The 288,358-nt window shown below is 38.8% G+C and overlaps 1 protein-coding gene, 2 non-coding genes and 1 pseudogene across 7 annotated transcripts; 2 read left to right on the forward strand and 2 right to left on the reverse strand.

Moving 5' to 3' along the window:
• Positions 1-20,873: 20,873 nt before the first annotated feature.
• LOC107033110 (ferritin heavy chain pseudogene) lies at positions 20,874-23,589 on the reverse strand (annotated as a pseudogene).
• A 12,795-nt stretch (positions 23,590-36,384) lies between these two features.
• TRNAA-CGC (transfer RNA alanine (anticodon CGC)) lies at positions 36,385-36,460 on the reverse strand. The gene has a single exon. It is a non-coding gene; the product is annotated as a tRNA-Ala (tRNA).
• A 3,907-nt stretch (positions 36,461-40,367) lies between these two features.
• Positions 40,368-207,318, forward strand: COP1 (COP1 E3 ubiquitin ligase). Of its 5 annotated transcripts, none has more exons than XM_072946062.1 (20): positions 40,368-41,101; positions 50,632-50,691; positions 57,736-57,833; positions 63,465-63,541; positions 64,213-64,332; positions 72,720-72,788; positions 86,177-86,236; positions 87,656-87,732; positions 100,278-100,335; positions 113,143-113,257; positions 118,008-118,143; positions 140,999-141,142; positions 143,476-143,584; positions 143,962-144,043; positions 153,648-153,764; positions 175,422-175,539; positions 178,154-178,278; positions 179,317-179,477; positions 204,788-204,832; positions 206,980-207,318. In XM_072946062.1, the coding sequence occupies exons 1-20, from the start codon at positions 40,683-40,685 to the stop codon at positions 206,995-206,997; spliced, it is 2,208 nt and encodes a 735-aa protein (XP_072802163.1). In that variant the 5' UTR covers positions 40,368-40,682; the 3' UTR covers positions 206,998-207,318. The 5 variants fall into 5 exon arrangements, with proteins under 5 accessions (XP_072802163.1, XP_072802162.1, XP_072802165.1 ...); XM_072946063.1 differs by having other exon boundaries at positions 40,546-41,101; positions 63,465-63,529; XM_072946061.1 differs by lacking the exon at positions 206,980-207,318 and having other exon boundaries at positions 40,489-41,101; positions 204,788-204,913.
• Positions 199,573-199,712, forward strand: LOC116284846 (small Cajal body-specific RNA 3). Its single transcript, XR_004194506.1, has one exon.
• Positions 207,319-288,358: the final 81,040 nt, after the last annotated feature.

The following is a 288,358-nucleotide window of genomic DNA, read 5'->3' on the forward strand; positions in this document are numbered from 1 at the left end:
GTACAGCTCGTTTATTCTTAGAACAAAGCCTATCTTTGACATCTTGTAGTATGTCACATTTCATTATATTGTAGATAGGAAACAATCTCTCCAACAGAAAGGTAAAACAATTTCCAGACTTTCCAATAACCTTAAAAAGAAAATCATGGCTCGGTCAGTATTTTGGAATTTGAGGTGCTCTTTTATGTGAGAATGTAATCCAGAACAGGACAAGCCAGGTCTGCCTACAAATGCCGTCTGGGAAATACATAACACTCCTGAAGCCGGGACCAAATGCTTCTAGTAAATCTAGTTGCCATACTATAATGTTTTAAAAGTAAAATGCATTCTTAGTGATCATTTAGTATGTCAAGGTCACATGTTTCCCCCACTGAAATACCTCTGAACAAGATCAGAGTCACCCTTTCAATGCATTTTATTTCAAGGAATATTACTCCATCATCTGCACACCTACCCCTCCTTTCTCCACCACTAACCTAATGAGCAAAGAAAGAAGTCCCTAAACACCAAGTCACAGCTCGTGCTTCCACATTAAGTTTAAAAGCCCATGCGTACAGATTCTTGAGAGTATGTTAGCCAAGTTTCTTGTCATTGCAAATGTTAGGCACCCAACTCAAATCAACTTACATTAAAATAAAAAAATTTATTATAGTCTATGGGCTTATGTATCTAAAAAGTCCAAGACAGATTTACGCATGATTTAACCTGGCAGTCCAAGTGATATCATCAGGTGTCATTCCTTTCCATCTTTTTACTCTGCCTCCTTCCACAAATTGGTCTGCTTTTCTAACCACAGATAGTCTTCCTCCCTGTGGTTGGGGAAAGTGGCCACTGGCAGCCCTAAACTCACAGTAACCTAGCACCATTACAGCAGAGGAAAGAGACATTCTTCTCCCACTTTTTCTAGCAGAAAAGTCCCACTTTGCTATGCCAGTTTGGCTAACATACTAACAACCTTCAAGGAGGTTTGGGTATGAAATACAGTGATTGACAGTTCTTATATGACCATAGACTAAAAAAGGTTAGTTCCCCAAAGAAGATAAATAATGGGTAAACAAATAAGATCCATGCAGAATAGAAAGCAAGAAGTAGAGGCAGAACTCTGTTCAACAAATTAAATATGTAATTTAAAACTGTCCCACCAGGAGAAAAACCACTCCAGATTCAGATGGCTTCACTGTTCTGAATTCTACCAAATATTCAAGGAAGAAGGAATATCAACCTTATATAAATTTTCATGAAAGGAAGAAAAATTTACCAGTTTGTTTTATGAGGCCAGCATAACTCTGATACCAAAACCTGAAAGCACACTTAGAAAAAAGAAAATCACAGACCAATATTTTTTATGAACACAGATTCAAAAACCCTTACAAAATATCGGCCATTGGAATCCAACAACATAGAACAAAGACGATATAACCGTGACCAAGTGGGGTTTGTCTTAGGACTGCAAAGCTGGGTCAAAGCTGGCCTCACTTTAAGCCAAATGAGGTTTCCAAAGAACCATTTGGAAAGGTAATATGCGTTCTCTGGAATTTAAGGGCCACGAGGGCAAATTACCTGATCTATGAATGAACAAAACAGCAGAAGTACCCATTGCCAGAGCTCCCTAAAGAAGAAAGAGTTTGTATCACAAGTAAGCGTCACATCTGTTGACAACAGGGCAGAGAGAGGTCCGTCTTCCTTGGATCAGGTACAAATCCTGTGAAGTGGAATGACTGAGTCAAGGTGGGCCAGGAGTCCCACCAAAATCTCCTGCCAAGAGTGAGGCAGCCTTAGCGATGAGAGGTTAAAGGTGTCCCATGGAGGCAGATGTGGAGTGGAGGGATGAAGCTGGCCATGGGCAAGCAGCATCACTCCTGCCAGGAACTACAGATGATCGCCTCCAGGGAGAGTCTCACTAAACTAAAAGAAGCACCTGGGGGGGTGGGCGGGGAGTGTGAAGGGCAAGCCTTAGCTCCATCATGCTCCCGGGGCATCACCACCACCTTATAATTCTACAGTCCAGGAGGGCTTTTCTGCCGCTGACTTCTCTTTCCCCTATTCTAACATTAAAAGGCCCCCAAATCACAACTATTAAGTGGAGAATGCAGTGAAGTAAGAAAAAGAAAAAATTCAGATCAAAACTCCTGCCTGTCTTACCCCTCCAATCCTCTAAGCCTGAGGCACACCTAAACTGGGGAAGAAGAGATTTTAAACTGAATGAAATTTTTGGTATTCGTCTATACTGTGCTGTTGATTATTTAGTGAAACAGAAAAACCTTGGAATCTGACTGAGACTCTATTCCAGAGGCTAGAGATATGTAACTAATCCAAAGAACAAGTGGAAAAGAATAAAGGTGCCGTCTGCTTCAACTCTGCTGAGTGCAGCTCATTCAGTAAACCGATTAAGTAAGTTTAGCTTGTTGTAAGTAGGAAGAACTCCACAGTTATGAAAATTGAGTTAGACTTACTGAGAGAACAGGCTGATGTAACTGTGGACTCTTTGGATATGAAAAGTTAAGTTAAACAAAGCTTCCTTGACCAATTTCCAATACTCTATGGCAACCGAAGATAAGAGATTCATAGAAAAATAATAGTATGTACTCCCTCCACTATTGGGCACCTTTCCTGAGTTTTTCCAAATACTACCATCTTTTTTTTCATCTCATCTCAGGATAGGGAGATTGTGACCTGTGAAGTACAGAGCTTCCAGGTGGGTAACTGTTTTTCTTTTTTTTTTCTAATCTAAATTTGAGTAGGAAGCCTGTAAAAAAGGTTCAGCTGGGGTCAAATAAACACGTGTCTACCAGCTTTGCAGTAGGAGACAAAGTTCATCCACAATAGGAGATAAATGAGTCAGAGACTAAATATAGTGGCTGTTTTCAGATCAGCATGCCCTGGTAGGTAGACCTAGGAATAGTCAAGACATGTCCTGAACTTAATCACAGAACCAATCTTTCTGAACACACGGTGAACAGCTATGAAGTCTAAAAACAGAGGAAGAACACGAGTAGGGCCTACTTCTAAAGAAGAAAATAAAGCAATAACCCTAAAAATTATAGCCTGGTCACCTTAACTTTGATACCTGAATAGACCAAACTCATCAATCATTTCCTTTACAAAATACTAAACGATCACAAGGTGCCAGTGACTAGCAAGTGGGACTCTGGGAAGGCTACATCAGTCAGACCTACGTAATACCGCTCCATGACAGACTGCCAGGAATTATTGATGGAAAGGGAAGAAAAAAAGACTTTAATCCTGGTGCTAAAGGACATACTCATAAATAAAGCTGGGAAAATATTTTCAAGGTATATCACTATATGAATTCTCAACTTACTAGAAGGCAGAACAGATGGAGTTTTATTCTCCCCTTCTCTTCCCTGGAGAGAGGACAACAAGAGGTATGATTAAGTCTCCATGAAATATGTAAGAATTTAAAAAAAAGGCTTCACCAAATTTTTGTAAATTGGAAGAGTGTCATTCATTCTGCAAGGGGAATTCTACTTGCTCCACTTGCGGAATGAATATTGTAAATTCACATTGTTCAAAGTCTGTAATATTCAGCTGTAAATGGCTTTGCAGATAGATTTATTATATGCTACATTAATCTAAAAAAAAAAATCAAAGGCCAAGGAATGTTGCCCCCAAGAAAAATTAGAGAGTTTCATAGTAATTAAAAAAAAAAAACTAGCTGGGGAAAACCAAGACAGACTGAACAAAAATAGAGGAATTCTTGGGATCTTTCATATCAAGGAAATGGGAAGAAATTTAATTTGTGTAGGTAGAATCACATGAGGACAGGAAATGAGTGCTGGATTCCACTGATGCTGAGTTTTGATCTGAAGCCAAGGGGGTGCACTCCCACAGGGACCCAAGAGACACCAAGGGAATTACTCAAACTGCGAGACAGACTATTCTATATAGTCTCAGACTCTTCCACAAGTGTTGCCTCCACTGAAACATGGTTTGCTGTGAAAATACAACTACTTCATGAATCTTTTGCACCAGCAGAAGTCCCTCTCACTAATTAGGCAGGAGGAGATAGAGCTCTGAACGTTCCTGGCTCCACACTGTTCTGTCAACTCATGACAGCCTTTCCCCAGTTTCATCACCGTTACTTACAGGTCACACCACCATTCCTGATGACTTTGGTCAATGGGCTAATCTTTCTATTCATCGGATCCCCTACCCAACCCCATTCCCAGTCTAATTAACTTAATACCTAGCTCCCTGGCCGCAGGACGCCTCAGTTCCAATGATATGGACTCACATTTAACTTCAGTTACAAGATGAAACAGGCACACTTTGGATTTTATTATACCTCGTTGCTCCACCTCCAAATTCAGAAAACCTGCATCTCCTCTATATAACAATTTGATTCCCTTATTTGTATTGAACCCTTTCTTAAACTTCATTATAACTCCCAAACTTGGGACACTAAAATAAGCAAAACTAAATTTAAATACAAACTTTCACATTGACAGACTTTATGACTTTATATGAGTTACTCCACAAATCTCAGGATGCTTCTCTGTATAGCAGCATATCAGCATTGCCTGATACAACTCAACTCACACCCAACTTACCATTAAAATTCCATGACAATACACGAAATAACAAAAACCAGCTATAACTTCGTAAGCGAAAACTGAAAAGACCATATGACAAATCCAAGTGGAATTTCCATTACCTGCATTGTCAATCAAAATGGATTAACAAACATTGTGGACTATAAATCACATTTTCTACAACTGAAATAAAATAGCATAGAAAGCCCCCCCAAAACAGAGGAAAGGTCTTCACCTCTCCTTCACTATGTGCCTCCAGCTCTGAGACACAGTGAATATAATAAGCAGCAAAACAAATGACTGTCACTAAACTATATCAGCCAAAGCCAGAATCACAAATAGAATTGGCTCTTTGATTTTTCTACTTCATTTTTCCCTCTTTCTATTCAAAAATTACAATCTTTAGCACTCAATTAAGTAAGATCAGACAGGGTATTTGGAGATACAGCCAATCCAATCATTCTTAGTTGCCTAAGTATGCCTAGATAAAAACATTATTGAGAATACAACTTTTCATATCACACACAACTTTTTCTATCCCAGAAAAAAAAAATGCACCTTATGTTTTAGCAAATCAGAGAACTCAGTTGTTAAACTAAGAAAAGATCTCATGACAATTCAGCAGGTCCACATAAGATAAATATTTGCTAGTCATTGTACATACCAATCTGCCCCAATAAAATTAAAAGATAATTGTTTTAAAAGAACCATATCTTTATAAAGTAGGAGAGAAAACCAGAAAGGGAAAATAAATTTAAATAAAAGATGAAGTAAAAAGAAGATGACTGAAATAAGAATGATGCAAGGAAATTCAAAATACAGTGCCAAATTAAGATCCACATCTGAAATGGTCAAGAAAAGAACAAATATTAAAGGAACTTAAATAAGCAAATTTATTCCATCAATAATAAAAATGATAACACTTCCCAACCAAGTGGGGTTCATACTAGGAATTCAAGGCTATTCTTATATTCAAGTTACAATCAATTTCATCATATTGACAGATCAAATAAGAAAAATCATATGATTATCTCATTAGATATAGAAAAAGCATTGAACAAAATTCAAAATTCCATGCCATTCATGATAAAAATCCTCAGCAAGATACTGGAAACCCTCTTTAACTTAATAAAGGCATCTACAAAACACTTAGCACTTCATCACCACTCTTATTCAACATCATGTGAATGGTTAAAGACAATGTTTTCTATGAAGATCAGGAAAAAGGTAAGGTGTGTTCTCTCACCACTCCTAAACTATACTGGAAATCCTAACCAGTGCAATAAGGCAAGAAAAATAATTTTTAAAAAACATAAAGATTGAAAAAAAGAACATGACATGACTGCACAGAAAATTCCAAAGAATCTACAAAATATCTTAGAACTAAACAGTAAATTTATCAAGGTTGCAGAGTTCAAGGTGAATATACAAAAGTCAATCATATTCTTATCTATCAGCAGTGAATGACTGGAATTTCAAATTAATAAAAATACTAATGACTTTATCAAAAAATTAAATACTTAGGAATAACTCTAACAAAATATGAATAATTTCTGTATGTTTAAAACTACAAATCATCATTAAAAGAAAATCTAAATCAATGGACAAAGATATCACCTTCATGAACTGGAAGACTCAATATTGTTAAGATATTAATTCTCCCCAAATTGATCTATAGGTTCAATGCAATCCTAGCAGATATCCCAGGAGGGTTTTTTGTGATATTCACAAGTTTATTCTAAAACTGTATAGAAAAGCAAAGTAACTAGAATTGCCAAGGCAATTCTGAAAAGAGGAACAAAGTTATAGCAAATCAAGACAGTGTGGTATTGACAAAAACAATATAGTTGCTGTGACAACCTATCAGATGCTAGAGACATGAAGTTCAGTTCTCTCACCCTTCCATACATATAATAGAAGCTATTAGAAACTCTTCATCCCCCTAGCCCTATCCCACCAACTGACTGCAGTCACGAGTGAGCCCAGAATATGACCAGCAGAACCATACAGCAGAGACCAACCAAAATTACCCACACACAGAATTTTGAACTAATAAATCTTTTTTTTTAAATTTCGAGGGAGGCTTTTTTTTAACATAGTAATAAGTAACTGATATACCATAGTGAATCCAATGCCAACTGACAGTAATAAAAATATGATGAAGGGGAATTCGTATGGAAAGAAATGGTGGTGATCTTAGCAAACTGTGTTTAAACTTCTTACTTTTACAAATTTTACAAAAATATGTGATCATGTGAACATGTTGTCCAGGGCCTTGAAAGGGACGTGTGTAAGTGGGAATCTCTGCACCTGAAGCTTCATTCAAGGTACGTGTACCTCTGGTGAGCATCATGGTTAATTTTGAAACAGTAATAACATCCTTTAGTGCCATAGAGAATAAAGGAATGCCTGCTATAACCTTGCTACATAATTTTGTTCTAAACATCTTATCCATAACGTAACAATAATGACAGTATATTTAACACTTATTATGTATCATGCCCTTACATTAAGCATTTCATCTAGATTGTTTCAAGCATTTCACTTAGAATTATTACAACAACCTATCCCTTTGTAGGTATAAACCTCTTTCCCTCACTGATAACCGTAAGTTTGTTTTCTGTGTCTGTGAGTCTTGTCTTTTTTCAGATTCCACATATAAGTGACACCATATGGTATTTTTCTTTCTCTTTCTACCTTACTTCACTAGAATGAAAATCTCCAGGTACATCTATGTTGCTGCAAATGGCATTCTTTTATTCTTTTTTATGGCTGAGTTGTATTCCATTGTATAAATATACCACAGCTTTTTTATCTAGTCATCTGTCAATGGACATTTAGGTTGTTTCCATGTCTTGGCTATTGTAAACAGTGCTGCTATGAACATTGGGGTGCAGGTGTCTTTTTGAATTAAGGTTCCCACTGGATATATGCCCAGGAGTGGGACTGCTGGATCATATGGTAAGCCTATTTTTAGTCTTTTGAGGACTCTCCATATTCTTCTCCATAATGGCTGCACCAAACTACATTCCCACCAACAGTGTAGGAGGGTTCCCTTTTCTCCATACCTTCTCCAGCCTTTATTGTTCATGAACTTTTATATGACAGCCATTCTGACTGGTGTCATTGTAGTTTTGATTTGCATTTCTCTGATATACAGTGCTTGTTAACTGCTCAAAGTTACATGGTTAGTAAATGTTAGGTTTGTTAAAATTCATGTTCTTAATAACTATACTTTGTAATGCTGGTAAAATAAATGACATAAAGTCATTACTCTTTCCTGCACTATATTCCTTCCATTAGAAGGAGACTATTTTATTTTTGGTTATTGCATATTTTTTCCTGTAAACTAAAGGGAATTTTTCTAATATATTTTCTAGATATAAAGGGAAATCATGTATATTTATATTTATTTTAGAGATCACCACCTTACTGATCTCCCCAATAATGTGAAGCTGATGTTCCAGGATTATACTTGTAGACAAACATGTCATGTGGAAATAGAGATGAGGGCATGTATTTTCCTCCACATGGACAATTCTAGAGAAATAATTAGAAAATGCATTAGAATTATTATAACTAAAATAGATTTCATTAAAGTGAAATACACAATACACATTTTTTAACCTAGTTTTCTTCAAAGCCAATAATAAATGGTGAAAAAATATAATAGGAACACATAGTATTTAGAGTAGCATTAAAATATAATATACCTAGGAATAACACATGAAATATGCAAAACCTATGTAAGGACAATTTCAGATATTCAATCAGCTACATTAAAAATCCTACAGATAAGGGCGGAGGGTATAGCTTAAGTAGTAGAGCGCATGCTTGGCATATACAAGGTCCTGGGTTCAATCCCAAGTACCACCCTTAAAAATAAAAAAGTAGGTAAACCTAATTACATCCCTGTCCAAAAAAATTGTTTTTTAATTTTAAAAAATTTTAAAAGAAAAATATCCTACAGATAAATGACTTTACATAATACTTTCCTATATGTGAAGTTTGAACATTACAAAGTTGTCAATTCTTCCCAAATAGCTTTATGAATTTAATTCCAACCCAGTAAAAGCTTCATAGTTGTTTGTTTTCTTGCTCGAATTATTTTCATGTTTGAATTTTTTTTTTGTTTAAATTTTTTAAAAGTAATACATTCACAGTGTTCAACATATCTAAGATACCATACGATGGATCAAAGAACCTAAATATAAGAGCTGAAAAAAAAAAAAAAAACCTCTTAGAAGGAATCATAGAAGGAAACCATCATGATGTTGAGTTTGGCAATGACTTCTTGGATAGGATAGCAAAAACACAGGCAACAAAAAGAAAAATAAATTGGACCACATCAAAATTTAAAAGTTCTGTGTACCAAAAGATATAATCAATAGAGTAAAAGAGTGACCTACAAAATGTGAGAAAATATTTGCAAATCATATAATAATAAAGGATTAAGATCCAGAATATACAAAGAACTCTCACAACTGAACAACAAAACCAAACAAATCACTTGTTTTGAAAATTATGAAAGGGCTTGAATAAACACCTCTCCAAAGAAGATATACAAATAGCTAACAAGCACATTAAAAGATGTTGAACTTCACTAATCATTAGGAAAATGCAAATCAAAAATACAGTAGAATACCACCTCACACCCATTCAGATGGCTAACATCAAAAACAACCACCACCACCCAGAAACAGCCAAATGTTGGTGAGGATGTAGAGAAACTGGAACCGTTGTTCACAGTTAGTGGGAATGTAATGGTATAACCACTATGATGTTTACTTAGAAAATTATAAGTATAATTACCATGTGATTCAGCAACTCCACTTCTGCATATACGCCCAAAAGCATTGAAAACAGGGTCTCAAAGAGATGCTTGTACACCCAAGTTCATAGCAGCATTATACACAATAGCCAAGAGGTGGAAGCAATCAAATTTTAAATCAACATATGGATAGACAAACAAAATGTGGTATAAACACAATGGAATACTATTCAGCTTTCAAAAAGAAATTCTGCCATATACTACCACGTAAATGGACCTGTAGGAGATTATGGTAAGGAAACTAAACCAGTCACAAAAAGGCAAATACTATATGATACCATTTATATGAAGTATCTAGAGTAGTCAAATTAATAGAAACAAGAATTAGAATTGTAGTTGCTGGGGGCTGGGAGAAGAGGGAAATGAGGAGTTGTTGAGAATATAAAGTTTTGCTTTTACAAAATGAAAAGAATTCCAGTAATTGGTTGCACAACAATGCAAATATACTTAATACTACTGAACTGTACACTTAGAAATGGTTAAGATGGGAAATTTTATGTTATCTGTACTTTACAATGATGAAAAAATTTTTAAAACACACAAACATAACATATCAAAGATACCAAATGATAGATTAAAAACAGACATAAAAGCTAAAACTAGAAAACTCTTACAAGAAACTTTGGGGATAAATCTTCATGAAGCTGGAATGGACAATGGTAGATTCTAAGATATGACACAAAAAGAATAAGCAACAGAAGAAAAAAATGGATAAACTGAATTTTGTCAGTATTTAAAACTTCTGTGCATTAAAGGACACTATCCAGAGAATGGGGAAAAATATTTGCAAATCATAGATCTGATAAAGGTCTAGTATTCAGAATATATAAAGAGTGCTTACAACACAACAATAAAAAGACAAACAATTCAATTTTTAAGATGGCAAAGGACTTTGAATAGACATTTCTCCAAAGAAGAACTATAAATGTCAAACAAGCATGTGAAAAGATGTTCAACACCTTCGCCATTAAGGAAATGAAAATTAAAGGCACAATGAGATATCCTACATTATCGGTCAGAAAAATTAAAATATTAAAGAGTGACAACACCAAATGATGGTTAGGATGTGAAAAACCTGGGTCATACGTAGCTGGTAAAGCCACTTGGAAAACGGTTCCTCAGTTTTTCACAAAACTAAATATGTGGTTATCATATAACCCAGCAACTTCACTCTTAGGCATGTATCCTAAATGTAAAATTACATTCTGTCTCCCTCTCTCTCTCACACACACACACGCACACACAGACTGTAATGGATGTTTATAGCAGCTTTATTTGTAGTAACCCAAAGCTGAAAACAACCCCTGTCCTACAACATTGTTAAGAAAACTGTGGTACATCTACACCAGGGAATATATTGAGCAATAAAAAGGAGAAAACTATTGGCACACACATAATGATCTGGATGGATCACAAGGAAATTTTGCTGAGTGAAGGAAGCCAATCCGAAAGGTTATGATTCCACTTACAAAGCATTTTGAAATGACAAAATTATAGGCATGGAGAACAGATTAGCAGCTGCCAGATGCTGGGTGAGGAGGTGAAGGAGGGAGGTGTGGGTGGCTATGCAAGGATAACACAAGGGATTCTTGGATAGAATGATTTTGTATCTTGACTAAAGGCAGTAATCACACAAATCTACACACGTAATCAATCTGCATACACATATACACAGGAGGAGTGTGTGTTGAATTGGTGACATCTGAGTAAGATCAACAGATTATATTAATGTCAGTTTCCTGGTTGTGATATCATACTATAACTAGGTAATATATACATAAGATGTGTGATCCCTGGACTAGCAGCATTACCTGGAACTTATTAGAAACACAAACTTTGGGGCTCAACTCTATATCTTACTGAATCAAAAACAGTGGGGTGGGGCCCAGCAATCCGTTTTAACAAGCTCTTGTTGATTCAGATGCATATGAAAGATTAATAACCATTGCTTTAGCTTATAATTTGGGAAACCCCTGGAAACCGTATCACATATAGAAAGAATTGTTTATCACCTACAGATTAAGGTTTTCAAGCTGGAAGCAGTAATTGCATGAGACTTCGGGGTTGTTGAACTTGGAGAAGAGATGACAGTATTTCCATGAAAAAGGATAAAGGGTGTGTAGAAAAATTGTATACCCCTAGGGGCGGACTCCAGTTGTTGGCTCAGCCAACTTTTTCTCCCTTCCTACCTTCTAGTCAGGCGTGGTCATTTGACACTGTTCTAGCTAATGTGATGTAAGCGGAAATCTGCTGGGGGATTCCTAGGAAAGCTTGTTTTCTTGAATCCACATCTAGAGGACATTTATCCTAAGGAAATCATCAGATATGTGTATCAAAAGGATTTAGCTCATGGTGTTCATCACTGTGTACTTTTTGCAAATAATCTTAAGGTTCAATGATAGGAGAATAAATTAAAAAATAATAATTTTTGGTGTTTTTACAAGACAGAATTTTTGTGGCCACTGAGGATAATGATTACTAAGAATTTTGATGATATAGAAATACTACTGTGAAAAATCAAAGTGAGAAACTATACACGTGTTTGATATACAATTTTATACATATTCACATATATACAACCTTTAAAACTTAATGTAACCTAAAGATAAATATTATTTATATATGTATGTATAACTTAATCACTCTGTTGTACACCTGAAACTAACATTGTAAATCAACTATATTTCAATAAATTTTTTTAAATAAATAAATGCATATTATTAATCTTTTGAGGTGGGGTAAGGATCATTTTTTAAGCACTGTTCAAATGACTAGAGTTTCAATTCTTTCTTACATAGGGCAAATTGATAACGATTTTTTTTACTTTTGTTATTGTCGTATATATAGTGATATCGATAATGATTTTTAATGTGCAGCCAGGATTAAGAATTATCAGCATATTCTGTGTAAGGGTGTGAGGGGGGGTTTAAATGTGTAAGAGGACTAAAATGTTAAGAATGCTATAACTGGGTATAATTCCCCCATTCTAATGCATTTTATATTTCTGTATACTTTGATGATTTTCTACTCCATAATCATTATTATTTTTAATACCCGAAAAAATTACTTTTTTAATATTAAAAAGGTAAGAAGAAATAATTCAAGCTCAAGCTAGACCAACATAGAGCCAGGGAAGCAGCTCAAAGAGTGAAGCAAGCTACCTCAGAGGTCTTAAATACCTGCCTTCAATGGTAGCCTCACTTCATCAGGCTCCAGTTTACAGATTAACCACTGCATGCCTGTTTATTTGCTCCTCCATTGGTCCAGACAATGGAATTAGATTAATTTATTGAGCCTTTCCAAAAATTACAGACAGATGGATAACATAGATAGAGATACACAGTTATACTCACACAAAGAACAGATTTAAGTTTCTTTTATTCACACATAACTTTTCCCCCAATATGAGATAAAGCCTTTCACTAATTCATATTTTTGCCTTTAGGGAGTCCGTATTAGATTCACAAAAGGCAGAAAATAAAAACACATTGGGAAAAACAGTAGTTAGCTCTTCAAGGAGTGGTGTGATCAATGATCTTTCCATGCACCACCTCTCGGCTCCATTTCCACTAAGCTGTAATACAGCAGGAGACACCAGACCCTTAATTTTTTATCAGGTATTTCTCAAAGAGTTTGTGACTCTAGAATTCAAATCAGATTTTTTTTCTATCTTAGAATAAGGATTTTAAACTATTAAAATTCTTCAGAAGTTTCCCCTGCAGAGCCAGTGATAATGACTAATCACTGAAGTAACAGCCATTACTCCCAAGGCAACACTCCCGCCACATCCAATTCATTTAATGACCACAGGAGTAAGCGCTCTGTTTCCCTCACGACCTCAGAGTCTCCCCATTAATTTCAGGAACTTTAAAGGAGTTGAATTTTAAAAGAATGACGTTCATGGTCTACTTTTTGCCATTGACAGAATACAGAATCTACACTGAACTGAATATATAATTTCTAAAATGAGCTATGTTGACGAATTTATTAAAACACTGAGTTATGAGATGACTTGTGGGAAATCACATGTAGGTCCAGTATTACTGAACAAAGAGCACAAACTTGGAATTTCGAACTACTAGTATGTATGTCCAAAAGACACAGGATTTTGCACTGATGTATCTGGCTCTTGAGAGCCAGATAATTCAACTGATTGTTTATTGAGCGCTTCTGTTCTTTAGGAAAAGATGACCTCGAGTTTTTGAATGGCTACAGGACCAAAACGTACCAAGCTTTTGAGGAAGGGTAAACTCAATTTGTTAACAGACATATTTTTAGAAAATAATTACAATTTTGCAAACTTTCAAGGCAGACATTATTGAAGTCACCTGAAGGCCAAACAGTTTCTGTCACTTCCTCAGCGCGAGTCATGGGAACCAACTAGACTGTTTGAAGGTCATTTTTTCAAGACCAGCAACCACTCAGAAACCCAGCCTCCCTACCCTTGGCTGATGCCCCAGATGTCTCAGCTTTGCCAGGGGATTTATGAGACTGGTTAACTAGAAAATCCTTCAGTCAGCTGAATTCAGTGCGCCTGCTACTGCTCTGCGCTTGTTCTGTTTAGGAAGCTGCTCTGGTCATCCACGCCTTCCTACTACTCTGCTCTTGGCTTCCTCCCTGCTGACCCAAAGCCTACTGCTATCCTTTCTCCAAAACCGTTCAATGGTGTCCTCTGAAATGTCTGGGTCATGGAAAACTACCTTTTTTTTTTTTAAAGATATCAACAGTTAATGTTCCTCATGGACATTTCTTTTCTTGAATGCTTCTCAAATGGGTTCTTCTCACACCCTTACTACCCCTAAATCATGTGTAGAATTAGTCTTTTCCTTACTCCTCAGTGTTATTTGAAGACCTTTTTCCTTCGCCCTCATGTAACACATCCTTCTCTTTGTGTAGCGTAATCAAGGAATGTTGGTATGTGTCCATGGTAAAGGGTGGTATATAAGGATAAGGGTGTGCCCAATGACTTAGTAGAATTCTTACTAAAGCTGAACTAAACAGGCCAAAGATAGAGCCCAAGGTCGGGGCCCCATAGAGAAGAGGGCTCAGAGGAGCCTGACTCAGGTTTGATGAAGGAGAGAGTCTTTTTCAGGAGTAAAGGCAACAGAATGGAGAAATGAGGTATTTTCAACAAATGATGCTGCAGCAATTGTGGGGGTCTAGGCACAAAAAAAAAATGGAACTGGATATAGACCTTACATCTTTCACAAAGCTTAGCTCAAAACAGATCATAAACCTAAATATAAAACACAAATTAAAACTTCTCTAAGATAACATAGGAGAAAATCTAGGTGACTTTAGATTTGGTGATGAATTTTTAGATTTAACACAAAAGCATCATCCATTAAAAAATTTGATAAGCTGAACTTAAAATTTAAAATGACTGCTCTTTGAAAGGCACTGATAAGATGACCCAAAAGACAAGCCTCAAAATGGGGGGAAAAATTTGCAAAACACGTATCTAAGAAAGGATTTGTATCCAAAATACATAAAGAACTCTTGAAATTCAACAATGAGAAAACAACTCAATTCTTTCAAATGAGCCAAAGATCCTAACAGATATTCACTAGAGAAGGTATACAGATGGTAAACAAGCACATGAAAAGATGGTCAACATCATTTGTCATTAGGAAAATTCAAATTAAAACAACAAGATCGTGCCAAACAGCTATTAAAATGGCTAAAATCCAAAACACTGATAACACCAAATGCTGACGGGAATGTGGAGCAACAGGAACACTTACTCTTTGCTGGTGGGAATACAAAGTGATACAGCTATTTTGGAAGACAGTTCAGCAATTTCTTACAAATGTGAAGCATAACTCCCTACTCTTCGAAGTACCAGCTGTGCAAAGTGACTTCTTTCCAAAGGCTACAGAGAGATGATCGGAGAAGAAACTTTACAGTAAAGAAACCTGACAGACACGACCTCAGCTAGATGATAAGGGTGATCAGTGATAAATTATGTTGCTAGAAAGTATTTTTGATATAATATAATGAAAACGGTCATTTACCTCTATGGTCTTGCTCCCAAAAACCTATAAGCTCAGTCTAATCATGAGAAAAACATCAGACAAATCCCAACTGAAGAATATTCTACACAATACCTGGCTGGTACTTTACAAAACTGTTAGTTATTAAAAACAAGGAAAGTCAGAAACCATCACATTTAAGAAGAGCCTAAGGAAACATGATAACTAAATGTACTATATCCTGGATAGAATCCTGGAACAGAAGTACATTAGGCAAGATCTAAGGAACTCTTGAATAAGTATGGACTTCAGTTAAAAAAAAAGTGTCAATATTGGTTCATTAACTTCAACAAAAGTACTAGACTAATGTAACATATTAATAATAGGGGAATCTGGGTGTAAAGTATATGGGAACTCTTTATTATCATCATAATTTTTCTGTAATTTTAAAACCATTCTTAAAAAATAAAGTCTACTAGAAAAAATGTGACAATGAATATATGTATGTTCATGTAGAACTGAAAAATTGTGCTCTACACTGGAATTTGACACATTATAAAATGACTATAACTCAATAAAAAAATGTTAAAAAAAATAAAAGTCTACGGAAAACACACACACAACTTCTCTCTCTCCAGGAGCAGATTCACACAGTGCCACCCCTAGCCCCACCATCAGCACCCCACTGGAGAGGGGATATTTCTTTTAAGAAGTTGCTACTAATTCAATAAAAATTTTAAATTAAAAATTTAAAAACAAATGACTAGAGCATGGAGAGCAAAGGAGAGATCATATAAGAGCCTAGAGAGCTAGAAAGCAAGCCCCTTAGGCTGTAGAAAGATTTTGGACTTCATCTTAGGGCAGGGGAAGGCACTAGTTTTTAGCAAGGAAGTGACAAAACATGATTTGCATTTTCAGCAGGGTTGAAATTTATACCTGATGATACATGTGCAAAAACATAACTTTATTTGCACAACACAACTCAACTAGCTTAAAAGCCCTCACATCTTCTTGGTAGCAAAAATAAAGACACATTTTGAAAGGTAACAATCACTCTAGAAAAAAACTTAATTATTTCTCAATTAACTCACATTCATTGAGAATAAATATTTAGTATTTCTTTTCCCTCTTCCTTTCCTGCCCTTATCCTAAGGGACAAAATTTCTGGGTGACTTACGTGATGTCTGGTATTAGACAGGAGTGTATGGACCAGGTGCCTCCTCTTGTCACATTGTGTCCTTTGTATACACTTGACATGATGAATATCGGTATTTTTTTATTTTATATACAGTTTTACTTATTAAGGGTGAAAATTATTCAGAGTGCCCAACATTCTAAGCTATAAAGGTGCTTTTATTGGCTCCTGGAAGCCACAAGGACTATCCTTTCCCTACATCAGAAACATTTTGTTTATGTCTCAGTTTTTATATTGTCACTAAGGGTTTATTTTGTTTTGTTTTTTCCTTACTTTTTTTTTTAAATTGAAGTATAGTTGGTTTGCAATATTGTGTTAGTTTCAGGTGTACAGCACAGTGATTCAGTATCATAGTGGCATATTATTATTAAGTTTACCCCAAACTTTACTTCGATTTTGCCACTTTTTAAATTAATGCCCATTTTCTGTCCCAGGATCCAATCCAGGATACCTACCACATTATATCTGGTCCATTAAATTTCTAAACTATCACACAGAATCTTCATGGAATCATCACTAGTTTATCAACTATAACCCAAATGTGGACAAAATATTGTGTTCAGGCAATAAGCAACAGTCTGTGAATGACAATAGTGAAAAATGGAAACACTCAAAGGGAGCCCCACAGTCACCTCAGATGCCTGTCAAGAAATGCTTTTGAGCAACAGGAGAGGGAAGGAGAGGCCAGTGGAAGAGCTGAGGAAGTAAAGACAAGAGCTAGAGACTTCCGAAGCAGCTGGAATTTGTGGAGCAGGGCACCTGAGAAGAGGGAGCTGCACATCACAGAAGTCCAGACGTCGGTGTGGGACTCACCACGGGGCCAGGGCCATGGGCCAGGCTTCACAAGCATAGGACAAGACAGCTCAGGAACTAGCAGGGAGCGTCTGCACAGAGCCTACAGCTAAGTTATGGTCAGACATTGAAGTCCCAGCCCAGCCAGGGTTCAGAGATCTCACTGACCATCTCAGAAACATCCTTTGAACTTCAGAAACTCCATGTCTTAAGAATCACACTCCAAAGTAAGGTGCACATCCTAGGACTGTTAACACAAAAAAGTAATCAATTTATCTAAGAAAGAAAGGGAAATTTTTATCCAAGCCAAATGGATTATACCCTGGGCCTCTCAGAAAGCTCCAAAATCTGTTCCACCTGTGAGAGGTCAAAACACAGTTATGTAAGTTTTTGAGACAGAGGGCTGTATATTAAATGATGTATTACTGACAGTTACACAGTCCAGATCTACAAGTACGAAAGGAGTAGTGGGTCATGGGTCATTATAAAATTAGGAGGGAAGTGGTGACCCTTGATAAACTTAAGAAGGAATGTTGGATGGACCTGGAGAATGACATTCTAAGTGAAGTAAGCCATAAAGAGATAGAAAAATACCACATGACATCACTTACATGTGGAATCTAAAAAAAAAAAGACAAACAAATTTATTTACAAAACAGAAACAGACTCACAGACATAGAAAACAAACTTATGGTTACCAGCATGGGGGGAAGGGGGTGGAAAGGGATAAATTCGGAGTTTGAGATTGGCAGATACTAATATATAAAAATTAGATAAACAACATGTTTATACTGTATAGGACAGGGAACTACATTCAATATCTTGTAGTAACGCATGGTGAAAGAGAATATGAAAATGAATATATGTATGTTCCTATTTGACTGAAGTATTGTGCTGTACACCAAAAATTGACACATTATAAACTGACTATACTTCAATAAATATGTGTATGTATATAAAAAAAAGAAATGTTTACTCCTGAGGCACTCTGGTTAATACAGATGCACAGTACACACTAAAATGGAGGGCGGGAGCCCAAACGTGCAAAATAAAATTTTATGTTTAAATTTTTCTCGTCTTGATGTAAAATGTGAATTTTATTTCATATCAGGACTAAGCTGAAAATTGAAATCTGACAAGACTAAAGTATCTACCAGCAGTTGAACCTACTGCCAGAACAAAATTCAATATTCTTTATACAGGAATAAATCATAATCCAGGCTTCCAACAACATATCATCCACAATCCATATATTATAATAGATATATGTACGTTTCCAAATACATACAGCAGAAATGACAGAGGCAGTAAATGAAATCATGCTGTTACCAGGGTCATATGTTTTATGTAAAGTATTAAACAATATTAACTCTAAATAGGAGAGAGGATATAGCTCAGTGGTAGAGCGCATGCTTAGCTTGCACGAGGTCCTGGGTTCAATCCCCAGTTCCACCACTTAAAAAATAAATAAATAAACCTAACTACCTCTTCCCATCAAAAAAAAAAAAAAGTATATATATACATATATATGTATATATATATATATATAAACTCTAAATAGGTTGTGATTAGTATGCATACGGTAATTCTGACAGCAATCCTAAAATATAAATAAATAAGTATAAACTGAAAAGCCAAGGGAGTGATTTCATTATAATACTAAAATAATATTCTATTAGCCCAAAAAAAGCCAGGAAAGAAGGAGAAAAACTAAATAATAGATTTGGCAAATCAAAAGCAAGTAACAAAAAGGCTAAATGCAACCATATCAATAATTTCTTTAAATGTTAAAAAAAAAAGTTTAAAAAAAGGATGAAAAAGACCCACCAAGTAAATGGTGTGCAAAAGAAAGCTGAAAGTGTTTTATTAATATCAGACTTAATGGACCTCAAGACAAGAAGAATTATCATAGATAAAGAAAGACATTTATAATGATAAATGGGTCAATCCAAGAAGACATAGCAAAGCTAAAATGTAGGTGGCTAATAACTGAGCTTAAAAATAGATGAAGCAAAAGCTGATTGAACTAAAGAGACAAATAGACAAATCTACAATCAAAGTAGAAATCTCAATTTCCTCTTTAATAACTAGATAAAAATCTAGAAGGATGTGGAAGATCTGAAAATAATAATTAACTACTTTAACCTAACTGGCCCTTATAGAACAACTTATCCATTAATTGCAAAATTCACATTCTTTCCACATGCACGTAGAACATTAACCAAGACAGACCTTATGCTGGGACAAAAAGTCTCAATATATTATAAGTTTAAAATTTTATAGAATATGTTCTCTAAACACAAAATTTAATCAGAAGCCAGTAACAATTTGATATTTAGAAAAGCCTCAAATATTTGGAAATTAAACAAGCTTCTAAATAACCAAAGAAGAAATCATTAAAAATTAATAAATATTTGAAACTAAATAAAAATACATCAAAATTTTTTGGATGGAGCTGAAGTATACTTACCCAAAGTTTATCAGTCTGTCTTCAAGTTTGCTAATTCTTTACATTCTGCCATTCAAATCTACTGTCAAGGCCGCTAGCGAATTTTAAAATTTCAATTATTGTACTTTTTGTTGATGAAAAATGCCTGCCGTGTCAGTAAACAGAGGATGTTGTGGCCACCAAGCCATCAGCCACTGCAGCTGCCCCCAACTGCACACCGAGTGGATTCAGGATGGAGAAAAACAGGATACCGGCCATAGATAGTTAAGGTACATATCAAAGGAATGATTTCATTGAGCCCAGACTTCTGCATCTTTCCATACATAGAAAAGCACTAAATTCATTAACTTGAGATATTGATTTTCTTTAATGAACAGTAATCTTTTGATGTTCGGCTACCTGTTTTTCGTCCTGGCTCCTCCCTTACCTCTTTGGAGTGGTCCTTCAGGACTGAGAGGTTGCCTCCCAGCCTTCAGCAAGTCTGCTAAATAAAACATGATTCTCAACTCTTAGGTTGTGCTTTTTTTTTTTTCCAGTCAACATGTTCAACTTCAAATTCAAAGGAATTTGCATTTGGTTTTTCTTTATAATTTCTCTCTCTTTATAGATATTCTATTTGATGCAACATTGTCATCATATCTTCCTTTACTCCTTTAATCATGCTTTCTTTTAATTCCATGAGCATATTTGTAATGGTTATATTGAAGTCTTTCTCTATTCAATCTGTCGTCTGCTTAACTCTCAACAGGCAGTTTCTGTGGTATATATAGGTCACAGTTCCTTTTTCTTCGCATGCCCCAAAGTTCTTGTGGAAAAGTGGACATTTTTGATAATATATTGCAACAACTCTCATACTTGTCCTCCCAGCCCCTTTCTAGGATTGTTTTTGTTATTTGCTCTTTTTGGGGGGGGGGGGCGGGTGGGTACCAACTTACTTTATTTGAAGAAATGGTACTACGGAGAGAACTCAGATAGACGTTGTGGTACAACTTACAGAAAGGGTAAAGGTAACCCAAACATGCACGCACTGCCCTGGGGACCAGGAGGTCAGCCCCGTGGCCCCCGGAAGCCAGCCTAAGGCTTAGCTCTGGTTATCACTGTTTCTCAGGGTGCCCTTGTAAGACAGACACCCTTCTAGGACAGATTTGGGGACCCCACCTTGTGCAAGTTGGTTACGTGGTCACTCGGTTCTTTGATGGATGTCACCTTCTCACTGAGGTAATAATGAGTCTCAAAGAAGTCACACAAGTAGGGGGCATTTCTGTCCGTGGCCAGTTTGTGCAGTTCCGGGAGTGACTGAGTCACCCTTTTCCCCAAGTGCGGCGCCCATTCCACTGCATTCAGCCCATTCTCCCGTCATCAAGGTCTCGTGCCTAGATATCCCGAAGGCAGACTCGGCCACCTCCTTGGCTCTGCAGCTTCATCGGGTTCCTAGCGTGTTCCCTTTCCTCAGGAGACTGCTCAAAGAAGTCTGTGGCGAAGTTCTTCAAAGCCACATCATCCTAATCAAAACAGTAGGACACGGACAGGGAGACACAGGAAGCGCAGGGCTCCAGGTGGATTTGGCGGTTAATGGCAGCCTCCAGTCAGGGTAGGTCTGGGGGACGGCCGGCGGGAGGGCGGCGCTGGAGCGGCGGCGGCGCGGGCGCTGGAGCGGCGGCGTGGGCGCCTTGGGCGGGTCCTGGGCGGTGTGAGGAGGCGGCGAGCACGTGCTCTGAGCAGCCAAGGAGGGGGAGGAGCGCAGGGTCACACCAAGCTCTGTTAAAATTGGAATCCCCGATGACTCTCCACGAAATCTGTTATTTGCTTTTTATTTATGTAAAGAAAATGCTTGTTTCCTTCACTCACTATTCAGAGAATACTTATTTACTCTCAGAACTATTTGACTTTTAGTCTCCAGATGTGAGGGTTTGCCCCACAGCAAGCAATTCTGCAACACTAGCTGGGTAGCTTACAGTTTGATTCAGTTCTGACTCCATCTACCTGGAGTTAGTATCAGATCCCAGCAGATTAAGGGATTAAGTGCTCAGTCTCGCAAAACTGCTCCCTCCATCCCCACCTCACTTTATTTTTTTTTTTATTTGGGGGGGGTGCAGGTAATTAGGTTTACTTATTTATTTTTTAGAGGAGGTGCTAGGGATTGAACCCAGGACCTCCTGCATGCTAAGCATGCACTCTATCATCTTTGGTTATATTTGTTTTCTGTGTTTCCTGCAATAGTTTTACAGTGATAAAGGTAAAATGGGTGCGTTTTGTTGTTCATAACAAACCCTTTCAATTACACCTGAGTTCATGTTAGTGAGGTGATTTTTGGAAAGCCGCAAGATAAATTAAGGGTGGGGGCCAGGGGAACAAACTGGGGTGATTAGAGTGTTGGAACTTTCAGCTTCATCCCTCCATCTCCCACCTCCTAGGAAGGGAGAGGGCCTTGAGATTGGATTCATCATCTACAGCCAATGATTTCATCAATCATGCACCACCCTCCTTTTCACCTACCTGCTTTCCAAACCCCTCACTTTGGGGGTTTTAGGGAGACTTCATTACATGGGCATGATTGATGAAATCATTGGCTGTAGGTGATGAATCCAACCTCAAACAGAACGCATCCATTTCACCTTTATCACTCTAAAACTACCTCAGGAAACAAAGACAGGAAACAAATATAACAAAAGATGCCTCTATTGCTCAATTGACTCAGGAAATTACAAGGCTTTTGAGAGCTGAGAGGCAGGAACCACAGACAAGACCAAAATACATATTTCTAGGGGGAAGGTATAGCTCAAGTGGTAGAGACATGCTTCGTATGCCTGAGGTCCTGGGGTCAATCCCCAGCACCTCCTCTAAAAATAAATAAATAAACCTAATCACCTCCCACTGCCCCTCTCCAAAAAAATCTGTGATATTTCTTATTATATCACAATATCACAGGCCACCCCCTAGCTTTTGAGCACAGATCCCTTGCAGCAGAATGATCATACCTATCAAAACCGTCACACTGGTGCAGCATTTATAGAACAGATCTAGCAATAGTACTGTTAAACAACAAAAATTCAGATGAATCAATTTGAAGATCTAATTGGCTTTATTAAGTGATCCAGGAAATGGGCACCCTTCAACCTAACAAACAGAAAGGAGCTTCATCCAGCTACAGAAAAGGAAAGGTTATCAGTTTTTTTTTTTTTTAAGGCAGAAAGGGAGCAGGAAAAAGGAAATTATTAGCAAAGAATGCATTGTTTTAGGTAAGGCCATTCTTCTAAGGGGAACAGAAGGGGTCTTTTGGGCTGAATATCTCAATGCTGATCAGATATTTCCAGGTTGACTCATTACAGGTTACACTACTGGGGGAGGCTGTAACTGCACTTAGGTTAGGTAATAAGTCTTGGTTTGCTGACGTGGGGATTTACCGCAAGTGACTCCATTTTGGACCTGTTGCTTCTTTTTAACAGAACAAACACAAGTATGCCTCCTGCCTAACATTTAAAAAAGACAGTGTGGGGTAGGGATAGATTTAAAGAGAACAGCTAATTTGTCCTATAAAGCCACTGCAAAGATTTTTGTATTCTTGTACGAGTTTGATTATTCTTTTTTTCCCCTTTATCTGCTGCTATTTATACCTTAGGATAAACTTGTGTAGAACAATTTAGCATGGAAATCAGCTTGTGGTTAGCCAGATCTAGCAGATCTAGGTCCTCCTCAGGCCACTCATTTTCCATTGGTATTACATCCTGAGGAAGCTTTAAGTCAATCTCCAGATACATTTGACCATCAATATCAGTATTATCACGCCACGTCAACATGAGTAATCCTAATAACTACATAGCAGGATATGTTTTATTCCAACTTATTCTGAAGGCGAGAGTAGTCATGACACGTTGGTGTAAATTTCAAGTGCCCTCTGAGAACTTCCGTAAGTTTAGAGAACTTAATTTTCCCATAGGTGTGCTTCCTTGAGGCTCAGGGCCTGGGATAGAGGGCCATTGCTTCCTGGCCACTTTAGCCTTCATCTGTGTTAAAATAGTCAAGAGGACCTGCTGCGTCAGGTTGCAGGCCGTTTCCCAGCTCTGGGCTCCAACATGACTGAGCATTACTGTTGAGTCTGCCTGACCCACTTCGCTAGCATTTCTTTCTCTCCCCAGGCTGCCTCCTATCCTCTGCCTTCCTCCTGGAAGAGAACACCCTCTAATCTGCCTATTCCAGTGAATAAATCTTCTCCTTCTGGTGGGGGGAGGGTAGAGCGCAGTGGTAGAGCTAATGCTTAGCATGGACTAGGTCCTGGGTTCAATCCCCAGTACCGTCACTTTAAATGAATGAATGATGAATAAATCTAATTACCTCCCCCCAGGCAACAAAAACCAAAAAAAATCTTCCTTTGAACGCTGCTCCTTATTAAAAGCAAACTCCACTTGTCCCAGAATACCTAGACTGGTTATCCCCCTACAGCCCTTTTCTGTCTTGTGGGTCATTGTTTAATCCACCATGCACGTTGCTGCCACTGTGTACTAACAGTTTGGGTGCAGTTAGGACACATATTTTGTACCCAAAAATGTTGGGCACCCCACACTAGGCTTGGTTGGTCAAAGCCAGCTGTAATTTAGTGTGGGTATGTCGTAACACCGCCCACAGCCTTCCTGTCTAAGGGTGGGGCTGTTGCCCAGGGGGTCCCAGATCCACCACGTGTTGCCCACTGCTTTAATCCCAGCAGGAACCCATTGTTTCTCCCCATTCTGCTTATAGCTTTCCATCTGCAAAATCCAGAGTGATTGTGTTTGTGCATAGCACACTGGGGCGTGCTGGGCGTGCTGCCATTGCATTCTGACCATTATAACCAGGGACTTTTCTAAGCATTTGATCATCAAGGTTTACAGTTACACAGTAATCAGTCTGCTGGGAGCCATCCACCACAGGGTCTGAAGTCCCAGGAGGAAACAGTTCTCAGAAATTCCTTCCCAAATGATATCCTTTATAGTAGATGTGGCCTGACAGTAGGCAAAGATACTGGAACATTTCTAGGGCTTGATTTAATCAATAAACGTTGATCCTATTCATCAAACATATCCTATGATTAGAATGTCTCCTTCCAGACTCAGGTTTGCAGACTGCCATCAGACTTTGTCAGGTACCAGAAGTAGGAGTGGTCTCGGCAAACATAACTTTGCCCTTCTGGGCATTTGTATAATTATGTTGAGAGATGATAGTATTCTCTTACTCTGAGCCTCTCTTGAGGTTGGATTTCCCCCATTGCATAACCCACTTAAACACTCCTTTACACTCAGCTATTATTTCTCCTTCTCTCATTTGCCGTTTATTTTTGCCAAACTTTTCCACATTTGGAAGGGACGTTCAGTTCAGCCACCGTCCTGGTATAGATTGCTAGCAGCAAAACTAGTCTAGCAAGTGCCTCCCCTCATTTTGTTTACTGATTGGTTGGATTATTTTAGTGATCTAGTCTCCCTGGCAATGTACACACACACACACACACACACACACACACACACAGTCTTAAACTTCTCAAATTTCTCCTTAAAGACTGATGGTTTTGGATATGCCCACAGTCACCCTGGGATGACCTTGCTCTCTTCCTCTCTTTCCCTGGCCACACCCAGATGTTCAACTCCACTAATTGCTGGTTAGTTGCTTTATTTTTTTTCATCAGTGTCCTGGGGCATAAATTGCTCTATCAATGAATCCAGTCAAACTGTACCTCCTTTAAAAAAAAAAGTAGTTTCTGAAGTTAGTCTTCTATATATATATTTTTTTGACTTCCGAGGACTCCCCCCAGCCGTCCTGTTCCTCAGTCTTCTCTCACAAACAAGCCAGCCTACAGTCTGGTCTATATCTTCATTAAATTCATGAATCTTTTTCCAATTTCAACTCACAGCTTCTAGAGTTCAGTCCCTTGGGTTTGAACTTCTCCAAACTCTGTTACAGATGAAGTCAATTCCTTTGGGAAAAGATTAGGAGCTATCTGTTTCATGGCCCACTTCTCTCCCCAGGCAAAATTTCTGAGCCAAAGCTCTGGAGCTGGGACTGGGAACAACGGCAGGTTTCTCTCTGAGTGACACCCCTGCTGCAGGACCTGAGTGCTCAGTGAAGTGCAGGGAGGCAGAAACCTAAGATCCTCTCAGCTTGCCTCTCTTGGCATGGAACCGTTGCTTCCAAGCTGTGGCGAGGACAACTGGACCCTAGTCTTCTCAGCATGCTGTGACCAAGGCCCCGCATTACTCTTAACTCACAAAATAGCCCCTACTTCCCAATGGAGCAGTCATTTAAGTCATTAGTGCTGTGGGACACAGGACGGCGGTGGGCTGGTTGGTAAAAGAATTTACCAGAAATAAAGAAGTTTATTGGGGATGTGCTGCCATAGACAACAGTGGGACACACAGATGGAGGTACCTGTGTGAGCGCTGAGGGTCGGTTGTTGAGGTCTTTTATAAGATAGGATCACAAGGTGCCTGATTGGCTTGTGCACAAATCTCTGATTGGTTGTAGGTCAGGTAAGAAGCTTAGGGTCTGTGAAGAGTAGTGGGGTCTATGACTCTAATATGGTAGGTTGAAACAAGCCAGCCTGAGCTGTTAGTTTGTTAAGGCAAATATGCCCAAAAAAGAATGTCCTTTATCCGTTGAAGGCTCACAGGCAGACATCTGAGAGCCCAGGAATGGTGGGTCGTTGGACTTTGAAGACGTCCGTTGGCCCCACAATTAATACACCATCGGCACAGCAGTACCATAGACACCCCAACACGTTCCTTTGATATTAATAGAACATCTCAGTTCGTTCTCTTTCTATCCACTGCCATCAGGATGTCCACACTTACAAATTATTCCCTCTTAACAACCAGAAATTCTTCAGTTAACTTACTGTGAAGTTGTGGGAAGTTGGCTTTCTTCCCTCTTTCCTTTGGAAAGTATGAAATGGTCATATGTTCACTGACATGTGTCGACTGAAATAAATGCACAGCCTAAAAGTTGAGAGTTATGTTTTGTTGGCGGACATTTCTTCGAACCCCGAGATGACAGCCTCTCACATCACTCTGAGGGCCTGCTCCGAAGAGGTAGGGGAGGAGCTAGGATATATAGGAATTTTACAACAAAGACCAGGTAGTTGGAACATTGAAAGATTACTTGTTAACTGAAGAAAACCAGACATCTCAAAGAATTTAGCGCTTTTATTTGTATGGGAGAGAGCAAACGTTTGGGCTCATTGAATTCATTCCTTTGACAAGCACCTGGCTCTCTAGGGCCAGTATCCTGTCCTTTCTTATTCTGAGTCCCCTCAGGGTGCACCATTGTGAGTGGCTGCAGAGGATGGACTGCAGGCTTGTCTTCACTGGGGGGGGGGGGGGTGGCAGCTGCTGATGACTTGATGGTTTCAGCATTCTTTGTTTACTGATATGGTTTGCAGTATTTTTCATTCATGCACGCAAGGCTTATTCTTGCCAGAATGAGGGATCACTTTTCTCCCAGGCTTTATTATATGTATCTATTCCTAAAAGATAGTGAAACTGAGCAGGACCCTGTGGAACTCTCCTGGGTACAAAAACCTTTCTGTGTCCCCCATTTCTTGTTTATAGGAAAAAGCCTCAGACCTTCTGTGAGTTCCAAAGGGCAGATTCAGTTACTAATTAGGGAAGGGAGGGAATGCAGAAACAAAGAAAAAGCAGTCAAGAAACAATAGTGCAGCAATAAAGCGGAGTCCTGGTTCCACCTCAAGGGATATACATAACAGTGTATCTTTGAGTTCTTCTGTAGGAACTAAGTCTGCCAACTATGTAGAGGATGGGAACTCTCCGGTTGAGCACAAGATTCCTGGAACACCACCCTGTTACCTCACCACCAACCAATCAGAAGAAAGTCACACACCCTGCTGCCCTCACCCCAAATGCTGCCTTTAAAAACTTCTCTGAAAACCACTGGGGAATTCAGGTCTTTTGAGCATAACCACCTGTTCTCTTTGCTTGACCCTGCAATAAACCTTTCTCTGCTCCAAATTCTAACATTTCAGTTCGTTTGGCCTCACTGTGTCTCAGGCTCACAAAATTGGGTTCCACAACAATAGGATTTTCTGAGATTTATTATAAAAAATTATCGAACATTTTAAAGGATAGCAGAATATGTCATGCAGAATATGCCTCTTTGGCAAAAGGTTTATTTTGAACTGATTATTTTTAAGAAACTGTAGATACAAGAGAAACCCCGAAAAAAAAACACCCTTTTATAAGAGAAAAGTACATTTATGAAGGAAATTTACATCAGAAAGGGGGCCTATACCAGGAAGAGAGCTATTACTAGAGAAACTTTTTTCACCTAACAGACTTTCCTGCACAGCAGGGCAGTCTTTGTTTACCAAACACTTTCTCTTCTCAACTAACCAAGAATTGATCTTTCCTCTTTAAAACCCCAGATCCTTAAACCTTTCCTTAGTGCTTGATGATATATAAACCTCAATTTTCTGGCTGCCTTTTGAATCTCCTATCTCTGAGGGGATCCTATAAATTTATAATTAAAATTATTACCCCCCCCCATTAATCTGTCTTCTTACTCCTAGCCCCCAAATTTTGGCTCATCTTGATCCTCCCCTCCTGAGAATAAACTGGCTTCAGGGTAAAATAAAATATTTCTTCGGTCTACTACCTGTACACGCCACCTATTCAATCCCACCTTCCCCATGCCTAGTTCTTTTTAGCTTTGTTTACTCTTCTTTTTTTTTTGCCTAACTCTTGAGTTGCTTACAGACCTTGTGGTCAAAGCATTCTCCCTGTGGCAATAACCTCTCCCCCCATTTTGCAATAGTTTGTTTCCCTCTCGTGCAATCGTCCTTTTGAATACAGCCTCTCCTTCACTAAGTCCAGATTTGATTTTTATTCCCATATCATCAGTGATTTCTCTTGGAATCGCCTACCCTTTGACATCCCAAACATAGGGTTTTATGTTCTTTGTTAACCTTGAGTTAATACTCAGGATAAAAGAATGAGACACAGCACAGTGGAGTGCAGCAGGTTGTTCCTGTCCCCACTGAGGTCATCATAGACCAGCTGGCCTCCAGCAGACACAGGAGAGAGTCCAAGTGAGACTCGAAGAACATTCCAATGGAGCTTAGTAAAAATTATCAACCTGTAGAGTCATGAACTCAAGTGAGTTTTCGTGTTATTGTCTTAAGCCTCTAAGTGTGTGGATATTATGCAGCAGTAGATTAATGCTACATTGACTGAACACATGAATGAAAGAATGAACAAATGAATAACGTCAATCTGAAGACTGTAGTCCTTCCCAAGTAGGAAGAAAGGCAAGCAAGGACTTCCAAAACAGATTGCAACTGGGGCTTCTGATGGGAGATGATACATAGTATATGAAGTGACAAGGATGAAAATATGACTTTCAAGTATATTTTTGAAGCTTCAGTTGCTATGGGGGTGTTTGGAAGTGTATCAAATATATCACCCACTAAAAATATGGAGTCGTGATACTAGGAGGATATTAGCGAGTTCTCTGTGAGTCATACCTCCACCTTAGACTAGGAAATATCTTTATGATATTGTTAAAACTCAGAATCACATAGGAAGTTGGATTAATCTTTAAGGCATGTTTAAAATATGATGGCATCTTAATTCAATATCCATTTAGTAAAAATATATGAACTTTGCCCTCTATATACCTGGCACACTGTCAGACGCTGGAAATAGACCAGAAAAGACATAGTCATTGCAATCAAGAATCTGACAACCTAGGGTATGGGTATAGCTCAATGATAGAGTACATGCTTAGCATGCACAAGGTCCTGGGTTCAATCCCCAGTACCTCCATTAAAAAAAAGAAAAAAAAAACTGTTGTGGGACACAGTGGGGGCTTGTCAGTGGCATAGTGATGGGAAAGTTGGTAAAAGAATTTACCAGAGATAGAGTATAAGAACAGAAAAGAGGCTATTAGGGTACACTGTCATCGACAACAACAGGCCACACAGACAAGAGGGACCTGTGTGAGCACCAGGGTGAAGAACAAGGGAAAAGTTCAATAGTTACGCTGCTCTAGGCAACAGCAGGTCACACAGGTGAGGGGTGTCTGTGTGAGCACCGAGGGCAGGTTGTTGGGGTGTTTTATAATGTAGGGTCACAAGGTGCCTGATTGGCTTATACACAAGGCTCTGATTGGTTGTAGGTGAAGTAAGAGGTCTAGGGTCCATAAAGGGCGGTGGGGTTTGAGTCTGATAAGGTGGGCTGAAACAAACCAGCCTGAGCTCTTACGAGCTTAGGCATTACCTAGGATTATTAGTTTGCTAGGGGAAACATGGCCAGTAAAGAATGTCAGACATCTGAGAGCCCAGGAATGGGGGTCGTTGGACTTTGAAGGATGTCAGTTGGCCCCAAAAATCCCCAAACAAACAAACAAACAAATCTGACAATCTAGTTGAAAAATACTGACAATTACAATACTAAGTGCATTGACAGCAGTAAGAAATTTATTGCATGTGTAACTAAATATTTTGGGTTAGTGCTGACAGCAGGTATGGCTGGATTCAGGGCTGAAAAGATTTGGTTGGAATTTTATGTCTCTCCATTTATTAAGTCTGCTTTCTTCCATGTTGGTCTCATTTTTGGGTCCCACCTGGTGGCAAGGTGATACCAGCATGGTGGCAGTAGCTATTAATTCTTTGGCTTCAGATTCAAAGGGAAGAAAACATGCTCTCCTTCCTAGATGTCCCAGGGAAAGCTCCTCTTTTATCAGTAATCTGTCCACTCCTAAACCAATAACTCTGGTGGGAAGAGTAGGGGAGACACTAAGAGTGTGATTCACTGATTTAAGCCTGGATTCTACATTAAACTTGCTGGAGTGTTGAGGCTGGCTCTCTCCCCCCATGGGCTCAGTCTCATGGACTAAAAGGAGAAAGGGCACAGATCCCCATATGTCACCAGATGTAGGACAACTGGATGGTGGTATTCAAAACATAATCCCCATGGATTACAGAGGACCTAGGACCTTTAGCCAAATCCCTGGTAATTCTCACCACACCATTGATTAAGCTTTCTTTTCTCATGGGAAAAAAATGGAAGTAAAATGTGAGTCAATACTGTTCTCAAGGAAGTCCCACCAAGCACAGCGTTAAAACAAATGACGTGTAGTTTTGCACAGTTTCTATGAATAATATCTTTATTCAAATTAGAACAGTTTACTATTAAAAATGGCTCCTGGCTACCTGTATTAGTTTTCCAGTCCTGCTATAACAAAATACCACAGACTGGGTGGCTTAAAGGACAGAAATTTATTTTCTCACAGTTCTGGCGGCCAGAAGTCAGAGGTCAAGGTAACAACAGGGTTGGTTTCTCCTGAAGCCTCTCTCCTTGGTTTGCAGATGGCCACCTTTTTTGTTGTGTCCTCGCATGGTCCTTCCTCTGTGCATGCCCCTGGTGTCTCTGTGTGTCCAATTTTTTTCTTCTTATAAGGACATTTGCCAGATTGGATTAGGGCCCATCCCACAGGCCTCATTTTAATGTAATCACCTCTTTAAAGACCCTATCTCCGAATGTCACGTGCTGAGGAAGCAAGGGTTAGGGCTTCAACGTGTAAACTGGATGGGAGAGGGATACAATTTAGCCTATAAACCACTTTTTTGACCTCATTTCTTCTCCCTCTCTGTAACATGCTGCTGCACTGGCTCTTGAGATCCAGATGCTAAGCATTTTCCCTGCTCAGGGTATTTGCACACGCTCTGATGATCTCTGCCTCGAATGATGATCCTCCCCTGCTGTTCCCGTGGCCAACTTCCCCTTTTCATTCAGGTCTCTATTCAAACATTGGTCTCAGAGGAGGTATTGACCAACTTAATCAAAATAGCATTTCCATCAGCCAACTTTGTTTCATAGAACTTATCTACTGACTTAAATGTTAACTGATTTTAAAAAATTATTTATTTGATTATTGTTTTGTTACGGGGAGGGAGGTAATTAAGTTGGTTTATGTATTTATTTTTAGAGGATTAACTGATTTTTTTATTAGCACATAAAACACATGAGGAAGAAAGCTTGTGTAAATACTGTATCTCCAGAATTCGGTACAGTGGTTGATACAAGGCAAGTGTCTGATAAATGTTTGTTGAATGAATGTATGTAATTCTGAAGAATAGAGAGGGACTGACCCACTACACCTTCTACAAATGAGTAATTAATTTATGTTTTATATTTTACTTATTTATTATTGCATTATTTAATTATTTTATTTTGGAGGATTAGGTTTATTTAGTTTTGGAGGAGGTACTGGGGATTGAACCTGGCACCTTATGCATGCTAAGAATGCTCTCTACCACTTGAGATACACTTTCCCCCCAGTAATTAATTTATGATTGGGTATTATCTGCTAATCATATCTGTCTCAAGAACTGAAAGTTATATAAAAAGAACCAAGTGAAAATATTTGGTAGGGAAAGTATAATCATTGATAGGATAATAGCAGATGGATGCAGCCATAAAACATGTTGGTGAGATAAGGTAGGGAAACTTCACTAGAAGGTAAAAAAGTGAAGAAAGAAAATAAAAGTATAAAAATAATATATACATGTAGCTAAGAGGTAGAGAGGATAGAAATGAAAGTACCTAATTGAAATTTCAACTAATTGAATTCCCAGAAGGAAAGAAAAAGGAGAAAACATGTGATGAAATAATGTGATGAAATACGCAATGATTAATTTCCCAGAATTAAGGAAAAATAAAATACCTCAGATTGAAAAGTTCCATAGAGTGGCAAACAAAAGAGATAAGAAAAAAGGATGTGATCTCAGGTTTAAATGGTAAAGGCAGGAGAGATGGAATTGGGAATAATGCAAATACAGGCCTCCTTACTCTAAAGCCTGAACCACCTTCACTATGACTTAAATGTTTTAGCGTATTTGTATCATAAGGTTATAAAAATTATATTAGGCTCAATACAGTATATCAAAGATAGTAGCTATTACTTGATAATTATTTTATACTTAAACTTCAATTTACGTGGAATATATTTTTTGCCTAGTGTGAAGTGGCGACTTCATTTATAGTATTACTAAATGGACAATTTTCCCAGCAGGATTTATTGAATAATGACAATACTATCTCTTTGTCTCATATTTATGTCTTGTTATTTTTATTTTGTCAGTGCTTGCTAAGAATTTGAAGAGTGTGTTGAAATTCTTGTGAATTACGTGCTAGAGTAATTTGCACTAGTTGCTGCGACAATTTTTCACATTTCAGTGACTCTCCCTAGCTCTGTGTGGGCTTTGGGAGGGGTCCCCCTGCTCTTTTGGGTGGTTCGTTCCCAGACTCTTCTCAGGCAGTTTCCTCACATGTGCCCTGATCAGAATTGAGCTGAGGACTTGAGGAAGCAGCACTTCAGATCTTTGGCATTCTCTCTTTGTACAGCTCTTTCCTCTCCGTGACTCTGCCCTGAAAACTCTAGCCGCTAGATTCTCAGCCACTTCTCAGACTCCCACTTCTGTTTCCTTAACCGAGAGAGACCTCGGTCCCCGCTCCCTGAAGTACGTCCTGCGAGTGTTCTTCAGACAGTATGCTGGGGCAATTCAGGGCTCACCTCATTTCTTTCTCCTTTCTCAGGGATCACCGTTCTGTGCTACCTCACATCCAATATCTAAAAGCATTGTTTCATTTAGCCATTTTTTAACTTGTTTCACATGGGAGGGCCAATTTGTTCTCCTTCTGGATTCATTTAGAAGGAATAAATGGCATGCTGGCTCACCAAATCAGAGTTTCAAAATTGTCCAGATTTTTTTTGTCTCATTCAGGCAAAGGAATGTCTTGAAATATAAAAATACATTAAGTACTACAAAAAAATGGGAAGATAATTTCCACCAAGAAAGCAAGGCTATTGTTTTCCCATGATATACAAAGGAATGATGTCCAGGGTTAAGTATCTAAACTTAGTTGTCAACATAAATCTATATCTATAGGTTATTATATTGCTCAATATTTAATAAGTACATTGAATGAAGAGCAACCTTAATGTCAGAGAGCAAGATGATTCATACTAGAACACATTTTCTCAGTACTTTTCCTCGAAAAAGACCATCCAAAATGATCTTTATCTTATTAAGTGGGTCTTTGGAAAAAGCAAGTTCTTACCTGTGTGAATAGGCCGGGAAATACTTCATGTCACCTGATTAACCAGCCAGCTTTCCTTGAGCAATATGTACTTTAGATGCACTGGTAAACAGATTTGGCCCCACCAAAGATGTCCCTGCCCTAGTCCCTGGAACCTGTCAATATGTTAATCATAGTATGATTTGCCAACAATTATATAAGTACAAAGCAAAAGATATTTTGCAGCCTGAATTTATCTGACTTTAAGATAAGGAGATTATCCTGGATTATTTGGGTTGGTCCAGTGTAGTCACATAGGCCCTTTAAAAGTAGAGGAGGAAGGCAGACGATTCAGTCAGAGAGACGTGGTATAAGAAGGTCTTGACCCACTAGGGCAGGCAATGGAGAGGGGAGGCCATGAGCCAAGGGATGCAGGTGGTCTCTGGAAGCTGAGAATAGCCCTGAGCTGACAGCCAGTAAAGAGGAACATTAGTCCTAAGACCACATGGAATTTAATTCTGTCAGCAACCTGAGTGAACCTGGGGTCAGAATGGATATCTTCAGAGCGTCCAGAGAGTAAAGCAGCCCTGCTTATCTTGATTTCAGTCTTTGGAGATTCAGGCAGGGAAACTGAGCCTAATTCTGGTGTTATAAACTGCTACATTTGCGGTAATTTGTTACGGCAGCAACAGAAAAGTCAAATACTTCTACTGGCACTGCGGTGGATACCGATGCTCAATTAGATGTTCAGCATGGACTTCAGCTTGTAATTTCTTCAGAGGTGTCATCAACATTGGTTACATCTTGGTACCGATCAAGCATCTGTATGTTATGTAACACCATACAGCAATGGAAGAATGAAGAATGGCATATATGATACTCAATTTTAACTTGTGACTTTGCTTAACCGACTCAAAACCAATAAATGATCTTATATCAGTTGAACTATCGTCAAACAGAGATGACTCAGATTCAGCAAACCTCAGCTATTGAACACAGGGTGGAGTGCTGGGGTTTTGGCCAGTAGCTTTACTGCTTTGACCTAATTTTTTCAAACTGAAAATGAGATAACATCAGTTTCTGTGATTTCACAATAAGTTGATAAGTGCAAATGCAGTTGATGAACTGGTTTAGTAGTGGATGCCCAGGGTTCTGTGTGGGAGGAGTCAGTGGGGAATAAGAAAAGAAATACCTGCGGTAGCTGAGTAAAGTATTCACATTTGGAATATAAGAATTACCATAAAAACTCAGGATAAAGGAGAAACGTATTGTCAGACAGAATTCTTGTTTTGCTTGACACCACCTTCAAAGGTTAAGAATAGGCTCCCAAACTAACTTCTCTTCCAACCTGACATAAATCTAATTATAATTATTATATCCAAATCCTCTTCATCATTCACTCTAGGTTGTTTATACAAGTTCATAATTTAGTGCTACTTTAGTATTCCCAGTTTCTTGCAGAATTCGACAGGTGATAGAAAACAGGTACTGGAGGAGATATGGTATGATTTGCCAACAATTACATCTGAACACTCAGGGCACTAAGCAGAAAGAAATATTACTCATAATCTAGGAAGAGACTTGATGCAAATTACAATGAACAATGCACTGCTTTAAGCATTTCTTGATTCTAGCTATACACACTTCCCAGATTACTTTGGTATGCAACACTACATGCACGGCTGTTCAAATCCATGGACAAATGACGTGCAGAGTTATCTGCTTCAGTTTCAGCGTGAGGTGTTTTGTTTTGATTTTTCTTCTGCCCTTTAATATTACCTTGTCTCCACCTCGCAATGATACCAATTGCTGTGTTTTTGCACAATGCATGAGACTTCATTTTATTTTGGTTTATGAACTTCCAAGTGGATTTAAACCTGCCCATAAATTCATAAAATATGTAAGCCTATGTTTTCCTAGTCGATGTTCATTTTTCCCAATCTTGTTTTTTATTTTTGTTTTTGTTTTTAAAGCTGACTAACTCTATTCAGTAACTTGCATTCACATTCATATAGCTCCACCTACAATTCTTCATTGTTACAGTACTTCTGATTGGCTTAGGCCATATTTTGCAACTACCTTGATTAAATTGCTACCAGTAGTTTGCAAAAGGAAATTTACTTCTCTTAATAGGGTGACTGATTTACTAAGGTATTAGTGCTATTAGTTTACCTTCTCTAAAAAAAATGCTTGTAATTTTATAAAGGAAGACTGGAAGGGAATAAAAGCTAATGATGCAATTCTAGCAATGAAAACATGTGATAGACGTTTTCAGAAAAGGGACTGTCCTCAAATTATAAGAGATTGTGGGCAGGAGGGTATAACTCAGTGGCAGAGTGCGTGCTTAGCATGCATGAGGTCCTGAGTTCAATCTTCAGTACCTCCATTAAGAAATAAACAAATAAACCTAATTACTTCCCCTCTGCCTCTCCCCCCAAAAGAATAAAACCAGAGGTAGATAGTTAATCTGTGGAGAACTATAATCTCTTCTCTTTCGAGGGTGGGGTAATTAGGTTTGTTTATTCACTTGTTTAATGGAGGTACTGGGGATTGAACCCAGGTCTTCGTGCATGCGAAGCAGGCACTCTACCACTGAGCTATAACTGCCCCCTCCCTCTGGTTTTAACGTATACATTGGAGCTTTTCATTTTACCAGAAGATTATGGATTATTTTCTGCTAGATGCATTATTATGCTGTTGGGTTAAAGAAATTTTTCTATTTCTTTTCTGTCCATTAGCGTAGGAAATATTTTTCCCCATTTTCTTTTCAAGTTAGCTTTTCAATGGCTCTTTACTTCACGCCCCTTATTTTTTTTCTTTTTAATAGAAGGGCAATCACATTCAATTAAAAAAAACTTAACAGGAAGCTACTATTCACTCAGAGATTTGGTTAGACAGCAAACAGGGCTAAAAGGTAGTAAACCTTCAGGTGGGTCAGGCAGATAAAGCTTTATAGAGAGCCTCTTTTTAAGAGACTAGTTACCAAAGGGCAGGGCTAGTGGAGATGTAAACCAGCGTTCTCATTTCCCTAAAATATATTTAGATAAGACACTTCAGAAATATATCTGGGGAGGTCAATCCTGTCGGTAATTCCATTCCATCTTAACTACATTAGATTTTACTTCAGTAGCAGTGTTTTTGTAGAAGAGTCTGGATTTTGTCCTATCACTTTTGTCATTCACAGTACTAACAATTAACAACATGATGCAGTCCTTTTAATTACTAGGGCTTGGTTTTTATTTTACATTTACTTTCATTTTTCATCAGTGTCATCTTTTCCACTCCTATTAGCTACTTCTCCTGAATTGTCTGACTTCCTGCGTGTGTTTGTGTGTGTGTTTTGCCATTCTTCCTCTTTTCTCTTCTGCTTTTCCAGAAGATCTTCCTTTTAGAAACTAGTAAAGCCTGAGTATTTTCAGAGTAGTCTTTATACATTTATGTGGTATAAAAGGTAAATTATATTGCATCACATCCCCTCAGCTTCCTTTTGCATATATTTAGACTTTACTGAAGATAGGTTCCAAAGAGAGAATACTAAGCATTGATGATTTTTTTCCTAGGAGACTTCTCAGCTGGGGTCATATCATTTTCTGTCCCCTGAATAAGATAACTGGAAGGAAGAGGCTATTTTACATATTTCTCCTATACTCTCTACAAAATTAATCAGTGTTTCTCAAAAGGTTAGTCACCTGCATGAGATTCACCTGGGTGTTGATAAGAATGCACATTCATAGGCCCTACCCTGGAACCTCAGAGTCAGAATCTCTGGAGTCCCAGCTTAGGGACCGGCAGTTTTATTTATGTTGTACACTGAATGTTCTCCTGTGCCTTAGCCTGAATTTTCAATCACTGCCTATATATGCTGACTTGAGTGCATTTCCCCCCATGCTCACAAAACACACCCAAAATTAATCCATCCACTGTCCATCTCTAATTCTGCCATGCTGGTATACGTGGAGTCATTACTGGAGTTATTCATCCATGTGTTCCACTACTTTTACTTAATCAACGTATTGGCCTTTGTGCCAGGCACTGGGAAAGACAGTGATGGACAAAACAGACATGGCTCATGCCCTGAAGGATCACCCAGATTCTTTTAGAAAGTAACTTAATCCTATAGATTCGTTTGTGTGTGGGTTTTTTTTTTTTAAAGAAAACTCTCTTACCGTCCTTGTCAATGTTCCAATCTAGAATTTCATCACTTATGCTTGAACTGCTATAATTTTTCCCTATTCAGTCTCTTTGCTCCTAATCTCCCACCTCTTCTCAAAGATTAATCTGCTGAAAACTTAATCTTCAAAACATCACTTTGAATATATTTTACTCTCACTTAATGCCTTCATTATTTCCAATTGCTTATAGTCTATTTTCCAAAGTAGATTCAAGTCTATTAATGATATGGCCCCCAGATGAATTTTTACTGAATAAACTATTTTACCTCTGCCAAATAGATACCTGAATTTGATGTATGCATTCTTACTTATTTATTTTCTAGGCTCATTATTTTAATTGCACTTTGACTGACCAAGCCATGCTTTTCTCTTAAGACCTAACTTTCCCTCACCCATCAGCATGGCTGGCCTTAAGCACTTGCTTTTGCTTCAGCTCCTATGATGATTCTATACTTTATTCATTAAATATTTGTAATGTGCTCCTTGGTAATATTACTTATCTTTTTATGTGTTTTTCTAATTGTTCAATTATTCCATAAACTTTCTGAAGGTAGAAGCAACATTCTATGTTTCTCTATCTCTTCCTTGCCTAGTCCAGACCTATGTGTAATAAATGTTCAGTATTCATCAAACTCATTAATTTATTTGCACATTCCTGCATTAAAAAATTATTGAATGCCCAGTGAAAACCAATATAGTCCTTTCTTTCATAGTGCTTAAAATTTAGTTGGAAAGACAGACTTTAAGCAAATAATTAAAATAAAAATGAGATAAATTGCTTCATTCATTTGCCAATAAATAATTAATAAGCACCTGTCATAGGCCAGGTATTGTTTTATATGCTGGGAATACAAAGATGAAGCTGACAGGCTAGTGGAGGAGAATTTTATATATATATATTATATGTATATATACATACATATACACACAATGTTATAAGTGCAAACAAAATAATATACTAGGAGCACAAATGATGGTGCAAATATTTCCACCAAGGAGTCAGTAAGGCTTCACATTTCAGTTGGGTTTTAAAAGTGAATTTAAAACAAGGAGTTGGATAATGCAATGTTCATAAAAGAATGGTGGTTCTTGGAAATCTGATATGACATTCTTATATCATTTTTCTGAGCAGAAACTTGAGGTAGGAATAGGAGGGTGAGCAGCTAAGGCAGATGTGAGGAGGATGGCAGCCTTATGATGGTTTACTGCCAGCTGAATAGCTAGGTCTTCATGTAGGCCCTTCCCTGACCCTGTCCCCTCAGCATGGACTGACGTCCCCTCAGCATGGACTGACGTCCCCAAGGAAAGGACGGCTAGTTGCCTCTATAGACTTCAACAACAGGGCAGAAATAAATCTGAGACCTTTCCCTCTAAGAATCATAGAAAGATACGGCTGGAAAGGATATCGAAAATCACAGTTCAGTTATTTCTAATTTACATCCCCCAGATCTTAGGGAGTCTCAAAATGACAAATAAGAATATGTAATCAACTTTCAATATTCCAAAAAGCCTACCAGAAGTTGTATCTTCTAGTGGTTTTAACAGCCAGGTTTCCTTGTTTTGCGCTACAATTCTATCATACCCACTTTAGCCCGAGGTTTTGGCTGAGCTGTGTCCCGATTGAGTAGAATTTTTCCCATCACTGTTATGCTTAATTTGGTAAATAATTTTTCAAAATACAAGAGTAAGATCATGATCCAACTCACACGTGCTACAATGCTTGCAATTTACAAAGCACTGCTCACTGACTTCAACTTAACTGGTAATACTGTGGAATGGCTAACACCACCAGCAGAGTCCAGAGTCCTTGACTCTCAGTCCAGTGCTCTTTTCAAATGCTCAGAGCTTCTGGGCTCTTTCCCGAGTGTCCCAGCCTACAGAGCCTTCCAACCCCCGATTCGGAAGCACCTGTCGTGCCCCCCGCCAGTGGGTCAGGACTGCCCGCCGCTCTCTCTTCACGTTCTGGAATGCGGCTCACCCCGACGCATGCGTAGTGCAGCGACTCCGCGCCGGAGCCGCTCTTCTTGGCCTGGAGCGGGGACCCTGGGTAACCCGCGAGGGTCGGCGCCCGGGACGCGCGTGCGCAGTCGCTTTTGGAGCCCTTCCCCTCTTTCTCCTCCCCTCAAACCACTCCGCCACGCCCACCATCAAGTCCTCTCTCTGTAGCCCTTTCACCCCTTAACACAGCCCTGCCCTCGGGCGCGTCACGAACGAAACCGGCTCTGGACTAGGGCGGAGGTCGTTGCTAGGCCGCCGCCGTCGCCCAGGGCGCGCTGTGCATGTCTGACCGGCGCCCGGGCCGCCTCTCAAGTTGTATCCCCCGCCGCTCCCGCCCCTTCCGCCGCTCGCGCGCGCGCACGGCCGGCCCACGGCGCGCCCGGGTTGGCTGCGGCGGCGATCGCGGCGGCGGCGGCGGCGGCGGCGGCGGCGGCCTCGAGAGTGGTAGTGGTTCCTGCTCTGCTCTGTTAGTTCCCTCCGCCCCCTCCCGTCGGGCGCTGTTGTGTGGTTGCCTTGAAAATATCAACTTTATTGTTCCTCAGCCCCACCTCCCGGGCGGCGCGCGTCCTCAGGATGCACTGAGGCAGAGGGGAGGGAGGTGGCGGCGGGTCGCGGTCGCGGTCCCTCTCCTCCGAGCGCCCGGCCGGAGGGGAGGGAGTCACGATGTCTGGGAGCCGCCAGGCCGGGTCGGGCTCCGCCGGGACCAGCCCTGGCTCCTCCGCGGCCTCGTCGGTGACTTCCGCCTCCTCGTCCTTATCCTCTTCCCCGTCGCCCCCTTCCGTGGCGGCTTCAGCGACAGCGCTGGGGTCCGGCGGGGCGGCCCAGGCCGCGGGCTCGGGCGGCCTCGGGGCCCCGGTGCGGCCTGTGCTGGTGGCGGCCGCCGTGTCCGGCAGCGGCGGCGGGAGCGGCGGCGGGGCGGTGTCGGCGGGCCTGTCCCGGCTCAGCTGCGCGGCCAGGCCCAGCGCCGGCGTAGGAGGGAGCAGCTCCAGCCTAGGCAGCGGCAGCAGGAAGCGACCTCTGCTCGCCCCGCTGTGCAACGGGCTCATCAACTCCTACGAGGACAAAAGCAACGACTTCGTCTGGTGGGTTGGACAAGCAGCCTCCTCCCCCTGTCTGCATTAGGAGTTTCTGCTGTGGGGGCTGCTCGGGTCTCGGATGAGGGCGATCTGTTGGGCGCTCTGGCGGTGTCCGCAGATTCGAGCATTTGCGGGGTTGGTGGGGTGAGATGGGGAAATGTTGGCGTCCCTAGGCAGGGTGTGGGTACTGACGAGGTCAGTGCTGGTGGGGAGAAGTGAAGGGAGTTTAGGGAATAATTAATAAAGGGGGAGTTGGAAGGTCAGATTGTGAATAGCTGTGCGTAAAAGGAGAGAGTTGACGGAGGTTGGGCCTTGAATTTTCCGGCTATTTGGTGAATTAGGCATCCCGTCGGGATAGCTCGTTGAGGTGAATTAAAATTGTAAAGGGAGAGGATTAAGCTTCCTGGGATGCGGAGGGAGGGAGTTGTTGGTTAGAATTTGCTTTTTGAAAGTATTGTAGATGGTGCTGTCAACATGGATGTGGATGTTTTACGAAGTAGTATTTGATGTAAGTATCTGTCGTGTGTACTTGTAAATATCTCCTCCCACTTCAAAGGCTAGGTCAGTTACTTTTAAACTTGTTGTGGAGGCTCCTGTAGTTGAGAAAGTCTTTTCACAAAAAATTACACCTGTCAACTGAATGTCTGGAAAGAGGGGATCACATTTATTAAATAACATCCGTGTATCAAATATAACTGTACTACATCTGTATTAACACAGAGTATACTGGAACTTCTGATTTGAGAAACTCTAGGAATTAGATGTGTTGTCATAGTAAGCATCTTGAATGACACATAGTAGTACTCACTTATGACATTTGGCATAGAGGGTTCTCATATTAAGTGAAAGACGAAGTTGATTGTCTTGCTTGAGAGTGTTTCGGGATTTTCATTGGGTTTTTATATCCGAAACCCAATCCAAGTGGTAGGATTACAACAAAATAATTGCTTGTAGCTGAGTAAGAACTGGTAGGATTTTGTGCTTTTCCTTTGGAGGAAATTGTTGGTAGGTTTAGAATACTAGTGATGTAGGAAGTTGGCTTGCAGTGCCATAGGGGAAGTTGGTTCACTTCAGGGTTGAAGATGATCAGAGTTGGTGTCACTAAATATGATAGGGCTAGAAGTTAGAACTATAGGAAAGTTATTGATTAGACTTACAGTTTCTAGTTCCTGCAGTAAGTATGTTTTTATTCATATTTTTGCTTTTGTCTTAAATTATTCTCGATTAAGAATTGATTCATTTTTCACTGAACCTGGGCTATATGTTATCTACAAATAATATGAGCAGCTTATAATTGGGTCTAAGAGGTGTTTTGCTGATACCCAGTAGAGAATGCCATGTGATAAAAGCAGAAGCCAATGAAGCAAAGTGAGGGTTTGCAGAATTTGTCTCTTCAGCCACCATTTGCATTTCAGTTTTCAGCAGGCTAAAGGAAAACATCCAGCATCCGTATAGGTACACTAAAACAATGTAAAATGTGTGGGAAATAAGGGAATTCTTCATTCATTCAGCAGATATTTAGCTCTCACTGACTGCCAGGCTCTGTATGCGCATCATTATACTTACTATAAAGCCATTTTATAGGGAATTGCAGAGGGATGGTGGAGTATAAGCAGCTGGTATTAATTTTTATTTTTTAGGGGTAAGATTATTAAAATTTTCATTAGTCTGTCGCCTAATTTTTTTAAAATTTCAACCCAGTCTCTGAATCCTAACCATGTTGCTTAGATTATTCTGCTTGCATTTGTATTCTGAGCGTCCAGTGAGAGTCTTTAGTTAAAAATTCCAAATATTTCACTTTCTGAGAATCTCATAGTCTGTTGTTTCTTTTTCTGGTGGGGTTAGATACTCAGAAAAATTCATTAATGTGAATCATTTTTTCCTGATTCTCAAGCTAGATTTGATTTGACCAACCTTTTGGGGTGGGAAGATAAGGATTAGGCAAGGCCTCGGGAATCTTCGTCATTTCTGATTGGCTTTGGTTGGTTGGTTGTCTGCTTCAAGGTCAAATTGTGAACCAATCCAAATTATTCTGTTTTACATCCAAATGAGGCTGAAGTTTGAATAATGATGATAATTCCTTATCACATTTAAAAGATGTTTATACTTCATGTTTCATTTTATCTTAGAGCAATTCTGTGAAGTTATATAGAACTTCCAATTTTAATATAATAGTAATGTAACTATTCTCATTGAGGTACAGGGAAGTATCTTTGTTTCACATTCGACAGCTAAGGGGCAAAATGAAAACTCAGATCTGCTAGTTCTCAATTTAGTGCTTTCTTTGTGTGAAATTTAAAAATTTCAGCTCTGTCAGTTTGAGTACATGTATTTAGCTGTGTATTTAGCTTTGTGGTTCTTAAATGTCATAGATTGTGGGAAACAGATGTTTCATTATCAGGGGAGAGTTAATAGGTAACTTGGAGTTGGATAAATCTCTGACATTCAAAGAAAGTCTTTGTTACTTTGAATTTCTTTCAAAGTTTCTTGCATGATCTATTTAACTAAACTAAACTGTGATTCTTGCCTGTATTTGGAAGGCCACTTCTTTCTTTTATTCTATCATGCTACTGTTGCCTCTTCATTAGCTTTTCCAACTCCCAGAAATGACGTTTTCTACCTCTGCAAGTCTCAGATGGTCTCTAAGTTGTAGCAGAAATAAGTATTTTTAAGTAAATAATAAGCCCCTTGTGGGAAGGTTAACTCTGCCTGCCTGCTAAAAAGTAGGTAGGATCTACATTAAGTCCATCTACCATTTAATAAATATATGATTGCCTCTCATGTCAAACTATTAATAATAGACTCTATCCTGAAGGATTTCATGATTTAATGTGAAGAAAGAGTCTTAATCACATAATTATAGTATCACATCCTGGCATCATTGCTTCTGTTAGTACCATGGCAGATATTAAGTACTCTTCTGAATTCAGATGTTGTCTCACAGTCCTCAACATAGCCCTCTAGGCAGCCACTACTTATTAATCACAGTCTAAGTATTAGAAATGAAATCTGTTGACCATTCTTGCTACTATAACTGTTTTCCAGACTACTAAAAAGTGAAATAAAATAGGCGATATCATTGAACCTGTCATGATAAAGATAAGTTTGTTTGATGAAACTTTTGGTTAAATATTTATGTACTATGTATGTACAGTGTACATCTTACTGGGCATGAGGGTGAAAAAATTTCGAAAGTCACTGAATTATGGGATATAATTTCCCTTGTGATAGTTAGGAAAGTAAGTGGAACATTTAAGTGAAGTGGTCACATTTTAAGACCATTGTGAGCTTATGAATGGGACTAAATAATTTAAAGAGCTGTTAAAAGCTTTAAAACCACTGAAATAAACTTCAGAGTTTATGTTATTATTATAGTAACATCAGCCAAGAACTTCCTTGAATCTGTAAAACTGAAACATAACGATTCCCTTGCTTTATAATACATGTGCCATTTGGATGACAACGGTGATGAAAGGTACACTGCCGAAGATGATGTCAGATCATAGCAGTTCATTATGGTCCTTCTAACTGTCAGATGATGGGTGATCAGCGTTGCAGTCAGCTGAAGACTTAGGTGGATCAGATGGTGGAGGAAAGAAGCAGAATATGAAAGACTTTTAATAGGTGTAGTAGGTGTAGTAGTAGTTCATTACTGAAGAATGTGCTGATTAGTAGTAGTTGATTTTCCTTCTACACAGTTTTCCTGAGAACAGACCACGTTACTTAGTTGACCATATTCCATCTAGGAGTTATTATTGATTAAAGTACAGCCTTAAGCCTTATTGCACATTTTTTTCTCCTTGCATTTGTATGTTGTTGATGGTGATTTCTTTGCTTTAAATAGTTGTTCTAGGCTGCAGCCCATTTCCTCAGAACTTCGGTAGCTTGGGAAGAAAGGCTTTGACAGTAGGATTGGTCAGTCTTCTCTTCCCTGTTTTGTGTTTGTACTATCCAGAATAAAATGCTTCTTAAATTCTTGACTTGTTTTCTACGTATGGTGTTCTCTCCCCATTGTTGCCCTCTACCTTGCTTGTTCTTTGTCCTCTCTTTGTATGTTTGTGTACTAGATTCTATTTGTATTAGATCTCTACCATCTCAAATATTTTCATTGGGAGTATATTTTTTCTCTTTATGTCTCTCACATATAAGTTAATTGTCTTTTCATTTTTCATAGTTTAGATTCATGAACTGATGTTGTCTCTGTTTCTGTGTAGAGGGAAAGGTGGGTTGTAATAGGTGATCTGACTTCTGTTCATTGTGTTTCTGATACTACCTTTGGGAATCATCCTTCTCTCTTCCTAGTCTGGGTGGTTTGATGTTGGTGCTTTTCTTCCCCAAATTCAGAATTGGAATCCATGATACCAGGTAGCCCAGTGCATTGGAATTCTTGGCCACGGTTTAGCTGAAGGTTGGGCATTTCGCTCTAATAAGAGATAATGATGCAAAGCGGGTTTAGTAAAAATTGCAGATAACTATTTTGAGGACTCATTTAGATACCTAAAATTCAAAGTTCATAAACGCCAAATTCACTATAAAGTGAAGATTTAATGTATTGCACTAACAGTTGATTCAGCATACATAATAATAATACATACATACTCCAATATAAGCTGTTGCTAGTTGCCAGGTACTGTTCTAGGGTTTAACATTACTTATTCAGTCTTTATAGCAACTGTTGGATACAGACAGTTTTATAATACCCACTTTATAGATGAGGATCAGAGAGGTTATGTAACTTGTTTCAGTTCATACAGTTAATAATGGTGGTGTCAGTATCTATACTTATACATTTTGGCTCAAAGCTCAAGTTCTTAACCACTGTATTACTTTGCCTTTATTCAGACACTGGAGATTTTGTTTAAAAATCAGCTTTATTAAGGTATAATTTGCGTACAATAAAAGTCACTGATTTTAAGTGTATAGTTCAATGAATTTGACAAATGAATTCATCTGTATAAACACCCTTATCAAAATATAGGATATTTCCATTACCCTAGGAAGTTCACTGTGCCACAACTTTGCACTCTGTCTTCTACCTTCACCTCTGACACCTGGGAACCAGTAATCTATTTTCTATCATTATGGTTTTGCCTTTTCTAGGATTTTGTATTAATAGAGTCATTCAGTATATAGTCTCTTATGTCTGACTTCTTTCACTTGGCCTAATGTTTTTGAGATTCAATAATATTGAATGTTTCACTATTTTTTCTTTTAATTGCTGAGTAGTATTCCATTATATGTATATAACATGATGTATTTATATATTCATCAGTTAAAAGATATTTGAGTTTCTTTGTTCCTAAAGTTTTGGGCGACTGTGAAGAAAGCTGTTGTAAACATTCACAGTCAGGTTTCTGTGTGGACATGTCTTCACGTCTCATGGGTAAATATCTAGGACCACATTGCTGGCTTATGTGGCCAAATGTATGTTTAACAGTATAAGAAACTGCATAACTGTTTTCTAAAGTAACTATCATTTTGCATGTCTGCCAGCAATGTATAGAAGTTTCAGTTCCATATCCTTGCCAACACTTGATGTTTTCAGTCTTTCAGATTTTAGTGGGTATATGTAGTAGTATCTTATTGTCACAATTTGCATTTTCTTAATGACTAATGAGGTTGAGTATACTTCCATGTGCTTATTTCCATTTGCACATCCTTCATAAAATGTCTCTTCTAATCTTTTGCCTATTTTTCTCATAAGTTGTTTGTCTTGAGTTGTAAGAGTTTTTTCTATTTTATGACTACGAGTCTTTTATCAGTCCTGTGTATTGTGATGTTTTTCTGCCAGTCTGTTGTTAGTTGTCTTAGCAGTGTCTTTTGAAGTGCAAAAGTTTAAAGTACAATTTATGGATTTTTTTTTTCTTTTACGATCTATGACTTTTGTGTTCTATCTAAGAAATTGTTGTCTAAGTCACGGAAGATTTTCTTGTATATTCTAGAAGCTTTATCTTTTTTTGTGGTTAGGTATATAATCATTTCATGTTAATTTATATATATATATATGTGTGTGGTAAGGGTGGAAGATTTTTTCCCCTCCACTGTAGATGTTCAGTTATTGTAGGACCCATGTGTTGAAAAGTCCATCTTTATTCATTAAATTTTCTTGGAACTTTTCTCAAGAATTAATTAATGTGTATAAATTTATTTCTGGAGTCTTTAATCTGCCCCATTGATCCATGTGTTTATCCTTATGCCAGTACCACATTGTCTTGATTCCTGTGTCCTTACAGTAGATATTGAAATCAGATACTGTGGTTTTGTGCCTCTTTTCAAAGTCAGTTTAATTATTTAGGGCCTTTGCATTTCCACAAAGATTTTAGAATTATCCATTTCTTTTTTTAAGAAAAAGCATGCTAGGATTTTAATTTGGGTCAGTTTGAATCTGTGACTCAATTTGGGAAGATCTGACATCTTAGCAATATTGACTCTTTTAGCCGTGAACATAGCATGCTTCTCCAGTTATTTAGGTGTTTAATTTCTCTTAGCAATGTTTTATATAGTTTTCAGTGTTTGGATCTTGCATGTATCTTGGTAAGCTTACCTCTAAGTACTTTGTGTTTTTGATGCTGCTGTTAAATGTTATTTTAATTTCAATTTCTAATTGTTGCTACTGTATAGAAATAAAATTTATTTTTGTATATTGACCTTGTATCCTGTGAATTGTTAAATTCACTTACTAGTTCTAGTAATTTTTTCGTAGAACCTGTGTGATATTCTGAGAAGACAGTCATGTCACCTGCAAATCGAGATGGTGCCCTTCTTTCGAATTTTATGCCCTATTAACTAAATTTTTAAACAAAGACTTTGCATTTTTGTTTATGCGTGATACTAGTCTATGGTTTTCTTGCAATATGCATGTATGTACATACACATGTATATCTTTATGTATTTTTGGCTTTAGTATCAGCTTGTATTAGTTTGCTAGGGCTCCCGTACATAGGTACAGACAGGGCAGCTGAAACAGCAGAAATGTATTTTCTCACTGTTTCAGAGGCTAGAGCATGATGGTATTGGCAAGTTTGAGTTCTTCTGAGGCCTCTCTCCTTGGTTTGCAGATGGCCACCTTCTTGATGTGTCTTCACAAGGTTGTCGCTTGGTTTGTGTGTAGTCTGTATCCTATTGTCTTTTTAGGACACCAGTCATATTGTGATTAGGGCCCACATATATGACCTCATTTTAACCTAATTACCTCTTTAAGGCTCAGTCTCCAAATACAGTCTTCTGAGGTACTGAGGGGTAGGATTTCAATATATGAATTTGGGAGAAGACACAATTGAGCCCATCACCCAGGGTGATACTGGACTTCTGACAGGAGTTGAGAAATGTTCTCTCTCTATTTTCTGAAAGAGTTTGTGGAGTTGGTATGTTTGGTCGAATCCGTCAGTGAAGCCATACTATTTGTGGAAAGCTTTATTTACTCCTTCGGTTTCTTTGATGGATGGAGAACTGCGCAGGCTCCTTATTTCTTGAGTGAGTTTATTGAGACCTGTTTTCGTGGTCCATCATAGCTGTATCTTGGTTAATGCTGCATATGCATTCGAAGAAAATGAGTATTGTGCTGTGTGTAGCCTGGTGTATTCTCTACATGTCAGTCAAGTTGGTGGATGTGTTAGGCTGTGTATACCCTTGCTGATTTTCTATGTACTTGTTTTGTCAGTTACTGAAAGAGGAGTGTTAAAATCTTTAACTGTTTCAAGTATAATCGTGGATTTCACTATGTTTCCTTGCACTACTGTCAACTTTTGTTTCATGTGTTTTGAACCTTGGTAAGTAGGGCACACACATTTAGAGTTGGTGGATTGATCCCCTTGTCATTTTAAAATGTCCTTGCTTATTCCTGGTAATATTTGTTGTTCTGAAATCTATTTAGTCTGTTAAGGTAGCCTCTACAGCTTTCTTAAGTGTTTGCATGGCATATTATTTTGTCCTTCACTACTTCTATGGTCTGTTTTAATATTTAATAAATAGATTTCTTGTAGATAGCATTTAGCTGAGTCCTTTTTATTTTATACGATAATTTGCCTTTTTAATTGAATTGGTTAGGCTGTTTGCATTTTAAAGTAATTATGATGTGCTTGGTTTTATGTGTACATCTTGCTTGCTCTTTATTTTCTGTTTGTCTCATCTATTATTCCTTTTTTTCTTCCTTTCCTATCCTCTTTTGGATTAGTTGGGTATTTTTAAGGTTTCTGTTTTGTTTCCACAGTTGATTTATTAGTGATAATTGTGTTGTATGTGTGTGTGTTTAGAGGGGAATGCTTGCTCTAGGGTTTGCAATACTTATTTTTAATTTTTTATACCCTACCTTCAAATGGCATTACATCATTTCATGTACAGTGTAAGAATTTTGCAATAGTATGCTTCCATTCTGTAGCATTCTTTCCAGTTACTCCCTCATGGCCAGAAGTGTAAGTTAAGTTCCCTTTTCCTTTAAAAAAAAAAAAAACTGAGGTAAAATTCATACCTCATAAAATTACCACTTTAATTATTTGAAGTGTACAGTTTAGCAGAAAGATCTCTTTCCCCAAATCTTAAAAATGCTCTTTTAGCGGTGCTGTTTAAAAGGTTGGTGTGTTAATATCTAGATCGAGAATTTGGATGTTTACTCTTGTCCATTTAACAGTTAAGTTTTAGAAAATTTATCAGTGTTAGGACCGCACAGTTTCATCCAAGGAAACAGTTTTTTTTAAAGTCAAAATAATATGTGGAGAAATTAAGACTGTGTTATTGGCGTAAGAATAGACAGATCAGTATTAACGAATAGAGAGCCCAGAAGTAGACGCACATAAATATAGTCAACGATCTTTGACAAAGCAGCAGAGGCAAAACAATGTAGAAAAGATAGCTTTTCTAGCAAATGGTGCTGAAACAACTGGATATCCACATGCAGAAAAATGAATCTAGAAACAGATTTTATAACTTTAACATCAGGTCTCAGTTCCCTCATCTATAAAATGGGTCTACTAATAGTTACCTGCCAACACTGTGCTGTTGAACGGACTAAATGAGTTAATATGTCATTGCTTTAATGGATATGCATAGTTTGTGTTAAGTATTAGCTCTCATTACCATCTTCACTACCTAGAAGAGTTACTGAAATTGGAATTTAAATTTATCACTCAGGAAATTACTTTTCTTTGAGATAGGAAATAAAAGGATTCAGATGAACAGGTCTAGGTAAGTGCTTTTAAGTACAGGGATGGTTGAAAAAATGGTAGAACTTAAGCACTCTTGTAATTGTGTTCACTTTCAAAAATTATGGGCAAGTTAAAGTATTGGGGCCAGTTAAACTTTTCATTTACTTTATCTTAGAACTTGATGTCCTCTACGGCCATTTTGAACAAATTGTCATTTTACCAGCATTTCCCTAAAGCTCATTCAGCTCAGTAGAAATTTCATCTCTCATTGATGAAAAGTGTGAAGACTTAGCTGTGTACTGAAATACGATTTTGTTAGTATTGTTATTGGCTTTTTTCAATTAGTAACCACTCTACTTTAAAAATGTATTAATTATTTTTCTGTTTTCTTTTTAGCCCTATCTGCTTTGATATGATTGAGGAAGCATACATGACGAAGTGTGGCCATAGCTTTTGGTAAGATGATTTTATTTAGTGAAATTGCCTTTTGGCAATTTTTGATTTGTGTGTAAATGTAGCCAGTGAGAAGTTAATGTTTTTAAAACTAATTTTGGTTATTTTGAATCGTATTTCTGTGACTGATATGTCTTTACAAATTCAACATCTCAAGGCAGTAAACTTGGTTAGTGCATAATTTCTATGAAGTTTTACCATTGGCCTTATAGATGGATTTTAAAACTTTTGGGTTTATTAATTGTTTAAAGAGCTTTGACTGCTGTTTTAAGAAATTGGGTGATACTGTGTAATCAGGATGAAGCATGAAACACCTTTAACTCACTTGGGATTAGATATGAGGGCCATGAAAGCAGTCCAGAAGGTCGTTGGGAAAGGATATTAGAGAATTAAAAAGTTATGTATCCTTTTCTGTAACATTTTTACTCAGTGCTATCTTTAGGTTGTATGTCACGTTAGTCTGTGTTTTAAAAAATTTTTATTTGTGATAAAATACACGTAACTTATAATTTACCATCTTAACCATTTTTAAGTGGAGTAACATTGTTAAGTGTTGTTCACATTGGTTGTACAATTTCTAGAACTTTTTCATCTTGCAAAACTGAAACTCTGCCCATTGAACAAGTCTCCATTTCCCTTTCCACTCAACCTCTGTCAGTCACCATTCGTTGTTTCTATGAATTTGACTACTCTGGGTACCTCATGTAAGTGGATCGAACAGTAGTTGTCTTTTGTGACTGACTTATTTCACTTAGCGTGGTGTGCTCAGGTTTCATCCATGCTGTAGCATGTTTGTGCATTCATCTACCTGTGGACTCTGGGGTCTCTTTCACCTTTTAACTGTTGACATTAATTCTGCTTTGAACATTAGTGTATAAATATCTCCTCGAGATCCTCCTTTCAGTTCTTTCAGGTATGTACCTGGAAGTGGAATTGCTGGATCATAAGGTAATTCTGTATTTAATTTTCTGCAGAACCTCTGTAATGTTTTTCATATCTGCAGTACCATTTTACATTCCCACCAATAGTTCACAAGGGTCCCAGTTTTTCTAATTCCTCTCCAACACTTATGATTTTCCTTTTTTTTTTTACTAGTGGCCATCCTAGTGTGTATGTAATCTATATGTTTAGTTCTTTTAATTAATTAATTTTTTTATCTATTTAATGAGGGGTGATATATTCTACTTGTAATCAATAATCTCCGTAAATTATTTACACTGTTGGTATAGTATTTCTGTTGTGTTCTAATAGTCCTTATATTCTTATTCATGTTGAAGTTAGACCCATATTTTTTATACTGAGATTGAATATGGTATCTGATAGGATGATATCCATTAGTCAAGAAGATGATTATCACCAGTCTCTAAGTCCTTTAGTTTGATCTGGAATGTGATGCTTCACTGATAGGTATATTCAATCTGCTAGTCATTAAAATTTTTTTTTAGAATAAAATTGCTTTCTTAGTTTGTATTATCTATGTTCTTTTTTTAAAATAAAGAGTATTAAAATGATAAGAACAATGTATACTCTTGGCTATAAAAACAACTTTTATTGTACAGAAAAATATAATATGAAATGGAAGTGTTTCCCTTTCCATAGCCTTTCTTTTCTACCTCCTCAAAGGGTATCATTGATAAGAAGTGATTGTATTTCCTTTCAGAATCTTTTTGCTGTTTTTTTTTTTTAAGCCATCTTACCTTCTTAAATAATTTTTATTTCCTGGTATTTTGTTTCATTGACGTTATTATCATTTGTGAATCACTTTCTGCCTAATATTGCTACTGAAATTCTGGCCATGTGGGTCTTGCTTTTAGGCTATAGATGTATGATCTTGGTCTTTTCAAGCTTCTTATTTAGCAGTAGTGTTTCCTTTGTTACATTAATTGATCCAGCACGTTAGCATTCCATAGGAAATCATATACTTCTAGAGATTTTGCGTTTTGATTACTCTGGAAAATTGGGTGATTGAGAGTAGGGTTTCTTGATCTTGATAGTATTAAATTTTAGACCAGAAAATTCTTTGTTGTGGGTAACTGTCCTGGGTATTATACATTGTTTAGCAGTGTCCCTGGCTTCTACCCAGTAGCAACCCCTTTACTCCCAGTTGTGACAACCAGAATATCTCCAGACTTTGCCACATGTTCCTTAGAGGATAAAATTGCCTGCAGTTGAGAACTGCTGATGTAAAGCTAAAAGAACAAGTTTGGTAGACCAGAAATCTAGGTGGGTCTGCAGCTTACCTTACCTTTGTCAAGTCACTCAGCCTGTCTCTTCTGTTGCTGCTCTCTAGCCCCCAACCCTCATTGTCTTCCTACCCCTTCACCTCCCCTTTCACAGATTTAAAGGTATTGAAGAGAAACAGATTGTAGGTGAAAGAGAAACAAGGTGAAAGTGAAACAGATTGTAAAGTGAGGTTTTTATTTTTCCTAACTGTCCTCCGCTAACTTAAATATTCACTGTGGCATTAAAAAAAAAGGTGAAGAGTCTGTGATCTTGCTTGACTATGTTGTGAAGTATAATAAATTACTGTTTGACTTTATAACTAGACAGACCTGGACTTTTCAATGAGTCCAATAATCTTCATGGTTTATCTTTGGGTCATTGTTGGAAAGCCCCATTGGTTTCTTAAATACCTTTTTTTCCTTCAAATAAAAATAAAGTTTAGATCCTTGTTACAACTCAAGTGACTGTATTAACCCTGTGGTGCTTGTGTTTTAAAATACCAACTAGAGAGCAGGTTTTAGGGGGGAGGGTATATCTCAAGCGGTAGAGTGCATGCTTAGCATGCATGAGGTCCTGGGTTCAATCCCCAGTACCTCCTCTAAAAATAAATAAACAAATAAATACCACCCCCCTCCAATAGCAAATTCTGGTAGGATAGAGACTATAACATTGGCAGGAGCTAATAAACTTGGAGACTGCCAGTCCCATTGTCAGGCTTGCTGAACTGTAAAACATTTTGTACTTTTCTTGTTTTAAAGAAAAAGCTGGTAATTATTTACTCAACATGTGAGTCCTGTGGAACTTGAATCATTAACAATAGCCTGTTGTATCAACTCTTTGCTAACTGGAAACCTAGCTGGTAACCTGGAGCCAAGCACTATACCAGGTCTTCGAGATTCCATCCAGCTTATTGGGCCACACAACTGTTTATCCCTTGTCCCACTTATGAATGGCAAGCCTTTCCTGGTAACAGGTTGAAGACAATATAGCAAGAACTTCTTTCGCTTTGTTCATACCCACTTGACAGTGAATCTGCTATTAGCTATAGTCTAACTGAAACTCAATGATAGAATTAAAAACTCTGGCTTCTATATGACATAGAGAGAAGATTTGCTTTGTCTTTGCCTTATCGCTGCCTCCAGCTTGTCCCCTGCCCCTGCTTCTCAGACCTCATGTCTGTCAAGTCCCTATTTACTATTTTGTGTCATTACAGATTAGTTATGATTAACAGGGTCCCTCATTGTTGCCATTTCCCAGCAAATCTGTGATCAAGCCTGGGTGTCAGTTTGCCTCTTGGGACTTCTGATGTGTACCTTGCTATTTTTCTTTGCACCTGGCTATTAAATATGACCACTGGGACTGATTTTTCTTTCTGTTCTTGTTATAGTATACCCTTCTTTTCTGAGAATTTTCTGATTATTCGGTTTTCTGTATCTACTTATCCGTAATGGGTTATACTATCCATTAGGTAGGTATATACCTAATAGAAGAAAGAGAGCAACTATATGCATCTACAGAGTGTATTCATTCTTTTTGATCTGATATATACTTACTAGGGATATAGGTACCCATTTATGTCAGCACACCATGGTACTGAATAATTTCTTTTAAGAGGTGCAGTGTGAGTAGCTATTGAAAATTTCTCAGGTGGACCCAAGATACATATCCTTTTATCTCTTCATGCCCACCTACTTTGATGACTAGTTTAGGCACTTATTCTTCTTTTGGAATCCAAAACATTGCATCTGGGCTGGTGATGGTCAGGTAGGTAGATAAATGAGAATGAATTAGAGTTATTATGGTAAGAAATATTGAGACTTTCTAGTAGCCTGTTATATGACCCAGAAGGCTGCAAAAGTACATTTCTTTTTTTTTGTTTATATCTATTTTTTCATGCATTCAACATTTATTGAGTTCCAACTCTTTAACAGGATATTGTGCTAGACATGAAGGTGCAGAGATGAGTAAAACAAATCACTGCTTTTAATGAACAAATAGAAGAGGGGCTGACAGACACATACACAGATTAAGTACAGAATAAGACAGTTCCTGTTTCTCAGACTAAGACAGGTCTACCCTGAGGTGGTCGTGAGGTAGTAGATGCTGTTAGATAAACTTGATGGATCTTGTTGTCACTGCAGTTTTATACAGTGGCACGTAATTTGACACATTTTAGTTTTGTAGATTAGATGGATATTGTCAAGTACAAAGCAGGAAAGTTATTTAAACTTCTGTTTTTGAGGACAGTTCTTTCTGGCTGTGTCCTAGGCTGTTTTTCCCTCTAGGAGAGGATGGTGTGGTAGTAAACTTACTGACAAGGTATATGATGAGGATGCTGAAGAAAAAGGAGAGGAGTATGTTCTGCTGGGTTCTGGGATAATTTTTTATCTATTGACAAGTTCTTTTTCTGGCTTAACAGTTTAGGTTGTTCTTGTCATATTACTGGCTCACTTTCTAACTATCATTTCTTTCCAAAAGCCCTTTGCTAAAGCCCAAAGTGTCGTTTAGCTTGTCTGTCAGTCCCTGTCTCCTATCTTCAATAACCTCAGGTTCTGTCCTTCATGACTTGCTTTATTTGAACTTGAAGACTTTTTTAAGGATTAAATCTTGTCACGTGGACGTACATTCTGGTAATATTAACTCATTTCCTTTTCCCCTAAGCAGACCATAAATGTTTTCATGTTGGAGCTCTCAATGTGTTGTAATCTGTTGTACCTTCTTTATGCTTTTTCCTTACCACCATAAAAATGAAAAAAAATTCAATTTGTGATTTCTTTTACTGGAATTTCCATGTAGGATATTTCCTGTCAGGTATGGAGCCTATTTTGTGGTTTTATGGTATACCTAGCTTTGTCATAGTTGCAAAAGGCGATATTGTTTCTGGAACACTGTGCAAGTCATTTGTTCAGTATGTATTTGAGTACTTATTATATGCCAGGCGTTTACTCTACCAAAGACCACTGCTACACTGATTCTCTATAATGTCCTCCTTTTCTTTGCTTTGTAAGTAACAAATATGAGATGGGAAAGTAGTTGATGACCAGAACAGAGAAACCTGATGGTTGTAGTTTTTGTTTTGATGAAGTGGAGGAAAGTAGGTAAATATAACAGTCAGCTTCAGTTTATAAAGTTGAAGTAAATTTATAGTAATTTGAATATAGAATAAAAGAAGTACTGTGTTTATAGGAACCATCTTTATTTATAAATCATCCTTATAGTTTCTTAGAAATAATTTTTTTTCCTGATTGTTAGGTGCAACACATATTTACTGTAGAAACTTGTAGACACCTACAAAGAAAAAGTTTCCCATAATTATATGATCTGGAGGCATATACTGTTAATAATTTGGTGAATGTCTTTTTCATTTATTGTAAATGTAAGCAAACACAATTTTTTAAAAACAGAAATGGGATTATACTACATCCACAGTGTTAGATTATTTTTGTTTGATAATATAGTGATATAGTGACTTTTTTCTAATGTTGATTTGATAGTTCTCTGGAGTTTAGTTGAATGACATATTAAAAGTTTTTTTTTTTGACAAAACACAGTTGTAAAGTCAGACATTATAGAAATATATAACGTAAGAAAGGAAAAATTTCTTACCGTATTTCTCCAGCTTTAACTATTGATAGTTACTAGATTATTTTTCATGGCACATATTCACATATTACAATGTAACTTTATTGGCTGTACAGCATTGCATTGGATTGATATCTACAAATCGATCTAGTCAGTTTCCTAGTGTTTTGATTGCTTCTAATTTATTTTGCTATTTACATGTAACCTTGAATTGAACACTTTTCTATATACATATCTCTGCTTATTTCCTTAGGATAAATTCCTAGAAGTAAAATCACTACATCAAAGGGGATACACAACCTGTAAGGTTTTTCTGTACAACTTGCCTTCAAGAAAAGTTGTGGCAGTTACATTTCCTACAACAGGATATGAGATTATTCATATCTACAAGTACTCCTTAACTCTGATAGTTTTTTCTGTATTTTTTCATTCTAATTGGTAAAAAGTAGTATATCATTTTAAATCAGTTTTTCATGCTAGTGAAAGTGATGATTTTCTCGTGCTTATTGACTGATTTTTGTGTTGTTGATTTTTCTGTTCTTCTCTTATTTTCTTTTTTTATTTGAATGAGTTCTTTTTATATTAAGGACATCAGCACTCCAAGAACATGGATAGTCTGCTTAACTAAATCATAAGCATTTGTTTTTCTTGGTGTCGTTATTAATATTAAAATTGTACAAACTTAAAAGATAGTACATCTTTTAAAATTTTTTATCTGGTAGACTTGTTATTTGAGTTTATTTTTAAATAACTTTTGTATACTATTACCTAAAAAAAATACCCTGTATATCATCTCCATTTTTTTAAATTGAACTATAGTTGATTTACAATATTGTTTTAGTTTCACGTGTATGGCAAAGTGATTCAATTATATGTGTGTGTGTGTGTATATATATATATTCATACATATAAGTATAATTGATTACTTTTTTCAGATTCTCTTTCAGATTCTTTTCCATTATAGGTTATTACAAGATACTGAATATAGTTCCTGTTCTACCCAGTAAATCCTTGTTGTTTATCGATTTTACATATAGTGGTGTGTATCTGTTCATCCCATGCTTCTAATTTATGATTACCTATGTATCTTTATGATGTAAAAGTATAAGCTGAAGTAAGTCACTGCTAGATTACTTATATTGAAAACGAGGAATAGAAAACTAATAGGCATTATTTTGTGACCAGCTTATTAATTTATCCTGACTTAATCAAGCCTATTTTCTTTTTTCCCTCTGCTAATAGCTACAAGTGTATTCATCAGAGTTTGGAGGATAATAATAGATGTCCCAAGTGTAACTATGTTGTGGATAATATTGACCATCTGTATCCTAATTTCTTGGGTGAGTCTTTGGAATGATTTTTAAGTTTTTACAATATTTGGTTCCCAAAAGTATGTGCTGACTAATTTATTCAGAAAACATGGCTTAGTGGTAAATGTGTCTGTCTCTCCTCACCATGGTGCTTTCCCCAGTGTCCCCTGGGTTGTGACATAGCTTCTGTACCATATGTGCCATATCATATATTTAAATTTCACCAAGAAAAATTGACCCAACTCTTAGATTCTCGGTCATGGCTGGACAGAATGTGAGGCTGAAGAAGAATGCCAGAGGTCCAGATACTGGTCTCTTTTTATCATATTTTGCATTCCTATTCTTTCTGCTTCTGGGGCAGAAGTGAGAAACATGGAGGAAAAGGTTAATGAAGTGGGGGAAGGGGGAAAAATGTGGGTGTGAGGATTCCTGGATAGGGGAAGAGAGTCTGTGAACTAGGGAGGCAATTCCAAAGTAAAACTGGGGAAAGAAAGACATGAATATGGAACTTTTGAGAAAGGAATGATAACTGGAGAAGAGAGAGACAAATATGGAACCCTTTAGGTAAATGGTAAGTAATTGGGAATAATACCTTGCTAGAGACCAACTGTGAAAAGTCCAAAAATTCTACATGTTGAAAAGCTTAAGATAGTGTGGAATGAAGTTTAATTTCCCAATGATTAATTATCAGGTATGGGTAGGCATGAAGTAGGGCACTATTGGGTGTATATCAAAAAGGCTAATTCTTCATTCTAAAGGGTAACATACTCAAGAGTTAAGGATATGATGTCTCCTTGTGTATTACATTCTGACCTGCCAGTGCTTCGGTTGCAGTTTGTTTCACCTTAATGGTGGTTTATAATAAATTACCAATTTGAACCATTCCAGCTATGGCTTTCCTTTTTATCTCTGCTCTAAAAGTACGTTGGCTATGATCCTTTTTTTCTCTTTCACTCTTCACTACAATCCACTGTTTTTTCATGAGGGAAAATCGCTGGATGATTGCATAGCAGAAAGGAACCCTGAAGGAAATATTTTGAAGATTTTCTGTTGGAATACCAAGTTCTTCTAGGTTGATAAAGTCTATGGCAAACTAGAAGAACAGACTTAGGAAAAGAAGCAATACTGAGGGGTCTGAGACCCTGTAGGACTGGACATGAGCTAGGTTATGTAAGAGGGAAACCGAAGTCCTGCAAAGCAGAATCCTTTCTCTCTGAACTCACAGACATGAATTGATGCTGCCGTGTGGGTTCTAGAATCACTTTTCTGTGAGTTGTCATAACTTGAGAAAATTACTGCTTGAATGGTAAACACAGAAAGGAATACAATGGTCTGAAGGTTTTGGTATTTACCAAATTTTTCAGGCTATATTCTTTAATAAGTCCACAAGTTAGAAATTCTGCTTTGTGAATTTCTAAATAGTGAGAGTGAGAGTGGGAGAATGCAGTATTCCTTCCACATTAGGATACCGTACTAAGATGTGAAATAATTTCATACTTTTTATGTTCTCAAATGTATATATTCAGTGAACAGTGAAGTTATAATTACTGATTTTGTAAGCTAGAAATTATCTTGGGAATGATCTAGTTTTTAACCTTCTTTTTATATGGATAAAAAGTTTTGATTTGGGGCAATTGGAGTGTATTTTATGCCCTATTTGAAGTCTTTTAATTACAGTGCAGCTTCACGTGTGATTATGTCATCCACAGAAATAACATTTCATCCTGATACGTCTATTTCTATTTTACTGCCCATCACCCTTTCCAGTCTTTACCTCTGTGCAGTGAAGTTCAGATCCTTAAGTTCTGTGCACTCAGGATGCCACTGACCTCTGTTTCTGGAAGTGCAGTACCACTTGATTTTTTCCATACTGAGAAAACTAAATTATTCCTCTCTATTGCTTCAGCTTGAGATTACATGGTTTGTATAGTGCTTGCAATTCTTCTTGGTTGGACTGATAAAACCTTGAGCCTTTTAAAAGTCATTTCATATTTCCCCTTGAGCATGGTAAAAGAAGTATGTGTTGTGTGATCCTGGAGTGTTCTAGCTATCCGGGCATCTTTTTTATTGATAGGTTAGGACTCCATTTTTAATGCTTTGTATTTACCTGAGTCATGGGTAGGGGTCTGGGCCACACGTTTTCTCTTGCAGGGGTCTTCAAACCTTTTTGCTTGGGTGACGCATACAAAAACTCTGAAAAATGATGTATACCCTCCCAGACTGATGACACGTTTTAAGTTAGCATCCACAATTTTTACTTACAAAGCTTACATGGTTGTAAAGGATGTGATTTTTAGGAGTATTGTAAATATGGTTATTTAAAAATAAACTTACCTCTTTTAAAATGCACCCATATGAATCTAAATGGCATAGTGATTTGTTACTTACCATTGATTTGAAAATAAAGACTTTTTATTAACAATGAAAAATTTCGTTCATTCCAGATCTCTTTGAACTTCTACCTAAATTGCATATTGCCCACATAATTTTATCCTTATGTATTTTCATGCTTGAAATTCTTATTGATTTACATGTAATACTTTTATGTAACAGAAAATAGAAATTAGAGACTTTGAAGTTTCTTTTGAACATATTTTCTATTAAATATTAAAAAATCTTAAATATTTTTTGTTATTGCAATTTTAGACATGCAGTTGTCTAAAAATTTTGTAAAGTATTAGGCATAAAAATTTATTAAAAATGGGCTGCTTAATGTTTGATGGTGCCTTTCTCAATTAGTTCCAGTGCCATTGATGATACTAAGACAAGCATTCTGTTTTATTTGTATTCTTTTTATTTATTTATTTAGAATCATCACAGTTTTAAAAAATTGAGATATATAATTGACATAAAACATTGTGTAAGTTTATGATTTTTACTTTTTTTTAAGTACAAGTCACGAGAAACTTTGCTTACATAAATAAATTGGTGGAAATTGAAGGAACTTTGTTACAGTAATGTCATTCAGTGTTTTGACCTCCTGAATTACATGCTTAAAAAAAAGCAGTTACTAATTTATAGGTAAGAAAATGTTTTAATGTCCTATTAGTTAGTAAGTCCAGTCCTTTCTTCAATTTTAATGAAAGCAGAGAATTGAAAGCCAAACACTCAAAAAGTATTTGGTTTCCTGATCTTTAGGTGCATGACGCACTTTTTTGTCAAGACAGATATTTTGATTTTTCCTTTCCTGCCCTAAGCACTACACTACAGCCCCTCCTTCTTCTGCCCCTTTCCCCGCCACCCCCACTTCTCTCCTGTTCCAGGGAGGCTCATGCAGGGTGAGGGGGTGTGTCCCCTCCACTCCTGCCGGGGGCTTGCTTTCTAGCTCTCCCTCTCCCTCTCCCTCCGTGGTACAGGATCTCTCCAGCTGCCCTACCCATCCCAGCAGTCTCTTTTCTAGCTTTCTCTGTCTGTGTATAAAATTTGTATATTGAATGTTCTTATCACCCTAATGAATGACCCTCTTACTCTTTAATGTAAAGATAACATGCATGCAAAGTTTAAAACCCATTTTTAAAAGTAGCCAATGCATACAATGTCTTTACTACTGCCGGGCACTGTCCCAGGTGCTTTAATGCTCAGTCCTGTGACGTAGGTACTGTTGTCATCCTCATTCCTCATGTAAGGAAACTAAGGCACAGGGAAGTCAAGTAACTTGTGTAGTGTTATACAGCCGCTAAGTAGCGTAGAACTGGGATTTGGTCCTAAGCAGTCTGGCTTGAGTACGTGCTTTTACTATACTACCCTGCCTCTAAGAAGATGGTTGCTAGAATGAAAGCTTTAGCAGTGGAAATACATTGTTCTTAGTACTATGGCTCTTATAAGAATCCAAAGAATTACAGTTATGGATGTAGAATATTCCTGTTCAGTGGTATATGAGATTTCTTGGTAAAATGCAATGTGGTATATATATTTAAGTATTACAGTTACTTAAGTTACAGTTTTTATTCAGATGGCTAATTCTGTAGCTGAAACATTAAGCTCTTATTCATGTACTCTTCTTTATTCCCATTACAGTATTTCGGGTTCTCTCCTCTATCTTCCCTGTATTATAATATTAACTTCTTGTGAGAGAATGGGCTCTTCAGAATCAGGCTCTGATCTGTCTACAAATCCCGTCTCAGTTTTTAGCCCCTATTAGTCATTAGCAGAATCACTCTGACCCTGTGTTTCAGCCATGTTGATTTTAAATCATCTTATCTCCTGCTGTTTTATGAGTTTACCTGCTCTACACACACACCCTTATCTGAATTCTTCTCCGCTTCTCTTCCTGCTTAGTGAATTTCTGTGTACCTGTTATGGCCCAGTTTTAATGTCACCTTCTATGTAAAGGCTTCTTGTTAACATTTTGAGTGCTCCTTGTCCTATGTTCTTTTAAAATCAGTTTCAATGGTAATACTAATTATCATGTTATAAGTACTACATCATATATATTTGTCTTCTTACTCTGAGTTGCTTGAATCTTGGATTGAGTCTTACTTAGATTGAGTCTTATCTTAGAAGCTTGGATTCCTAGTGTGGCCCTTGTACTGCTCTGATTTGTTCAAAAATATTTGTAGTTGGACTGTGGTATAGTGGAAAGTATTAGATAGCTGGGTTTGTATCCTAGCTCTGTCTTGTATTGCATCATTATGAGTAAGTTCCTTATGCTCTTTCTAAAATTTCCTCATCTCTAAAATGCAGATAATAACCCATAGGATAATTTCTGTAAATTAAATTAAAGGCAAGTAAATTAAACTAGCTTAGTGCTAGTTGCCCTTTTCTTTATCAGTTTTATTTTTATCAGTTGTGTGTTATAGACAGAAAAATCCAATTAAAAGTGGCTTAAACATTAAGGAGAATGTCTTGATTCACACAAAAAGAATTTCTAGAATTAGTTAATTTGGCAGTTCAGTGATATGATTAAGTTCTTTCCATCTGCTCTCTGTTCCTCCATCCCCAGCCTCTGTGTTCATTTTTTGGCTGGTCCCCTCAAGATTGCATGGTGGCTCTAAGCAGGACCAGATAATCACCCCTTAACGAAGGCAGAGAAAGAACTTAGTTTTCTCCTGTCTTTCTCTTTCTGAAAGGCAGCATACCCCTCATTTGTAAAAACTAGGTCACGTAGTTAACGTTAGCAGGGTGTATGGCTAGACTGGCTTAGGTTAGTCAAGCACTATACCTTGGGGCTGGGGAGGGATCAAGACTCTGAAAGTATGTGGCACTGGGGGAACAAAAATCAGGTTCTTGTTTTTAAAAAAAGATTATGATGGTTTGCCATGATGTTTATAGAAAAGTCACAAACGAAAAGATGAACAAGTAAAAATCTTCAGTGCCTACCTCATAGAATCAGCCAGCTACCATGCAGAGCATGGAACAGTCTCATACAGTGAAGAGCTCTCTCTCTCTAAGTGCGAAGAGTGCCATCACTGAGATGTGTTAAGAGAAAGTACATATTCTGAAGAATGCTCCTTCTGTAGTAGCAATGATAGTAGTAGTCGTAGTAGGAGTAGCTGTGGCAAAACTGTTTCTAATTTGAAATAGAAACCTAGCATTTTCTGTTTAGCATCTTTTGAAATTTGAGACTTTTTAAAATTAAATAGGATCCATTTAAAGAGAATAATTAGATGACACATTTAATAAAAACACAGATTATGTGTGCTTTTTGCTTTCTCTTTTCAGTGAATGAACTCATTCTCAAACAGAAGCAAAGGTTTGAGGAAAAGAGATTCAAATTGGACCACTCAGTGAGTAGCACCGTATGTTTCAACTCTTATTACTATTTTTAATAAAGTTCAACTGACTGTTTTTATTAGTTTAATATTAATTAGATGTTAAAGCTTAGCATATTATTGATTTTTTTTAAGGATATTCTTCTATTCAGTGAACTTTCTTACCTGCATTTTCTGAAATTTACTTTCATCTTTTGAAAGGTTTGGTGGGATTACATTGAGTCAGAGTTGGCTTGTAATATGTAGCATTTGAAGAATTATATGGCAGGGTGATACTGTGGGTGGTACTTTGCAAAAAAAATGTTGAAAGATTCTCAGTTTAAGAGGATTAGCCCCAAATTATTGAGGCAAGTGAGCTTAAATTAATACCTTACCAAATACAAAGTTGAAAATATGGCTAGACAAGTAGTTAAAATCCAGGCATTTATTTTGAAGGGGATTGTACCTTTAGAAATGCTGACTTAACATTTATCTTGAAAATGTCTTTCATATCTGTTATTTAAATTCATTTAAGGGAGAAATAGTGTTTAAATTATAATTAGAAGGCGCTGGGGAGCCACTAGCTGGGAAGGAGTAGGTTGGAACATTGTAGTTTATTTTTGATATGTTATATAATGAACATGTTAGGAAGTAGCAAACATTTGTTTTTGACTCTCTAAAACAATCTTCTTAGGAAGTTGTGTATCTTCTTTTCTTAGAATGGCCACAGGTGGCAAGTATTTCAGGATTTGTTGGGAACCGACCAAGATAACCTTGATTTGGCTAATGTCAACCTTATGTTGGAGTTACTAGTGCAGAAGAAGAAACAACTGGAAGCAGTAAGTGGCAGCTGAACTTTAAAAAATTGTTTTAAATGGTGCTCTTTCAGTTGCATTGGAAAAGATCTAGCAATGTTTAAAAAATAATAGGGCAATGTCATTCAGTCCATCCAGATTTATTTAGCAAGAAACATCTGCAGGATATCACTTGTAACAGATTCCCCTTTTTCAATTCAAAGAAAGAACAAATTTCTTAACAATACAACTTACTTGCAATGGCCAGTTTGTATTAACAAAAGTTGAATGTTAAGATCATGAGAAAGTACAGTTTCATTTTAATAGGGAACAATTATATTGGTCATTTTTCTTCCAAAGAATATCTTCTTTGCTGTTTCTTCCCCTCTTCACATATGGGATTTGGAGGAGAAAATAGAGATTATTTTTATCTGCATAAAATCCTTCCAGCAGGTGTCCGCTGGCAGCAGCAGCAGTCTGTGGCTTAACTAAGGGCATTTAGAAAGATGGGAACTGGAGCTGTTATCCTGTTTCATGTAATGCAATCTAAATAAATGTAAAATTACGTTCCGGCAAATAAATGTAAAAAATGTAAAACGTGACTTTGCATGTATTAGCCGGGAATTGAATAGGCTCCATTATAAGTGATGTACACCTTAGCGTAAGCAAATACCCACCCTGACCTAGCTTAAGCAAAAAGCGGGTATAAAGTGACAGAATAAGGGAGTGGGTAGGTTGCACACATAAAACGAAGAGCTTCACAACCAGATGTTGGGAAGACTGGGACCATGACTTCTCTAAGGACTAGACTAGACGGAGGGGATGCAGGCACTTGAGTGTTGTCGGGAGGTTTTCTTTTGTACTTGTGGCAGTTTCTTTGAGGCAGGTCTGACTTTCTTTTCTTAGATTTTTATTACATGGTGGATAACGTGGACACCTGTACTTCCTAATTTATATTTGTGTTTTTTGATAAAAGCAGAAAAGGAGCTTTCCAACTTGATTTTGAAAAATTCTGTGGATAGATTCTGATTAACATAGCTTGGACCTGGATACCAGCTAATAGAATGGGAGTCTTATAGGGGAAAGGAGGAGGTGCGGTTGAACTGACCAACACGAGTCTCCCATGCTGTGTCTTTTTCGGGGGCAGAGTTGGTAGGAATTTCTCCTGTGTTTTTTTGGGGGGGGCTTTGTCTTTATTGTTCTTTCAGTTTTATTGAGATAATTGACATACAGCACTGTATAAGTTTAAGGTGTACAGCATAATGATTTGACACATATATCGTGAAATGATTACCATAATAGATTTAGATTACACCCATCATCTCATGTAGATACAAGGAAAAAGGAAAAAAAAGAAAAAGTTTTTTCCCCTGTGATGAGAACTTTGAGGATTTACTCTCTTAGCAACTTTCAAATAACACCATCCAGTAGAGTTAACAGTAGTCATCATGTTGTATGTTACGTCCTCCTCAATACTTATCTTGTAATGAAGTTTGTAGCTTTTGACCACCTGCATTCACTTCCCCCATCCCCTGCTTCTGGTAACCACAAATTTGATCTGTTTCTGTGAACTTGGTGTTTTGTTTTTTTGGCTCTTTATTTTTTTCTTTTAAGATTCCACATATAAGTGAGGTCGTACAATACTTGTCTCTCTTTCTGACTTATTTTATTAAGCATAATGCTTGATTTCAAGGTCTATTCATGTTGTTGCAAATGGCAGGATTTCCTTATTTTTTATGGCTGAATAGTGTTCCATTATAAATATACAACACCTGGATCCGTTTATTCATTGATGGGCACTTAGAGTGTTAGCATGTCTTGGCAATTGTAAATAGTACTGCATTAAACATGAGGGTGCAGATAGCTCTGCAGCATGGTGATTTAGTTTCCTTTGGATTTATATCCCAAAGTGGGATTGTTGACCCACATGGTAGTTTTATATTAATTTTTTGAGGAACCTTCATTATGATTTTTATGGTGGCTGTACCAATTTACATTCCCGCCAAAAGTGCGTAAGGGTTCCCTTTTCTCCACATCCTCACCAGCATTTGTCATCTTTTCTCTCTGATAATAACCATCCTAGCAAGTGTGAGGCGATAACTCATTGTAGTTTGATTTGCGCTTCCCTGATGATTTGTGATGTTGAACACCTTTCCATGTACCTATTGACTATTTGAATATCTTCATTGGAAAGATGTCTATTCAGGTCCTTTGCCCATTTTTTAATTGGATTATTTGGAGTTTTTTGCCATTGAATTATATGAATTCTTTACATATAGTATTTTGAACATTAGCATCAGATATATGATTTGATCTGCAGATATTTTATCCCATTCTGTTGGTTGCTTTTACATTTTGTTGATGGTTTCTTTTGTTACGCAGAAGCTTTTAAATTTTATATAGTCACACTTGTTTAGTTTTTACTTTATTACTTTTAGGCATTATATCCCCAAAATTGTTGCCAACTCTCCTATGGTTTTAAACATAGTTTTTCTATTAGCATCCACTGTGTGCTAGATGTTGTGTTAAGCGCAGTGGGAAAGACAGGATTCTACTATGTGTGGGGGGTGGGTATAGGGTAGCATAGGTGAGGAGATAAACTAAATAAAGTAAGTAAATATTTTCACAGTGATAAATGATATAAAGAAACTTCTCTGTGATAGACTGAACATACACAGTTACCTTCCTTTGAAAATAGAGTAAAGGACTTTAAAAAGGCAAAAGAATGGGAGAGGAGACAATGGCAGCAGTATTTTGTAAGCTGTAGAGCAGATGGATGAAAAGTAATAGATTAGGAGATCTGAGAAGGCTGAATACTGAGCCAGCAGTGGGCAATAGCTAAGAACCAAGTCTATATATATTGTGGAACAAAGGCCTTGGAATTGGGAGCATGAGGTACCTCATGTAGTAAAGGCTGAAAACAGGAAGCAGTTGAAGTCTGTGATCTTTTCCTGTACAACTCACAGCAAATGAGTCTCCCTTTTCTACCTTAAGAGAATACTAGACTTTTTTTCCCCTAGTGGTGGTAAAAGAGAGACTTTCTGGACTGTTGCACTACAGGTACACTTAAGAGGTGTGTGGGGGCATACTGTACTGAAAATAGATAAGTGTACACTTGGAATATGAGAGCTGTTAATCTCGTTCCCCTTTGATCTTTGCCTTTTTGTCTTAGAATTGAAGACATACAGGTATCTTAATTTTGGGCTGCAGATCTTTTCTATTATTTTTTGAAGAGGGGACTAGTTCAGAAGCAAAGTTCCTATCGTTAGTATTATAGCATTTTCCCATTATTATTTTCCTATTATACTTTGCATTATTATTTAACTTAATGAATATTTCCAACATACAGAAAAGAGCAGAAAATAATGAGACTCGTGACTAATCCTTTCACTTTTAATGAATAGTAACACTGTTAAATTTGTCTTAGATCTGCCTTTTGAGAATTAAATTTTTTTCTCCTTTTTCAGTTTTATTAGATAGAATTACTACAGTTTGACTGCACATACATATTATATTGCATGTAAATACATACATACAGTAGATTGCACATTTTTTAGTTTACATATGTGTACTAATTATTGTTTCTAAGAACAGATTAGAGCTTTAGCTTGTTAAACTTACATAGTTATCAAAGGAATAAAGCCAACTACAAAATAAGAATCAGCAGCATGTGGTTATCCAGTCATAAAGGACATTCAAATGTGCTTACACATATTCAAGAAATCAAAATAATTAGTTCATTTGTGTCCTTTTTTTTATTATTATTTTTTAGATTCTTCATGTAAATGATATCATATGGCATTTTTCTTTCTCTTTCTGGCCCACTTCACTTAGAATGACAATCTTCAGGTCTATCCATATTGCTGCAAATGGCATTATTTTATTCTTTTTTATGACTGAGTAGTGTTCCATTGTATATATGTACCACATCTTTATGCAGTCATCTATCGATGGACATTTGGGTTGTTTCCATGTCTTGGCTATGGTAAATAGTGCTGCTGTGAACATTGGGGTGCGTGTGTCTTTTTGAATTTTATTTTTTTCCGGATATATGCCCAGGAGTGGGATTGCTGGATCACATGGTAAGTCTATTTTCAGTTTTTTAAGAAATACTGTTTTCCATAGCAGCTGCACCAAACTAGTGGCCAATAGGCACATGAAAAAATGCTTAGCATTGCTAATTGTCAGAGAAATGCAGATCAAGACTACAATGAGATATCACCTCACATCAGCCAGAATGGCCATCATCATTATTGAATATTTTTTATACTTAAAGCCCTCTTGTCTCATTCCATTCTCCCAGAGTAAGCACTGTATGAAGTTGGCAAGGATCCTTCTCAAGTGTGTATGTGCCTTTTTTACATACACTTGCATTTACAACCATATGAAAAGTGTTGTCTTATAATTTGGAAGTTTTTATAAGGAGTTTTATACTATAGTTATCCTTTTGAGATAATGCCTTTTTACTTACTTTTTGAAGTTCCTGCTGATGAATATAGATCTAGTTTATTTTAAGTTCTCTATAGTAATTCGTTGCATGAACAAATCTATTCCCCTACTGATGGATGTTTAAGTGCTTCTGAATTCTTTTGTTTTCTTTTTCAGTTTTATTAATAATAATAATAATAGTAATAATAATAATAATTTTTGTTACGAGGTCTGTTTTTAGTGTGGATGGTTGCCACGTCTTCCGTGTGTGTTGGCTGTTCCGCCTTTGACTAGGGGTGTGGTTGGTGTGATCAGAGCCTGCGCTGGTTGTTGAGCAGGACCTCCTTCTTGTTCTGTTGTTGTCACAGCCCTGACAGCTGGGTCTGCAGCCCTGTTGTTGGAATAGAGGTTTCCTGACCCATTTCTGAGCTGTGGTGTGTGGTAGGCGGGATTGAGGTGCTTCAGCTGGAAGCGGAGCTGCTGAGTATTCCTCTGTAGGAGATGTCCATGGTGAAGTGCCCTCTGTGCTGTTGTCTCACTTGTCATGTGGGCTTACAAAGTACACTTTGTTGATGCTGCCCTTGTCCCCAACTCGGCCACAGGAATGTTGGCCACCTGCTCTGGTGTCCCCCTGGTTCTGCGCCCGCTGCGCCAGCAGAGCAGATCTGCTGATGCCTGGTGCTAGGACCCACTGCGGTCAGTGTGGAGTCACACACCTGGGTTCACAGTGCGCCACAAGGTTAGCGCAGCCGCCAGCCCTGTGCTCGCACAAGGTACACAGGCCTGTGTTAATGCCGAGTCCACCCCCACCACGTGCCAGATCACTGGTTGTTCCTCATAGAGGCTGGGTCCACAGGGGCACCAGGGGAGAAAATCCGCCGCTGCTGCCTGGGGCTAGCATCCAATCTCAGTCCCTTTTGTGACTTTGAGGGACCCAGGGGGATGGTTTCAGGTTCAGCCCTGCCTCTGCCCAGGAGCTGTGCAACAGGGATTGTGTCCCAAGCTGAGACGATTCCTGTGTCTGAATCCTACCCCTCTTTTTGCGGTAACGCACGCCAACAGTTGTGCCAAGTAGTGAGCCTGGGCTCTCAGAGGTGGCGGTTGCGGCCTGGCTGCATTGCGCCCCTCCCTGCCATGTGCCCAGCAGTGGTGCTTTTTTATGGGGCTGCTAGGCTGTTCTGTTCTGCACACTGCCAGCCACAGCCCGCACCACGCTCCAGCCCCTGACGCTTGCTCTGTGCAGTCGGCGCCAGGACTCCCCCGAGGTTCATCCGCGGGAGCCGGAGTCCAGCAGCCAGGCCTGGCCTGCCCTTGCCAGCTTGCGTCTTGGGCTCGGGATTGCAGTTACCCTCTGTGCTGCTTTCTCTCAGTTCTGTCTGCTTTCTCCTCCAGCCCTTGGAAGTTCCCCCTCTGTCCCTGCTGACTCTTTGCTGGAGAGTGGGGGCTCCCAGTGTGAAGGTGCTTTTCCTCCTTTGCTGCTCCCTCCCCGTGGGACAGGTTCTGCACCGATTTCCTTTTTATTTCTTTTTTTTCTCCCTCCTACCTGTTTTTGTGCGGAATCTTCTTGTATTTCTAAAGAGATACTCTGTCAAAGTTCAGTAGGTGTTCTGTGTGAATTGTTTAGTCTGTAGGTATAATTGTTCGTGTATTCATGGGAGAGGATGAGCTATGCATCCTTCTATTCCTCCGTCTTGGCAGTTCCCCAGATATGCTCTCTTTTGAGACAGTTGACTATGAACTAGATGGGACAAATGTGACAAAACTTGCTATATTGCAAAGAGCACTGAGAGTGGAGTATAAAATTCTATGTTTTTTCTTTTTTTCTAAATAAGTTTCTTTTCACTTTTTCTCTTACTCCAGTTTTCTTATCTGAAAGTGTGATAATTGGGCTAAATGATCATTGTATGTTTTTACAGAAGCTTTACAATTGTAAGAAATGTTTCGAGAATGAACTTCTTGAACTTCCATTTTTAGTAGTGGGTTAAATGAGATTCAGAGATTACTTTAATGTTCGACTTCTGAGACTGCTCTAACAAAAAACATTATGTGACCAGATCTTATTTTGACATATTTGGCTGCACCCTTCCCATATTTAAGCATTCTCTTTTTACTCCTCCATAATTTCCTTCATATAATTTTCTTTCATATTTATATGTGAAATTATAGTTTCATAAATTTGCCATTTACCTCTTTTTTGAAGTTATTCATTTGAAGAAGATTAAATTGCAGAAGAATGTGCATGTGTTGAATTCCTAGTATACTTAGTTGTTCCCAACTTTCCTTTGACCTTGAGGCTTTGGGAAGGGTTCTCTCCTTTCTCAAATCAGTTGCATTCTTACCCTGTTCACACGTCCTTACTGGTAGAGTGAAATGGAATGTTCAAACTTGGTATTTTGAGGATAGTTTGTCCACTTCCTTTGCAGATGAAGTGTTATTTATTAACAGTCTTGACCGTGTATGTCCTTTTTATATAAAGATGTGGTTTTTGCTCTCTGGCCAAATAATGTATAGACAGATACAAACAGTGTAAAGAACAAAAGTCCCAAGAAAAATGCTGAGGATTTTGGGATAGTTTATCATTGTGGTTGGGACACAGATTCCCTCTGTGAGTTTGTTCTGTATGACAATTTAACTAACTTCTCAGGAATGTGTCTCAGGTCTGGTAAATACTGGGTTTTTAATGCAAGAAAAAATTTCACTTTAAAATCCTTATGATACCCTGTTTTACAAATTTATTCGTTTGTGAAACATTAATTCAATTGTGTTTGTTAACTGGAATATCCTAATGTGATTATCAGTTCGTATTTGTCCTCCTTTGTCCTTATTTGTCTTGACTTAAACATTTCATTTATCTATTTTGCCTCTTATTCTTTAAAACGCAAGAATTCCCACCCTCTCCCCAAATGGGATAGACTCTGGGAGTGAGTGTGAAGTAGCCATGCTTTTTTGTAGTGTATGGAATATCTTAGTGATTCTTCAAATTTAGATTGGCTTATTCTTATCATCTGGGGACTTGTTAAGCATATAGTTTCCTGGAATCTTTTCTAGAGGAAAAGAATCAGATAAAATCCAGTGTCTTTTAACAGATGCCTCAGATAATTCTGTTGTATAGCCAGGTAAATGAAAGCTTTATAAATCTTATTTATTTGTTTTGGATGTGCCCCACTGGACTTTTAAAAAATTATTTTCAGGTATATATTAAAAAGTTAGAACTGTATTTGTTCATAAACCATCTCTTATTGTTATTTCATTTTTAACTTTTGGTATTTTTATATATATTTATCAGGCTCAGCTGGAATTCCTTGGTTCTTTGTGTGAATTTTAACAGTAATATATATTTATTTCTAACTTTACTATTTGTAATTATTTTTTGATATTCAGAAGATGTCAGGCTTATTTATCAATTACATCTTTGTTTCAGTTACCAATGTGTGTTATTTACCCCTCCTTCCTCTTGATTATATTAAAATTTTGTTTTAAAATTTTTGATTTTGACTGAAATATTTCATAGAAATATATTCTCTCATCTGTGTGAGTAGGCTATGGCCAGAAATAGTAAATTTGACTTCTGAAAAGTATGAATTTCTTCCTAATTATATGATTTTTACTCCCCTGAATGTGAAATACTTAAGGAGAAAGTGATTTCAGCATCTAGAAACTATGCTGACTCCAGTATGATTTTTTTTTCTTGATGTTTTATTAGTTTGGTTGGGGAAGAGAAAGCCAGGACAGGTAACAGAATTGCCATTTTCCATAAATAGTTTTTTAGCATGGTAGGTGAGGGATGAATTTAAAATACCTGGTTTTTTTTAAAGTTAGTTTTGGGGAAAATGGCTTGCTTTTAAAAATGCCGATTAACAAATGGAAAACTGATTAAATAAAAATAAGAAACTAACTTGAATGGATAAATAAAATTGCTTCATACTGATTATACTGTGGTGTTAAAGAAAACTTTGAACTCATAGTTATATTTTTAAAAGAACAATTATAATTTTCTATTATAGGAATCACATGCAGCCCAACTACAGATCCTTATGGAATTCCTCAAGGTTGCAAGAAGAAATAAGAGAGAGGTATATTATTTTGTGTATTTTACGTAATGTTTCATTAAATATTGTTGACCATTCCCATTTTTTTCCCCTATTTTTTTAAAAGCATTTCAGGCTAAAAATTTTATTTAAACATTTGAAAGCATTTGAGTTTTCAGGAGTTTTTTTTTTAGAGCTTTGTTATTTTAGCTTTTTTTACTTTTACAACTTGATATTTTGAAAATCCCTTTTTAGAGATAATGCTAAAAAGTTTTCTGTAAGATTGAATGTAATAGCTTAATTCAAAACTATAAAGATTAGAAAATAGAATGATCAAATAAAAGCCTAACTTTCACATTGAAAAGAAAACTTAGGAAAATTTATATAATGAAATCTTATGTAGAAACGGTTACAGTTTTTCCTATGATAAAGACGCATGCTGGTGGGTAAAACATAGCTACCTATTTAGAGCTTGGAAAGTGTAAGTCACGTGAGATAGCTAAAAGATAATTTTTTATTAGTAATTTTATAACCCGAATGTCCGAATTTAACATTTATAAGATTCCTCAGTCATTTCAGAATTGTACAAAATATAGGAAAACTAAAGGCAAATCCTGTGTTCATGGTAGCATGCTTAACTTTGAAAGCTGTTTTATATTTAAATTTCTAACTGTCTCAAATTGCTTATATTTTTACTTTCAGTTATCTAATTGGGATTTTTTTACTCAAAAAAATATATTATGTATTAGGTTCCAGGCCATCTTTATTATTTTTGAAAATAAAAAGATGAGAACTTATTCTGATGGAGCACTTAAAATGTGCATTGCCAGAACCCTACATTATCTTAGTTTGATATTCTCTTCCTTTTTGGACTATTCATGTCTTATTTTAACTTTTTCTTACTTTGTTCAGGTTGGATTTTTCTGTGTTATGCAAGTATTGATAGCTAAATATCTTTTACATGATTTATGATTGTATTTTTCTTATCTTTAACTTTTGCTGAGGTAACAGTTGTGGTTTTAATATATCTATTAAAATAATCTTAATTATAAATTTAAGGTTTATTTGTTCTTGATTTTTAATTTTATTTATTTTTTTGGTGGGTACTTTATCTTAAACTTCAATTTGCATGAGAATAACCTGAGGATCTTCTTAGAATCCAAGTTCTGACTGAGAGGTTGTGTGCTAGACCCTGGTAATCTGCATTTCTAACAAGCTCCAGACGATGATGCTCTTGGTCCTTGGATCACACTTTGAGTAATAAAGCTGAATATTTTATAATATTTGGAAATAAAATTATTCATTCAATATGTACACTCAGCAGTTTTTGCTATAGTAAATTCTTTGGAAGAGTGATAAGTTTTATTGCATACATACCCTCTCCCCTTTTAAAACAAAATTTGAAATTATTTTGCAGTAGTTTTACATGGTTATTTCTCCCTTAGACTGTGAACTCATTGAGTGAGATTTAGTACATAGGAAATTACCTGACAATGAATCAATTAAGTGAACAGTCCAGACATGAGGATATCTGGGGGTTAAATGAAATGGCTGATCATTATTATGACCTGAATTATTCAAGGTTTTTATTAGCCTCTGAGGTTTTTCACACTTCTTTAGTGTCTATTCATGCTTGCAACGTATTTAGATTTGAAATTGTCTCAGGTAATAAAGATACAGTGTATAACTGTAAAAATAACTGTGCAGGTGCTGAGATTTTTACTCTAATAGCAAGCTGACAAGTTAGCCTGCCACAGTTTCCTAGTTGCTGGTGGAAGACTCCTGGGCTGGAGATAAAAGTCTTGATTACTCATGGAACATCTGGTAGCATCAGCTTCATGACCTGTAAGTCCTGCAGGGACGGTGTAGACATGGGCCAGGTAGATTCTGCATGTGCAGTGGATGTGTGTTACAACTAAGGAAACTTGAGCTTAGAAAACCAGTCTTTTAAAAGGGTCTGCTAGCAAACCTTTTCAGTCTTTGCCCTCAGGGAGATGCTATTTTTATTTTATTGACAGAAAACAAATCTGCCCTTTGTCCTGGAGGAAGTCACTATTTGTCTTGGCCAGGGTGTTCACTATAGAAACATCCTTGAAAAGATGGTTTGGAGCAAAAGCTATCACAAGATGTGCAGAATTGGGAGTGATCAATGAAGAATTGTTTGCCAACAGTAACTCTTCCTTGTCATACTAATTTGTCCTCTCCCTGGTGTGGTGGCTGGTGGCTTCCAATAGCTCCTCCTATGATATTGCCTTTGACACATAGCTCATTATTATCAGTGTTTCTATATTTTTTGTTGTTAAATGTCTGGGTTAATTATGCTGTAGAAGTTTTCAGCTTGAGTTTAAGTGAATCTTATGTGATCCTTGTGAGTGATTTTTTTCTCTTGGATCGTATTTTCTTACGGTAGGCAGTTTAACCAAGCAACATACTAGTTCCAGGTATTTCTGGATATTGGTGCCTCTTATGTGCAGTGATTATGCTGTTACTAAACATTTCGGTTTTCTTGTTTTTTTATTATATCCATAATTGAGTGATTTTGAGTATTTCAGGTTTAATTACACAAGGGACCCTGAGGAGCTAGCTTAACAAAGTTTTAAAACTTTGAAAATTTGGAGCTGAATTAACAGACTTAAAAACTTAATTATTAAATTTCATAAATTTCTCCATGATTGGAGTCAGGCACACTAGTGATTTGTAATCGTAGGAAACGTTAGAAAATATCATGGATTAATACCTCATGATTTAGTTCAGACAGAATGAAGTGAGTGGTGGTTTTTTTTTGCATATACTATAAAGTATATTTGTGGATTTAATCTTCAAAATGAATTTAGGTGTTAAAGGTCTTATCTCCTGTAGTATAATTTATACTTGAACTTATTCAAGCAAGATTGAGCAGGAGGCCAACTACTAGTTTTGAATTTATTTTCCTAAGATTAATATTCAGACTTAGAAAATTAACTTTGTGATTTCATGCTTTTAACTGGAGTTAACGATGAGTCTTGGTTTAGGCACTGGTATATACCAATCAAAGAAGTTGAATCTGCTTTTCAGATTTAACATACTTACTTGTTCTAATGTCACACTTGCTAGTATTTTAGAGCTGTTAGAATCCTACATTTATTTATTTTTAAAATTTATTTTTCCCTACTGACTCTTTTGAGTGTTAAGAGAAGGGAATGCACAAGGCACATAGTAGGCGTTTGCATTAGTTACCTGTTGTTGTGTAACAAGTTACCCTCACACTTAATGGCTTAAAAACATCAAACAATTACTATCTCTGGTCAGGAATCTTGGTGCAGAGAGTAACTGAGTGCCTTGGCTCAGGGCTTCTAACCAAGTTACAATCCAGGTGTTAGAAAGGGCAGCAGTTATTCTAAGATTTAACTGGATTAGGAACCCTTCCCAGCTCACTCATTGGCTGTTGGAAAGAGATACCAAATTCTTGCCACATGAGCTTCTCCATAGGATAGCTTATTACATGGCAGCTGACTCCCCCTCATAGAAAGCAAGTGAGAAAGCAAGAGAGGGTTTTGAAGATGCTATTACATGCTTTTTGTAACTTAATCTTGAAAGTTTTACCTAAACACGTGTGCTGTCATCTCCATTAGAAGCAAATCATTGGGTCCAGCCCACACAAAGAAAGGGAATTACACTAGGATGTGCTAAGAGGAGGGTATCTTTGGAGGCTGTCTTAGATTGTGCCTACCACAGCACTTAATAAATACATGTATTTAAATGAACATGTTATTCTTTCTTGATGGTCAGATTGAACAAAAGGGCTGTGGGTTCCATGTAAAAGCCAGTCTCATCTGTGCAGATTTGTATCAGCATTTGAGCAATTGCCTTATATTTCATTTGATTTAATTTTAAAATGTACTTCTAGACATTTGTGGTACCTGTTGAATTCACTGTTAATAGGACAGTTTTGATGGGTCTTGGTTTCCTTTTGGTTTTGTTCAGAATTCTATTTTGAATATTTGAATAAATTATATTTTTCATAAAACAAATTTACAGTTTAAAGATTTATAGTAGAGTGACAATCCATGTAACCAGCATCCTGGTAAAACAATAGGTATTACTCGGACCACTGAAGCTCCCTGCCTACTCTTTTCAGATGATAGCCTTCTTGCCCATTAGGTAGTCAATATTCTGATACTTATGGGAATCATCTTCCTGTTTTTCTTCATTGTTTTGATGCCTAAGTATTTATAATTTATATGTCTCTTGTTTTGAACTGATATAAATGTACTTCTGCGTTATGTAATGTTTTGTTCTTGTCTTTGGCTCAGTGTTACGATTCATCTGTATTGTTGTATATGGCTATAGTTGATTCCTTTTTATTGTTGTATAGTATTCTGTTTAATGAATCACCCCATCTTTGTTGTTGATGGACTTGAGAGTTGTTTTTGTTTGGGCCATTTACAAAGAATGCTATCTTATACATGTATACAGGTATATATTAGTATATGTATCTCTATGTATGTAGAAGTAGAATTAATGAATCATAGGATGTTACATCTTCAGATTTAGTAAATAATGCCAGATAATGCCTAAGCAGTTGTATTGGTTACTCTTCCTACAGGCATTGTGTCAGTGTTCCTGTTGCACTGTATTCTTGCCAATACTTGGTATCGATAGACTTCTTCCTGTTTAGCTAATCCTGGGATATGTATTGCTCTCTTTGTGGTTTTAATTTACATTTCCCTGATGACCAGGAAGGTTGAGCACCTAGTATTATGTATTGGTCATTTGGATTTTTGTGTATGTGTGAAGTACTTGTTTAAGGCTTTTTGCATCTTTTCTATTTAGTTGATTTTCTTAATGGTTTATTGTTTATGTATTGTAGACAAAAATTCTTTGTTCTATTTACCTACATATCTATCATCTACCTACTTACCTATAGCTGATATTTTCTCCCTCCAATTGTGCTGCTTTTTTCATGGTCTTAATGATGTCATTTGATGTGCGGAAGTTTCTGACTATAATAGAGTCAAATTAATTACTCTTTACTGTTGTAATTAGTAGCTTTTGTGTTAGGTAAAGAATTCTCCACCTGAGGTTATGAAGGCATTTTGCCGTATTATCTACTCAAAGCATTATTCTTTAATCTTTCACATTCACATCTTTAATCTACTTGGGAATTTTTCATATGGATATCCAGTTGTCTAAGCACGCAGTTAAAAAGTCCATCCTTTCCTCCTAGCTTTGAAAAACCACCTCTGTCATACATCGTGTGTTCATATATGTGTGGGTTTGTTTCAGGCTCTGTTCTGTTCCCACTGTTCTGTTTGTCTGTCTTTTTGGCAGTGCCATGTTGTATTAAATACTAGAACTTTAATTCTTGTTTAGTAAAGTCTCAGCTGTTCATGGCTGTTTGTATTTCTCTATACATTTTAGAACCAGCTGATACATTTCCATGGTACACTGGCTGTGATTTTTGTCGGGATTACTTTGACTCTTTAGATCTATTTGGGAGACTGTATCTTTACAATATTGAGTATTCTAGCCCTTGAACGTGGTATTTCTTTCTGTACGTTTCGGTCCTTAAGAATGTCCTTCAAAGTTGTGATATTTTTCAAGGTATTACTCTTATACATCTTTATTTTAGATTTGTTCTTAGGTCTTTAGTCATTTTTATGCTATTGTAAATGATGTCTGTGTCTTTAATTTCAGTTTCTTTCTGTTTGTTGCTGACAGAAATATAGTTGGTTTTTACACATACTTTTTTTTTTTGTATACAGCAATCTTGTTAAACTCATTAATTCTAACAATTTACTTGTAGATTATTTTATGTTTTCTGTGTACACATCATCATCTGCAAATAATAGCAGTTTAGTTTCTTTCTTTGTGATCCTTATATCTTTTATTTATTTTTCTTGTCTTACTCTGCTGGCTAGGACATCCGGTTCAATGATGAATAGAAGTGGTGATAGCGGGGCATCCTAGTCTTGGTGCTGATCTCAAAGTGAAAGCTTTCGACGTGTCACCATTAGGTATGATGTTTTCTGTAGGTTTTTGGTAGGTATTGTTTTATCAAGGAACTAAGTTTCTATTCTCAGTTTCCTAAGAGGATTTTTTTTTTTAAATCATGAGTGGGGTTTGAGTATTCTCCAAAGTTTTTGTGCATCTGAGATGATATGTTTTTGTTTTTTTTTCCATTATGTTAAACTGGGTGATTATATTGGTTTAACATTAACCCAGCTTTGCACCGAGGGTGGCAAACCTTTCTGATTTGCCCAGGAGTATCTTAGTTTTATTACAGAATGTTCTTCATTCTAGAAATCCCAACAGGATGGTTGTTTGCTTTACTTGCCTCAATATTGCATTTGTGCTCATTAGTGAGACTGTTCTGTAAGCTTTTTTTTTTTAACACTGATATTGTCCACTTTCATTATAAAGATTGTTAATTTTTTCAAACAATTTGGGGAATGTACCCCCTTTTTCTGTTTTCTAGAAGAATTTGTGTAATCTAGGAAGGTTTGTTTCTTTGCTGAATGTTTAAGGGTTTTGCTGGAGAAGTTTTCTGGACCTGTTGTTTGCAGAAAGTTGAAACTAGTATTTCAGTTACTGCGTATTCAGATTTTTGTTTTAGATGCCACTTTTGACATCCTATATTTTTTCCAGGAGTTGTCCATTTCATCTAAATTTTCAAATTTATTGGTATAAGATTGATCTTAATACTAAGTTTTTAATTCCCTCAGATTTTTTTAGTGATGTCTTTCATTCTTGAATCTGCTTATTGGTGCTGTGCATTTTTCTTGTCTTTTTTTTTTTTTCTTGATCAGTTCTTGCCAGGAATGAATCAATTTTATGAGTCTTATCTAGGTACCAATTTTCAGCTTTGTTTATGTTCTTTATTTTTGTTTTCCATTTTATTAATTATTCTCTTTATAGTTTCAATTTCCATTCTTCTGCTTTCTTTGGTTTTATTTTGTGTTTCTTTTCTAATTTGTTAACTTGGATTTATGTATTATTAGGCAGATTGTTTTATCTAACCTAGGCATTTGAGGCTGTAAGTTTTCCTTTAGGTGCATCTTAGATTTTGGTGTGGTATTTTGTTGTTATTCCTTAGTTCACAATAGTTTCTAATTTTCATTATAGTTTTTCCTAGACATGTGGGTTATTTATAGATAAACTTATTGCTTGGATGTGGATATTTTCTTGTTCTTTTTGTTTTGGATGTCTGTTATAATTACACTGTTGTCAGAAAATATTTAGTGTTTTTTAAAAAATGTATTGGCACTATCACCTCGTAGTTAATTAAATTCTGAAATATTTTTTCTTGAAAAGAATGTTTTCTGCAATTGCGTGGTATGGCGTAAAGTTTGTTAAATGTGTAATGAGACTTTCTGCATCCTTATTGAGTCTTTGTTTCTTTGTAATATCACTTATTTGAGGTGAGTTTCATTTTGACTTATTTATGTTTTTGGGTACATCTCTTTGCATTGGTTTTTATGGGTTGCTTTAGGTGTTATATATTTGTAACTTATCATAGTCTATCAACAGTGTTGATGTCTATTTACAGTTGCTTTTGAATAAGCCGTCTTAATATGCCCCCTGTAGTCCAATTTTGTTTTTTTTTTTTGCTCTAGCTTGTTTTATATTTTCTTCTCAACCTAAAAAACAAAAAACAAAATTCTTGTAGGGGGGCTGAATGAAGCCTTATTATCAAGCCTGCCATTACAGGTGTGTTTGTGGGTGGTGTTATGGATGGTAAGGCTTTAGTTTGCACTTCATATGATTAAATTTGTTTTGCTTTTGGTTGTAACTCTCTTAGAATAAGTCTCTCTCTCTCTCCATATATGTATATATAAAGTGGATTTTGTTTTTTAGAGCAGTTTTAGTTTCACAGAAAAGTTGAAAATGCCCTCACATGTTCATAGCCTTCTCCATTACCAACATCCCTCACCAGAGGGTACATTTGTTATAGTTCATGAACCTACACTGTCACATCATAATCACCTAAATTTCATAGTTTACTATAGGGTTTTTGTACATCTATAGGTTTGGAGAAATATATAATGACATATATCTATCATTATAGTATCATACAGAGTATTTTTACTGCCCAAAACCTCCTTTGTGCTCCACATTTCTTTTCTTCCCCTATCTCTAACCCTTGGCAACCATGATTTTTTACTATCTCCATAGTTTTATCTTTTCCAGAATGTTGTAGAATTGGAATCATATAGTATGTAACCTTTCAGGTTGGCTTTTTTTTTTTTTTACTTAGTAATATACATTTAAGTTTCTTCTATGTCTTTTCTTAGCTTGAAAGCTCATTTCTTCTTAGCACTGAATAATATCCCATTTTTTGGATGTATTACTATTTATTCATTCATTTTCTGAAGGACATCTTGGTTGTTTCAAGTGTTGGCAATTACGAATAAAGCTGCTATCAATGTGTTTTTTTGAACCTAAGTTTTTAACTCCTTTGGGTAAATATCAAGGAGTGTGATTACTGGGTTGTATGATAAGAATATGTTTAATTTTTGAAGAAACTGCCAGACTATCTTAAACTGCCGAAACTGTCTTCCAGAGTGGCTCTACCATTTTTCATTCCTACCAGGAATAAATGAGAGTTCCAGTTGCTACACATCTTCCTCAGCTTTGGTGTTGTCAGTGTTCATGATTTTGGATTCTCTAATAGGTGTACAGTGGTATCTTATTGTTTTTATATACATATGTTAATTTTGCTCCTCTTTCTTTAAACCAGCTTTTTTTTCTGAAAGTGTATCAGTATTCTTTTGTTCAGTTTTGAATGTCATATAATTGAAGAAGTCTTGGCACCTATAACTTACTCTAATTTTATCAGCTCTATAAAATAAAGTTCAAATACTAAGTTTAATACTTTAGCATATTTTTATCAAATCATGAGTGAAGGTCAGATAAGTGAGTGCCAATGATACCTACCTGCACCAAAGCTGATGTCAGTAAAAGGGGACTCTATTTTTGAATTCTTTTGCATTTTAGTCTAAAGGGATTCTGAGACTTTCCTTCACTTTTTGAATTTAAAATGTCTCTTTAAATTTTCTGTGGGTTTGGCACAGTGCGCTGTGTTAAGAGAGGGCTTGCTGTTGATGTCTTAGGACTGTGCTCTCAAGTAGCATCTCTCCATCCTGCATACCTAGTATTTTCAGTAGCCTGCAAACTCGTGATAGTGTTAAGGCAGATTTCATCTAGGGGTTTGTCTGCTATCATTACCAATTTATGATCGATTTTTCATTCAGATAATGGCAGTTCAGCTTTGTGGACTTCCTTGATGTATCTCCAAAATATTCTTTGACTCCAATTTATGCTTTTATTCTAGATTCTGCCTCTCTGATTTATGAAACATGTTTGCAGAGTGAATTTAGCCCAATTCTTTCTCTTTCTTTTAAATGTTTGCATTGATGTCTGAAAGGAAAACACTTGTTTCTTTCATTCATCACTACTCTCCATACTTCTGGCCACCAGACAGTAGGTGGTTTCCCACACCAAGTAACTCTCCAGTTCTCTGTGGACATCAACTAGGTATCCTACATTCAGTTCAGTTCAATTCTGACACTTATCTACCTGGAGTTAGCCCCAGTCCTCACTGGTTAAGGGCCCAGTCCCACAAGACTGAGCTGCCACTTCAGGTGACAATTGCCAAGTCCAAGAAATCGCTTGTGCTTCTAATTGACTGAATATAAATTAGAGGTTTCGATGACCTCCTCCTTGGGTTCGATAATTTGTTAGAATGGATCCCATCACTTAGGGTAACAAATTACTTACTTGATAACCAGTTAATCGTTAAAAGTATACAACTCAGGCACAGGCAGATAGAAGAGATGCATGCAGCAAGGTATGTGGGAAGGGGCACAGAGCTTCCATCCATGTCCTCTCCACGTGTGCCACTCTCCGAGCATCTCCCTATGCTCACCAGCCTACATATTCACCAACCTAGAAGCCCTATGATACCCTTAAATTAGGATTTGTTTATGGAGGCTGTTAATGAGCATGATTGATTGGCCGTTGTTGATTCAACTCAGTCTCCAGTCCCTCGCCCTTCCTTGGATGTTGCCGGGAGTGGGGTGAAAGTTCCAACCCTCTAATCTCATGATTGGTTTCCCTGCCAACCAGCCTTCCTCTGGAGGCGCTACTGAAGCCCCTAGCCACCAGTCAGGTCAGTAGCATACAGAAAACCCCATCAAGGGTTTTAGGAGTGTGACCTGGAGCCAGAATGAAGACTGACTATGTGTTTCTTATTATAAATCACAGTATCAAGTTCCTTAATAATATAGAGCTTCAAACTTTTTCAGAATCTCATCATGAAATGTAAATACCTCATTTAATATGTGCTCTCTAAACTGTTTCCATTCTCCAAATTTCTTTTTGAAAGTTTTCTTGTCTTGACACCTTTTCAGACTTTTTCACAGATAGGTAGGTTACATCGTTTTGTTTTACACTCTACTTATATGTTTACTAGGGCAGCACTCTTACCTTACTTAGTTGTTTTATTTTGAATGGAACCATATGAAATTGCTGTTTTTGGAAGTAGAAATTTTTTGAACGTTGGCAGTTTTGTATTGTTCACGTTATATGGCAGCCTTCATATATAGTAATAGATGTATTATCCAGCAAAAGCTCTGGGGCACTAGAAGGAGCGAATGTTATCTTCAGAGAGTAGGGCATTAGCTTTTTTTTCTTTTTTTTTTTTAAATATGTTGCACTATGTATCTATCTATTTATTTATTTTAGGGGGGATAATTAGGTTTACTTACTTATTTATTTCCAGAGGAGGTACTGGGGATTGAACCCGAGCATACCTTAAGCTATACCCAACCCCTGGTATTAGCTTTTAATATTTCAGCATTTCAGGCGATACTGGAATATTTTTTTACTGGTACTTCAGTTGCAAAAGTGGAATGGAAATTGTTAATTTGATCTTAATTATGTGTTATATATCATACAAGTGATACTGGCTACTCTGGATTTTGATATTTTAGATGTTTCCTTTCATCCTTCTTTTTAAATGTATTTTTAAAGCCATCGTACTAAAGATCCCCTCAGCATTTGTTTAAATAAGGATTTCAGCGGTGGAGCATTGCAAGATAATTAAATGAAAAAGGTTAAAGGATGACTATGGGATGCTCTGCTAAATTAAATGGCCATGGACCAAAAGGCAGAAAGCTTCAGTGATGGTAGGCAGTAACTGGGATATTCATAGATGGCTAAGATCAGTAGCCAGTGATTTGGCTGCTTGGATTGAGCCAGACTAGAGTGTTTTGTGTTTTTTTTTTTTAACATATATTTATTTATATTTGTATTTATTGTTTATTTATTTTTAACTTTTAATGGAAGCACTGGGGATTGAACCCAGGACCCATGCATGCCAAGCACACGCTCTACCACTGAGCTATAACCGCCAACCCCTAGAGTGGTTTTTATGTTAGAGTAGAAGACTAATTTGGGGGAATGGCCATTAAATGCAGTAGAATGGTAAGTCCTCACCTCGCCTGAGGCATGAGAGGATGTATCACTTGAACAGCTTTTATTTGAAAGAGTTCCAAGACAAACTATATCTTTCTTTGAGGGAGAGCAAGTGTTCAGTTAAGGTAGGAGCATTGTGTGAGCAGTTTTAGGGTGGAGTAAAGTTTAGTAAACTAGATGGAAGAGCTGAAAGAGTTTGATTATGCTAATCACTTTTTTTTGCACTGCCGTCCCCACCCTGGTTTCTGTGGTGCTGTGCTGTCTTTTCTCCTGGTTGTATGGCTACCACCTTGCCCTTAGTGATAGTTAACACAGAGCTGCTCCTTCTTCCTTTGCCTCCCTCTTAACCATTGATGTTTCCTACCACCCAGTTTTTGTTTTCATCTCTTCTGACTATACTGGTTGACATTGGGTGATTTCATTCATTGTCATAACTTCAGATTTATTTTTCCCTTTCTCATAGCTTTTAGGCCTTTGTATAAATTATTATTTGCCCTGCTTATTCTGTCTTTTCCTACTATTTTCCACCTGGCAAAATTCTGTTAGCCCTTTGAGGTTCAGCATTTTATTTAATTTCAGATCCTGTTTCAGTTATCCAGTTGCCTCTCCCCTCTCCCCAAGTTTTCTGTCTAGGTTAGGTGCAATCTATGTTCCCTTAATCCTCTGTACATACCATCATCATAATGCTGCTTCTGCTGTTTCAACGATTGGTTTACTTGTTTGCCATGTCCCTAGACTGAGCTCCACAAGCTAAAGGCCTAGAGTTTTCTAAATCCCCCTCTTCACAGTGCTTAGCAGAATACTTAGGATTGGTAAATATTTGAATAAACATATTATCAACAATTAAGTATTGCCTCAGAAGAAAGTTACTTTAAAATCTGTTCACCCCTATAGTCATTAAAGAAATGAAAGTTGAATAACAAGGTGCTGTTTTTAAGAAGTAGTAAAGCACAGTAGTTAGCAGCATGAACTCTGGAACAAGAAGGCTACCTTGATTTCAGCTTCAGTTCTGCCATGTACTTGCTCAGTGGTCTTGGGCAAGTCTCTTAGCCCTTCTGTGCTTCATTTTCCTATGTGATAATTCCTCTTTTACATCTGGCGATAAGTATTACATAAGCATTTATTATCGTTAGTTTACATTTTAAAAATTGGCTCAATATATTTGGATTAAATTAAGATAGCCACTTATGTATAATGATGATAGAAATTTCAATTTGATGTTTCTGGAAAGCAGTTTTGTTTTCTCTAGTAAAGATTTCCTATTTTTTGATTGAATAATTTTATTTTTAATAATCTCAATAAAATTTGAAATGCAGACTCATACATAATTTGAAATATAGAGTCATATATTCCAGAATTACTTAGGATAGTTTGCAAACAAATCTCTGGTGAGAGGGGAATGATTAAATATATTGTTGAATGTGATGCAACAGTTAAAATGTTTGCATTTTAATGATATGAGAAAAGGTTATGGTACAGTAGGTAAGAGATCAAAGATAAAACATTATCTTAAATATGTTTTTAAAAATGATTAAGAGGCTAACATGTGATTACTTTTAGGTGGTAGAAATTAGTCTGAGACTAATTTAAATTTTTAAAATGGGGTTAACAGCTGACATGCTGACATTAATTGCTCACAATTAAATGAGGTAATTTGAAATTTTGGATGTCTTCTATTTTTATTAAGTCACGTCATTGTTGTTCATCTTTAATATATTTATTATAAAGTCAATCCTTTTTGTATTGAAGAAAGTATAACGTTGTGTTTTCTTAAATATTAAGTCTTTATGTTTACTTTTTAACATAGGAATTTCCAGCACTTTTTGTCTACGGTATTTTACCCCTACAGTTTACCATTACTGCTCAGTTTCCTAGAAATCATTTTCCAAATGTGAAGTTATTGTATGATTGCGGTGATGCCAGTGTGATTTGGTCTAGACTTGTTTTTTCTCACTTTCTCTCTCTTTAATCTACAGCAACTGGAGCAGATCCAAAAGGAATTAAGTGTTTTGGAAGAGGATATCAAAAGAGTAGAAGTAAGATACCAAGAATTTCTCACATCTCTAGTAATTTTTTCAGTTTCAAGCAATTGTTGCTTTTCCTTTAAACTGCTGCATTAAACTTGAGGTTGGTCTCCGTTATATAGAAAGTAACAGATGTTACTTTAATTTTAATTGAGAATGCATTTTTGTAGAAGCATTCTGAACACTTTCTTTATGATAAAATGTATTCTAAATTTGTTTTCACAGTGTTTTATTGCCATAATTATTCTTGGGTAGATTGAAAAAAAATCAGTTTTCTTGGTTTGCCATCATGTTAATTTAAATCAACTCCCACAAAACTCAGTTATTACCATTAAAATATATCATAATTCCATCCTTTTATTAAGTAAATAAGTCTTTACATATCTACTGTTAACAGGATTAATTTTTTAAAAAGATATGATGATACATTACCAGTAATCTGGGAATTTATAGCATAATACAGTTTACTTATAGAAATCCATGGGAGATCTTAGGGAGGCTTATAGATGACTATGTTCTGAGGTTATTTTCTTCAGCCTTATTTAAATTTAGTGTGTATTTTAAATTATTCACATGTGTTATAATTTTCTTTTGCTGTATGTAGGACATCCTAAATGATACTGAGTTTGCTGTTTTGTGGAAGTTCAGTACCCATGTGGCATTCGCACCTTTTTACTATTATATTAATGGCCCTTGCTTGGCTGTATGATTGAGTTGAGCTTGGAATAGCCAAAATAATTCTACCTGATTAGGTATCTTTAGTGGCACATTAAAATTTGCTGTTTTTCCATTGATCAAAATGTAGTATATAACACAGGAGGCCAGGTTGTTCGTATGATTCAGGGGCATAATTTATGCAATAATAGTTCAGTGGGAGGACTTTTCCTCTGAGTTAATGATCAAATGTTTAAGCCATTAGTAAACAAAGCTAACATTTGAATCAAAAGTGTTACTTTTCTTAATGTTTGCAGAAAATACTTTTAGAGACTGACCTGTCCTATTTTTGTGTGCATAGTGAGTTGAACATAATGATCCAATTGCCATGCTGTCATATTTATCTTAATAAGTATCAGTAGATTCTCACTTGGGTTCATGCTTAGCTAGTTTTCTGTTCACAGAGTGTACTGTACATCTTATTTGAAATATTTACATTTGTCTTTTCCTGCGATTGGTGGCTTCATTAGTGAGGAAGGATAGTTATTAAAGAGTTTCTAGTTCTTTAAGAATGTGTTCCATAGGAAAGGCTTGTCTCTTAACTTTTACATATCCTTACTTTTGCACTCCGTGGGGAGAGAGGAAGCTTTGAGAAACTTGGATGTTGAGACAAAATGGGACTGATGAAACCTGGGAATGGGAAGGAGTGCCATGACTCCTTTGGATTTATACATCTCCTATTTGGCATGTCTGTAACTCGGATAATTGTACTTGCAGGAAATGAGTGGCCTGTACTCTCCTGTCAGTGAGGACAGCACGGTGCCTCAGTTTGAAGCTCCTTCTCCATCACACAGGTACAAAGCTTGAAACTTGTAATTGCTTAGGATTTATGTTACAAAGTGCACATATGGTACTAGTCCTTGGGAGCCTTTTCCATGTAATGCACAAAACCCCTGAGAAATTACTTTTGGTCGTGATCTGGAAATGAGATTCAAATGGCCCATCTGTTTCCTTAATGCTTTGAATTTTCATGCCAAAAGTTAGTAGAATATTATAATACAGTGAATTCACTGTTGGATTAGAAGTTTAGTGGATTTCTTAAAATAATGGCAGCTCTAAATATCTTGTAAATTAAAGTCAGAAGACATTAAAAATCGATAATTTGAGAAGACGAAATGCTAGTATTAGGAAAAATTTGATAAAGTAAGACCTTTGGCCTTTCCGCTAACCCTTGAATTTCCTTGGGCTGATCACTTTCCCCAGATTTAAGATGAGGGCGTTAGATATCCCTCGTGTTTTCTTTATGACTCCCCATGATTAATTTAATTGAGCCTTCCCTTCTATATGCTCGGTTAGAGCAAGAGCTGTATTTGTCTTGCTTGTGACTATTTCCGTAGGTTTCAGAGCAGCAGTAGTGACTGACCTCTCTCAGTATTTGTGGAATATAATGAGTGTTTGTGGTCCCTTTTAGCTCTGAAGTTCTGTGTGATAAAATCTACCTAAAATTTGAATTTGAACTTTTTTGTTGTGTTCAAAGCAAGTGCAATTTTATGTGTTTTTAACTTGCTAATCCATTTAGAGTAATGGCCCTGTGGAAGCTTTTCAGGCAGATAGTTTTAGGGTAACACATGGATTATCAGGCAGTCCAATGACAGTACGAGAGATTACACTACCCTTCAGAATCTGTGTCAGTTCAGCAAAGCTATTTTGGGTCTAGTTTGGTACGATATGTGGAGAATGGGGCACAAGGAGCATTCTCGTTAAAGAACATTCCTGGGATGTTTGACATTTTTCACTAACCATTTTATGGAGAATCCTCGTGAGTTCTAGGTGATTCTGGGATCACTTTAGCTCTGTAATTCAGCTTGTTTTCCTCCATATTTTATTTTCTTTAAAACACTCTGGAATGACTCAGTCTGTGGGATGCTATCTTTAAGTTTAGCCTCCGCTTCCTGATGTACGTGGGATCTTTGTCAATGAAATATTTATGGTATGAGTGCATGCAGGCAAGTAAAAGTTGTCATATCATGAAATTTTCTCTAGTAAACTGAAAATTCTCATTGTCATATCACTCTGTTTAGTAGCAACATTTCTTTCTATTTTTTATGTGCAGGTCTTTGTTAATCTCTCACTGATGTCTTTTAATAACATGTTGACAATATAGTTTACATTCATTTAATTGGCTCTTTCCATTGAATGCCTCTGGTGTGCTAGCTGTTGAATCTAGCTGGAAAAGTCCCTGCTCTTATGGGGCTTACCTTTAGGATATGTCTGGAGGTTGGGGGAGATGCTAAATAAGCAGATATACAATGTAGTAGTGGTGGTACATAACACATAAGTAGTATCTTAGGAAGGAAATTAGATGTACTGGGGGCCTGACACATGAGTCAAGTGGAGTGAAAAATGTGATAGAAAGTCATCGGAGAGTTTTGAGAAGGATCTGTTTTAGATTTTGAAATATTTACTGAGGTTCCCGTGTAGAGGATAGAGAATAAAGAGACTTCCTGTATCCCTCCCAAGCCCTTGCCATTGGAAGTGGGGAGGGAAGCTGGGAACACTGCAAGAGTCCAGAAGAGAGGAAATGGTGGCTTGAGTTAAGATTTTACTGGTGAAAGAGGTGAGAAGTGGTTGTATTCTAAAATAAAGTAGCAGATCTGATAAAAGACACAGAATTTCATGATATTTTTTAAAACTTTGTTGGAGAATTGCTGAAATCATATGCAAAACTGTTGTCAAATGAGATTCTGGCAGAGTTAGACTGGTTAACAGTTGAAGATGGGCAAATAGTAGGCAAACATGGTATTTTCTTCAGAAGAGTGTTCTGGTATTTTCTTAAAATGAGTAATTTGATTACCACTCAAAGTTTGAGAGAAACACTTGGGAAAAATGATGTAGCCTTAAATACTTCTGGGAAATGACCCTTAAGATTAAGGTGTGAGATTGAAAAAAGTGGCAAGAATATTATACACTATCAATATTTGAGTTTGCTTTAATTTTAAGAAATAGCATGTAGTTGCAATCATAACTTTTCCCTCATAATTATTAGCTTCATTATTTAAATGCTGGACAGTTTTTATTTTTATTCCTCACTGTAATGATTTGGTCTCTTTTTTTAAGTGGTTTACTTTAAAAAAGGCTTTTTGTGAATTCATTATTTTCCTATAGTGAGGGCTTTTTATAAGGTTATTAAACCCCTTACAGAGATTTGGGTTTATGGTTAGATTTATATCTGTAGTGAAAATAAAAACAAAAGACATATAACTATACCCCCTCTCCAGGATATATACGATGTCTACTATATACCATGACTAGCTATAATTGTCATATCCTGTCTATTCTCTTCCTGCTGCCTTGTTTAGACCCTGAATATCATATGAAGTCTACCAATGTGGTCTTTTAACTATCCTCCTATCGTGTCTTGTGAGAAATCTGATCATGTATCTTTATCTGCTAAAAATCCTTCACTGGCTTTCCATTGCATCAGAATCGGTTTAGATCTAACTCTTTTGCATGACCTTCCATAATCACCTGTACCCTGCCTCCTATTTTCGTGCTTTAAAATTGAATTTAACCCTCCCCAAACAGGATGTTAGGGTACCTTAGCTTTTATTATTCCTTTTGTCTACAAATTCCTCCTGGGTTCCTTTCTTAAGTAGCTTCCTCCCCGACTCATTCCCCGCAAGAATATAACTGAGGGGTGAGTTTTTCTCTATTCTTTTTTGATACACCAGTTCCATTAAAAAAAAAATTTTGGAGAGATAGAATTAACTACTTTTTTTTTTTTAAAGATTCCTATTTATTTTGATTCTTCTCTGTACTGAGTGTACTAGTTTGTGTGGATTTCCCATGCTGCACTGTAATCCTGGGAATGTTGGGTTTTTCTTACACTCCTATATTTTTATATGAGCACTTATACATAATAGGACTTAAAATAGGTTTTTGAATAAATGCATACTTAACCTAGAATGTCATTTACTTTCCATAGTTGTGAAATTTTGATTGAAGCATGACTTCCAGTATCCTTAATAAGTAAACTAATACAATCTTTAAAAAACTGTCAGCCAGACTTCATTGGGGTGGGATTGAGGGGTGAGTGTGTGATTATTTCCTTGGTAAAATCAGTTAAAACCGTTTTTAAACACTTCTAAGCCTTCATTCATTGCAAATTTCTCATGTTAGAATTAGTTCAGACCCAAAGATGGCTGCCTTCAGGGCTTTTTTCATTCTTTAGATTCTGAGGAAGAAGGTCCTCACAGTTCATAGGATAAACAGCAGTTTATACTTTATTGTTGGATAGCTGATGTGTCAGATTATGAGTAAATTAGAGAGTGGTAGGCAAACACAGTGCTTTTCACCTGTTGCCAAATGCATTTTTTTTTTCACCTGGGAGTATGATTAGGAGCGTGTATAGCCTGATCCATTCTTCTGGGAGATTGTTAATATAGGAGGCATTTTTAACCTTTTAGCTCAAACTGTATTTAAGTAATGAAATATTTTAGCCAGATCTTCTTGACAATGACAGTGATGATTTTGTTTCAATTTAAACATTCTTTGACCAAAAAATCAAAACTCTAAAACTTAGATTTTAAGTCTTCAGAGCCATTTATTACCCCTAGCTTTGCTTATAATTTTTTAAGTGTATCTCATTGATAACGATTTCTGACTCAAATAATTGTCTCAGAATTGCTTTTATCTTTGTCTCTAAACTAAGCAAATATTTCAGAATTGTCAGTTATTAGTCTCTTACTTCTGTGTTTTTGGAACTTCAAAGAACTTGATTTAAAGATAATGTATTAGTTGAAGCTTCTCTATCTGCTTGTGGGTGAATATGCTTTAATGTGGTCGAGATAGTTAATGGAGTTAAATTTTCAGAAGAATTTTTGTTTTCCTGTGATACATTAGAAAAGAAATGTAATATAGATACAAATAATAAATAAAATTATTCTAGAATCTCTAATTTTTAAAATGCTTTTACCAATAAAAGACTTGCTATTGATCATAAATTTAATTCATTTTAGAAAGACATATGCATCAATTTAAATTGTGAATTGCTTATTAAAGTTTTCTGTGGCATAGAAGAGAGATTCTTAAAAATAAAATATATAGGTAAGACTGTTATATAAGATGCTTTTGCTTTTATTTAACTACTCTATCAGATATTTTTGAGACAACCTTTCATTTATGTTTCTGTCATTTCTGACAAAAGTCCAGATGAATCAAAATGTTGTTATAATAGAAGGGAAAAAAGCAAGGGATCACTTTATAGATGCTAGGATTATTTAATTATTATTAAGAATATATACATTGAGTAGTGAGTCAATATCTTGTGAATTTATTTATTTTATAATTTGGCTGAGTAAACTAATATAATTCCAGGAATTTGATGGTGCATAATGGCTCCTGGACTAGGTTAAGAAATTCCTCTTTGACTGACCCACATGACTCTATGCAATTATACTAACCCCTGTGTCCCCTCCCCCTCCCCAGTCATTAAAATATATATATATATGTGTGTGTGGTGGAGAGAGGGAGGGTTAGCGGTCGTTCTTTGGTACAGTGGATGAAAATGGATCCATCTTCTGTATTCTTGCATATTGGGTCTTTAGCTGGATTATGACCCATAAACAGAGCAGTATTAATGACTTCCTCACATATTAATGCTGAAGTTTTCAGTACTTTCTGGCAGTTATTATTGGTTCAACTGCTTTATTTTACTTGGAAAGATAATTTTTTTTAAATGTAGAAATTTAAATGTTTTTATGCTCAAATCTAACCTTAATTCTTACAGATTTATCCCTAATTTATTATGTATTTTAAACAAATCTTCTACATAAACCTAAAGAGTTTTTATATAAAATTTATTTCCCTTTATCCAGGAGGGGAATTGTAACGATATAGGAAATCCTTCATACACAGCCTGACACTTTCTTTCATAGCTCCAAGGTTAGGAGCTTAAGATCTTAAGAAATCGCTGCTACACTTGCAATTATTATTGCGACTACTAAGGATTACTTGCCTTAATTCTGACCCTGTACCATGCAGAGGAGCTGAACTTGATGCCATAAGGTGATAGAGGACGTTGAAGAATCTTACGGAATTTTCAACTTCAGCTAAAACACAGAAAACAAATTTCCTTGGCAGTAATGGAGAGAGTGCTCATCATACATCTATAATTTCTCATTCAATTGATAGGTATTAAAAATGCAGCAAGTTATGTAAATCTTTTTTGAAATAGTACAACTTCTAAAATTTAGAATATTTGAAGAATTCTTTAGTCACTCAGCCAGTTTGGGGCTGTATCAGAGATGTATAAAACACCGTTTCAGGCACTGAGGATACAGTTGTGAATATGACAAACCCTAGAACTCTGCTCTCATGGATAATGGAGATATATATATATGATGGAAAATAAATTATGCTGGCAAATTAATTATTCTGCTAAAATTATGGTGTAAATAGAATTCTGATTCCAAGAATTAATCCAAATGCATTTAACTTTACAACTTTAGTAATTATATTTGATGAGTTGGTATTTCAGGATTTTAAAAAAACACCTTTGGGTTCTTGTTATAGCTGTAATTGCCACTACTTGGTGAAGGTATTAACAGTCCACTCCAGTCCTGAAATCTGAGATGTAAATAGGCCAAATTTCAGGATGCATGAGTATCACTCAAGATTCTTGTTTGACATGAAGATTTTTGAACCCCACCCCAAAATCTGATGTTGGGTCTGAGGTGAGTCCCAGAGACTCAGATGCAGGCCTGGGGGAATCATAGTTTAAAAATACGTAAATACTGATTCAGTAGATAATGATTATGTGTGTATTACTGACATGATTGAAAAGTGAATCTCTAATTAAAGTATGTTTATTTTATCTCTGTGTAAAGTATGCTTATTTTCTTTTTCATAAAAGAAAGCTCTAATATTCAACACTAACATTTTATAACTATCTTCAGATTATTTCATCTTTTGGGAAGATGAGGTAAAATTTTCTATTTATTTTACTCTCTACTCTGTAAAGTTACATATCCATCTGTAATGTCTTAAAAATGCCTCAAGTCAGGTTCCTGGCTTTGAGAGAGCCAGAAAAGTTAATTTTAAGTTTCTGGAAAGGAGGCAGATTATTGGTATTTACCAACCATTCCCTGTTGGTTCCATTCACATTACTGTGATTAGATCCTCGTGCCTGTGGCCTTTTGCCCTTTCAGGTTAGGGTCATATAGGAAGGTTTTCAGCCCTTTGATTATTATAGGTGTACCTTGACTCTTGGAGTTCAGGGACTGGAGAGGCTGGGGAAACCAAAGCTGTACATGGTAGCCCTGGCTTCGATGTGAGGATGACTGAGTACAAGCGTAAAACTTCACGTGCAGTTGCCATTTTCTGTTTCTGCTGTTTACGGTCTCTCCCCTATCCAGGTTCCAGCATATTTACCCCATTTTCCAGATCCTGTACCTTTGAATCTTTTGTTACTGTTTTTGGAATGCTGCTTCTACTTTGTTTGCTTTTAAACCATTTTTTTTCCTGAGATTATCGCAAAGAACGGGTTTTTGTAACACTTAAGAATTGTAGTAACTGTATCATCTGATAATTAAAAATTTCTCCTCTGTGAATTACAACTAAATTGTAATTTGTTTCCACTCACTGGAAAGTGGTAGTAGACCATAAAGCGGTCAAGCACAGCACTTAGCCTAACTAACTGGAACTTTGACTAGTTTCATTGGAGGCAGATCAGTCTTGTCAGTGTTATTCTTTTTATCTTGTTATTCTCTGATTTTCTAATTCTAGCAAACAAGTTATATACTTCCAAAGGCAGTAAAGCAGTAGATTCAGACCTTCCCATCAGAAATTTTCCATCATACTTGCTTTTTACGTCTGCCAGCAATATGTTTCTGCCTGAGGAAAGTCTTGTTATTAAAGAAAACTTTAAAATGAAATGCCCTTTTGCCTTTCTTTTTCAGCTTTGGTAATGTTGTGAAATTACAGACATTTAAAAAGGCAGCATAAATATTACATTCATACAGTCCTCCTATTGCACTATGTACTTACAGAGCTTTCTAACCATCTACAATTAAAATGGGACAAAAGGATGTTGGGGGAAGTTTTTCCTGGAGAGCTGAAATACTCTAATAACTTCTGTTCTTTGAAGAATCAGTTGAATCTGTGTCTTTTTCCTAAAGATCTTATTTTTATTATTCAACTCTTGCATTCTTCAAGTAAATCCAGGCTTGTATTATGTATGTTTTCATACCTTTTTGGGAAACCCCTGGAGTTAGATGTGTTTCGGTATGTAGTATTCTGCCTGCCCCTCCAACCCTGCCCTCCCCAGTTTCAGGAAGGTAACACAATACCTATGCCATACATTATGTATACTGATGGAGAAGTAGAAGGCAGTTCCACAGCACCAAGCACATTAATATTTCAGTGCTGAAACATGAATGTTAACAGTTAAGTGAGATAAACGGTATCACATCTGTTCAGGTCAGGTTTTACCATCAAAAAAATTACAAGAATATTTGATTTTCATAATTTTGGGTTTTAGGAATTGAAGTTTTTAATAATCTTTTTGAACCCACTATTTTAAAAAGCCAAACTATATATTGCTGAAAAGGCCATTGTAATCACCAATGTTTATACAAACTTTGTTGTGTAAAATTTGTTGTAAAATATCTTGTTGAAATTCTTACAAATACTTTGAGCTGAATTGTAGTACTGTCTGTTTTAAGGATTCTGAGACATTGTATAAGAAAAGATTTCATGTTGATTTTCATTTGGATTTTTGTGTCAAAATCAAGAAATCATTACTGTCCTAGAGAACTGTATTTGCAAAAGTTGCAAGTGTCAGAATAACGTAGCATATGTGTGTTAGATATTGTTTTGTAATTTACATGTATTATCTCTTATAGCCCTCAGAATAAATGCTGTGTAATAGGTTTTTGTATCCTTTTCATTTTACAGATGAGGACATTGAGTCATAGAGATGAAGCAGGCCCAGCATCACACACTGAGTGGCATAATCAGTATTTTAAAGCAGGCATCCCTACTTTAGAGCTTGTAAAACTTTGGGAGGTAAAAGAGTTTTGGAAATTGAGTTGAGAATAAAACATTGAAAAGAAGATAAGTAGAAACGTTGAGTTCAAAAATGGCAGCGCAGTGGTTCTTCAAGAAGAGAAGACATGTTACTTTGGCAGTCTTACGTAAGGATTCTGGAATTATACTGCCTGGGTTCAAATTTCATTTCCATACCTTATTAGCAGTTTGGCCTTAGGCAAGTTTATTAAGTTCTGTACACCTCAGTTTTCTCATTTGTAAACTAAGGATAATAATTCGTGTCTTGAATGAGAAGATGTAATAATACGTTTAAGTAAATGAGACCAGTGCCTGGCGCATGGTAAGCTTTCAGTACGTGGTGGCTGCTGCCGATTACTGTTGTTAGCAGACAGATTAGTTGTGTTGATTTTGTATAATTTGTTTGAATATTTATATCAGATGTTAAAGGGTATGGGGAATTAGAAAGGAAAAACTGAAAATGAAGACCGATCTTTAGTATCTCTTGAGGTGTCTGCAAAATTGGGGCCATGGAATTTTGTTTGTTTAGTAACTGAGATTTACCATTAATTTGAATTTCAGTGCTTCTACGGTAAGCAACTGACAGAAAAGTATTATTTTGAGGAAAACAAGTAATTTATATCCGATATGTTTGTAATGCTGGGAATAATAGGGATTACTGCTGTGGTAAAAAAGAGTAAAATAGTGACAAACTTCACTGTTTAAAAAAATTAAAACTATATTTGGTTTTAATTAATCACTATTAAAGTTTATAAGTCAGGTTATTTTCAGGTTATACACTGCTCAGTGTGTGTTTTTTTTGGGAAACTGGTTCAATAATTTTGATGCAGAATATTGAAAAAGAACAGGTTTTGGCTATAGCCCTATATTGTTTATTAAATGCAAAGTTTTATTTTTTTCTGTCTTATGTTTATACTTGAAAAAACAAATCAGTGACAGCAGTTAGTTTAATTTCATGTGTATACTCAGTACACTTTATTTTGCACACATTAAAATTTTCTATAATTTAGTTAATTTTGTGCCCATTGAGAGTATAAATAGGAATCATCCTTTTTCAAGTAAAAGCCCAATCTAAAAGTAGTTACCTATTATTTTTACCAAGAATCAATCACTGTTTTCTCTTGGCTTCCTAATCATCGGCGATATAGTTTATATGTGAAGTTGATTTGACAGTCTGTCTTTTAATTACAAAGTAGGTCTTTGGTTTTGGAAGAATATACTTTTGGAAAGATGCTTTGATTTTGGAAAGATAGGGAGTATAGCGTGGTGGTTCAGTGTAGCGTCTAGAACCTGACTGCAGGTTAGACGGTTTGAATTGTAACTCTTCTGTTGGCTAACTTTGTTAATTTGGGCCAAATATGTAGTCTCTCAGTGGCTGAGTTTCCTCACTTGAAAATGGGAATGATAATAGTATCTACCTTAGAGTTAATGAAGTTTAAATTCTTACATCAGTGCCTGGTACGTGGTGAATGCTCAATAAATGATAGCTGTTACTGTTGTTAAATTGTTTGTTTAAAGTGAGTGTAGTTGTATGACATCTAGTTGCATAACTGTGAGTTTCCTTTGTAGCTTGGATTAACAGCTACATAGTTTTCATATGTTTTTAGCTGAGCTTCTCTTTGTCACCAGCAGGAACGTTAGGAATTTTTTAAAAATCGTATTATTTTCCCCATCGTGAGTAAAGTGTACTATTCCTAACTCAGTTTTGGTTATTACCTCGCAGTTTTCTGCTTGCCCTTGTCATTTTTTGATATCTTTATTTTTATAGCTTATTTGAAAGGATTTATTTGACATTTACTTGAAATAATTGACAACTCCCTTTCATATTTATAGGTTGCTACTTTTTCACTTTTTCCTTAAATTATGTCCATGAAGTGGGTGGTGCTAATCCAGGATTTCCCCACTCTTCAGATACAGAATTCTTACGTGCCTAGGGAGGAGAGCATAGTTCAGTGTAAACTCTAGGACTGGCTGCATGGGTTTGAATTCTAATTCTGCTGTTGACCAACTTTGTTAACTTGGGCCAAGTATATGCTTTCTTAGTGGCTGAGTTTCCTCACTTGAGAAATGGGAATGATAACAGTATCTACCTTAGAGTTATAAAGTTTAAATTACTAAGGTCAGGGCCTGATGCCTGGTAAATGCTCAGTAAATGATAGCTGTGACTGTTGCTCCCGTCTGTTGATTGTGGCCAATCAGAGATGAGAAGTAGAAGAGCACCAGGCCTAAGGCGACCCACCCCCGTCAGGGCCGTCTCACATTCTCTTCTGATCGTGTTACTTTATACACACGTACACACACGCACGCCCATTTAAAAAGCAGAATTATAAGGATTTATTTTTTCATGTTTCTTCTGTTCCAGTTATGTATGCAGGAATAATTTTTTTCAGTGAATAAGATTAAGATCTGATATAAAATAAATTTCAAACTCTGCTGTCATTATTAATAAAATACCATTTAAAACCTGTAATTTCAATACTTTCAACAAACTGATGGGTATTTTTTTTAATATATATATGAAATGTAGTATTATCTCACTATACACAATGATGTAAGTATCATTATTCAGGCTTTCAGTCAAAAATCAAAATTATAGCACTGTAAAATAATTATATCTAGAAACAGTTCTGTTCTAAATCTATTAGCATCTAAATGTGCAGCTACATAATTTTATTAATGTTTACACACATGCTAGGGGGTTAGGTTTCATTAGGAGAAGGAACACAGATTTTGAATGCATGACATCTCCTCATTTATTAGTCTCTGTAAAGAGTATATTGAAAATAGCATGTGATCTTGTCATATCAGTTCATGACTCCGTGCAAGGAAGGTGAACATTGATTATATTTCATCAAAAGAAATTCATAACAAGATTGTCTTAATTCTTTAATTTGTAGTGTGAGTGCTTTGAAGGGTCTTTCTTATATAATTGAGTCTTACTATAGGACAAGTTTAGAACACAGTACCTATTAATATGTATTGCCTTAAAAAAAAACCTACTGTGAGAACAGTTTCATCTGATTTGTTATATTTTTTAAAACAAGGTTTTATGTTACTAATTTTACTAATAGAGGGTAACGTTTATTGAGCACGTACCATTTTTTTGGCGGCATTGCATTGAGAAATGAACACAATTAAATGTCATACCTCTCTGACGTCACTTACTCATTTAATAGATGGAGAAAATAGAGGCCAAATAAGATTAATAACTTACCCAGAGTCATTTACCTGCTAAGGGGTGAAATTAAAACTCACTCTGTGCTCTTAAGAATGCCTCTCATAACCTTTGTGATTATTTGAGTGCTAAAGTAAATAAAGATTTTGTTATGTATTTGTGTAAAGAGAACCATTTAAATTACTACCCTCAATTGCTTAAATTTCCTTATGGTAGACAAGAATAGAAACATTTTTATAGTAGAAATAGGGAAGAATTTTTAAAAGCATAAATAACTCTTGATTTATCATGTTTATATATATGTAATGCTATTTTCAGGTGTTAATAGTCTTTATAGGATTTAAAGATGGGAAGGAGATAGGAGTGTTCAAGTGGTGAAATAGATACGGTAAGGTAGAACTAACAGGAAGAAAAGAGTGTCTGGACTTCTAGAGGTTTTGCTAGGGGTAGGTAGGAGAGTGCACAGAGAATGTAATCAAATAGAACCAATGGAGAAAGCAAATTGTTTGACAAGGGCAGAAAAATTTAGAACATAGGTTTTGGGTTATGAAACAAAAATAATTGGTATTTTACCATTTATTCCATTCCTTTGATAGTTTTCTTTCACACGAGATGATTATCATAACATTTTGGAGCTTGAAGGGACTCTAGAGGTGTCTAGTCCCCACTCAACTCACTTTGCAGATAAGGAAACTGAGTGGTTATAAGGTATTTGTCCAAGGGCACATAGATCTAGTGTCATAGAGAATCTGTTGACCACAGCTTTTGATTGCATGCTTGTACCCTTTTGCCAATACTCTAAGTCCTCTTTTCCTTAAATAGAGTTCCAAACAACTAACTAACCTATCTGAAAATGAAATTGAAGCAGATACTTCTATGTGTACACCTACCTTGTGATTCTTCCCTTTTTGACATTCTTTCATGGTGGGTATGTTTAAGGTGGTGGGATGAAGGGGTAAATTGTTTTAAGTATTTACTGATTTGTTGTTTATGGTATATGTATTTATTTGATGTCTATTTAAATCATTGGCAGTAAATATTTTCTTTGCTTAGAAATTAGAAATATTGGATTTATATATGATATATTTTAGATTTACTTTTTCTGTTGCTGAAAGAATGTAAACACTGAAATCACATTTTTCTTTCTTCATTTTGCAGTAGTATTATTGATTCCACAGAATACAGCCAACCTCCAGGTTTCAGTGGCAGTTCTCAGGTAAATGGTGTATCTAACAGTATGTTCTGGTGGTACCATGAATATAATCACCTGAGTTGTAAAATCATAGGTTAGTTTACTGGAATGTCCTGTCCATAAAGACAGCTCTTTTGAATGCTGTGGCAGTAATTAGGACTTGAATAACTTTGATGCGTAATCAGCGATACGTTTGCTCATCATTGATGAGTTAAACAAATTTTTTTTGACATACTGGTAACATTAGACCTTAGAAGGAAGAAAATACTGTAAGAGGAAATTATGAATAATCGGGGCATTGTTTGTCTCAGGGATAAGAAAGTTATAATCTATTGGAGAATTACCCATCATTATGTTGAAACATGCAGCTTTTCTGTGGAAGGTAAACTATAGGCTTGAGTAAAATAGACTCTGGCTTCACCTTTCTTTTAATTAATTGTATGATTAGTTTGATTTTTACTCTCTTTATCTCTGATTTGGGGATGCTGATATTTGTGAAATCTAATTTTGAGGCCAGACTCTTTTTTTTTTTAACTTTTTGTATTGAAATAACTTAAGACTTAGAGAAAAGTTACTAGAATGGTGAAAGTAATTCCTCTGTATACTTTATGCAGATTATCTAGTCATTAACATTTAATCACATTTGTTTTATCGTTCTCATTTTATCTCTTTTTTTAAACATATTTACACATACAATTTTTTCTTTATTGTTTGAGTAAGGTACTAGACATAATGTTCCTTTATCTCTAAATACCTCATTGTATATTTCCTTTAAAACAAGGATATTGTCCTATGTAATCACAGTATAATTTTAAAATTCAACAAGTTAACATTGATATGGTGCTGTTATCTACTCCCTATATCTTATTCTGATTTTATAAATTGTTCTTTTATTATCCTTTATAATGTCATTTTTTCTTAAAAGGAAAAAAAAGTGAGGCATTTTTTAATGCATGTTCATTTGTATATTCACTTTATGTGATAGTGCATTTATTTTTATCAAAGTGGGAAGGAATTCTTTTGGATTGTATGGCTTTTGTTCGTGGTTTTCTTTTCTTGCTACTTAGGTGACTGTCTCTATTTTATGGTTAGTTTGTGTAACTACTGTGCACATCCTGTGTTACCTTTGAATGCATGCTTGGATTTGGCCTATTCTTTTTTTATAGTCAGTTTGTAGATTGATTTGTATCTATTTCTGAACAGCCATGAAAGGATCAGATCTAGTGATTTTTATGAGACGTAATGGGATATATCAGGAGAAATTTTAAAGAATTAAATTGAAACATTCTTAAGAACTTGAATGGGAAAAGCAGTCTCTGAATCTGGAAACAGACTTGGCATTCACAGCTGAGCCTTGATGTCCTCTTTTCAAACATAATCTCATAGAACGTCAGCATCAGACATAAGTCACTCTGGGACTGTGATGAAATGAAACAAAAAACAAGGTCACTTCATAAACTTATCTAGGCATGTACAGAAGTCACTGTGCAAGCCACAGAAACAAAACACGCCTCTGTCCTGGTTAATGTGAGCAGTTGCTGCTTCTTTACTAATTACAACTTTAGTCTCATTGTAGTCTTCTGTTCATCTGTAACATTTAATAAATCTTTTGTAAGATACTCAGTCACAGAATTATCCTCACTTCTTGGATCGTAACCAATCCAGAGCAAAGCCTCACTTCCTTGAACTCGCTCCCAAATCACTTATCGTCAGCCTATATCCTGTAAGTAGTTTCTAACACCCTTTTACTGAGACGCCTCTCTCTTACTTAACCTGTAGTGTGCTGTGTTCTTCTTCACTGCAATGAGCAGTAAATAAAGCTTGTTCATCTACAGGTGTGTTCCTATTGGTCTTTGGCTGCAGGGCATTGACAGACTTTGCATAGAAGAACAAGAGAAGATTTTCTACTATTGCCATTTATATAACATTGATTTGGAATTTCTAGCAAAATCTCTAAGCTAGAAACAATAGAAATTCAATCTGGGTGAAAAAGAAAAGAAATCAGTATAGTCTTTTTTTTTTTTAATTTTTAGAAAAACACTTACTTTTTTCCTATAATAAAGGAGACTTTGGGTTTGAGATGGTACACTAAGCCAGTGTGATAGTATCTCTCCAACCTCCACCCACAAGAAATCCCATTGACCTGCTGCTCTCCTGACACTGAAAACTTAAAAAGAATTTATAAAAGATAAAAAGAATACTTAGGAAGGCTGCGTAAGCTGTGAGTCACCGTATGCAGTGTAAAAGCGTGCCTTGGGATGAAGTAGTCTGGGTCTCCTAGGAGACTCCAACCATAGCATCTGCTGGAGGACAGGGAAGTTGTTTAGATGATAGAACCAGTGTGACATATTGCGCTCAAGGCCTTATCCTTCATTTCTAGCTATACTCTTTAGAAGAGATAGACCTAAAACAAATTGAGACAAAAAGAATTGAAGATAAAGGAGTTTTTGAGGATCAGCCTGGCAAATGTAAGAATGGTAAGGAATATAGCAAAAACAAAAACAAACAACAAGCAAAGGAAAGAAAAGTTCAGATCAAAATAGAACTCAAGGAAAAAAGCGTAGAAGACGGATACAGTTTTTCATGTAAAGGAATTGTATAATCCCCCAAAGTAGTAGTAATTTGTGTGACATAATATAAAGCACTGGTATTTATATAAGGCAAAAAATGTTAGAAAGTTTTAAAAAGTTGACTGAGACTTAAACATGGTAGGAAATTTTAAAGTGTAGTCATTTCTTAGTATCCATAGGAGATTGGTTCCAGGAACCTGCTCCAGTACCAGAATCCAAGGATGCTTATATAAATTGGTGTAGTATTTGCATGTGATCTATACAGCACATCCTCCTGTATACTTTGTCATCTCTAGAATACTTATAAAACCTAATATAATGCAAATGCTATGTAGAAAGTTTTAAATACAGTGTGAATACTATGTAAATAGTTGCCAGTGCAGCTGCAGATCTGTTTTGCTTTTTGGAACTTTCTGAAATTTCCTTCTTTTCTTTCTTTTTTCTTTCTTTCTTTCTTTCTTCCTTTCTTTCTTTCTTTCTTTCTTTCTTTCTTTCTTTCTTTCTTTCTTTCGAGTATTTTCTGTCTGCATTTGATTGAATCTGTGGATGCAGAACATATGGACATGGAGGACTGACTGTATAGCTCAAGAAGTAGTTAAAGTAATAATAGTATTTAGGTAACATTTATTTTGCATTTACTATTCATAGATACTGTTCAGTGTACTTCTCTTTTTAAAATTTTTTTGAAGGGGGTAGGTAATTCCGTTTATTTATTTTTGTTATTTTTTTTTTTTTTACTGGAGGTACTGGGGATTGAACCTAGGACCTCGTGCATGCTAAGCATGCATTCTACCACTGAACCATACTTTCCCCACTCAATGTACTTTACATGTATTAACTGTTTTAATTTTTAGCACTTCCTTATGAGATAAGTACTATGACTATAATTTTCTGTTTTATTGAGGAGGTACCTGGGCACAGAGAAGTTAAGGAGGTTGTCCAAGGTTAATATAGTTAGTAAGAGGAGGCAGCAGAGATTTTAAGCCAGGCTTTATGGCTTCAGGGTCTGTGCTTTTAAATATTAATTTATTCAACCAATAGTTCTTTTCTGAGTTCCTCCTATTTTCTGGACAGTATTATAGACTCTGGAGATATGTTATTGAGCAAAAACAAAACAGACAAAAGTAACTGCTGTAACCAAGCTTTCAGTCTAGTTAGAGAGAGACCAATAGTAATAGAAGGAAGATGAGGTGAAGGAGCAAGCTATGTGAATATCTCTGGGAAGATCTAGACAGAGTGAAAACAAGTACATAAGCCCTGAGGTAAAAGCAAGCCTGACGCTGTCCAGAAGTGCGGTATGGCTGGAGAGGAGTGAGCAAGGGGGGGAAAAATAGAAATGAGGTGAAAAATGTAACAGAGGCCACTTTGCTACATAACTTTCTTAGGTCATTATAAAGACATTAGAATTTCTTTGGGCCAGATGAGATAAACTTGGTTTAATAGGTACTTGGCTCACTTCATACATTGCATCAAAGGATATACATTATTGATAGTAATCTTGGAGCATTTAGAAAAATGGATTGATTCTGAAACAGGATAAATTGTACTGTCTACATTCTCTGAATCAGAATCTTGAATAAATAACTAGATAGATAGATAGATAGATAGCTAATTTGGAAGAGAATAAACTAAAGACTCCTCTGAATTCCTTTGTGTCAAAGAGTAGGTCCAGATGTTGCTACAAACAATTCAGAAAAATAATGCTGGTGAAAATACTGCATATCAAAATTTATGAAATATGGCCTGAATTGTCCTAAAAATTTATGTTATTAAATGTATTCATTTTAGATAAGAATAAAATAAATGAACTAGGTATTGAACTCAAGAAACTGAGAAAAACTTAGATGATAAACAGAGAGAGAAATAAGGAGCCTGTATAAAGTGTTACAATGTACAGTTGAAATTGACCATTATGATATAGATGAAAATAATTTAGCTAGTGCTGATGCATATTACTACAAATGGCAGTCTTAATAAAATGTATAATTTTCAAGAAAAATTTAAAAATTAGAATAGATTAAAGCAGTTGTAGAATGAGAAAAGACCAATAAACATAACTTAATTTAATGTGATTCCAATTTAAAAAACCCTCAAGAATATTTTATAAGGGTTTGCAGAGAGTGTGACCAGCTGACTTTAAAGGTTATTTGTAGAATGAATGCTTCAGAGGGCATTTACCCAATAAGTTATTATCATATATTCTAAGACTGTTACAACAGAAAGAGCACAATCAAAATTTAAAAGCTAATTGAAAGGTAATTAAGAGTTTACCCAATGGTAGAGGTGGTTATGTGGATCAATGGTGAAAAGGAAGATTAAGTAAATGATGTTGTGATAGCCAGGAAATTATTTGCATTATTCTATTTTATCACTTACCGTAAGAGTCCAGATCAACTAAATAATGATTTAAATAATAATAGAAATTAAGAAAGAGGACTGTATATAAGAAAACACCATAAACAAGATTTTAAACTCAAAGTGGGAGTGGTATTATTGTCAGTATGGTAGGTAAATTGTTTAATTGTTTCAAAATTTAAAAAGCTTCTTATATCAATTTCATCTTTTTGATGAAAGCTCCAAATGGCGGGGAAAAATAGGTGAAGAACATGAGAAAAAAAAGCAAAAATTCAACTGATTAGTTCACATCTTAAATAATACTCAGTTTCCTAAATTCTAAAGCACAGCATGAAGTAATATACGGTACCAGAGAAGGTGCCAAAGAAGTCACCTAGTAGGTATGGCTAAAGATGTTTCAAAATGGGAAATACTCTTACCTGCTGTGTGCATGTGCACGTGGGGCTGAGGGTGGGATGGGGGACTGAGTGAGAGGGAAAGAGATAGAGAGAGTTGGTTGTCTTTTAGGAAGACTATTTGGCAATATATACATATGGCAAATGCTTGTGTGATTTGGTAGTTACAAACATAGGAACTTCTTATAAGAAATGATTCTAAGTACTATCTAAAGATTATATACCAGTAATATTTATAGAAGCAAAAATTCTGGAAAAATAAATATGCCCAATTAGAATAGAATAGTTGTGGAATCTATGGTACAGCTATCAGATGTATCATTTTACCACTCTCAATAATAATGTTTATAATTGAAGTTGAATTGAAAAAACTGTTAACAGTAAGTGAAGTCAGAAAATTATATCTCTGAATTTCTGTAACTGCCTATTGATTTTGCTTTAGAGTTTATATAACCTTAGTACAATTAGTAAAATCAAGAAATTAATATTAATATAATATTATATTAAGTAATGTGTTCAAATTTTAGCAGTTTTGCTACTAATCTTTTATAGCAAAAGACAAAAAAACTTCCTTGTCTAGTAGGAGTTCAGGGTTACATTAGTTGTCATGTTTCTTTAGTTTCCTCTAAACTATTATAGTTCTTCAGTCTTACATGATGTTGACATTTTTGAAGAGCATGTTATTAATTTTGTAGAATGTTCCTCAATTTGAGTTTATCTGATGTTTCCTTATAACTAGAATCAGGTTATTGATTTTTATCAGGAATACCACAGGACTGATGTTGTGTCCTTGTTAGTTTGTCATTTCTGGACTCACATTATAATTGTTTGCTCAATAACTCTGATCACTTGATTAAGGTGGTGTCTGCCTGATCGCTCCACTATAAAGATATATTACCATTTTCTCCCATTTGAACATCTATTAATAAATCTTATTTGAAATAATTATTAGTATGGTTGTTGTCCAAATGATATTTTTTAAGTACTTATTTCTTTCACATTTGTTAGTTAGAATATTCTACTGTAAGGGAGACCTGGTCCTCATTCCTCTTTGTTTATTTGTATAATTATGGAGGTGTGGACTTTTAATTTTTTCTGTTAATCATTTTGAAACTCAGATTGTTCCCTATTTAGCTAGTTGGAACTCTTTCAAGCTGATTTTCATGTTCTTATTGCTAAAGTACCTTCATACATTCTTAGACAACAAGATGTTCCAGCATCATCTTGTACTTAACTCGCCTCAGTCCTAGAATCAGCCATGAATCCAAGAAGCCCTGCTTTCTTTTAATGGAGAATGGTATTTCAAAACAAAGGCCTGGGTTTTAAGTGTGCTCATTGCTCTTAAGAGCATCGTTGCTTGTAGGCCTTTTCAGTGGACAGAGCTAGGAAACTTAAGTTTGTGTATAGATAACATTTTAATTAGTTATTAAATTAGTTATTGCATATTAATCCCCTTAAATGTTTGATTAATGAAAGGACTCACAGGAATCAAGCAGTTTATATACTTCTGGAACAGCTTGATTATAGGCAATGGATACAGTATGGCCAAGCAGAAGGGTATTCACTGAAAGGACTATGGGGACTTCAGGCACCGTCTTTGTCCTTTCACCACCAAGTCACCCAGGAACTGCTTTGTCTCCAGGTTTAGAACCATTACTGGCTTGCATCTTAAGCACCTTCATAACGGGAAATCAAAATTTAGCTTGTGGTAGGATCTCTTATTTTAAGCTAGTCACACAGGCAAAAATGCATTGACCAGCCATTACAGGCACCACTGAAACCAGGTGAAAATCGTAATTTCAATTATCATTTCTAAACAATGCTGACAGACTGATACATTCTGTTCTGAATCAACTCACAGGCCCATGGTTACAGGATATCATTATTCTTTATTTAATACATTCCACAGTGTAGGTAAGAGTTAGTAAGAGCAGATAACCATTGTGGGCAATCCAGACTAGCTGAGATTACCCCAGCTATTTAGTATACAATACATAATATTTCTATAATCATATCTGTATATAACATGTCTGTATGTGTTTCTGTATCTGTCATAAAAGCTAAGAGTTCATACTGATGATCTCTCGTTAGAGTTCACCATCACAGGGTTCATTGTAGCTTTAACCTTCTCTTTATCTGTAATTACCATTTTTGACAGAAACAGCTCTCATTATCAAAAGACGTTTTACTTACTGTTATAGTCTTAGAATATATATACATGAACTAGTATGAAGGTTACTAAGAAAACAAACCTACTAACTAGTGGTGAATATTTATTTAAATTTCTTTTTGTCTTTAGTCTGAGAGAATACATAGTAAACATATAATGTGTTCAGAGGTTACTGGGATTTGATTGTTAATCTTCCATCAGTATTAATTGTGATACTTCTTTGAAATACAATATGTTCATTTACTTCTGAAATTTGTATCCTACCATCCACCCTCATCTTTATTACATATAAACTTTTTTGAGTATGTTAAACATTGACCTGATTCTAAGGGTCAGAGCTATACAAAGAGTCAAACTCAATAAATACCACCCCTCCAGCCCTTCTAGAAATTCCCATACCCTCTACTTTTTCCCACCACGTTGTTTTTTACCCCCGTAAGTAACCGGTTTTATTAGTCAGGATTACAGTATACATATGCGTGTTCTCTTATTTCTCTTTTCTTACGCAAAGTGTAGGTTTCTAGTGATTCTCTACTGTACTTTGTTTATTTTTTTAATTTGACAGTTTATCATGAAAACAGATCCACAGAAATCTTCCACATTGCTTTTTATATCTGCATAGGACTCTTATGTGGCTGTGCTGTAATTAATTTAATCAGTTTGTTACATAAGGGTAGGTAGTTTCCGGAGGGGAGGGTATACAGCTCAGTGGTAGAGTGAATATTTACCACGTACGAGGTCCTAGGATCAATCCCCAGCACCTGCATTAAAAAAGAAAGAAATAAATAAACCTGATTAATTACCCCCTCCAAAATAAATAAATAAAATTAATTGTACAAAATAAAAATTTTAAAAACGATAGGTAGTCTCCATTATTTTGAAAATACACGCAGTGCTGCGGTGATTAACTTGTGCATATGTATTTGCGTATTGTTGGAGGTGTTATCTTCTCAGTGTAATTTCCTAATAGTGAGATTGCTGGGTCAGATATCTATATGGGTGGATGGATGGACAGATAGACAGACAGACAGACAGACTGGTATAGTTGCCAAATCATCTTCCTCCCCAAAATGATTGTATCAATTTTCATTTTCACCAGCAATATACAAATGTGCCTATTTTCCTAGAGTCTTTCTCAGAGCCTCTCTAGCAGAATGAGTTATACTTTAAAATTTTTGCCAGTCTGTCAAGTGAGAAGTGTATCTTCTAATGGTTTTCTGTTTCTTTAATTATGAGTGAGATTGAACAAACATCTTTTGTATGATTACTGGTACATTAATATACTTTTTAGTGGATTATATATTTATATTCCTGGCCTTTTTTTCTATAAAGTTTTTGATTTGTTTTGTTCAATTTTAAAAAATTGGTATATTTAGGAATATTAGCTCTTTATCTGTGATAAATGTTGCCTGTATTTTCTTCCATTTATTTTATTGTTCAAAAGTTTTTGATTTTGTTAAAGTTATCAGTCTTTTATTACCACTGGGTCTTGAGTCATAGTTCAAAACATCTGCCTGTAACTAGGGAACAGGGAAGTTTATCCGTGCTTTCTGAAGATACTTGGTCTCACTCCATTGTTTACATTTAGATTCCTGTTTTGTTCAGAGTTTACTGTTGTGCATGTTTTGAAGTATGGATCTAATTTTCTCTTTATCCAAATGTCTAGTTAGTTGTCCCAGCCGTATTTTTAAAAATCTTATCTTTGATCGAGTATTGTGAGATGCAGGCTTTCTCATACGAAGAATTCTGTATGAATGTGGATTTATTTCTGGTCTTTCTCTTCTACCTACTGTTGTGTTTCTCTCTTCATCTATCATGTCACCTCTTTATGGGATGTTTTAATGTCTGATAGAATTAATTCCCCAAACCCTAGCTTTTCTTTTTCACTGTTTTACAGAATATTCTTTTTTTTTTTAAATTGAAGTATAGTTGATTTACAATGTTGTGTTAGTTTCTGTATACAGCACAGTGCTGCATATATATATATATATATATATATATATATATATATGTATACATATATGCTCTTTTACATACTCTTTTCCATTATGGTTTATTACAGGATGTTGAAAGTAGTTCCCTCTGTTACACAGTAGGACTTTGTTGTTTATTTTGTATGTAGTAGTTAGTATCTGCAAATCTCAAACTCTCAGTTTATCCCTTATCACCCTCTTTTCCTCCTGGTAACCATAAGTTTGTTTTTTATGTCAACGAGTCTGTTTCTGCTTTGTAAATAAGTTAATTTGTATCATATTTTAGATTCCACATATTCAGTTTGTTTTTTCATGTGAACTTCAGGATTAATTTCTCTAGCTACATTAAAAAAAAAAGCTTCTTGTTATCTTTATTAGAACTGCCTTTAACTTACAAACTACCTTAAAGGGAATTAATATGTTTATGATACTGAGTTGAGTCTAGGTTTTATTTATTTCTTCATAAGTTTATTCCTAAGTATTTTTTAGAGTTGTAAAAATAAACTTTTAAATTTTGAGATAATTGTAGATTCACATAGCAGTTATAAGAAATAATACAAAGAGACCCCATGTACCTTTTACCCAGTTCCTCTAATGGTAACACATTAACAATATTGAGCCTTCCAGTCTATGAATATGGTGTATCTTTCCATTTATTTTGGTCTTTTAAAGATTTCTCTTCTAAGTGTTTATATTTGTAATATAGGGTCTTCCATGCTTTTGTTAGATTAATTTCTAATTCTTTTTTGATGCTATCTTATTATTGATACACTTGGTATAAAATTTTATTTTCTGCTTGTTTGTTGTGACTATATAAACATACAGTTGATTTTTGTATGTTAACCTTGTTTCTTAGTTTGCTAAATTTATATATTAATTCTAGTAGTTTTATAAATTTCTCGTGAATTTATACGTAAAAATTATGTGATCAGCAAAAAGACATTTTTACCTATTCTTTTCTAATCTTTGTGTGTTCTCGTCTGCTCCCCTTCTCTCACCTCTTCTCCCCTCCCGTCCTCTCCTTTTCCCCATCTCCCTTCTCTTCCTTTTTCTCTTTTACGTTCTCCTTACACTTCGACTAATAGGTTAGCCCTACATTTTGGTAGATGCCTTTTATCAAGTTGAGGAAGTATCCTTCTATTCCTAATTTGTTGAGAAATTTTAGCATGTATAGGTATTCAATTTTGTCAGATACTTTTTCTGCATGTCTTGAAATTATTATATGGTTATTCATCTTTATTCTGCACACTTGGTGAACTGCATTGATTGATTTTTCTAATATGAAAACAACCCTGTATTCTTGGGCTAAATTCTGTTTGGTCATGATGAGTTGTTCTTTTTACATGTTGTTGGAATTGATGTGCTGTTGTTTTGCTGTTGGTGCTTATTTTCATGAAGGCTCTTATTCCCCTCCTTCTTTCCTTACCTTCCCCAGGTGTCCTTGTTGGGTTTGGGTATTAGAGTTATGCTGGCCTCATAAGACAAATTGGAAAGTGTTTTCTGAAGAAGATTGTGTAAGATTGATATATCTTCCTTGAATATTTGGTAGAATTTTCAAGTAAAAGTTACCTGGGCCCTCTCTTCTGACTTGCATGCTTTTTTTTTTTCGTGCATTTATTCTGTCTTATTCTTAAAGCCCATAAATTAGATATTGTAATTATTGAATATAAACTATTTTAAATCTCTTACATGGTTACGAGTTTCCTTGCATCTCAGACCTTCTAGTTTGTGTTACTGAACTTTTCAAGTACACACTTCCAGAAATTTTTAAAGAAATGGCTTATTGGTGATAATCTTTGTTTTCATGCACATGAAGAAATATTTTGCTTATGTTGTTGCAGAATAGTTTCTTAATATTAGGCTGAGGTTGTTTTCTTTCTACTTTTTAGGGATAACTGAAGTTTACTGTGCTCTGGCTTCCATAATGCTTTTGAGAAGTATTTTGTCTGTTTAATTGTTGTTCCTGTTAGGAGGATTATCTTTTCTGTTTGTCTGATTTTTTTAAAAATCTTTCTGTTTTTGACAAAAACACAGGTTTGCTTTAGTTTATCTAATTGTGGATTTCTTTTAAATTATCCTACCTGTTAGGAATAATTTCTGTGTCTGTCTTCATATCTGTTTTTAGTTCATGGAAAATTGTCAATGTCAACTCTTCAAATATTTCTTCTTCTGTCTGTTACTCATTTCTTGATCTCCGGGTGCCCATATTTTAAACCATATTATTCTGCCTTTTATGTATTTTTTTTCTCTTTCATATTTTCTGCCTTCTTGACTTTTATGCTTCATTTTGGGTAATTCTTTCAGATTTATCTTCCAGTTTGCAAATTCGCCTTTATTCTTCAAATCTGGTACTTGTTCTTTTGCAGTATTTGTCGCCAGATTAGATTGGCCCCTTCCTCTTTCCCCTCTTCTGCACTGTTATATTTTGTTTACCATCACCTCTGAGTTCAGCTTCCTGTTTGGTTGTCTCTTATGTCTTTGAAAATTGTCTTTTTTTCTTGTGATACAGGTACTGCTTTAAAATACGATTTTACTTATGTACTTTCAGCAGGAATTCACTTTAGATAAGTGTTTTGTTCATGGTAGTAACTTAATATTTCTTACTTAATAAATTTGCAGCTGTGATACGGTTTTTGTTGAACTTGTGTCGTCTCAGGATCTCATTGTGTGTCTTATCTCTGTATCTGTTAATGCGCCTCAAGCATAGTAGGTAGGTAATAATAACCATTAGTGGAAGAATTGTCATACACTTTTAGTTAACATGGTGTTGGTAATGTTATATATTTAGCATCATAGACTTGTTTTTTTGTAGGATTTATATACAGTATATTTTGTATTTGTTGTCTGTGTCTAAATATATATATATATATGTCAGTTATTCTGGTCTTCTAATGTATATGTCAGACTATTAAGTATAAACAAATTAACTGCCCCTTAACATAATAATAGCGTTAATTTAAATACCTATTCTGTACAATCAAGCACTTGTTCCTATTATTCAGAATGTATAGGGCTATAATACAGGGATCATCATCAGAAGAAAAACAGTTTTCTTTTGGTAATTGTTTTCTAACAATTTCTGCCGAGTACAGTTCTCAAAATTCTACATTTTACAGTGACACTTATAGTAGATTCTATCTTCATTTAATTTGGAGAGTTGAAAGAAGCTTCTCATTTTTTCTTGTAAAATTGGCCGATTTTCCCTGTTAAAGTAAAAATTAGAAAATATGGTCTAAGGTTTTTCTACCATTTGTAGTTATTTTAATGTGAACTTTTGAAATTAAATATGCAAGCATTTGGATATTCTTTGCAGAAAAATAGTATGATTTGTTCTGAATTACAAATGTCTTTTCTTTTTATCACCTTAGACAAAGAAACAGCCCTGGTATAACAGCACATTAGCATCAAGACGAAAACGACTCACTGCTCATTTTGAAGACTTAGAGCAATGTTACTTTTCTACAAGGATGTCTCGTATCTCAGGTACATATTCAGGACTTCTTAAAATATTTCAGATTCGTATTTCAGATCCATATCAGCTTCTTATTGCAGATTTATGGAAAGTCCTATTCACAAAGCAAAAGTGTGTATTTTTGACATAGTCTGCCAGAACACTGTGGAGGTTCTTGGTCGTCTCGGAGAACATTGCTTTTCATAGCTATTTTGTTACCTTTCTCCATTTGGGAATTTTTTGATCTTTTTTTTTTTTTTTTTTTTTACATTTTTTATTGATTCATAATCATTTTACAGTGTTGTGTCAAATTCCAGTGTTCAGCACAATTTTTCACTCATTTATGGACATATACACACTCATTGTCACATTTTTTCTCTGTGATTTATCATAACATTTTGTGTATATTTCCCTGTGCTATACAGTGTAATCTTGTTTATCTATTCTACAATTTCGAAATCCCATTCTATCCCTTCCCACCCTCTAACCACCCCCCCGGTAACCACAAGTCTGTATTCTCTGTCCATGAGTCTATTTCTGTCCTGTATTTATGCTTTGTTTTTGTTTGTTTGTTTTTGTTTTTTAGATTCCACATATGAGCGATCTCATATGGTATTTTTCTTTCTCTTTCTGGCTTACTTCACTTAGAATGACATTCTCTAGGAGCATCCATGTTGCTGCAAATGGCATTATGTTGTCGGTTTTTATGGCTGAGTAGTATTCCATTGTATAAATATACCACATCTTCTTTATCCAGTCACCTGTTGATGGACATTTAGGTTGTTTCCATGTTTTGGCTATTGTAAATAGTGCTGCTATGAACATTGGGGTGCAGGTGTCATCCTGAAGTAGATTTCCTTTTTTTGATCTTTATATAGTGAGCTGTAGAAAGTTAAAAACAAATCAGCCATGAATATGTAGCTAGCAAAAATAAGTTCCATTCGGTTGCCTGTCCTCTGTGCTAAGAAAAAAAGATGAAAGAACTGGTTCTTATTGTCAGGGAGTATTGTAAATTTAATGGGGGAGGGCAACAGGTAAGTAATTCTATGTGATATTATGTGTTATATAAATATGCAAAGAGCATTAAGAAATAGAGAAGAGTATCTACTAAACTGGGAGTAAGAAAGCTACGCCAAGGTGAAAATGGGGAAATGGAAGAGAATGAACACTATAGGGATTTTTAGAGAAGTTGTATTTAGTCAGGGCTAGTAGTAATTAACTTAAAAGGGTAATTAGAAACATACTCAAAATAGAGGAAATAACTTATGCAAAGAAGTGTACGTGATGGCATAGAATATTTTTATTGCTATAGAAAAGTAATGTAGCTCTGTGCCCTGTTTGTTAGTTCTCTGATCTTTAGTCTCTCTTGGTGTCTTTGCTCACCGATAGGGGTACATTTATACCAACCCTACAAGTTGGTTTTTTTTTTAAGGTTTATAGATGATACATACAGAATATAATGGTTGGTATAAGTTAGGTTCTCAATTAATTGATGTCATTCGTAGTACAGCTGCTCACCACCAAGGGGAAAAATGTCTGACATTTTATTGTTAAAAATTTGGCCTTGGTTTTCTCTTAAATAGGCATCTTTCTATTATAACCTACATATTGCTTAGAACCTTTCGACTAGTTTGCTTCAGGATTGGAGGTGGAGGAAAAAAATACATAGCATTTTTCCTATGAAGACTAGGAGGAAACCAAACTTTGTTTATAAGTGCGTTTGAAATTAATGGTCAACAGTTTTGATACAGATGGCAAGCTTTCATTGTTTTGCCTGAGACTTGAGCCCCTTACTGAACTTCTGTAATATTCTATAAACTACAGTAGGAAGCTGTTGAGTTGAAAGTGGCCTGAGACCAACATTCTGACTGACAGAGGGTTCATGTTAACCTTTTCAGAAGTTATTTGCCAGCTAATGTTGAAATACAACCACAGGCAAATGGCAGACATTTAAAAAAAAGAGAGAGTGAAAGTGAGATGGGAGAGATTGGAGTAGGCTATTGATTAATAATTTTAAAGTAACTATCAGCGTAGATATGCTGTGGGATGGTAAAGGTAATCACAAACCAATTTAATTTATATTGGAAATATACTTTATAGGAAGGTAAAATAATAAAACCAGGAGGAAGATTCAGTTTTTATTTTTGTAGACATGTCTGTATTGTACATAAAACTCATTGTCTTTCAGTTTTTAGGAATCTCAAATTTAACTTAATTAAATTTGCACATTGACTGCACTAATCATATTGCTGAACATGAAGTTCCTCCTAGTTTCTTTGCCTGTAGAGAGGGAATTTAAACTTCTTTCAAATGGGATACCTAAGAATTTGATTGTCCTTTTATATATTTTCAAATGAGAATCCACTCCCAATCCCCAAATTTTATTTTCAACTGTGAAGATGAGAGGTGAAGATTAAGAAATTAATACCTTCATCTCTTTGTAACTGAAAGAGAAGCTAAATTATAAACACTGTATAGCACAGGGAAATATACACAAAATGTTATGATAACTCACAGAGAAAAAAATGTGCCAATGAGTGTGTATATGTCCATGAATGACTGAAAAATTGTGCTGAACACTGGAATTTGACACAACATTGTAAAATGATTATAAATCAATAAAAAATGTTAAAAAAAACACACACACACAAGGGAAGTTAAAAAAAAATAAAGCAATAGAAGAGAGAAAAGAGACACTGAACACACTTTTACAAACTAATCTGTAGTTAGAATAGGAGAGGTGATATGCTAACAGACGTGTATGGGTGTTTATCATAAACCAACCAAGCAAATAAAATCCTACCTTTTCACCTCCAAATAGGTGAAATCAATCTGTGTACTTTCAGATACTGAAATAACTATTTTTAGTGTTATTTTTATAACTTCTGTTGAAAATAGGTGTTAAGTGAGTGGGTATGATGGCTAGAAGTTCAGCTATCCTAGAAAAGGATTATGGTCTACAGAATGCACATTCTTGAATACTTGTGAATTTTATGTACTTAGCGACTGATGTTAAAATGCAAAAGAATAGATTAACATTAAAACAATTTTAAATGTATGTCTAAGGTATTTAAAAGGATTCTTTTCAGTATTTATTACATTAAGTAGCTCACAGTAATAGAGTTATATATAAAAAGAACTAATTAAATGTTGTATCCAAACGACTTTGCAGTACAGTTGTAACCTATTTTTATTTATAATTTGTTGAATTTTCTGAAAATAATTGTGGAACAAGAGCTTTATTTCAATAACATTATAGTCTTGCATGCTTATTGGGTTTGTTCCCTTTGCTCTTTTTAGGATGGAAGCACTACATTACCATAGGTTGTTAGATGATGACGTTAAGTAGTGCTTAAATCTTTAAAATGTAAAGTATTAGGGACAGAGGCTTAGCTTCCTCAAATAATTGTTTTTCTTTCTAATAATTTTTAGGTAAATTTCTTCATGTCAACAGTTATCTTCAAGATAGCCCTATATCTCCAGATAAATAAATTAATTATTATATATCATATAGTATAGTAACTTTTGACTTAGTGATTCTTACACCTTAATTTTTTTATGCTTACTGTTGTTTTCAGAGGACATGTAAGAAGGGAAATCACAAAAGTTTACATTAAAAAAGTTGTGTACGTGTATATATGTAATGAACTAAGAATAAGGAAGAAGGTATAAAAATAGTGTTGTAATAGGCTTACTTCAAGTTTCAATATAGGAAGCTAACTACAGTAATTGTGTCCTTTACTTTTCTTTCTTTAGAAAGGGAAATAAAAGTCCAAAATTTAAGCAGTTTTGAAAAACAGTGGTGTTTTTATTCATGCTTTCACTGTAGGCCTGTTTCTAGATTGAAGAATAGATTAACTCTATAGGTCTTTTATAAGGTAATTTTATGATTTAAGTTCTACATCATTTGGTTATGAGTAGTTCACTGAAATGGACTTTATTCCAAGTATTTGTAGAATGTGCTATTGGATGGAATTATTGTTTTCCATATTCCACCAAGACATTTTCGTTAACCTATTTTAAGTTTGATTTTGAGAATTAATAATTCACACATTGTAGATTTCTACTCCATCCCATAATTGGATTTGAAGCACTTCAAAGGTTTAGGCGAATGAATGTTTTACTTTCTTTTTACTTAGAAATCGATTTTTAATTTATAGCATTATAACTTATGTTTTGACAGTAAGTAAACATGAGCATGAAGATATATCCCTGTAAACTTGTTCCTTCAAGCTAACAAATAACCCTATCCAATATGCGTACTCCTTTCTCCACTTTCACTTTCTCTGTTGATAAGCGATCTTTGTTTTAATAAATAAGTTAACTTCCCTTGATCGAGGCATTTTTTTCATTCCTATTTTTCTGAGAATAATTGCTTAAAAGAGAAAATTCACACTGTGTGCTTATTGGTGATGAAAGAGATGTTGTTTTTCAAGAACCACAAAGAAATTTTTTTAAAGCTAAAACATCAGCCGGTTAGTGCATTCTAGTCTTCTCTAAATACACTTTAAAATTTTTTTTATTTTATTTAACTTTTTGTAGAGGAGGAGGTAATGCTTGTTTGATTATTTATTTATTATTTTTTAATGGAGTTACTGGGGATTGAACCCAGGACCTGTGCAGGCTAAGCATGCACTTTACCACTTAGCTGTATATACCCTCCCTGATAAATACTCTTTAAGAATTGTTGTTTGTATTTAGAATATAATTTTTAACCTGTGGATATTGCTCTTTGACTTATGTTGCAGTTCAGTTCATTTTTGTTTTATTTCCTTCGTATAGATGACAGTCGAACTGCAAGCCAGTTGGATGAATTTCAGGAATGCTTATCCAAGTTCACTCGCTATAATTCAGTACGACCTTTGGCTACATTGTCATATGCTAGTGATCTCTATAATGGCTCCAGCATAGTTTCCAGGTAAGTACTGGGCAGCGCTCTTTACTGTTTTCTTTTGTATGAGTACCTCAAATTTAATTGAATTGGAGAAGCAGTTACAGTGTTATAGTTAAGAGCCTGTGTTCTGAAATCCAGATTGCCTGCCAATTTTTAGCTCTTTAGTTATAGGAAAGTTTCTAAATCTCTTTAGTCCTCAATTTATCTCTAAAATAGAATGATTAATAGTATCCACCTCATTGGGTTGAAGTTTGTTTTCTTGTTACGTTTTTGTCTGGTTTTGATGACCAGGTATGCTCTCCTCATAAGTGGTGTCTCCCCTTAAGTTTTCTGGAAGAGTTTATAAAGAACTGGCATTCTTTCTTCCTTACATATTTTGTACAATTTTCTAGTGAACTCAACTTGGTCTTGAGTTTTCTTTGAGGGAAGATTTTTAAATATAAATGCAATTTTTAAAAGAGATGTAGGGCTAATCAGGTTATCCATTTCTTCTTGATTGAGCATTATTTTTATTTTGTGACTTTCAAGGAATTTGTCCATTTCATCTAGGTTGTTGAATTTATTGGCATACAAGTGTTCATAATATTCCTTTATTATCTTTTTAATATCTTTAGATTCTATAATGGTATTCCCTTTCTCATCCCTGATTTTCAAAATTTGTTTCCCTTTATTTATTTATTTTTTTTAATAGTCTGGCTTAGAAGTTTTCAACTTTATTTGTCTTCTCAAAGAGCCAGCTCCTGGTTTATTAATATTCTGTATTTTTCTGTTCTCTGTTTCATTGATTTCTACTCTTAACTTTATTGTTTCCCATTTTCTGCATTCTTTAGGTTTAATTTGTTCTTAACTTTCTAGTTTCTTAAGTAGAAACTGAAGTGATTGAGTTGAAACCTTATTTCTCTTCTAATATACATAACTTGTGTTATAAATTTCCCTCCAAGCACTGCATTAACTGCATCCCACAGATTTTGATGTGGTATCTTTTATTTTTTTCCAAAAATTGTTTTATTGTGGTAAAATATACGTAACATAAAGTATACCATCTTAACTTTCCATTATATGTATGTACTACAATTTGGTCATCTGCCATCTCTCAATGGATACTTGCGTTGCTTCCATGTTTTAGCTATTGTGAATAATGCTGCTATGAACATGGGTGTAAAAATAACTCTTTGAGACCTTGCTTGCAGTTCTTTTGGGTATATACCCAGAAATGGAATTACAGGACCATATGGTAATTGTGTTTTTAATTTTTGGAGGAACCACCGTGCTGTTTTCTACAGGGGCTATATATCATTTTGCGTTTCTGCCAGCAGTGCACAAAGCCAGTTTCTCCACATCCTTGCCAGTGCTTGTTATTTTCTGTTTGTTTTTTTTTTAATACCCATTGTATTGGGTATGAGGTGGCATTGCTTAGATTTGATTTGAATTTCCCTGATGATTAGTAATATTGAGTGTCTTTTTCATGTGCTTAGGACATTTGTATGTCTTCTTTGTGAAAGTGTCTTCCTGAATCCTTTGCCCTTTTTAAAATTAAATTTGTTTTTTAGTTGTCGAGTTTAGGGACTTTTCTATATATTCTGATTATTATTCCATTATCAAATTTATAAATATTTTCTCTCATTCTTTGGGTTGCCTTTTTACTCTGTTGATATTGTCTATTGATGCACAATTTCACATTTTTATGAAGTCTGATTTGTCTATTTTGTTGTTGTTGCTTGTGCCTATGGTGCCATATCTAAGAAATGATTGTCAAATCCAAAGTAGTGAAAAGAGTTCGATAGTTTTCGTTGTCTAATCCATTTTGAGTTAATTTTTGCATATGGTTTTAGGTAAGGATCTAACTTCATTCATTTGCTTGTGGTTATGTAGTTTTCTCAGAACCATTTGTTGAAAATCCTGTCCTTTCCCCATTGAATAGTCTTAGCCATCTTGTCAAAAATCATTTGACTGTATATGCAAGAATTTAATTCTGTGTTCTCTCTTCTATTCCATTGGTCTATATGTCTGTTTTTTATCAGTGTTTTATGATTACTGTGGCTTTGTACTAAGTTTGGAAATCAGGAAATGTGAGTTCTCCAGCTCTGTTCTTCTTTTTCAAAATTATTTTGGCTATTTCAGGTCCCTTGGAATTCCATGTGAATTTTAGCATGTGTTTTTCTATTTAAAAAGAAGCCATTGGAATTTTGATAGGGATTACATTAAGTCTGTATATCACTTTGGGAAGTACTGACATCTTAACAGTACCCAGCCTTCCAATCCATGAACTTGGGATGTGTTTCCACTTTTTCATGTCTTCTTTAGTTTATTTCAGCTGTGTTTTGTGCATCTCATTGTACAAATTACCTTCTTGGTTAAGTTAATTCCTAAGTATTTTTTTGATGCTGCTAGTGAGATATTTTTGGCAATTTTATTTTTAGACTATTCATTGTTATTGTGTCAAAGATATGGTATCTTTCCATTTTCATTCAGTTTAGGAAACTTTTAAATTTTAAATCTGATTTTATTTTGTCTCATGGATTATTGAGACTTATCTAATTAGTTCCCAAATATTGAGATTTTCTAAGTATCTTTCTATGATTAATTTATATTATTTGTATCTTCATCATCTTGACCATTGCTTAAAAATTTTAATAGAAGTTTCTAATATACCTAAAAATAGAGAAAATAGAAAAATAATCTGTTAAACAACTATCTCCCAGACTCCACAGGAGTCCATATTTTGGTATACTTGGTTTATGTATACTCTTCACTCTTACTTTTCTTTGCATAAGTATTTTCAAGCAAATCTCAGGTACTATGTCGTTTCAGCCCTGCGTTCTTATGAAACTCTATGTCTTAACTTATGGACATTGTAAAACCACTGGGCTGTATCATGTGTCACATCTAACACAATTAGCAGTAGTCCATTGGTGTTATCAATTACCAGTCTGTGTGTTCAGATTTTCTAGATAGAATGAAAGAAGCCTTTAAGATGTTTTTGATGCAGGTCAGGAATTTGGCAAGTTTTAACTTGTTTAAAATTACTAAAAGTGCATGTGCTTTTCCATTTGCATAACTAAGATTTTTATTTATGTATATAAATATTGATCTTGAAATTCACGCCATTAGCTGAAGAGACTATTGCATTAAATCTTTAATTATGCTCAATCTTGGTTAACTTGATTACAAAGACAGAAATCATATATTTATTTATTTTTCTGTAATGTTGGCAATGTAAGTTTTTTTAATTATGCAGTGGAGTGATTAAAATTTACCTGATTAATTAAATGAGTAATTATTTGACAAAAATTCATTGACTAGCTGGTTTGTGTCGGCTAGGCTAGGAACATAACCACAAACAGGCCAGATTTGATGCCTGGATTCAGGGGAGCTCTCAATTGTATTTCAGTGCCTTTATAGAAGAAATAATATTGACCTGCTGTGTATATATATACCTGTAATTATATGGCTCTACCCAACTAAGATGTAATACAAATTAGAACTCCTCTTATAATACAGGTTAATGTCCCTCACCACCATGAATCCATCCTGTGTTGTATTTTCTTCTCCATTAAAAATTGAACAAAAAACCCCAAAATTGAACAAAATTTCCTTCTTAACATCACATTCCAAAAGCAGTATTTCTGTCTAGGAAATGTAGAAAGGGTTGTACATCTCTAGGTATTCAAAAAGAGTAAGAGCTCTTTTTTCATCATTCCTGAAAGCCATTTTAGCTTGATTTAATTTTGTTTTTTTTTAAACTTTGGTCATGCAAAGATATTTATATCAGAGCACTGTGCATTCTGAGGCAGAAGTTTACTGTCATAGGAAGACTTAATATTTCAGTTTGGAAATATCACTTACTGAAAATGAGACTAGTTATATTAAAATATTTCAAGCAAAATAAAAAATTTAAAGGTGCCTTTTGTTGTTTCATCTTGCATGTTAACATCCATTCTTTTCTCTTGTTTACATGAATTGACATTTCTGAAGGAAAATTTTCAAAGTTATCAGTTTTCAAATTTTACAGTTTTCAAAGTTTATCAGACAGAGCTGGTGAAGACAATAGTAGTTAACAGCAAAGGAACGTAGTGGCCACTGTTATTGAAGGGACTTTCAAACTTTCACAACCCTTGTGACTTTTACTTTTTCTAATTCTCACATTCAGACACATTGTTGATAATAAATTCATTTTAAAGGTTGTTAATTCCTCTCAAATTAGGACGTTTAATGAATTTCTTTTGGGAAGAGAGAGAAAGACATGTTAAGAGAGGACAGATAATTTTGAATTTGGTGCACTATTTCATTACCTGATTGAAAAAATTATTCTTACTGTAAAATTGCATGAAATATGTCTAGTGTTGATCATTTACTGCAGTGAAAATCTCACTGAGAGGAAAAGGGGAACCAGAAACTTTTGTTTTTAAAATTTATCTTTCTTTAAAGGCCTGGGGATCATTTTGGGGTTGTTTAATACCATACTCATAAGCCCACAAGGTGGCAGCATTTATTTACTTTGACAATAACTCGACTATTAGAGAATAGACAAAGTATGGCAATCAGTATCTTATAGTGAAGTTCATTCTCATGAATACCAGATGGTCCTAGGTTAACAACAGCAAGTGATAGAAAGGAGAGAACTTTTCTTACACATAGCAATAATGTCACATTGTGCATTTTTTCTTGAATTAAATATTCACTGGCCACCAGAGAGGAATGGTTTGAAACTGCATTGTTTAAACTTATTGAATACTTAGTAGCAATGGCTATTTTGTTGAATTCTTGGTTTGAATTTTGTGTACCTAGATTGTTATGTTTAAATTATTATACATTCCATCTGTAGTTTAGAGATTGTTTTAACATTTTTGCTTATATTTTCTCAAATTCTTGAAATAGAATTACATCAGGCTTTAGTAAATTTATAAGAAGAAAATGGTTATGTATTGTGGCATTTTTTGCTGCTGCTAGTGTAGTTTTTTGACTACTTCTTTTCAGATACCTTTATAAGTATTTTACATGACATTTTAAGTATTTCAGTAACTCATTTAATCTTTATATCATCTCTATCAATTAGGCATTGCTATTAATCCCATTCTACAGATGAGGGATTGAGGTAGAGAGAGCTTTTGTGACTTGTTCAAAATGAACATAGTATTAATAAATGACAGAACTAAGATTTGAACGAAGACATTTTGGGCGTTGAGTTCTGCTGTTTCATTGTCCGTTCAAGATCTGTTGAAACTTTGGGAAAAGTTTCAGAAAGCACTTTACTTTTGAGACAGCTGAAAGAATGAATTCTTTTGAGTTTTTGATACTTTGTAGTCCTATTAATGTCTTCTCTAAACATTTTTTATTTTTAACTTAATGTAGATATTATGTTCCAGTGTCACTTTGGCCATAGTTTGAAAGTGTTCAAATTAAATACTCATTGTTTGGTAGTAGTAAGATATAAGGATTGTTTCTACCAAACTTCAGTTTATAATGACAGTCAGTGCTGATCCAAATTTGGAGTACCTTTTAATATTCTTTATTGTAAATTCTTTTTTTTCTCCTTTATAACTTCTTTTTTTTTAAACATTTTTTATTGAGTTATAATCATTTTACATGTTGTGTCTGTAAATTCTTTATTGTAGAATACTGCCAGTTTTAAATTTGAACTTAAAAAAAAAAACCTCCAGGTAATTAATGACTTGTTTTCTGGGGAAGAAGTGTGGTTTTTAGGACTGTTTATGTTCTTATCTTTTTGTCAGAAGGTATTTCTGTTATTGTCTTAAGAGTTTCTGGGCCATCTGGGGTTTGTGAGAAATGAGAGGAGTAGAAGTGCAGAGGAAAGGATTTTTTTTTTTCCTGAATTTGGCCTAGGACTAATTTTTAAGTAATTCCAAAAAACTATGTTCTAGGCTAGAAGCTTCATCAGGGAAGGGGGTCTTTTCTGCCTTATTTCCTGCTGCATCTCCATGCCTGGCACATGGCAGGTGCTCATTAGTAAATAGTTGTTGAATGAATGGAGAACTTTTTGTATGCTCTGAGAGCACTCTAGCAGTAGTCCACCTTAACCTACTTTTACATATTTGCTTGCTGATAAGTAGAGAAAGTATCCTTAGGCTGAAAAAAAGAAGTCTGTAATCACCGATGACGCATGACAGAAAAATAAGTTAATGTTAACAACTTAAAATAGAGACATCCAAGATTGTCAGCAAATTTTAATGTATTCTTTGTTGTAGAATATGATAATGAGTTTTCTCCTTCTGTGATAATTCAAGATATTGGCTAAAGATGAAATACAAATAGTCTGTTTAAGCTTTAGCAATTGCTACATCCTCTCTCTTCCCCATAGCTCTTCCCAATTCCTCTTGTTTTTCCTCTTTATTTTCCTTTACCCTTGCTTAGGCTGAGGCTTGTCAGTAGAACGGTGAAACCATAAGCTCAAGTCATTTTACACTTATTACCACAAAGAGTGTTAATTAGGTTAGCATTTGAGATTTTAGTAGACTAGTAAAAGTTTGTCACTAATTAGAACATAAAATAGATGCCTACATGAAAGTTAAGAGTTAGAAAGTTGCCTTTTATTCATAATAAAATTATTTTCCGGAAAGAGTAGAATTTGTTGACCTAATGACTCTCTTCAAATAATCAGAGTAGAAGAGGAATTAGAATGGTTCAGTTTGGTACCAAGAGATAAAAGTAGGACTGATGACCAGAAGCCACACTTTAAGGTCAATATTGGGAAGATCTTTCTTGTTAGCTGTGTGCAGAAGGGGACTAGGCTTCATCAGGAGGCAGTTGCCATGTGCTCTAATGACTTTTGAAATTAAGCTCTAGGTTTTTTTCCACCTAGAAAAATTTTCTGCAATCCTGATATTAGTTGTATGTATATAGTCACCTTTATTTTTCTAGGATATTGTTTTTGCTTTAATTTTTTGAATTTACCTATTCATAACAAATACTGTAAGTGCTGAGGTTACAAATAAGAGTGATATAAAGATTAGTGGAGAGACAAACCTTTAAGCCAATATATAGAATAAAGTGTTGTTAAGTGTTATGAAAGTGTATACTAGGTGCGGTATAGAGAGTGGATTTGAAAGAAGCAAGAGTAAGAAGTAGGGAGACCTGATATATAGGTGGTTGTTGAAGTTGTCCAGGCATAGTACATGAAGATGGCCTGTGACCTATACTAGCGTGAGATCAGTGGGGCTTCGGTGAAGAAGTATTTAAAAAATATTTAGGGACTAAAGTGGACAAAATTTGATGAGTGATGGATGCTGTCCTTGAAGGAGGAAAAGAGGGCTGTGAATAAGGGAATTTGTGCAGTCCACAGTTGACTCCATGGTTAGAGACTCATGTTAAACCTCATCAGGTAGAGGAGGAGGAACCAGTAAAGCAGATAAAGAAGATTCTTCTATAAAAATGAAAATTAGAGAATGTATTGCCGTGCAAACCAATGAGGAAAGGGGAGAAATTTGTAGGATTAGATCATGTGCAGGATTGAATTCAAAGCATGTGCTCTACCACTTGAGCTATACCCTTTCCCCCCAAATTTTCTGGCATTTTGTGTGGCACACTGTAACATCTAAGTAAACGTTAGGCAGTATTCTTACTGTTTCAGATTTACTAACATGCCTAAGGATAGTGGGTCTCAAACTTTGGTAGGCCTCGGGTGTAGCTGGAGGGCTTGTTAAAACAGGTTCCTGCACCCACTCCCAGAGTTTCTGATTCAGTAGTCTGTGCTGGGACTAACAGATTCTCAGCTGACACTGATACTGCTGGTCTGAGATGACACTTCAAGAATAGTCTTAGATTAAGAGCTTTAAAAAGAAGATACTTACTTCTAGTAGAAGAAATTTGCTTCTCCTAGGAAATACTTAGAATTTCAATTCTTAAGAAAAGACCGTGATTATTTATTTTTTATAGTTTATGTTTCAAAGAAAATAAGGTAGAAAACCATTTAATTTAAGTTCCCTAACCAATAAGCTGTCCTAGTGTGCTATGAATGGGTTGCATTTGTACCAACATATTTATTCCTTCTATTCTTGGATCAGTTGGGTGAGGGCTCGGCTGGGGAACCAGCTTGTAACCAACTGTCCTAAGGACAGAGGGAATTAATCACATGTTTAACTTAATTTATCTTGCCTGCAGCACAGAGATAGGGAGACTCTAGCTTAGAGAACCCAGAACATATAAAGTCTCTTACTTTCTCTCAAATTTGTTTTAGTCATTTTTGGTGAACAAAGTTTATAGTGAAAATTGGGATTGAGCTCCGTAATATGTAAAGTTTTGTTATTTCATGTTGATAATTAACCTGCAAAGCTTAGTTCTTAAAAGGAAGCCTACTCTTGCTCTGCTGGAGGACTATCTCACTTTGACATAGAAGTGAGTCACTGGGCTGTCAGTAAGTAGGATACACATTTTGGGGGTTGAAAGGGATGTTTTGAACCTTTTAAAATTTGAAAAAATATGTTCTTAAATGTAGTCTCTTTAGTCCTTCTTTCTTAATACTTTTGACTTAATTAGGAGGATATGTAGCGGAGGAAAAATCCTTTTCTGTCTGCCCTTCTGAGTTCTTGGCTGGGACCCCTATATACTTAAAAAGACAGATTAACAAGAGAAAAACAAACGTTTGTTAATTGATATATACATATGTATACTTCATACATACATGGGAGAAACCCAGGGGAATGAGTAGCTCAGAGAGGTGACTTAGAACTCTGGCTGATATTGCATCTTTAGCAAAGAACAGTAAATCTGTAAAGACAGGACAAAGGGAAACAGTTTTAGGCTTTCAAGAGCAGCAAGCTTTGGGAAGGTAAATATATGTAGAAGGATCTAGTTTGTTTGCAGATTCCTCTGGTGCTGTCTCTGGGCTGGTAGGAGTCTAGTGTGTCCGGTAAAGGAGCATTTAGCCTGCTTTTAGGCAGAAAGGGGGAACGGGTCAAGAGACATTTTCCTGCATTTACTGCTTCTTGATTGCCTTTGGCTCAAAATAATTTTCATGTCAAAGAGGCATATTTGGGGGTGACATTCTGGTTTCCTTTGGATAAAAGCAAAGTCTCTGTCCATTTTATCACTAGTGTGAATTTAGTAGGACTGCACTTTACCACACTTTAGAAATAACTGTGATGTCAGTATACATAAACTATAATCTGGTGAAGTGTTTTATAATATAAAAATTTGACAAAGGTAACTTCAGTGTAGTACCGTTTTACTTAGTTGTGGTAATTTGCCCATATATTGCTAACATCAGAGATTTCTAGGCATTAAAACTTCTTAGATAAGATAGGCTGTTACTCTAAGAGCAGTTGTACGCATGTATCATTTCAGTTTTTTCCCCTTTATCTGAGTTAATTTCTCTCTTTACTGTTCACAATAGAGTTTCATATTTACATTTATCTTTTGTGGGGGAGGTAATTAAGGCGTTTTTTTTTTTTTTAATGGAGGTACTGGGGATTGAACCCAGGACCTCGTGCATGCTGAGCACACACTCTACCACTGAGCTATCCTCTCCCCACAGTAGAGTTTCATATTTCACTAACACTTCACCTGTAAAGAATTTAACCTCTGGCAGTCTCATCTGTCTGAATCACAGTCATTAACCAAGGCTGAAGTGAGAAACGAAAAGGCTTCAGAACAAAATAAATGCCATTAGTTTAATGACTAACGCTCGTATATTAGCATATGGCTAGCTTCTTGGGTAATTTCAGGTTTATTGACTTTTTTTATATACAGCCCCTGTAATCTTAGTTATCTGGCTTGTGTCTCTTCAAGTTGTAAAGGGAAGAGAAATTTCAGAAGACAGATTCAATGACAGCAGCAGGAAGTGGTAGTTGTTAGCTTGACAAAGGGAAGAAATGATGAAACTGCAAATAGGAGCTAAAAAGTAAAGCAGTTTGTTTCCATTTAATATAAGATCAAGTGGTTTGACATATCTTAATAGACCCTGAGATCACTGAGGTGTAGCAGAGTGTGGTAGCCTGTGTCCACAGGGCTGTTCACCTTACTGTGCTTAGTGTGTTCATATGAAGGTGGTAAGGAATATATTACTTTTGACAGGTTACACATGAGTAAATCTGTTTAAAAGGGGGATCAAAAATGGTTCCAAAATTTACTTACCTGATATTTATTGAGCATATACTCAGAAAATGCTATTCTATTATCCTTTATTTTTTGTATTTATATATATTTATTTATATTTATTTTTAATGGAGATATTGGGAATTGAACCCAGGACCTCATGCATGGTAAGCATGCACTCTACCACTTGAGCTACCTCCCCACCCCCTATCCTTTAAAAGTAATTTTAAATATACATATTTTGGTATAAATGTAATATAAAATTCATAATTCTATGTAATTACTTTTATTTTTACTTACGTGTTTTTTAAATCTATTTTTATATATAGTGGCTAACATTTGTAAATACCAAACTCCCAAATTTATTGTCTCCCACCACCTTTCCCTGGTAACCATAAGATTGTTTACTAAGTCTGAGGTAATTACTTTTAAATTATTGATATTTGTAAGTGTCAAGCTTTGCACTGGTTTTACTTTTATAAAAGAAGACATTGTGAATAAGAAAAATCCTGGCTTTTTGCTTCATATAGGAATCAGCAGGCTATGGCCAAGGGGGCTTAGATTTCGTCCATTACCTGTTTTTGAATGGGCCATGAACTAAGCATGGTTTTCGTATTTTTAATTGATTGGGAAAAAATCAAAAGAAGAATAATAACATATGATGTACAGTAAAATGACTTACAATAATGACATAAAAATTATATGAAATTTGAATTTCATTTTTCCATAAGTAAAGTTTTATTGGAACACAGTCATGCTCGTTTCTTTACATATTGCCTATGGCAGGTTTTATACTGCAGCAGCAGAGCTGAGCAGCTTCAGTAGACAGCTGCACAGCTTCTCTGACCTTTTTACAGGACAAGTTTGCGGACTCCTGACCTAGTAGATTTGCTTAGGCTCTAAGCACATGCTACTACACTTGATTAAAGTTTTGTCATATTTTTGGACTTTAGTGTATCTATGAAAGAAAATGACTTATGTCAGATCTTCTGATCTTCTAGTGATGACTGGCTATTTTATATGCTTCATCATTACTTAACACAAATAACCTGTCACTCGGCCTGTCGTATGGTAAGCACTCCATCATTGGTTGAATGGTAGCTACAGATTTGTAGTACTCATGTAATAACAAATTCTGGTTTGTTCAGCAGACAGTTTACTATTTGTGTCTTTTAAAAATTGTTTATCCAGTGGAGCTGAAAAATGCCTTGAAATAAGATGAAAGCTTGCATTCTGATTAGCTATATCATTCTAATCTGGAAACAGGGATGGTTTTCTGTCACTAATGATTTTTAATTGTGTTTATATTCTGTCTCCTCTTCTCACGCCTTTCCATTTTTGTTGATGGCATGTAAAGTTATAAAATGCTGTTCTTTGATCCATCCCTGAGAGGGCTTAATTTGTTGTTCTATTATTTACATAATTTAAGTTTAATAAATGTAGAATCACAAATTAGATAGTTTTTAAAATCAACTTATTTACATACAATAAAGTGTTAAGTATTAATTTTGGCAATTGTATAGACCACAATCAAAATATAGAACATTTCTAAAAATGTTATTTCCTGCCACTTTGCCTTTGATTATACCTCTTCCTCCAGACTCCTGTTCCAGGCCGCTAGTTATCTGCTTTCTGTCATCATAGAATAGTTCAGTCATTCTGGAATTTCTCATAAATGGAACTATGCAGTATGTACCCTTTTGTGTCTAGCTCAATATGTTTTGAGATTCATCCATGTTATTTTTTGTATCACTAGTTAGTTAATTAGTTAATTATTTAGCAATATTCCATTTTATGAATTTTCTGTAGTTTGTTTATCCTTCATGTGTTGATGGACGTTTGAGTTGTTTCCAGTTGGTGACTGTTATGAGTAAAGTGACTATGAATATTCACACACAAGTCATTTGGACATTCATATTCATATTTCTTTCTCTTGGGTAAATGCCTGGGATTGAAATTGCTGGGATGTATGATTAGTTTGTGCTTAACATTTTAAGAAACTGCCAAACAGTTTTCCAGAGTGACTGGGTTATTTTAACATTCCAGTCAGCAATGTAAGAGAATTCCATTTGTCCCCAGATCCTCAGTAACACTTGGCATTGTCAGTCTTTCAATTTGTGAGTATGTAGTGGTTTTTCATTGTTGTTTTGCTGTGCATTTCCCTTATAACTAATGTTTTTAATGTGCATATTGACTGTATATCTTTTATGAAGCACTTACTCATCAAATCTTTTGCCCATTATTTTAAAATGGGGTGTTTACTATCATTGAATAGTGAGCAATTTTATGCATTTTGGATATACAAGTCCTTGTCAGAAATACGTATTGATAGTATTTGATTCCAGTCTGTGGCCTGCCTTCATATTAATAGTGTCTTTCAAATAACATACATATTTAATTTTTATGATTTCCAGGTAATCAACTTTTTAAAGTGATTTAAGCTCTTTGCTTTAGAAGTGTTTGCCTGTCCCAAATTGTGAAGATTTTTCTCCTTTGTTTTCCTCTGTAATTTTAGCTTTTACATCTAAGTCTGTAATCCATTTCAAGTTAATTTTTGTTTAAATTAAATGAAGTAAAGGTTGGAGTTCAGTTTTCCCCCCCACAGTATGGATATCTGCTTGTTCCAAGCAGCATTTATTTAAATGATGAACTTTTCCCTTGGATTTCTGTGTTTAGGATCAATTGAGCTGATGTTTATGAATGTACTTCTTGACTGTCTTTTCTGTTGTACTGATCTGTATTTGTGCTCTTAGACCAGCCCCACACTCTCTTGATTATTGTGTTATAATATGCCTTCGAATCTGGTAATATAGGTTCTACAACTTTGTTACACTTTTTCAAAGTTGTGTTTCCTATTCTGATTCTTAGCATTTCTACAAAAATTTTAGAACAGGAGCCTTTTTTCTTTTCCTGCTGTGATAGCTTGAAAGGATTTATCTAGTAAAAGTCACATTTTCTCTTGTATATTTTTCTTTAGTGGTTTTGTCTACTTGTTTCCGTAGGAAACATGAGATAGATTTCCGGTTTGTTAAAGTCTGTCTGGCTAATGGATATTTTGAGGGCATGCTTTTATATATTCATGATGGAATTTTTCCTAGATTATACATTTTCCCTCCAGATTAGTCCTCTGCAGTATTGAATGGTTTCTTTATGTCATGTTATATTGTTTCTCATGAAGCATCCCAGCAGTGACATTAATGATTTAATATTGCAGTCTTAATTGGTTGCTCGTAAATACTTCCAGAGGATACAGAACTGAAAAGTTAGATGTATCTTCTACTTCGATTTCAAAAGTGAAGAATTGGACTTTTACTTGCACGTGGGTCCCTCCGCCTTATTAAATACGGATAATTCCAAAGAAGACAAAATGTCATACTAGCTTTGGGGACAAGATATATTTTTTCAACTCTTGTTTTTTTTCTCTAGTAGCTGTTTTAATACAGTCTTTCTGTTCATCTTTACTTCAGAAGTTGTTTTCAGTTTGCCAGAGTTCTGTAATAAATGCCATCTATCATAGGACATTGTTGTACTCTTCGCAGAAAGGTGTTTTAGGACAGATGAAGAGTCTACAACTAAATTAATTTATGTCAGTGTAGATTATAACTTGTATAGGCTTACATGAGAAAAATTTAATAATCAGAATGTTGATCTTAAGGAGCCTCAAGTTGCATCTTTAATTTTAAATGCTTTGAGGAGAAAGACATTTCATCACAGTGTAAACACTTGACATTCACAAAGGGTTTCAGACTATAGTTTATCATCCAGTATACGTATTTGTTCTGGCTGTTCAGTGATAGCCAGAGGACACAGAAAAATAAAAAATTTAAAAGTAGCTGTTTTAAAGCAAGATCTTGTGGCTTTCTGGGATTAAAAACAAAACCAGCCAACTAATGAAAATAATCAAACAAATATATACATAGACTTTAAATGTGGCTTCATTTTAGTGCCTATGAAATAAAATCAAGTATATCCACTCATTCAAGATAGGGGTCAATAAATTAAGACCTACAAGCCAGTCTTGACCCATTGCCTAAATTTGTACAGCAACAGTCTAAGAATAGTCTTTATGTTTTTAAAATGTTGAAAAAAGGAATTTTTTGTGACATGTGAAAATTATATGAAATTCAAATTTCAACATCCGTAAAGTTTTATTGGAACATTGACATTATTCTGAAATAAAATTAATGGATATTGCAACCTATACACACATTAAAATGTATAGTGACCTATCTCTAAAAGATACATTAAAAATAATTTAAAATAAGATACACATTTTAATATGTAAATTACTTGATGTGACTACATTGGACAATATAATGGACAGATACTTGAGCCTACTTATAATGAATAAGTTTGTGACATTCAGTGAATATTAGAAGTGCATGGTTAGTTTGCCTTTATATGTATAATGGGAGTCATTTCTATGCTTATATAATTATTTATAGATTTTTTCACTTGCGTAAGAATGAGTGATATAAATATTTTTGAATGTATAAAGTAAATTCTAAGATGATCAATGTAATCAATAGGATGGGAAGAGGAAAGGCAAAAATAATTTTGTCCTTTACTCAGTTAGAGACTTAATCTTTTATTTCTTTCTATAGTAATTCATAAAGTCATAAAAACAGCCACTAGACAGCAATACTACAATTCCCATTAATGAGAATAACACAGAAATCAGAAAGAAATCAAATAGTTAGATATTTTTTAATTAAAAGTACAGTTAAAATAATATGTATGACAAAATAAAATGACAGAAATAAAAGCCAATGTGTGCTTGATAAATGTAAATAGTCTAGCCTCCCATCAGAAAGGAAATATTTTCATGTTAGATCATAATATGAAGCATAAAACTATGCTGTATGTAAAAGGTCCTAAAACTTGGAGTTGTGACTAGAAAGTAAGGTTTAATTCCGGCTAGAAATTAAATCTGTTTATCTTCCCCCTACTCCCCACATTCACACACGTGTGCGCATACATGCACACACACACAGCACTTCATGATAATCAAGATTTAGTCCATGATGAAGTTTCAGTAGTTATAAATATCATATATTGGGAAATCCCTCTGTTAACTATAGTATAAAATAAAAGTATTAGTTATATGAGACTTTAAATCAGATCAGATCTTAGTTCATGACAGATCAGATGTAAGTGAACTAAAAATAAAACTATAGAAGCCCTAAACAGCACATAATTAACAAGTTAGAACACATATACAAACATGTATAAAGAAAATGACTTCTTTTAAGGTGTCCATGGCACATCAGAAAATGTAGAGTCTAAATCATGTATCAAATGTCAAGTCACAGAAAATAAAAATAGCAGAGATAGCATTATCTAATCACAATACGGTAAGACTAGACATTTGTAACAAAGTTAGAAAACAGAAAAAACCTAACGCATGAAAATATAAAAGCTATTTTGGCAACTTTAGGGTCAAAGTGGAAATGAAACCACTTTGGTGACGCTTCTATGTATTAGAACCTATGGGACACAGAAAAAAATTTCTTGCTTTACACACTTAACTAATGAAGAAGTAAGTATGAAAATAAATTAACTATCCAGCTGAAGAAGTTAGAGAAAGAACAAAATAAGCCTGAGTAAACTAGAAGGAAAGTAATAAGGTAGATGTGAAAAAATGAGTGAATTATAAGACAATTATTTTCAATGAGCCTCTTAAAACAAATAAAAGATGCACATTTGTTAGCTTTATCAAGTGAAAACTAGGAGAAACTTCAAGTACATAAAATAAATGAAACTGAGGAAATAACTACAGGTACATTGGAAGAAAATAAGAAGGAACTACATTGCTCATGTCTATTGCAAATAAACTTGGGATCTTAGATGGTACAGATTATTTTCTAGGAACTGTAAATGATCTGAACTGTCCCTAGAAGAGTAAAAATCTACACAGTCTAATTACAATGGGAAAAATAGGGAAAGTTGTCAAATAGAAAATAGTAAACCTCACTGGAAAGACAGGAGATCTAAAAGAAGAAAAAATTTAAAACTGCTGAGGAAACAAAATTTGAGCAAAGTTAAAGCATATGCCGAAATGGAAAGACTAAGCATCAGGAAAATATCAAGTTTTCCTTAAGTAATGTATACATTTAACGTGATTGCAGTGAAAGTAATCAGTTAGGACACATTTTGTTGGTTTTTGGGAAATAAATAAGTTGTGTTAAACTTAAAAATATAGTTGCAGAATGCCTGGGAAAATTCTGAAGAAAATGATTAATAAAAGGGCACTAGTTCCTATAAGACGTTACAACATACGATGAGAAAGTAGTACAAGGACTGAGCTCCGGGATGCTTGATGTGGAAACCGAGACAGGAGGAGGAGTGAACTGTGCACACTGTGATGGATGTGCCAGTGAGGGAGGGGAAAAACCATCTCTGTTGAGGAAAAGGGAGTGATACCTAAGTCAGCTGTTGTTGATATTCAAGTAAGATAAGAATTCAGACTTTGCTGTTAGATTTAGCAGCCTGAAGATGATTGTTGAGCTTGATACAGCATTTTCAGTGGAGGAGGTGAAACCTTGATTCCAGTGGGTTAAAAAGAAAAGGAGGAGAGAAATTAGAATCCGTGAGTATGGACATCTTTTTTGGTAAAGTTCTGCAAACAGAAAGGAAAGGAATAGAGTGGTAGCTAAAACAGAATTAGGGTTTTAAGTGATGTTTTGTTTTGTTTTGTTTTGTTTTGTTTGTGTTCCACTTGAAGTAAAACATATTGAAAGGGCTTACGGGAAAGAGCTAGGAGAATGGAAGAAATTAATGATACAGGAGAGAGATGGGAATTGAGGAAGCAGTCCTAGAGTAGGCAACCAAAGCTGGGATATAGTGTACAAGTGGATGTGCTGGTCAGGTCTAGGAGCATGGCTCCTTCGTTCAGTGACGAGAGAGGTGGCAGAGTATATCAGAGTGTGTGGGCATCTGCTGATAATTGGAGGATTTCTTGGTGGGAACCTTTGGAAGTTACCTTCTTATTTTTATATTTTTGATAAACTAGAGAGCAAAATAATCTACTGAGAGTGATTAAGAGGAAAGAGAAATTTGAGAAGAATGAAGAAATTATGTACCTTTCTTTTAAGCAAATAGGAAAGTATATGGGACAAGGGAAATTTACCATAAAGTTAGGCAGTGTTAAGGCCCCATTGAGGATAGTGATCATGAGTTTAAAATGTATTGGGAGAACATGCTTTTTTTTCTAGCCATGTTCAGCAGTGCAAGTTCAACTGTGCAGTGAGTAGAGAGATGTAACTAAGATTAGAGTTTTTCCAAGGAAGTTAGGTGTAAGAAATAAGAGAATTAAAAATGGTAAAGGAGTACAGAGTTGTTTGTGAGGGAATCCTAATTATTGACCATGTAATTTAGGATGGGTAAAGAAGTGAATACCCAAGGCAGTGGTAATGAGATCAGTGAATTTTTATGTCCTAATGGGCTTGAAGACCTGAAAGATTTTTGGACATAGTGAATTAGCTGGCACAAACAGAGGTGGTTATCAGAAAGCAGTATGTCAGAAAGTGAAATTGAAATTATAGAGGGAATGAAGTTACTGGTAACAAAAAAGTCTAGGGTATGATCATGGTCGTGTGGAGTGAAAGTGAGCAGAATAAAAGATCTTTAGAGAAGAGAAAGCCAAGAAACTGATAGACCAGGGTATTAGAGTAATCATCTGTGTGATTGTTGAAATGGTTAATAATTATGACAAGGGTAGATTTGGAGAGAGTGATTCTGAGCTGAAAGATAAAATTTCCAAGAACTCATGGATTGGTAGCAGGAGTAACAAGGAACAGTACGGAGTGCTATAAGTTACAGGAGGTTTTAAGGAGGTTGGAGGGAGAATGGCTGGAAGAAGGCATGGATAGCAAGGAGGACACTGACTTTCATCTCAGCGGCCTGCTTGAACATGGAGTGTGAGAGAGCTTCAGGGGAATTGGCTTTTTCAGGGGAAGCCAAATTTCAGTTCAGTTAAGAAGGTAAATGGGAGCATTCCGAGGCAAAGTTGAGGTTATCAGTGGTAATCTGGGTGGGGAGAGGTTTAGCTTTATTTAACTATAGTAAAAAGGACATGATTTTTGACCTAGCACATCGTAATCCAGGTATATTTAAGGATATTCTTGCAAGTGTGAAAAATGACACACACAGAAGGGTATTTACTAGTTGCAGCATTGTTTGAAAGTGAAAGACTAGAAAGTAAATGTTCCTCATTAGACAGGTTAAATTTATGATACATCCGTATGTTGGAATTCTCTGCAACCACTGGGAGAAAATTGAGGTATCCCTAATATGAAATGATTGTCAAGATACTGTGTGATGTGAGAGGGAGAGGGCAAAGTGCAAATCAGTATGTACGATACCATCCCATGTGTTTAATTTTAAAAAAGAATATGAATACATATATGCATAAGTAACTCTAGAGTGATGCACAAACTGTAACTATTGGTTGTCTCTAGGGAGGTCAGTTGGGTGCTTATTTGGCAAGATTGGGAGGGAGACTTGCTTTTCTCTGTATACTTTTTGAAGCATTGCTTGTATACATATTTTTAAAAATAAAATAAGTTTTAAGAAAAGGTTCAAGCCAGGTTATGAAGGATCTTTGCCAAAGGTTGGAGTTTGGATTTTACATGGTTGTATATAAAGATAATTATGTGAACAGAGCTGTGTTTTTGGAAATTTTCCCCAATATCAGGCCTTCAGGTGGATTAGGAAAGAGGAAATCAGGATTAACAGACTTGTAAGGAGGCTGTTGCAATAGCCCAGGTTTGTGTTAATGCACATTTCTGCGAATTTCTCAAATGAGTTCTGGTTTTCCATCAGCGAGGTCTGTGTTTGACAGGTAACAGGCACGCTGGGTATTTGATGGAGGAAGATACTCACGCATCATTCATTTTCTTCCAGTAGACCTTAGTGATCATTGACTCCTGAATTCCTGCGCCATGTTTTGTCCTTGTCCTTTGGAATTTGCATATTTGTGTATCATCTTTCCCACTAATTAGAAAGCTTATGAGGCTACTTTACTCCTTTTTTTTCCTCAGTCTGTTTAAATTGTTGCACAGAATGAATGATATTCTTACTGTCATATATAATATAGTAAGTATCATTATTTTATGTTATTATTTATTTTGCTTTTGAATGTATTCCTTGAAGACTGGCCCTTTTTTTTTTCTCATTAAAATGGGAAGTTTTGCACAGTGATTTGAGAGCTTAGGCTCTGGAAGTGGATGGCTTGAGTTGGAATTATCTAGTGAACCTTGGGCAAATTACTTAACGTCAGTATACCTTAGTTTCCTTATCTATACAATGGAGATTTGAAGATTAAATATATTTTACGTAAAGTGCTTAAGACAGTGCTTGACACATAGTGAGTGTTAATTGTGTTATGGAACATTTCACTGTTATTGTTTGGGGAGAAAGTCAGTTAAATAACATCAATTCTTACTTACTTTACCTGTATTTGTATTCTTTAAAGATCTGCCTTTTTCTTTTTCTTTAAAATGGGCAATTTCTGAATCTTTTTTTGTTTCCTTGAAATTATGGTAGCGTCTGTCTCTTGGGGCACACTAACATGGTAATGCATTAGAACTTTAACAACTGTGTTCACTTTATATTTTCTTTTGATAAATTGGATTCTAGTATGGAGGGGTACTAATTTGCCTTGTTTGCTAATACATGTTTTATAATTATAATTAATATGACAGACGGCGGGAACACTGACAAAGTTCCCTTCTTGAAATATTGACATCTTTACATTGCTTTGTGCTTCACTCTACTAGATGTATGCATTAATCAGGTGCCTTGTGTGATCTGTTGCCTTAATGCTTATTCACTTGACTGATGGCCCTTTTGACAAAGAATACAGCCAGTTCCTGAAGCTGAATTATGTTTTACAACTGTTTAAATAAATCAACTTTTTAAAACAGTTGAAACATTCTAAGTGTGAAAGAAAAATGCAGTTTATTTTCATGTGTAAGTAAGTCCCCATTTATATTATTTTTCAAAAAAAAAGTTTATTTTTTAAATTTAAAAAATTATATGAAACCGAATTGTTGCAGTTAACTTGTATAAACCACTTGTTTTATTACTGGTGATAGTGGATAGCAGAAATGAATTTTGTGTATCAAGAAGGACTTATAGTTCTTTTTTGAATTTATTTGCATAAGTGCTTTTTCAGCCTAACTCGTCACTGTTTATTATTTTTGTTTGTGTCATCAGATTTCATAATTAGGGCAACTGAAATACTGTATTGTGAATAAAGAGGCCATCCATTTTGATTAGCTCTGAAAAGCTCTCTGTACCTGGAATGTACATTGTCCTTTTGAGTTTATTCCATGATCTGTTTCTAGAGTCTGATTTTATTTGTGTTTGGGAACAGATATGATTAAATTTGTCCAAGATTGGGAACAAATGATTCAGTCTTTGAAAGTACTTAAATTCTTAGTTAATGTAGAAGTGCTTGCCTTTTTTTTTTTCCAGTAAAGGTAGCTGTTTGTCTTTCTTTCTCTCTCAGCCAAGATTTACTAGAAATAATACTATTCTTTATACTTTTTTAAATCAATATTTCTATTAAAATTTTATTGTTTTTAAACTTCAAAGAACCTCAGTATCCCAGAATATTAAAGGATACTGTCTAGGCCCTTGATATCCTAGTATATTAAGAACAAAACATGACCAGAATGTAAGAACACAGTAACAGTAAAGTCTAAACAAAAAGTTAATTTTTTAGTAAGAGTTAAGAATGAACTGACATAGCTAAATAGTAACCTTTGTTGACATAAGAGAGCTGTCTTGAATAACAGGGTAACAAGAGAAGAAATAATAGACTTATTTACTTATTTATATTATCAAGTCAATTCTTTGACAGCATTTTTATTTATGTGCCAGTTTTCTTCCTGCAGTGTCTTTGGAATTTTAATAAGTTACTCTCTAAACTTTTTTATATTAAAAACAAATAGTTGGGAAGTGACATGTTAACTTTTACTGGTACAACATTTGGAATGCTGTTGAATTATTAGCCATGTATGTTTGTAGGTGGAGGAAAAGTGTTTAGAATAATATAAGTGGTTCTCCCTTGAAGCCTTTAGCAGTACCAAATTTCCTAAGGATAAAATTTCAGTTCTGACAACTCTGTCTTTTGCCAGACATAGTAATATTTCTCCTTCAGTGGCATAAGGCTGGGTATAAATTGAGTTAGGATAGATGAGTAGTTGCCATCAATACATTTAATGCTGCTTTAGAGTCCGCAGGACAGATAACAGTAGCTCAGACAGCAGTTCAGTTGAGATTATTGTATAAATAAATCTATTGCAGTGCTACATAGTTGTACTGGAGGGAGCATTTGCTGAATTGTGCAATAGTCAATGACATTTAATGAAATTCCTTTAAAATTTTTATAAAATTAAGGAAGGATTTAAAGCTATCATAAAAAATGAGCATCTCGATGTGTGTTTTAATGGGAAATATTCTTAATGTGTACTTTTCTTTATTCATTGTCATCAGCTTAGCAGCGCTTCTAACTATGTTATTAACTCACTGATCATTAATTTTTTGGTAAAAGGATATCACAGGTAATCTATAAAGAAAAGTACGTCATGTAGATATTTGTGTGCATTTAATGAATGCTGGAAGTATGCAGAATAGACTACTAGCATATCATTTTAGACACAAGATGGCTGACTTTGGGCTAGTTACTACAGTTCTAGGCCTCTGTTTTCTCATGTGTAAAATGTGGATAAATTAATACCTATCTCATTGAGTTATTATGAGAATTGAATGAGTTAATATGCACAGTGGTCATAGTGAGTGGTCAGGGAGTTATCCATAATTATTATGTAATTAGTTGAAGATCAGTGAGAACTCATGTATTGCCTAGCCTTTTAACTAAGTTCTAGAAAGGACGCTTAACTCACTGAGAAATAATGTTTGTGATGATTCACTTTACTTTTAATTCCATTAGATCACTTAGTATTCTTGCTGATTATATAACACCTTTATTGAGACTCCAAGTTAAGATCTTGAAAGGAGAATAGTCTTGTGCTCTGCTAAGTAGCTTTTTCTGGAACTTGTATAAAAAGTCAGTAAGAGAGGGGTGAATTCCCTAAGTAACTAAAGGAAGAGCGATGTTTAGCTTTTCCCTTGTTTGTTGGTGGTTTAAGGAATCTGTATTGGGGGTTAATAAGTCAGAGATCATATTTGATTGGAAGATTAGAGATGGACTTGGGGAAATGTAATGATAATTTAAGATTCCATTTTTATTGTGTATTTTACCCTTTTGTCATCACTCCTTCCTTAATTGCTTCAGTAATTCAGCGTGTGTACTGACTCATTAAAATGGCATGAAATACTGTGAAATTCTGTCATCCCCACCAAATGGTAAGAAGGGAAATAGCTAGAATTTATGAGAAGATTGATTGACAATTCTCTTTTGATGTATTTTTACTATACCAAACCATTAAATCTTTCCTCACTACTTAAGCAGTGTAACTCTGTTAGCTTTGACAGTTGGGTATGTTGTAATATGGTTATTAAAACTGAATTGAAAACTTGTCAAGTTTCCAGGAACAAAAGAACCACCCTAAGCAGAATTGTGTAGCTGTACACAGTTGGCCCCCACTTGTCATTTTACATGTCTTGATAATGACTTCATCTGGACATAGGGCCTAGTACAATTTGAAGGCATTTCAAGCAGATCTCTTATCCTTGTAGACAGGATCACTTTAGAAGTAGGGGAAAAAAAAATTCTGAAATGTTGTCATTGTAAACATCACAAGGATAGGTAAGTGGTGCTACTGACTGCTTACAAGTATGTGTATATTTTTTCCCTTAGTATTGAATTTGACCGGGATTGTGACTATTTTGCAATTGCTGGGGTTACAAAGAAGATTAAAGTCTATGAATATGACACAGTCATTCAGGATGCGGTGGATATTCATTACCCTGAAAATGAAATGACCTGCAATTCCAAAATCAGGTATTTACATTATTTTCTTGACATAACACAGTGTGTATATAATAATTAGTATCTGTAATTAGTATGAGTTTGTTATTTTACCTTTTCATGAGACTCTTACTCATTCATGGTGAACACTATAATTATATACGGAAGATATGTCAGAATATCTTTTTTATAAATACTGGTTGCTTTCCTCTCTGGGGGTTAGTAGTTACTATTTTTCTATTTGCCAAATGAAAATCCTTTCTTTCCCTTAATCAAATAAAGGTCTTTATTGCGAATGGCCTTTCACTGGGTATTGAATAAAGGATTCCGGTAGCCCAATAAGTAGGGTCTCAAAGTCAGGAATTTTTCCTCTAGCATGCACACATCTTTAAATATAGTTGTTTAGAGTTTTAAGAATTCTTTTCACAAGGACATTCTGCTTCTTTCCATGAAGGCATAGCATTTGTTTTGTGTATTTGAGGGTAAAGTTAATAATGGGTGCTTTTTAAATCTGGAATATTGTTTAAAATGCAGGAACTGGACCCTACTTCTGATCTGCCCCCCAAAATCTTAGAGGAATCCTAGAATCTGCATATTTGAAACAGTCTTCCTAAGCTAGTCTCATAGGCACTGACTTAAAAGGGAGTAATGTAAGGAAATCACTTAATAATAAACTTATTCAGAACTTTGAACATTTTCCAATCATCCCTGTACCATTTTTATCTGGATGAATGACACATATAGTATGTGAGTATAGATGGTTATTTTAATAATGTTAATAATATAGCAAGTATTGCAGTCTTTTTATAATTTATTTGTTATAGCTTTCCTTTTTGTTTCCTTATTTACTCATAAAAATGATAGACTGATAATGCTCATTTGTCAGTGGTGCTCACCATCGTGAGTCTGTTATTTGTCCTAAGTGGAAAGAATACAACGTGATTAAGTCATCATTTTGTTGAATTCTTATGTGTAGGCATTATTCTAAGTGCTTTGTCTTAAGCAAATAGTTAATGCCCCATTTTATACACGAGGAAGCCGAAGCACAGAAAGGTTCATTAACTTGCTTAAGATTGCACAGCTAGTTTGTAGATGAGTCTGGATTCAAGCAGAAGTAGTTTGGTTCCAGCATCTGTGCTCCTAACCGTTTCATACTACAAACAGAGGCCATAATGGTAATACCTATTTCATAGGATTGTACTTTAAGTAAATCCATGTAATACATTCAGTACAATACTTGGCCCATATCAAGAATTTGTAATAAATGTTACTGTAATGAAAATGTGGGCTAGAGGGGTTACTTTTTCTGTCTTGACATATGTGAAAATAAGACAATACTTTACGGAACCTTGGAGTAAAGGGAGTAAACTGTTCAAGGCTGAAAACTGTGGGCTTGGAGCTGAAACTATCAATATGTAAGCATGCCTGAAATCAGTTTGGAGTGCACCAGTTGTGAAAGGGAACTAAATTACCCAAGGCCACAGCTAGTACGTGGCAGATCTGGAATTTAAGCTCAAGTCTATCTAAAAATCCACAGCTCTTAACTGTTTCATGTAATTTCTCCCAGAAATTGCAATAAGTATATTTACATGTACAGATGAATTCTTCCAATCGCTAAAACTTATCCTTGACTGCAGCTAGTAGAGAGCAAAAAGACTATTGTTTTCAAATGCTTGGACGTCATGTAGGTTAATTGCTTTGCATTCTAAGTGACTTCTTCCTTCATGTACATTAGCTTTACTGTATGCATGATGAGCATATGTGTCTAGCCAAAAATACGCATTTTTAGATGTTGCATTCTTGATTTTGGAACATCTGAGGATACCTAAAACCATAAAAGTTAAGAGTTTAATTCTAACAGTTAAATGCTTTTAATTGGAGTTTCACTCATACACTTACGTTATGATTTGTATATAAACCCAGAAACCCAATTCAAACTAATTTATTGGCTTATATGATTCGGCACAGCCGGATCCAGGGGCCTGAACAGTCGGGTTAGATCTCTGACGTTCTGTCCTGGAGTGCTTTGTGCCCCCTTGGCCTCTGTTATCTTCACTTATTGGCATGCTCTCCTCACACACCAGAGATGGCCAGCAGCAGCTTTAGGCTCATCATATCCGTCTTGCAGCTCCTGATGAGAGTGAAAAGTGGTTAAGGGTCGTGACTTGGTAGTTTCAATAGAAAAATCTGGGAATCATTTGATATCTTTCTTCCCGGGTGTGTTGTGAGCAGGATGATGATTGTGAACTCATGCAGACCCCTTTAAAAGGGTTCTAGGCTTTCTGGACACATCAAAGTGCTTTTTGTGCCTGTTGTTATTTATTTCTATGTAAAGTGAGGCTTAACTATATATTCCTTTCTTTCAGCTGTATCAGTTGGAGTAGTTACCATAAGAACCTGTTAGCCAGCAGTGATTATGAAGGCACGGTCATTCTGTGGGATGGATTCACAGGACAGAGGTCAAAGGTCTATCAGGTAAATAAGGATACTAGTCACTTGGTTTAAGAATCACATCTTTTACCTTCTTAATAATTGTAGAGCTTCATGTGCTTTATAATTACAAATTTAAAGTCACTGTTTAGGATTTTTGTAGACCTGTGGAATGCTTTTCTGAAGCATCTCTTCAGACTGTTTGCATTTGTAGAATGTATCAAGTGAATTTCCAAAAGCAGTAATTTTAGTAAATGTTTATATAAAAACCTTAGGAGCTGCTTTGCATCTCATTTGATTTCCGAGCCAGTTCTTTCTCCCTCTCATAGCAGTAAATTTGTGTCATTTGTTTGTTTGTTTCTTGCTTTATTTATTTTAAGATCTATAGTCTGTCTGAGACTTTGTCTTCCTTCTACATCCAGGAGCATGAGAAGAGGTGTTGGAGTGTTGACTTTAATTTAATGGATCCTAAACTCTTGGCTTCGGGTTCTGATGATGCAAAAGGTATTTGAATTTCGTCCCCCAGCTTAATTCCTTTTACTGGCAGAGCTGCAGATACTTACTGAAACCCATAGCAATCCTTTGTGGTTACTGATTATTCTAAAAATAATCTAATAAACACAAAAATCTATTTCTCTTTTGGAGTGAGTGAAAAATGAATATACTGCATCTTCATTATAATAATGTGTTCTGGATTCATGCCACTTGGTGACATTTTTATAACCAGTTCCTTTATATATACCATCGAATGAATTTTTGTTGAAATATTTCGACATTTCTATACTTTGAATTATATCAAATTTCCTGTGTCTATTAAAATCTTTTAGTGAAGTCTGTCACGTCACGCTCAAGGCAAAAATTCTGCATCTCTTTCTGCCAATTTAATTGACCTGTCTTCTATTTTTTCTTGTAGATCCATCTTTACTATTCTTTTCTGTTTTCCTTATTGTCTTGCTTTAGCCTGGTTCTTCTCATCATTAGATTTATAAAGCCCTGTTAGCAGATTTTTTTTTATGTTTAGAGTTAGTAGCCTTAATTTCTTTGCCCTTCCCTTCTTTCCTTCACATAACTTGCAGACTGGTGATGGATAAGCAAGGTTAGCTCTAACGTTGAAAACTTCATTTCACAATGATAGAGCTATTCTGTTCTATAAAAGTCAAGTGGCATGACTAGACAGCGCCCCAGAAAGTTTTGGATTAACAAGTAGCAAGTTGTTTACACACAGTGTATGTAGATTGGAATACCTTCCTTCTTGATTGCTTTAAGAAGTTATCTTTGAATTTCTAAATTATTTAGAGTATTGTGTTACAATTGATATTGTTATGTTTGAGAACAGTTTCACTAATTAATGTTAAACATCCTTTTTATAATAACACACTGAGAAGAGTCTTTATTGAGAGTACTTGTGTTTTTGTAATGAAGATTGACATTTGTTCAAAGGTGGTAACTGGTCAGAATCTTCATCAGGAAAATGGAAGCAATTTAAATAGGAAGAGCAATTTAAGTAGGAAGAGATTTTTGGAAAGTTTTTCATTAATTTTAAGTTGTATTAAAATACACATACAGTTAACCGTTTTAACCATTTTTAAGTGTGCTTACTGTTCAATGGCACTAACTGCATTGCCATTTTTTTGCAACCTTCACTACTGTCAACGTATAGAACTTTTTTCATATTGCAAAACTGAAAGTTTGTTTCTGTTTTACTGAAACAGTAACTCCCATTCCCCCTTCACCAGCCTCTGGCAGTCACCTTTCTACTTTGTGAAATTGACCTAGCACTCTTCAGTGTCACATTAGAGTGTTTGTCCTTTTGTAACAGATTTATTTTATTAGCATAATGTTTTCAAAGTTCATCCATGCTGTAGCTTGGGTTAGAATTTCCTTCTTTTATAAGACTGAAAAATAATCTTTTCTATGAATATACCACATTTTGTTTCATTCGTTGATGGACAGACACTTGGATTGCTTTCACTTTTAGGCTGCTGTGAATAATGCTGCTATGAACATGAATGACAAAATATTTCTTTATTTTATTTTTAATTTTGTAGGGCATTTGGATATTTATTTATTTATTTATTTATTTATTTATTTATTTATTTATTTATGTGGTGGGGAGGTGATTCGATTTATTTATTTACTTTCTGAGGAGGTACTGGAGATTGAACCTAGGACCTTGTGCATGCTAAGCATGCACTTTACCACTTGAGCTATATCCTTCCCCCCAAAATATTTCTTTATATCCCTGCTTTAAGTTCTTCTAGTTATATAGTCAGAAATAGAATTGCTGGATCGTAATGATACTTACATACTTAATTTTTTAAGGTAACTTCCATTCTGTTTTCCACAATGGCTGCACCATTTTATATTCCCGCCAATAATGCCCAACTGTCCTGATTTTTCCACATCCTTGCCAACACCTGCTCTTTTCCCTTTTAAACAATAATGATCTTAAGTGGTATCTTATTATGGCTTTGCTTTGCATTTCCCCAGTGATAGTAATGCTGAACATCTTTCCATATGCTTATTGGCCATTTGTGTATCTTCTCTGGAGAAATGTTTAATCAAGTCCTATGCCCATTTTTCAATTAGGTGTTTGGATTTTTTGTTGTTGTTGTTGTTGTTATTGAGCTGTAGGAGTTCTTAATGTATTCTGAATGTTAATTCCTTATCAGATATGTGATTTGTTGATAGTGTGCTTTAATGCACATAATTTTTTCATATTGACGATGTCCAGTTTGCCTGTTTTTTTTTCTTTTGTTGTCTGTGCCTTTCATGTCATATTCAAGAAGTCATTGCCAAATTCAATGAAATTCAAGTAAGTTCAATGAAAATTCAAGTAAATTCAGTGATACTCAGGGTAAATTCAAGTTTTTGCTCTGTTTTCTTCTAACAGTTTTGTTGTTTTAGCTGTTACATTTATGTCTTTGATCCATTTTGTGTGAACTTTTGTACGTGGTGTAAGGTAAAGGTCTGACTTCATTCTTTTACATGTGGTTATCCAGTTTTTCCAGCACTGCTTGTTGCAAGATTGTCCTTTCCCCATTGGAAGGTCTTGACACCCCTGTTAAAAACCATTTGTTCATATCTGTGAGGGTTTATTTTTGGACTCTATTCTCTCCCATGTGTCTATATCTTTGTCTTTATGCCGCTACCACACTGCTTTGTTTACTGTAGCTTTGTTTAGAAATCTGAAAGTAAGTCCTCCATTTCTTTCTTTCTTTCTCCCCCCCCCCCAGGTTGTTTTGCTGTTTTAGGTCTATTAAGAGTCTATATGAATTTTGGGGTGGATTTTATTCTATTTTTGCAAAAATCTTCATTGAGATTTTTGTTAGGAATTGCATCAAGGCTCATCTATCTAACTGGTCTTTTCAAAGAACCAGCAGGGTTTTGTTGACTTTCTCTATTGATTTCTGACTTTAATTTATTGATTTTTTCTCTGATTTTTATTATTTCTTTTCTTCTGCTTAGTCTGGATTTGATTTGCTCTTCTCTCTCTAGTTTCCTAAATTGGAAGCTTAGGTTATTGATTTTGGAACTTTTTTCTTTGCTAATATGTGCATTAGTGCTATAAATTTTCCTTTAAGTACTTCATTCTACAAATTTTGTAAAGTCGTATTTCATTTTCATTTAGTTCAAAATATTTTTAAATTTTGCTTGAGGCTTTTAAAATTTGATTTATATTATTTTAAAGTGTGTTGTTTAATCTACAAGTATTTTGGAATTTTCCAGCTTTTTTTTTTTTGATTTCTAGTTTAATTCCTTTGTGGTCTGAGAGATACATTGTATTATTCCTGTTCTTTTAAATCTGTTAAAGTCTGGTTTATGGCCCAGAATGTGATCTGTCTTGGTGAATGTTCCATGTGAGTTGGAGAAGACTGTGTGCTCTACTCTTACTGGATAAAGAACTTTCATAGCTAGAGAGTAGAGGTCAGTGCCTGGCTTCAGAACTTTGAAGGACAAGGTTGTTGTGGCTAATGCAGCTGGTAATTTGAATTGGAAGCTGGGGCTCAATTATCATTTTGAAAATCTTAGTGCCCTTAAGAATTAGGCTGAATCTACTCTGCCTGTGCTCTGTAGATGCAACAGCAAAGCCTGGATGACAGCACTTCTGTTTACAACATTGTTTACTGAATATTTTAAGGCCACTATTGAGACCTACTGTTCAGAAAAAAAGATTCTTTTCAAAATAATACTGCTCATTGACAGTGCACGGGGTCATCCATGACCTCTGATAGAGATGGGCAATTAAATGGATGTTTTTTTCATGCCTGCGGACACAACATCCATTCTACAGCCTGTGGCTCAAGGAGTAATTTCAACTTTCAAGTCTTATTATTTAAGAAATACATATTTGCAATGCTACAGCTGCCATAGATATATGACACCTGATGAATCTAGGCAAAGTCAATTGAAAACCTCTGGAAAGGACTCACCATTCTAGAAGCAGTGAACAACATTCATTATTCATGGGAAGAGGTCAAAATATTAACATTAACAGGAATTTGGGAGAAGATGATTTCACCCTTCACGGATGATTTTGAGGGGTTCAAGACTTCAGTGGAGGAAGGAAGTAACTGCAGGGTGTGGTAGAAATAGCAAAAGAACAGGGATTAGAAGTGGAGCCTAAAGATGTGGCTGAATTGCTGCAATCTCATGATAAAATTTGAACAGTTGAGGAGTTACTTCTTATGGATGAGCAAATAAAGTGGTTTCTTAAAATGGAATGTATTCCTGGTGAAGATGGTATGAAGATTGTTGAAAAGACAACAAAGGATTTAGAATATAACATAAACTTGGTTGATAAAGTGGCCTGGTTCAAGAGGATTGAATCCAGTTTGGAAAGAAGTTCGACTCTGGGTAAAATGCCATCAAACAGCATTGCATGCTACAGGAAATCGTCCATGAAAGGAAGAGTTAACCGACAGGGCAAACTTCATTTTTGTCTTGCTTTAAAAGGTTGCTACAGCTACCCCTGCCTCGGCACCACCATTCTGGTCAGTAAGCAGCCATCAGCACTGAGGCAAAACAGTCTTCCAGCAAAAAGGCTCTGATGATGGTTACCCTTTTTTAGTAATGAAGTATATTTTAGTTGAAGTATGTAAAATATTTTTTAGATATAATGCTCTTGCACATTTAATAGACTTAAGTATATAGTATAATATGACTTTCATGTATATAAAGCACTAGGAAAGCAAAAATTTTGTGTAACTCACTTTATTGCAATATTTGCTTTATTGTGATATTCTGGAACCTAATGTGCAGTATCTCAAGGTATGCCTGTGTTTAGTGTTAATTAAATATATATATCACTCCTTGACTGGTGATTTTACTTACAAAATATAGCCTCTGTGATAATTTTATAGTCAGAATATTTTAAATTAGTTTTGATATATTTTACATAAATATATTTAATATCTTATATATTTAGTTTTTGATAAATTTTAGCAGTTATTTATTAATGGAAGTTATTTTTTCATTGCATAATTAAGTTCTGAGTCTTTACAAATGATATTTTTCCTATTCATGCTGTGTATTTTAAAAATAGTTTGTTTCCAATTATATATGCACATATTTGCATGTTAAAAAACTATCAATATGTAGCAAGGTAATCAGAAAAGATTTCATAAGCCATTTTATGAGTTCTTTGGGAGAAATGTATTTTCCCTTTTAAATACATAACGTAAGAATCATTTGCGATAAATAATTTTGTATTTGAAATAAAATAACCACATTCTTTAAATGCTTTTTTTTTTTAAACTCTAAATATGAGGTGAAGAATTTAGGCTTTAGGACAGAATAAAATTAGCCTTATACATTCTAAGTTTTCATAGTTTTATTAGTTAACGTAAAAGTGCTAACTTTGAAATCTTGCTAAATTTTAAAAGTTAATTTTAGTTAACTCATATTGAATGAAATGCTTTTACTTCTTTTCATCAGAGGACTAAAAAAGTGAACTGCAACTTAATAAATAAATAGCATTATGATAGCAGTTATCTTTCTTATAAGATATACACTTTACTAAGTGTAATATCTCCTGGATCCAAATGAAGTTAAAATGCTTATTCTGGCCGTCATCCCAGGTGGCTCCCAGTGATCTCTGGTTTCCGATATTCCCACACTTGTTTAGTTTCCCTTCCTCCCCCATTGTGCCAGTCTGCATGTTGGGAAGAATACTGCAGAAGGTGTGTGGCTTCTGAAATTCGGTTATAAAAGACAGCACAGCCTCCATCTTCATCATTCTCTTTCCAGTCACTTTGGTTCGGGAGAAGCCAGCTGTATTGTCATAACCCCAAATGGTGGGGAATTGAATCCTCATGCCAAGAGCCATGTTGAGTGAGCTTTGAAACAGGTCCTCCAGCTCAGCTTAGCTGTGACCTCTGAGCCTTGACACAGTAAGCCAGAAGCACCCAGCTAAGCTGCTTGGGGTGTCCTGTTTCTCAGAAACTATTTGACGTAGTAAATTTTGTTGTTTGTTTTATGTTGCTAAGTTTTGGGGTAGTTTGTTGTACAACAGCGGCTAACTGATACGACCAGGGCTGTTTTCTTTTTGATGAAATTTAAAAGAAAAACTTGCCATTTGGTAATCAGCACTGTCAAAATGCACATCTTTGTGTTTAATCTTTTATACCTTTTTATAGACTTACCAAATAGTGTAGCTGTTTATGGTAGTTTCTGGTGAAGTAGCACTTTTCCTTTTCACTCGCTCTGTTTTCTGTAGGATCTAGACAGCAGTTCATAAATGGGTCCAGGAGCATCCGATAGCAGGCATACTCCTACCTGTGCATCCTCACTAAAGATACGCTTTCTTACTGTGTCAGACTCCTTTGCCTGTTTCCTTTATCTTCTACAATGAATTCTTAAGCTTTGGTGCAAATAGATGTGCAGCCCTGTCTGAGAAGCTCAGAAACATACAAATCCTGCACATCGAAATTGATACTGACATTATTATAGATGTGCAATGTGTTCTGTTTCTGGAAAAAATAATTTTGAACATAGAACTTAAACTTAGGGACTCTTTAACCCAAATTTTACAAATTAGTAGATGATAAACCTCACCTATCCTCTAGTGTAGTTGAATTTTTAAAAACTCTATTCTTCGATGGGACTTAAAATTCAGGTCATACTTCAAAAAAAAAAAAAACAAAACACAAAAACCTTTTCTTTACTATTAGCACTTAGTTGTAAGTAATAAAGCACTTTGTTTTAAGTAAAAAGTTTATTTCCTAAAGGCAGCTAGACAGTATTCAGAACAAATTTGGTTTTTTTTAGCCTCCTATATTTTGACATGATTTTCCTGAGAGTCATTATTTTGATTTTTTGCTGAATGTCAAAGGAGACTATATATAAATAAGGGCAATGTGTTTTGTTTGATTTAGTTGCCTTATCTATTCACCTTAAGGATACTTACTTTTAAATTCATTTTTACGTTTTCTTACCAAAAGGAGTTTTCACAATAAATGTTGAAACTGTCATTTTTGAAGTTAAATAAAATTCTTTCATCCTTTTAAGGAGAAAAATAACAATAGGCATGTTCTTGTTGATTTGCAAGCTGTCTCCTTATTTTGAGAAACATCTCATTTATATTTGTCTTAGACATTTTCTTCTAATACTTTTATTGATTTCTTCTATACTTTCTCCAAGAACTTATATTATTTTACCTTTTGACCTTTGATGATATCATAGGATATTGAGTTGGTTTTAATTGACTTTAATGTTATGTCATCATATTTGTTACATTAGTTTCCTAGATCTGCCATGCAGTGTACTACTACCTGGCTGACTTCTACAGTAGAAAGTCATTCTCTCGGTACTAGAGGCTAGAAGCCCAGAAGCAAGGTAGTTGGCAGGGCCGTTCTCCCTCTGAAGACTTTAGGGAAGAACCCTAACTTGACGCCTTCCTAGCTTCTGGTGATTAGTAGTGTCCCTTGGCATTTTTTTAAACTTGTATCTGCATCCAGTTTCTACCTCTCTCTACACCTGGCCTTCTTCACTTTCTGCCTCTGTATCCAACTCTCCCTCTTCTTACTAAGGTACCAGTCACTGGATTTAGGGCCCTTGCTAATCCAGTATCACCTCATCTTACCTTGATTACATCTGCAAAGACCTACGTTAACGTGCATAGGTACCTAGGGTTAGGACTTCAGCGTATCTTTTTGGGTAACACAGTTAAACCCACAATACATGTTCTGTTTAATAGCCAGTAACATAATTGATTCTTCATGCATTTTTCTTTTCTGTACTTTATATATTCAGCATATCTTTATAGTATTTTAAACCTTTGAGTTATCCTTATAGCTTAAACAGTTATATTAAATTCTAATATCTTATATGTTGAAAATTATAGCTATGGTAAGTTGCCATTATGACTTATTTTTAAAATGTAAATGATTACTTCATTGAGAAAATCACAGTGAAATAAAACAAAAAGGCTTCACTTCTAAATTAACTGTTGTTCTGTTAGTTCTGGTTCATTTTTATGCTTACTTATATGTAAGAGTCATAAAACACTGATATATAAGCCTTGTTTGTAAAGGTCCTCAATGATTAGTAGTGAGGTTATGGGAATAGTAGATGCTCCATAAATGTAATATGGTGGGTTAACTCCTTGCTAGGCTATTCGAGTTCAGTTCTACCCCTGGATATTCTAGTCTGTACATGCTGTCTGACATGCAGACTTCTACTTACAGCCAGCCATCTCATCTCAGAATTGTGTATCATAATTTCCTGAACAAGTGCATGTTGATTGAAATAGCACATGACTCCTATTGGAAAATAACTTGAAACAAATCAAATATTGCTATTTAAAACTTTTTTTCATTTTAATAATGAATATCATTTCTCTCTGGGAAGGCTAATAGATTCATCACGTACATAACTGTTTAATGATTAATTTTTATTCAGGGATTTCACATATTAAAAGAAATTTTCTGTTCTGATGAATTCTCATTCTTAGAAGATAAATGATCCTTTTTTTTTATTCACACAGAGAAAGTCTCTATTCTTATGTTACAGCATGCATAGAAGTGGTAGTTGTTAGAACCATTTTTACCTTTTTTCACTCCTATTTAAACATTCCTGTGTTAATAATCCTAAAAAAATTCTAAAATTTTATTATGCCTTCCTCCGTATTGGTTTTCAGCCCACAATGTGTATTAGAATCAACCAGAGAGCTTTTTAAAAACACCAATACCTGGACCCCATCTGCTCACTGTCCTGCATGAGACATTGGGACCCACTGAACAATGGATAGGAATATTTTTGTTGTTACTGTTAATGTTCATTATTAATTCTAATATTCAACAAAGTTATAACCTCTATCTTGAAAGTCTGTTTTATATGTGTGTTCTAGTGTACTAATACACTTTTGTTTAAAAATGATATGATGGTTGCTCTGGTATCTTACAAGATAACATCTCGCTGCTTTCAGGTATGACCTGCTCTGATCAGTCAGCTTTTCACTCACTAATCATTACAAATCTCAGCATATACCATTGGAATGGACTAAATATCAAATATTAAAACTAAATTTTACAATTTAGCTAAACAATTCTGTCATCTGTTACTTTAGACATACTAAATCATACAACTAAGTCCTACATAAAATTTTAAAATCATGGATTTCAATTGAAAGATAAAATAAGAACTGCTTCCAGGCACTTTAAAATGACATTTGTGTATATATCATATATATAGTCTGATACATATCATACATAAGAAAGTATGTGTAAGATTCTCAAAAGTGTAGAGTTGGAAGATAAATTGTGTAGTTGCCCGACTTTATACAGACATACAATACAAAGTATACAAAAATGAATACATGTGTATCTCCAGATTGCATTTTTTTTACCTTTTTGCCTTAATTATGAGATCAAGTTATCTCTCATTATATAATGATTATCCATGTTGTTTTCTAAATTGAAACTAAGCTCTCTTGGTTTAAATACACTGTTCTATTAGTCATTCATTCAGTTTAAGCATTTTTAATCCTAGTAAACCAAAATGCTTAGATTAGCGTGAAAAGATAGCTGTAGCAATAAGCAAACTTTCTAGGTTATAGAAGCTAATGTATTGTTTATTTCTTCTCATTCTCATTGTCCCTTACTCTCAGTGAAGCTATGGTCTACCAACCTAGACAACTCAGTGGCGAGCATTGAGGCGAAGGCTAACGTGTGCTGTGTTAAATTCAGCCCCTCTTCCAGATACCATTTGGCTTTCGGCTGTGCAGGTAAGAAATTAAATTAGATTTGTCTTCTTTTGATATTGGTTGAATATCATGACTAGAATAAGAGAACATTTTAAAATGAGTAACTTCCTCTGTAGGTTTAAACTTTGTTTTCATTATTGCATTATAAATTAGAAGCATGTTGTATGCCATTATTACTCATTAATTGCTGTGCCTTAATTTCCATATTCTGTCACCCATGTTTAATACATAGCGATGGGTTTGTTGATTATTTTTGTTACTCTTCTAAGTCTGCATGCGTGAACTAATGCTTGTTCACAAACTTAGGGTATAATGATGTTTAAACAATGAAGCTATATTTTACAGACTCAGGAAACTTTTTTTAAGTAAAGGAAAACTATTAATTCCTTCAATAATTATTTACTGAGTGCCTACTATGCAAAAAGCACTCATCTAGGGGCAGTGAATAAGACAGATGAAGTCTTGTATCATAGAGTGCCTGTTAACATAGTAATACTCAAAAAAATCATAGCAAAGAATTTTTGGTTGTTTTTCTTAACTAGAGACCAAATGTCTGGGTTTGCCTGAAGCAGTCCTAGTGTATACTTGTCTTAACCATCATAATTACTATTAATGCCTTCTTTCATTCTCAAAAGTGTTATGGGTTGAAAGATAAATCATATGGTCACTCTACTCTTAATTCCTTTGCCTTCTATATTTGGTTTCCCACCATGAATGTTTACTGAAGCAGTAAACATCTGTAATTTAACTTTGCATTGTGAAATCTTCTAGATTCTTTCTTAAATTTATAATCTCAGTTTAAAAAAAATGTAACCCAGCACCATATCGTGAGCATGGTATTACCTTTTAAAAAGGTAAATTTAAATCTTAATTTTTCATTACATCTTTTCCTTATTTCAACCTACTGTTTCACTTGGATACTGACATAATTTCATAATTAAATTCCAGGAGGGTATGGACAAACATGTATATGTGAATAGAATTCTCTTTTCACTAGCAGAGAGGGTTTTTTGTTTTTTGGTTTTTGTTTTTTTTGTTTTGTTTTGTTTTGTTTTTTTCCCTCATGTGCTGCTCTTTCCATTGGACCCTACTAATCCTTCTTTCATTCCTGACTAGTCATTTGTGTCTTCTCTGTTTTTTCATCTTGCTAAATATTTGTCAGCTTCTTCAAGGTTTCTGGTATGTGCGTGTGTGCGTGTGTGTGTGTGCGTGCGTGTGTGTGGTGAAGGTTCTATGTGTGTGTGTATTTAGTTAATGGGAAGTGCTTCTGGGGCCAGAACACCGCATATTCCCACTGTTCTTAATGTTCTTATGCAAATTTACTTCTTGGAAGGGTTGGAGATCTGCAGATTGAATGTCCTGGAATGACTCTTAGGTCACTCTAAGTACAGGCAGGCCAAGAGAGCTGTTCTTTTTTTCTCTTAGCCACTGGAACTGTTGAGATCAAGCTCTGTTGAGATCAAGAACAAGATGCCAGTGTTGTAATCAAGGAAAGAGAAATCTTTCACTGTAATTGCCACAAAGCTCGATACTAGACACTGAAACAGTACATCAGAGAATCTCTGCATCATCATGATGATGCTTGAAACAGAAATATCCAAGGCAAAATGACCACAAAATTCCTACCTTTCAAATTGTACATAAGCACATTCCATTGTGGAATCTAATTCACATCTGGAAGCATAACTGCAAGGGGATCTGGGCAATAATAGTTTTTTACTTTCCCCTCCCATAGACTATAAAATACTACAAGGTATTGGGAATGGATGCTAAGTGTCATTGGCTCTGTTCAGCACAATGCAGTTTAATAAGAGTTAAGGACTTATTTTTCCTGGCTTTGAAATACATGTTAGTATCAGAGTAAGGTATTAATGAAGCCAATAGTCCTTACTTCATTCCCTGCTTTTAATTGTACCTTTTACTAACTGAAACATGCCTTTAATCGTAAGAAACATCTTTACTACTAGAAAACAATGACTGATATTGAATCATCTTCATTTAGAATTGAAACATTTCTTAGGCTGTAGGCTGTTATCTAAATATTGCTCCTAAAAGTGTAAAGCATCAGTCTCTTTAACTGTACCCTTTATTTTACCACCGAGAGCATTATAGAATCATATTCATGAGGTTTCTTATTAAATATCATTTGTGATGATGAATTTGACATTAAAAAATGGGTTATACATTTTTAAACATTGCCTTTGGAATTATGATAAATAGGTAATTAGTATGTGACTTACCCACCAATTACAGATTGACAACCTGTTGCAAGGGCACCGTGGATCCTGCTTGGGTGGTGATGCATTATGCTAATTCTAAGTTTCCTGCCTACCTTCAGTTAGATCTTATATTTCCATTTGGTACAATGAATTCATTTCTCTCTCTCTGCTCATATTTCAGTCTTTCACCTTTTACCATGATTCAGAAAGATGGGGTTTTTTGGGAAGGGTCTTGTTTGTTTTACTGGCGCTTATAGCATGAAAAATTTTTTGAGGTGGACTGAACATTTACAAGCACTTCTTTTAAAATATCAAATCCTAAGTCATGGTCCCCTTGAAAATAGTGAACGACCTTTTGTAGTTAATACTGAGGAAACGGCTTTAAATTTTATTTTAAACCATTTAAAATCTGCTCTTGAGCCCTGAGATTATTTGAAGCATGCTTTTGCCAGAAGAGAGAACAGTATTTTTAACATAAGAGTAAAGGCGTTTATTGTCTTGTTCCTAGATTACTGCATGACGTTTTCTTACCGAGTAGCAGAAGACAGGAAATCAACTTACCTCCTCTAAAGCCAGTTTGAGAAAGCGTCATAAGACTATGAAGTAAACAGAACTAGCATTCCGTGGTTGTAATAGAATGGTGTAGTTGACTGCTTACTAACTTGAAGCATCTTGCAAGTTTTAAAACTGTAACTGGTGTAACAGATAGGAAACACAGGTCCTCTTCAATTGTCCTCTTTAAAGTAGTCATAGTCAGCCCCTGCCGAAATTAGCAGTGTAAATCAAGGGTAAGATTAATTCTGTTCTGACTTAGGAGGGGTATTTATACTAATAACATATTCAGTGGGAGGGAATACTGTTTCTAGAACAAACAAATAGGAATTCTGAAATGTTCTATTTAAACTGTGTTATCAGCAAACATTTTCAGTTTTGCTTACTGCAAACTCTTTGTTACTCTCAGTAAATGAAACAGTTCATACATGTAAACATACACCATTTATTTTCCCATTTTAAATACTTTCTAGTTTTCGTGATTTGGCATATGATAATTCTTAGTCTTCAAAAGGAGAAAATAACCTTTTGGTGAGCGGAGTGGTTGATTAGTTTATTTTTAAGTATGGACATTTCTTCCCTTACTCTAACACTTTGAGAGTGGTTTCTCATCGCTTAAAGAATAAACATAGATTCTTTTGCTTTCTGTTCTAGACCCTCCATGATTAGCTTCAGTATTCCTTACACTTGATGTATTTTGTTTACTCTTTGAAAATTTTTACTCAGAAGAATTTTTATAAAACATTATCCTTCATAAAGATTTCTTGATTCTCAGTACAGCTGAGGCTATCTTACATATGCACCTTCCACTTTTAAAAATGTATGTAATCGTTTAAAAATTGTTTATATTTGATTATACAAATAGTACAAGATTACATCTTCACTCTCGGCTTCCATATGTTACAGATGAAACTTAAGTTCCCTTTGATCACACATTATTAAACTACCTCTTCAGAAGTAACTGCTGTTAATAGTTTTACACGCATCTTTCCATAGATAGATAGGTAGCATTCCTTGAGGAGGTGGCCAGTAAGTATTCTTCTTTACTTCAGAATATTTTTGTTTCTAAATCAGAGTGGATTTAAAAGGTGAACATCCACACTGTGTAAAACACACAGTTTTAGAATATCTCTAGGTCTCTGAAGTGATTTTATGGACTACCTTCTGCTCCCTCACATCCATCACCAAAATATAATTCCATCCCTTTCAGCTTAAGAACCTGGTGTTTAGTTTAAGAAGCTATGAAACCTAATTTAATTCATTTTATAGAGCTAACATAGAAAAACTTGAGTAGGATAGATAATACAAGTGCTTAGAATATCCTTTATTATATTTTCCCCATCTTATTTATGTCATGGGAAACATTATAGATTTCTTAGGTTTGTAAATCTGCCTGTTTTTTATTTTATATAATGGTTGCCAGTGGGAATGTCTTTTCCTTCACATTTAAATAAATTGTCTGAATATTTATTTAGTAAATCTTAATTAGCATCATAACATTCATGAACATGTGTTTCAGTTATCTATGCTACATCAAGGACATTTTGTTTTCAAGTTTCTCAGTAATTTGTGTGAATGGAATTGGAAGTGGCATGCATAAAGCCAATATTCAAGAAGCAAATTATTCTGTTATTTTGTCATAAAATCTGCTTTTGAGAGTTAAGAATCTAAGAACAGCTTTGAGGCACCTGTAAAATCTTTCTCCTATTTATGTCTGTTTTGCCTTCCAATCTGTAAGTAGCACTCTAGCTAGATCTATTTTAAAAAATGGGCTTCACAAGAAATTTTATGTTTGTATTAAATTCAGAGATATTTTAAAGTCAGACATTTATTATTCAGCTGCTACTAATATAATAGACATGATCATTGTTTGATTGGGTGACTTCTGTTATCTTGTCTTCTAAGTCATTTCTATGTTCCTCTGCATTATCTATTCTGCTTTTGACTGCCTTTAGCTTGGCTCTTTCTCAGCCATTGAGTTTTCTGTTTTTAATTGGCTCCTCTTTATAGTTTCTTTTGCCTTTTTGTAGTACCCCCTGTCTCTATTCATGGTCTCTCTTATTTCCTTCAGTGCTTTTATCACCCCCTTTTTGAAGTCATGATCTAGTGGACTGTCGAGGTCTGTCTCACTGTTTATTCTTTCAGGGAACTTCTCTTTTTCTTTTAATTGGGAGCAGTTCCTCTGCTTCTTCATTTTGCTTATATTTCTCTGGCTGTGTGGATTTAGGAGTGCCAGTTATCTACTGTGGTCCTGAAGGGCTGTGTTTTGTTTGTTTGTTTTTATTTAAAGTGAGAGCGTTCCTGTGTAGACTGTGCATTTAATAGTTTTGTTGCGGTGGCTGTTCTTAGTATGATGGATGGTTGCCACGTCCCTCTTCCATGTGTGCTGGCTGTTACCCCTTTGATCGGGGGTGTGGTTGGTGTGGTGATCAGAACCTGCCTGATTGTTGTTGAGCAGGGCCTCCTTTTTTGCTTTCTGGTTGTCACAGCCTTAACTGGGTCTGCTCCCCTGTTGCTGGAATAGAGGCTTCTAGACCCGTTTCTGAGCTGTGGTGTGTGGTAGGCAGGGTTGGAGCGCTTCAGACAGGAAGAGGGTCATTGAATATACCTCTGCAGGAGATGTCCACTGCCCTCTGTCATGTCTGTCACTTGTTATGCGGGCTTACAAAGTACTCTTTGTTGACATTGCCTTTGTCCCTGCCTTAGCTGCAGGAATGTCAGCCACCCGCTCTGGTGTACCCCAGGTTCTGGGCCCCAGGAACCACGAGCACAGATTCGCCAGTGTCAGGCACTAGGACCCGCTGTAGCGAGCATACAGTCACACACCTGAATCCGTGATGCACCACAGGGTCAGTGCAGACCCCATCCCTGCCTCTGTGCACAGTACATTGGCTTATTGTAAATACCCATACTTGCCCCCACTGTGTGCCAGATCTTCGCTCACTGCCTGTTTGTCCCAGAGGCGCAGGTTCACAAAGCACCGGTGGAGCAAATCCACCTTCTCTGCCTAGGACAAATCTCAGTCTCACCTGTGAAGTTGCAGGGCCCCTGGGTATGGATTCAGATTTCAACACCACCTCCTCGCAGCTAGGAGCTGCGTTGGCTATGACCGAGCCCACCTCTCTTCTTGTGAAAACACACCAACAGTGGAGCCAGGCGGAAGAAGCAGCTACGGCACAGCTGCATTGCACCCCCCTCCTCCCGTGCAATTCCAGGTGACCAGACAACCTAAACGTAAATTGCAAAACTAGGAAGTATTTAGAAGATAATATAAGAGAGAGTCTCTTCATGATCTTGTAATAGGGAAGGCATTAAGAAAACAAAAGGTGTAAACTGCATAAATGGAAGGTAGATAAATTTGGTAAAACAAAATTAAAAACTTCTGTTTATCAGATACCTGAAAAAAATTTCTTAAAAAGTCACTAATTGGGGAAGACATTCAGAACACATATAAATGACAAAATATTCGTATCTATATTACACGCAGAACTCTTTCAGATAACCAAGAAAATGATAAATGGACCCTGCAGCCTTGCTCCTCGAGGTGCATCTGCACAGCAGTAGCGTCACGTCTCCGAGGAGCTTGTAAGAAACACAAACTCTGAAACCCTGACCAAGACCTACTGAATCAGAATTTCTGGGGTGGACCCTAGAAATTTGTTTTTTAACAGTCTCCTCAAGTCATTCTTATGCACTCTGAAGTTTGAGAAGTCTTGCCCTAGAGAAACACATATTTAAATAATCTATATAATTGCACTATTTGCACATTCATGCTGTGAAACATATTCAGCTGTGAAAATGAATGAACTACACCTCCATGAACTCTTATGGATGAGTAACAAGCATAAGTGTTGGATGAAAGAATGTCACCGAAAAACCCATGGTACAATTCTACTTATGAGCGTGCAGAACAAACTACACTGTTTAGGAAGATATACATAGACCATAGGAATGTATGGCAAACCATGAAGAAAAGAAAGGAAATAGATATTATAACTTTAAGTAAAGTGATTACCTCTCAGAAGGAGAAAAAGGAAATGTGATATTCAGAAGGCTTTTAAGGTATAGGAACATTGTATTTGTAAGCAGTGTAGTAATTACAAGGATATTGAAATATTCACATATATTTTATAGACTCTTCTGTATGCAGGCTGTTTTTCCAGGTCACAAAGAAGGTTTTTTTTTTTTTAAATGATGGAAAAGATGTAAACTAAATTAAATAAATGCTAAAAATTTAGCATATAGACATTCACAAAAGATGTCATTAAATACTTTCTTGGTGACTTAAGATATTACGATAGAAACTTCTTAAAATTGATTTTGGGCAGTTATGAGTGAATGGTTTAAGTGAATAGACATGGTAGTCTCTCTCAAGTTTTTTTTTACTGAAAGATTGAGATTTCATTAGCACTGTTTAATTTTTGTTGTTTCCATCCCCAGTAATTAATTCACTAAGGCTTCAGGTTCAGCTGTATCACTTACGTTCCTTTTTTGTAAGCACCTGCAGACAGGATGGGTTATGTTTAAGGGAAGTATTAGAATAAGCCCAATGCCAGAGTAAAGCAAGATTGCTACTGCTTATTCAAATATTCACTCAGTAAGAGAAGGTTTTATACCCTGATATATGTGACTTACTTAAATGGTTCCAGAAAATGTGTTTTTCCTCCTTGAGGTTTTTTAAAAATTGACTTCTAAGTATGGCTTACTGTTGTAGATTATTGTAAATCTGTCATATGAACTACTTAAAATATTTTTGAAAAACTGTGTTAGAAAATTGAAATCGTTTTTATGAATTTCAACATTTAGTGTTTTTACTGTTTGCAAGTTGGATTTTTTAAAATATGTTAAACATAGTAGAATGATTAACCATATAATTTATAGATTATTTCTTTAGTGAGAGAATTAGAATGAGATTGGAGAAGAGGCTATATCATAAAGGGTCGCTTCTGAAAATACAAAATTTAGCCACTAGTATCTGAGTTACAGATGTCATTAGTAAAAAACCATAGTTAAAATACTATCTTAAAGGGCTTAATTGAATTAAATCAAATGTGAATATCTTTCCCCCCCAGAGATCCTAGTTTAAGATAAAATATGTAGATTGCTATGTCAGTACTACAAACCAAGATCTTGAAAGCCTATCTAAGCCAGCTTTCTTTCCACTTGGTGATTATTATTTCATCTTTTTGTGACCTTCTAGTGTATAAATGCAACGCTTGCACTTGTTAATATTTTAAGAGTCATTTCCTCTAGAGGTTCTGAATTAATCTTAAGCTATAGCAACCGTACTTTAGACTCTCCAAATTTTACTTTAACAACAGAGCCAATTGATTTGGTCTCTGTTAAAGAATATTAAACTATTGTTGTAAGATGCTGAAAGATTTGTCTTAGATTTTAAATTTTTGGTAAATTGCATTAATGGTTTCAATTCTAATTCCTCCCTGTATCTGCTTTGCCATGAAACAGTGCTTTCCTACTTTGGGAAACAACCCCACCCTTGACTCTGGACTTGGGCCATGTAACTTGCTTTGGCCCAACTGATGTTAGGTGTGACCTTGAGCAGAGAAGTTTTGAACTGTGCTTATGCAGTTGGACTTGCTTACTCTTGCCCCTCTGCCATCAACGTGAAGAGAACATGCTCAAGCTAGCTGCTTGCCCCAAGGGGAGGAAGAAAGGCATTCGGAGCAGCACTGATTTGCCCCAGCCCAGTCATTCAACATCCAGACACATAAATAAGATTTACTCTAAGCAGCCATCCCTAAGCTGTGCCTCAGGTCTGTGAGAATAAATGAAGGTTCTAAGCTACTAAATTTTAGAATAGTTTGTTGCACAGCAATTTTGTGGCAATGGCTAATTAATACACTTGTATGAAATTTTATGGTGTTAAATAAAGGCTATTTCTCTATATAATTATCAAGGTGCTAATCATCTTCTGTTTATTAAAAAAAAACATTACATATAGAGTATCAGTATACTTACAGCCCGTTTTATCACCTTCACTGACTTTCAGTTGTCTGAAAGCACAGAAAAAAAAATCTACATAAAATGACTAGCTTTATGCATATGCTTTAAAAAATCTTCACATATAGAAGGACATACTTAAATATTTGTCATGTAATCTAAAGCAAAGTTTTTCAAGCTGGACTAAGAAAAACCTGATGAACACTAGAAGTATTCAAGATGCATATAGAAACCTGCAGATTAAAAAGAATCAATTTTTGGATCTTCAGATTTCATATATAAGTTGATAACGCCTGATCGTGAAACCAGAGATATCATGTCAGTTCCCGTTTTCCGCTTCAACTTTTATAATAGTGGGGTTTTTTCTGTTTTATAAAAGAAAATCATATCTCTCATTATCATGAATCTTAACATGACACATTTTTCCAAGTTGTAAAAACCTCAGGATTTTCAGTCAAAGGGGTGATTATTCTAAATATTGTTACTAGAGTAACTCCCTATCATTCTTTGTCTTATAGGTATTTCTATTAAGAGTGAAACATGGCGTTAGAAAAAGTATATTTTGTACCTTAAATGTTTTAGTGCTTTTACTTTAGGTACTTGTTGAGTGAAACAGTGAAAGTGGGTGAAGTTTTTTCTTTAAATGACTTCTTTCTTCTGAGTATTGTCAAAAAATGTATGCATTGTTCCTTATTCTCAAGTCCCATGGGAGCAAAGCAGAGAGCCCATTGGCACCAAATATTGAACGTAGATCTATTTACTTCAACTGGGCAATAAACGGGTATACTTAATACTGGCCCATAGTCCATTATCTGTGATTTGAAAATCCATAAATACCAAAAGTTCATTTTCATTCGATGACATGATTAGATGTAGGACAGAGCTATTTATCTTTGTATATCTCACTTTGTGTAATTGTTCATATACATTTTCTGGTAGTAATATTAATGTGTTTGATTGTAGAGTGCTGACACAAACCTTATCAGGAGTGCTGCATAATATGAAGCATACTTCCTTTCAGAATCTGAAGAATTCAAAATTATAAAACTTACCTGCCCCAAGTACTTAGGATAAGGGACTGTGGTTCTACACATTTGATTGTATGTTGGTAAAACCATTTTAGTACTTCGCAAAAATTGTGACTTTAAACTGCTCTTAATTATTAGGTGACAAGATAGATGGTTCCAGTTCTTTATATTCAGTAAAAAATTAAAGAATGGCCTAACCAAGATGTCAGATTATTAAAAATATTTTTGATAGTACATGACTATATTCAAAAAAAGTGGGGAGCTCATAGTCTTTACAGTGTTAGACTGCTGTGACTCTCTTTCCCTAGCAAAGCAATGAAGTGTTCTTTTTTTATCTCCCTCCCCTGCCCCCCAAGAGATGACTATGCGATTTGGGGCACAAACTTGAGATTCAGAAAATTGAATGGCATTGCTATGAGGAAACTTTCTGTTTCTATAACTGTATCTGTATAAATATAGAAATGAACCATAGGGAAAAATTAATGCCATGCAATAAGAAGGGAATTCTAGACTATGTAGTAGTAATTTGTAGTTACCAGAACAAGGGCAGGACAGAAGGCAGAGGGACAGGGGATGCCACAACATCTGATGAAGCATGTATTTCCAGTAAAATACTACTTCTGTTTAATAATTATCAAAAATTTTTTACCTATTATATGCTAATAATTTTAGTAGTAATTCAAATGGAAAAAGTGTTCTGGTCATAGGAAATTAAATTAATGTTTGTATAATATACACTTTTTTTCAAAGAAAGAATGCTAAGTGAGACTTAGTATAGAAAGATAGCATAAAATTAGTTGGATACATTTTATTTTGCAAGGGGAATGAAAATGCAAATTCAAGGGAAAATTTATATATAAAGTTTCCCATGGTTAAAGAATAGCTTGTTCATGAATTTTTTTTAATGGATGATGTTCAACATCGAATTACTATGGCATTTAGATTTCATTACATGTACTTAATGTGTATTTCTAAATGTCACTATTTAAGTATGTTACATATGACAGGTCTTGCAAATATTTAAATATAAGATGAAAATGTTTAGGCACTGATTTAAAAATTAATGAAAGTATAGTTTTTTTAATATTGTTTTTAGGAAAAAATTAGAAGTCTGCTTAGTTAATTTGAGAGCAGATGAAGGCAGATAATTACAGGTGGCAGAGAATCAATGAGTGGTTATTACTAGCCAAAAATGGGTACTAAATGCTTTAATTGATAGATTAGTCTTTAAATGAAATGTTGCACAATGTTAATTGAAAAAATAAAATTTGTAATTGTAAAGAAATATATATTTTTATGATATAAATGAAGGAGTTTTAATAAGATGTGGAATTTTTTCATAAATTCATACATGAATCTGAAAACTTGGACCCTCTGTGCTATTATGGGTCCATCTCTAGGTGTAGAAAGTAGTTCAGAATCTCAGACCCATCTTCCCATGCCTGTACACGTGCTGGCTCTTGCTTGCTCTGGCTCTCCAGTGCTCTCTCTCTCTCAACTCCCCTTCCTTCTTTTCCTTCCTCTTTTCTTCCTCCCTTTTATTTCTGTCTCCCTCCTCTTTGTTCCCTCCATGTTTCCTTTTTCCCTTCTACTTTTTTCCTCCCTTCTCTTTCTCACTCATATTTCTTCTTTCCTTACTCCTTCCTTGCCTCCCTGCTTCCCTTCTTTTGAGAGTCCTCATCTTTTTCCTGCTCCCTCCACTTCTTCCTCTTCCTTTTCCTGCTTTCCTCTAGTCCTACCTGCGCCACTCTGCCCTTACCAGTGGCTCTCAAGCCCATGTTTGGGTCTCTTCCCACAGTCCTACACACACATTTCCGGATTTCATTACCACCAATTCACTTCTCAGTTCTTGTTAACTCTCCCTTTACGCTTCTTCCATGCCAGAAAAATTGGGTAAATGCCTATTTTAGACTTCTAATCAAATAAGGATCTGAGATTTTGCTGGTAAAATAGTAAGTCATTTGTCTTCCATCAGCTTAGAGTTGAGTGCCTTGTATTTATTTCTTTTTATCAGACGGCATTTCTAACTGGGTATATAGTGATATTAATGTCAAAGAGACAGCCAACTGATTTTGAGACCAAGATCGCGTATTTATTTATTTATTTATTTAGATATACACATATGATTTTCTAGCCAGGGAACTTAAGAAATGCTACTACAAAGTGGACAAGGAAAGATGGAGTGTTACTATTATAGACTGATACGAATGAGAAGGAACACTACACCAGGCAGAATCAGTGTAATGTTCTTGTAAGTATGCAGGAATTTAGAATATGTGCTCCATAGCTGTGGTAAGGAAATATTGTCAAATGATAGCACAGTGGGAGTTCTACTTCTGCTTAGTGTGTAGAAAGCCACCAGAGGGTGTTACTCTCATCTTTAAAACATAAAGCGCTACGTGAGCTACAAAATTACAACTTTTCTTGACCCCTGCCTGTCGGAGAACTGAGTTTACAAGGCACAGGAACTGAATTCCAAGGAATGTCAAGCCCCTCCAAGAAGGATGGGACACAGGAACTATTTCACCATTTGCAGACCACAAGTGGAAGAAGTAGCCACCATAGAAGCTGGTGAGAAGAAAAGAGCTGAAGTTCTAATGCATTCTTAAGGGCCAGGTGTGCGCTGCAGTATCAGTGCTGAATAACTGAAGTCTGAAACAAAAGAGGAATGCATGCTTACTCAGAAGCTCTTCTCCGTGGCCTTCCACTGGTGGCTCACAGAATGAGTGAGGCAGGGCAGTAGCCTGCATCAGTGGCATTCAGAAGTTCATGAAGTGATGAGTTCCTGCTGAAAGACCAGCACAAAATACCACCTTTTCATGGACCCTCCTCTCACATGGAGCAGAAGCTTTGAGCTATTAGGAGACAAGCAGGAAAACTGGTTAGGCCCAGGGTCCTACATCAGCACACAGCAGAGGTCTACCTGCCACTGGTGGAGCGGCATGGAAAGGCCTGCCTCAGATGCTGTGCAAAGTTTGGCTGCCATGGTGGTGAGGGGTTGGAGTGCTAAGAGGCCCCATTTCCAGAAGGTCAGGTTTGTAGGCCCTGCCTAAGACTCATGATGGACCAGAAGAGCCAAGAATCCCTGCGCCAAGCAGAATCCTAGCACCAGAAAAACAAGAAGGAGCCATCTACCAGTGGGAGAGGGACAGGAGCTTGGAGAAGGCCCTTCTCTTAGGCTCAGACATTCAGGAATTGCTAAAAGGGTAGAGCAGAATACTGAGAAACATTTCTGTTGCCCAGACCACACTAAGCACAAAGTGAGGGCCACTCATCGCTGGAGGAGTCTGAAGCCCATGGTACGCCTGACAGCGATGAACTGAACAGCCAAAACCAACACTCAGCTCAGCCGCTGCTAGATCCGTTGATCCCGTCACACTTACGGCCTGAGAGAAAAAGAGGTACTCGTTTCCAGACGAAACTGCCATTTACCTCAGCATCTACTGTGGATCTTTTACATTTAATTGAAAAGTAGGTGACGTACAAGTAAGTCAGAGCAAGCATCTCAGTGCCAGGCTCAGAGGAGTCATTAGTGTGACAGAGCACCCCGGTGTCGCGGTGTGAGGCAGATTTTAAAATAGCTGATTATATGTTTGTTTGGATTTTTTTGGAGGGGAGGTAATTAGGTTTTTATTTATTTATCTGTTTTTAGAGGAGGTACTGGAGAGTGAACCCAGGACCCTGTGCATGCTAAGCATGCACTCGACCACTTGAGCTACACCCTTCCTCAAAATGTATGGTAAAGGGTCTAGAGGGAAAGATAGACAACATGCTTGAAAAGATGAATTTCAGGCTGAGAGAAGGAAAGTATTGTTTTGCTTTGTTTTGTTTTAGCACCTTTATTGAGTTAATAAATACACATATTTCAGATGTACAATTTGATGAATTTTGATAGATATATATACCAATGAAACCACTACCACAATCAAAATAGCTAACATTAGAAGAAAAGTATTTTTTAAAAGTGAAATGGAAATACTAGAAATACAAATCTTGTTGTCAGAACTGAAGACTTCTTTGATGCGTTGATTGGCAGATTGGATACAAACTAAGGGAAACTTTGTATTTGAAGGTAGTCAGTAGAAATTATCAAAAATAAAACACAGAGAAAAGACTTTTGGGTGGTAGGGGGCGGGGACCAGAGCACAGTAGCCAAGAGTTGTTGCACAATGTCGAGCAGTCAAACACATTTGTAACTGGAGTTGTAGAAGCAGGAGGAAAGAAAAGGAAAGAAGTATTTGAAGAGACAAAGGCCAGTTTTCCAAGACTAATCAAAGACAGCAAAGCTTAGATACTAGAAGCTCGCAGAACCTGAAACAGTTCATTGCTTCAAAAAAGAAACAGACCAGAAGTACTCAGATATATCAATAGTCAGAATGCCAAAAACAAAGAGAAATTGAGAAGACAAAGAAACATATACTGTGAAAGATAAAAATTATAGCAACCTCCTCATCATAAACTATATAGACTAAAAATCAATGGACCCACCACACGTTTAAAATGCTAAAAAAAATTTTTTTAGACCCAAAATTCTATGTCCAGCCAAAAACTCTTTTACAAATAAAGACAAAGATTTTTCAAAGAACCAAAACCTGTGTTTTAGTGAACTCAGAAACTGTGATGGGTATTAAACATTAACCCTACTTGCATGGATGGATGGACAGATGGTTAAGTGGATGATAGATGAATGGATACAAGATGGTTCTATTCCAGATCTGAACTGTAGAAAATAAAAACAACAGCAACCACTTGATTTTGTATAACTCTAGAACACTGAATTCTGACAAAAAGACTATTAGAAAACTCAGAGAAGGGGTGTGTCAGTATTAGGAAGCAGCGGTCATTCGGGTGTGAAACATCTGCGGCAGTTAAGTGACACTTGGCTGCACTCTGGATCCACAGGCAAAATGCTGCGATACTGATCAGCATAAGCACAATGAACGTTGTACTCTCCACTTCAACTATCGATCTGCTCATACAATGTGGCATTGTATATCTGTCTACGTTTCTTACAGTCCCTAGAAGGAAAGTAAATATTTGATTACTTAGAGGAGCTTGACCATGTACCATTCTAAAGAAAGAAGAATTTTTTCCCGTCTCTATCACACTAATTAGGATGCCTGGAATTCTTTTCATCAGAATTATATCATTTATTTAGTAACTTCACACTTATTTTTAAAATAACTTTGTATTTGTTACTATGCATACAAAAATAAAAAATAATCCTACTCCTCAAGGATGTCAGTTTGTTAGGTTAGATAGTCAAGCAAATAAGTTATAACATACTGTGAAGAATAGCGCTAGAATAGTGTTTTTTAAAATCTGAGGCATACCAATCTTTTTGGAGAAACTGAAAAATTGTTCATGTCTGGGCCCTATCATAAACCTGCTGATTTAGGATCTTCAGAGAGGAGACCAAGCATTTGTATTTTGAAATTACTCCTCAGATCATTTTCATGTATACTTCTCTATCTTCCCCTGGGACAAGATAACTATACTAAAAATATTTACAGTTTCCTAAATTGGTGGAATGTAGACATAGGCTAAATAATGAAGACCTTTTATATGTCATAGTAAGAAATCTTGGTTTGGTAACCAGAACAGCTCTTACTTTAATCTATCTGATATCCTGGGATTCTAAGTAAGTTAGGCCAGGAAAGACTTTGTTACAAATGTTTCTGCTGCTTTACTGAGATTTTGTTTTTGTTTTTAATTTGGGGAAAGTATACATAACTGAGATGTTTATCTTTTTTAAAGGGGTTTATTTATTTATTTCTTGGTACAGTTTTAGGTTCACAGCACACTTGAGAGGGAGATTCAGAGAGTTCCTGCCCCTGTCCCTGCCCTCCACATCCCCCCCCACCCCATGCCGATTAAATCAGCATCCTTCTCCAGAATGGTACATTTGTTACAGTTGATGAACATACACTGACAGTCATAGTCAGCAGTTCACTCTTGGGGTTGTACATTCTATGGATTTAGACAGATTCATCATCAGAGTATCGAACAGAGTGTTTTCACTGCTCTAAAAAATCCTCTGTGCTCTGCCTTTGAGAACCTGATCAAGCTTCTGGAAATAAATCTGATAAAATTGTGGAGGACTCCAACGACTGGATCTCTCTGGAGTTTTTAACTCCCAGACTTGTCCACACGGAACCTTCAGCAGTTCATCTGTTACACTTCAGATTTTTAAACACAGGCATTGGTTCCCCAAGGCAGTTTCTCATTGTGATTCTCTGCTCTGATAAGCTGTGGTTCCCATATTTGCCTTTGTCTCTCCAATCTTTGTGGCACTGGTTGACCTTCACCTTCTTGTGGATCCTAGAATAGTTGTTGATTTTTCAGTCTGTTCACTTTTTAGTTGTTGTGAGGATGAAATGTTGACATCTAAGCTCCTTGTGTGTGGAACTGGAAAACTTTTTCATTTGTTGCTAACTGCTGATGATTTGGTGATTGTGGCTTAATCTAATGTACAGATAGGGAATTGCTACTTCTGTGATGCTAGGGAACATTGCAATTGCTTACATATCTTTTGTGGATTGGTAAGGATTAGAGGGGTGACTCATAAAGTTAAGGGTGCATATTAGTGGGCTGAAGGGAACATGTCTTTCTAGGGTTTTATTTAGGCTAAAACCAAGAGCTGATTATATATGGTAAAAAATAAGCTACGACAATTTCTCATTCTTCTTAAATGATGAACAAAGATCTACCAACCAACTTTAGAGCTGGTGTTAAAAGGAAGTGCTTCCAAAGTATGCCACATACACTTACATTATTTAACTTATGATTGCTTGATCTTTCTGTTTCCAAAGGTTAGCTTTCATTCAGATCTCTAATGTGGTATATTATATATTAGAATATCATCAAAGGCTTAAAGGAAGTAAAAAGGATTTAATTATTGTTTTAAAAAACTATAATGATAGCTGTATGAGGTGAGTGTCAGTAACCAGTGGACCTGTATATTTTTAAATACTCAGAAGGTATTTGCTCTCCCTAAGGAGAACTTTCCTCCAACTTGATTTCTCATCCCAACCCCATCTTAGTGATATCCAACAGGTAGGATATTGAGAATTTTTGTAAGTTCTCAAGCATCTGGGAAGTCTGGAAATAGAACTGGAGATTTCTGAAATTCAGTTTGCTCTCTGATTGGCCATATTGTACGTGGATTAAGTCTTTTTCCTTTTCTTGGTTTTTGGAACAGAGCCTAGAATGATTGTGTCATAAACTGTATTCAAAAACTTTGACTTAAAAGAAATAACTTTGACTTATCAGTTATAGTTATTTTATTCTTACTTTAGTAAAAGGTAATGAACTCTTCATTAAACATTAAGTTCAACAAAATACTTCTACATATATTCCAAACAAATTATTTCCACGCTATTATTTTAGCATATCAACAGTGATTACGTTATTATTGATGAAACTGTGTTTGTTTAGATGTCTTGGTTTGGGTTTTGTTGTATCCCTATAGAAAAATTATTCATTGTCCTGGAAATTGTTTTCTGTTGGTATTCCTCTTGATGGTTATACAAGTAGCATAGTTTGATTAAAAAGTTTAAGTAAAACAAACAGATTCTCTTTACCTTGATAAGGCTACAGGGGCATTTAACTAAACAGCCAAATTTAGGATCACCATTGGAACAAACATGACATACTTCCTGATGTGATGCAGTAGGAAAGACCATCAGTTTTAGAATAATTTTGTCAAAAATATGTAACATGAGCATAATAATGAGAAAACATTTAGACAAATTCAAACCTGTGGAACACTTTGTAAAACAACTATCTAGATGCTTAAAAAATAACACTATTATGAAATTGTTGTATATAAAATGACAAAGAGGCTTAGAAACTAAATACAATGTGTGACCCTTTAGCAAAATTAAATAAATAGTTATTCTCAGGGTACTTTTTAAACAGTTTGGATTATGAATATAGAATACATATTAAATTATATTCTTATGTCAGTATTAATTTCTTAAGGCTGGCATGTGGTATAAAAAGAGTCATCTTTTTAGAGGGTAGGTGCTAACATTTTTATGGGTAAAGTATCCTGATGTTTAAAAATTACTTTCAGATGGTTCAAGGGGAAAAAATGTGGGTATGCTTTTTCATTTGTAGAGGGGAAGATAAAGCAAATGTTGTAAAATACGTACATACAGTTAGTGAGTCTACATTGAAAGGTATGAAGGTGTTCATTTATTATTCTTTCAACTTTTCTGCAGGTTTGAAATTTTTCAAAGTAAGAAGAGGGAAAAGAAAAATAGAAATGGGATCAGATTCTGAGTCTTTGAATTATTTAGAATATTAAAATTATGGTGATACTTAAGAAAGACTTTCCTTTTATAAGGAAAGGAAATTACTGAGGGCATCACCTACTTACCTAAATTACCTTTATCCTAATATTTCTGAAGTATATGTGCAAATTAAAAATGAAGATCACCTTTGTATATTTGTAGCTCTTAAGCAACTATTAAGTCAAATCAAATTCTAAGTAAATACAGTAAAAATATAAAACCAAAAACAAAAAAAGGACCACCACGATGAGATAATAACAATAACGTGATAGTGTGTACTTTGCTGAAAATAAATCGCACATGGTGAGCTGGTTCTGGGTACTGCAGTGCTTCTTTTGAGGTTGCCGTGTCTGCAGAAACATTTGCCATTTCTTTTTGTTTTAGAAAAATCTTTTTACAGTACACAATGATACAATTTAACCTTCATTTATATCCCTACATCTTTTGCATTTTACATCCCCTTTTTGCTTTTTATTAGCCTGAGAATATGGTAGTGTATTATTATCCTATAGTGTACTGTTTTTCTAATACCAAATTTTTTCAGCTTATAAAATAACTTGAGAAATTGAAGACTTATTTTATGAAAATGCTTTTCAATTTTGAATTATTTACTGCAAAAGACATGCCAAATTGTAGCAGTACATTTGTACCTCCACAGTATAAGCTGAATGCTGTCATTTGAGGTGATCACTTAATGTAATTGCAATAATAAACGTAAATGGGGATGTGGGAATACTTTTCCATATAAGCAACAGAAATACTGGCAAATTTATTAAAATGAACCAACACTCTGGTTATGGAAGCCTTGAAAACCAGCAGCCTTGTTGCCGCCACTGGGGTAAATATAGCTTTGGAGCTTCTCAAAAATCCCCATTTCCAGATCATTGTCACTATTTGACCTGACTTAACAGCTCACTGGAAAAGCTCCTTTCGCAGGAGTTGTTTTTGTTTGACCTGATTCAGAGTCTCCTTGGGAAAGACCTATGCCCAGGGTATTGTTGAAAACAATGGGATGCAGTATCACAACTGTCCAAGGCTGTGATACCAGCTGGGGCAGACGGGAGCCCAGTCAGAAATCAGAATTGAAAGCATGCCCTGACACCCAGACATCCTCTTGGCCACGGGGGAAAGACACACTGACTCAAACCATTTAAGGAAGCCTTGCGACTACCAGATGACGCTGACCCAGTAGCAGCCTTTACGCAGCTGGGTTTAAAACAAAACAAAACAAAACAAAACTGATCAGAGAATTCAGTGGTTCCATACAGCAGGGATTACAGACTCTACAGAATTAGTTCTACAAAAGTCACTAAACAAATAAGTGGCAACACCATCACCAACTGAAAGACTGGCCCCAACAAACCAGGAGAAAGAGGTAGGAGCTGATTTCTGGAGTTGTCACATTTTATTATCTGAAATGTCTATAGTTTTTAACAAAAAAAATTATGAGATGTGGAAAGAAGCAGGAAAAATTCAGTCCACAGAAACTGTCCCAGATGTTGAGCTTACTCGATAGAGATTTTAAGTCAGCTTTTAAAAATAATACTCAATGAATTCAACTATAAGGAATTAAGAAAAATACGACACATATATCTTACCAAATAGAGTACTAAAAAATAGGAATAAGAAAAAACAAATAGGAACTCTGTGGTTGAAAAGTATAACTAAAATGAAAAAAAAAAATCATTGGAGGAGCTCATGAGCAAATTTGAGCTGGCAAGAGAATCAGTGAACTTGGAGACAGTTCAGTAGTAATTATTCAGTCTAAGTAATAGAAAAAGGAATGAAGAAAAATGAATTAGAGCCTCAGAAACCTATAAGACACTGTTAAACATACCAGCATGTACACTACTGACTCCCGGAAGATAAGGTGAGGGGGGAAGGGCTAAAAACATATTTGAAGAAATAATGGCCCAAACCTTCCCAAATTGGAAGAAAAACATTAGTTTACACATCCAAGAAGCTCAGTGAACTCAAAGTAGTATAAACAAACTGGAAAAGACCAGGAAGTACCAAAACATTTAAAAAAGAAAATTTGGAGGACTTTTTCTCAATTTCAAAATGATAAAACTAGTTACTAAGACATTGTTGTCCTGGCACAAGAGTAGATGCATGTGGATCAATTGATTAGAGTTAAGAACCAGAAGTAAAACCTTGCTTATAGTCCATTCATTTTCAGCCAAGGTGCCAAAGAGATTCACTGGAGAAAAGGTAGTCTGTTTTCAAATGATTCTGGGGCAACCTGGATTCGTATCCATCCACATACAGAAAGGTGAACTAAAACCTTTACTTCACACTATTCCCAAAAATTAACTTAAAATTGATCTCAGACTTAAATGCAAGAACCAAAACAATAAAATTTTTAGGAAAAAAAAAGAAAAATCTGTTGAGACCTTGGATTAGTCAAAGTTTTCTTATCTCCAACACCAAAAGTGTGTTCTATGAAGAAACAAAGTTAAATTGGACCTTATCAAAGTTCAAAACTTCTGTACTTCAAAATAAGAAAATAAAAAGACAAGCAACAGGGAATTTGAAAATATTTGCAAAAACAATTTGGATACGTATCCAAAATGTTCAGAGAACTCATGTAAAGAAATTGGAACCATTGTGCATTGCTGGTGGGAAGGTAAAATGTACAGTCAACAGTTTGTAGATTTCTTAAAAAGTTAAACACAAAATTATCACAAGACAGTAATTCCACTTTTCAGGTATCTACCTGAGACCTGAATAAATGTCCACACAAAGATCTGAACGTGATAGTTTATAGCAGCATTATTCACAATAACCAAAAAATGGAAACAAATATAAACAAAATTGGTCCATGCAATGGATATTCTTCAGCAATAGTAAAGATAAACTGCTAACACATGTTAAAACATGAATGGACTTTACAACCATTAAGTGAAGTGTAAGAAGCCATACATCAAGTCACATACTGTATGATTCCCTTTTTGTAAAGTGTCCAGAAAAGGCAAATTTATAGAGGCAAAACATAGTGGTTGCCTAGGGTGGTGCGTCGTAAATGGACTATGAGTGATCTTATTGGGAGGAGGAAAATGTTCTAAAACTGATACATGATGTTGGTTGGTTGAAACACTGGTTAAAGTTAGTAAAAATCATTGAATTTGTATACCCACGGTGAGTAGGTTTCATTATATGCAAAATGTGTCTCAAGGAAGTATATTTTAAAAAGCAAGAGTGGGAAATAAAATTATATAGCATTTTCTTTAGCCAAAAGCTCAAAATGTTTACATTACTTTTATGAAGCCGTCAAAATATAAGGATAAAGATACATTAAAATTTCCAGTTACTTTGAACCCTTCATATTGTTAGAGCCAAGATCGCAGGAAATATCAGGGAACTCCCTTTCAGAGTGATACTGGTATATGCGTATACACTTTTTTTATCCAATCATATTCTTGTAGATTCAAAACAGACAACCTTCTATATCTTTCTTATCTTTGAAAATGAGTCATTGCCCTTAGTTTTCTGGCTGTTACAGGTTTGACATTGTCCCTGAAACATTTGCTGTAAAATGCCAAAACCAGTTAAAACTAGCTTTGCTTTCCATTTCTTTATTGACTACATTTTTCTCTTTTTGCTTGTTTTCTTTTATTTTAGATCACTGTGTTCACTACTATGATCTTCGTAACACTAAACAGCCAATCATGGTGTTCAAAGGACACCGAAAAGCAGTCTCTTATGCAAAGTTTGTGAGTGGTGAGGAAATTGTCTCTGCGTGAGTATTACTCTCTTCAGAAGATGAGCTTAACATGATTTACTAGTTTCTGATGTCACCGTGGGTATATGTAAAGAGTAACACTGTGGTATATGCACTTTTTTTTATTAAATAAGTTAATTTTTTATAACTTACCTAGTTAAATACATGTATATTCTGGTCTGTATTGATCACTTTTATACGTTACTTGTGAATAAAATCCTGATGATACTAGTTTGTAATGTTGCCCCTTAAACATTTGAACTTCAGACTGGATTTCAGCCACTGCTCCTTAAGAAGAGAGAAACAACATAGTTGATGCAGTAGAAGGAAAAGTGTTTTATTTATTAAAGTCAACTAATATGTTATATTTATCTGCATTGCAGAGTAGTACTGTTATTTTTGGTTTTAAGCAATATGTGGTTGACTTTTGTGATTCCATGTTGCTTGATCTCCATATGATGTCATGGTGAGTTTCAAATGTGTTTTGAAGAGAACTTTCTAAATAAGACCTCTTACACCTGACATATTATTTGAGAAAGCTTCTGAACTAGAGAATCTAATGTAAGCTTTTAGTTGTATTTTATTTTATTTGAAGATAACAAGATGTCAACCAGGTAAATAAACCTCCGCTGCTAAAGTACAGTTGACTGAGCGCTTCTGCTGACAAGGGGCAGTCCCTTCGGTCTGTTACCCATTTCATAGTTCTCTTTATTTTATCCTAGTAAATACCCATTCTTAATCTCCTTTTTTCCATATATGGTATTTCTTCTCAAGCTTAATCATACATTGTTTTTTTCTTTTCACATAGTTTCTAGTATCTCTCAGGAGGTTAATAATGCTAGTGCCTTATGCTTGTTCCTTCCCACTACATCTGCCTCTGTACTGGCTGCTCTAGATAAGAACTTGGTAACTTGAATTAATTTAGCAAGATAATTTGAATTGAGTTACAAATAAGGGGAAAAAAGAAAATGAGCTGAGCTTTCAAAAGGAATTTGATCTAGGTAATTGGTTCACAAATCTAAATTAGATGGTGAGCAATCAAAAAGTATCCCACCTTTAGGGGTAATAATGGCCAGTAAATAATTAAAATTTTATTCAGATTCAAATATGGATGGTAGATTATGTGGCAAAAATATTTTTCTTCAATTTTAGATTTATAAATGTTGAATCAATTAGTTTGATTCCAGTTATTTGAAATATATGTATACTTAATTGTATAAATTGGAAATCTTGTTTGATCTTTTTTATTTGGATTTGTGGTTTATATATTCAATCTTTTTTCTTTCTTAGTTTTTATGAATCAAAATGATTTTCCTCTTGGATGTATTTGCTATCTAGAAGTATATAAGACAAACTCGTTCACAAGTATATTTGGAAATATTAAAAAGTAATATTAAAATATATACATACTGCTGCAACCTCTGAGTTCTTGGACAACACACACACACACACACACACACACAACACACACACACACACACACATATAAAGGGATATTTCAGTGCAATATTGTTGAGCAAAAAACAAATTTAAAACAACATAAATGTCTAAGAGTAGATGTTATATTGAAAAAAGAGGAGATGCGATTTAAAAAGAGAGATATTTGAAAAGTTTGGAGTTTGGCTTCTGAAAAAAGACAGCTTCATTCTTGGCTCTACTGTTTACTTGCTGTGGTACCTTGAAAATGTCCTTAACCTTCTAAATCTGTTTCCTCATCTCTGAAATGGAGCTAATAATAGTAGATATCTTATATTGTGAATCTTTAAATAAAATAATATATGTAAAACATTTAGCATGGTGCCCTATTCTGTGAATGTTAGAGTAAGAGATAAGGTGATGTATTGTATAGTCATTAGTAAGGATACAGAGATGTATTTATTTTACATTAAAACTATAAAACAAATGTTGAATGAGGAGAAGCAGTTTACAAAGTAATACGTGTTGTAAGATCCAATTTTTGCAACAGAAAGTAGAAGAAAACAAAAATGATATTTTATTCGAATCCTAAGACTATATGACAGGATTAGCATGATTTTATATTCAATTATTTTTAGATTAATAATTGCACTTACATATTATTTTAGTAAGATAAACCACTTTATATAGACCATTCAACCGTTCATAGTATTCCACCCCTATAAGTCCAGCTAAGCTGTGAAAACAATTTATATTCAGTATACTAATATGCTGTAACAGTTGAAAAGTAAATCAAATCAACGGGAACAGCTATATCCCTGACATTAAGCAGAGCTCCAGCAGGGGTCTCTTGTTGTTCGGTGCTTGTGGTATGGTGTCATTGATGGCTGCTGCTTATTAAGGACTTCTTCCTACATGCCCAGAGACTGCTGAAGGCATAAAATGATTTAAAGTGATTCGTTGTTGATAATCTAAGTCTTTAAGGTAGGAATCATTATATTTCACATTTAACTGATAAAAAAAGTTGAGGCCAGAGAGGTTGTGTAACTGTCCTAAGGTCAAAAGCAAATTAACAGCTCACTGAGCATTCTAACTCAGACAGTCTGGCTCCAGAGTCTGCATTCTTAACCACCAAACTGGATTGCCTCTAATTAGTAGTGATGAGTTTCATGCCATGAAATCTTAAGTATGTTCTAACTTTGTGTGTTTATCTCAGCTCAACAGACAGCCAGCTAAAGCTGTGGAACGTAGGGAAGCCATACTGTCTACGTTCCTTCAAGGGTCACATCAATGAAAAAAACTTCGTAGGCCTCGCTTCCAATGGGGATTATATAGCTTGTGGTAAGTGAAACTATCTCTTCCTGCAACTTTTTAACAGGTAGCTGTCACTGAAATTGCATTCAGTGGAAACAGACTACATAGCAACTCAGGAAGTTATCTGTACATTCGGAAGGTAGCACGTTGAATTTTCCTCAGATGAGAAAAAACATTAGTCCTTCCTCCTTTGCTGAGCACAAGCCCTGACCACATGAAATAGCATAAGATTGTTGTATAGCTTTTGTGTTTTTCTCCATCAAAACATAATTTCTATAGATGTTATGTAGAAGATGGAAAATATTAATTTCTGATGTCTTAATTTTGGAGGCATTATTTGTCTTCTTAAGCTTGATACTCATTTCCCCCTCTATAGTGTTCTTTTCAACAACCAGCCTATTTGGGTATCTTGATTTGTTATTCTTGGCCTTTCATTGTTGATAATCTATACCAATTTAAATCAGAAGTAGAAAACTCAAATTTGGTACTGTTCAAATGCTTTAATATATCTGATGCCTGAATACATGAACTTTTGTCAGTACTTTGAAGTGACTTGGCCTTTACTTAGGAAAGTTGGCTCTCTACATGTATATGAACCTAAACCCTGTCAAAGCAAATCTCTTCCATAATTATACTTTGATAGACTGCTCAAAAATACAGGCCTTTTTAGACCACTCATGTAATAGCAGTAATGCTTATATTGGGAAATAAGTTTTGTAGGTTATAAAATTTTACCTTTTTAAGTGCTATAACTTTCTTTTTCCTCTCTAGACAGAAATTTTTCTAAATGTAATTCAGTATCATGCTATAATAACAAATTTCTGATTCTTCTCTACATCTCTGCTATAAATTTTTACATCAATATTGTTATAGCATTTAACAATGGTTATTTCTTTAGATTAGTATCGTTTTTTTCTGTGAATCCTTTTATCTCACGATTCCCCGGAAATCCTATGCTCTAGTCTTTCATAACTGTAAAAGATTGTTAGCCTTTGAATTTGTGATGTCCCGATTCTAAGCTTTCCCAAACTAAAAACATTGGATTTCTTTTTTTATTTTTCTCAGGAAGCGAGAACAACTCTCTTTACCTGTATTATAAAGGACTTTCTAAGACTTTGCTAACTTTTAAGTTTGATACGGTCAAAAGTGTTCTGGACAAAGACCGAAAAGAAGATGATACAAATGAATTTGTTAGTGCTGTGTGCTGGAGGGCACTGCCAGATGGGGTGAGTTTTCCTATCAGTTTTTCCTCCTTGGAGTCTCATATAATGCTTTGTGTTTATGTTTACACGGGTGAGTTTTTTTAAGCTTAAAACATGAATTGGTATGTGATGTGCATTTTCTTTTTTCCTTAGTATTGCATCACCAAAGGAAACAAGCATTTTAGGAAGTAGTAGTTAAAACGTCACTAATGGAACAGTAATTGAAATGTCACATCATGCTGACATGATGTCTCTCTTGTGTACCTGTAGCATCTTGTGCATACGTCTGTTACAGCATTATCACATTATCCCTGTATCTCTCCTGTGGGACTGGAAATTTCTCCAGAAAACACTATGTTACATCTTCCTTAATGAGCATATGCAATGTAGGCTCAGTAAATATTCAGCTGAACCTGGTATTGTATTAGGAGGAAAAAAACTGATGTGGGTAGGGGAGAGTGACCTATATGTATACCTAATTAAGTACTGTTTCAGGGCAGAATTGCTCTCTACAAGATGTATTTATACATGAATATTTACATATATTTAATGTCTTACAAAAGTTGTACTTCTGGGTTGTCAAAAAAAGAAGTTTCCTCAAACTTATTTATACATTTTAAAGTACAAGGTTTCTCATGAGTTACATGAAAAAATAATTGCTTTTATTGTCTTGATTTTGGAAACAGTAGTCATTCACTAATGTCATCTTTTTCAAAAAATAGCTTTTTGGGAACTTACTTGGTTTGTTTTTGACACAAATTCTACTTAATGGGTACTTTAAGACATCTCAGTTCCAGGTACAGTTTAACTTTAGGTATAATCAACTACTATCTTGTTTAAAGTTTGGTTACTCAACTTCAGTTTTGGTAATAGCAGACTAGGTGATTGGGATCAGTTCTTCCTCTAGATAGGTCTAGAAAAGTTAGACCCATATATGTTTTAAAAACCAAAACCAAAACCTGTTTTAAGGCATTGGAAAGTAAACAAGATAGGAAAGAATTACCAGTATAGAAATATGAGCCTGGCTTTTGAGTATTCTTTTCCCCTGGAAGCATCTGTCAATTTTGGTGGAATGGCTGAGAGCACTTACGGTAGCTTCACAAGAGCACGGGAAAGAGAGTCTAGTGCTCACCACTGTATGGGTGAACTAGCTTTGGTTTAGATTCCCAAAGGGCTGTAGTCTACGGTAAACCAGTAGAAGATAAGTCTTCAGTGCTTTTACAGCTCAACTCTAGATCATATCAATCCTGAATAAATTGAGGTGATCTTGGATTGCTAGTGTTCACAGGATGAAAAATTAAATCCTCTCTGAAAGAAGGTCTCCTAAGAATATAATCTAAGGACTATAACTAGAACACAATTTAAAAAGCAGATGTAGGAAAAGGCAAGACAACATGAATAAATTCAGCATAAACATGGACAACAGAAACAAAATCACAGCAGCTCTGGGTATTATCAGACATAGCCTGAAAATAACCGTGCTGACAAGATGAAAGAGAAGGTAGAAAACTTCAATTGGGAAATAAAAATTATTTTTAAAATATAAATTCTGGATACTGAAAAACATAATTGCCAAAATTAAGAACTCAGTGGTTGGGTTGAATGGAGGGTAAGACACAGTTGAAAAGAAAATTAATGAACTTACAGGAAATTTAGAAGAAAATATACAGAAGGAGGCATGGAGACACAAAAATGATGAAAAAATACAGAAAGAAATAGAGGTTGAAGAAAGAAAGTTGAACATAATTCAGTAGGAGACCTAAAAGGAGAGGAGAGAAATAATGCAGCTAAAGCAAGTACTAGAAAGGATTATTGTTACGAACTTTACAAAATTAATGAAAGACATTAAGGCAGAAATTCAGTAAGCCTTCATACCCCAGAGAATAAATGACATGAAATCTACATTGTGAATAAAGTTTTAAAATCAGATCTGGACCCTGAACAGACCTAGGCCTGCTTGAAAACCTGACTTTGAGTCTGCCTTCTCATAGCACCATTCTGCGGAAATAAATTGAGTTAAGACAGATGAGGAATGTTACATGTTAGGAGCTAGTTATCTCTGAAATTTACTGTGAAACGCCATCTGTGGTCTTACCTCTGGCCTGAGAGAACCGTTACTTGACATAGTGGCCTTGCATCTGTGAACAGTACAAGACTGTCAGGAGACCAAGGCACATCTCTGTGTCCAGGTGAACTACCTGCTACTGTCCTTGGCAGCTGTGCTTGTCCTGTGTGTGCTGGGGAGAGATTCAAGAAGCTGTGCATGTGAATAGTTGCTTGGCCTCCTGATGAGTTTGAAGATGCTCTGCATGCTGGATATCCTATCTTATATCCCTCTAAAAAGCTAATTAAGTGTTAGATTAAAGCTGATTGTGTCTGATCCTCTGACCCTTGCTGGTAGTGGGACAGTCAGACCTTCACAGATCATAGTAAAACTGAAAATAAAACACAAAGGGGGATTCTTAAAAGGAGGCAGAGAAAAACTATCTTCAAAGGATGGACAATTAGATTGACAACCAATCTCTCAACGAAGCAGTAGAAACCAGAAAACAGTGGAATAAGATCTTCAGTGTGTGAAGGAAAATACCTACCAAAATTCCATATGCAGTGAAAATCTCTCAACAAAAGTAAAATAAAGACATTTTCAGATGAATAAAAATGAAGAGTTTGCCATCAGCAAACCTACACTAAAGAAAATCTTAAGGGATATTCTTAAGGCAGAAGGAAAAAATGCAGAAGATGAAGACAAAGGTAAGAGATTCAGAAAGGAGTGGAAAGCAGTAGAAATGGTAAATATGCAGTCAGTCTAAATGTGTATTGACTGTATAAAACAGTGATGGCCACGGATACAATTAAGTACTTGACAATAAGTCAGAAGAATAAATGTAATTAAAATGTTCTCAAATCCTTCCTTTGTCAAGGAAGGCGGCAAAAGAACTAATTAATGTTAGACTGAAAGGATGCATATTGTAGTTTATAGAATAATCTCCAAGGTAGGTTCTCAGACTGTGCTCTGTAGACCAGCAACAACAGCATCACCAGGGAACTTGCTTTATTTCACAATAAAAAAAAAATGAAAAGTTCTGTGCCTCACTCCAGTACCATTCCAGATTTATTTTCCATCTGACTTTTGTATAACTGTCACTTTGATTAGCCATGAAAAAAATCTTCACTTCTTTATTTAGATGAGGCAGAAGGTGTGAGATACTCTTGTTCATTAATTCAGTGAATTTTATTCATCTTTTTGTACAGTCACAGTTCTAGACATGGGAGATAAACTGTGAACAAAACTTAAAAAAAAAAAAAAGTTCTGGCCTTCTTAGGAGACTTATATTTTTTTGCACTGGAGGAAACAAAAAACAAAATAAATAAGTGAGTTATTATATGAGAAGATGATGAGTGCTTTGGGTATAAACCAAGCAAGAAAGTGAGGTACAGGGTACTGGAGTAGGGAGTTGTAGTTTCCAGTTGGTGATGACATGATGCCTATATGAGTAGCTGAATGAGAGCAAAGACTAGAAGGAGATGCAGATGTAATCCATGTTTAAAAGTAGAAGATTATTCCAGGTGGAGCAAACAGTTCAGCGGTCTTGAAGTAAGAATGTGATTAGTGTTCAGGGAACAGAGGGAAGGACAGTGTTGCTGCACTGCAGTGATCTGGGTGGAGAGTAGTAGATGATTTCAGAGCAGTAAAGAAAAGCTGCTTCAACAGAGCATTGTTTACCATTGTAAGACTTTTGCTTTTCCTGGGAGTTGGGAGCCATTGTAAGATTCTGAGCAAAGTAGTGATATAATCTGACTTACCTTTTTAAAAACTCAGTTTGGATGTCTTGTAGAGAACGGACATAAGGTGTCACGAGTGGAATCAGGAAGGCTGTTGTGTTAATCCAGCTAAGACTGAATAGTGGTAAGCCAGGGAGAAGTAAACAGATCTTGTTTGTATTTTGAAATTGGAACCAGTAGAATTGTTAATAGGCCACATGGGAAGAGTGATAGAGAAAACTCTAGGATGACACTGAGTTTTTTTTCCCTAAGCGTTTTTAAGCGTAGTCTTGCCATTAATTGAGATGGAGAAGACGACCAGAGGAACTGTCTTAAGGGAGAAGGCCGGAAGTTGACTTCTAGACTGGCTAAGCTTGAGAGTTATTAAAAATAGTAAGTGGAGATGTCAAGTTTGGCATTTACGGGGAAGTTCTGAACTGGCTAAGTCTGAAATGTTTCTCGCCATCTAAGTGGACGTGCCATGTTGGAGCTCACAGCAGATTGTTGGACCAGACATAAATTTCTTATCTGTCGACGTATTATATTTAAGCAAAAAACTGGATAAGATCTCTCCAAGAGCGTTAGACTCCAATTAGAGATGAGAAATAGTATGAGTACCTTACCTTACTTGAGGGTACTTGCATGTTCAATAATTGAGACAAGAAAAATCAACGAGAAGACTGAGGGAGCGGTTATCGATAGTAGGAAAATTGGTACCTGGGAAACCAAGTGAAGGAGGTTTTTCAAGGAGAAGGAATTGATTAGCATTGTAAGTGCTACTAATATAAGTTAGATGAGCCCCCCACCCCCCAAAAAAAGAAAGGAGTGATAAGATAAAAGTTTGGTGGTTTTAAGAAAGAAAAGAGAGGCAGAAATTGGAGATGGTGAAGTACAGAGAGCTGTTTTGGGGAGTAGTAAGATAATACCATGTTTAATCTCACTTAGATTGCTTTTTTAAGATATATTCAACAGCTGTCTCTAGAAAGACCAAACATTTCATTGTCTCTCTATGCTTTATTTCTGTTTTACTAATTTTGATCACAATAAAGAGATCAATTTAAGGACACCTATGAAAACCTATGAAATAGGTTAACTTTGAAAGTTTTTTTTTTGTGTTTAGATATATATTAGTGGTACATCAATCTACTGTATGAATGAACAGGAAACATGACACTGTTCAATTAATGCTGATACAAAGATTGCATATGTGTGTACGTTATCATTTATAGTAGTGATTTAGTCATGGGGGAATGAGAAATTAAGAGTGAATGGTAGAAGAAGGGGCACAACTACAAATAAGTATATTCTCTTAAGACAGTATCTTGATTTTATAAAAATTTAGAATATCTTCCTGCAGATTAAATTTTGGTCTGGCCTTATTTTTTCTTATCTAAATACATGTTTTTCTTTTTGGCTACTTCTGGCTAAAAATGAACCAGTAATTTCAAGCTCTATTTGGAGTGATCAGCCAAGATTATGTATATAATTTCTACTCTTTATTTCTGCCATTCTGCGCATTAACCGGAAAGCGTGCCGTACACTACCCCTTTAAAAATGTTGATCAGTTTCATTGTAACATTTATTGCATCTCTCTTTTACTTTATTTCCACAGTGCTGTGGAAGTTAACAGCATGCTTCTCTGCCACTGTCACACTTGCCATGTTGTCTGTCTACTTTTCCTTTGAGACTTATAGTATTTGCTTTTAATTACTTCTGTTTAAAGACAGAATATGTCTGAGGTTGTTTCTTTTAATCCGAGGGGCAGTACTTTGTCCTTTCTCCTTTTCTTTCTTCCTAATACTTGCCCCTTGTCTGAAGGCACTTTTATTCAGTCACTTCAGGGTTTGCTGACAGATTCTTCTGTCCTTTGTTCTTTAACTTTGTCTCAAAGGTAATGGCTCCGGAATTTCTCCCATTAAAGTGCCACAACCACTTGTACTACATTTAATTTTCAAAGGAGTTTTAAGATAAGTTTTGCTTAAACTCTAGTGAAAATACTTTTTTTAGAAGAATTTTTTATTTTACAACTTAAGTCCTCTCTAGAATACTTTGAAATGGTAATGGTTATTCTACACTAATAAAGAATAGAAAAATTCTTCATTTTGTAGTTTGTTTTCACTTTATTATTTTAATTCATTTGAAGATACTTCAATTAAAGGAACTTTAGTAGCTTAGAGTTATTGACATAGGATGGTCTGTTGTTGCCAGATTCTTAGGATTTTTACCCGTAAGAATAAATCTTATTTGTATTGCAGTAATCTTATTGTATTTCAGTATTAACTTCATCATTTTTTAAAAATACAAATTTGTGAGAAATAACTACCTGGAATACCACATACCACCTTACTTTTATTTAGGCTTTTGGAATCTCCCCATTTTAATTTGATCTCTTTAATTTTTATCTCCCCATTGGTTATTTTTTAAATATAAATGAAGTGAGCTTTATCATATGTTTAGCTTACTGTAATAAAAGAAATTTATTATCTATTTATTTGAAGAAACAATTGTAAATTATAAAACTGTACTTGAATGTATTATATCCATATAGTATTGAACATCCAGATATATTCCATTTGAATAATTATACAATCTTTGAAATAATGTGGTTTCCTTTATTTCTGTATACAGCAGTCAACTCTATATTTTTGATGGATGGATGGTAGGCTAGCAGATTACAAATTCAATTCTTTTTCTGACTCTGTTTCCTTGAAAAGTACCACATAATTTATTTAACCTCTTATGTTCAGATGTAGTGACCTTTGCTGTCTGACTTACTGGACAGAGCCATCATCTGGATTATTAAATCTGTGATCAACAGTTCATGTTCTGGTTTCAACTTCTCTTTCTAAAATACTCTATTTACTCACAATTTCTAGCCAGTATTAATATAGACTAATATAAGATTTATTTTTCCTTCCTTCCCTTCTAACAGGCAGTAGTGATATGATTTGTATAATTTATTAACTAAGTAATTATCCTTAAACTAATTTAGAGTTAATTCAAAGAAAGTTTTTTACAGCTTTGTGTTAAGAAAGTGTGGAGTCAGAGTGAATCTCCTCGGCAAGCGCATGGATAGAGAATAATGTGGTCATCTTGGAACGTTATCTCTTAGGTTGTTTAATTTTCAAATAGCTTATTACTGAGACGATTAGAAATGAATCTATATATATATTTTAAAGAATTTAGAAAAACAAAAGAGAAGAAAATGTCTTATCACTTTTCTCAGAAATAATCAATACGAACACTTTAATATAATTAATTGTGTGATTTTTTTCCATTCACAGGAATTTTTTTCCCAATAAAATTGAATATTTTATATATTATGATGTATTCTTTACCTTTTGCCTTTGTTATGAACATTTCTCAGGTATAAATACATTTTAAAAAGAGTGTTTTCAATGACTACATACATTCCAGTCTAAAGATTTACCACAACTGGTATTCACTGTTTTATTGAGGATACTCATGTTTACCTTTTACTACTATGAATAATGCTTCTTGAATCTTTAAATTTCTAATTAGGAATTTAAGAGAACTATAGAGATTTATTCATTTAAAGAACTAGTAATAGCTTTAGGGCTTTTGATTAAAATTGATAGATTGCCTTCTCAATCTATTTCCATTTGGTCTTGCACCAAAAAAGTTCAGGGATTTCAGTCTGACCTTGCCTATAAAGCATGGAATATAATGCTACTGTTTTTGCCAGTTTGAAAGTATCTTGTTAGTAAAATAATCTTTTTTATTAAATTTTTGCATAAACAATTTTCGAAAGTGTTAACTTTTGATTTTTTACAAATTATATGCTTACATACTGAGAACTGTTTTTTTAAAGAAATTATTGCTTGAAAAGAAAATACCATGCAACTGAGATATTGTTTTATAATTATAATCCTTTTGTAATTTGGTATTAGTAATTCATATCTATTTCACTATCTCCTACACCCCACATCCACCTTGAAAGTAATGCTGCAAAGCGAAGGTAAATTTGGTGCAATACTCTTATTCTTTATTTCTGTCGTATCTTTATCATCACTGCTTTATTCAGAGACTGGAAGTTTGGTAAAGGAGATTATATATGTTCTATATGTATGGATCAATTCTTGCATAACTTAACTGAAACTATTGGAATAGAATATAAATTGATTCAAGTATGAAAACTACTTTCTGTTGCGTGATCATGTCTGTGTAAAGGGACACCATTTTTTTGTTGGAAGCGGATCCTGAGTCCATGGTGATTCCCCCTGAGGCTGTAGGTACCCTTATCATTGTTTTATCAGCTCTGAACCACATTGTACATAATTATCTGGTCTTGAGTTATGAATTCTAAACATATATCTGCTGGGAAAAAGCAGTGCTTGTAAAGGACACTTAAAGACTCTCATAGCTCTTCAAAAATGACAGAAAATCTATATATACTGTATCCTCAAAAAAAGCTTTGGTTATTAAGGGTGGATATTTTCTCTTGTGTCTTGAAACACAAGAAACCGTATTAAAAGTTTCTCTTAACCCTATGGTGAAGGATGTCAAGATAATGATTTTTCTAAGTTCCCTCCCTTGAAACCAAGTCCAGGAAAACTTGGCCTGGGAATTTGTTAACAAAGTTATCACCCATATTATGCAAAGTTGTAACTTTGTATAAATGTGTGCATATGTAGGGCATCTTTTTGAGTCATATACTGAAATAGATTCTTTCTATTCTTACTTCTAATGAATGAAACTTTATATATCGAAACATTAATTCTGACGTGTTTTTAACTAAACTTTGTTTTCTTATGGAGGGCTTCTTTTCTTTACCTAAATCTCTTATGGTTCCTATCCATTAAAAAAATATTTCCTGAGTGAGTTAATAATACTGCCTTGTACTGTTATTTGTGTTTATGTCTCCTATCCCTGCTAGCCTGCAAACTCCTCAGTGTACTGAGTAAGAGCAGATGATGGAGCCAGGTTACTGAGGTTCAAATCATATTTTCCACTTACTAAGCTCTATGGCTTTGCTCAAGTTCCTTAACTGTGCTGGAGTTGAGTTTCTTCATCTATTAAGTGCTAGTCATAGTAGTAACCGACCTTTAGAGTTGTTACAATGTTAAAATAAGCTAATGTACATAAAGGGTTTAGAATAGTTTTTAACATACTTCTTTTTTAAAAATTTTTTTATTGGTTTTTTTTTCTTGAGGGGGGAATTAGATTTATTCATTTATTTTTAGAGGAGATGCTGGGGATTGAACCCAGGACCTCGAACATGCTAAGCATGCATTCTACCGCTTGAGCTATACCCTCCCCCCAGGGTTTGACTGTTTGACATAAAGTAAGAGTTATGTAAATGTTTGCCATTAGTAGCATTCATTTTAAAATTACTGCTAGCACTAAGCAGATGGTTTGCACATAATGTGTAATTAATATATAAGTTTTATAATGAATGGTGCAATTCTTCAGACTTGTCCTTTATCTTTTTTGTTCCATTATTAAATACTGGATTTTGAAACTGAAGAAATGCTGGAGTAGAGGTGAGAGATACTTCTAATATCTAACAGACTCACTTGAAACTCAGTGGTCGTATCAGTTTAAGAAAAGTAGCTTTCCTGACATGAATATTCATGGGTACCTATATAATCATTTCATAATTACCATTTTGTCCTTGGGATATAACCTCCAGGCTTTTGCACATTTTCAAAAGCAATGAAATTATTAAAGTGCATGTAGCTAGAGGGGAATTGGTATTTGTTATTGGTCCTTCCCTTTCTCTGTTGCATTTGTACTATTTCACAATTCGGCCTTCTCTCAAAAGACTTAACATTTTTTCCAATTTGTGTATGCTTTTATCTAAGAGATAAGCATCCCTCTCTGACTTAGCAAACACTGTATAAAGCATCAGATTGCACTAAACTAGAGAAGCTAAGTCACTCAGTGAAAAGTCAGCTTCCATTAAAATACAGAAGGCATCTGTGATAAAATTTATTTATACCAGTGAGCATCAGAGTCACCTTGGGATCTTTCCAAAAAAAATATATAACGGAACAGTTGTCTTCTTAGACCCCTGCATCCATATTTTGGGGGAGGAAGGGAGGAGAGTAGAAATTTGTATTTTGAGTTCCCCATTTGTAAGATGAAGAGTTACCCAGGCCTCCTTGGGAAATTATATAAACAATCGAGTTTGGGAACAGATGATTGACATTACCACTGGAGATCTGTCACACACGATAACCGAGAGGCATTCATTGTTCTCAAGCATCTGTTAAAGAGGGAATAATTGTAATTATGAATACCTGATGTCTCTTAAATTTTGCTACTCCCTTACCCTTCTCAGGAAGAAACTTTCACACACAAACAAGATGTGGTCTCATTTCTTTTCTTTAATTTAAAAAAAGCTATCTTTAATATATATATTGACTTCCCACACTCATAAACTATTTCTCATCCTAAATTCCTGAGTGAACACTGAGAAGACAACTTAGGAACTTCTTTTTCTTTCTTCTCTCCTTTCTTTATTTCTGTTTCTCTTTCCTTTGCTTTCTGCTCCCCTCTAGCCGGATGGTTTATAACACTTTAGAAAATTTTCCTGACTGGAAGAGGGCCAGTATGAATGAACTCTAGTCTGTCTTGCATGTGGAAGGAAAGAAGATTCTGAGCGTGGGCCCTGCCTTCCAGGAAGACTGTGGCTCCCATCTCCTCGTAACCGCCCCACACTTCCCTTAGTGTGCAGACTAGACTGGGGTGGGGATGTAAAAAAGAGAGGAGACAAGAAGGTTGTGGAAAACTGAAGCAAACCTTTAATTTATTTCTTTAAGTTGTGTTAAGTATAAATATTCCTTAACTGCAGTGTCCGCTACTGTATGGACAGCTTCTGTGAAAACACTTGTTGCTTTAGATGTTTTATGGTGACTGTAATGAAATCAACAAAATGATTTTGTGGGTCTGCTAGTCAACATTTAAAATATTTCATTATTGTCATTTTTATATGTACTGTAATGGAATTTGACCTATATTAGAATGGTTCTTACAATTTTTTCTCATTAAGTACTTCAAAAAAAATAGTGTTTGTCCTTCTGAAGTATGCCAACTTTGAAGAAGAGAATTGACACAAATCTTTAAGCTACTTGGTTTTGCTTTTTTGTCTTGCTTTTTTAAAGGGAGAAAAGAAATGTATGAATTTGAGAGCGCATTCTGAATTATGTCGTTAACCTATGAATAATTTTCATTATTACACAACCAGGCTTAAAAGAGTCCAAAATATTTTGAGATGGAAAGGAAGTTAACTTTGGTTTCTGAATGTTTATCTTTTGATAGTTCCTACAAATTTCTATAGCAGTAGTAGAAGGAAAGAACGAATATTGGATGTCATTTCCTTGACTGAAACATTTTTAATGAATACTGCTTGAATTGGTTTCATATGCTCAAGTATACATATGGAAAAATATGATAATTCTTTTCTAATTGAATAAGAATATATTTAAGTTACTTAAAGCAGGATTAACCAAGGACAGCAACTGTAAGAGGAAAGTGTTTCCTCCTAACTCAAATTTGCATCCTGTCTGGGGAAGGGAAATATATTTTTGTATTTTACTTCCACAGTTTCACATTAATCTCTGTTGTCTTTATGACACTCTATTATATTGATGTGATTCTTACAGGGGTTTGTGCCTTTCATATCTTACTCCATTATACCTTCAGTCCCATTTTATGCAGCATTTTTCCAAATAAAGCTGTCAGAAGTTGGCATTGGCTATTCCCAAAATGGTAGAAAAGTTATTACTGCTGAACATAGGAATAATTTGATTATGTAGAAAAGTCAATCTATTACAATTGCTGTCTAATTTTTGCCTGTTTATATTAGTCTTTTTTTTTTGCTATAGATAAGAATATGAACTTGAATGAAAACAAAGATTTTTTTATCTGAACTGTGATAGCCAACCAAAAAATGAAGATGAGGCAGAAAATGAATCTGGATCATTTGGTTTTAATAATTATGTATTCACACATTGTCGAGAATTAAATAGGCAGTTAGTCATGCTTGTATTTGTCTTCAAGATCTTTGACTCTAGTGATAGTAGGAAGTGTTAGGGATAGACTGTGTAGAACATAAATTTGGCTTTAAGATTTAGTTCCATTTTGTTAATTTACTGTTTTAAATCCCGAGTATTGACCTGTGGCTTTGTGATTAACCACGCATATCTTTGTGAGTTGCTTTCCAGAGATTGGAAGAGAAAAATAGTAGTAATTGTCTTGCTTTTAGTGTTTTTTAATGCTAACAACATTTGAAACATTAGTTTATTTTAAGAGACCCAAGAGTTTTTTTTTTTTAATTGCTATGAATTACTATATCTCTCAAAAAAAAGTCCTCATGGATTGTAAGGTAGTGTTATCACCTGGTAAATAAAAAATGAAGTACTTCATTTCATGCCACACTATTGGAATACCTTTGCCTAGTTTGAAATATATAACTGGATATCTGTCATCCTTCTTTTTAGCAGCCGGGAGTCATTTAAGTTTCACTAGTCATACTCATGTGCTCTTTCTTACCATTTTTTTTTTTTTACTGACCAATCAAATTTGTAATTCACATGATAATCCTTGATATTTGTACTAATGGAAGACAGTAGTGGTTCAGATTAATCCAGAATGTCAACTAATAAGAATGGATAATTGATCTAGAGACTTATGTGGGTATTTATATTTAAAAACATTTTATCTTACATTTTAAAAAGAATAAAATATAGGAGGGTTTATGTCTCTTCCAATTAGTAAGTTGGCCTTGGAACTTCAGAATTCAACAGGAATCCCTGTTTATAAGGAATATTTTTATTTCCTTAAAGCTTTCTGTTTTGTAAAAGGTTGAGACCTTTCAGTTAGCCTTTTACATTTGGCTGGATTTTAAAGATCTGACAACTGTGTTTCCCTTTACTAATGGAAAGGATAAATTATTGATAGCAAAGCAAATTCTAGGATCTTTTACAGGGATTTCACTGGTCTTATTGGTGGGGAGAGCCTGGTTACTGTATAGATTTTACATTTTCCATCAGAGTGATCATCAATTTTTAAAAAATGGTTCAGTCATTCTTTAATGAAGAAGAATGAAGAAAAGCATTTAATTTTGGCCAATCTCTGTTGTTCTATACATTTAGTACATGTTTTTACTTATTTCTCTTTTTCCTTTTCACTCTGTTCTTTCCAAATCATTATTTTAGGAATATGGAGAAAAAAAATCACTGATCAAGAGTAATAACTTGGAAAAAAAAGAGTAATAACTTGGGTTTTGTTTGTTTTTTGGCTTTTGATTTTTTTTGTTAGTCTGTGTAAATGTCTAATTTTAAACTCACTCATTTAATATAACTAATGAGGGGGAAAGGTTTTGTTGGTAGTCTTTGTTTGAAGGTATATTTTTTTCCTACTGGATGAGATTTATCAAAAACATGAATTACTTTTAAGCTTTTCATGTCTGTTTTTTAGATGTAAGGCTTTTCATCAGCCTGAGTTATTGAGAGTGAAACTTGGCTCTGAATAGGTGTGAATAAGTCCTTACGAAGAGATCCTCCCACACAGTTTTGGTGCTGTGTTTCTTACTAATTGATAATTGATAAGCTTGAGGTTTTGGTTCTTTGCATGAACATTTGCATTTGAATTTTCAGTTCTATCTTTTTTAAGAGACCTATGACCTTTTTTTAATCTCTTCATCGTCCATGCTTCACAGTGTTGTGTATTTTTCCAGTAACAAAAACTTCTACAAATTAGAGAATGGGGACAATTGACCTGGGTTGTTTTAGGAAATGGGTGCTATTCCCTTCCTCCAGCCAGCACCACATGAGAAGCTTTCTCAAGATTCTCTCCTGTCTTCTCTGGTGGGAGTTCATGGAGGAAAAGTGTGCAGGAAGATTCTACCCCCTCAACCTCCAGTGTTTACAGCAGCCGGGGGCCTCACCCTCCCATGCTAGCCACCCTGTAGCATCCTGTTAAACATTAATCTCCCCACTGGCTTATCCAGCTGTTTTGTTGCCAAGTAAGCAAATACTCTGTTTTTGTCTCTCCCTACAGGTGCCAGTTTCTCCCAAATTTTGTCTTGTTTTGCTTGTGACTCAGTTCTCTAGCAGTTTCAAGAAATGTCATTAATTTGAAGTTGTCTAGCTCTTTTCTTGTTGTAAAGCACAGCAGCATTGCTCTTTCCCTCTTTCTCCATCTCTAAGCTCAGCTTTCTAGTTTGTAAGGTTCGTATTACATCTACAGATACAAATAAATGTAAGAGGTTTTTAATAATCACTTAATTATCTTAGACTTCTTGCTGTGTAAATTTGTGTATTGTCAGCGTATTTCGAAACTAGGTTGAGAGTAAACAGCCATTCTATTTCGTATAACATTTTAGAGATGATTACTTTTTTCAAAATATGATTTATAATATATATCCATCTGTAACAGCCACCCCCTCCCATACCACATGCAGTCATTCAGTCTCAGTTACAAAAGGTAATTCGGTGTCTGACTTGATAGTAGCAATGGAATCATCTTTTTGAAATTAGTTTTCTAATGAAAGTCTCCATACAAATTTAGCCAGGGGCAAGAATTTTAAGTGTGAAGGAAATATTTAGGCTATTCGGAAATTATGATGTGACCTGACCTTTACTATTAAGAACCTTTTAATTATTTAGTCTCAAATACTGAGTGTTTCTGTAAAAGTTTGCCAGACTTCTTATATGCAACTGACAGGTGCGAAGACACATGTATCCCAATTTGGCATTCTACTTAGGAATTGCTGTAGAAATTCCAATAATATAGATGATTGCTGTGATTTACTATATCATAGAAAATGTTGGCTTTTTTAAAGTTTTATTAGGCACAGTCCTATTCTTTGGCAGTTTATAAATTTAAAATCAAATTTATTTAAGTACAGAGTTTTGACCATTAAAAACTGGAGTCTTAGAAATGTAAAATCAAGTTTGATATTAATCTAAGCACAAATTCTATGTCATTTCTTTTTTATAGATCTTGAATCCATCACCCATTTCTACCCACAGTTACCACTAGTTCAGGCTTTGAATGTATTTCCCTATGTTACACAGTAGGAACTTGTTGTATATCTATTTTAAATATAGCACTTTGTATCTGCAAATCCCAGGCTCCCAATTTATCCTTCCACACCCTCTTTCCCCTCTGGTAACTGTAAGTTTGTTTTCTATGTCTGTGAGTCTGTAAGTAACTTCACTACATTCAATACCTTGTAATAGACTATAATGAAAAAGAATATGAGAAGGAATATATATATGTTTGTACAACTGAATCAGTATGCTGTACACCAGAAACTAACACAACATTGTAAATATTTCAATTTTTAAAAAAAGCCTAGAATTAGAAGAAACAAAGATCCTGTTCCTTAAAAATTCAGCCTTGAACTTACTTGTGGAAATTTGTAGGGATCCAATAGTGTTTCCATCTGGGAAGGGAGGAAAAAGTGATTTCAAAGTGTTTCTAACACTGGCTACCATAGACCTGTTTTTCGTTTCAGTTTCACAGGAGTAATTAGGTACTATTTCAAATCCAATTTGTAGGTTGTCTTTTCATTTTGTTTATGGTTTCCTTTGCTGTATAAAAGCTTATAAGGACCCATTTGTTCATTGTTTATTTCTTTTGTCTTAGTAGACTGACTTAGGAAAACATTGCTACAAGTTATATCAGAGAATGTTTTGCCTATGTTCTCTCCTGGATTTATGGTGTCGTTTCTTATGTTTAAGTCTCTAAATCATGTTGAGTTTATTTTTGTACATGATGTAAGGGAGTGTTGTGGCCTCATTGATTTACATGCGACTGTCCAGCTTTCCCAACATTACTTCTGAAGAGACTGTCTTTTCTCCATTGCATATTCTTGCCTCCTGTGTCAAAGATTTATTGACCATAGGTGTGTAGGTTTATTTCTGGACTCTCTATTCTGTTCCATTGATCCATACATCTGTTTTTGTGCCAGTACCACACTGTTCTGATTACTGTAGCTTTGTAGTATTGTCTGAAGTCTGGGAGGGTTATTCCTCCAGCTTCATTCTTTTTTTTTTTTTTTTCCCCAGTATTGCTTTGGCAATTCTTAGTCTTTTGTGATTCCACTTAAATTTTAGGATTATTTGTTCTATTTCTGTGAAAAATGTCCTGCATACTTCGATAGAGATCACATTAGATTTCTAGATTGCTTTGGGTAGTATGGCTATTTTAACGATATTAATTCTTCCAATCCAAGAGCATAGGATATCTTTCCATTTCTGTTAGTTGTCTTTAATTTCCTTTATCAGTATTTTATAGTACTCAGCATATAGGTCTTTCACCTCCTTGATCAGGTTTATTCCCAAGTATTTTGTTTTTTTGATGTGGTTTTAAAAGGGATTGTTTTTTACTTTCCTTTTCTGATATTTCATTGTTAGTGCAAAGAAATGCAACTGATTTCTGTATGTTAATCTTATATTCTGCTACCTTGCTGAATTTGTCATCAGCTCTCGCAGTTTTTGTGTGGAGTCTTTAGGGTTTTCTATATACAGTATCATGTTATCCACATAAGGTGACAATTTTACCCCTTCCCTTCGAATTTGGATCCCTTTTATTTCTTTTTCTTGTCTGATTGCTATGGCTAGGACTTCCAACACTATGTTGAATAGAAGTGGTGAGAATGAACATCCTTGTCTTGTTCCAGATTTTAGCAGGAATGCTTTCAACTTTTCACTGAGTTTTATGTTGGCTGTGGGTTTGTCATAAATAGCTTTTATTATGTTGAGATATGTTCTCTCTGTACTCATTTTGGGAAGAGTTTTTATTGTGAATGGATGTTGAATTTTATCAAATGCTTTTTCTGCATGTGTTGAGATGATCATGTGGTTTTTGTCCTTTATTTTGTTGATATGGTGCATCACATTGATTTGTGTGTGTTGAACCATCCTTGTGACCCAGGGGTAAATCCGATTTGATTGTAGTATATGATCATTTTGTATGTTGTTGGATTTAGTTTGCTAATATTTTGTTGAGAATTTTTCCATCTATATTCATCAAAGACATTGGCCTGTAATTTTCTTTTTTGGTAGTGTCTTTGTCTGGTTTTGGCACCAGGGTAATGGTGGCTTCACAGAATGAGTTTGGGAGTGTTCCCTCCTCTTCAGTCTTTTGCAAGAGTTTGAGAAGGTATGTTTGGTAGGATTCCCTAGTGAAGCCATCTGGTCCTGGACTTTTGTTTGCAGAAAGTTTTTTAAATTACAGATTCTACTTCACTTCTAATAATCAGTCTGTTCAAATTCTCTATTTCTTCTTCATTCAGTTTTGGTCAACTGTGTATTTCTAGAAACTTGTCCATTTCTTCTACATTGTCCAAATTGTTGGCATATAATAATTATTCATGGTATTCTCTTACGATTTTTGGTATTTCTGCAATATCAGTTGTAATTTCTCCTTTTTCATTTCTTAGTTTTGTTTATATGGGTCATTGCTGTCTTCTTGGTGAGCCTAGCCAAAGTTGTTTACTCTTTCAAAAAACCAGCTCTTGGTTTTATTGGTTTCCTTCTATTGTGTTTTTAATCTCTATTTTATTTGTTTCCTCCCTGATCTTTATTATCTCTTTTCTTCTGCTGACTTTACTTCTTGTTTGTTCTTCTTTTTCTCATTATTTTAGGTTGTCAGTTCGGTTGTTTACCGAACCTTCATTTAACACACTACCCAGGGAATTCCTCAATAATAAAGTGCTATAATATATCAGTTTTTGAACTTTTTTTCTTTTTAAAATTTGCTTTGTAAGTATTTGTTGAATTAAATTAAATTTTATCTAATTTATTTTTTTCTAATTATTCATCAAAAAACAATAACACTTTCAAGTATCTCCTGCATTTGTCTCTTTCTTTTCATTCATTCATGCATTTCATCTTCTCATTCCTATTTCTTCCTTTACCTCCCACCCCCATAGATCACTTCTAACCCCTTTATGTCCCCTTCAGCTTATGTTTGTACACTGCTTCCAGATGTCCTTCAAGTAGAGTCAAACATTACTTATCTTTAATTGACCCTAGGTCATTTAGAAAATTTTCTTTCAAAGTCAGTATTTGCATGTAACTACAACTTATATATTTGGCCATCATTAAAAATTAGGGGAAAATTTGATAAATATGTTACCTGAATTTGTGAATTGTTTTATATTTTTCATTTCAGATACCTTTTCTAATTTAAAAATTATTTTTTGCCTTCACTATTAATATGATCATTGAGAAAATCGACTTCCAATTATATAAAAAAATACAATAGAAGTGATTCAAAGGTAGCTCAGATTTCAAATTTAGTAGTGATTAAGTAGGAAGCCCATCTTGAAAATAAATACAAAGTAATGATAGACATGATCTTCAATTGTTGCTCCTCTCTCTGCTCCTTTAATGTTTCCTATTTACTCGTGTGTTTGATCTTAGGCATTATATCTAAACTATTGGCGGTGTTCAAGGTTTTCTAGAATCTAGAATAATGCTACTTGTCCAAACTTATTTAAAGTTTTTTAGCACAAAACATCTATTAAGAATGTTTCTTCATTGTCCCATATTATTCCTGTTTTTGCCTCTGGACTTGTGCTCATGTTTGTTGTTCCTTATATATCTGTATTGCCTTGTCCTCGCTCTCCCATTTATCTAATCTATCCTCTCATTCTGTCCCAGCCCAATCCCTACTTCTCTGTGCCTCTCTTAACCATTTCATCTCCTTGGCTTCTGGTTTCTCACAGGTACTAGTGCAGCTATAGAATGCACTGTGCCAGCTGCCGTTCGAGTGTGTTTTTCTCTAATTGGTGTGCTTCATTCATGTTGCCTTAGTTATATTTCTTGCTTCCCCTTTGAGAGCAAAATAACAACACTGACAACTGCTGTAATAAGAGCTACTTCATTTTTTAGGAGAGAGTTATAGTTAAGTTAAATTTTAAGTCTTCGCCTAGAGCCTGCATTATGTGGTTTTTCTCTTTGTTGTGTGTGTGTGAGTCTCTTTTTATTTTTAATTTTAAATTCTGTAGTGCTGTACAATTTTCAGAGGTTTCACACAGATGATTTCATATAATCTCATAATAACCCTTTGTTTAAATCCCCTACCCCTCCATTGCCTCTCTGCCCTCCCCACTGGTAACCACTAGTTTGTTTTCTTTATCTGTGAGTTTATTTCTTTCTTGTTTTATTCCTTAGTTTGTTGTATTTTTTAGATTGCACATATAAGTAATATCATACAGTATTTGTCTTTCTCTGTCTGACTTATTTCTCTTAGGAGAATGCCCCTCAGGTACATCCATGTTGCTGCAAATGGCAACATTTCTTTCTTTTTTTTTTTTTTATGGCAGAGTGGTATTCCATTATATATATATATATCACACATATATATACATACACCACATCTTCTTTATCCATCCATGTGTTGATGGACACTTAGATTTCTTCTGTACCTTGACAATGTTTCCATTATAATGGCTTTTAATCAATTTATAAGATCATAAATATGATGACAAAAATAATACCATAGTATAGTCATACTTGAGAATACTGCCCTTTAGTTGTGAAGAAATGGAGGTTTTAGTATTTTAATAAGACTACCTCTTGTTTGGTGCCTATAATATGCAAGTTCTTTTAGTTATGTACTTTAGTGTGTTTTCTTACAGTCTTCATAAAAATTCTGTGATATTCTTAAGATTATCTGTTTTATAGTTGAAGACATTGAGTTTCTAAGAGGGTTGAACAACACTATGGCAGAACCAAAATGTAGGTTTGGTTCTCGATGTCTTAAATTAATTGCTATTTCCACTGTGTTCCATGGCATTCCTAAACAGTACAGAACTTTTGGAACAGCTTTGCCAGAGTATTCTGGGGGAATTTTGCAAATAGTGCCCTTAGAAATGCACAGCTCCATGTGCAGAGGCTCTCCTTAGTGATAATCGGCGCTGTGGAGTCATTTTTCCCTGTCAGACACACCATTACAAACACATTGTTTCCTGGCTTTATTCAGAAGAGCATCCAAGATCTAGAGAGAAGTTACCTGGTGTGGCAAGGAAAATTAAGTTGATTTAGGGCTGCTTGGTGAGAAGGGAGACTGTGGAAAGCATTTGGAATGAAGGAAGGGTGGTGAAAATGATGTAGTATTTTTGTGTATCTCAATCCTGTTTCCCTTGTACATGTTCTTTACGATCTTTTCTCCCTGGGTAAAGATCGCTTTGACTTTGTATGCTAAGTGTGCCTTGTTAATCATTCTTTTTCTGGTATCTGAATCCTGGGGGGTTTTTTCCTGTACCTTATTTGAATGCATTAACTTGCATTTAAATGAGAATTTGATGCAGTCAGGAAGTTACCATAGAAAAGACTGGATAACAGAAGCCTTCTTAACAATGAAGCACAGCAAAAATGGAACCTGCAAGACCCAACCATGTAGACAAATGAAAAATGCCTTTTGTCTGCAAATTGCAGTGATCCTACATCAACACGGAGGTCTCTGTCTGGCTTAGGACAGCTGGCTAAGTCTGATCGTTCCCCTCCGAACAGCCGTTAGCACCAGGGCTCCTGCTTCCTTGCCGTTTTGCTCTCTAGCTCTGCCGATCAAGTGTAGTAGATTATTACATTAATAGACTGCCAGGTGAGGTTACTTCTTCATTCTTCATAACTGGTTTTTGAGGTACATTACAGTTTTTGAAAACAAGATATTATTGTTTGTTTGATTAAGGAAACTTCAACCAGGAATTGGCATGAATGCAGAAACATTTTTCTAAGGGACCATATTGGCTTAACTAATCCAGGGTTATCAGTAAAAGTCAGTCAATATTTTAAATATGAAGAAGCTATTTAGAGGTGTCTTCCATGAACTCTTTTTTTTCTCATTAAGAATTGATTAGTCATTAAGAAAGTGACTTTTCCAAAGTACATTTTATGTAATATGAAAAGTCTAACCAAATTTCAGGAATGACTGTCTCCAGGAGTTAATTTCTTAGTATTAAATTTGAAATCTTAGTTTTTCGTTGTATATGTTCTGCAATAAGTTGTGGGGAGGGGAGCGGGGAGCAGAAACAGTGGAAGGAGCTGCAGTGGCATTTCTAATGCACTGAGGTGTAATATACAGCACCAGGGCGTGCAAGCCAGTGCTGGGTTTATTTATAACTAATTGTGTGAGGATCCTTGTTTGTGGTTCTGAAATCCCCATGTTTCTTACTCCTAGCGGTTACTGCATCAGACAGCTGTTGAATAAGTAGCCTTATTTTTCTAGACTCTTTATAGAATTCCTTATCTACTCTGGTCTTCAGTTCAATGAACCATTTTAAAGATTTTTTTCCCCTTACTTATATTATTTTTGCTCTATTTCTTTACATGATAAATTCAAATCTAGATTCAAGACCTTTCACTAAGCTGATCTCTAACTAAAAATCCTGAGCACAAATATTATTCAGATCTAACTTAAAAGGGAAAATGATGCCTTATGCCTGAATTATCTCAACATATGCTTACAAATATATTTGAGAGGTATCCCCGCCACTCTTTATTCACTTTCTAGGATGTCTCAGTCAAGGCCAAGAAATGTAGCTATAATGGCATTTTTAAAGGCAAGCTAGCAAAGAGAAAACTGTCCAGTGAATACTAGTTTTGTTTCAGGTAAGTTGGTGCATCTCTGGCGTTATAAGCAAGTTGAGTATGTTGGTGTATGTGTCTTCTATTTTTACAATGAAGACTCGTTGCTAATTTTTCCATTGTCTTTTCTTAGTCTCTTTATCTTAGGAAGAAATTAGTAGGTGCATTATTATCTTAACCTTGAGGAAAGCTTTGCAGCAAAACTGCCAGTTTCCAAGAAAGAAGGAGAAAATAATGAGAATTACTGGCTGACATTTTAAATTTTATTTAACAAGTAAAAACAACCCATTGAGCCAGAACTTAACTTACATTAGGGTTCTGACAGACTACAGCTACAGCTGAGAATTCCCAGTCATTCAAAATGCAAACAAGAATCACTTAAAACCTACAATAATAACTTTGTACTTATCACTTTCATACTTCTATGCTCAAGTAAAATACCTGGTTTTATTTTTCTGTTGCATGCAAAAATTCATTTATCTTAAACTGATATCTGGCTATCTGAAAGACAGTTTAACCCTAAATCTCTTTTTTATGAGTTCATGGTCTTTGGAGGGAGGGGCATACTAAAATGTGAAGCTATGACTTTTCTTTCATCGTTTGCTAGTGTAAATAGCTTTCAGTGTTTCTAAAAGTGCTTAGGACACTCCTCACCTCTTTGTTAGTCCTAAAAGACAATTCCAACTGGAAAGTGACTTTCTGTGTTGGCTTATTTGTTAATGAGATATTTATCTGTCTCCACAGGAAAAAGTGTTTAGAGTTAACTCTCTGGTAGCACCTAATATGGCCACTTCTTAATGCCAGTAATATTCCTCAGGTTACAAAAAGACATCATTTATTCATGTTGGATAGTTAGCAGATGTCTTCCTTCTTGGGTTTAGTGTAGTAATTGTACAGACTTCAAAGTCCTCTTATGTCATAATGTAACTAGATCTAACTAGGCTTATATTGAACGTAATCTTTCACACTGTATGATAACATACCATGCTTTTCAAATGTTCTTCCACTAAGAACTACAACTTTAAATTGTATAATTCATAATCTCTGTAACTCTCAGAAGTGGATTCACCCTTACCCTCAGGGGGAGTCCTCATCTCCACCAGGTTTCTCTTCCTTCCTCTGTATCATAAGGTGACTAGGACCAAAATGGCAGAAAGAGAGAGCTCTGGGCTGTACGTTTTTCATTATCCTAACATGATGTGTTTCCATAGCAGACAGAGCAGTTCTTGATGATTGCAGCCTCTGATGACGGTGCTAGTTGCTTTCTTGGAGACAGGAGTCTCCTCAAACAGAAACTAAATTGATCGGTGCTGTTTGTAGCTTCATTTCTGAATGTGTTCACAGAATCATTTCTGGATTCTCTGGTGGCAGTTGTGATATCACACAACTTGTTTAAAGTTCTTGCTAGAAAGAAATCCATATTACACCACACAGTGCTTGCTTTTGTTGTTTTCTGAGGCAGACATAGAAATTCTGCCTCTTGATCAGCTCAGAGTGAGTTATTATTTATCCTAAGGACACCCAAATCTCACTCCAACCACTCTCTGGACTCAGTTTACTAAAAGTAGATAAATCACAAATCCCCCTTCTTCCAGTGCCCTACCCCCCAGTGTGGAAGCACTGATTCTGTGCACATCCAGTCCCAGCAATAGCCCATAATTCCCCAAAGTGGATACTGAAACCAGTTCTAATAGTGAATGCTGCATTACCTGTGTTACTATTTTCAAGAATAATTGTGCTGATTTAAGGGGAAAATCTCAGCTAGGAAAATAATCAGTGTAGGGGAGGAAAAAGTTTTCCTTATCCCTCTTTGGGTCCCTGGCTGGGTCTGAAAATTATGCTGACAGAGACAAATTAACAGGAGAAAAACATACAGGTTTAGTAAATTATGTTTTTCATGATGTGGGAGCCTTTATAAGGAAATGACAGCCCAAAGAAATGGAGCTGTGTATTTGGTGCTGTGTTTGATGAAGATCGGGCAGTCATGCAGCGATGTGACGGGTTAAGGAGTGTGAGGTGCTTGTACTCAGGAGCAGCGAGCTGCAGGAAGCTTGGCAGGGCCTGTTCCGATTGCTCTTGGCATCGCTGTGTCGTTGGAGATGCCCCTTTACTCTGGGTATTGGGAGAGCACCTCCCACGTGAGGGTTTAATGACCTGTTTCAGGGAAGAAGGGTGAGGGGTGTGGGAGGTCAGAGCGACCTTTCTGCTTCTGCTGTTTTCTCAGATGTCTTCAGCTTAAAGTAGTCAGTGTCCCAAGGTGCCATATTTGGGGCTTGTGTGTCCCGGACCCCATCATGAGCAATCCCCCATGCCCATCTCCAGAAAAAAACATGTCTTTATTCCTTCTTGACACAACTGACCATTGACATCACCACTGACTGCATCCAAGGAATATTCTGATTCCAAAACTTTGGGGGATAGTGGAAGAAATTATTTACTTCCCCTTACACCAGTAGCAGCAAGATTTTTTTCCAAAAGTAACTTTACTAGGATTCAAAGAGAAGGTTGAAAGATAGAAATACAGAAGCTTGTAGAGCACAGATGCCTCCTATCAAGGATCTAAAGTTTAACTCAGATTGACCGAAGTAACTTTCCCAGAATACAGATCAAGAGTTTTCTTTCTTCTCTTCAGCACTTTCTGAGGAAGCCGGTGGGATTTTCAGGCAGACCCCCTCCTTCAGTGAGGTCTGAGCGCCTGATCTGTTTCTCGGAGCAGTTACTCGGCCTCGGTCTTCCCCTCAGCCGTGTGGTCTCTGCAGCAGTTTTGAGTCTGTTTACCTCCTCCAAGCAGCCTACTCCAAAAAGCAAAAAGACTTGTGTGCACTCCCAAGCTCGGAGCCATTGGACTCTCTGTCTCCAATGGCAGGCATGTCTCAGCTCTTCCTACTCAGTGAGATTCTCCCTGGTAAACTGAGTCTTTTTTCACCCTTTCTACTTTCCAGAGAAACAGTTTTTTCTTAAAGGCTTAGAATATTAAAAAAAAAAAAGTTACCACATGCATTCTATTTCATGTAATTACTAAGGTTATTAAAAATGCATAGAGTGAGTGATAGAATAATTTAAAAGAAAGATAGCCTTCCTTCTGCTAGAAATAAAACCTTCTGTTTTGCTTTCCTAATACCAAATAGCTATCCATAGATTGATGCCAGTTACTAGTGTCTTATGGGACAAAGTGAATGAAGGGGGGATTTCTTCTGGAAAGGATTATGTACTTTGTTTTTCTCAAGTTACTCTTATTTGTGTTTTATTTCGGTCTTTCTTTCTCTTGGCTTTCCTCCTAGTGGCAGTCTATTTCTCTTCTGTTTTTCTTTACGTTTGAAAGTTTCCTTCTCTGCTTCCAACTTTATTTTTCATTAAAACTTTATCCTCAAAATATTGGATTTTGTGTTTATAATTCATAGGTAAAAACATGTTAAAGTTGATTCTCCATTTTAGACTTTTTTTTTGCTTTTTGGGGGATTTTATTTTTACACGTTTGTGGTGCTAAGAAACAAAATTGGCAGACTTTTTTTGTACATGCACATTATATTGCATGTAAATACATATACAGTATACTACTGCACATTTTTTTTTAGTTTACATGTATGTACTGTTCATTGTTTCTAAGAAGAGTTTAGAGCTTTAGCTTTTTAAACTTAACATAGTCAATCAAAGGAATAAAGCCAACCACAAAATAAGAATCAACAGATGCGGTAATCCAGTCATAAAGGACAGTCAAATGTGCTTACACATACTCAGGAAATCAGTCATCTAAGTTATAAATAAGAAGTAGTTCATTTGTGCCCCTGTTATTATTGGTTTGCTTGTTTGTTTTGGATTCCTCATATAAGTGATGTCATATGGCATTTTTCTTTCTCTTTCTGGCCCAATTCACTTAGAACATTTTAGATTTTATTGATGGCTTAGGATGAAGTGAAAAAAAGAAGGATGAGGAGATTATTCTCTTGGACTGCCCTCCGTTAAATCCTTCTCTGTTCTCTAAAAGTTCTTGTTCTTTTCTAGGAGTCCAATGTGCTGATTGCTGCTAACAGTCAGGGTACAATTAAGGTAAGATATTTTATACATCTCCATCTTAAACTCAGATCCATTTTTGACTATAACATGAAAATATAGAGTTGTACTCAGCCTTAGAGATCATGCCAAGTCATGGGTCTCTGTCTGCTTGGAAGTGGCTTTGATTAAAGGGGAAAAGAACAGGTAGTTTGCAGCTATGGAGAAGATGGTAGTACTTGTAAGAGGTTATGTGAAAGCTGAAGGGACTGAAAGGCAGTCAGAGTGAAAAACAGATGAAAGCTGTTAATTAAGCGTTCACTGTGGGCCAGGCACTGTTTAGCTTCTGTTAGGCCAGTGCAGCCACCTCACAGGGTATTCAATGGACAAGACCCAAGATATAGCAGGGGATGCTTACACATTCACCAGATTTTAAAATGTGTTACTCATATTTTAAACTTCTCTCCTCGTGTTTCTCTTCCATGGCAAGTAGACTTTTCCTCAGTTGCCCAGGAAGAAAAGGTATTCCGGTGTTCACTTGAAAATTGATCATGTGATTATGTCGTTAGTGTAATCTGAAAACTTCCATGTCTCTTCACACACAGTCTCATTCCCCAATTAATACATAGTTTTCCACATGCCTTTCTTTGTAGTTAGAATTTCAAGGAAGTAAAAATGTTACCTAGTTATACCATTAGATACTCGGCACTTGGGCACAATACGTTGGATAAATGAATGCTGAACTAAGCAGTGAAACTTGTAAACAAAGCACCATTTTAGAGGAGGTTTTTAGTACATGGGTTTGATCAGCACTTTTCCTGTGGGTACCAGTTCTTTCTACATATTCTCTGCTGATACAGATGTATCAGGAAGTATTTTTTATTAATATGTATCTGTTTCCCCCACCACTTGGCATTGATTTCGCTGTGGCTGCCTTGCACTCATCCTGAGTGGAGAATGACCCAGCAACCAGGAGAGCAAGTCCAAGCCTCACACATTGTCCTGTGTAGATGAAATGAGCAGACTTGAAGCAGAATTGCACTGTTAGCTGGGCAAATTAATTTACATGTATTCTTTTTATGGAGCTGGTTTCTGTATTTGGAAAGCCTCGTTAGAGAGCTATGGATAACTTAAATGAAAGCCAGGCTTTTGAGTTGATCAGTGCTATGTTCTGGAAGCCTCAAGCCAGATGGTAGAAGGTCTTGATCTGTTTTCAGTGTCTCTCTATAGTATCTCAGTTTCTCTTCATTTTATTCTCATGGCAAGGCATGTATCAAAAAAGCTGTACCTTATTCTTCAACAAGTTTGGCTTCTGAAGCAATTGGGATTGCTTATGCATCTACAGAAAGCTCAAAGCTACATATGTACTTAGAGAATCTCTGTCACAAATCTAAGATTTCTGTGTAACAGCATTGCCCTCTTATGTTAAGTAACCTGCTTGCCACAATGGAAAGACAAAAAGCATATGGATGCACGGGTATAAGTCGAGCCTTAGCGCAGCAGGAGATAAATTGCTCCTTTAATTTTTTGCCACCTGGAATTGGTCTCCACCTAACGTGATCCTTTTTGACAATGTTCATAATTGCCCTCATGTTCGATGTTCTTTCTCAGCCATTTCTTCTACTCTTTTTATAACTGATCATTGCTGCTTCTTATTTTTAGTTGTAGCGATATCACAACTTTCTTGTATGACAAGGTACTACTTTAACTCTAATAACGAACAAAATATCTTGATACCAGATGATTGACTAGAAGATAAAGGAAGCAACAGAAGAAGACAAGATTTTGGGTCCTGTTTACTTTGATCACTATGAACTGTTTATCAATGCAAGAAATAAATAGATTCAAATTCTAAATAGCAGTATTTAGAATTTTTCTCAAGAATGTAGAAAGATACCAACGTTTATTCTAAAAATGTTAACGTTCATGCTATGCATCAGCCAATTCTTTTATCGATGTGTTTTATGTAGTTTATCTGGGAGGCTCCCTAGTTAACTGTGGAGATAACTAATCTGAGAGGGTTCGTGCAACTATGGAATTGAAAGTAAGAACAGATGAATGTCTAATTCATTAAAATCCTGTGACATTTTAGCAGTTAGGGAAAGTTTACATGATTTGGTTCTCCACTTGCAATATAATAAAGCCTGAATAAACTCTGTATTTAAACCTATTTTATTAAACTGATTCTTTTTTCTCCCTGTTAGGTGCTGGAGTTGGTATGAAAGGTTTACTCAAGCTAATTTGTGTTTGCTCCTGCCGAAATCCATCTGCAGCTGACGAAAGAGAAGACAGAGACTGTCGTGTGATGTCTCTCCCCAAAGTCACCATGGGTTTTGGATTTGTTTTGAGTATTTTTTCTTTTCCTTTTTTTTTCTCCTTTATGACCTTTGGGACATTGGGAATACCCAGTGAACTCTCCACCATCAATGTAACTCTACGGACTTTGCTGCTGTTGGTGGTATGGTTATCGAATTTTTGTGATAGGGAAACAAATTCTTTTGAATAAAAATAAATAACAAAAAATAAAAGTTTATTGAGCCACAGTTGAGCTGGGAAAGTTTTTGTCAGATGTGGCGAGAGAGAAGCTTTTCAAGCAGTAGCACGTGTGAACTATAGAATACTACGTTGATGAACAGTTTGTAAGGTCCATGTTTCCCCGCCGCTTTGGAATTACGCCTATCAGTATAAATGTAAATGGATTCCTTTCAGTGAATTTAATGTTTAAAGTAGGTGGAAAAATTAATGACTTTACCTTATGAATTCCTCTCTTCATTCTCTGACCAGATTTATATCATCAGCAAGTATCAGCTAACTCTGCCTTTGCCTCTGAAATGTCACCTGTAAGCCCTAAGTAGGCCCTGAATGCAGATAAACCAACTTATTTTACAAAATCATAGCTGTCAGATCGTCATAGGTGTCAGTACCATCCTGGGGTAAACGACTTAGAGCAAAGGCAGCAGACTTTCTCCGTAAAGGGCCGAATAGTAAATATTTTAGGCTTCCAGGTCATGTGGTCTATATTACAGCTACACAACTCTGCCATTGTAGCAACAAAGCAGCTGCAGACCACGTATAAACAGACAGTCAAAGCTGTGAAATAGGTGCAGGGCTGGATTTGGCCCACAGATCATAGGTGGCCAGCCCCTGACTTAGAGGAGAAGAATTTGAAGCCCTGCTACCCCAATTTTTAAGCCATGTAATCTTTTAGACCGTCTAGTTAATTTTATAAGTTGTTTTCAATTTGTAAAAGGAAAGAAGTTAGGGTAAGCAGGTCAAGCAAAAGTAGTGTGAAGCTTCCTGTTTGAGCTACTTTAAGTCTGAACACTTTTTAGGAAAAGATACAATTATACAACACATGTGTTTTATAAAGATAGACACTTGGAAAAGCTTGTTATGAATAAGTATGTGAATAATAAGGGTAACCAGACTATCCCATTGTATTTCTCCATTTAGAATTATTGAAGCCTACTACAGACCCACGTTCCATTATCTGAAACCCTTGGGCCAAATGCATTTTGGGGAATTTAGAACTTTTTGACTTTCAGAAAAGTAGTAGCGTATATACTGTGTATTATGTAACATCCTCCAACAGAGTCTGGAGCAATACTCTTATTTTCGAACACATTAATATTTCTGCAGCAAAATGTATGAATGTTCACATTATATGAGATTAATAAAGACTAAAAATAGTCTTACACCAGTTCAGATCAGTTTTTACTGCCAAATGAGACAGCCTTAAGTGAAATTTTTCCGTTTTTCAGAGCTTCAAGACAATCACATCTTACTAACTTCTGGGTGTTAAGGACCTGATAAACTTTTGGACTTCTTTTCCAAGATTTTGAAAAGATATAGAAAGAATATTCACATATAGACTCAAAAATCTTTGCTTAGATAGTTATTTCCAGAACATCATCAAAATAGGAAGGAGAGAGTTAATGCCTTTTTGAATGCATTTAAGTAGAAGCAGATTATTACGGTTTTTGTTTGGGCTGGCTTTTTTGGTTTTATTTCAAGCTGTCAGCATTGTAGGATCATGTTAATTTCCATACATTTGGAAAGATGTAATAAGGTACCTTTAGTTATCAAAGGGACTCAGCGTTTAATACATTATTATTTTAAGAACAATGTTATTTAAATTTGTGTTTAACTCTTTATTGTAAATAAAAACCATTTTAATATTTGAGTTAGTCTTTGCAGAATGTCAACATCAAACTAATATTATTATTTCTTAGGAAAGTAGCATATTAGTTATCCAGGGCTTAAAGATAATGGACATTTTAACACCAAAAAAGCTTCTAACTGAAGAAGAATATGGGGTTTTATGTTTTAATGTAATCATTATTTCAGTGTATGTGTAGGAGTTCCTTAAGACAAAGTTGCCTTTGTTCTCAGGCCACACAGCTCATGCATAAGGAATATTAAGGATTGAAGAACTTTGAAAAGTTCTTGTAAGATTATTGAGCTATTGGACAGCAAAAACTGGGGCTGAGCTGTGGCTTCAGAAAGATGAGCGTGTCTGAACCAGTAACAGTCAAGGAAGAGATGAGTATGGGATGAGTTTGAAGAGGTAAAAGAGCCCAGTCGATATGTGGAGCCTTCAAGGACATCGTTGCAGATTTGAATTTTATTATCAAAGGAGTTAAGTGGAATGACATGACCTCATTTATGGTGAGTGGTTAGATGAGGGCAAGAGTGCACGTAGGAAGGTGACTAGGCAAGAGTTAATGGTGGCTTGGACTAGGGTGGTAGCATGATCCAACCTAAAAACCTGTTTCAGCTTAATAGAATTTATCTTACTCCTATATCTTGGAAGAGTCTTGATTAATTTTTGAAGTCATTTCCTCATAGTAAATACTGACAACAAAGAATGCAGTTCAGCAGATTTATTTCTTCAGTGGCTATGCAATCCTCAACCTGCAGTGAGTCACTTGGGAACCTCATAACCGAAGTGTCTGTGTGCCGTTTGGGGGGTACCACTTCTCTCAAGCCAAGCAGAGCTAGAAGCTACCTAGCTGGGAGTCTAAATATAAAGGTAATTGGTCATTGCTTTTTAATTTAATTATGCAAATGTAACTGGAATTAATAGTCAGGAAAAGTCTGCTTCGACATGAGACGTCAGGAAGCGTTAACTTAGATCCTGACTGAGCTTGTTGTGTGTCATGTGGTATGTGACCAACATTAACACAACAGTAGCACCTGCGTGGCTGCTGGTTAATGTATTAGGCGTTCCTGGATTCTTGAATGAAAGAAAACTGTAGTGATCATTCTAGAAATACTTGTTGAACTCCTGCTTTGTGGGAGCAAGGTGCTCTGTACTATATACTAGGCACATAAAATAAGTTAGATGTGATCCCTGCCCTCAAAAAGCTTATATGCAGTGGGAGACACAGATAAGTGTATTACCGTAGTAGGGTTAAACGTTAGATGTACGTAGGAAAAGTATATAACCTAGAGTGGTGAGCAATTAAAGGCTGGAGTAGGGGAAGTCCTGTTGGGGATATTTTTTATCTCAGCTGAATCCTGAAAAAAAGAGGTAGAGGAACATTCAAGACCAAGCGAAGCAAAGAAAAAGGTTCAGGTAGCTCCTACTAGTAACCAAAGTTGGAACAATTTGGGCAACAAAATAAACTAGCGTGGGTTTATAAGTTATAACCAAAAATATAAAATAGCCATGCATCCATGCTTATATAAATAAATGATTGAATAAAGAAATAAAGAGGAAGTTTTCCCATGCAGAATTCCACATTATGTAGGTACTCCACCCTCAAGGAAATGGAACATAATTCCCCACTCCTGAAGTATGGGCTGTGCATAGTGACTTCCTTTCAAAGAGTACGGTATGGAAAGAAAGGGAAAAAGAGTGACTTTACAACGCTTAACCAGGCGGTCAGAGTCAACGTCAGAAGTTATGTCTTGTTGATACTATGTTCTCTTGATACGATACAATGAAAATGACAGTTGAACTCTGTGATCTTTCTCCCCAAAATTCATAACCCCAGTCTAAATGAGGAAAATACCAGGTAAGTCCCCATTGAGGGACATTCTACTAAATACCTGACCACGATCCCTCAGAACTGTCATGGTCAACAAAAGAAGGAGAGTGAGAAACTGTCAGCCCAAGGACTCATGACTGAATGTAACGTGCTATCCTGGCTAGGATCCTGAAACAGCACAGGACATCACATAAAAACTAAGGAAATCTGAATAAAGGATGGAGTGTAGTTGATATTAACATAGCAATATTGATTCATTAATACTAAGGTAAGATGTTAATAATAGGGGAAATTGGGTGTAGGCTACATGGAAACTCTATGCAGTTTTTCTGTAAATCTAAAAATGCCGTTCTGAGATAAGTTTATCAAAACAAAAGGAACGAGGATAGTTTCAGTACATACAAAACGAAGTGTGAGACAGTCGTGTGAGTCGAAGCTGGAGAAGTACACAGTAAATCACAATGATCTGTTTCAGCTATCACCTTGGACAAAAATAGAGGCAAACGTGGAGTTTAGAGGAGAGTCAAGTTACAGTATCAACTCTATCCCTAAGAAATTGTATGGTTTTGCAAAAGGAAACCTCTGTGCTCCATATTTATCTCTAAATTCTACTTACTGAGAATTATATGCTAATCTCTGTTAATAAATAAGATCACACTATACAAAGTCCATTGTCATTCTTGCGATTTAGTCACTAAGATATCTTGAGTGCCTGCAATCATTTCTTTCTTCTTTTTACCTGAGATCACTACAGCTTCTCATATGAAAATTAGGAATTCTTCCCATTTGTATAGGGTTGTATTTGTTCTCACTTCTCTGTCATTTGTCCTCCATCAGTTTTCAAATCAAACTTCCTAGTGCCCAAGTTCTGAAGGAGATCTACTTTGGCACTGGGTAGGGATTCTCATGAATTCTGAGTTAAATTTCTCAAAGATGTTAACAGTCCAGGTTCCAATGATTGTGTAATATATTTTGCGATCTCTCTGAAGGTGATTTGATGGATTTTCCTGTACGCACTGCTTTTGCCCTATTGTCAGTACTGACTTGTGACCAGAGGAGTAGGAGCCTTTTGGAAGAACCACATAAAAAATAGTCTTCAGGATTTTCAAGAGAAAGAACCAAGGCAGACACAGATAGTTACTTATGCACTCTAAACGTAAGGATTCACCTTTGGTTTTATATACCCGAAAGGATGTTTTATTCCAGAAACTTTTTTGTGAGTCAGCTTAAGTAGACTAGCAGCCTGATAATAAATCAGTTCACTCCCACGGTTGGCATCCTTAGTTAGTGGTCGGTGGTGGATATGAGCTGTTGCTGAAAAGGGATGAATAAGGTTGTAGAGCCACGTGCATATGATGGCTCTGTTCATTCAACGGAAATTTGAGTGCCTTTTACAAGGTATTTCTTCCAGGTTAGAAGTCAGCAGACTTTTTACGTAAAGGGCCAGCTTGTAAACATTTTAGGCTTTGTGGGCCATACAGTCTGTCACAACTGCTTAACTCTGCCCTGGTAGCGTGTGAAAGCCGCCCTAGACAAAATGCAAGCAAGTGTGTCTGGCTTCCAGTGGAACTTTATGAATGGACGCTGAAATATAAATTTCATTTAATCGTCGTGTGTCACAATACTTTTTTTAATTTTTAATTTTTTTTTCAGAGGGGAGGTAATTAGGTTTGTTTATTTTTTTTTAGAGGAGGTGCTGGGGATTGAATCCAGGACCTTGTGCATGCTAGGCATGCGCTCTACCACTTGAGCTATACCCTCCCTCTGTGTCACAATATTAAAAAAAAAAATAATTTTTCAAGCTTTAAAAACGCAGAAACCATTCGTCGCTCATGAGTCATATTTTTGAAGTCCACCAGCTTGCACTGGGTTTGCAGGCCCAGATGTGCTGACCTGTGTTCTAAGTGCTCACCGTACAGCAGCGACAGGGAAGAAAAGGAAAACCGTGAAAAATCCAGTCTCTTCTGAGCTTTCATTCTAGTGGATGAAAGTATTTCTGCAGCAAAGGAGTTCTCTTTCCGTAACGGTGGTGTCTCTAGCTCAGGAGCCTGGGGGGCTGTTTCGGAGGGCACACGCGTGGCATGCTTTTCGCTAACTCCACACGAGTGCACACGGGCTGCGTCGACGGAGCTCGGTACCAGCGTTTTCAGAGAACTAGGGGGCGTGCTTTTCTGCGAAAGCTCAGTAAACAGTGAGACATTCAGGCATTTTATTGTTTGAGTGGAAGGCGAAGATCTCTACACAGCGCTCTACCCCTTGAACAGAGAGACCCGAGAGGTCTGGGGTGAGACGATCTTCACTGAATGCTCTGAAAGGTTAATGCCGAAGGCAGCCTGTCGTGCGGGAAAGCGGAGGATATTTTGCAAAGCTGGCTACCCCCACCCCCACCCCCGCTCTTTCTTTCCCTTTCCGGTTCTTTCATCCTGAGCTATTGAAATTTTCTATCTGAATATAAAAGAAGCTTCTGGAGCTCATAGCACTTACACGGAGGCTTGGAACCTGACTGATGTTTTCTTGGAATGACTGAGTCTCTTAGAAATATTCATACATATTTTATGGCTAGTTTTGAGGGTTAAATTTTGAAAGAACAAAATGACTTTTTTCCTAAATTAACCGCTGCTAAATGCCAGCCGAGTTAATAAGCCCTTTATAATTTTTAAAATATTTTTTATATTTAAAGACCAAACTGTGGTCAGTGTTACACTGTAAGAAAAAGTCCTCTCTCCCACTTTTCAAATTCTGTTCGTCCAGTCCCAGGAGGGGCTTCTAGTGAGCTCTGTGGTTCCCTTGGGAAAGGCAGCCTTCTATTCTTAGAACTGGGGTGTGGTGTTCCTGTGTTACTGAATTGCTAAGTTTTGCACTTTCAGTAATACGTCTTCTCTGGAAGGGCCTCTGGCACTCTTGGAAATTTAAAAGCATCCCTTGAATACAGGGCAGTATTAGCATATGCATATCACAGTTTTAGTCACTCTTCAGTTTCCTTCCATTATGAAGAATCATGAAGTCTAAACTATAAAAATTACAAACAGTAACAGAAGGATGGAGGGTTGAAAGGTTAGATTCGCTGTCCTGGAGGTTTCGGTGTGTCCGTAAAATGGCTTTATCCTGAGCTCTTTGAACATGGCATCCGCCCTTTAGTTCCTGCCAAAAGGCCACCAACCACAGCTGCCATGAAAAGTTAGAAATGCCCAGAGTGAAATTTCTGAAATGTCCCTTTTCCTACCGCATGCCTCGTGCATTCTCTCCCTAGAGAAGATGTAGAGTAGGATTTTATGTGGCCACAGGCTAAAAACCTGCATCATCTTTACTGAGGTCTTTTCAGTCTCGTTGCTCTGCTCAGGCCACAGGAGTGTAGACAGGAGGGGAATTGTGACTGCAGGCAAGAGACGAGACTGGTTGTGGGGAGAACGGTCACATCCATTGAGCCACAGGTGAGACCAAAGACGTTTTCCCAAGGTTGCCGTCCCCAGGAAGTGTTCTTACCTTCCGGCATCTAGCCACCCTCTAGTTGCATTGTAACAAATCTATGACGGAAGAGGAATATCTCCTTCTCTCTCCCTTCCCCCATCTCTCCTGGGTCTGTGAGCATAGACAGTCTAGTGATGCCAAGTATTTATTTAAAACTCTGCATTCTTGTTTCTCCATCATCTGAGAACCCCCTGGGAACCTTGACTAGTGTCACCTCTCCTCTGGGTGAGGGACGGGGAGGTAGGCCCATCTCAGCAGAAATCCAGCCCTCATGAGCTCAGTCTCAGTACATTTCATAATGTCATTCCTTCTTTTTCCTTCTCAGAGTCAAAAGATCTGTCCTAACTCTCTCCATAGCGACTAGTGAACTGAATACCCTGCTTAATGCAGGGATTCCTCACAGGGCGCCATGGTGGGCGATCTTGGAGTCTTTACTGAAGTACCTCTGGCATTTGAGAGAGCTCACTGGTTTCTGAGACATTCCTGTCCACATGGTTCAGACTGTTAGGCAGTTTTTTCCCCTGGATTGAGCTGAATTCTATCTCAATGGAATACTGTTTCCCCACCACCACTAGGCCTAGTTCTTACTGCTGGGCGTTCTGGAAGATACCAAATAGTACAGCGTCTGTTATAGTGAGAAGATTGTTAAAAGGGCAGATTAGAGTGCTAACGGGTTGTATAGGGGATGTAAGATTTAAATGGCTTTCCAAAAAATAACTGGCTCATGTCCAGTTTACTTCCATTGGCCACAGAGGTGCTAAGCGACACAGGTGAGAGTTATCTTCAGGGACGAGAACAGGTGCACATCTTGACCCTGTCAAGACTGAGGAATCTTTTAGATTTGATGATAAATTATCTAGTGATATTTATCTGATAATTTATAGCAGGAAGGAATTCAAGTAAAACTCTGAACCTATCAAGTTGCTAAAACCTGAAAAGCCCTGCCAGAAGAGGTGGGTGGCATCTCCACCCTGGGAGAGGCGCACAGACAGCTGCTGGTCCTGAATGACTCAGACACAGCTGCCAGAAGGCAGGCCTCGGTGGAAGCGTCCGTCCAAATCCCCTTCAGGTCTGAGAATCTGATCCTAATTCGTTGATTCAGAGGGAGAGGAAAAGCAGTGGAGTATTTGTCTGCCGACTGCAAGGGCAAATACAAATTAGAAGAGGCTTAGTTCTTTCTCTCTTCTTGGAAATAAGGGGAAAGACTTCCTCTCTCTCCCTTTTCTTCCAGAATTTATTTCTCTCCCCTTTTCAAATATATGTAAATCTTCGTAATGGCTAAATAAGCCTTTTGCCAGTCTCACAATACAGGAATGTGAGAATGAAAAGTGCTTTCTCTTTCACAGAAACCTCCTCCATCTTTCTCTGCTGCTGTCTCATTCCCTCTGCTCCTCCTGCCTCGCTTTACCCTCCTTGGCTCAAACTGACTCCTGGGAATGGAGAGATGATGATCTTTCAACAGTGGTTCCCTTGCTTAGCGGGTTTCCCTGAGAAGGACGCGTCTTTTCTAGCCCATAATGTTACCTGCCCTGTCTGAGGATGCAGAATTGCGCACCTGCTGGCCTAGCCCTGAGTCCACTTCCTGTCCTAGGTCATATTCCATCTCCTCCAAGAGTCCCTCTTCAGACACACACCACATTCCTGGAAAGGCAGAGGTGATAGATGATCCAGGTCATGGGGTGATTGAGAACTGTGTCCCCATATGAAGGCAGCAGGATGGAGAGTGGTTGCACTAGTTACCTGGAAAAAGACAATCGAGGAAGGAGTTAGGCTGACAAGTATGAATATGGGAAAAGAAACCAAGGTGCCATATAGTCCTACCTTTTTCCTATCTCAGTGTGAGGAAAACCAGCCCTTCTATTCAGATCTGTAGCAAAGCTGCAGCTGAGAAGCTACTCAAGCCCCTCCCCCACCCCGATTCCAGCGCGAAGGAAATACTGAGTTCATGTGCCTTCTCCCCTGTTGATATTATTCGTCTAAAGGATTTTTTCCCCATAACCCAGGAAGATCCACAAAAGTTTGCAAAAATGCTCTGTAGCGTGTTTTCAGTTTACAGCCCCACGTAGGGGTGGCTACTGGATGCTACGGGGAATCCTACAGCCAAATTTTGCGTATTTGATGGAATAAGCAAGGTGGGAGATAACCCGCCTATAAGCGGGCACCGTGGCCGAGAGAGGTCGACTACCCACTGCGCCCTCAGCCACGGAAGAATGAATTGCCTCAGAGACTCATTGAGATTTGTTGCTGACAGCAGGACTGGAAGCCCCTCTGATAACGGTGAGCTGGGAGAAGTTGTGGGCGGTGTATGTGGAAGACGGCGAGTCCTCCATTGATTTCTAACCGCAGTTTGTTGAGGCTTTCTCAGATTTTACAGGCACAGACCCAGGGGCAGATCAGATCTACAATGAACAGCCTTTCCCTCGGCTCTCTTGCTGACTCTCCAAACCCAAATTAAGGAAAAGGTGGCAGGAAGGCAAACACAGACTTGTGCTCAAAACCTAGCATCAAGCTGCTCAGTTTGGGGATAATCCAGAGAAAGACAAAGAAAAGGACAGAGTAAAGACCGCTGGGTTGGTTGCTCAGAACTCTTCACTAAAGGAAGTAATCCCTCCTCTGGCCAACCTCTGAAGACAGCAGAGGAAAAGGAGAAAACTGCACATCATTACTGTAAAACACCAGGGTATCGGGAAAACCACAGGGGGAGACAGGAGCATGTGGAGGCTGCAGAGACAGGTGAATCAGGAGAGCCTGGCAGGACAGACCCTTAGCTAGGAAACAACTGGCAGATGGATCACTGTGGACAGATGGAGGGAGTCTCAGAGGTGGGAACTGGGCAGCCAAGTATGTCAGTAAATTTTATTGAGGTTACTGTAGCCTTGCCTTTTCTAGCAGATCTTGGTGTTACTTATTCTGCAATTTCCTCAGAAATTTCTCGCTTTCCATCTGACAAAAGATAGTCCAAGCGGTCAGCATTCAGGTCAGCCCTCTTGTTCCTTTTCCTCTGTGGTTCCCACACGGACAGGTGCCTTTACTGACGAGCATGTGTGCTTTCCTTTCTCATAATTATCTTGTAAACCTATTTGGGAGAGACCTGTTGTACAAATTACAGGCCACTATATTCTGTACTCTGGATGGAGTGTCTGGGGAGCTCCCTGCAAAAAAAAAAAAGGCATTTGAATAGGCTGTTACGTGCCTTCTGGAAGAGAAGGGGAGTTGCAGAGGGGGGCAGTCTCGCACATGCTGGAAAAGCACCCCGAAACAAGCTGAGGCAGTGCTCAGGGCCCCAGGGATTCATCGGGTTGGTTGGATCTGAGATCTAGAGCCAATAAAAACAGTTTACAAGAAAGATAACCTGTGGCCATGTGTAAACAACATCCTTTGTCGAGAGCTCCGTTAGAAGGAATAAAGTCGAGTGTAAAAGAATTAGAAAATTAGGAATAATTAAAAAGGGACATTCACCCTGTAACACTCCCAATACTTCCAGTAAAGAAGGAAGGCAAATGTGACAGAGTTGACCACTACATAGATTTGTAAAAGACCTTAGAGGAATAAGCAAATTAACCCCCCGTCGTCTATAACCCTGCAATTATTCTGACTTCAGTATTGCTGTCTGCAAAGCATTTCTTTCTGATCAATGTATATTCTTTTTTTTTTCTGTCCTTCCAGTGGACAAGTCTAAATTTTTGTTTGCATTTACATATGAAGAAGCCCAATATTTGTGCTAAAAAATTCCTTAGGGGTTTCAAGACTCCCTTACCATTTTCTCTCATCATTTACAGGAAAACTAAGAAAAATTTAGAGGGACTTGTGATCATACAATGTGTGCGTGATTTTCTGCTAGCCTCAGAAACTAGAGAGCAATGCAAGACTGACCCTTTGGCTTTATTGCAGTTCCTTGCTTCATGGAGTCATAAGGCCTCGTTAGACAAACTGCAACGTTGTCAAGCTGAAGTGAAGATGTGGGACATCGATTGTCAGCTGAAGGTCACAAAGTGTCACAATCTGACAGTCAGCCAAATTTGCATATGAAACAGCCTGCCGCAAAAAAAAAGAAAAAGAAAAAGAAAAAGAAAAAAACAACTTGGACAATTTGGGGGACTAGTTGTAGATAACAGATCCCAGCTTTTGCCAAGTGTGCATCACCTCTCACAGAGCAGTTCCAGGATAATGCTCTGGACCCTCTATCTGGTCCTTAGACTTTGAAGAGGATTTTGAACAACAGAAATTGGCTATAGCCTCTCCCCTAGTTTTGGGGACTCCAGGTTTTGAAAACCCTTTCCACTTGTTTGCTCATGAACTACTGCTAGTAGAGTATTAACTCAAAAACTGGGACTAGACCACAGACCACCAGTTTGTTTCTCCTTTCTAGATGCTGCAGGACTGGGAACGCCTGGATGCCTCTGAGCAGTGGCAGTGGCAGTGGCAGTGGCAGCAGCCAGCATCTTATTGAAAAGACCCAAGCTCTTACCTGGGGTCACTTGATTTATACGCATGTCCATCTGCTACGACAGCTATCTTACAGGTGCAGAAAACCCAGCATTTGTCACTGAGCCATCAAACTAACTGAGCCAGCATTAGTATCCAGTCCTAATACTGGGCTTGGGAGCTGCCGTCTCCTAAGCCTTGCTACCTTCTCACAAGATCCTGATCGAGTGGACGGTCATGATTGTACAGGAGTAACAGAAGAAGAATCAGGCCTCCACCTGATTTATCAGACGTCCCAGGTCGAAATGCAGACTTGATCATGTTTGCTGACAGGTCATGAAATCTGGAATAAGAACGGCCAACTTAAGGCTTCCAATGCTGGAGTGGCTTCTTGATGAAATTTTGGAGATGTATATCCTGTCTGGAATTAAATCAGCATGAGCTGCTGCGTTAATAGTTGCTAGAGCTGCAGGTCTCAGTTCTGGACTTCAGATGAATGCATGTACTTATAGTAAACAAGTGTTCGGTGTTGGTCATGCAACAGATCAAAATATTTTTTAAAAAACAAAGGACTTTTGACATCAATGAGAACAATAACAAGAAGAAAGCTCTCATGTCAAATTGAACTCCGATGTGTCAGGGGCTTTCCAACTGCCTGCTCAGATACCAGTAGTTCCTCTTGCTGACAGCGCTGCAAAAGCTTCTGTTAAAAGATGGCAGAGCTCGCTTTTACTGTAACAAGAGATTTTTGTTCATTTTCAAACCCTGCTTTGCAAATAAATCAGACAAAAGAATTATACAAGGGGTTAAAAGAAATTTGACTGGACTGTGGGAATTACCTAAAACAAACGCCTGTTTGCTCAGCATTGCTATGTCATCCACAAGGTCACCGAATAAAAGAGGGATCTTTAAAGACACAAAACTCTTACTACACTCTCCAAGAAGGTGAAATTATTCAAAACGTATTAAAAGAGGTGTACTATTTGTCAACAGAATTCTTTACAAGCCACTCTTAGGGCGGGCACAGGAAGGTCTCTCTGACCGGCTTTTCCAGGAACCTGGTGGCAGTTGGATTTCACAGAAGCAGTGCCCGCGGAAGGTACGAGGTGGTGCCTTCTTACGGTGTGTGTCGCGTTTGGAAGGCCTGAAGTCTTCTGCTCTTCCAAAGCCGTCCCAGGCAGTGGCAGAGGCTGTCTTACTGTATTGAGTCAGGGGGAGTGACTTTATTTCTCCTGCTGTCCAGGAATTACGCAAACGTTCGCAGAGTCCTGTAAGCCCCAGTCCTCTGGAGAAGGGAAACGGGAGAGTCAAACTCGAAAGCAAAACCAAACAAGAACTCCCTGAACAAGATTCAGCATTTACCAGGTTAAAACTGGCCCAGCGCTTTACCACTGGTCTTGTTAACAACCAGAATGGCCCCAGCAAGCAAGCAGGAAACATCTTCTTTTGAATTTATATTTGTCAGGCTTATGAATTTGGGTCTGAGGCCATATCCTGCGTCCAGTTTAATGGAATCCTCTCATAGTTATGTTCAGTGCTTAAAATTACGTCCAAGACTTCTCTTTTCCCAGAAACCCTGAGATTTAAAGTCATAAAGGTCTGGAAGGGCCTACCAGAGGGAGCTGGCCACTCCTATCAGCTGGGAGACTTGGTCTGCATAAAGGTCTTCTTCCAGAAGAAAGACAGCTGTCACCGAGCACCTTTCTGCTGCTGCCCACCCAAAGGGCAACCAAAGTGAAGGACAATTCAGCAGGTTCATGCATCCCACGTGAAGCCAGCACCGCAGGAGGCCTGGACTGTGCTTCCCTCAAAGGACCTAACACTTCACTTTTCCAGAGTAGCCAACTGGTATCGACCTCAACTGAACGGAAATAGTCTAGAAAATGTATGACTCTTTTCACAGGCTGCCTGGCTGTCCTATTCACGGTCATGATTATTCCATTTACTTTGAATTGTTTATTTTTATTTTTACTTTTTGGAGGCTGGGGGTGGTAATTAGGTTTATTTTTAGAGGAGGCACTGAGGATTGAACCCAGGACCTCATGCATGCTAAGCATGTGCTCTACCACTTGAGCTATACCCACCCCCAAACTGTTTATTTTTTTTGGCTGCCTTATTAATTTTGCACATTTAAAAAAATTCTTTTTCTTGTTTTATTTTGGCAGAGGAAGGAATTAGGCTTGTTTGTTTGTTTATGTGTCTGTTTGTTTATGGAAGGACTGGGGATTGAACCCAGGACCTCAAGCATGCCAAGCACGCACCCTACCACTGAGCTATATACCTCCCCCCATGATTATTCCGTTTACTTTGAAAATCACATTTATGAGAAAATAAACAATATTGTTTGTCACTGACTCTTTCCGCATTTCCAGTAACGGTTCCCACAACCGCATATTTCTGATCAGCTTTAAACACTGCTCTCAGTGTGACGTGGTCTGGACTTCAGTCCCGCAGCCCCATTATGAGCAGAGTGCAGGTGGGACCGCCTTCACTAGTGGCTTTTGATCATAACAAAGTGAAAGTAATTAATATGCACCCAGGTGCTCAAGCTCTCAATTTGACACGAAAAAAATGTTAACTTGTTTGTTTGGAAAGATGATATAGAAAAGAAGAACATCTAATTAAAAACAAGAAGACTGCAAAAGACTGGTCTAATGTTACCAGGGCAACACTGGGACTCAAGTTCTCGCCAGTCCCAGGCGGATGGAAGAACTGCGAGTGACTGCTCTATTTGAAGGTTATTCTATATATACTATGCTGAATATTTCAATCCATCCTTACATTAAATTGTAATTCTGATAATTTCTTTCTTTGCTTTTTACTATGGACTTGCTGAACATATTTAAGTGATTAGGTTGCCCAGAGAAAGGTAGGCACCACATGGAAATAATTAGAAGATTATAACATCATTATTTTATAGTAATACAGGGAGGCAATTGTAATGACAAATACAAATTAAAAATGAGGCTTAAGTCTTCATGTTGAAAATAAGGAAAAAGACAGCCCCCCTTTTCTTTCAGAATTTCTTTTTCTGTCCTTTTCAAATGTGTATAAATCTTTATAATGGCTAAGTAAGATTCTTGCCAGTATCTCAATCCAGGGATGTTTTCTCCTGGACCTGGGAGACATTTTTCTGAAACATAAATATCCAGGGAGCTCACTCCCTTGTCTTCCACTTCCTGTTGGAGGGTGGAGCCTAACTTCCGCAGGCACCTTGCCCCAGTTTGCAGAGCTACCTTTTGTTCTAAAGATACAAGGAGCTTGTTTGTCTTCTGGATCAGCATGAGTGGTCTCTCCAGTTACCAAGATAAAGTTAGGATGAACTATGGGTGACATAGGTATTGTCAAGAATTTGATGGTTGGTGCTTCAGCAACCATCTTGCAGTCAGGAGGAAATGATCAAAAGAACCTTAGGGATATTAGCCCTGAGTGCATGGAGCCACCTAATTACTACCAGCAGCAATTATCCACCTCTAGACTTCTTGTTAAGTGAGAAGAAGTCCTTATTTTCAGCCTCTATCATGTGATTTCTGTTATTTTCAGCCAAAACTCTATTGGCAAATATACACTGGAAGGTGGGAGGGGGAGCAGTCTCATAGCTGTGCTTGCCTATAGTGACTGAAAATAGCCACTCCCAGAGTAGTTTCTAGGTTCAGACCCGCTGGATAAAGGGCAGGGTCCTGAGTGACTCAGATCCCTACTCTGAGACATGGTTTCCAGACCAGCTTGCTGTCCTGAGTGCCTGGAGACATACTGCTTATGAAGCAATGCTGGGCCCCACCGTGGTCTGGTTTCTGAGTAGCACCCTATTGAACAAACAGTATTGTCACTCACTTTTCTTGAACATCTTAAGGGAGATAGGTAGACCGCAGCAAAAGTTCTTAAAAACCTTCATGTCCTCTCGTAACTGCTTCTCTCACACACTGCAGTTCATTTGCTCATGCCCAAATCTCCCGAGAGGCAGGGGGAGAGAGTCTACACTGACCCTGTCCCCCTAGGTCCCTCTTCTCTGTGGCCCTGGTACTGCCAGGGCCCTCCTTGCTCTGTGGGCAGGGAGAGGAAGATGCCACGCAGCAAAGCCAGAGTCTCTCTTTATAGCGGAGGGGATGGGCCAGCCAGGAGCACGCTCCCCTAGTGATGTCCGATGAAGGGAAGGGGAGGAGAGAGACGGGGAGGACGGCGTGCGCTCTGCCCTTCCACCGACACCCTGTGCCCAGACATGTCACCTCCGCACTGGGGGCCTCCATCTCCCATCCCTAAAGCCTGGTGTGTGGCCTGGCTCATATTTAAGGGCCCGTCTCAATTTTCCAGCATCTGGATTTATCTTCTGGGGGATATCCCTCCTACTTGATCTCTTTTGTGTTTTTAGCTTCTCCAAGGAATTCCAAAGTCATACATGGGATGTATCTTTGAGAAGCACAGGGTGTTACTCCCGGAAACGGAAAGTGTTTAGAAGAAGGTAGAGCTGGGATCTGACCTGGCTGGTCTGGTGCCAGTAGCTGGGCTGCACCTCTGCAACCTGCTAGGTGCCCGGTTCCCGAGGGACCCTCCTGCCCACCTCTGGGCACTGACCTGCTTGTCAGTGTGTGAGGGGAGGGAGGGACGGAGGGGGCTGCACCTGCCATCACTTGTTCATCCTGCCCCCAGCTCTCGGGACACATTGGGGAAATTGAAGGAGACAGTACGGTGCTGGCTTTGGCACTGGAAGCCCTGGAGCCAAGTCCTGGCCCCTCCAGTCACCATGAGACTTTAGGGTAAGTTCCTGGGCCTCAGCCATCATCTGTAAAATGCGGACATGCCTATCTGGTGGCATTCTTGAGGAGTAAGACACTGGAAAGTGTGCACAGGAGCGTCAGGCACTCAGTAAGCCTCTCTCGGTGTGAGCCACAGGCTGATGTATTATCAGCGGGTTTCAGTTCTCCAAGTTCCCTCTGAGGTCTGAGTCTCATGTTCCCAGCACCTTCTCCAGAGAGGAGGAAAGACGCTGGGCCCGTCACAGGTGCCAAGGACCACAGGGCCGGGAAGGGGTCTATTCAGTACAGATGCAGTGGCCTGTGTGCCTGACCGGCCAGAGGTTTGTTTTTAAAAAACAAAGCAGCCACACTTTAAAGACCTACAGCACGAGCCCTCATCCCCAGAAGAGAAAATGCCTGGTGAAAAAAGCATTTTAGAAAAGCAATAAGGTGGTCCATGGGGCCTTGTTTAAATAGCCAGTGTATCTTGATTATGCTTTTAATTCAACCCATCACGGTCACCAGGAGACAATTTGGGAAATATACAGGAGGAGGAGGACCAGGGGAGTCCCGGGAAGCCTCCGCTGCTCTCTCTGTGACAACTGGGGTCAGCAGTGCCTGGGACTGGGGCTGTTGGTTCGTTCATCCATCCATTCATTCATTCATTCATTCATTCCAGGGTCATTAGGTGCCAGATAGGGGACAAGAGAGACTAGATCTGACCCTCATGGAGGTCACATTCTCCTGAGAGGAAACACTGAATAAATGATAGATGCCAGTACCCTCATTAATAAGTGCTAAAGGGCAATCCTGGGGTGCTGTTGGTATCAACAGGAGTGAGGAGCTCCAGCCGGGCCAGGCTTCTCTGAGGGTGACGCCTGGAGGACTCAGAGCTGATGGAGCAGAAGGAGCAGACTTGGGGGGAGCTGAGGGCGAGCTTTCCTGGCAGAGGGAAGGGCAGGTGCCAAGGCCCGGGGGCAGGAATGAGCCTGCAGGGCTGCTGCCCAGACCCCCAGCTGGTAGGTGAAGCCAGCTCTCCCCCAGCAGGGAGGGGTAGGGCAGGAGGGACACAAAGAGGGCCCTGGGAGGGCCTGGGAGCAAAGGGAGTGCTCACATGGTGGGGGTCGAGGGCAGGCTCTGGTCGCAGGAGCCTTGGAGACCATGGTAAGATGTGTGCTAAGGCGGTGGGAAGCCCGCAGGTGGGGATGGAAAGGGGTCTAGAGTCAGTTCAGTCAAGGTCTGCCAACATTTTAGGACATCAACAATGGGCTGTGTTCTGAGCTGGATGCGGGGCCATGAAGCTCTTCAGTTCTCTCCTGTCCCACACAGTGGCTCTTTCAAGCCCTCATCTCTGTCCTCAAGATTTTGCTTGAGTCCCCCGACTCCTACCCCCAGCCCACCCCATCATCACCCACTGGGGGATTACTGTCTTCATCACAAAGAAGACAGAGGGGGAGGCTGAGTCCCCCCACCCTCCGGAGTAGTGAAGGTGAGCATCCTCTCCTCCCCCCTCCCACCGGCCTGCAGCCCCCTCTGCCCCTCAGACTGGGCTCTGTACCACTCCCTCCTCCCTCCTGCATCCTCCACCTCTCCCTCTGCACAGTATCCTTTCCCTCTGTATTTAATTATCCTCAAATGTCCCTCACCCAGAAAAGCAAAGCGACAACCACCTCACCCCACTTAAGCCTCTGCTCTGTTTCCCATCCCCTCCCGGAAACAGAGGGGAACACTGAAAATGTTGCCTGCCCCTGTGTCTCCACTTCCTCCCTCCCCACAGGCAGCAGGGACAGTGAACAGCAGGAAGGCATCCAGCAGGTCCCTTGCAGGCTCGCCTCCCCAGGCTCTGACCTTCCGGAAACCTCCCCCGACCATGGCTCAGCTGCCTGCCCCCACCTGCCTCCCCTCTGTATCTGGCACTCCTCCTAGAACGCATCATAGTCTGATACTAGTTTCCTTCATTGTCTCGGCCACCCAGCCTTGCCACCAGTGGCTGTCAGTTCCATGATAGGGACCATATCTTAGTCCCTCGCCTTGTTCCCGCACATAGTAGGTGCTCAAAAAAACATTCAGTAAATGGATTGATGGAAGGCATGCTCTCTGCTCTAGGGGTTTGCCTGTTTTTGGAAGAGACACGCAGAACACACATCATTACAAATACACAGTGTAAAATGTCAGAAGCAGTGTGGATCTTACGCAGGCCTGCGGAGGGGCCAGGGCACAGCCTCAGCGCGGGAGCTCGGCCCCTTCCCGCTCCGGCAGGGACGTCCCCACGTGTCTGCAAAGCTGCCTGTTGATGGCCGCACACCAAACGTTGCCCAGGACAGACAGCGCCGGCAACTGGTTAATGCCCCCTCAGGACTTGGAATGTAAATGGAGCTGTGTTGGTTTGAATAAATATACAATTCAACAGTGGCATATGACACCGGAGAGGGAAAGCGGCCTGCTGGCCCGGCCCAGCTGGCAGCTCCAGCACCAACAAACGCTCTTGCGCTCTCATCTTCTCAGTAGACGTCTGGGACCCGTTTCTGTCAAAAATAGTCCTTGTCACCTGCCAGGGGGTTGCTTTCATGCCCCAGATCTGCCTGGCTTTGCCCTTCTTAGCTGCACGGTCTTCATTCTCTGAGCCTCGGGTCCCTCACCTGTAGACGGGCATAGTAACAGCATTTCCCGCGGGAGCTTTTTGTAAGCATTAAACAAATTAATACGGTAATACAGGCCTGCACTCAGAACAGTGCCCGGCCCATGGAAATACCTAGGAAGCACCAAATTGCCTGTGACTGAGCTTTTACCATCTCTGATTTGGAGCATTTGTGATTCTCTCTGTACATGTGCGAACACTCTTTATAGGATTTGAAAAATGCAGGCTGGTGGTTTCCTGGGGGCCATGGATTAGAGATGGCTGCCCCAGGGAGGTAGGGTCACCAGATGTAGCAAGTACAAATGCAGGGTGCTTCGTTAAATTTTAATTTCAGATAAGCGGCAACTAATTTTTTAGCGCACACGTGTCCCGTGCCACATTTGGACATATTTACCCTAAAAAAAAGCAACCGCTGGCAGGGTTTTCGCAGGGCGTTGCCCTCTACAGTCAGCCAAGTGGAGGAAGAGACAGGCCAGGGTCCAAAACCTGATGGCCCACCCAGAGACTCCAAGGCTGGCCTCTTGTGACCTCAGGCTTTGGCCAGGGCTCTTTGCTGTGTCCCCGGGTGCTCTGTCTGCCTTGACTGACTGGTTGACTGAGTGATGGAGTGGGCCTGCAGCTTGTGGGTGTGATTTGAGGGGCTGGGGAAGGCTCTGTTCCTCAACAATTCTAGCTCGCATTTCCCTGGAGGTCTGCAGACTTTGCCACCAGAGAGCCAGCCCTCCGAGCTGTGTGTCCCCAGGAGCCTCCTTCGGGGTGGGTGGCCCCAGAGGGTGGCCCTGTACACATACACCAAGCCACCACTGGCCACCACGTTGGCAGGATCTGCAAGTCTTGTAGCGTGTAGTTAGCTGGGGGCCCTGGGGTTCTTGGTCAAAGATTTAAATCTGGACCCTCTGGGCTCCTGGATGTAAATCCAAGCTCTGCTCACTGAAACAAATTTACCCTCCATTTTCTCCATCTCCCATTTGAGTCTGGCAGCCTCAGGAGTTGCTCGTGGTGACTTTTCTGCGCACCTTGGTGTAAGACTAAACACGATGGACATGTGTCAAATGTTGTTAAGAGCACTTTGAGAGGAAGAGACTGGAGCAGAGAGAGGGGCTGGATACTATTTGATGAAAGCAAATTAGGAAGATCACAAGAGTTTAGAGGAGTTTTCTGGCTTCTTCCAGAGACTCCTGGGCCCTTAGAGTGATGTGGGCCTGGAGGGATCACGAGGGCAGGAAAATGGGTGTCTCAGTAGTAAACAGTATGGACGGATCAACAACAACCCCAACAGTGGTGACTGAGAGCTCCGAGCCTGGCACTGTTCCACACGCCTTCCAGGTATTAATTCACTGCCTCCTCACAGCAGCTTCTCTTTTCCCACGAGAAAGCTGAGGGGCGGAGCATTTCACCGTTGAACCACTAGAAGGTCTTGGAAGCCCCCGCTTGTGTAAGATCTCGGGTGAGAGGAGTGGCTTTTATAGTGACTGAGGGTAATTTTACTTAAGCTGGAGGAGATGGAGATGGAGACTTGAACTTCACTCCATTTAAGGAAAAAAAAAGAGTGATATCCTGTTTGTCAGCCAAAATTCAAACTCACTGTACACATTCATTAAGACTATGTGGTTTTGACGCCTCTTTGCCACCTTCTGACCTGGCTGGGCAAGTGTGAGGAGAGAGAATTCTCTGGCATCAGGGCTGCTTCTTCCACCCTCGCAAGGGAGTGGCTGGGCGGGGTTCTGCTTGAGGGAGCCCTTGTTGTCCGTCAGAGCATCCCTGGGGGTGGAGGGCTGGGGCTGGGGCTGGGGGACAGTGACAGCAGCCTCACATGCAAGCACCAAGCCGAGCCCAGGGTCCAAGGCGGTGTCTCCCAGAAGGGCCCTGAGCACCGTGTCTGCAAGGTCACTGGGGCAATGTCAGCTTGCGGTTCCACTGCCAGCCTCCATTCGCTGCCTAAGAATCCACCGGAGCTTTTCAAAACATGTGGATTTTGGTACAACAGCTGGAGACTCTCACTTGGTGAGCCTGGGGTGGAGCGCTAGGAATCTGCGCTTTCCAGCGCCCCCCACCCCCCAAATCAATTCTGTTGAGCCAGGGACCCAGACCCACCTCCTGCCAGCTCAGGCTCCTCCTGGTCCCTCCCCAGCCCCAGCCCATGGGCCACCCAGCCTCAGCTTGAACACTTCCCGCATCAGGGAGCGTCTCAGGCACGGGCCACCAGAGACTCTGAACACTGGAAAGTTCTTTCTTACCTGAGCCAAAGGTTGATCTCTTCTGCCACCTCTGCCCCACATCCCCCCTGCTCCCCGACCCCGGGCCAGCCTGCACTGCCTTCTAGCATGTCTTCCCCTGCCAACCCTTCACCTGCGAGGACCAACTCGGGCCCCCACCTCCCACACAGGACCCGCCTGGGGGTGTGGTTCACTGGACACATTTGGTTCCATCCGTGTACAAGACACCTGCAGCCAAACCTGAGCCTTACCCTCCAAAGGACCTGGTCTGGTGAAGAGACAGAGACCCTGCCTTCACCCTGTGCAGACCCTGCCCTTCTGATGAGACACATTCACACTGAAAAGCTAATAAAACATTTTTAGGTGAAATGTTTTATTTATCACAACTGTTGTCTCCATCGCCGAGGACCTCAGCAGCATCGTGGAGGTCTGGGAACTGTTCATGCCTTAGCGGACTTTAAAATTGCCCCACGCAATTGGTATGTATCAGGCCTTAGTGAAGCCTTTAAACAAAACAAACAGGTTGAACAATGGCTAAAAGAAGACAAATACAGCATCTGCTGTATCAGCTCAAAATAGTCCTGGCCTCACTCACACTTGCCTAATTCCATGACTGCTTTTTTTAAAAATTACCTCAATGTTTTTATTTAGTTGCAATCAGAGTATATGTACTGCTTTATATTCTGCTATTTTTCATAAAGTGCCTTTTTCTTGCATCTCTGCAGTCTTCCTAATCGTAATTATAATGACCACATAGCACAGCATCTTGTGGCCTGGGTTCAGACCCCCGTCTTCTGCCAGCCTGCTGCGGGCCACTGCTGGTCCCCGTTGGCTGGTCACTGCCCCACCGGTCTGGCCCTCGTGGCCCGCCCTTACGTCTGTTCCCTTGTTCTGTCCTCCGGCGCCTGTGTGCTTAACCACGCTGCATCCCTGCCACTTGGGGCAGCAATAGGATGTCACACTCTATGACACTGTCCATGGGGGACAGTGAGATGCTGCCTGTTAGACCACCCTTTGCCAATAACCACTGTCGCTTATGAAGCTAAGCTACCTCAGGCCAGCCCTGGGCTGGACACCTGCTTCATGTTATCACAAGCAGTTCTCAAGGCAACCCTGAGATAGCCACACACAGCTCCACACTGCTGATGAGAAAAGTGGGGCTCAGAGAGGTTCAGCAAGTTATCCAAGTGCACACAGCCATTACAAGACAGAGCAGGGCTTGAGGCGCAGGTCTGTACAACTTCTAAGCCTACGCTGACACCATTGTCCCACGTGGTGCATTCCAGGAAACGCTATCACAGTCACTGGGCATTTGAGCCCTTGTGAAAATGGGCTTCAGCTTAACCGAGTTGCAGCAAGCCTTGCGGATTTTGTACTTCTCCACTCCAGGCTTAGAGACATGCGCTTTCTCTCTTATGGTGTGTGAAAGACATGCCTTCTCAACCCACTGTGCAGATTGAGTAGTTGAGGCACAGAAGGGCTCTAGGCCAGACAAGGGCAGAGGAGCAGCACTCAGACCCCACAGGGCCAGAGAGCGGGTGAAAGGCCGAGGTGAGGGTGGAGCCTGGGGTGGGGCGCCCATCATGGGCGGGCCCGCCTGCAGCTCAGCCCCTGGGAGCTCTTGGCCCCAGAACAGACCGCCCCATCCCTGCCCCTTACTCAGGAATCCCCCTCACCCAGGCTGCGCCCACCCAGCCTGACACTGTCCTCCCTGCAGGCCCGGCTCACACAGCCCATCCCCCCCGGCCTCTCCCGACGGTGCCCATTGCAGCGATCACACGCTCCTCTGAACTCCTCTGCAATTATAATTTCAATAATTCATTTGGCAATTAATCATATCCTGCCTTGTGACATCTCTTCTATTCTGTGTTGAGCTGTTATTGAGAAGCGCAATTGTTTAACTTCCCATGAGCAGCATATGCTGCCTTGCTCATCTAGTTGGGGGTTTTTGTCATCTATTTCCAGGCAGTCAATCAAACCTGGAGAAGTGTGAGGCCTGCGGTGGGGGCTGGGGTGGGGGTGAGGGTGGGGGGAGCAGAGCTCCTCACTGAGGGGCAGTGCGAGCAGGAGTCATGGCCCTCCTCAGCCTCCTTCCCTCCAGACGCCCTGCGTATGAACTGTCCCAGGAATTTCCCACGTGTGTGTGCAGTCTCCCTGACTGCGTTAACGTTTCCTGTGGTCAGGGACCATTCACTCTCTTTTTCCTGACGCTGCTTAATGTGATGTGACGAACCCTGCAATTAGAGTCCCAGACTGGAGTCTGGGCTCTGCCACCTCCTAACTGGAAGCCTGGGGAAGTATTTCACGTTTCTGTGCCTCAGTTTCCTCATCTCTGCAATGAGGTTAAAAGGCCTATTGCATGAAACTATTATGGGAATCCTGAAACACACACACCAGCCCTCTGTGTATTCTGAGCGTCCACAAACGCAACCCCTTGAATCTTCACAATAGCTCTTATGAAGTAGACTCTGTTGTTATTTCTGTTTCACACAGAGGTTCAGGGGTGGGGCGGAAGGAGCATGGAGGGGCGCTCTGGGAGCACAGGGAAGGCCCCCTGAGAACATCGGTGCAGAATGAGTTTCCATGCCCATGGGAGTCTGGATGTGGGTGAGGGAGAGATGTTTGGAAGGAGGAGTGGATGGGACCGGGGACTCAGTGAGGGGTGGTGTCAGAATGTTCCCCAGAAGTTTCCAGGCTACCTTCAGATCTGACATTGGACGTGACGGGGAGTGGTCCCAGGCTGAGACAAGCTCCAAGATCAGTGGGTAATTTGCTTCAGAAGAACTTGCCCAGGGACGAGAGGGACAATCTGAAGTTGGGTCACAAAGTTCTGGGGAGAGTGAAGGGAAAGAAAGGTGGCCAGAGATGGCTTTCTCCACTCCCGTCCCTTTTGAACCCTAGAGCCTCCCAAAGCCAAGGCCAGAAGGGGTCATCAAGCAGGACTCAAGCCGGGGAAGGGCGTCCTCGCTCTCTTTAGCCTAATCAGCTATAGGGGTTGCAGGACTAGGAAGGTCGCCTTTGGCTGCAAATGCTCTCATTGTTCTGATGCCCTCACAGCACCCAGACCAGCGTGGCACCTGCTTCTCCCTCTGCTCTACCCTCGGGATTGGAAGTGCCTCGTTTCCCTTCCCCAAATGCAGCACCTAACCAGGCAAGCAGACGGGGATTGAGACCACAAGGTCAGGTGCTGGACAGATGCGGCAGGATCTTGAAGAGGAAAAGAAGGGGTTAAAAAGAGGGGGAGGGCTGAAAGGGAGATGGAGGGGCTCTGGGGGAGGCTCCCTTGATCAAGGAAGTGGCCAGATGGAGACACCCTGGGATTCAGGACCAAAGAGGACCCGGGAACACCTGATAGATGGGAAGGCTGTCGGAACCCAGCAACTGCAGGATCCAGGATGGTAGCCACGTCCTGGAAATGTGGCTTTTAAAACTGAGATGCTGGAAGTGTAAAATTCACACCAGAGTTCAAAGACACGGTACCAAAAAAACAATGTAAAATATCTCATTATTATTTTTTACATTATATGTTGACACAATATTTAGACTCTGTTGAGCTTAATAAAATAGTTAAAACTACTTTCCCTTGTTTCTTTTAATTACTTTTCTTTTTACTAGAAAATGCATAGGTGTCTCAGGATATTCTTGCTGGGCAGTGCTGCTCAGACCCTGTGGCCCCTGGGAAGTGGACTGGCTGAGGGGAAGGTGTCTTGTCATAGACTTTACCCCATCCCCCCGCCTCCTGAGCAAGGTCGCAGGAGTTAAAGGACTGCATGGAGCGTGGCCTTGACCTGCAGGGAGAGAACGGTGGGAGCGAGGGTGAGAGGAAGCAAGGGAAAGGGGGGGCCAGGAAAGGCAGTTCTGATTCTCCAGTCTGTTCGGCTTCCATTTACAGGCAAAGGAGTGATATCATATGGTCCTAGAAGCTGCAGAGTTACAGAGACTGGAAAGACGCAACCGCTCGTTTCTGACAGGCAGGTGGAGGTGGGCAATGCTGAGGCATCTTAAATGAGCCTCTGTAAGAAAATCACCAAATAAACACACAGCGTCAGGGCTCTGGTTGCTTAGGAAGCATTCTAACTGGAAGGCCGGTGCTGGAGAAAGCCAGGCCGCTGGAACCAGGAGAGGAGAGAAGGGGGCCTCGATTTGTTGAGCGCCCCTTGTCCCACGCCAGCCTCGGAAGAAGATGATGTTTTGTTCAACGTGTGACGTCTGATCCAGCCACGGATGAGGAAAGCTGAGGTGGTTCACTGGCCCAAGGTCAAGAGCCTCCCCGAAGGTGAGTTCTCCTCTAGGCCCTTCTTACTGGCTGTGTGCACTCAGGAAACTTGCTGGGCATTGCTGAGCCTGTCTCTGCCTAACTCTAAAGGCCGTGGTGAGCGGGACAGGCCTTATAAACAGGGACCGGAATGCCTCCGCGTGCAGCTCAGTGCACACCACGCATGTTGGCTCCCAAATGTGCCTCTTGGGCCTGGACCGCTCCCCACGGAGCGGTTTTGGATGTTGAGCAGGCATCTTAAACTTACCACCTTAAACTGACTGCATTCAGAATGCACTCCCTGTTAGTCCCCTCCAATCCTGCTCCACCTTCTGGCTCCTGAGGCCAAATTCATGGACGTATCATTGATCCTTTTTTTAACTCACTCCCTTGCTGAGCCACTAGCAAATCCTACTGGCTCATATGTTCAAAATACAGTCGGAATCAACCGCCACTGCCGCTGCGCCTGAGCTGCCCTGGGCTTCTCCCTCGGTTCCTGGTGTAGCTTCCCAGCTCCCAGCTCCCAGCTCCCACCCTGGCCTGCTTGCATCGATACTCCCCGCAGCAGACACGTTTGGAAAACACATCTGATCATGGGTTGTGGTGTATATATATACAAACACGCACACATATATATATATACACATACACATATACATATATATATACACACACGCACATATACACACAATGGAATACTACACAGCCATAAAAAGAATTAAATAATGCCATTTACAGCAACATGGATGGACCTGGAGATCATCGTTGTAAGTGACGTAAGCCAGAAAGAGAAAGAAAAATACCACATGGTATCACTCCTTTGCGGAATCTAAAAAAAATGACACAGTCGAACTTATTTACGAAACAGAAAATTGCCTCCACTTACAGACATAGAAAACAAACTTATGGTTACCAGGGCAGAAAAGAGGGGTATAGGGATAAACTGGGAGTTCAAGATTTGCAGATATAAACTTCTATTTATAAAATAGATGAACAAGGTCCTACTGTGTAGCACAGGGAGCTGTAATCAGTACCCTGTAGTAGCCTATAATGAAAAAGAATGTATATATATGTGCAACTGAATCACTATGCTGTACACCAGAAATTCACACAACATTGTAAACCAACTATACTTCAATTAAAGAAAAAGAAAGAAAGAAAATGTAAGAAAGAAGAAAACCACATCAGATCACGAACCCCCTTGAAGGACCCTAGTGCACGCAGAGTAACGGCCAGTCTGGCCCCCCATCACCTCCCCGCCTCACCTCCCATCACTCGCACTGTCTCCCACGCAGCTTCAGACACACCGGCCTCCCTGCTGCTCCTCAGACACAGCAGACTCACCCCACCTTACGCTTCACACTTGCCAGTCACTTTTTGTGGATTGCTCTGTCCCCAGACACCACTGCATGGCTTGAGTGTTCCCCTCCCTCACGTCAAACTTGAATTTTCACCACTATCCCCCACGCAGGACCCCCATCCTCTCCATCTGCTGTATTTTTCCTCCAATATAGTATATTACTGCCTTTCTTCCCCCCAACTCTTCCCCCACACCACATTGGTTAAGAATTTTGTCTGCTTTTTTTCCGCTGCCATATCCCTGAGTTTTAGAACAGCGTCTGCACATGGTAAGCTTTCGGAAAATGCTTGAGGGATGGATGAGTGCGGAAGGACTGAAAGAGCCCAGCCCCTCCCCCAGGCGAGCAGGAGGGGTAAGTGGAGGCCCTGGGGTGCTGGGAGGGAGGGCCAGGGGCGACAGGGTGGGCCCCCTGCTGCTACTGAATCCCCAAGGCCTTCCATCTCATTATCTGTCATAGAGACACATTTCTCCCTTTCCAGCCCAATCATTTCGAATAAAAGAGAGGCTCTCCTGCTCTCTGTAGGAGCCCCTTTGCTTTGAGCAAACCCTGCAAAAGCAGGTCTGTCTCCAGACTGGGCAGGTCTGCACCCTTGGCTGAAGCTGGAGGTTTAGGAGACCAGGGGAGTCTTCCTGCTTCAGCTGGAGCGCAGAGCAGAGATGTCGGCCCCCAGGGCAGGGGCGGCCTGAGCTGGCAGGTCTGCCCGGAGGGCTCCTGAGAGGGTGGCTGGAAAAGAAAGTGGAGGCGGCTGCAGTAGGGGCCCCCCGGAGCACTCAGGGAGACAGCTGTGGGAGGTGGGACGGCACATGGAGATGTCTCCCCAGACAGGTAAGGTGGCAATAAATTGGGACCATCTGTGCTGTGGTTAGACATTCTAAATGCAGCCAGATTCCCAGAACAAAGAAAACAGCTCTTCAAAGAGGGGACGGGGGTGGGGGTGGGGTGGGAGAGAACACAAACACAGCAGCGAGCAACCTGCACACACATGCGTGCACACACACACAAACGCGCGCCCCTCGTCTAATCATAAAAACATATTCCAAACAGGTTTCAGAGCTGTCTTTTGGAGGGATGTTTGAAATACACACACACACACACACACACACACACATCCTTGAAATGTTAACTGTCAGAGCTCTCAGGAAATGGCTCTGCTTGAGCAGACTTTCCTGGACCTTTGTTTCGTGAATGTTGAAAACAGAATTTTTATAAGACAAAGCCAAACAGGACTGGTGACAATTGTTCTTGAAGCCCTTTCCCCATTTTTTTCACACGAGTTGCGTTTCTCTCATGCTGGGAGGACCCCATGGCTCTTCTGGAAGCTCGGAGGTGTTCTTCTTCTTACATGGGGTCAGGGCATGAGGAGGGGAGGCGATCGATTGTGGGGACAGGTCCAGCCTCAGGTGCAGCAGGAGGGTGTAGATATGTGGAGCCCAAGAGCAGCCACCAGAAGTCCTGGTTCCCAAGCACCTTGGACCTCAGTCTTCTCACCTGTGTAATGGGAACAGTGCCCAGGGCCAAGGTGAGGCGTTGAGGAGATGGTGGGTGTAAAGGTGCAGAGAGTTGTCAGATCCTCAAGGAAGACTTGGCTCTGAGGACCTTTTTCTCCCTGAGCTTGGAGGTCATACCAGGAGGCTTCACAGCCAGGAACTCTGGCTCAACTTTTTTCTCTCCAATTCTTAATGAAGAAGAGGTAGGCTTGGAGGCAGATAAGAAAAAGAATAGAGGGGAATGAGATGAAGGAGTTTGGGCTGTGGATAGGGCAGGAAGGGGTCACAACAAACGTGTGTGCAGAGACCCTCTGTCAGACATAGCATGACGCTTTATTAAATCTCACCCGATCTCCCAGACTCCCTGCCAGGAGACTGATACCCTTACCCTTTATTCCAGAGAGGAAAGCCAAGGCTCAGAGTTGAAATACATTGTCAGAATTACAGGGTCGGGATTCAGTTCAAACCTGTCTCTTCTCGGTCCTGCTCCTACATCTGAACTGCAAAGTCATCAACACACTTGTACTCTGGCCCCTCCTCTTCTACTGATTGCTGTGTGACCTCAGGCATATTGCCTCCTGTCTCTGAGCTTTCTTCCCCACACCTGTAAAATGAGAGGCGTGGACTAGAGGACGATTGTGAGGCTTTCCCAAGGGGATTGTGCTATTGTCAAGGTACCCACTGTCCATCTTTGTGGGAAGAGGATGACTCCTCCCCCACCGAGGCAGGCTGGACCAGGTGACTTGGTTTAGCAGGTGAAATGTTAGTGGATGTGATGGGCATGAGGTCCAAGAAGCCGAAGGAGCCATTGCTTCTTCCTCAGCCAGGTGGCGCTGCTCTCTGTCAGCCCCGGGTCCTGGAGGGAAGAGGATGTGGAGCCCAACATGAACATGAGGGTGAGGAAGAAAGGACTCCTGGCTGCTATAGCCACTAAGACTTGGGGCCATTTGTTACCACTGCTGGACTTAGTTTAAGCTGACAGGTACAATGATTAGGTGAGGAAAGGAGTGGGGGGGGGTAGGGAGGACAATGCCCTAGAGACCGACTGATTCTGACCTTCCTGGAGCAACCCTGGGAGCCGTAGGGGGAAGGGTGGTGCCTGGGAGCAACCCTGAGTTGTAAGTGGCTCAGTGAAACCCCAGCGATCTTCCAGAACAGTGTCGAAAGAATGCAGGACAGAGAACACTGTGGGTGGCCAGGGGTGCTAACATCCCAGGAACAGTGGAGCAACAGGGTAAGAGGGTTTGAAGTCAGCAAATGGCTTAAGAAAAGAGTCAGGAAGTAGACAAGAGATAGCGCTTATGAGGATGTTGCAAGATGCTTCTGTTTCTAAGAGGAGACGGTATTTGGAGGGTGGGAGAGCCTCTCCAAGCTTGTTTAGGACGTTTGTCTTATTTGACAGGTGAGGAGACGGAGGACATGTGGGGTGGATGGCGTGTCTCAGGTCACACAGTAAATGGCTGTCGGAGCTGGGACTCAGGCCCGGGCCCGATCAAGGCTAGCTCTGGTTGTATCTTTCTTTTTCCCTTTAGTGATTAACGGATACATTTTTCCAAAGGAAAGGGCAAGTTATTTGACTTGAAGGATAGCGAGCAAGGTGGGAGCTGAGGATTGGGTTCCCCGAGTCCCCTGGGAGAGGGAAGTTCCTGGAAGATAGATAGGGAGACAGGCAATCAGCTCTGGCCACCAAATGAACCTAAGATGCAGGCTTCCTGGGAGGAGAAAGGGGCAACTCAGCTCCCTGGTGCTGAGCGCCTGGAAGGCATAGCTTAGGATTACCTGGGCACCGTATTGCAGCTCACACAATCAGAAGATTCCCCAAAATTGTATGAGTCACTTGAGGCTCAAGGAGGTGAAAGGTTTCTCTGAGATCTCACAGTTTCATAAGTGGCAGAGCCGGGGACTGAACCCAGGTCAGTATGGTCCAAAGATCCCACTGAGGGAAGGTGGTGGAGAGAGGGTGGGAGCAGAGACGGAGCAGGAGGAAACGGTTACTCACGCTCAGGCCCCCTAAGCCCCGACTCAGAATGGTTGTCAGAGCTTTTAGCCAGTGGCTTCCAGCCAAGACCCTCTAGAGCTCACCCAGAGGGGCTCAACCCGTGGCCAGACCAGCCCGAGTTCCCTTGGTCACATTAGCTTGTGTGGCCTGGCCAGAGTCTCCCCAGCGGTGTCCCCACTTTCCTTCCAGAAGCCAATTGTGAGCCAAGGTTGCCAGTGTTAAACTTCATACAGACCCCTACGACCCCTGGGCCACCTGCCCGTGACAGATCCCAGCCAACACATCCACCCGTACAGGGGCTCTGGAGGGGAGGGCCCGGGCCAGGGGAGGGCTTGATGGAACCTGGGCTCAGCTCAAATGCACTTTTGTGGCTGGACATTTGCTCCCAGCTAATAAACAAACAATCATTATTTTTCTCCGGCCAAATGGAAGCTGGACTCCGAGCGCTCAGCAAGAGAGCAGTGATAGCGCGTTATGGACAGACAGGGAGCGCTCAGCAGGCCGCAGGCTAGTGAGGCTTTGAGACGGATGAGGGCTGTGCTACTGACAATCGGGGCCCCTCCAGCCTTCCCAGAGGGGCTCCCCGCTCTGCACTTTCCCTCCCGGGCAGGACTCCAACAGCTCCCCAAGAGATTAGCTGGACTGCGGGGAGGACGGTGCCCTGCCCCACCCCCAGTCCCACTGGGAAGGAACGTATGTGTCATTGTGGGAAACCCGACAGACCATCTGAAGGGCTGGACTTCAGCCGAAATGCTGGGTGTGTAAGTCATGGCTCTGTTTCCCTTCTGCAGCAGCACAAAGTAGCAAATTTTTCATCAAGATAGAAAACAGCAGCCCTGAAATCATGTCCCCCACCCATGCTCATCCCTTAGGACCAAGAGTCAAAGAGTCTAGAGGAGACTCCCTCTTGTCCGGCTGAGCCCAGGGGCCGTGGAGCGCCCTGTTACCGGGAGTTGGGGCAGAAGGAGGGCGGTGACTCCTGCCCACCTAGACGGCACTGTGCGGTCAGGAATGACAAAGCCAGAGGGGACTGGGGAGCCAGCCAGGCAGACCTAAGTCCACGGGGCCCTGGGGGCTCAGCCACATCCCTAAAATCATGGGCAAAATCTTGTAGGTGTGGTCCATGGTGTTTATGAGACTTTCAGAGTCAAGGCAAGCCATGCCCCAGGACCTGGGCCACCCCCTCTGCTTTACTAGGTGGGTGGTGGCTCCTGTTGGTATTTATCTGTGCAGCCGTGAGAACTGGCCTTGAGCTTCGCCTGCCCCACCCTCCCGTCCCCCGGTGTCCAGTGAGAAGCTTCGTATTCTGTTTCCCAAACACAGGAGCACCTCGTGCTGAGCTGAGGAAGCCCCTCAGGCCCGTCCCACCTGCCCACCAGGCCACGACCTCCAGGCCCTCCTGGGGTTGGGGGAGGGCCCAGTCCCACCCATTCCTAGCCCTCAGCAAACAAGAAGGAACGACTGGCCCTAAAGGGCAGCTTCTGTGTGCCCACGTGACCCTCCTCGAGAGCGCCATCAGGACCCCGCTGTGGCCGGGCAGGGCTCTGCAAGGTGGGCCGGATGGCCTGCGGGCAGTGGTCCTGGATGAGGAGATGCCCAGCGGCTCTGATGACGTGGAGGGGCCTCCACTCAGGCCGCCTAGAAGGAACCACTGGCTGCATTTAATGATGGCTTTCCGGAGTCTTCAGGAGAGAGCCTCCGGGATGAAGGGGAGGTCTGGGATGAAGGGGTTATGGTTTCCAGCGTGTGGACAGCTGCCAGGGCCCAATTTTCTCCTTTGCCAGGAAAGCCCTGGGTTGGACATTGAGCTGGGAGGTCACAGGTCCCTGAAGGAGACAGGTGCTTCCAGGTGGCATCAGTGAGGGGAACCTCAGCCTCCCTTGGGGGGGGTCACCTTAACCAGGTAAGAGCTCATTGACTAGAGTGACGTGCGTGCCGTCAGGAAGGGAGACTGGGGCATGGACAGAATGACCTCCTAGGCTTTGACTGACTTCTGATTGTGAGCTTTCCTGCTGGGCTGAGGGGACAGAGGCAGCTGCCGGAGTGGCCCCTGGTGACAGACAATGGGGCTGCCATACACTGGGGTCAGTGTGCAGCTGCTGCAGAAGCCAGGACAAGCCCTGCTGCTTCCAGGCAGAGAATAAGAGGGAACCAGACCAAAGCACGATGCACACAAAATCATCAGCTGAACTGAGAGTCAGAGAGGCGGCCGGGCCAGGCAGGGAGCCGGAAGTTACAGGGTGACAGGCAGCCATGGAGGAGGCTGGTTTTGATGAAGGCCTCTGGGTTGCAAAATAAAGTGGTGTCATGAGCCTTAAGAGCCAGGCAGCCCGGGCTCCACCCAGCCGGGCCCTGCACAGTCCTGGGATGCTGGGCGTGCCACGCCTTTCTCCTGAGCCTCCGTTTTTTCACCTTTAAAGTGGGGGATGTTGGGTTGTCATGTATACAGTCCATTGCACGGTGTTTGGTACTCAGGAAGCTCTTGTAAAGAATGTAATGGTGACTGAGGTTGGGATGCCCACTGCAGTCTTCTCAGGCCTTAAAAGCACCATGTCCCAGGATGTGGGTTGGAGCCTGAGTCCAGAAGAACGTGGAAGGCTCAGGGTTGGTGGTGATGTGGATCGGCGGGGCCGTATATGCACAGGAGAGCAGTGGGGCCAGAGAGGATGGGGAGGGTGGCCCGGTCTTACCCCTAGTTAGTGACGGGGAAAGTGATCTGACTCACAATGTTGGTGCGACCACGAGATGTCACAGCTGATCCCAGCCGGATCCCAGTTTGAGCTCAAGTAGGGATTTTCTTTGTTTCCCCATGATGGAAAAGTTTCTTAGATTAAGCAGCAGCCAGCTAGACTCAGCGGGATAATCCTGATTTTGTGGTCAGCATCCGCAGCCCCACGGTCTGCCACGGTTCTTGTCTCCCCCAGGCCTGGCAGGGCGACAGGCTTCTCTGTAGCTCGCCCAGCCCTGGTTTGTTCCGTGGGGGCTCGCATGACATCGACCTCAGTCTTCACGGCCCACTCTGTGGTCGGGGAGCTGGGTTTGCATCAAGGTGGTCCTGGGAGCAGTCTCCCGTAGGCAGTCAGTGTGTCTTGGTCGCTGGAAGATGAGAGATGTGTGGATCTCTTTCTTTCTTGTGGTTGTCGCCCCTTTGTGCTCCTCTCTCTTGGCCTTCCACGCCTTTGCCCTGGCTGCAGTTTTAGGAGAGGCTTCCTTTGAGCTTCTAGCACCACATGCAAAGGAGGAAGTCCCCAAGCCGCACGAGGACCTGGTGCTGCGGCCCCGAGAGGAGCTGCTCTTCAGTGGAGAGGGGGATGCTGGCAAATGGTGGAGGGGGCGGGAGGAGACCACCTGGTACTCTCTCAAACCCTGTTCCCCTGGCTCAGCCCCACACCTAAGGTGATGGAAAGGAGTCCGCAGCTGAAGCAGAAGTCGCTGTTTTCCCAAGGACCTCTGTGAGGAAGGGCAGACGTGTCCTCCAGGACAAAGGCATCTCCCCGACAGCAGCGCCATCCTGGTTACCTCACTCCATCCGATATGGGGGGCAAGATGAGCAGGCCCCGCACCAGCCACAGGAGGCTTCTCAGGGGCCTCCAGGATGTACTTGGGAAAGGCTTTTCCAGAGGGTCTAGAGATGCTGTAATGGCAGGTGTAGACCCAGCCAGCAAAACCCAAATACATACAGGGAACGTGGCTCCACTGGTACCAAGGCTGGTGAGGCCTGGGGATGCCCTGGAAGCATGTCACATTGGGGTCCTCTCTTACTTTCAAAGACACCTAAACACTTCTTCCAGGAAAGAAGAAAATTTCTAGTCTCACCCTAGACAAGTCCATTAACTGGTCATGTGCCTTTTTAGACTGTGCTTCGATCTCAGCCGTGAATGGTCATAATAAGTTACAAAGGCGGTTGACCTTCAACAGTTGTGACTGTCTGTACCAGGGGACCCAGCGCCAGACCACATTTAAATTTGTGACTCATGAATTAGACCAGCAGCTCTTTCCGTCCCCATCTGGTATCTTTCCATGTGATTCTTTGCCTGGACTTGTCACCACTAGAACCCTTGTCCCATCTGCTTGTCCAAACTGCACAAGGAGTATGCATTTCTTCAGAGTGGAGTCTGGCTGGACTTCCCACCACCGACCTCTTACCCAAACCCAAGAGCTGGTATATGATTCAAGAGACTGACACAGTCTGGACAAGGCTTTATCATCCCTTCTCAGGTCCAGTTCCTGACTCTGGCTCTCTCCCTGATTTCTAGACTCCGCCTGGGTGCTTGGCAGGTGACCCGATCTGGTTTGCATCTGGCCTCCCCAGCAGAGGAGCTACAGACGGCCCTGGTGCCCCCAGGAATGGCCACAGCTGAATCAGACACCAAGATAAACGCAGACTGAACATCTAAGCTTTGGGGACCAAAGTACAAATGAAAGGATAATTAGCACATTGCTAACTGCTTTTTCCCCTCGTGAACAGCAGGCACAGACACAAAGAGCCTGTGTCACGTGCACAAGGCACACCCTGCACGGGACACAGGACTGAGCAGAGCACCCAGATGAGCGCAAGGCCCGTCAGGGAGACTGGAATGAGCTGTGACCAAATGCAACCCACTTAACATTTCCAGACATGCCTCCCTCTGCGGTTATCAAAGATTTATCTCTGTCTCATAAGTATCTTTAAATCCTTGGTCTCTTGTGAGGTCTAAAGCCAAGAATTGACATTGCTTCAATGTAAATAGAAAATATTACAGAATGAGTTGAGGTCGGTTTCTTAAAAAATTGCTTTCCTGACTTTTAACCCTGCAGGCTTGCTGACTATTTAATTCTGTGGCAGTCACTCAGGAACAAGCCTGTGATTGCTTCAGTGTGACAGGGGTTCAGAGCAAGCCATCCACCTCTCCATATAGTGGCTCGGGTCTGCCGGTGCCAAGTCACACGATAAACCCAGTTACCAGAGGGAGGGCGGCTGGGTCTCCGGGGGGCACCCCTGGCTGTGGGCACGTGCAGCGGCCCAGCGCCTACAGGCGTCGAGGTCCTAACTCCCAAGTCCGCTGCGTGCTTTGCTCTCCTGAGGATTCTCTGCCTTCTCTCTTCAGGCTCCGTTTCCCCGAATCACTCAGGTGTCAGGTGTCTGTGCCTCCCTGAGGAGTGGACACTGCGCCATCGCCCGCTTCCTGCTCTCTGAGCTCCCGGGGTGGGCAGGGGGAAGGCCCGAGTCTGTCGTCACCGCGTTCCTCCCGGCCCGGCGCCCTGCCCGGCGGAGCAGAAGCTCAGAACGTGCTCTTCCGGGAGAACCTGCGCCTTCCCGCTGCATCCTGCACCGGCTCTCCCTGCCCCGTGACCCGCCCGCTGGCCCCAGGCTCAGGGACAGTGGTTTGACCTTCTGTCTTTGCCTTCTTCCTCCCTGCCCCGCGGGCTCCAGAGCAAGCTTGACGGGGTGCAGCGTGGGCCTTGGAGATGCAGCGGGAGGTGGGCACCTTGTGGCCCTGCTCGGCGCCCAGCACTGCTCCCGGCTCCCAGCCCCAGCGCTCTCAGGGCTGCTGCGAGGAGGGGCTGATTCTGGATCAGAGGACAGAGCTGGTGAGGCCACCCAGGCAGGTATTTACAGAGCCAGCCTTGGAGAGCCGGCATGCTTACTTCCCTGGAACCTTCCCTTAGCTTGAGGTTTCTAAAGGTAGACCAGTGTGGCATCTGGTGCGAGACAAGGTACGCTAATTCCTTGTAAATCCACAAGGCTTTTCTAATAAATGCCGGCCAGTTTTCTCAGCCCTACTCCTCCCTGCTCCTCTGGCTGCTAGTCTCAGCTAGTGGTGGACAGTCGTCCACTGCCAGGGAGACTGAGGGAGCAAGCAGGTCAGCTCCTTGCTTAGGTTGGCAGTGTCCCCCCAAGGGCTCGAATCAGCAGCCAGGGAAGAAAGGGGAGGGCGGCTCACATGTTTTTCTCATTTGTGAGCACTGTGCTGGGTGCCATATGCTCCGTGGCATCTAATCTTTGCACCATCTCCATGCAGTAGGTGTTCTGATGCCCATTTTACAGATGAAGAAACTGCGGCTTAAGGGCTTGCTTAAAATGGCTCTAAACTAGTGGAGTTAAGATGCTACTTGTCCAACTCAGCCTTGGACCCTGGAGAGGAAGGTGGGAGGATGGCATCACTTGTCCCCAAATTTCAGATGTGCATTTAGCATCCTTATCCCCAAAGCCAGGGGGCCTTAAGGCTGTGTTGGGTGACTCTCATCTTTTGCCCTGAAATGAGAACAATTTCTGCAAACCAGGCCTGGTCAGGCACAGCTTCTAGGGTGGGGGACAGACCCTTCTCTTACCCCAAATGGGGGATTCCTTTCAGGTCCCATATAAAATGCCTCCATCTGTCCGTCACCCTTGACAAAACGAGAGTGTAAAATGAATGAGTGGTATTTGTTGAGCACCTGCTGTGGTCTGGACACCGTCTCTGTCTCATGAGAACACGGATTGTTCCATCTGCCCCGTCCTCCTGGCAACCCTGTGACAGGTGCTTTCTCGCCTCTTCGTAGGTGAGGAAATTGGGGCTTGGAGAAGTGAGGTCACTGGCTCAGTGTCCCACAGATGGTAAGACGCTCAGCCGGGATGCCCACCTCTGGACTGTGGGTCCCAGTTAGGCCCCACTGGTTTCCTGGCTCCAGCAGTGTCTGAGCGCAGCCACCACACCCAGCGCAGCCTGTGTGAGCTCATGTTCTCACACTTCTCAATCGCCTGCTCCAGGTCTGACAGCATCGCCCATGTAATAGGTCATGGGATGTGATGGTTAAGGTGACCCCTGCTCAGCCAAGCTGCAGCCCACTCGTCCCAAACACATGGTGACCTCCAGCTCGGGCTTGGGGGCAGGATCAGGCCCCTCAGAGTTTGAACGTGTGGCTGAGAGGCCGGGGCTGCTGCGGTGGGCAGCTGGAGGCCTGCCCCTCCCCAGGCCCGGGCAGCTCCTCCCGAGGCCTTGACTGCCCGACCTCCATGTGCCGCCTCGGCTCTTCTTCTGGGAAGGCAGGAGCAGGAGGCAGGGTGGCAGGACCACCCACGAGAAAGGAAATTGGTCCTGTAGCTTCCCGGCTGAGAACCCTCCAATCTGCCCCTTCTGATGACTCAAACTCCACTCACCCTTGAGGACCTGAGGCCCCTCCTCCCGGAACACTTCTCACTTCTCTGCTCTTCCTACTAAAGCACGTGTCGTGTGCTCTACACATTCTGGAACATGAGGTGACTGAACTTCGCAGAGCACAGGCCGATCTCCCAGCCAAATCTGGAATTCTCCATCACCCTACAGTATCCCTCCTCTGCTTGGCTCCCCACCCCTCAAGGCAGCCCATTCCTTGAAGAGACAGTACTAAGCATTTGAACATTCCTCCTCTCTTTGAGCAAATCGTGTCTGGTCACTGACACCTGCCCTCTGAACGAAGTCCCTGGGCAGCCTCCAAATCTCCGAAGAGAACTCTCAGGGCCCCTCCAGGTCTTCTCTTTCCCAAACAAGACCAGGACCACCTCAGCTAAACTCAACAGGTGTGTATCCTGAGGCTGTGCCCTCAGCAGATGGTGCCATGTGGGTCTTCGTGCAGTTGCATTGGGTCATGTCTATTCAAAAGGTTTAAGTGACATCATTTTGGCAACAACTCATAGAGCACTAGGGGAGTTCCCATTAGCACTGAAAAAATTACCAGGTCTTATTAAGAACAAAGTCCAGCTTAGAAATATACAAATTAACCAACCATGGTTTAAGAGTCCCTTTCTTGACATTACATCTGCTAGGCTGGAGGCTCGGTTTCTTGGATGGGGCACGCCCAGGTGCACAGGGATCGGCCCCCCAGCTCAGGTCTCGGTCTAAAGAAAGATGCCGGCAAAGCTACCCAGAGGGCAGGCAGGATTCGTAGGAGATGCTCTGGCTGGCCTTCCTGGGAGGAGCTGGTTTGAGAGAAACAGGACTGGGCATGCGGGGATGGGGATGGGAAGGACCGTGGAGGCCCCGCTGCAGGCTGCTGCTTCCCTGCACAGGACTCTGTCAGTCCTCAGCACCGCACGGGAGGGAGCAATCATCACCCCCATGGCACAGAAGAGGGACCGACACGCAGCAAAGTGAAGACACCATAGACAAGCCTGTTTACTCCAGAGTCACGCTCCTTCCTTCCACTAGGACGCTTGCTTGTTCATTCTCCTTCTGTTTCCTATGTAGAAGTCTCAGGTCCCCGGGCCTTGCCTCCCACCCTCCCATCCTCAGTCCCCCACCCACAGGGAGGGGGAGCAAACCACAGGCACTCAGGAAACTGTGTGGAGAATGACCTGCTTTGGTTCCAAGTGCTGTCTGATCCCCTGGGACCTACAGGGAGCGAGAGCAAGGAGCGAGTGCCTCACTCATCCTGCTGCTCTGTGGCTGCAGACCCCGCCCCCTCTCCTAGCTGCCTGGTACCTGCAGAGCTGCAAGAAAATGTCCCTGTCCCCTCCCCTTCCCCAGACCTTCAGCCGTCAAGGAGTCTTTTCAACCTAACAAAGGAAGGATAAGACCAGCCCCATGCACTCCCCAAGGGTGTTGAGAGGATTCTCTTTAAAGAAAGGTACATGGTATAGTAGCATCATTCCTCTTCTTACTGTGTCATAATAATAATTTTTTCAGCCACTGATGTTACTGGGGGCCCATTGTCGCTCGGAAGAAGTCTCTCAAGCTCCCCCTGCCCTGGGCCTTCCGCTGCCTACACGGGCACGCGCATGCTCTCTGCTTGTGAAAATGAGTCTAATCGCTCCCCTCTCACTCGAGCATCGTGGGCTCATGATCACACTTCACACAAGGCAGCAGATTCAACGGTCAGCTCCATCGTCCTGTGTGTGGAGTTTCTTCTCTTGTCTCTGTCCTCAACTATCGCCTCCGGCCCACCCCGGTGGTGAGTTTGCTGGGAAAGAACAGGAGGTGGCCGAGAGCCCAGGGCTTTTGCACCTGCCCGAGCAGAGCCAGGAGAAGATCCTGTCACTCAGGCGTCCCCATCGTCCCAGCAAGGGCAGGGCTTCTCCAGGAGTGAGGCCCCAAGTTGGAGCTGAAGGAGGAGGGGGAAGCCAGGGGGCTGGGAGCTGTAGGAACCTTATAGTTTGGAGCAGTGGTACCCAAGCTTGGGGATAAAGCACGGTTGATTGGGTTCCTTGATAAAAATATGGATTCTGGGCCTCTTGCTGGAGATGCTGCCAACACAAGAGCTGAGGCTGTGCATCGCTCATGGTGCCAAGGATGTTCTAAGAGCTTTAAGGATGTGAACCCACTCCCCCTACAACCATCCTGGAGCAAGCACTCCCCTCCCCCTTGTCCAGACAAGAGGCCAAGGGACACAGAGGTGCCTCGACTTGTCACAGGCAGAGCCAGGATGCACAGAGTCACTGCCCTTTCCTGTGACTAGTTAGGAGGTTAGTGAAGGGCCTTGGGAGCTGCCTTTTTCAACAAGGGTGGTGGTCTAGGGACCCAGCTTGAAGAATCTGAGCTCCGAGGCCAGTATGCTCGCCACAGACCAGAGAGACATCTATTTAGTGACTTAGGTTCCTCTGGAAAATGCCCCAGGCCCCATCTCCCCAAGATTGAACCTGCCCAGTGCAGAGAGGGGCCAGTCCAGGGACCAATCCAGGAGGCCAGGTCAGGGCAGAGTGAGGCACTGTGGAAGACTGTCTTCTTTGTCTGCATCCTGTAAACCACTGAGAGCTGACTCCGTCCACGGGGGACAGAGAAAGGAAGAAGACCGGGTCCTAGTGTTTACGTGGGGGTTGGTCCGGGGAATCAATCCATCTCAGGCTCCCTGTCAGTGCACACTCTCAGGCCTGGCCTAGGGGGCCCGCTCTTGGGTCTTTACCTGTCTGGTCTCCTGGCCTCGGACTCCTGGATTCATGCTGTATGTGTTAGTCTAGGTCCCCCCAGATGTCAGTCATCCACACACCCTCGTCAAAGAATTTCATTGTGGCTGAGCACCTCTCGCACAATTATTTGCTTAACATTTAAAAAAAAAATTGACTTACAGTTTTTAACTTAAAATGAATTGTTTTAAAGGGAATTTTTCTGTGCTGGTTATATGTATTTCCTAGTGCACAGTACAGTGATTCCCAAGCTCAGCATCCAGCCAGGCTGCAGTCCCGCCACTCAACCGGCCCACGGCCCCAGCGGCACAAGGGCGGGAGTCCCTGGGGGCGGGCTGCCAGCTGAAGGGGGTTGGAGCCGAAGGAGGCTGGGAAAGGGCGTCCTGGATCAGCTGGGTTCATCCCAAGTGCAAGCCCCATGCTCTGGGAAACACACTACCCAGCCTGCGGTTTCCAGAGCAATCCATGCTGCAGCCCCGAGTCTCTGCACACACTGCTTTTCCAGGAGGCCCCTGCCCTGGTCGCCTGAAGAGCTTCCACTCTTCCTCGAGATTTTGCTCCTCTGTGGCCTCTTGGTAACACCATCCTGGCCCCCAAGGCAGGGCTGTTCTGTCCACTCTGTCCCTAGAACACCTTGTGCACATCTCCAGGCTCTGTTAGGGAGGGAGGGACCTGGCAGAGGGAGTGGTGGCCAGCTCTGTATCCTTGTGCCTAGCAGAGTTTATTTTAAGTGATAATTCTGGACTGTTTGTCATGTGCCAGGGTCCACGCTAAGAGCTTTCTGCATATTATCTCACTTAGTCCTTGGAACAATTTTTATTCTCATTTTACAAGGGGGGAAACTGAGGCTTCCAGGGTTTGAAGCAGAAACCAGAGTAGGGAAAAGCACACCCAGGTCTGCGCGGCTTCAGGGCTGAAACATCTACAGCCTACCCCATCCGGCTCTGATCGCTGCAGGGTAATGGACGTTTGGTGAATGAAGAAACGGTACAGATGGTTGAACGAGGAGGTGAGAACACGAAATGGTGTCCTCTGGGGCTGTACGTGTCCAGCCTGGGTGACGGGCTGTGCACGGGCCCAGATCCATTCAGTGGGAGGTGATGGATAGTTGAGAATGGTTTTAGGACGCTAAGAAGAGGCCCCGAATTTGAGTCCACGAAAGTGAGAGGGAAGTAAACCTCAAAGCGTACATGCTCCCGCCTGGGCTCTGGAGCTTCCCGTGAGCAGGGTCTGTTTTACTGTTTTGAAGCTGAGCAGGACCCCGTGAGATCTCCCTCGGGACAGACCCCTGTGCCCCCCGCCTCTTGTTTGTAAGAGCGCTTTAGCCTCCGAGGCCTTCCCCAAGTTCCACAGAGCACATTTAACCAAAGACGTGAGAAAATGCAGTCAAAGGGAAACAGTCAAGCCGGACAAAGGAATGACCGTTGACCCGCAACACAAAGCCAAGTCCTCTAGTTCTTCCTCAGGGGCTCTGGGTAGTATCCTGAGCCACCTCCTTGAGTTGTTTCACAGATACCAAAACCCCCACCCAGTGGAGGAAGTTAACTGCATGCTGACCACCAGCACGGAGACCCCAGGCCAGTCAGAACCGAAGGTGGGTAATTGAGATTTCCGAAACATCACACGTTGCCTTACCTCCAGCCAGAGAACTGAGCGTGAGCCAATCATGCACCCATGACCCTCTCCCTCACACTGTCTCTAAAAACCCGTCCCTATGAACCACCGGGGAGTTCGGGCTTTTGAGGGTGAGTGGGGCCCATTCTCCCGGCTTGGTGCCCTGCGATGCACAGCCGGACTTCCCTTCATCACAACGGGCAGTCTGGCTTTGCTGCACGGCGGGTGAGCGGACCCAGGTTCACCCTTTTCTTACTTTCTAAGCCCCATTCCTGGAAAAAAAAAGTGGCTGCTTACACAATTCATTCATTAAATCTGAGCTCATTCACTTGTTTGTTCCTGGTAGGCAGGCCCTCAGTTTCACAGCCTGAGGTTGCAGGGGGCTTCACGCCTCCAGCATACACAGGCCTCCTCCTCAGAGAGCAACACGATGGCCCAGGGGCAGAGGGACTTCTCTCCCCCGGGCCTCGGTTTCCTCTGCACAAAATCGGGCAGTTAGACTAGGTTCTTGGCAGTCCTCCCAGGTATGGTGCTCTTGAGGGTTGGGGGGGCTTGTGTCCTGAGCTGTCTGGGGCACCACCGCTGGCCTTCCGGAATGGGGCTGAGGCCACTGAAACCCTGTCCTGGTGCCCTGACCCCCGACCAACAGCAGGTGACTCAGCACAGCTGGGAAGGTGAGCTGCTGCCTCTGCCCAGACAGCAGGCGTTGGAAATTATTCAGGAATAACAAACAGGCCAGAAACATTTGCATAAGGAATCATGCAGAACAATACATGTTATTTAAACCATCTCTGGTTGGCAACAGAAGCAAAAAGCAGCGGAGACAAATCTGCAATGCAAATCAGCCTTATTTGGAGCAGAGCCTCGGCTTGTTTTAGGGGGCGGGGGTGGGGGTGCTGCAAAAGCCCCTGAGAAAAGCAGCCTCATTGTCTCCACCCGCACCCCCCAGCCCTGCTTCCTCCGCCTGCCTTTCTCCCGCTCACATACATTTTCTCATTTCTCTCCTTCCCTCCCTTCTTCGGAGATTAATGGAAACAATTTGTCTTCTAATGTGACTACAGCTTATGAATTCTTTGCCTCACTCTAATCCTTTAAATTATCCACATAATAAAATATGTATCCAGTGATTTCAGGTCATAATTTGATCTTCCAGGGGAAGTGGGGAGGAGGTAGGTGAGCTGAAGTGAGCCCTTCTTATAGTTTATTCCTCTCCATTTGTCTTTATTTGTCTTTTTTTTTTTTTTTTTTTTTTTTGGCTCACTGCTCTCTGCCCATCTCACTTCCATAGTGTGTCTGGGGTCCCACCCGGGGCAGAAGAAGGGCCAGTGCGGAACCCAGGAGGGAGGCAGGAGGCAGCCCCCCAGGGTCTCTCCCTCCTCCTGGCCTCCTGATCTCAGCAGAGGGGGACCACCGCCCTCTTAATAGCAGTGGGAAGATTTCTGACTTTCCAGGGGGCAGTCAGTTGTAGAGAATCAGGCTTTGACCACCTAAGGGCCACAGGGGACTTTAAACCCCAGGTGTCCCCAGTCCATGGGTGGGAGGGGCTGACAATGAAAACCTCATTGCTCTGACTTCTGCACCTCATTTGAGTAATATCAAATGAGAGCTCCCTGCAAAACACACCCACCAGTCCTGGGGAGTCGCTGGCTCGCTCACCATCAGTTTGAATCTCCCATGTTGGCTGCTCTCCCCTGTCATCTGAGGGAGGACTTCCCGCTGCCCAGCCTGAGAGAGGTACCACTGGGGCTGCAGCAACCCAAGCCGGGCCACACATTCAGCCCGCCCTCCTCAGAGCCCCGTAGTGTTCCACGTGGAAGTCAGGAAGGCCCCCCTCGGGGCCGCTATGGAAAATTATGCACCTGGTGGCCAGCACACAAGTGCTGAGTTGAGCCACAGATGGGCTGGACCGTGGGCCTTCTGGCCATGGCTGCCTGGAGGGGGGGCCTTTTTGTAATTTGCATAAGAGCAGCATAAGGACAGACTCGGCCCTGCCCTCATCCCCGCTCTAGTTTGCACATCGTGTCCTGGGCCCCACAGTGGCCTTGCCTGTGCGATGACTCAGGGCCTCCATCGGGGTGAGTTGTCCCTTCGGCATTCTCAAGGGCAGTCTGGAAGGTCTGGAGCAGGGGAGCTGCAGCATGAGAGAAGGGGGCTGCAGGAGACCACTGGGGTGTAGCAGGGACTCTGGACAAAGCAGGAGGTGACAACCAGGAGGCGAGTGGGGAATAGCCCAGGTGTAAGGTGAAGCCTGGACTGACTGAGTCAGGCCCTCACTTTCTTATCCACAGAAACCAGAAAACAGTCTTTATGTAACTCATTTGGAGGCAAAACCTGCCCTGAATGGAGGCTATTTTTAGTCTTTTATTTATTGCTGCTTGGCGTGAATATTCATGGGTCTCCCTGCGAAAGTATTAATGTGCCTGATTGCCCGGGAGTTGGTCCAGACCTTGCTGAGATGTTAGACACCAGAGGGGATAAGCATCACATCACCTCCCTAAAATCTGAACCTGAATTCCCAAGCACATCAGACCCCACAGGTTCGGGAGGAGAGAGGTGTGGGCCCTGGATGTGTGTGAAAGCGTGCTGTGTGCATGGTGGGGAGGTGCTGGGCACAGAAGGGTGGGGACAGAGGAGGTGGTGTTTTGAAGGGGGCCTGACTGGATCAGGGGATGTGAGGATGGAGTGGACCAGGTTGGGAGAGGAAGGATGGAGAAGGGAGACAAGTGGAGTAACCAGAGAGGGGAGGTGCAAGCTCCTTTCTATTTTCCCCTGGAACAGCGATGAGTTTCAAGTTAGACATTTTTCTACCAGAAACTCTTAAGAAGTGCTTCTTCTTAAGCACTTCTTCCGGGTGCCTTCCCGGAGAAAGCAGGCTGAGGCTGTGGCAGAGGAGGCTTGGGCTCTGGCTGTGGGACGACAAAGTTCCGGGCGGCGGGGTCTGCGCCAGGGCGCCTGGCCGCGGCAGGCCTCTTCTTGGTCTCTCTGCTGTGATGGGCTGCTCCCTGCGTGGGGCTGCCAGGAAAACACAGCGGTTCCCAGGACGGACAGGCCCCCAGGATTCACAGAGGGTGCAGCCCAGGGCCTGGGGCTCAGGGGATCTCACTTTGGAAACAGGACTTCAGGCAAGGCCCTTCCCTGAACCAGGGTTCGATACTTCCCCCTCCAGAGGCTCCCCCCGCCCTCCATCCTCCTCCCTCTCTGGGTGACTTTCTCACCTGGCAGTGCCAGGAAACATCGCAGCTCAAGTAGACTGTGAGGAGGGGGAGACAGAAAAAGCAGGAAGCCACTTCGGTGGGTGGTTGTGGTCCCCCAGGGCCTGGATCCCTCGGGGCATGGGGCCTCAGGGAGCCGTTCTTTCCTCTTTCCCCCATGGACAGACAGCGCCTTGCCGTCAGACGTAAAAGCTTTTATCTTTTTCCAAAGAACATTCCAGAGTTGGGCTGACCTCGGAGAACATTTGGTCACCCCTACACACACTTTACAGGGGGAGAGACTGAGGCACAGCAAGGGAGAGAGGCCCTGGGAGCGCCATGCGGGTTCCTGCTCCCTCCTGGTTCCTGCGCCACCGCGCCTCACCAGCCCCTCCCCCGCTGCCTCCCCTCCTCATTTCAGGCTAAAAAAATTTCTGCTTCCTGAGGACTCACACATTTTAAATATTTAGAGAGTATTGTCATGCCATTCTGGCTGTTGCTGAGCCCAGCAATCCAGCAATGGGTGTTTAAAGGCTTTGTTTTTGGTCCAACGCAGCCTCCCCTGCCTCCTTTCCCTTCCTCCCAGCCTGTGGTCCCCCAGCTGGTCTCAGGCCTCCCCGCTCCAGAAGCCTGGGGGTGTAGGCCCGCCTCTGGAGGGATGTGTGTGTGTTTCTGTGGGGAGGGGTGGCTCTCAGGGTTGCTGGGGGACAAGGAATAGCCTCTGGCCACCTCTGAGCAGGACTGGAGCCCACGCCCTCCACCCTCAGCCTGGACGCCAGGTGTGGGCATAGCACCAAGTGTGCATTCGCAAACACACACACACACACACACACACACACACACACACACACTCTCTCTCTCTCCAGTGCAGGTAACACTGGTGAAATCTGAACAGGCTCAGTGGGTTGTATTAATGTCAGTTTTCTGCTTGCGACCCCGAATTATAGTTTGGCAAGATGTTCCCACTGGGACCGCATGAAGGGCATACAGGCTCTCTCTCTATTGTTTCTATAGGTGCACGTGAATCTCCACGTATCTCTAGATAAGTCTTTAAAAGCAATGTGAGGTGTTAAGACACAAGGGGATCATCAAGACGTAATTTATGATGGTGGCAGCAACGGGGGCAGGAGGCAAGAGGATGGAATGGCTTATACTGGGAATTCTCAGCACATCCAGTGTTTCCTTCTTCTAGCGGGGTTGTGGATACATGGTTGCTTGTGACGTTGGGGTTGTGGATACATGGTTGCTTGTGACGTTGGGGTTGTGGATACATGGTTGCTTGTGACGTTGGGGTTGTGGATACATGGTTGCTTGTGACTTTGGGGTTGTGGATACATGGTTGCTTGTGACGTTGGGGTTGTGGATACATGGTTGCTTGTGACGTTCTTTGGTATTTCTTCAAGTGAATGTTTCCGTAATTGAAATAATGATACAATTTTTTAAAAGTCTCCCTGTTTTAAGAACTGAAGCAGAGTAGAAAGAACTCCAGTTTGGCTGTGAGTCTGGCTGTGTCTCTTGTAAAGTCTTTCTTCAGTGAAAAGCTACCATCTTCTGCTGTTTGACAGGCAATGTTTGAAGCAGCCCTGAGACAATCAATGTTCTCTGTATCATAACATTAAAATGGCACATCTCAGCTGGGTCTACCACTGGCATCATTTCAGCAACTGGGAAACGCTCTTCCAAACAGGTAATGTTATTAAAAAAAAAAGCATAAATCGGGGCCTGCTGCACCGTCTGGCCAGCTTCTCAGAGGGCTTTTGGAGCTTAACTCGGCCTCCCCAGCTGAAGCAGGGATGGGGAGCAGGCAGGGAAGGGTTAGGAGGGGAGGGAGGGGCTGGAGGGCTTGCTCAGCTGGGGATTGTTGGCAATCAGTGAGGACCAGCTGAGCAAAGCCTGGGGAAGCAATGGAGTGTTTCCCGGGAGCCCTGGGATTGGAGCATCAAGGTTTTGTTTGGAAATTGCTAGGATTTGGTGTCTGTCAAGTGTCATTAGTGCATTGGGAACCAGGCGGGCCTTGAGAGCCAGGCTCTGTTCTTGCCTGGCTGGCTCACCGGATAAATGGCTTGGGGATTGAGACTTGACAACACTTAAATGGAAATAGCAGCAGCCTCCAAGCTTTCCTGCTTCGGCTTTGCTGGGAGTGAAATACTTCATGATCCCCCAACATCCCTTCTCTAGCTGGTGGCTGCTGGCACCCTACCAGGCCCCCGCGGACCCAGGATGGAGAGCCCGGGCCTAAGGCCAGGGAAGGCAGCCCACTTTGTCTCAGAAGTCAGCCACTGGCCCTAAAAAGTGATAAGAGACTAAAGATTAGTTAAACCATGAGAGAGGAAGGAAAGGAACTCAGACTGTCTGCCCTCAGTTTTGCCCACACTGCCTTCCCGGTGGGTGAACCACTTTGGTTCTTCATCAATGGGGTGATTCAAAGCTGGAGAAGGAGCCAGTGAAAGGACAGGAAGGTCCCCTGACAGTTAAAGTCAGAAGGGATGTCCTAGGATGGTGTGGTCTGTTCTGAGTAAGGGGCAGGACCTCAGCAGGCCTACCATGTACGGTGGTGTGGGATGTGCACTGCCCAAATCCAGGAAGGGCCGTGCACAGCATAGTCGACTGAAATGGTGTCTCCTAGAGTTGTGTGGCACACAACCTGCATGGTGGCATGTGAGTGGACCTGGGAGGGGCCCAAATGCAGTAACATACAGCTAACTTCTGTTAAGCAGCTATCCTTTGTCAGACTCTGTGGTGAGGGGTTTCATGTAAGTGACTTGATCTCACAGCAACTTGACAAACAGGTTTTGCCCGCTGTTACAGATGCAGTATGGAAGATGTCACGTGTTCACTTTCTGTTTAAAGTGGCTCCATTTTCCATGGACTCCCTGGAGCCATGACCTGCCGCCACCTGCCCTCCCCACCTGTGCTCTCATTTGCAATGCTTATGGGAGGGGTCCAGTGTGGTAATATGTCGCCAACACCTGTTAAGCTGCTAATCTGCATCAGGCCCCGTGTGCAGGGTTTTACATATGTGATTGAATCCTCACGACAGTTCTGCAGGCGGGGATTTTGCCCACTGTATAGGTGCAGCAAGAAGATGACAAGTGTTTGCTTCCCACGTGAAGAGCTCGTCGAGACTCTTACAGACGCGGCCTATCTGACCCCTTGTACGGTGGCAGGATACAAGGAGGCAGTGCTTCTATCATCTGCCAACTGCAACGCAAGAAGGTCACAGATCCTTAAAAATCTACCACCCACCAGCAGCCCTCGTTTATTGTCCTAGAATCTCATAGGAGCCTGGGAGGAACCTTCCAGGATGCCCTCAAGCCAGAGGATCCTGACCTAGTTAGAGGTTCCATGCACTGGGGGACCGAGGACAAAGACGGGTCCCCTTCTACAGAGCAGGTGCCTGGGCCCCTCTTCTGGATTGAGATTCCCAAGTGCTGTCCTCTGAGGCGCTATGTGGAAAGCAGGAATGATTACAGGGCGAATGATTACAGGGTTGAAGGAGTCATGGGGAAGAGGCCACAGACTCCCAGCAAAGGGCAGGCGTGCAAATGATAATCCCCAGTCGGCCCAGCTGCCACCCCTCCATAGACTGCCAGGCTTTATTAATTTTTTTAATTAAAAAAAATTTTAAAATTTGTTAAAATTTATTTTCTTGGCTGGGGAAAGAGGTAATTAGGTTTACTTTTTAATTTATTTTTAAATGGAGGTACCGGGGATTGAACCCAGGACCTCGTGCATGCTAAGCACACACTCTACTATTGAGCTACACCTTGCCCCTCAACCCTCTAGAGTTTTCTCTCTAGACCAGGAGAGTTCTCTGTTGGGGTTCTCAAGGAACCCAAAGTCCTTCCTGCCTACACTCCAGGCAAGTCCTCTATTTCAGAGCGCTCACTTTCTCTTTGCTGGAGGCTCCCTACTCCTGTTCCAACAGTTTCTCTTTCTTAGCCCCTCTGTCCCCGCAAACTAACACCCACCTGCTTCCTTCCCGTCTCCTCTGTGAGCCGCATCCAAGCTTCAGGCTGGCTCATTTCCTCTTGGTCCCACTCCCACCTTGTCTTGGACTTCAGACATTCCAGGATGTCTGTTTCTATCATTCTGTTTCCAGTGGGTTAACTTCCTCCTTATTATGAACAGTGTTCCCCACATCCCCCAGGACTGCCGCCTCTCACGGTCACAAGTGGTTCTTTCAAAGAGTTCAAAACACATGCAGATGTCTGATCCCCTACCTTCTCCTTGTGGGCTGGGGAGGGGCAGGGAGGAGGGGAACAGAAAGGATTTCTATTCCACAGCATTGCTTGCCAAAGCATTAATCAGTTATTTGACTCCAGATAACACTGTAATTAATAATGTAATAAGATGCAATTTATAGGCACTCATGCCTGAAGGCCTCTGGTCCCAAGGCCCTTGGTAAAAGGCAAAATTAAAAGCATCCATAATCTCAAAGAGGACAGCATGACCAGAGCTCACGGAGGCTGAAGATAACTGGGGGCCGCCGGTGCTCCGCCCTCAGTGGACAGCAGCCCAGGCTCTCAGCTCCCAAGAGAACCTCCCCTCCCGGAATAGCTAGACTCAGCAGGGTGGGAAGTCAGTCAAATGCACTTGACTGCCAAGCCCCCCTCAACACATTCACAACAGACTCCTCAGAAAAGCCTTCCATTCTTTAATGCTCCTATTGCAAGGAGAGGTACAGGAAGGTCACAGCCAGGCATCCCCTGGAATCCCAGGTCTATCATTTAATGGCTACTCACCTCGAATGACCCTCTGCACCTCAGTTTCCACTTTACGGGATTGTTGTAAAGGTGGGTGAGAACAGCTGCAAAGCCCTTCTGAGTTTACAAAGTGCTTATTCGTGTGCATTAGTTCCTGTAATTCCTTAACAACTCCCTGAGGTTTCGCAGCACAGACTGCCTGCCCGGTATCTATTCTCATCTGCTTCCTTCCCCACAGACTCCTCCTTTTACTCCAGGGGGCAATGTGCAAAGCTGAAAGACATTCCCCAGCCTTCCTTCCAAATGGTCAATGTGATGTAAGCAAAAGTTATTGGGGGATGAAAGGGAGTTCCAGGGGAATTCTTCAGGGGACTGACTCAGCTAGGGATATGCCCTTTTGCCCATACCTTCTTCCTTCTAATTTCTACCTAGAATTCAGATGCAATGTTTGGTGCTATGACAGCCTTTTTGGACAATGAGGTGAACGTGAAATTGGGAGCCATGTGCCAAGCATGGTGAAATAGGAAACTGGAAAGAGCCTGAAGCCTCCAATGACTATGACACTGTCATAAGAGCATGGAATGGCCCACTTCTAAACCTTTGTCACAGGAGAGGATTATAAACCTCTACCTTGCTTAAACCAATGCAATCCATTTTCTACTGGTAAGTATGATTATCCTGTCTTTCAAAGGGTGAGACAGATGCTAAGCAAACTTAAGAGACATGCCCAAAGCCACCTCTTTAGGTTGAGAGAGCTACCATCACATTCCTGAGAGAGAACATACCTAAAATGTTTTGCAGTCTGCAAAGATCTGCTAACGCTAAGAATCAGACGACGTTCTCCTTTTGCCTGAAGATCGAAGCGTCTTGCTGCTTCTGGAGCTGCCTTTTCCTGAGGGCTCTTTTCATCTCTCTTCCTTTCCTTTTTACTTCTCCCTCCTCTTTGCCCTGGGTACTCCTACCGTTCAGGAGTTTCCAAAGCCATTTTACCTACCAGTGAGAGAACACTGCTTACGAACCTTGAGCCTCGGACTAAGCATGTGAAGTTGAGGACAGCAGTAGCCCTTGCTTTTGTGCGTCCCTGGGAGAACTGAGACAGAGCCATCCCTTCCCTGCGGCACCCTCTTGGCTTTCACAGCCCTCATCACAGCGCACTTCAGGCAGTGGAGGACTTACCTCCAGTCCTCAATCAACCTCCTCCCACCCACCTGCATAAATAAGGAGTGGACAGATATGTGTGAACTTCCCAGAAGTCCGTGAGAGGTCAGCAGTGGGCTGGCAGGCATCCTGCCGTTACTGAACCAAACTTGGGTCTGCTCACCTGCATGCAGTAAAGCCAATCGCCTGACACCAGGTTGTGGTGAAGGAAAGTACAGTGTTTATTGCAGGTCCGAGCAAGGAGAACAGATGGAGAATGATCAAAAGATCCAAACTCCCCCACAGTTTTCAGGGACAGATTTTTTAAGGACAGAGGGAGGGAGGGGGTTGCAGGGTGCATGATCAGCTTGCGTGGACATTGTTCGGATTGGTTGGTGATGAGGTAATCAGGAGTCAACATCACCAAGCTTCTGGTTCCAACTGGTCTGGGGTCCACGTGCCAAAGGTCAACACGCAGTTAACTTCGTCCACCTGGTCGGGGTTTCAATACCTGCAAAACAACTCAAGGCTATGGCTCAGGATAGTGTTTACAGCCCTGGAGGAGGAACTAGAGGTCCGTGACTTTGTTTCATGGCTAAACTGTTACTCTTTTGTCCTGCTTGACTGTTTTCCTTTTTTCCTGCATTTTCTCACTTTTCTGATTAAATGTGCTCTTTGGAACTTGGGGAAGGCCCTGGAGGCTAAAGTTTTTCTACAGACAAGAGGCAGGTAGAGGACATTGTGTGTGTGTATGTGGTCTTTCCCAGGAAAGCCCCATAGGGTCCTGCTTGGTTACACCCCCCCCTTTTCTTTGATACTCCTCAGTCTTGAAGGGGAACAAATGTGGAAGAAGAAAGGAAATAAAGCTTTGGACAGAGAGGTTAATCATACACTCGGCAGAGGAGCTCAGTTTTAGGGGGGACTTGATTTCACTGTCACTGGATTTGTGGCTTTTGCCATCCCATGCTCCATCCACGGGCTAAAAATTCCCTGCGTGTTGGTGTTTGGTTGGGCAAGATGGATTCAAGATTGTTAAAACAGGCAGGAGCAACCTAAGAGAGGCCCCGAGAGTGGAGCTGGAGTCTTCAACGCCTTAAGGGCCAGTCCCGTTTCCAGACCTGGCAGGGGTTTGAATCACCATGTGGCAGGAAGGGAGGGGTGGAGATGTCCTAAACAACTGGGGACTCAGAATACAGTAACGACTTTAAAAAATTGTGTACAAAGTATTCTGAAGGGAGAAAGGAGGTCCGCATTGGGTTTTTCACTCCTCATTCAACCCCAGAGCAGAGGAGCCTGGGAAAATAAATGCTTCTCTCTCCCACTCATGAACCAGACAATCGGAACAAATAACCACCACCAGCACTTACAGACCGCCTGCCGTGCCTGGTCCTGGTGCATTCCTCCCAGCGTAACTCACTGAATCTTCACAGTGACTGTCTGCAGAAAGTACTATGGTTATACCCGTTTTATAAAAGAGGACACTGAGAAACAGAGAAGTTTAGTAACTTGCCCAAGGTCACACAGCTGGTGCGTGGGGGAGACCCAGACTGAGGCACTGCGTGTTCTTAGTCATTACAGGCCCTGCTTCTCAAAAGACACTGGGCTTTGGGGTTCTCGGAAAGCATGGAGGCAGAATCACTTTGGTTCAACCCCCAGCTCTGCCACTGACTAGACTGGTTTTATCATTGAGAGATTTAAAATATTAAAATCTATTTCATATGTAAAATGTCTGGCTCCACGTATCCCATGATAACCCATTACTTTTGAACATGGTCTTTTTTTTCTTCCCGCCAAACATGTGTTCATTGCCCTTTCATTTGAGCCTCACCACCTCCAGTGAAAGAGCGAGGCCACTTTATATTTGAGAAAAACGAGGCCTTGCCTACTTCCTGAACTGCTTCCAGAGGCTTCTACCATCTCTCTTTCTTGCCTTTTAAATATTAAATCTTTTCAATGATTCGAACAGCACAGAAGCATATAGAGCAGGATTCCCACACACTTCCTTGGAATCCCCCACGATTAGTATTTCAGTATCATGTCAGCCGTTTTCCTAAGCACAGCGCAGAGTCACATATGACTTCTAGGGAGCATACACGTGATCATCTGTATCCACGGCTTGCCTCGTGCCCTTCACACCGTGCCACCGTCTAGCGGTCAGCTCCATTTTGTTTAACGGCTCCATGATGTCCTACAATACGGATGTACTACGATTTGTTTATCTCCTCTGCTATTGTGGGTCATTTCGGCGAGTCCCGGCTTTTCTGATTCGAGCACCTGCTGCAGTGATTACTCTCATTCATCTATTTCAGTGCACGTGTTCAGTGGTTTCTGTAGAATGAGCTCCTTGCAGTGTAACTTTGGGTCTAATGGTATGAATGTTTAAAAATTTTAAGTTCTACAAAATTGTAACCTGAACAAGTTTTGACCAATGACATGTTCACACCCGTCCAAGAGTCACCATTCTCTATTCCTTTGTCGATGATGGGTATTTTCAATTTTCTAAGTTTTTATTTCTCTAGTTCGTGAAAAATAACACCCTGTTGCTTTAAATTGAATTTCCCTAATTACAAGGTTGAGCGTTTTTTTAAAAAACATACTTATTAGCCATTTGTATTTCTTCTTCTACAAAATCTCCTTTGTGTCCTTCCCCTCTTATTCCACTGGGTTTTGGCTTTTTGCTGTTGATGCAGGGTAATGCTCTATGTTGACTTTTGTTTCTGTTGTTGCATATATTGCAAGCATTTCCCCCCCGGTCTTTCTCTCTTGTCTTTTAACTTAGTGATGTCTTTTGATGTAGAGATGTTTTAAATTTCTGTGTAAATATTGTTTCTCAATTTTCAGATTATGAGATGTTCCAGACTCACAGACAAACATAAGGGATAATATATAATCTATACATTCACTACCAGCTTTGTAAAACCTCAAATGTCACTGCATTTACATATTCCCACCATCTTGTTTTTCTTTTCCTTTTTAAAAAAGGATTAGGCATGTTCTTTTGAGGGGGGTGGAAACAGGTTTATTTATTTATTTATTTAATGGAGGTACTGGGGATTGAACCCAGGATCTCCTGTATGCTAAGCTCACAGTCTACCATGGAGCTACACCCTCTCCCCTCCATCTGGTAATTTTCACTTGCAGTTTAGTTTTACCCTTTTAAAAGACAAAAAAATAATATTTATTTTTTTCAGTAAATGGCAATTGCATGTACTGACATGTTTTATAAATCTCTGTGCTCCCCGTTGCTTTTTGTGGTCCAGATCCTCCCTCCGGGTTTACTGCATTTCTAAATGAAGTACATCCTTGATAATGCTTTTAGTGAGAGGCTATGGGTGTTAAATTCTTTCAGGTTTTTTTTTTTTTTTATGGTTAAACATGTCTTTTATTTTGCTCACATTCTTAAATAGCAGCTGTGGCAGCAACTGCTAGCTGCCCAGCCCGCATCTTCTCTTCCTTCTCCCTTAGGAACAGAACTGGAACACTGACTCCATTTAGGGCAGTTGAGTGCTCCGTGGGAAGCGTATGCTTTCTAGGCTCCTGTAGCCGTGATTGGCTAATGAGATGTAAGTAGGAAACACTGAAGCGAGATGCTGACTTAGCAACAAGGGAGCTGACTTCCTAAACGGAGCTGACTTGGCTGCAAGAGGCATACTTTTACCCTTATCCTTCTTTTGTGGGACACAGGACGCTTCATGGGACAATGAAGAGGGGAGCCGCCAGCTAAGGGAAGTGGAGCAGAAGGATCCAATGGACTTGGGTTGTGTGATGTTCCGCCCACTCCCGGGCTGCCACTTCCACGCCTCGTCCTTGCGAGACAACGAAGCCTTTGATTTGTTTAAGCCTCTGTTATTAGGTCTTCGATGCTAACAGCAAAATTCAATCTTAGGTTGATACTTGTTTTCCTTTTACCCTTTGAGGGTGATACTCGATTGTTCTTAGCATCTGTTACTATGGACAAGAGGTCTGCTGTTAGTCTAATTTTTCTATCTTCTTTTTCAATAATTGTAAAGATTTCCCCATAACCCTTGCTATTTTTTAATGTGTCTGTGACTGGATTTACTTGTATTTATCTTACTAGATTCTTAGAATGCACTTTCTGTTTAATGACTCATGTCTTTACCCAGTTTTGGAAAGAGTTCAACAATTATCTCTTCAAATATCAATTTTCTGCCATTCCTTTCATTCTCTCTTTTTCTGGGATTAGATAATTATTAAAACTTCTCCTTCAGTTATTCTTTCTTGTCCCTTAACTGCATTACATATACTGTGTGTGTGTGTGTGTGTGTGTGTGCGTGCGCACACGTGTGCATGGAGTGGAGGGTTCTTTGTGAATTCCTTGGCTCCATCTTCTAGATTATGAAACATTTTTTAACAGTGTCTTATCTGAGTTTTTAACAACTACTGAGTTTGTAAAATTCAATGACATTTTTCTTTAATTTCTAGTATTTCTAATGAGTTCTCTTATTTTACTATTGTTATTTTATTGCTGCCTAGTTTTGTTCAATGATTTCTTATTCTTTCCAATATGAAAGTTACAGTGTCACTTTTCTCTAAGAACATACTAAAGTTGCTGTAATTAAAGGTCTTTATCCAACTGTTGTATAATCTTAATTTCATCTAAAACATCCTTATCACAAATAAAAAATAGGTGACTGTGTGTAGTGATGGATGTTAACCAGACTTACTGTAGTAATCACTTCACAATATATATCTCAAATCAGTATGTTGTATACTTGAAACTAATACAATGCTATATATCAATTATCTCAATTTTTAAAAAGTTGTACCAAAAAAGCCATAGCTAATTATTAAAATACTATTAGAAAAATACAAATAGAAGGATAGTTATTAAATATACACAACCACTTCTGCTTAAAACTATTTATAGTTTTTTACTGCAAATAGAATAAAATTATAAATCTAAGCAAGGTTTGCATGAACTGGCCACTGGTTACCACACAGCCTCATATCTCACCAGTAACCTCTTCACTCCAGCCATATTGGCCCATATTTATTTCCTTAAACACAAGACTTTTCCCACCTCAGGGCCTTTGTACATATGGCTCTCTTTCTGCAATGCTTTTTGCCAGTGCTTGACAAGACTGGCTTTTTTGGATCCTCTGTGTCTTCACTAAAAAGACACAAAAATGAGAGCAGTGATTATCTCTACATGGTAGAATTCAATATAATTTATTTACATTTCCTTCTTTTTATTAACTTTTTTGGTTTGGATTTAATTTTTTTTATTCCATATACATTATGTTTCAAAAGGAAAAAAGACACAATAAATTATTTTAATCTTTAGTATGCTTGAAAGGTGCTTGGCAAAAAATAAAATATCGATATTACATTTCCCTTTAATGCCATTTACTGAAAAGATAATCATTTCATCTAGAGTGAATTTGTGTTGCAGATACTTTGTTGCCTGTCTGCACTAGCTTTTTTTTTTAATTGAAGTATAATTAATTTCTTCATGTATATTTGAATTTGGGTTTGAAAGCTCATTTTGAGGGAAGAGGTTTTGGTTTTTTATTTTTCCTCTCTCCTTCCTTTATCCATACCCATCTCTATCTAGATGTTTTGTGGTTGCCCTGATCTGACTAGAGTTGCCACATAAAATACAGGATGCCCCATTAAATTTGAATTTCAGCTAAACAACAAATTACTTTTGAGTGTAAGGATGTCTCAAATATTGAACCAGATGTACTTATAAAATTATTTGTTGCTGAGCTGAAATTCAAATTTAAATAGGTATGCTGCATTTTTAGTTGCTAAATCTGGCAACCTCATACCTGACCTTCTCTACCTCTATCCAGAACCAGATTTTATTATAGGGATTTGGGTTACTACTCCATATGATATTTAGGTCATCAAAAATAAAGTAAAACAAAACAAAAAAGCTGCCCTTTTTTTTTAGAGCCCTTGAGAAAATCCTTGAGACTTGAGAAAAGAAAATTTCCTCTTCTGGGACTGGACCTTTCTGCTGCTTACAACGTGTAAAAGACTGATGCTCGAGGCTCAGCCCTTCCTCAGCCCTCTCCGCAGCCTCGGAACAGCACCTGCTCTCTGACGGTACCCGGTTCATCACTGTAAATCCACCTAGTCAATAGAGCGTTGATGTGTCTTGTCCATAGGTCAAGATGCTTAGATGTTGTGGTATCGTGATTTACAAAGAAAGAGAAGAGGCAGTTCCTATCCCCCAAGTGTTTATAACCTAGTTTGAAGTCAGAACAAACACATGAAAAAAGATGAAAGGAAATTTTCACAGCAGAGGCAAGAGCCAGTGCCGATCAAGTAGACTGGGTCTGATACAGAGGAAAGCAGTGAATTGAAATGATGTTCCAGGACAAGCAGCCAACACTTACTGGACAGCTAGCATCAGCCCCCTTGATGATCTCACTTAATTCTCATTACAGTCTTAGGAGGTGGGATTGATCATCCTGATTTGACAGAGGAGGAAATTGAGACTCAGAATTATTAGATGTCCTATGTCACAGGAGTAATCAATAGGTCTTCTAAGACCATGCTGCTTTCGTTAAGCCGTGGGCCACTGCTGGTTAGTCCGCATCGGGAAATGTTGGGAAGGGAGGTCAAATAGTAGTGATCACGTTTTACGACTTTAAAATGCAAAGTTGGAAAAACACTATAGCAGTCTTGTTCTAAAAGGACTACCCTGCAACATTTCCACCAGTTTTTCCTGTACCTTCTTAGAGACAGATCTTGGATGGATCAAAATTATTGACCAAAGTCTTAGCAGAACAGGGAAGGAGCTCAGAACTGTTTAGATGTCTGTCTGACTTCCTGGAGCCCTGGACTAATTCTGGGGGCTTAGAGTAATTTGAATCACCATAATAAATACTGTTATGGAATCACCCGCGGCTGAGTTTTGATGAATTTCCTTGGAAAGTGAGTTATCACGCTCTGAGAGAGCTGGGTGCTGTAAAGTTTTATATCCCCGCTTTGGGAGTGACTGTGTTTCGCCAGAGTGGCAGAGATGCCAGTAACTTATTTCTGTCTTCTCAAATATGCAGCAATGAAATTTATGGCATCTCATATGCCACCAACCTGTATGCAATCCCAGCTCTTTTCTGGTGCCTTCCTCGGCCTCTTCCATAGCAGGGGAGGGGCCCAAGGCAGGAGGAGTATTTGCTGCAAGTCGAGTTTGCAGCTGCCCCCAAGTAAGATGGCGATTTTGCAAGTGCTGCCAGTGTAGAATATTTACAAGAGGTCGCTCTGAGCACTGAAAGGGGGTAAATGGTTAATCACGCTGGAAATACGTTGGGAAACCTTACAACTGAGTGTGTGGGCCTGAACTTTTTTAAAGTGTAGGAGAAATTGGAGAGGCTGAGAGAATGGTTCCCATGAGCCTGGCCCTCCCTCCTAGAAGCCTTGAGAAAAGCAATAGAGAGAATCGCGCCAGGAGACTGTGGACTTAAATTATCCACACGGCTGCTTCCCAGCGAGTGTGATCAGGAGATATGACTGAAGCTAATCATGCCTTCAGTGTAGAACCTTATGTTTGTGATTATAATCTTCCATTTCCATGCATGCATCCTCTTATGTGTCTACTGAGTGCCTGCTATGTAGGGGGCAGATTACTGAGGCCTTGGAGACAATGATGAGGAAACACTAATGTGGTCCCCATCCTGATGAATCTGATAATTCAGCGGAAAGAGGCAGCTCTTAAGTAGTCAAAAACCACTGTGATATTACTACCAATAAGAGTTCCTGGTATTTGGAAGGTCTATTCTATGTGTCAGGTACTGTTCTAGTTGCTGAGAATACAGCAGTGAACAGGGCAAAATCCTGCCCTCATTATTTTTATGTCCTAGTACAGGAGACAAAACACAACCAAACATATAATTTCAAAGTAAAGTTATAAGGTAATTTCAGTGCTATGATATAGAAGTGCCATGATAAAAGTAAAGCAGAGTAAGTGGTTAGAGTGTGACTGAGTGGCCCCTTTAGACAGGATGTGACAGAAGGGCCCCTCTGAAAGGATGACTCTTGAGCAGGGAACTGGAAGAACTGAGAGAGAATCCCACAGAGATCTGGGGGAAGATCATTCCAGGCGGGGAGAACAGCATGTGCAAAGGTCCTGAGGCTGGAAGGACCTTGGCTGCGTACGGAAATAGATTGTAGGTGGGCAACAGTGGTGGGAATGGGGCCAGCAGGGGGCTGTTGCAGGAGCCCAGAGGGGAGCTGATGGGGGCTTGGGCCAGGCTGTTGTTGGTAGAGGAGGTGAGATGGTGTGGGCTTTGGAATTTCCTTTATCAAAACAGGATTCCACCTGGTTAGGGAGGTCAAGGCAGACTTCCCTGCAGAAGTAACATTTGCGCTGAGATCTGAAGGCTGAGTAGAACTAGCTAGATGAAGATGGAGGGACAAATTATTCCAGCACATAAAGGACCAGGCTGTGTCGGGGCATAAGTCAAGCCTGAGGCACTGAGGGAAGATCTAGGTGCCTGGGCAAAAGTGGGGAGTGAGGGAAAGCTGGAAAGATGGGCTGCACAGACCACATGGGGCTATGTGAGCCATGTGGAGGACCTTGGGCTTTTTTTTCTAAGTGCAATGGGGACTCATGGAATGGTTTTCAGCAGAAGCAACCTAGACAGATGTGTGTGTTGGAAAAGCTTCCAAATACAGAGTGAAGGAAGTTCTGGTTTCTTACCGGTATTCACTCTCTGGGGGAGGCTCTCCTCACCCCATTCCACAGACAAGGAAATGGAGTCTCAGAGAATTGATGATACTTGGCAGGGCCCATAGCATTGGCTGACCCCAGGTCCAAAGTCATAGCCCTTTGTACCTGTTCACCTTTTCTGCACCTCCCACCTTCCCTCAACCCCTGGCAACACCGCCACCCAGCCGGAGCCCTCAATAGCGACAACTATGGTTGTTTCCACTGGTTCCCTTGAAGACTGGGCATCGCTGTGGTCTTCCTTTCCAGCTATCCAGGGCTTGGACTTCTTTTTCTGGGTTGGAAAGTACCAAGGACGCAGATGTGGTCTTCATTTTCCTACCTCAATTTGCATTTTGGAATTAAGCATTGTCTTTTCCATGGAGTCCAGGAGCAGGGAACATACTAACAGTCCTTCATTCCTGCCAACATCATCCCTCCTGCCTTCCCTCCCTCTCTCCCACAGACTTTTAACTGGGCTCCATCTATGCACCAGGCACCAGGTTTATAGAAACGATCCTTGGTCAGTTTGAAGAAAAAGATGTGAACACCAGCTGTCACAGGTTAAATTGATAATAGTATGGGAAGAAGCTGGCCAGGAGACCCAGGGGAGGTAAGGGGTGTGGAGACAGGTAAGGATTGGGTCAAAAGAGGGCAAAGGATGCAGAAAGAGCTTCCCAAAGAAACTTGCAACTTGCCCACAATCTAGTCCAATAGCAGACACTGAGTAGAAAGAGCCTCTTAAAAAATGATCTCGGTTCTTCCCATCCTCACAGATTTTGATAACAAAGAAGAAGCGGGCTGACGGAGGATGAAATTTTCAGCAGCTACGGCATATGAGGCCCAGAAATGGGGGCTAGTGCTTCTTGAGCCCCCCCCAGGGAGAGAGATCCCAGGAGCAGCAGACGACGGGGGAGCGGGGCTCTCGGTCTTTCCCACGCCTGCCTCCACTCCCCTGCCCCGCCAGTCACAACTGTCAACTGATCCTACAGGGTAAGGAAGGCTGCTTGGGTGTTACTGTTTCAGGTGGCTGCAGGTTGGGCTTATTTATTTACTGATTTATTTTGCCAGTCAAACTCTGGTTTACTGACAGGCAGGCCTCAGCCAGCCCCTGAGCTCTTCCATCCCGCCAGCCGCGGTGCACAGAGAAATAATTAGCTGCTGAGGTGTCGGGAACAGATGTCCAACTGACATCTTCCCTTCTCTAGTGTCGAATTCAGCGCTTTTCCTGCCTCCCAATAAATTACCAGCCTCGCGCTGCCTTCCTCTGCACACCACCTACCTGGTGGGGCTTTTCTTGCTCATTAAGAGCAGACCCAACCCCTCAGCCTGACCTTGGCCTATAATGTGCCCCCTCTTTTCCCCTTTCTGCCTTTTCATCTTATTTATTCTTTTCTGATGGGCGTGGGAGGAGGAGAGTGCGGCTTGGGCAGGCTCTGATTCCTGCTTGCTAAGAAAAGCTGGGCTCTCACTGTTTCTCGGAGGCCTGGGGCCCCTGAACCTCAGGCGAGGGTAGGCAGCTAATTGCTTCCTGTCGGGACGCTGACCTTTGTCTCCTCGGGGGCATCCTGAAGCTTTTTTGCAGATGCTGTCAAAGTAGGGTGCACGTTCGAAACGCATGCTCCGTTCTGAACAGCATACAGCTTCTGTGTTCTGAAACCTCTTGAAAAGGCAGGCTGGGGTATTGGGTGTGGAAGGGGAGCGGCACAGATTGGGGCTGGGGAGGTGGCAGAGAACGCTGCGGGATGCAGAGGTGCGCCAGGCACCGTGCTGTAGAGAAGCTGTCCGCTGGGGCTGACACAGTGGGTGATTGCAGGGCGGGCAGGAGGTTTGTTTATGCATTCACTCAGCTGTTACTGGTGGGGCTCTTCTATGTGCCAGGCGTGGTGCTAGGTCCTGGGGATGCTGGAATGAGTGGCATATGGTCCCTACAGCTGGCTGGCTGTGGAGTCGGCTGGGCCATGCTAAGGCAGTTGACCTTTATTATGCAGGTGTTAGGGGGCCTGTGAACAGTCTTATGCAAGGGAGTGATGTGATCCAATTTGCATTTTAGAAAGATCACTCTGGAGGATGGGCGGAGGATGGTTTGGGAGGTGGGACACCAAAGGACACCAGAGACCTCATTAGAAAATGCTTGTAATCGTCTGGCTGAGAAGTGACTGGGGTTCTGCAGCCGCTGAGGCAGTAGGTATGGAGGAAAAAGACGTTTTGGAGGTACATTCAATGAAAATTAGGTGTTCGGGTTAAAATAGATTTAAACCTCTTATCTTACAGCCTAGAGAAAGTTAAAGAATTTGTTTGAGGTGCTGCATCATGTCAGAGTCAGCAGAACCAAGATGTGACTCAAATTCCCTGATTGCCCCTGAGGATGCTGTTCACCACTTAGAAACAGCTGCCTCTCCCTCCAGATGAAGACCCGGAGTTTGCCCCGTGTTACCTAATCTCACGGAAACTCAGGACTGGAAGGTGGTCTTAAAGGCGCTCTCATTGAACAGTTTACATAATTACCAGCCCCGTCTGCACTCTTCCCACTTCCCGCCTCCTGGGCTGCCCACTCCATCCTTGGAGGGGCTCTTCCCCAAACCGTACCCAAGCCAGTCTCCAACAGATTCTGCCCATTGTTGGTAGTTCTACACTGGAAAGTCACAAAACCCAAATAACACACATCACACTGCACGTTGGAAAGCTCCTGATAGTGAATTCTCATCCCAGAAGCAAAATCTACTGGAGAGAGAGAGAGAGAATTGAACACAGGTGCCTGTCAAACATCAAACATCCGGTGCTGGGAGCGTGGTTGTTAGAGGGTCCTTCTAACAGCAGTCTGCTGACTGAGTCACCCCATCACTAGGTGAGGGCACTTGTCATCACCTGGGCAGTGCAGGAAACACTTTGATAAAACACTGCACTCTCTAAACCCTGGATTTCTGGATTCCACACTCAGTATCTCCCTTCTCCTGCTCCCTGTGATGGATGAAGTGATCCATCAGCACCTTGTTTGTTCCTGTGAACTCTTTCCCTCCCACGTGTGCATGAGGAGTCAGCCCATGGAAGATCCGAGAGCTGCAACGTTGTCCTAGTCACTCAACTTCGGCAGCCAATCTAAGTATCTGATTTATCAGCTCAGACACAAAGCAGTTAGGCCCCGTTTCTAACTTTTAATTGGCTGTGAAGTTGTGTGTGAGCATGACCTCTTACCAAACTGTTCCCATTAAACTTTCATGTTTACGTGGCACCATAAATTCAGCTCATCAGTGCTCCAGAAGCTTCTCCAACTTCTGCCTCTTTCTGTGAAGCCAATTATTTTTCTGTTTGTCTTGCAGGTCTGTTTGAAGCCTGACTTCCCGAACTACAGATGCAGAGCGTGTGAATCTGCTCTTCCCTCTTCCTCCCACCCAACCTGGAGATGCCTGGGGCTTCCCCTTTGCTCCATCAGTTTACTGCTTGACCCATCCTCTGGTTTCCTCTTCTTCAAGCATCTCTCGATCAGTCAGTCCTCCTCCTCCTTTGTCACCTATGACTTTGTCACCTATGCTTGGACTGCTCCTCAGCCGGACAATGACAAGTTTCAAACTTGGTCAAAGGACCCAGTGTCCCACCTCTCTCCTGAAGTAACTCAGATTGATTCATACAAATTCTGCAGCAGGAAATAAATAAATTCAGCTGTAAAAGCCCAGGAAAAATATGAATAGTGACAGAAATGAAACCAACAGAGCCCCAAGTCAGAGTTCAGGAAACAGAAAAAGTGCCCAGAACATTTTTTTTTTAAATTTAAGGCTTAATAACAATAATGAAAAACACAAACAAGTGGAGACTATAGTTGCATAATAGATAGGGTAAAAATCAAATATTGTTAGAGATAAAAAAAACACTGAAATTGACTTTAGAATGACAAATTGTGAGATGTAGGATGAATTGGAAAATTAAGCCAAAATATAGAAGCATTAAATAAACAGACAGTTGTAATTCATGAAAAAAATAATAGGTTAACTATACAGGAAGATTCACTCTTTGGAAAATATAAATGAAAATAGTAAATAAAGACATAATAGTAGAAAGTTTCCCAGAGCTTTTTATAAAGAATGTCATCCGCATAGAATCTCTTTTAAGATTAACTACTAGAGAAAGAAGATCAGAAAATATCATTTTAAAGCTTCAAAGACAAAGAAAGGATATATCAAGTAAATAAAAAGAAGAGAAATAGAATTTAAAATCTCTGGGATCTTGCAAGCTGAACAACAGAAGCGCAGGGGATTAGGTAGGCATATAAGATTCTTAATTACAATATCACATAGCTACACCCTCATACTCCAGTCAGAGAGAAGGAAATCTACTCTTGAATGACAAGGCAAGTATAGTGGATGACAGTATTCTGCAGGTAATTTACAGATTTGATCTTATTAAATAAACAGTGGAGATACCCCATAGAGTTAAATGGAAATTAATTATAAATTATGACACATAAGAATGAAAATAATTTGGGAAGACTTGTTCATAATTCACTGAATTATATGAAAAAATTATATATTATGAAATATTATATATTTTAATACAGAAAAATATTTCTCACTTTTCCAGCTGTATGTGTGACAAATATTTTCTCCAGGAGTGTGGCTTGATCTATGGCTCTCTTTATGTCAACTTTTGCTGAACGTGAATTCTCAATTACGTCACTGTTGAATGAAGTTAATCAAGTTTTCTTTCATGGCTAAAATGTTATGTCTTGATTAAGGAACCCATCCCTATCCTAAGGTAGTAAATATAGCTTTCTATATTTCTGTATTTCTTTCTCAAACATGTTAAGCTTCCTTTTCTGATTGGATCTCCATCTGTAATTCATTTTTATCAACTGGGTTTTTTTTTGCTTGTTTTGCTAAGAAAAAAAGGTATTGTATCTTTAAAAATATTCCCCTGGTTCTACAATTAACCAATGCTCCTTAATACAGAAACATTTAATGAGCCTCTATTGTATGTCAGGTACTGGGTTGTTTGCTAGAAAGTTGCTCTCACAGGTATTTCTTGTTTCACAGTTATTCACAATTATTAAGATGCTATAGTATTGGCTTAAAAACAGAATATAGGTCATTTCATTGGGCGATAACAGAGATTCCAGAAATAGACTCTAAAGGGGAAGTATTTTTAAAATATGTGACAAGTGAAGTATAGGGAACTACGGGGGAACACATAATTGTATGCTTTGTTGAGATCACTAGAGGCAACACAGAGAAAAATTCAGATCCATAACTAACACCATATAGCATTGTACGTCTAGGTGGCTTAGAGACATAATATTCAGAAAAAGAGAATAAAATAGAATCCTATCCTTACTAAGCTGTGGAGAGGAGCTGATTTCTTCCTTGCTTGAATCATAACATTTTCAGTAATGAGGATGACAGAGTAAGATTCACACAGAAAAACAACAAAACCCCCAAATAAAGGAAATGAACGGGAACCGGGTATCACAGATAACGACGGAGAAAAGTCCATGCAAAAGTTTTATATACGATGTATACAAAGAGCCTACAAACAACTACAGAGGATGAAACCACACGCCCATTGAACCTGTGGCTGAAGAACGTGAACAGACATCAAATGCAATAGTAAGGTCAGTGAGGAAGGCGATCCATCTCACAGGCAGTTAATTTTTAAAAAGGAAAGATAAAGCAACTGTGAGCTCCCACTTCACATCTATTAGGAAAAACAAGCTAAAATAATAAAACCCAGTGCTGGTGCAGCTCTGTGCAGACAGAAGTTCTCGCCTATCACCAGTGTCAATGTTAAGACTCTGGAGGACAGACCATGAATAAGTGACCCCTGTAGGAGTCCATCTCCAGGCCTGTGTTTCTGCCTCTGGGAGAGTCTAGCCTGCTCTTTATGGGAGCGTTGCTTATACTAGTGAGGACTAAAATCCCCGCAAATAGGGAGAGGTTATGTAAGCGGAACCTTATTTGTTCAAAGAAATATTATAAAACCATTGGCCACAAATTGAAAGTTACTCAGACATATGGAAAAAGTATATACAAAATTTCAATAGCTAAGCACAGAATGTAAGATCCACTGAGCATAACCGATCTAAAATTTTATATGTTTATGGAAATCCGGGGAAGAGACTCTAAGATATGGTGATTGTTGCTAATGACAATAGAAGCCAGCTTTCATTGATCCTTCATTTTGGCCGTGCTATGTCCTTCGTGAAGATGGTCTCATTTAATCTCCGCAACCACACACGCGGTTGTGCTGGAGGGTAGGGGTGCTCTCCAGAGCAGACATGCAAAATGAAGTAACTTGCCCGAGGCCACCCAGCTGTAAACTGCAAAGCTGGGATTTGAACTCCAGAGTCCAAGCTAAAACACAGCTTAATACAGCCTCAGTTATTGAAACCTACACTCTACATGTTCTCTGCACTTTTTCCTGCAGCAGCCCCCAGCTGACTTGTTTGGTGAGCTTCGGGGAGGCCCCTCCGGAGGATGCTAGCTGCGGCCTTGCCTGGGGGTGGGGGAGTGGGTGGCACGTCTCAGGCTAAAGGCCTGGAGAGCCATCATCAGCGGGACCCCTGTTCTCCTCACTCCCCTTCCCTCAGCGCTGATGGTCTAGGCTACTTGGAATAACAGCCCTGCCCTCCTTCCTTTCGTACATACAAGCCCCCAGCCCCACGACCGTGGAACTGACAGGGGTGTTTACTTTCCTGTGACCTCTTTTCCCAATGAGACCATTTCTGATAGACTGGGCTCCACGTCATTCTCTTCTAACTCACTTCCCTTTCATGCATCCTCCTCTTTCCGGATGAATATTTAGCACCAACTTCCCTTCAAATGATTCTAAAAGCTTTCTTTTGTAATCAGGCTCTCTGTCTGAGCCAAGTGTCTCCTGGAAGGGCCTTGGCCTCCCCCCCCCCCCCCCCCCCCCCCGCCTCCTGCATGCTTTAATCACATTCCGATGGGCAGGACAGAAGCACTTTTAAACACTTAACAGGAGGTTTCCTCACAGGAATATTGCATTTGAGGTCAGGCGGCCAGAGAGGCACGAGCTGGTATGGAGACGTCCCGGGAGGGGCTAGTCAGTCACCCCAGGGTTTGGGGAGCTCCTGTTATGAAAGTGCCCCCATCTGGGCCTTGCACACCTGTGTGGGAGGGTCCATCATGAAGTTGTTCAGCCTCAAGCAGGGGATGAGAAACTAAAGCCCTCTGCCTGTTTTTATACAATCTGCTAGCTAAGAACTTTTTTTTTTTATTTACCTTTTTAAATGATTGGAGAAAAAAGCCAAAAGAATACTGTGTGTGTGTGTCATGAAGCTAACAAGAAATTCAGATTTCAGTGCCTGTAAATAAAGCTTAATTGGAACATGGCTATACCCATTGTGTGCCCATATGGTCCTTATGGCCCTCAAATCCTAGAATGTTTACTATCTGGTTACAGAACACTTGCCGATTCCTGGTCTAAAGGAAAGTCTGTTCTCCTTGAAGGCTGTCCCCACTCTGACCAGCCAGCTCAATGCCTGCCTTTGCAGGGCAGACGGGGTCCTAGGCTGCTGGTGATTAACTGAGCCCCTGTTCTAAGCTCTTGGGTGTAGATCTCAGTGGAAACCACTTCCGCTCTCTCTCTTTTGGACTTTATGATTCAGAAGGCCTCCCATCCCCGTAACCATGGAGTGATATATGGCACTTGTTTTCCTGTGACTTCTTTTTCCACTCCGGGGCCATGGAATGAGTCCCTGCAGAGGAAAGATAATATGTATGACCACACAGACACACACTTACCCGCGACCCAGAGCGGGAGCTGAGAGCTGGATGGAGAGGTGAAGGCTGTCTTCAAAGGGCTTAATGACGTCTGCCTGGTAGAAGCAGAACGATTCGAACTTGTTCCCAGCATGAGAGATGTGTGCTTGGTGTCCAGTGGGAGCTGCGTTATAACCGTCGGAACAAGCAAACCCACTTTCGTCACCAGGACTGTGTCCAGGCCGACGCACTGGTCTCATAACTAGAGGTCCTTTTTTCCTTTCTTTCTTTTTTTTTTTTTAAATCTCCTGTCTCCCAACCTTTTCCTTAGAACTATCAAGAAGAGGTTTTCACTTAAAAAAAAAAAAAGTTAGGCCCTCCTCTCATTCCAGAGAGTTTATCTTCCAAAATGTCTCAGCAAGAGAATAGAGAAGTACTATGACTCATTGTAATAAGGTAGATATTGTGACAGGAAGGATGTGAACGTCTTAATGAAAGCCTTGAGGGGAAACTTGCATAAAATCATCTCTCTGTTGCTTAAAAAGAGCCACTGATGCCTTATTTAAAAAAAAATACCAAAACCTAATTTTGTTAAATAGTCAGTCTGGGAATGATTTGGAGTATTTTCCTTATCTCCTGGGTGTCTTTTAAAAAATTTTTTTGGGGGGGAGTGTCTTTTTTCCTCTCGACAGATGCTTAGAATTGAAAAGATCTGTCTTCCCTCAGCTCACCTTTCTTCAGGGCCCTGGGGTGGGTGCACTGTCTTATTCCTTCTGGAGCCCCATGCTTTCTGAAGTCTGGGAAGAACCAGAGGACAGAGACTTGCAGCTTTGGAAGATAACAAGAAATCCTTTTGCTCAAGTCTTTCTCCATTCCTACACTTATCCATCTGTTCCTTCAACGCCATTAAAAAAGAAGCTCTCAGTTGGATTTTGAGTCTCCTGAAATTTAATTTTCATTTTGAAATTTATCTGATATTTGGGACAGATTGGTTCTTGAACACTCCCAGGGACAAGGAGCTCACCACCTCTTAGGGCAGGATACGCTACTTTGGGCTGGAATCTGCCTTCCACTAACCTCCCCTACTGGTCCTCATCCTTCCTTTGGGATTAGTGAATGACCTCACCCGTCTCCTTCATGGCAGCTCTTCACGTGGTGGTCGACAATTGTTGTGTATCTTTGGAGGGTCCTACAGTAGCAAAGTTTTGTTTGTTTCTTTTCCAGTCACATTAAAAAGTTCCACTGAACCACATCCTTCTAGCTGGTTTCTGATGGCATCACAATGTCAGTGGATGTTCCACAAGGGAACAGCCCCATCCCTGAAAGCCAGGCAGATCTCTCTTCTCACGCAGATGCTCTTCCAAACGGAAAGACTGAGGAAAAAGCAGGGGCCAGACCTGTGTCATCCTAGGGTTTGAGGCAAGTTCCCCAAGGGCAAAAAGCTGAAGATGCGATGGCACTTAAAAGAAGATCTGTATTTCCACCCTGCACGTTGCTGGGAGATATGGCAGCTTCTTGGGGGGCTGGACTCTACAGCTCCAGCTATGTCAGGAATGATGGGATGTTTGGGGGAGGTGCTAGTAGCCTCCTGAAGATCCCAGGAAGGGGACTTTGCTGAATGCCAGTGGATAAGGAGAGCAGAGCATCCTTACTAGAGGACAGGGACATTTGATCAGTGAGGGATCACCTGAAAGGAGGAGGAGGGTCCTAAATGAGCCAGGTCAAGGTTACTGGCCTTTCCCAAGGTCAGGAGGTGGCTCAGAAGGGGGTGGTAAGCAGAAGTTTCCTTCCTCATTCATTCACCTGGCCACAATCCCTTCTCTGGTCCAAGGAAGCCTATTGCCAATTCCACTGATACGGAGTATGTTTTTTAGCGGGCTGCCAGCAGCACCACCAGCAGTCTGACCGCCCAGGGGCCCCGGGAATCACTGCTGTGTTACCTGCCTCCCTACTCTGTCCCGGTCCTGCGTCCTGGCCCAAGGCTGCTCTCACCGCTCTTTGCAGAGATTCTAGGGGGGACAAGAGGCAAACGAGCACAAGTGGCCAGTTCTTCTGGGGCCCAGTTTCCAAGGTAGGGCATCTATATATAGCCCTTCCTGAGCAGGTCTGCTGCGGGCAAGAGCCCTGCTCCCGGGGCAGCCGGAGGCCCAGGCCAAGCCGGACCACAGAAGAGATGTGAGCTCCCAGTGGAATATTCTGGTGCCTGTTTTATTTCAAACCAACAGCCTGTGTCAATATGACTTTATGAATCAGGAGAAAAAAAAAAACCCTGCAAAAATGATCCCTATGTTTTTCTCCTACTTCACGGCCCTACCTCACTCATTGTCCTGTGAAGAGAGTACCAGCGCAGTGTGGTGGTCAGAAAATTTGTCCTTTACACTTCTCCTCCCTGCTTCCACCTTGTAAAGAAATGAGCGTTCAGGGGCACACAGAGCACTGACAAATACGCTTTGACCCCTGTGGCTTTTGTGCCCTGCGGGACTTCTGGACCTGGAAGGACCTTTGTGGTCATTTACTCAACCCCTGTGAAAATCTAAATGAAAAATCTGATGGGAGGAACAAGACTGTGAGGGGCTGACAGCAGAGCTGCTCAGATGTTAAGAGAGACCTGGGCCACTTCAATTTTTGGAGGCTCCTTGTACATTAAAATAAAAGGAACAATTATAAACAAGAGTTGGGAAAATTGTAATGAATATGTTTACATTTCATAAATTAGAGCTCTTTACAGAAAAAAAGTCAATGCAATATATTTTGATAGTCACAAGATCTAGCAAAAGATTAGTTCAGAGTCATCCTGCGCTGCAGGCAGTGTAGCAGGGTCACATGCTCAAGTCCAAGGTTTGTGGTGAACATCCTCGTCCCTCGGTCCTGTGAGTGTATCTTTAGGACTGTATGCTTATCTTTGTTTGGAGAGAAGGTCAAAAGTCTAAGCTTAGGGCTTGGTGAAAGTAGAGGCCAGCTAGACCTCCTGCTCTCTTTGTCCTTTCTGAGTTCTTCCAGAAACCAGCTGTGTGATCTTGACCACCTTATCTTCATCAGGGTAGAGGAACTAACTTTGGGTTTTTGGCTTTCTTTGACTCAATATCTTACTAAAGGTCTGCTTGTTTAAAACACATAAAAATCAAAACTTTTATTTCATGGTGATGCCATCAACATAGCAAACATTTGGGTAGTTACCTCAAAGGTGGTCCCCCGTGACCCTCACCTCCTACGTACCCCCCTTCATTGACTAGGACTGACCATGCCACTAACAGGGTACTGTGGAAAAGAGGGAGTGTGACTCTCAAGGCTGGACTGGCAAAGACACTGTGGCTTCTGTCTTACTCGCTCTTGGACCCCTCACTCTGAGTGAAGCCAAACACTTTGTCCTGAGGATACTCAAGTAGCCCATGGAAAAGGAGGCTCAGACAGGGAAGCACTGAGGACTCCTACCATCAACCAGCACCGTGCAAGTGCGCCATTTTGGAAGGGGATCCTCCAGCCCCAGGTGAGCCTTCAGATGACTGCAGCTCTAGCTGACAGCTTCACTGCAACCTTCCAGGACACCCAGAACCCTCAGCTAAGCCACTTCCAGATTCCTGACATTAAGAAACCATGTCTGAAATAGATGTTTACTGTTGTTGTAAGTTGCTACATTTCAGAGTAATTGGTTATGCAGCAATAAATGTCTAATATTGTCATTCTACATAACATTCATAATAAATGGCTAACCCAGGCCACACAAGTTACTGCCAATAGTTATTCTCTCCCTTCTTGTCTGGCTTGGCGTCTGAAATTCTTGCACTTGAAGGTCATTCTCTTCTAGACATCAATTTTCAGGCGTGTCATCTTAAAAGGCAAAGACCCCTGTACGTGTTTTTATTTTAACCCTTAAACTGCAATGAGCTAACCTCTGCATGAACGTTAGTTCATAGCCTGCTGAGGGGAGGGTTCTCCTGGGAGACAGGACTTGTGGGTAAAAGAAGGGAACGAACCTTTGCTATTGATTAGAAAATAATTGAGTGGAGGCTCAAAGTCAGACAACCAGCTTGAATTCTTGCATCATTTATAAGCTGTATGATCACAGGCAAGCCATGGGACCTCATGAGCTTAAGTTTCCTCATCTGTACAATGGGGATGACACAAGTTTCTAACTCACAATGTTACCTCTTCTAACTCCAACAAGGACAAGCAATAATAAGACATCAAAAGAATTTTTTAAATTTTATTTTTTCTTGAGATGTAGTGGATTTACAGTGTTTGTTTCAGGTGAACAGCAAAGCGATTTAGTTATATATATATATATATATATATATATATATATATATATATATATATATAAAATTTTCTTTTTGGATTCTTTTCCATTATATTTTATGACAAGAAATTGAATATAGCTCCCTGTGCTATACAGTAGGACCTTGTTGTTGATCTATTTTATATACAGTAATGTGTATCTGTTAATCACAAACTCCTAATTAAAGTACTTTATAAGTCAAAAATCTTTACATGAAAGTGAGGTTATTCAAGTATAATCTCTAAACAAAAAGGCCAGATTCCCAAGATGAGCTCTTCCCCATTTGTTAAATGCCTTTTCTGAGCCATGAATTATTAGGGGTGGGGACAGACAAATGAATAAAATAAATTTCTTGTCCTCAAGGGGTTCACAGTACTTGGAGTTATAAATAAGAAAACAAGCAATCACTGTAGAGTGCAAAAAGTGCTAAGCACAGGGTAATTGATTCATTTCTTCATCAAACATTTATTGAGTGCCTTTCCCCACAAGGCAATGTGCTAGGTGCTACTGATACACGAACAGGGATGAGGAAGCCCATTGAGAAGGCTGCTGGGAGGCAGTATCATTGAGTTCAATCCTGAAGCTGGAGGACGAGAGAGCCCAGTGAAGTTCAAGTGTAGGGTACTACAGATGGGGTGCATCGAAGCATGGAGGTGAGCAGCAGCCTGGTGACTTAGGGCCACTTTTGCCATCTCAGAACCCAGTGTAAAGTCAACACCATGGAAAGAAACCATCCCTGAAGGATGACTGACCCAGAACCCTGTTTAACCAGTTTACCCCAGGTCAACAGTGTGCCTGTGCCCCCAGTGGGAGTGCCTGTCCTCTCCCAATTAGCCAACAATGTTATCTCAGCCCCAGTCCTCCTGGTTCTGCGTGGTTGTGGGCCCTTCTGCACTGTGAGTGACTTAGAGAATAGCAACTAACTTAAATATTAGCCCAACCAATAATTAGGTTTATTAAGCTAATAATTAGAAGGATGGATTTATTTTGCAGGAAGTCATCTAAGATATGCCAAGGCCAATTAAAGTGAAAATGAAAATTAGCTGCTTTTTGGGGTTCCTCGTATCCCTGACCTCGCTGTTGGCTCAGACCATCCATCCTTGACAGTGCACATTAAGGGAGCCTTTTTTCCTTCATGCTCACGTCGGCTGCTCAGAGCTTACAGCTGCCAAGGCAAAGTGGAGAGAGCAAGTGTCCTTTGGGGTCACAAGCCAATTGTCTGATGCAGAGAAATGTCTTGTTGCCTTCAAATGAGCAAAGCAGAAGATCAACTGATTTTATTTCCTCATCGAGATGGATGATTTCCAAGTGTGGAAACTGAACTAGACACTTAAACCCATTTCCTTCCAAGGACTGGCCCTGGCAACATCGTCTCCCTTGGCTGCTGTACCCAGCCCTCAGCGACAAGCGAGATGAGCTCAGCGTGAACGGGCATTTAATTTGATTTCCAGGATAACATATCCTCCAAAGGTGCAGCATCCCCTAAGGAGATAAGATGGGCTTGTTACTCACTGGGTAGGGTTATCCAGACACCCCTGAGTACAAGATGGAGTAGCAACAAGTCATATAAATGGGTACTAGGAGTCTGACATCTTTGTCCAAATAAGACTCATTGTTGTGAGGGATTGTCCCTCTGGGCAAGGAGCCTGAGGATTTTGTGTCACTCCTGTATGTCTTATATACAGGCCCCTTCTAGCTATCGCATCCTGGCCGACACGCTGTGCTCCAAGTCACTTCCGCTCAGGATAATTAAAGTGATATGAAACTTCATGCTGATGGGGAAGAAAGGATGCTCACTTGTCTCTTTTGGGCGGCTCCTGTAAGCTGCGCACGGGCCTTGCTGAGCTCAGCCCAGCTCTGGGTCTCCATACAGGCTCAGACCAGCCTGTCCTACCCTCTTTTCTTTGTCGAAGTTCCCAGGAAGGCAGCTTTCCACCACCAGCCACTCTGCCCCTGGGGCGCTCCCCTCCCTGAGGTTCAAGGGGAAGGGTAGTGATGCCATCTCAGCTGCCTCCCTCCTTTTTGCGTCCAGAATGACAAACACCCAGGCCCCCTTTGCCTTAACCCATTTGCTACAAATCCTGAGCTTTGGCCTTCTCGTTCCATTCCTGAGTGTATGACTCAACAAACCCCAGCGTGCTTGGCTCTCTCACTGCTAAACGATTCACTCGCAAGCAGCAGCATCATAGCATGTGTGGTTGAGATTTGTGCCTCTCCAGAATTACACACTCCACATGTCAAAGATCCATGGGGCTGCTGGTAAACAGTAGGTGATGGTGTTAACTCTTGGATGCCAAGGGTCTGCTGAATCAGAGTGTCACTGGGCCACAAAGTGTAAGTAGGAAATAAGGATGTAATGGAGAATGGCTCCCACTGCGGTTTGTCAATGCAAAGGAGGACTAGAATGAAGAGGTACCAGCCCTACGAACTTTCCCAAGTGTATTTTCTGCACCAGTAGTAATGCTTCAACCTTTTGGGCATCCAGCAATCTTCAAGGTCCCTAGCTGTTGTATCCAAACTCTCATTACACTACACTGCCTCTGGTACATGGTTGTCAGGTGGCTGTTTTGTTTTATGGTGATTCTGAATGTGGATATGGTGCAATCACTGGTCTAGAGGAAGAAGCAGGAAATATTAATTACCAACTGAGAGATTTTTGTCTGGAAACAAATTATGTTAGACCAAATACAGGGAGATTAGGAAGAATGCTGTCCACCATGGGACAAAACCATGGGAGAAACAGCGGGAGAGACAGTGAGGGCTGGAAATAGGACAGCAGTAGTGGGGTTGGAGAGGAGGAGGTGATTCAGAAAGGTACTTCGTAAGTCAAGTAAGCAGAGCCTGGTGACTAATAAACTGAAACAGGTATGTGGGGAGATTTCAAAGTTTCTGCCAGAGGCAATTAAGTAAATATAGGAGATGTAGGAAATGTAAGAAAGAGGAAGGTGTGGTGGGGAAGTTTTAAGACGTTTGTGTATGTGGTGGGACTGGAAGTTAATGGAGTTCTGATCAATGGTCTTCAAATTTTTTCGTGTAAGTTTTATCTGGTCAGTTTACTGGACTTATTTTTGGTGACATTAATAAATTCAGTTTTGGATACATTTCGGTATCCTTGTCTGTACTTGAGAATTAGAAATCTAGGCTGGGATAGCATTTGGGAGTCACCCATGAGTAGAGGAAGTTAAGGCATGGATCTGGACAAGATCATCTAGGGAGAGCAGGAGGTCTGAAAAGAGAAGCAGAAAGAAGACTGAGGAAAGGATCCTGGGGAGGAGGATGAGCAACTGAAAGGGAGCAGTAAGGGAAAAATAAGAAAATCCAGAGAAGAATGTTGTCCTGGAAGATAAGGAGAGGAAAATCTTAAGGAGCCAGCTGCTGAGAGCGTTAAATGGTGGAAGAAAAATTAAGCAAGGTTAACCTGGGAAAATATGCATCACATTTAATGTTTAGGAAATTTGGGAGAATATCAAAGCATTTTCAGGAAAAAGCAAGAAGAGAAGGAAAATGCAGTAGTTTGGCTGAGAATAGTTAAGAAGATCTTGAATAAGAAAAATAAATCTTTTCAATAATGATACTGGGTCAGTTGGATAGCCATACAAAAATTAATTTTGGACTCCTGAAGCACCAGTTTAAAAAATCAATCACAGACAGATAGTAGGTAAAATTATAAAGCTTTTTGAAGATAATATATAAAAATATTTTCATGATCTTGCTGTGGGCAAATACTTCTTAAACTGGGCACAAAAACCACTAAAAGAGAAAGAAGATAAATTGAATTACATTAAAATCAATAACCTCTATTTATAAAAAGACGTTATTACCAGGGTGACAAGGCAAGCCACAGAGTGCAGTAACGTATTTACAATACTTACATCAAATAAAGAACTCATACCTAGTATATATTAAGAACTCTCATATATCAAAAGAAAAGACAAAAAGCCCAATAAAAAAATGAGCAAATACCTTGAAAAGGCACTTCCCAAAAGAGGACATCCAAATGGCTCAATAAACATGAATAGGTACTTAACTTTAGTCATTAGGGAATTGCAAATTAAAATCACAATAAGCTACCACTATACACACACTAAAATGGCTAAAATTAACCACACTGATAGTATCAAGTATTGGCAAGGATGCAGAGGAACTAAAACTGCCTTACACGGCTGGTGGAGGTATATATATATATTTTTTTTTTCTTCTTGAAATATTGCCCCTTTATTGTCTTTTTTTTAACAGTTTTTTATTGAGTTATAGTCATTTTACAATATTGTGTCAAATTCCAGTGTACAGCACAAGTTTTTAGTTATACATGAACATACATATGTTCATTGTCACATTTTTTTTTCCACTGTGAGCTACCACAGGATCTTGTATATATTTCCCTGTGCTATACCATATAATCTTGTTTATCTATTCTACATATGCCTGTCAGTATCTACAAATTTTGAACTCCCAGTCTATCCCTTCCCACCCTCCTCCCCCTTGGCAACCACAAGTTTGTATGCTATGTCTATGAGTCTGTTTCTGTTTTGTATTTATGTTCTTTTTTTTTTTTTTTAGATTCCACATATGAGCGATCTCATATAGTATTTTTCTTTCTCTTTCTGGCTTACTTCACTTAGAATGACATTCTCCAGGGACCATGTTGCTGCAAATGGCATTATGTTGTCAGTTTTTATGGTTGAATAGTATTCCATTGTATAAATATACCACATCATCTTTATCTAGTCATCTGTTGATGGGCATTTAGGCTGTTTCCATGTCTTGGTTATTGTAAATAGTGCTGCTATGAACATTGGGGTGCAGGTATCTTTTTGAAGTAGGGTTCCTTCTGAATATAAGCCCAGGAGTGGGATTCCTGGGTCATACAGTAAATCTATTCCTAGTCTTTTGAGGAATCTCCATACTGTTTTCCACAGTGGCTGCACCAAACTGCATTCTCACCAGCAGTGTAGGAGGGCTCCCTTTTCAGCAGAGGTATATGTTAATACAATGATTTTGGAAAACATGTTTGCAGTATATTCTAAAGGTGAGCAGGGAAGAAGTAAACTTGAATGTGGATGTGAATAAATCTGTAGGTATGGCAGGGACTGGAAGTTAAAAGTATTCTGATTAAGGGTCTTTAGTTTTTGCATGTAAGTTTTATCTGGCCAATTTACTGGATTTCTTTCTTTCTTTCTTTCTTTTTTTTTTTTGCACAAAGTTTTTTGTTTATTTTGTCCTAATTTGTTTTACAAAATAGTATCCAATTAAACACTATCTTCATCTTGTAGAAATTCTTCCAAGTCACTTGACAGAAATTTCATTCTGAATTTCTTTTTGACTAGCTATAAAAGTTTTTTAGTTAATTTCTTTGGATTTTCTAAAGAATCATATTATCTTTGGATAATTAAAATTTAGTATTAGACTAGTCAACATTCATACTCAATCTATTTCTTATCTTACTGCATTGGCACGAATGTAAGAACAATATGGAGTAAGAACATTACTAATGAGCAACTTACATTGTTCTTCACTTGAGTGAGAAAGTGTCAGATATTTCACCATTAAGTATGTTGTTTTTGTAGATTTCTGATAGATATGCTTCAAGTAACAAAGAAGTTTACTTACATCTCCACGTTTCTAAGAACATTTTATATATAAAAAATGGATGTGGAATTTTATTTATGCCTTTTACCATCTGTTGAAATGACATGAAGTATTTTTCTTTATTAATGCAATACTTTGCATTAGTAGATTACCAGTTTTAGCCATCTTTGTGTTTTCAAAATAAAGCTGACAATAATCATAATGAGCATTATGTGTGAATATAATAATGTAAACATTTTATTATTTTATTTCATTAAAATTCTCTCAAAAGTCATATTGATATTTAGTTTAAGATTTCCCTTTTTTATGCTACCATGTCCACCTTTAGTATCACAGTTATGTAGTCATGTAATATATGCAAAGTTTCCCTTCTTCCACCTTCCAGTCCCAACTACTGTTCTGATTTCTATTTCTTTATAATAACTCTCTGTTCTTGAACTTCATATGAACAGCCAGCCAAGCAAATGTTTGAAGTTCCTTGATTAGGGCTCAGCCCTACTCATTCTGAAACATTCTCTGGGGTTCACGGATTTTCCCTCTGGTCTCTCACTTTCTGAATAATCTTTCCTTTTTCATGAAAGGTAGTGTGTGTGTGCAGCTGAGTAATTTTCTTAGCCTGTTTCCTGTCTATAGACTCTTAAGGGTCCAAAGGCCTCTTTTCATTTGCCATCGCCTCTGTCTTTTCCATCCAAGCTGGCAGTATTTTTGTTGATGTAATTCCTTGGAAATTTTTGTGGATCTCTTGGGAATCTTACTGAGTTCAACTCCACTAGACAAAATCTATTCCCACGGATTTTTTCTTTTTTTTTTGAGATAAGCCCTTCTTTATCTTGGGATTTTGCTGAGAAACAACACCCTTAAGCTTCCTAGAAGCTCTATTATTTGTTCTGGAAAACTTGTTAGGCATACCCTTGAAATTTTTAAAGGGTCTGATAAAAAATGGAACACTGTATTGAGGTAGACCATCTTTGACATTTCTGAGAGTTTAACAAAGACTATTACAGGCGTACATCAGCTCATCATTAGAGGATGTTTTCTTGGGTTGTGTGCTGGACTTGATCTTGGCTCAGAAGCCGTTTCTTCATTTTGGCAGCCTTTGCTGTCCAGAGAGGCTGAGAACTGACATAATCATAACTTCCCAGGTCCTTCATGTTCAACAGTCCTTTCTTTAGTAGATCTTTCTCCTCTTACATTTCCAATAAACACTGTAGACATTTTTCCTGTAAATATCTCCAGCTAGAGCATCCAGTCCATTGGGTATATTTTTTTATTGTCCACATTACTATAAGTGACAATATCGATAAACTTTCTGGCACTACATAACAAAGATTCCCTTCCTTCCAATTTCCAATACTCATGAACTATGTGAAATTGCCATGTTTTATACGTTTAAAAAAAATGGTTGAATGTTGGAGATTCCATATAGTTCAAGCTAACAGAGAACCCATTTCTGTTAGTTTTGTGAGTAGGAGGGATTACTGGGCCTTAGTTTCTGTTTAGCACGTTCTCAACCTTGCCTGCACGCTGGAATCACTTTGGGGAACTCTTAAAAATCACCGCCCTCCGGCTGCTCCTCTGAGCAATTAGATCAAAACTTCTGGAGGCCCCACTCAGGCCTCATTAGTTTCAAAAGCTCCACTGATGATTCCACTATGTGACCACGCTTGAGAGCCATGGATTTAGGGTATGTCTGTAGCTTATTTTCTGGGCTAAGACTAACCAAAATGTCACTGTGGCTTTAAGTTATCTGGGACAGTACCTTGATTCTCCAGCTGTTACACTGACTTGAACGTTAAAGCTTTGATGTTAGAACTCCCATTTTAGAGAGCAGTATTTAAAATTCGGCTGAGGTAAGCACTGGAATAAGTCGTTCTGAAAGTAGGAACTTAGAACAGCTGTTTCATCACTCTGTGATTAATTAATTTCCTTGTGCTGTCCTCTGGTGCCTATGATGTTAAGGGTTCTCTGGAGGACGAATGGAAATTTTACTTTAAGAAAAAAAAAGCTTTCCATTTTCACCTGTTGGACTATGTGGCTTTCTTAATTCTGTGGGCTTTGTGGTCAATCTTTCCCATTTCACTTTTCAGAGAATTCTTCTGATGTGGACTGCAGGTTGGCTCCTCTCTTGACTCTCCAGTGCTGCACTGGGTTTGTTTTTATATTTCTGTCACCGTGTCTGTGATTGTGAAAGAGAAAAGAGGCAGTTTTCTGTGTTCAGTCGGGTAACACTGAGCACTTACTCTGTGCCATCTTCTTTTCTAAGAGCCCCCACCTCTATCACATCCTTAACCTAACTTGTGAGAGAGGCATCATTATTTATAGACTCAGGGTTCTCCAGAGAAACAGAATCAACAGAGAGAAGATTTACTATAGAGAACTGGCTCACATGATTATGGAGGCTGGCAGGTCCCAAATCTGCCGTTGGTCAGCTGGAGACCCAGTGGTGTAACAGCGGAGCTGATCATGTAGTTCTGGTCCAAGTCTCAAGGCCTGAGGACCAGGAGAGCTGATGGTGTAAGCTGCAGTCTGAAAGCCAGCAGGCTCCAGACCCTGGAAGAGCCCACGTTTCAGGTGGAGTTCTAAGGCAGGAAAAAGCAATGTCCCAGTTCAAAGGCAGTGAGTCAGGAGGAATTCTTTCTTATCCAGGGGAGAGTTAGCCCTTTCGTTTGACTCAGGCCTTCAACTGATTGGATGAGACCTACCCACCTTAAGGTGAGACTGCTTTACTCAGTCTGCCAATGGAATGTTAATCCCATCCCAAAATACAATCACAGAAAGATCCAGAATAATGTTTGACCAAACAGCTGGCCACCCTGTGGCCCAGCCAAGTTGACACATAAAATTGACCATCACTGTTTTACCTTATTTTATCGGAGAGGAAACTGAGGCACAAGAGGAGTTAACGAACTCAGCCTAAGGTCATGAAGCTACTGAGTGATGAAGCTCGGATTCAAACTCAGTCTGGCTCAAGAGTACATGTTCTTAACCGCTACCCAAATGACCTCTCTAACCACAGCACATCGTTTTCTGTGCACTGTGAGGTAGGCTGGGGTTGGAATAACTGTTGTAAGTAAGGAGAAAGAGAAAGTTCATTAGCGGAGCGCAGGTGAGGCTGGAGAGATGCAACTTTCCAAATCAGAGCTCTCAGGGCTGACCAGAGTTCTAGAATGGGGCATGACCAGTCTCCCTGATTGCTCTCTTCTTCGTGGTCCCTTAAAATACAACTACAGAGCTTTTATGCTTTAAGGGTTCTATTGCCAATAATTAAGAAAGGGCAAAAATAAAAGGATTGGATTATTAAAATAGAAAACTGTGGGAAATAAAAAGGTTCTGGAACCTTACAGCGTTCTCATAAAAAAATTATCCTGTTTCTGACGCCTATGTTAGGAACTGGAAAGCCTGACAGTTCCCTGCTCTGTTTTTTAATTTATAAGGGTGGAACGCATCAAACCTTCTCTCTCTCTCAATCTGTCGGATTCTTCAGACCAGCAAATTTAAAATCTCAGGGGCATAAATTTTTTCCAGACAAAATTTTACTCAGTATCCTATTATATAAAACACATAAAGTCAGCACTTTAAAAGTATAAGCTTATTTAATAAATTTATATTACACCTTTTCCTAGATATTACAAAGTCAATCAAAGAGAACACTGAATCTATTTTGATAAAAACAAAAACTGAAAATCATAGTAGTGGCTGATATCTGCAGTCTCATACAAGTCTTAATAAATATTCAATTTATTTCTGTGCTCTGTTTTGGATATACAACATCAAGAAAATCCTGATTCAAACAGACAAGGCGCTTACCTTGCAATCTCAAGATGCTCTTCGATCAAACTGATCCAAAAGCATTAAAGGGGATTTGCAGGACTTTTTTGTTTCAAAGTTGAATCACTAACAACTAACAGCAAGCTCACTTCCTTATCATGAATATAAAAGCCATTCAATAAACCCTCCACCCTTCCAGTAAATGCTAAGCCTATCAGTTTCATGACAGTAACATGAAGAAAAGTGCTCTGATTTTACCTCTTATTGCATATTAATTATGACTCAGTACATGCTGAATAAATGTGCCTGAACCTTGCTCATAGCTATATAACAGAGCCCAGAGAAGAACCAACCACCAGGCAGACATAAAATCAATGTTTGTTGAATGAATGAGTGAGCAAATCAACCTCGCTTGGTCTCTCATTGAGTACTGGATTATATATACATTTTTATTTTTATTTATGATTTTCACTTATGCATGTTTGAATTTTAAAAAGATC

The sequence above is a fragment of the Vicugna pacos genome, chromosome 21, assembly GCF_048564905.1.
Source record: "Vicugna pacos chromosome 21, VicPac4, whole genome shotgun sequence".
NCBI classification, from domain to species: domain Eukaryota; kingdom Metazoa; phylum Chordata; class Mammalia; order Artiodactyla; family Camelidae; genus Vicugna; species Vicugna pacos.

What these genes read in the sequence shown, in the direction of transcription:
- COP1 (XM_072946061.1), top strand. Translation starts at nt 40,683, where the DNA reads ATGTCTGGGAGCCGCCAGGCCGGGTCGGGCTCCGCCGGGACCAGCCCT. An exon ending in AGGATATCAAAAGAGTAGAA is followed by an intron (nt 86,237 to 87,655) that starts GTAAGATACCAA and finishes TTGTACTTGCAG; the next exon opens with GAAATGAGTGGCCTGTACTC. An exon ending in GCTCCTTCTCCATCACACAG is followed by an intron (nt 87,733 to 100,277) that starts GTACAAAGCTTG and finishes TTCATTTTGCAG; the next exon opens with TAGTATTATTGATTCCACAG.